At 38.4% G+C, this 288,358-nt stretch overlaps 1 protein-coding gene across 11 annotated transcripts; it reads left to right on the top strand.

Moving 5' to 3' along the window:
• The first annotated feature begins 47,526 nt into the window (after positions 1–47,526).
• On the top strand, positions 47,527–283,776 carry CSRNP3 (cysteine and serine rich nuclear protein 3). 11 transcript variants are annotated; one of them, XM_008258688.5, is made up of 8 exons: positions 47,527–47,770; positions 78,608–78,778; positions 100,890–100,993; positions 105,543–105,631; positions 190,910–191,080; positions 250,035–250,294; positions 267,973–268,269; positions 272,766–283,776. In XM_008258688.5, the coding sequence occupies exons 4-8, from the start codon at positions 105,619–105,621 to the stop codon at positions 273,819–273,821; spliced, it is 1,797 nt and encodes a 598-aa protein (XP_008256910.3). In that variant the 5' UTR covers positions 47,527–47,770; positions 78,608–78,778; positions 100,890–100,993; positions 105,543–105,618; the 3' UTR covers positions 273,822–283,776. The 11 variants fall into 11 exon arrangements, with proteins under 11 accessions (XP_008256910.3, XP_089185206.1, XP_051704513.3 ...); XM_089329080.1 differs by lacking the exon at positions 78,608–78,778; XM_051848553.3 differs by lacking the exon at positions 100,890–100,993.
• The last annotated feature ends 4,582 nt before the right edge of the window (positions 283,777–288,358 follow it).

Genomic DNA, 288,358 nt, shown 5'->3' with positions numbered 1-288,358 from the left:
CAGCAGACATTCTTCCACTGTGTGACTTTACCTTGCTAATCACAGTTAATTGAACTGGAGATAAAGACTTGACACAAGCTCTACTGGTCACATCCTGTCTGTTAAAACAACAACAACAACAACAACAACAACAACAACAAACCTGAACTGAAGCACAGATCCTTGGAATTGTCTGTGAAACTTTAATGGTAGAGCTCATGTGTTGTGGTTCTTCAACATTTCATTGAATTATATGAAATACCCATTCAATAAATTCCCTTTTCACTTCTTTATTTTGTTTACTTGGTCTACTCTGAAAATTATATTATTTTGACCCCAAGATGCCTTTATGTAAGGCCATCAAGGTGTTTTTGGAATGTGCTGGAACTAAGGAAGAAATGAGAGAAATCTGTGGGTGAATCCCCTTACTTTCTATATCTTATTATCTCAAGTATGAGATGCATTTAACTTAAAGATTTGGAGAGTATATAATTACTTCTCTCCACACTTTCACATTGCTATCTCTCAGGAATGCAGCAAGTTTAACCCCAGATAAAATCATTTTCTGATCAATGTTTTCGTATAAACTCATTGGATCCACCCACAATAGCTCCTCATCTAAAAATAAGAGACAGGGAGCACAAGTAAATGTATAATTCTCAGCATAAATAATTTATCATAAAGAAAGGGATGGGTGCAGTATGTAGATCAGGGAGAGACCCAACAACACTGAGTGGTACTGTTGAATATTTAATATCAGTTTTCTATTAATAAGCCATAGTTTATAAATTAACTTGTTCTGTTCTAAACATGACATCAAGTGAATATATTCATAGATTTAATGAAGCATAAGTGAGTTTTCCTCTTAACATTATATCTTTTGGGACCTGTGCTGTGGCATAATAGGTTAAGCCTCCGCCTGCTACACCTGCATTCAATATGGGTGTCAGGCTGCATCCCAGCTGCTCCGCTTCTGATCCACCTCTATGCTAATGGTCCAAGTGCTAGGGATCCTGCACCAAAATGGGAGACCTGGAAGAAGTCCCTGGCTTCAGCCCAGCTCCAGGCAAATGGTGGCCATTTGAAGAGTGAACCAGCAGATGGAAGATGTTTCTCTCTGTCTCTCTCTCTATATATATACACCTCTGCTTCTAAATTAAATAAAGAAATCTTCCTTTTAAAAAAAGTACCATTATCAATAGTAAAAAATAAAAATCATATAAAAATATTCACTGATTTTTCACAAAGAAAGAACCCTGAAGACCATGAGAAAACAGGATTATACATTTTTAGGCCTCTGTTAAATAGCATTAGTTTAAATTTCTGTAACACTAAAAAATATCTCACATTCTTTTTTTCTTGACATTTTCATTATATTTTCTGATATAATAAAAATATCTAACAGATGACATTTTTAAAAAATTATTTATTTATTAATTTAAAGACTAAGAAAGAGAAATAGAAACAGGCAGAGAGGGATCTTCCATCTACTGTTTTACTCTTCAAATGCCTAAAAGAGCCACAACTAGTCCAAGTGGATATCATGAGCCCAGAACCCCATCCAGGTCTCTCACATTAGTTTTAGGCACCAGTAACCTGAACCATCACCTGCTGCTTTCCATGGTGCTCATTAGCGAGAGACTGGAACTGGGAACAGAGCCAGGATTCGAGCCCATGCACTCCAATACGGGAGGCAGGCATCCCAAGAGGCATCTTAACTGACACACCAAATGTCCCCTCTAAGACACATACCATAAAGTATAACCTATGGTGGGATTCACCTGCTTTAGAGAGTATACAACTGATGGTACAGTGCTGATGTTTCTCTCCCATGATAAAAATTCCAATAATGATCATTAACAACTCAGAATTAAGTGTACTAGTGCTTTGAGTATGTACTTGGTACATACTCACTGAAATAGCAATTCCTAATATAATGGAATCACATCACTCTGCTGTCTTCTGTATTGCTCTGGGGTCAACCTGCTACTACATTGTCCTTGGTGTTAGCATAGCACTTCCTAGAAGATGGCTCAGTCCAGTTCTACAACTCCTTTTCTGACCATGCTTTAGCTTAACACAGAGAAGTGATTCAAATCTCTTGTTGTCACTCCTCTCTTATGTCAAACTCAGCAGTGAAAGGTGGCAGCATATACATCCGTGGACGCACATTGGCAATGAGCCCACACTTCAGAGTCTGAGTTCTTGTCACTGTTAATCATCTGGGGCCACAGATGGTGCTCACTAGCAGCTTAAAGGCTGAGTGGGCAGAATCCTGTGGCGAAACTTGACTTCCTGCTATGAATAGGTGAGGGTAACTCTTCCAATTAAGTAACGCAAAGCATGATGGAAATTCGCTGTTGCTTGAACAATCTGGATCTGACATGGGATAGCCTTTGTAGTGGCTCATTTCCTAAAACATCAATCCTTGCTGTGCATTCCTTGAATTCCCTAGCTGTGTGCCTTTCCAAGAGTTAGCCCTTCCAATGCTGATGTCCTTCTGTTAGGACTTTGAGGCCACATGGTCTTCCTGCCAAAAATATTTCACTTGTGATGTTTGTGGAAATCTTGGCAGACTCTGCATGTTTCTAGCTTAAAAGTTGAGTAACAGCAAGAAGGAGAGGCATGGGCTTGTGATAGGTAATGGCATAAGCTGGTAACACAGGAGTTGGAGAAGAGAGAGAAGTATAGTGACTTTTACCACCAATGTAAAAGTCAAAACAATCACTAGTTACCACAGTAAGGTATCATAAAAATTCTCTATGATCAACATCTATACCATTCTCTTTGAGATTTTTCTTTCACAAAATTTACATCCTGCACATAGGAAGAGTGATAATGAAAATAATATTATTATATATTATTGAATTTTATTATGAAATATAATAGAATAACACTTTTGTTATATTTATTATTATTACTGCTAACCTTAGTTTTGTCTTACTACCAGATACTTCAAAGCAATTTACATGAATTTTCTCATTTTTCTCTTTCATCAGAATATAAGCACAATGGGGGCTGGCATAGTGGCACAGCAACTTAAGCCACCACCTGCTGTGCCAGCATCCCCTATGAGTGTAGGTTCAAGTCCAGGCTGCTCCATTTATAATCCAGCTCCTTGCTAATGTGGGAGATGACCCAAGTACTCAGGACCCCGACACTCACATGGGAGATCCAGATGGAGTTCCAGGCCATGTGGCCGTTTGGGGATTAACCAACAAATGGAATACAGACCCCTTTCTCTGTAACTGCCTTTAAAATAAAGAAATACATATTTAAAATATAAATAAGTATAATGTTTTTGAAATTTCATATGAAGAAACTGAGGCACATGAAACTGGATAACTTGCCTAACATCACAGAGATGAGCAGCAAAGGCAAAATTTGAACCTATGTAATGTGATCCAAATTATTCTCTAAAATGATTTAACTCAGTTCCCTTTGATCCAAGTGATTTCTTAACTCAATGACCTCATCCAAGCAGCAAGTCAAAATACTCCTAAAACATTTTTCACTCTTTAACAATGTTAACAACCAGCATTCCCCTTTAGTTAGTTCAACTATATCGGGGAAGGGGTGTTTTTTTTTGGGGGGGGGGACTGTCATTTTATCAAGTGTCTGTGTAAAGATTTGAGCTCTTAAGCACTTGGGAATAAGAAGGTGATTTGAAAGGATGTGACAGCAGAGGCTTGCTTCTAGGTTTATTAACTGAGTCATTCAACAAATATTTGAATGAGCACTTGCTTTGTACCCTGGGGAATGGAGAGCATCAGTGAATCAGTTCCTCCTTCACTTGGGCATGTCTGTGCTTCCTAGAGACTATCTAGCACAGGTGACTTTGGAGGCAAGTATAAAATATGCGGTCGCATAAGGATGTGGACAGAAGAAATATTTTATAAGGTACAGGACTGATGGTATTTAATAAAGTTCATAACACCAAAGGTGAAAAGAACACCCAATCAATGCAGACAACCAGCAAGCTGGGGGTACATAGCTTCAAAATCTCATGTCAACTAACCAAGAGAAGACTGTGTAAGTTCTGAAATTTAATTTCTTTTCAGGAAGTATATGTCTCTGGTCATGCTTGTATACTGAGTAGGCGGGTCACAGAGTAATCTAATCACAAGGGGTGTGAGATATCACTTCAGGCACAATTATGGGATCAAAGCCATTAGGATTAGCTTGACCCTCAATAAAGTTTCAGAGCCAGCAACAGAGAGAAATACCTCCTTTATTGGCATCAGTGACTGTCCTAAAATAGATAGTGGGTGGAGTCCTCTGAAGATGTTTTTGTATACCAGGAAAGAGGAAATTGAAATATATACTGAAATTTGCATTTCTCAGCATTCTGTGAATATGAGATTTAAGAAATCTTGTGTTTGGATTCCTCTGTTATATAATATCCCCACTATACAGATGCCTTCTGTTGCTGTGCCTAACTTTGGTTCTATGAAAAATCTTTGGTACCACATGGAGGGGCATGCTCATGGGAGCAACCATGCAGTTACATTCCCTGCAAGAGCAGAATGGAGGGATCACAGTGCCTGCAGTACCACCCAAGACCAGGGCATGACCATCAAGTATGTTGTACTTGACTCTCAATTCCCCAGATGCCATCCTGTCCTGATCTTACCTTTGCCACTAATAAAAAGCATATGCAATTAGGAAGGGAATTATAACCCTATAAATATTTGGAGATTGTATATATAAGAAGGTGGTAAAGTATAAATGATATAATGGTCTTTATCTGATGTAACGTGCACATTTCCTACACAGAGGCATGGATTGTGTGAGTGGGGCTGAATGTATTTTAGAAATTTTTCTGAAATGAGGTTATAGAATTCATGAATAGAATTTCATCAGCCTTTTTCCCTTTGGACCCTATGATATATGAATAGAATAAGTGTGAAACCTCAGAAATAAGATGATAGGAAAGAGAAAGTTGCTAAAGGGAATATGCATAGACATTAAAGAAAAATTGTCCAAAGCAATCTGGAAAGGATTCCAAAAGTAAGGAGGGTGGGGGGAGAAAGAATGCAAAAAGCAGTAAGTCAGAGATCATCAGGAGTTCCATGAAGATTATACGGAGGGCTTGATTTGAAGATGGAGTGTGGTATAGAGAAAAAAACACAGATACCAAGATTTAAAAGGGAACTATAAAGTCATTGGGTGCTGGAGAGGCCCAGGGTCTACAGGGTCTCTTTTACCCAGAAGGAATGTAACTCAGAGTTTTGGAGGCCATGATGATTAGCTGCTGGGTCCACATTCATATGTGACCAAAGTCTCAAGAGTACACTGGATGTATCAAAAATCAGTGATGCTGCAAGACATTGGCTTCTTGAATAAGACCCTAGAAGTACAGGCAATAAAAGCAAAAGAGAGAGAGAGAGAGAGAGAGAGAGAGAGAGAGAGAGAGAGAGAGAGAAATGGGATTATATCAAGCTAAGAAGCTTCTGCTCAGTGAAGGAAAATCAATAAAGAGGCAACATAAAGATTGAGAGAAAATATTTGCAAGCTATACAATTGATGAAGGATTAAAACCAGAAATATACAAGGAGCACAAGAAACTAAACAACAATAAAATGAACCATCTAGTTAAGAAATGGACTAAGGATATGAACAAACGTTTTTCAAAGGATGAAATACAAATGGCCAACAGACACATTAAAAGGTGCTCAGGATCACTAGCCATCAGGAAAATGCTAACAAAAACCACAATAAAGTTTCACTTAACAATAGTTAGAATAGCTATCATTCAAAAATCAAAAAGTAATAAATGTTCAGAAAGATATGGAGAAAAAGGTACCCTAATACAATTGGTGGAAATGTAAACCAGTACAACCTTTATTGAAGACAGTATGAAGATTCCTCAGAAATCTGAAAATGAATCTACCATATAACCTAGCCATCCCATTCCTGAGAATTTACCCAAAAGAAATGAAATAAGCATATGGAAGAGTTATCTGTGTCCCCATGCTTTTGGTAATTCAATTAACAATAGCTAAGATATAGAATCAACCCAGCTGTCCAGCAACCGAGGCTTGGATAATGAAAATGTGGTATATGTACAAAACGGAATACTACTCAGCCATAAAAAAGGATGAACTCCTGTCTTTCATAACAAAATGAATCCAACTTTAGACCATTATGCTTTATGAAATAAGCCAGTCCCCAAAGACAAATATCATATATTTCCCTGACTTGCTGTAACTATTATATAGAGTACAAAAAATGTAGTGTGTATGAATGAAATTTGACATTTTTGAGATTTGATTATTGTTTATAGCCCTTGTCTATAGTCTTGAGAAACACTGCTATTTCTACTTACTACTTATTGAATTCTTTATTTCATGGAGGATTAAGCATGTGATTATAAACAAAGTAAATTGAAAGTATGTCTTATAAAAATTAAAAGAAAAATAAGAAAGGAAGGAAGAGGGAGGTTGGGAACAGATAAGAGCAGGAAGTTAGGGTGAGAAGTATTGTTGTGTTCTTAAAACTGTATATATGAGATACATGAGATCTGTAGCCTCTATACAAGTAAGTCTAAAATCTCCTCTTCCAATCCAGCTCTCTGCTATGGCCTGGGAAAGCAGTAGAAGATGGCCCAAGTGCTTTGGCCCCTGTACCCAAGTGAGGGAGACCCTTAAGAAGTTGCTGGCTCCTGGCTTTGGATCAGCGCAGCTCCAGCCACTGCGGTCATCTGGGGAGTGAGCCAGTGGATGGAACATCTTTCTCTTTGTCTCTACCTCTCTCTGTAACTCTGTAACTCTTGCAAATAAATGAAATAAATCTTTACAAAAATTAAAAATCAGTGATGATAACTATACACACACACATGCATGCACACACATCCCCAAACATCATAGGTGGGAATTGGGGTCTTTGTGGCATTCACTGGAAAATAGTCTTGCTTCAGATGCTCTCAACTGTCAGCTTCCATGCAAGCATGGAGGAGAAGGAAAGGAATGATAATGGAAATCCTTTTAATAACATTCTCTAAAGGTTTAATCAAAAGGAAAAGTATGATGTATACAATATTGAAAGTTATAAAAACCAGGTATCTATTCTTGTTGCATTTAAAGTGTTAATAAGCATTTCTATTTGCAACAGCATTGACATTAATTTTCTTTCCTTATACAGTGATGATAAAACAATGCAAGTGACAAACAGAAAAAAGCTGTCAGTAACACTGAGATTCTGACTTTGTACAAAAGAAATTAAGGCTTTGGAATTAAAGTTAAAATTTAGTATCCAGAATTCTCAGAATGAAAAGCTAATAGAGTACCTAAAATACAATGTACTGGAGTGAAATGGACATTTTGAGATTTGATGATTGTTTATAGCCCTTGTCTCTACTGTTGAGGAATGGTTTCTTTTTTTTCTCTTCACACTATTTGTTGAACTGCTTTACTTAGTGTAAGGTTAACTTTATGATCATTAAGTAAACTGAAAGTAGATATTTGTAAAAATTAAGAGTGCGAACAGGAGAGAAAGGGGTAAGAAGGATTGGAGGGTGGGCGGGAGGGAGAGTAGGGTAGGTAATATCCTTATATTCTTAAATCTGTATATGAAATCATATATGAAATACATGAAATTGTATAACAAATAAACTTTTTTAAAAAGAATTAAAAACAATAACATTTGCTCTTTTTGTAAAGGCATTTTCTTAGGTAATTGCTCAAACTACAAAGTGGAAACAGGAAACTCCATCCCTCTAATTGCAGGAGACTCCCCTTTTATGACTTTTAAATGTCAATGTTTATGACCATCGTGTGTATATGTTCGGTCAGGCTATGTAACTTTTGATAACGAGCTGGAGCTATCAATTCACCATTTAATATTTACAAATTCCAACATAATGCTCATGTCAACGGATCCCTTGGGACCACATTTACTTGTGTTATATTTAACTAAACCAAGATGGTGAAATCAATTAACTTTTAGATAATAATGAATCAATTTTTCTGTTTCAGCCGAAGTGTTCATATTAGGGAACATGTTCTCCATGCCCTGTCCTCATTCTAGTTCTTTATATAATTTTTTCCTTTTTCAGATGGAATATTTTAAAAATTTTTTCAGAATACATCCCTCTGTGGAGAAGAAATGTTGTGAAAGACTGACTTTATTAACTGTGCTACAAGGGAAACTAAACTGAAAGAAGCAGACAACAGCATGCAAATGGAAGTGTTTCAGCAATTAGTTTGGGTAAGACTTTATAGCTGCTAGAATGTTGCCCTGAGGCCAGAGCCTTTCCAACCCAACTTAACAGCTCCAGGCTCAGCTTTTAGTGAAAGTTGCAAACAGGAAAGCTTGAAAGTTCTTTTTTTAAGCTAAAAATAAAAGGTAGCAAGACAAATATTGTAATAGAACTAAGACTCCAAGGATTCTTTGGGAATTTATTTCAGGGATTTTTCTTACCTAATTATCTTAATTGATATTGTTAAACATAGTGTTTAGTTTATATGTGGTAATAATATTTTTGAAGAGCCAATCTTTAATCTTTGATAATAATATAACACAGTAATAGTTGAAGACCATATCTCTGTATTGTAATTCACTACTTTAAAATGCAAAACCAGAGGAGCCCTCATGACCCATTTCAATCCCTGTGTTGATCTACACTAATTGTCTCTTGGTATTCAAAATCACAATAAGTACTCTGAGGTAAAAAAAAATGTATTCATAATATTGCACTTGCTGACAGAATTGTAACTCAAAAGTGCTGCAATGAAATTGTCTTTCTAATAACTCAAGCTTCATTAATCCTATAAAAGTTCAAAGGGACATTCTAATATTGTTATATTGCAATTTCATATACATATTCAAATGGTTCTTATTTGTTATTTGAGCATATACATTGAGTGTACTAAGACCTCTTATAATTGATATTTAGTGAGGTGGGTCAAAAATCTTTCAAATCCTATATTCCTTTGTCAATGGTTTGGTTATAAAGGCTTACCTGTCACTGAAAACAAACGGTGCCAGGGCCCATTGTCTTTGTGCAAATTACACTTGGGCCTCTAGTGCTTCTGAATAGCATTCCCTTAATGCTTCCTTGATCCACCACATCATTAAATGATTTCTTACTTGAGGGGGTAAATTACTATAGCTAGGGATGGAGTGTCCAGATGCCACCTGAGAAATCTTGATGTTCACACCTATGACTACAGTGGAGGACAAAGGGAAAGAGTTTTTGGATAAGGACAATGGAAAATAACACAAATTTTAAAAATTAACTACAATCTACTGTCTCAGTTAAAAAATAAAACAGAAGTGGGCGATCATCTAAGCAGTTAAGACATCTACTTCCCACATCAAATTATCTGGGTTTAGCTCCACCTCTCACTCCTGACTCAAGCTTCCTGCTAATGCAGACCCTGTGAGGCAGCAGTGATAGCTCAAAGAGATGGGTTCCTGCCACTCACAATGGGACACCAAGATTGGGCTCCCAGCTCCCCACTTTGCTATAGACTCTTCCAGGGGGCCACTGAAGGCATTAGAAGAGTAGATGGGAATCTCTCTCTCTCTCTCCATATATATATATATATATATATATATATATATATATACACACACATATTTTTTCTCTCTCTCTGCCTCTCAATTGCTTTGTTTTTGTTAAAAAAAAAGAAAGCTGTATTCTTCCTTTCAAAAAAAGCAATGAGCAATTGGCTAGCATTGAGGTATAGTAGGTAAAGCCACCACCTGCAACACTAGCATCCCATATGGGTACCTGTTGAAGTCTCAGCCGCTCCACTTCCAATCCTCCAATCCAGCTCTCTGTTATTATGCCTGGGAAAGCAGCAGAGGAGGCCCAAGGGCTTGGCCCGCTGCACCTGCATGGGAGACTTGGAAGAAGCTCCTGGCTCCTGGCTTCAGCCTGGCCCAGCTCCAGCCATTGCAACCACTTGAGGAAGAAACCAGCAGCTTGGAAGATCTCTTTCTATCTCTCTTTCTCGCTATATATAACTCTGCTTCCGATAAATAAATAAATAGCAAGACTTTTTTTAAAAAGCAGACAACAAGAAAACATTATAAGGCTGGCGCCATGGCTCACTTGGCTAATCCTCTGCCTGTGGCGCCGGCACCCTAGGTTCTAGTCCCAGTTGGGGTGCCAGGTTTTGTCCCAGTTGCTCCTCTTCCAGTCCAGCTCTCTGCTGTGGCCTGGGAAGGCAGTGGAGGATGGCCCAAGTGTCTGGGCCCTGCACCCCATGGGAGACCAGGAGGAAGCATCTGATTCCTAGCTTTGATCGGCGCAAGCTGCAGTATACTGGCCGTAGCGGCCATTTGGGGGGTGAACCAACAGAAGGAAGACCTTTATCTCTGTCTCCCTCTCTCACTGTCTAACTCTGCCTGTCAAAAAAAAAAAGAAAGAAAGAAAACATTATAGCAAAAATTCCACTGAACTGGAATAATGAACAAATATGCCTTATTAGTGACCATAGTTGGAGAGAATTTGAGCCCCAAATGTGTAATATCTTGGAAATTGAAACATCCTGCTTTAGACATACAAATATTTTTTTCAGGTGATACTAGACAAGAAGATCACCGTAAGTAATAAAAATGTAGTTGATTCCAGATGGCATGAAATGCATATGAACTAATAGGAAGAAGGAATAAAAAGAAAAGCAGAGAAGCATAACCACCACGCTGTTTAATATAAGCCATGTTCAAACTCTCTTGTGAGCTGGATCAGATACTATTTCCTTAGTGTATCTCACAGTTCCAAAGATCTATGTTTTTCCAAGTGAGATAAACTGGAAACTTAAGCAGAAGTGCTAGGTATGGATTAGTGTGACAGAAGATTACATAGCCCATCCTGGACTGTGTATCATGCCATATCTGAGCAATGTACAAGGGCAGAAATCACAGAATGTAATTGGGAACGGAAAGTTGTAATAGAATGAAGGAGTACCTATGCATGGAAAATTCAATTAGGGAATTTCACCTAGTATGACCAACCTGGTAATTGGGCATCTGGCTAATATGAATTTGTGGGAGAAAACATGTAGGAATGGTGAGAGGTGAGTATGGACATTGATAAGTAGAGGTACAAGAAATTACTTCAGAGAAGAGCCACAAATCTGAAATTCCAGGGAGAAAAATCTGTCAGGAAGCAAAGTGGGTAGCTGACTGAGACAAGGACTTACCCAGGATCCAGGCATGGGCTCAGCAGATCATCAGAACTGGGAAATCAGAGGCTGATTTGTTTGGGAGCACAAAGGAGCATCACTACTTCTGTTAAATTGCTGGTCTGCAGGAAAAAAAAATGTGCACAAATAGGAACAGTGTGTTTTTAACAGTGAGTGAAAAAACATGCATTCACACGTGAATGTGGGCCCATCGTGAGTGGGCAAGAGGGCAGCCTGTGAAAGAGAGAGAGAAAACGAGAGGGTACCTCCAAGCGTGGTTCACGCTAAAAGAGCATTTATTCAAACAATTTGTAAGTATGAGGTAGATTTTTAGAAATGTGGTCTAAGTCCATTGTCCTTGCTATAATCTTTTGAAATGCTACAATAGATGTAATTCAGGTAAGAAAAATTAATGGAAAGAAAAGCATAGCTATGGAAAGATTTATTATTGTTAAAAAGATAAAGTGCACAGGCCATTATCAAAGATATCTCATAAAATATTCCAAAGTTGTTTTTCCAGGTTTATCATTTATTTTATATTCAAAATATCTTAAAGTCAAGGCACACACCTTACTCACCCAGAACACACATATTTAGGTCTGTATTTTAGTGCCAATGTGCTTGGTCTCTGTAGTATAATAAAGAATTGGCTGGTGGTTTGCCCCAGTTTCTGGGAAATAGCTTCTAAGTCCTTGGAATTTCCTTTTTGAGAGGAATACTTTGGTATTCCTGGTGAACCCCAAGAGTTTACACTACTGAGATGACTTAGCCTGAGTGCTAAGACTACAAAGACCAGCCATGTGATTAGAGGTTTGAGGCTTTGGGCACAAGATACCAGCTCAGCATCTCTAGAGTGATAAGTGCTGAAGATGTAGTTTGGTTGCATGGCCAATGATTAAAGCAATCATGCTTGTGTACTGATACTGCAATAAGATCCTGTACACAAAACATCCTGAGGAATCCCCTGTACTTTGTGTGTTGTCCCACATTGATATGCTAACAGGGTGGCTGCCCTGAGTCCATAGCTGGAGAGAAATGGAAGCTGCACATTTGGGTTTCTCCCAGACCTCACCCTGTGTGTCACTCCCTTTGGCTAGTTCCATTTGCATCCTTTTACTGTAATAAAATTACAATTGTTAAGTCTAGTAGTTTTCTGAGTTCTGTGAGTTGCTCTAATAAATAATTGAAGGACTAGTGGGGCCCTCCTCTCCCCCGCCATAGATTGTAGACAGCTTGTCAAAAGTATAAATGATCTGGGAACCTCCAAATTTACAGCTAGTATTTAAAGTGAGAGCAGTCTAAAAGAGGGAAGAGATGTGCAGTTCGGGACATGTTCAAGCTGACTTACCTCAAACGGTAGAGTTAGAAACATACCAGGGGATTCCAATTCAATCCCATCAAAGTGGCATGTACCAATGCCATCTCACTAGTCCCAGTGATCAATTTTTGTTCACAACTGATCATAATGATAGGACTAAGAACCAAAGGGATCATATAAACAAGAATAGTGTCTGCAAATACTAGCTGATAGAAGAAAAAAAGGAGAGAATGATCCAACATGGGAAGTGAGATACACAGCAGACCCATAGAATGGCAGATGTCCTAAACAGCACTCTGGCCTCAGAATCAGCCCTTTAAGGCATGCGGATCTGGCTGAAAACCCCATGAGAGTATTTCAGGCATGGAAAGCCAAGACACTCTGGGGAAAAAAAAAAAACCTAAATGAAAGATCTCCGCGAGTGAGATCCCAGCGGAAAGAACGGGTCATCAAAGGAGGTACCTTTCTCTGAAGGGAGAACTTCTACTTTGACCATGGCCTTGTCTAAATATGATCAGAGTCGGTGAACTCAGGGGGCTTCCATAGCCTTGGCAGCTCATGACAAGAGCCTAGGGTGATTACTGATGCCATAAACAAGAGTGTCAATTTGTTAAGTCAACAATAGGAGTCACTGTGCACTTACTCCTCATGTAGGATCTCTGTCCTTAGTGTGCTGTACACTGTGATTTAATGCTATAACTAGTACTCAAACAGTATTTTTCACTTTATGGTTCTGTGTGGGAGAAAACTGTTGAAATCTTTACGTAATGTATGCTAAACTGATCTTCTGTATATAAAGAGAATCGAAAATGAATCTTGATGTGAATGGAAGGGGAGAGGGAGTGGGAAAGGGGAGGGTTGCATGTGGGAGGGCCGTTATGGGGGGGGAAGCCATTGTAATCTATAAGCTGTACTTTGGAAATTTATATTCATTAAATAAAAGTTTAAAAAAAATTAAAAAAAAATAAAGTGAGAGCAGTCTTGTGAAGGCAGTGGCCTCATCTATAAAATTTGGCTCAACCATGACGAGTTGTGTCAGGAGTCATTGTGGTCTCTTTGTTTCAACAGCACTTCCCTCAGTCCCCACGCCTGGTTGCTGAGCCAAGAGCATCAGCATTTTCTGAGATCTTACTAGATCAGAAACACAGGGAGAGAACAGAAATCTATTTCATCAGGCCCTCTTGGTAAATCTGATGCACACTTGTATTTGAGAACCATTAAGCTAAGGAAACTTTATTCACCTTTCCGTGCGCAATCACATTTCACTTAATTGCAGGAAGACTTCTTAGACTTACAAAATCCATACCCCTTCCATGAATGGCATCTGTTGATCATTTTAGCAACCATTTTCCAACAAAATAACTCCAATTTTTTTTTTTGTTACAGGATCATGTTAAAATATTGGAGGACCCCCAAGAGCTTATGTATACATGGAATATATTCATGTGTTAGAATTTAAAACAAATAATAAATTTTTATTTTAAAATCTATTTTAAGTAACAATAAATTGAATATGCTACAACGTGAAGGATTTATTTACCTGAAAAGTTACCATTTTCAAAACAAATGAGAAAAATGACAATAGTTTATGTTTTGCAAATTTCTATTTTATTAGAAGACAACTGAATTCTCACATCTGTTTCTATGTTTAAAGTGTTGGAGTATTTTACTTTATGGAAGCATATGAAAAAAACAAAAACGGCCTCACACAGATGTACAGTTATAAAAGGAAGCAATATGTTAATAGTCTTTACAGATTATTGTGGACACTCATTTTTTTGCTATTCCAAAAATTGACATGGGTACATTTTTAAAGATTAGCTGCAATGTGAAATTTGAAATGGTGCTGATAAGTCTTCATACTTTGCTACAATAAAGTCTGTTGAGCTCTCTTGCATCTTGAATGCATATTTTATAATTCATTGTTTTGTTACATCATTTCATTGGTCATTTAGAAAATGATCATTCATGGAATTATGTAGACTTCCCAGATACTGGTATATTTCAATGGACAATATAAAAAGTCACATTTTTTTAATGTCACTATCTATCTTAAAAAGATCTTTGTGTTGGGTAGTTCTCAAGTTAATGGGACTGCAGACAAATTTCTGAAATTCTAATTTTTGCTTGAAAGCTCAAATTTATCACTGCAACAAGCCCTGTCAGTTTTCTTTGAACTGACAGTCTCACTTCCTTCATGTTCAGGGAGCTGCCTGCCAAATATTCAAATCTGAAAAACCATAGTTTGCCTGCCAGTCATTCTTTCAAGTGAAAATGGCTTTCCATGAAAAAAAGCAGCTTGTTTAGCTCTTGGCTCAGACACTCATCATATATGTGTGTTTCCTTGAGATAACCAATATACTCTGGTAAGAAGCAGATATGGTTTATTCATACTTACCAGTTAGCCACAAAGAATATCTAAAAGACTTTCTCCATGGTTGATTTAAAATATCTTTACTACTTCATCAAGGACTTACTTAAACAAAACTTTTGTTTTTATTTCTTTCTTTTTCCTACAGGCATGTGACTGTAAGAGTACAATGATCAAAAATGTAGAACAATTTAGTACCATTGACTGGTTTCATGCTAAAACATCAGTCATTTCACCCACCATGATTCTGCATCATCTATGTAAATGCTAACACAGTGAAAAGCACAAGCAGCATCCTAGTGTAATAATAGACAGCATTTTGATCTCATGGGCCCTCTGAAAGGGGCTCAGGGACCCCAGGGTCTGTGGACAACCAACAATCAAATAGAACTCCCTATGCTTAGTGGTACTGATATTAGAATGAGGCTTTTGGGTCATGGATCCTACTTGTCTTGTCACTTTAATTTCAGAGCCTAGAAAAGTGCTTAGCACAAAATTGTGCAAAATAAATATGTATGTAACTAACCAAGGAATCAAACGCTAGCTTTATGTGAATCTGCTACTACAGTTTGTAGTTTGGCTTTTAATGTTCCTAATAAATGTCAATCCACCACTGTGGCTGATAGGAAAAACAGGGGGAAAAAAAACAACAAAAAAAACCAGACCATATAAAACTTGCCTCTTAGAAGTTTTCCCCTTGCATGTGGCGATATTCTAACAAATACATGTTTATAAGAGAATGTCTCTAATACCATGGGGTAACTAGTCACGTGCCTGAATGCAGAAGATACTTTGAGGCATGCTCTAATAACTTGCCCATAAGTGAGCTCTGCATTGAGGTTCAGCTTTTCCATGGCAACCTCCTTAGCAAATGATGCAAAACACATTCTTTCCTTTTTTTCTTTCTTTTACAAAAGCCTCCTTTAAAAAGGCAGCAGAAAGAGTAATTATAAAACATTTAATGTCCATTTACATTTTCAAGGGTTTTTTCTTTTTTCAAAAATACCTGATTCTTAGTTTGCCTAGAATAACATCATAACTCTATTACTTTTTTTTTTTTTTTTTGACAGGCAGAGTGGACAGTGAGAGAGAGAGACAGAGAGAAAGGTCTTCCTTTGCCATTGGTTCACCCTCCAATGGCCACCACAGCCAGTGCGCTGCGGCCAGCGCACCGCGCTGATCCAAAGCCAGGAGCCAGGTGCTTCTCCTGGTCTCCCATGGGGTGCAGGGCCCAAGTACTTGGGCCATCCTCCACTGCACTCCCTGGCCACAGCAGAGAGCTGGCCTGGAAGAGGGGCAACTGGGACAGAATCCGGCGCCCCGACTGGGACCAGACGGAGGATTAGCCTAGTGAGCCGCGGCGCCGGCACCTCTATTTCTTTTTCTCATAATGAACTTGTCAAATGGAGAACAACACACACACACATACATGAAAGGCAACCGAGAAAGAGCTGTTGCCTCCATACCTTTGTGCACGCTGTTTCCTCTGCATGGAATGTTTTCTCTCTCCCTCTCCTGACAGCAAAAACCTTACCTGTAATTCAACACAGGTAATGAAAGCCCGGGCCAGAGTCTTGAGTAAGTGAACTGCACACTAGGCTGGGTAGAGCATTGAAAGCCTGGGCCAGAACCATAAGCAAGGGGGATGGTGTACTGGGATGGGTTTGGAAGCTTCCTGTGGGAGAGGCAAGAGACCAGAGTGATGCTGAGTGTGGTCGGGATGTAGAAACCCAGCAACTGTCAGCTGGAGGAGCTGAAGCCAAGCAGTGTCAAGGTCAGTCTGCAGACCCTGCTCTGTGTCAGCGTTGGGAGTGGGCTAGGAATGCTGTCCAAAGCAAAAACACTCTCTTGAGCATGCTTATCCTCACAAATAGGCACACGGTGCAGAATAGGGGTGTACTCACCATTGCACACTCACGCCCTACTGCTAGGACCATCCCTAGTGCACAGGCAGCTCTGAACCTTGATGGGCAGACTGGGTGGGAGCATAGGAACTTGACTGAGTCCTAGTGCACCTCGATTCCAGCAGAAAAGAGTGATGTTTCGGAGATCAGGGTCAGGGAGGCAATGGGGAGGAGGACTATCCCCAAGTTTGAGGAGGCAGGCACCCTTACTTCTTGGGTCTATTGGGACAAAATCGGTAAAATAATTGGCCTATGCAGGTGACCAAGTATACAGGCATGTAGCAAACATTTTACAGCATCACCACTATCTCTAGAATAGAAACAGGGATTTATCATTTTTTAGATGTTTATTTATTTTAATTTATTTAATAGAGCAAGAAAGGGGAGGGGGGGGATCTTTCAGGTGCTGATTCACTTCCCGAATTCCCACTGATAGCTAAGCAGGGAGGTGCCAGGTGGAAGGATCCTGAAACTCCATCGGGGTCACCCAAAATCCATATGAGTGGCAGGGGCTCAGCCTCCCAGGATGTCAGGAGGCTGAAATGGAAAAGGAGGCAACTCAGATTCCGGCTCCTTTACAGGATATGGGCATCCAAAAAAGCATCTTAACCACTGCATCAAACTCCTCCCCCCAGCAAAACACTTTAAGGTTTCTGATCTTTAAGGAGTAGAATGATTTACTCTTGATTTACCATAATTGTTTTATTTCGATTCAGTTCTTTATGATATGATTTAGCAGTTCAGAAAAGTCCTTTTTTTCTCTAAGCTTATTAAGATGTTTACTTGTGATTCCAACTAAGTTTGCTTAATAAAAGTGTGAAATTGAGTAACAGCCAAATATGGATAATTTAAGAGACTTCAGGTGTTGGTCACAGTGGAAGCAGTTTTTGTTTTTAAATATAGATTCATAGCTTGATGTTTCATATTTAATCTTATCAAATTAAAGCAGCAAAATTGGTATTAAAATGGATGATATACCTCGAAAATAATTAGCATGGTTTATCAATTATACACTTATCTACTAAAAAAATTTTCAACAAATGTGGGGTGAAATCACTCTACAAAATCAGAAAAACCATATAAACCTTGTATTGATGTCAAGGACCCTGTGTTAAGTTAGTTCAGGCTACCATAACAGAAAACCACAGACTGGGTGGTTTAAATATAGAAATTGCTGTCACACCATTCTGGTGACTGGCTAATCCAAAATCAAGATACAGGCAGTGGCCAGCACTGTGGTATAGTAGGTTAAGCATCCACCTGCAGCACTGGCATCCCATGTGGGCACCAGTTCGAGTCCCAGCTGTTCCACCTCAGATCCAGCTCACTGTTGGCCTGGGAAGACAGTGGAGGATGGCCCAAGAGTTTGGAATCCTGCACCCACTTGGGAGACCCTGAAGAGGCTCCTGGTTCCTGGTTTCAGATCCACCCAAATGTCAGCCATTGCAGCCATTTGGAGAGTGAACCAGTGGATGGAGAACCTCTCTCTGTCTCTCCCTCTCTCTCTCTGTAACTCTGCCTCAAGTAGATAAAGAAAAAAAAAAAAAAAAAAAAAGAAAGAAAGAAAAGAAAAAAAGATGCAGCCAGATCCAGTGTCTGGTTTTAATGTCATTATCTTCAAACCATTTAGAACATACTGAAACTCTTTTGGAGGTTTTTCAATAAGCAGAAAATCTGGTTCCCATGTTTTCAGTTGTACAGACATTTAGCAAGAGAGTTTATAATAATGGAAACATCCATTTTCCAAGGAGTCTTTCATAGCCTATGTTTCCTTCAAAAACAATGGTCATTTTTAATTAATCAAGATCATAGATTATTCTTAATTAAGTCAAGAAAGAGCAATTTGCACCAGCAATAGGGAATGTCTCTGTTCTCAGTTTTCAGGTGACTTATTTGTGGTTGCATTATTTGTAATGTTTTCAATCGATGGCCATTCTCTTTAAGCCACTAGTTAATTTTTTTTTAAGTTTATGCCAATGAAAATTATAAAAATTCCATAAATTCTCCTACATGAATCTGAATGAACTGTTCTCTGTTGTAATTACACTGGAATGAAAATATCGCTGTCAACCTTTCCACATGGAAGGATTTCCCTTCCTTCTCCTAGGAAGTGGCACCTAACCGTGCATGAATATTGAGAGGCAGGTATGCATAAGGTTGAATGCCTTTCTTAGTTTTTAGATAAAAAAATAGTTCTAACATTTTCTTCTCCATTTTCAATAGACGTCTTGAGCACTTCACTTTAAAGACTGATGATTGTGGTGACTGTGACTAAGCCCTGGTGACGCTTGATGAAATTCCAGTTTTCTGGGTCCCATCTCGACCTGCTGAATTTTTCTGGGCAAAAAAATTAATATTTTAAACATTTATTTATTTGAGAAGCGGGGCATGGGAGAAACAGAGACACACAGAGAGAAATAGAGTGCTCCCATCCTCCAGTTCACTCCCAAATGCCTGCTATGGCCATGGGCCAGGCATGAGGCCAGAGCCAGGAGCTAAAAACTCAATCTGGATCATCCCTATGTTCTACAGGAATGCAGCTACTTGAGCCATCACCTCCTCCTCCCAGGGTCTACATTAGCAGGGAGCTGGAGTCAAGAGTTAGAGTCAGGAACCAGAGCTGATTTTAAATCCAGGCATTTCAGAACCCAGGCAATCTGATTTGGAATACAGGTTCTTTGGTGGCATCTTAACTATGAAGCTAAATTCCTGCCTTTTATCAGAGTTTTAAAGCAAACTTCCCAGCTGATTACTGTACACTACAAAGTGGCAACATGCTTCAAATCTGTGGATCCCAAAAAAGAGGAAAAGGTTTGCATTGGAATCAACTTGGACTGTTTATTAAGAATATCCACTGAGTTCCTTCCAAGACTCAAATAAAACCAAATCTCTAAGAGTAAGACCTGGAGTTGTAATGTGATTCTCATGCAGTTTTTATCATTGAGGTAAGCTTTGTAATCATTCACATTTTCCTGATTCCTCTCAAGATTCTACTGTGAGCAAACTTTTAGAATTCTTTGAGGTTCTTGGCTTAGATCTGTGGTTCTCAAAATATGGATTCCAGGCCAGCAACGGCAGCATCATAAAAGAACATTAACAACCCATATTCTCTGACTGTTCCTCCTACTCCTTTGACCTACCAAATCAGGAACTTTGAGGTGGGGCCCAACAATCTGTTTTAACATGTTCTGCATGTTATTTTGGTGCAAGCTTGAACCATTCGTTTGAGTCAAATAATGAAAATTATCTCACTACTCTTCTATTTGTGACTTTAGGAGATATTCAATTATAAAAGTATTATTTCAAAAAAAAAAACACCCAGCCCTTAATTCCATAAAAAATGTATTAGTAGCAATGGCTAAAACAGTACATTTTCTCCATTTCCTTTTATACTGTGTGCTGCAGATGTTAGCTAGAATAGCAACATTTTAAACGTTTGTAGTGCAAGAGTCTGAGATGAGAACTGAGGAAACCTTTGAAGGTTAAATTCTGACAAACACTTCCTCTCAAAGACCTTGTGCCGGTTTGTGATTTCCAGGCAGATGTTTTCCATTATACTGCTACTGGGTCATGACAGAATCACCACGGCTTGCAGTTGCCATGACAACCACATTTTTTGGTCTGCAGAGAATAGTATACAGCTCAGAGGTGCATGTTTTCCCTTAGTAACGGAAATGTTGATCCATCAAAGGAATTGATTAGGTTGACAACTGTACATTTGATAAATCAGCAACAAATTTGAAAGATCATGTATGTTATACAGGCTGTATCCAGTGAACAGTAATTCTTTCTCCAGTAAATTTTCTAGACAAATAAAGATCCTGTTGGTAAGCATGCCAGTTTTTACAAAGAGTATAAGAAAATTTTTATTATTATAATCCATATTTTTCATGTAGGAGAAAAAGATTCTAAGGAAAAAACAGCCACAAATTTTAGTGACTCATATTTACTGTTTTATTTTCATTTTGAGCCTATTTTCCCCTTGGTCACTACTACAGAAATGAAAGCAAGTATTAATTTGCAAGTCAATGCTAATTTGATAACACTGTAGACTTGAAAATGGTATATGTAACATCTAATTGTTGGTAATTTCATTTGGGAACTTGTTATCTAGGGTATCATTAGGTTTTATTTATACAAAAAGGATATGGCAAAACATTTTCAGAATTAAGTACTGTTGAAAAATGAATTAATTACTTTAAAATTAAATCAGGAGAAAGTTTTTGTTGTTTTTTTTACTACCAGTATATGTTTGAACACAGTAATTATTTTTTCCCCAATATTATCTATAACACTTAAATCACATTCTGGTTGGTTTATGACCTACGTGAGAAGGAACATTTTTCATACAGAGGGAACTTAAACTATGGTGATTACTTTCAGAACTATGCCCCATGAAATCTGGGTCAAAGCAATGTCCACCCAGTAAACTAAGAAGTTTGTTTAATTTTAATTTCTTTAGTTGAGAAGCAAAGAGCCTTGAGAGTGAGGAAGACAAACCAAAAAAGAGACACAGACAGATAGAAAAACAGACAGGTAGTGTTCCCACCTACTGGTGCACTCCCCAAATGCCCACAAAGGCTGAGGCTGGCCAGGGTCCAGGTCAGAGCCAGGAGGTGGGAACTTAATCCATGTCTCCCATGGGGGTGACAGAGACCTGATTACTTGAACAATCATTGCTGCCTCCCAATGCCTGCATTAGTGGAAAGCTGGAGTCAGGAGTCAGGAGCCAGGAGCCAGGACGAGGACTCAAATCCATGAACTCTGATATGTGATGCATTTTAAGCACTAAGCAAAATGCCCAAACTCCTAAATTGTGAAATTTTCTACTGTTTCTTTTTCTACAATTGTGATCAGGAAGGCTCCATTCTCTGATTATTTTCATGATACTTTAACATTTTTTAACTTAGAATAAATTGATTCACTACGATTCTGCACATGCACTTCACTTAAAGGCAATTTTTTCATTTTAGACAATCCTTTATTTTTGTATTGTATTATTTGTTATAACTCAGTGAAAACTTGAAAAAATGTTGTTGTACTGTGTTGAGAAATATAAAATTCTTACTATTCTTTTGTTGTCAAGCTTCTCTAAATTACAACCTTGAAACTATTGTATTTGGTACTTTTCTTTTATCAGTTGTATACTTTTTTTTTTTTTTTTTGACAGGCAGAGTGGACAGTGAGAGAGAGAGACAGAGAGAAAGGTCTTCCTTTACTGTTGGTTCACCCTCCAATGGCCACCATGGCCGGCACGCTGCACCAGCGCACCGCGCTGATCCGAAGCCAGGAGCCAGGTGCTTCTCCTGGTCTCCCATGCAGGTGCAGGGCCCAAGCACTTGGGCCATCCTCCACTGCACTCCCTGGCCACAGCAGAGAGCTGGACTGGAAGAGGGGCAACCAGAACAGAATCCGGGGCCCCCAGCAGGACTAGAACTTGGTGTGCCGATGCCGCAGGCGGAGGATTAGCCTAGTGAGCGGCGGCCGGCCATCAGTTGTATACTTTTGCCTTGTATTAGTGATGTGTGTACTTCTATTATTTCAAAATCAAAGATTAGATGCTTCCTGAAGCTCAATATTTTTTCTTTGTGACCCTTCTAGCAACTAGTATATACATATGTTTTCAATAAATGCTTGTTGAAATCAATTAAAATAAATAATGCTATTTTTCTGTAAATTCAAACTGCCTTACTGCAAAGTATGTGTCTTAGTAGTTAAACCTACCTTGCAGGATTAGAAAAATAAGAGATTTCATATATATATATATATATATATATATATATATACATAAATGTGTTATATTTTTGAGCCATGAATTCAATTAAGGTTTCTCTCATACTCTATACATTTCTGAATATATCAAAAATTCAAAAATGAATGTGGGTTGTTTTTCTTAATCTGAAAGAAACAAATCTCTTACACCCCTACAGCCCCTAGGGCCAAGCAATGTTGCAGTAAGTGAAACGGGCTTGTTTGGAACTGTGTTGGTTCGAGAACACAGTTTTTGTCTAAAGAGGGCAGTGACAATTGAACTTCCAGTATTTATTGTCAAGGAGGATGTAGGTTAGCTTTATTGTTTGTTTTTCAAATAACTCAAAAATTAATTTTATGCAAAAAATCCAATTTTAAATAGCCATATATTGTGAAACCTTCTGATGATTTCAGACTGGACTAACCATCAAAATAATACTTGAACCCAAAGATCAGACCCAAAGAGATAGGAAGAATCTTTTAGTATTACCACTGCCACAGGCCTTGAAGTGATACTTTTGGGAAAAGCACCAGACTTCTAAACCACATGTCCTTGCTCCCTACATGGACTTGGTGCTGGGGAGCGGTTGCAGGTTTAGTATTCAGCCCTTTAAGTTCACCAATGCAATTAAACCTCATGGTGTTGACTTAGTATTGGTTCCAGAAAGTGTCACCTCATGCACCCAAAATTCTCATCATTTATTTGCACTCATTGTCCAGTCTGATAACTACATTTTTGACTTCCCAAACATCAAAATTCTTACTGTTCTTACCTATGGGATAACATGCGGCACTGTTCCTCCAAGGGAGGTAATGTCAGGGATTCCGTGATAATTTTCTGTCCTATCTTTTAATGAGTTTTATCTTTATTACTTTAGGGAAAAAAGAATCTGGATATGGAAATTCATTTACATTTGAGCTCTAAGCAATTCCTTAGCTTACATTTAATCTGAGTACCTTCAGATAGAAGTTTATATAACAGAGATGACTTTTATGAATGTGCATATTTTAGTACTTAACCTCAAAAGAATATGTCTAGTGAGCACAAACTTTAAATCAGTATTTCCCAAATTGGTTTCTGCAGAATAGTAGTTATATGATTTGCTGACAGTGGCCATATACACATATGCATTTGTATAAATGTGTGCACACATACAAATATACAGTATTACTGGTTTGAGAAATGCAGCCTAAAACAATTATGAATTGGCTTATTTACTCTAAGACTGCAAAAGTTTATGCAAATTATATTTTAATATAGATATTTAAGATTTATTTATTTGAAAACCAGAGTTACACAGAAAGAGAAGGAGAGGCAAAGAGAGAGAGAGAGAGGTCTTCCATCTGCTGGTTCACTCCCCAATTGGCTGCAATGTCCAGAGCTGTGCCAATCAGAAGCCAGGAGCCAGGAGATTCTTCCGGATCTCCCATGCGGGTACAGCGGCCCAAGGACTTGGGCCATCTTTGACTGCTTTCTCAGGCCATAGCAGAGAGCTGGGTCAGAAGTGGAGCAGCCGAGACTCAAACCAGTGCCTTTATGGGATGCCAGCATTGCAGGCGGCGGCTTTACCCACTATACCACAGCACCGGTTCCTATTTTAATATATTTTAAACTAATTAACCAACCAATACATTTTGGAGGATTATATGATGAAACTAGTGTATTCAAAAAGAACTTCAGAAAATGAATTCAACATAATTAACTGGGAAAACATGGATTTTATAATTTCATATTGAATTCAAATTCCAGCTCTGTCACTTACCTAGGTAGTTGATCATGGGCAAGCTACTTGATATCCTAAGTAGAAACTGGATAAGTAAGATCTGTTTCATAAGATTGCCCTGAAATTAAAATAAATGAATTAGGTAAAGACCTTGTGTGTCATCTGTTTCTTCTACTCCTTTGATATTTATTGACTAGGATCTGAATTTCTAGGTTATAAGATCTCTAGCTAACTTCATGGTGTAGGGCAGGAATTCTGATATATAACAACTGCTTCTTCCTACATGGGAAGCAGGATACATGGCAGACTCATAGAATGGCAGATGTCCTAAATAGCACTCTGGCCTCAGAATCAGCCCTCAAGGCATTCAGATCTGGCTAAAAAGCCCATGAGAGTATTTCAGGCATGGAAAGCCAAGACACCGTGGAAAAAAAAAAAAAAAAAAAAAGACCTAAATGAAAGATCTCTGTGAGTGAGATCCCAGCGGAAAGAATGGGCCATCAAAGAAGTAGATACCTTTCTCCAAAGGGAGGAGAGAACTACCACTTTGACTATGGCCTTGTCTAAATAAGATTAGAGTTGGTGAACTCAAGAGGCTTCCATAGCCTTGGCAGCTCATGACAAGAGCCTCAGGTGATTACTGACATCATAAATAAGAGTGTCAATTGTTAAATCAACAATAGGAGTCACTGTGCACCTACTCCCCATGTAAGATCTCTGTCCTTAATGTGTTGTAGTATGTGAATTAACAGTAAAACACATACTCAAACAGTACTTTATACTTTGTGCATCTGTGTGGGTGCAGTCTGTTGAAATCTTTACTCAGTATTTACTAAGTTGATCTTCTGTATATAATGATGATTGAAAATGAATCTTGATGAAGAATGGGATGGGAGAGAGAGTGGGAGACGGGATGGTTGCAGGTGGGAGTGAGGTTATGGGGAGAAAAGCCACTATAATCCAAAAGTTGTACTTTGGAAATTTATATTTATTAAATAAAAGTTGAAAAAAATAGCTAGCCTGTTTTGTCATGTGACTCTTGCCTGTTCTTTAGGAGTAATTTTAACTTTAAACAAAGATTCTATCTCAGGAGTTATGGCTTAGCATTATGCTACTGCTCCAGGCTTGATCTACACTTCAGTACTGAAAACTAACTTAGGCTTCTAGAGTTTCTCCTTGCATCTGAAAGGATAATTGTATGCTTCCTAGTACTGAAGCTTGTTGGTAAGGTGTGGTGGAATGAGGTGAAAAGGTCATGCCAAGATGGTCACTAAGGTGAAAAGGTCATGCCAAGATGGCCACTGACAACAGAAGCTGCCTGGCAACAGTCCGTAACTGGATGGCTTCGGAAACCACATGAAAACAGAGCCTGACTGACAGCAGGCCGTGATTGGATGGTTTCAGAAACTGCCTGGTAACAGAGCCTGATTGGCAACAGGCTGTGATTGGATGGCTTTGGAGCCTGCCTGGCAACAGGCTGTGATTGATTAGGGCATAGACCACCCCTTGACCGGATTGGCTGCCTTGGCTATATAAGCAGCTGCAGCAACTGAAATAAATGAGTCTGCAGGCTGCTCGCCTCAGGCCTGCTTTCTTTCTTTTTTTTTTTTTAACTTTTATTTAATGAATATAAATTTCCAAAGTACGATTTATGGATTACAATGGCTTCCCCCACATACCGTCCCTCCCACCCACTACCCTCCCCTTTCCCACTCCCTCTCCCCTTCCATTCACATCAAGATTCATTTTCGATTATCTTAATATACAGAAGATCAGCTTAGTATACATTAAGTAAGGATTTCAACAGTTTGCTCCCACACAGAAACATAAAGTGAAAAATAATAGATGATTTTTTTTTTAAATGATGATGAAATCAGATCAGACCTATTGTCATGTTTAATCCCAGTGAGAGTCAAGTTGGGAGTTGATAATTTCTTTTTTTTTTTTTTTTACAGAAGATCAGTTTAGTATACATTAAGTAATGATTTCAACAGTTTGCACCCCCATAGAAACACAAAGTGAAATATATTGTTTGAGTACTCGTTATAGCATTAAATCTCAATACACAGCACATTAAGGACAGAGATCCTACATGAGGAGTAAGTGCACAGTGACTCCTGTTGTTGACTTTACCAATTGACACTCCTGTCTATGGCATCAGTAGTCTCCCTATGCTCCAGTCATGAGTTTCCAAGGCTATGGAAGCCCTCTGAGTTCTCCGATTCTTATCTTGTTTAGACAAGGTCATAGTCAAAGTGGAGGTTCTCTCCTCCCTTCAGAGAAAGGTGCCTCCTTCTTTGAAGACCTGTTCTTTCCACTGGGATCTCACTCACAGAGATCTTTTGCCAGAGTGTCTTGGCTTTCCATGTCAGGCCTGCTTTCACCCGACTCCTGGGGTCTGTGAGGTGACTCCACGCCTCTTGCCCCCACCACGCTCCTCCTCTCAGAACAAATCCTCTCCGAATAAATCAACTGCAACAGTAAGGGAAAGCTTCACTGTTGGCTGACTATAGACACTGAATTTCTGCATGTCCTAAACCTGAACAACTATCACCTTATCAGTGACTAACAAGTGAAAAGCCAGGTGAAAACAGGTGAATCATAATCCAAATTCTGAGACTCTGCCATTGATTCCTAGAGAAAAGAGGAGATATTGTTTACATGGCAAACTGAAAATCTCGCTCTTATTAAAACGCATGCAAAAAGGACTCCCTTTGAGGTATACACATGGCTCAAATACAGCATTCTCTGTTGGAGAAACGTGCATGCTTCATTACAGAACAGACATATTGAGGACTGTGTACTTAGACAAGAGGCAAGAGAGGGCACCTTGGAGGAGATCAACAGTGATTGTCTGCAGAAATGGTTCACTAGATGTCACTCCACACTTGAGTCAGGATTAATGTTTTTCTAACAGAACATGCTAGCAAGAAAAGAGGCTTCTGGCTCCTGCCACAGACTCTTATTTTTCCTCAAGCCTAAATTGGTAGACTATCTGTATGTATAAATGGTTCCAAGTCATAAACTAACTTTTGGCATTAAATAAAGAATTTTGATGCCCATGAAGTTTTGACATTTGAGCAATGGTGTATTTTGCTAAACTATTACATAATTTTTTATAATGCATACTTTTTATATAAAAATTTGAAAATGCAAATATGCAGAAGAAAAGAAAAATGCTATATAATCTTACTTCCAGAAATAAAATTATAGACATTTGAGAATTCTTCTAGAATTCTTCCCATATATATATATACACACACACTAAAAATTGGCACATAAAGTATATATTATGAGCTCATTTCACATCAATAAAAACATTTTTACAGCGAATATATAATATAATTTAAATGGCATAATAGTGTTTATTAAGCAGTTCCCTAGAATCAGACACTGAGGCTTAAAAAAAAGATGCTTGGAAAAAATATGTGATACTTAAAGCACTGCTCTCAAATGTTTTATACTAATACTTGTGACATTATCAAATCCTACTGAAACTGTTTTACATTTTCTTTAAAAATAATTCTAAAAATACTTAGTAAGTCATCTTTACTCAAGTATTTTTTATGAAAATCTGGTTTACTGCTAACATTTCAATATAGTAATACCTATCACTTGCCTATGTTCATTTAATAATTCTCCATTTTATATAAGTTAAAATAAACTTATAGGAATAAACCTGTATGTTTAACCTTTGTTCACAATATATATTGACTGGGAGTAGTGTCATATACTCAGTTATATTGTAGACCACTTTTTTATACATCTGGCACATTTCTAAACAGCAGGCATCCAATGATGCATAAGAATTCCTCTAGGAGCTTTTAGAGCAAGACAACACACTGTGCTGTTTCCGTCCATTTTGCAGGAATGATAGAAGTACCATGGGCACTCTATTTATCCACACTCAACAGACAAATGACAAACAAAATACAACTTGCTGAGGTGTAACATTCCACTTTTTGTTGCTTTAACTCAAACAGCCAAGAAGAACTTCTTGAGATGAAAAGTATTTATTTCAATTGATAGTTTGTATGCTACAGTTCAGGATTAGATGGCCCCAGAGTCTGGCATCTGATGGTGGCTGGTCATGGTGGGTGTGGAGGTACTGGTGTGGGCGTGCTGGTGCCCATGGGAAAGCAGTGGAAGATGGCCCAACTTCTTGGGCCCCTGCACCCATGTAGGAGATCCAAAGGAAGCTCCTGGCTCCAGGCTTCGTCCTGACCCCTTGCAGTTGTTCTAGCCATTTAGGGAATGAACCACTGGATGGAAGACCTCTCTCTCTCTCTCTCTCTCTCTCTCTCTCTCTTCCTCTTCCTCTTTCTCTGTAACTCTGCCTTTCAACTGAATCTTTAAATAAAAAGTTTATGGTCCAGGGGCTAGCATGGTGGCACATTGCATTAAGCTGCTGCTGATGATATTGGCATCCCATATGAGTGCCAGTACAAGTCTGGGCTGCTCCACTTCCCATGAAGCTTCCTGCTAATTCTCCTGGGAAAGCAGAAGATGGCTCAAGTGCATGAGCCCCTGCCACCCATGTGTGAGACCTAGATGAAGTTCCAGGCTCTTGGATTTGGCCTGGCCAACCCAAGCTGTTGTGGTCATTTGGGTATTAAACCAGCAAATAGAAGATATCTATCTATCTATCTATCTGTCTGTCTATCTATCTCTATCTCTCTGTGTATGTAACTGCTTTTCAAATGAGTAAATAAATAAATCCTTTAAATATATATATATGAAAGTCCATGGTCTGTGGGCACATCTAAGACTCAAAGAAAACTCTCATATATGTGAATCTGTATAATAAAACACAAGCTATGTACTTCCAAGATAGAATGGTTAGTCAAGGAAATGGCATAAATTTCCATTCCAAATAGGGGAGACAAGCAAATAGAAAGAATTTGGTGAAAGCAAGACCAAAAAAACAGAAGGGCAAATATTACCCCAAGTCCCAAAGTTCTTTCTGGCAGCTTCACATTCTTTGCTAGTCATAACCCACGTTTCAGTTCCCAGATGGGAGTCTCATCACTGCATGTCCACTAGGCGTTGCCCTGCTGGTTGCTTTTTGTACTGACTGTCCCTGGAACCAATCTCTATATGAGACCCCAGTTTGTCTGAAAAACCCTTTGAAAGTCAGGTGGAAGCCTTCATGACTCTGTAGCTCTGAGGCTGCACGCTAATGTCTGTGGTTTTCCCAGGCCAGCCTGTCTCACTGTTAGTATCATTTCTCCATGTGTGTCTTACATCATGGCCATCTACCTCTGCAGCTGTACTCTCACAGCTTCACTATGTAGGGTTCCAGCCCCACAGCACCACTGTGCCTGACCTCTTAGGCTTCCTTTGGAATCTTGGTGTAAGTTTCCATAGCCCCATGAACATAAGGGTTCCTGAAAGTATTCATACACTAAAATTAGCAAATTTCAAATTTTGACTGAATAATCTATCAGATAATTTATGTTTCTGGCAAATGTTCATTTTTAAAATATGTATTTAGTTAAAATTATTACATGCAGGTATTGAACTAAATATTTGTATGTATATGAGTACAATGTAGATAGTATCTCTCTAAAATTAACCCTACAAAGAAAGTATTATTACTGATCTCATTATACGAAAGAAGAAACTGAAGCTTAGAGAACCTTCATGATGTAGCCAGGACTGGAATCAAATCTCTGGATCTGAAGCCAATGTTTTCAGTTACTGCATCTTACTAGATCTTGGGAACTGAATGATAAGCAAATTATAAACTTTCTCTGGGGTGGGTGTTTGGCCAAAACATTAAGACACCAGTTATGATGCCAGCATCTCATATGAGAATACCTAGTCTCGGTACCAATTTCTTGCTCCTGACTCCAGACACTAATGCAAACCCTTGGAGGCAGCAGTGATGGCTCAAGTAGGAGACTTTTGACTGTGTTCTGGCTTTCTTCTGATTGTAGCCCAACTCAGCTCCAGCCATTGTGGGGATTTGTGAAGTGAACCTTCAGATGAGAGCTCTGTGTGTTGTGTCTTTCTGTTTATTTCTCTGGACTTCTCTCTCTGGCTCTCTGGCTCTCTCTGTCTCTGTCTCTCTTTCTCTGTGTGTGTGTGTTTGTGTGTGTGTCTGCCTCTAAAATATAATTATAAAGAATTAGAGAAATGAAAAAACTTCCCGATATTTTTGGAGATTACAATTTATTTCTGGAGATAGATGTTAACTAAATCATTACACAAGTATGTAAATACAAATAGTAATATGTTCCTTAAAGTACAAATAAAGGCTATCAGGACAAAATTAAAATAAGGAAGGTTCTATGTGTAGGAGGATGCTTTAGTGTTTTTGGATACTACAAAAAAAGTCACATAAACTGGATTGTCTATAACAACAGAAATTTGTTTTTGTAGTTCTGAAGGCTACGAAGTAAAAGATCAAGGCCACAAGCATATTTGGTGTGAGTTGAGGCATCATACAAGTTGTCATTTTCTAGTGTTCTTATCTAGTGGAAGAAAGGTGTGAACAAGCTGCCTCTAGGGTCTCTCTTATGAAGTAACTAATCCTATAAGGCTGAACCTTCATGACCCAATCATCTCAAAGGTTCCACCTCCTAATACCATCACCTTGGAAGTTAGGATTTCAACATATAAATTTAGAGGAGTGAGATACCTTCAAACTATATCAGAAGGCAAAAACAAATACTTCCCTAAAAAAATTAGATTTGAGTTGCATTCTGTACCATAAGCAAGCATTAAGTTGGTGAATGTAATAGAGAAAGAGTTGGATGTCAAGTAAAGTTTTTATAAACAGAAAGAAAAGCTCAGAGGAAAGAGAGTGCATTATGGAATTAAAGGAAACCCAGAGTGGCGAGCCATCTCTAGCAAGGAGATGACTCACATGAAAATGGTAAAGTATTAGGGGCCAGATCATGCAGGACCTCATTGGGAACGTTTGAAATGTTTGTCCTTTACCCAAGAGCTTTGAGATTCTCAGTGATTTTAAGATTACACATGTTCTTTCGACCTCAAAATCTGGCAACTGCATAAATCCACTGCACAAAAACACAATGTTTGTGAAGAATGTTTTTTTAAAAAATATGTCCTGAGTTGTCTGAAATTTTAATCTGAAGTTACTTAATACAGCAGGTACTAAGGCAGGATAGGCATTCAGTTTTTGAGGCACCCAGACAGAAGTGTCTGATGTACTGACTTCTGAAAAAAATTTAATGTTTTGATAGTATTTGTTGAACTCTTTACTTAGTGTAGGATTAATCTTATGAGTGCAAAGTAAACTGAAAGTAGATCACTGTAAAAATTAAGAGAGGGAATAGGAGAGAAAGGAAGAAGAAGGATGGGAGTGTGGGCAGGAGGGAGGATAGGGTAAGTATCACTATGTTCCTAAATCTATATATATGAAATACATGAAATTTGTATACCTTAAATAAAAAAATGATGTTCACAGATGGCCCATAAAACCAACAGAAGAACCACAGTATGGGTAAAATTATGAAACTATTTTTTGAGAATAGTGACTTATTTGATTTTCATGTAAGAAATTATGTGAAAATTTTGCAATTGATATTGTTAAAAGGGAATACATAGTGAGACCACTCAAAAATTCTATTTTTATGGATATTAGTAGTCAGGAAAAACACAAAAAAAGCAGATGATTAATATGCATGTACAGAGATTTGGCTCCTGTAAACACTCATATGATAACATCGGGTCTACTCAGCACATTACTGAAATTTGGCAAGATGTATGATTTGTCTTAGCAACCTCCCCAGGAAATGAAGTTTGGCTGACGCAATGCCATCTTAGGAAAAGGCCAGATCTGAATATTATTAACATTTGTGTTGGTGGATTCCCAAAAATGGATGTAGCTTGACCCAAAATGAGTGTTAAAATAAAAACCTCTACTTGCTATAGGAGTGTGAAACCATCTGAGGGAACAAAAAAAAAAAAAATTAGACATTTCTTCAAGCGCAAATGGTTGGTGTCAAAACTAGTTTCAACAGCGCTATGTTCAGCAGCTGCACCTGCATGGTAACTAGGGAGCTATCTGGCTATGAATGTTTGTTTCACACATCAGAATTTAAAGTAGATGGTGGAACACACTGGGCAACACCTCATGAAAATGAGGTGGGGTTTTCTTCCTCCCTCTGTAACTTGAGCCTGAGCCTTAAAGCAGAAATAAACCATGATGTAACAGTGTTTTTATCTGCAAAAATAAACATTTTTTTCTATGCTATTAATTGCGTTTTAAAGGAAAACATGCTTATTTGGTCATTGACCACCACTCCCACATAATATCTAACCTTATATTCTCTTTTTTTTCTGAAAGCCATCTTTCCTAGAGACTCAGTATTGGCCTGAGACCAATTTATTCACTCTTTGCCAAAAAGTTATTTCTCAAGCCCAATTATCTTGAAAGCTCCTGAAATGTGTACTTTGGCAAGCTCAAGAAAAAAGATTTTTTAAATTGGATTTTCCAGAGGAACTCTCACTTTCCAATCCAAGAAACGTTTTTATTGGAAAGAGGTTATGCAGATAGAATTATTAATAAAGAAAAATGGGAATATTGGATGTTTTACAATGCTTGACAGATTTGTTTAATAAAGTCCCTCCTAGTAAAAGTGAAGTGAGTGCTAAAAGGAAGTGTTCTGGAAACAATGGTTTCCTGTATTTCCCATACGTGACATGACCACAACTCTTTGGGCAAATGGAAGGAAAGACTTAGAAGTTAGAGGTATAGCAAAGTCTCCTTTTGCAGCTGTTTGGGCTTAATCAATATGTAAGAAGTTGATCAGTCTGGGATCCACTTTAGGTGGAGGCTCAGAAAATGATTATCACTAGACTTAGCTTATATATATTCTTAGCTGTCAGATACAAAACAGAACTGCTAACCTTCTTTATGACTTCTATTCTCTCACATCTTTACTGAGTCCTTTCTATTTGTAGACATTTTCAAGTGACCTGGATTTAAGTTAGGTTTTGTGGAAATATTACACAAGATTCTTCAGCAGTTAGGAAATACTTCACATTGCCAAACTTGCCATCTGTATTCCAAAAAGAAGTTTTGGAGATGGGATAAAAATACAAATTTATATTTGAATCCAATAAATGTGATCTGTACATTAACCATATAAATAGTGGTTACTTAAAAATAGTAAAAGAAGATAAAAATAACAAACTGGAGAAAAAAATACAATAAAGAAAATGTTTCAATAATACAAAAAGTGCAAGAAAGAAGAGAAAGTCGAACACAAATCAGTGAAAAATTTAAACAAATAAGATACTAGACATAAAATCATATATATCAGTAATTACATTAAATGTAAATGGTCTAAAATAAAAAAGGAAAGATAAAATCATGTGTAGCACCAGTCTCATTTGTAGAGTCCTAGACTTCGCATGTTAATGGTCATTTTAAATAAAGGAATTTGTTTATTTGTATTTGAACGGTACAATTATATACAGAGGAAAAGACAGAGAGAAAGATCTTCCATCTGCTGGTTCATCCCTCAAATGGCTTTACAGCCAGGTCTGGTTCAGGCAAAGCCAGGAGCCAGGAACTCCATTCTGGTATCCCACTTAGTCTGCAGGAGCCCAAGTACTTGGGTCATCTTCTAATTCCCTCCCAAGTGCATTATCAGAGAGTTGCATCACAAGTGGAGCGGCTGGAACTTGAACCAGTGCTCCAAGATGAGATACCCACATTGTAGGTGAAGATTTAACATGCTTTGCCACAATATTGGCCCTTTGGCCCCTCACTTTAAGGTTTTTTTGTTCATATAAAGAACTATTTTCCCAAGGCCATTTGTAGCAGCAGCTGTATGAGTCCAGAGACACTCTAAACAGGTGCTAGAAACTACCCTGTTTTCCTTGATCTCTGCTCACTTATTCCTGTATCCTGGGAAAAATTTCCTTCCACTGCCGAACTCAGGATTCATTCTGCCTCCACTCTTTCTTCCTAAGGAATCATATTCCTGCTAGAAGAAAACCCAAGATTACCTCAAAAGTAATTTTGGTGTTTAGATTTTGACAAGCTTATCTCTTCTCATTTTTTATAATTTGTGACTTCTACTTTCTGAATTTGAACATATCTCTGGAACTCTGTGATAGAAACCAAAACTATCTTCTACTCCATTCTATTTAAAATCATAGCACATATCTCACTTCTTTAAGGAAAATAGCCACAATTTACTAGCTATAATTCTATATTGTGAATTCCATATTCAAACTTTCTATATTTTATGTCTCCTCATGACAAAAATTTAAATGTTTTACAACATACTCTGCTGACAAGGCTACAGCCAAACATTCTCAATCATAGCTGCTGTTGTCATACATGGTTTCATAACCTCCAAAATAAAGAAATTGGTATGTTTTGATGAAACTGTACCTGCATAGATATATTATCCTATTATATCTCATTATATTAAAATGAGAATAGATTTAGTCTACATTTCTTATATAAAATGTTTTGTAAAAAATATTCATTTGTTTGAAAGGCAGAGAGAGAGAGAGAGAAACACACACACATACACATACAGAGAGTTAGAGAGAGAGAGAAATCTCCTACCTGCTGGTTCATTCCTTAATGGCCACAAAAGCCTGGGCCAGGCCAGGCTGAAGGCTGGAGCCAGGAATTCAAACCTGGTCTCCCACATGGGTGGCAGGGACTTGTTTATCATCTGCTGCTTCCTAGGCACTTTAGAAGGGAGCTGGTTTGGAAGTGGAGTAGTCAGGATTGGAACTCTTGTGCCAATAGGCATATGGGCATTCAATGCCTCAGTTTAAACCACTATGACACATTGACCACCCCTTCTATGAATTGATAGCTCAGAAAAAAAACTGAAGAAAATGTGTTTCTCTTTTATTAAATATACAAGGAAGGATAGAATTTCATTATCACTAATTTGCAGCCTCAAATAAAATAATAGGTTTGTGTCATGAGTACATAGATTACAAAAATTAAATATATAAAAAATTGAATCAATTCAATTTTATCCTGTTTGTTAGAAGTATGAGTATATACCAAACCTAAGAATAAATGCTTGAAAATGATCAGATCTCTGTTTAAGAACCAAGCAAACTATCAAATAACACCTTTAAGAAGCAATCAACAAAACTGAGATCATGAAACATTCAACTGAACAAAGTATCTGGCTTTAGTAATAGATAAATGTCAACAGGGAAGAGAGAGAACAGAGACAATAGATGTGTTAGGGCATTCTATAGAGCAAAAGAGACTGCTCACATTGTACAATGTATGAAATGTATTTGAACACTGACTTCAACGAATCCTAGAAAAAACTTATGAGACCTTTGGAGAAATGTGAACACTGTATTTTAATATTTTGTCAATAATAATAGTATTTTAAGTTTTCTTATTTTTTAGATAAGAAATATTTACAAATAATAAGGTGCCATAGTGAGCTTTCATATGAAGGGGATCTGAATGAAACAATATTCGCAAGTTGATTGCTATTGAATACATGAAGGACACATGGGAGTCATTTTATCTATTTTTTCAAGTGTGTATCAGTTGGAAATTATCATTGTTAAATAAACAAAGTAATATAATTGATCATATGAAAATGAAGATTTGTGAGGTAAAAATCTGTGATTTTGAGTCTTTCCTTCAGAGTCAAGAACCAGTAATTTGCTTTTTGGCTGGGATCCCAATGTTCCTTATGTAGAATTCAAACATGTGTACTTTTGTGTCTCCCCAGATCTTAAATTATGAAACATGATAGTATTATAATGATTAGCATGCAGTTTTCCCATGATTTAGAGGTACATTTGTATCTGCAAAACTAGGTAACAAATGATCTTATACTACTGTTGTGCTCCCATAACCATATGGAAAATGATAGACCTTCAAACATCTGAACTCCTTTCATTCCTCTTGAAGGGGATGTATATGTCTTAGTGCAGAATTTTTTCCTGGAATCCACAAAAGCAAAGGTGGGATGATAAGGCATTTAAAACTAATCATATATACCGCTCATCAATTTATTTCATTAATTGCTACTTTGCTTCAAACATTTATATGAGGAAAACATCACAAAACATACCATAATCATTTGTATCCATTTGCAAAGTTAAGAGTGCATCCTCAAGCTTTAAAATTTTTTTTATCTATTTGTGAGACAGAGAGAAATACAGAAAGAGAGTGAGGGAGCGCCCAATTGCAAGTTCTATCCCAAATGCCTATGATATCCCCCAACACTTAGCTCCAGTCCAAAACCAAGCTTCATCTTCCACATAAGGCAGGGCAAGGAGCAGAACCAGAATGAGGCTGGGCTCTCCAATATGGGACATGGGTGGGTAGCTCAACCACTAGACCAAATGCCTGCCCCAATTGTAATATTTTACTTCAAGCAAGTTTACAACTGCAAACTGATCTTTATTGGAAATTAATTAACAATAACAATAACAGAAATGATAGGCACCTCATAGCATCTGCTTTGGCAAGATCAGGACTTAGAATATTGTTACTTTTGTTCCTTTTAATGAAGACAGGGAGAAAAACTGAAAGGGCAAAAGGTTTCTAAATATGTGTATATGAATAGTATTGGAGAGACAAAAAAATTAACCTACCCATTCCATTACCAATATATCAGTGGCTTTCAGGTATCAATTTGGGGTCTACTAAGTGTCAGGGGTGCACCATGAACCAGATGCTGCTTTCTTCACCATGAAAATGAAAAAGAAGAAAACTTAAAGGTATTCTTTGAAATTAAATACACACACACACACACACACACACAAAACCCTTAAAACTGATCAAGGACACTTTTAAAAATTGTATTAGAAGTCTTAGATTTTAAGGCTGCTTTTGTAGTTGTAAAAGAAAATCCACCTGGCATGTTTCTAATTGCCCAAGTCTGTTATGGCACCTGCTATCCTTTCCCTAATAAACTGAGGTCAAATCTCACACTATTGTATGGCCATGCTGTGATTTTCCCTGTTCTTCTTGCTTTTGTGCAAATAGATCTATTCTATTTGCTATGTGTAACTGTACAAACCACTCATCTTCTTCCTCTACAAATAAGACAAAATAAATTAAATATTTTATTTATTAAAACAGAATTCTTAATGGAGTTGCTGCTTGTTTTCCTTTACACAGAGAAAATTTGTATACAAAAAAAGTATACTTAAAAGTAGTGTATTTACCCTCATTTTTGTCTATAAGTGGACTGGCATAGTTTTAATTTCTTGCTGTGATCATTTCAAATTTGTAATAATTATACATTTACTGAAAAGGAAAGAATGCCTGCCCACAATACAGTCTGGAAGAAATGCCTCCCTTGGGGTTACAACAGAAGTCAAATTGGAAGCAATAAAATGATAAAGCATCTTTCACTTTTGTCTTTCCCTCTGGGTTGACCTCAGAAGAACAGGATGGATAGTCCTGTAGTACCCATCATAAAGATTTACACAAATTGTTTCTTTCTTTCAGATTGCTGCTACTTTCTTCGGTGTTACATACTGTCATTAAATTCTCCACCCTCACTATTACAGCTTCCATTACCACCCACATGGCACTACGGCTTTATCCATGGGTGGCAGATGTTATCACCATATGTCATCTGATCAATTTTCCATTCAAGGGTAATGTAATGTTTGGGGGAAAGCCAACTCACACTTTAGTAAAGGCTGTCTCTGTAGTCTTCACCAGCAGTAAATGCAAGCATCCTTTCAACTTCTTGGCTCTGATATCTAACCAAAAAGTCAGCAGGGATCTTAGAGGTGTTTGCATGCTTCCCTGTTAGTTGGGCTCTCTCTCAATGTCACCTGCCAAATTGCTTCCCATTAAGGAGGTTGTTTTCCTGCACTTTTTTTCATCTCAGAATATTCAGGCCAGAGAATCATTAGATAGATGTTACCAAAGGAAAGTAGTGGTCTCAGGTGTGGTTCAGGAGGCTGTTATTTCTTGTTTATTTCTAAAATCTATACTTTATCTCTCTCTTCCAAAAATTGGAATTACTCAGAGAGGTTAGTATTCTTCCTTTATATAATTCTAAGGGGCAGAGAACCTTAAGAGAAACTCAATCAATTTGTATCGTTTTGATTTGTGTGCTTTCTCTCTCAATCCTTCTTGTTTTCTTTTTGTTAAATAAATTTTCGTTTATATTATACGCAGAATTTTCCCCAGTTCCAAGTTAACCAAATCTTTGGATCAAACTCATTTGAAATGCCTTAATTCCAATAATCACTTGCCTGGCTTTTCTTCAGATACTTTTCTGTTATTGCATAGAGAGACTTCAAAATTTCATAGAAGTCAACGAGTATTTTCATGAATTTTTTGAAGACCCCACATTATGTCTCTCTTGACATGTCATAACCAATAATTTTGTGGAATATAAGTTTAGACAAACTGAACTTTTTAAAATATATATATATATAAATATTTATTTATTTATTTGAGTGGCAGAGAGACAGAAAGAATCTAGTAACTCACTCCCTAAATGCCCATATGGCCTTGGCCAGTCCAGGTATTTTGAAGCTGGGAGCCAGGAACCTGATCCAAATCTCTCATGTAGTTGGCAAGAACTCAATCACTTGAGCCATCACCACTGCCTCCCAGGATTTTGCAGTAGCAAGAAGCTAGAGTCAGGAGCTTGAGCCTGGCATCCAACCCAGACACTGCAACATGGACAAAGCCAAATGCATGTCCCTGAATTTCATAAAAACTAAATTCATTTTTTATTTTAAAATTCTCATTTAATATTTTTCCAGAAGACAACTAGGGAAGGAGGGATATTTTTTGCAGCTTAATGCTCTTTTTTTAATTTTTTGCCAGGCAGTTAGTGAGAGAGACAGAGAGAGAGAGAGAGAAAGGTCTTCCTTCCATTGGTTCACTCCCCTAATGGCCGCTACAGTCGGCACCAAGCCAGGAGCTATGGATACTTCCTCCTGGTCTTCCATGTGGGTGCAGGGACCCAAGCACCTGGGCCATCCTCCGCTGCCCAACTGGGCCACAGCAGAGAGCTGGACTGGAAGAGGAGCAACCGGGACTAGTACCCGGCGCCCCAACCGGGACTAGAACCCAGGGTGCTGGTGCCGCAGGCGGGAGATTAGCGAAGTGAGCTGTGGCGCCGGCCGCAGTTTAATGCTCTTAAGAACCAGTCTAAAAAGACATCAATCTTTTCTTGAGATATAATTGATGTCAAGATGTCATCATATTTTAAAGTTAAAATAAACTAGTCTTAATGTATAACTTTATATCCCTAATGAAATTCACCTACCATTTTATTGTTTATTAATGCTAACTTACAAACTTACCTATTATTTATTTTTGCTTATTTCCTGAGGAATCAGAAAATTTAAACATTTTATTATCCCTCAAGGACATTACAATCATTTTGCTTAATTTTGGAACCTAATGACCCCGTTTGAAGCTATTTTTAGATTCCAATATTGCTGTTCTCTAGTCCAGGATCCTCTCTTTCTCATGCATTCTGCTGGGATGTATCTCCACAGCAAGAAATATACCTGTTGTTTAACCTGGATCTCTTCACATTGACTAACTTAGCACTCCAATTTTTTTTTTTTGTAAAATTACCCAGAAAGCTTCTTTTTAAAGATTTATTTATTTATTTGAAAGACAGAATGACAGAGAAGAGGGAAAAGGAGGTCTACCATTTTCTGGTTTACTTCCCAAATAGCTGTACCAGTCTGAAACCAGGAGTCTGGAACTTCATGCTGGTCTCCTGCATGGTGGCAGGAACACATGTCCTTGGGCCATCTTCTGCTGTCTTGCTCATTGCGTTAGCAGGGAGCTGGATTAGAAGAGGAGTAGCCAATACTCGAACTGGCACTCTGATTCCAGATGCTGATGTTGCAAGTGGCAGCTGAATTTGCTGCACTACCACATATATAATTTAAAATACAATTTGCCTCCATTAGAGTGGGAGCTTCATAACTGGGATTTGTTTTTTTTTTTTTTTTACTGTAATATTTTAGTACGAAGAACAGGATCTTCATATAAAAATGTTCAATAAGTATTTGTGAATTTGCTTTAGGAAGTACATCGTTATTTTTTCTAGGCAACTAATAAACAGATTTGTATGAATTTTCATCAAGACCTACCTGCTGTTGGGAAACATCTTTGAGCATCTCCTACTGTCTGATGATCACCATGATATTCTCAGGTGCACAGAGACCACACAACAGGTTTACTAATCACTTTGTATTGCTGGCATTTTAGAATAATAGACACAGTATTTTGGTCAGTTGCTCCAAAAGTTATCTTTGAATTCTTCCAAGCATTTGAGTGGTTTCTCTCAGGCCTTCCTGAACTTACTCCTCTGTAGTGATTGGGACAAGAGCAGTCTTAGTTCTCCTAATTTCATCTGGACTGGTTACTACTGAATCTCAATTGTTTTTTAATGACTTCTGTGGTGAAGACTAGAATGAAAAACGGCTTTCTCTATTTTGATTTTCTCTCTTGATATGTCAAAGTGACCAGAGACATTAAGTAGCTTCATTGACCCCCTCAGCTTCCTCTAACATATTTCAAGGTCTTTTGCCTTTAATACCTTGGTTACTTGAAAGAATCTTCTTGCTTTTCAATTGCATACTTTTGGGAACTTTTGGACTAAGACATCTCAAGATCATCCTAATTCTATACACTTAGCGAGTATTTGATTTCAAAAATATGGTTTTTTTAACTTTTATTTAATGAATATAAATTTCCAAAGTACAGCTTATGGATTACAATGGCTTCCCCCCCATAACGGCCCTCCCACATGCAACCCTCCCCTTTCCCACTCCCTCTCCCCTTCCATTCACATCAAGATTCATTTTCAATTCTCTTTATATACAGAAGATCAGTTTAGCATATATTAAGTAAAGATTTCAAAAGTTTGCTCCCACACAGAAACATAAAGTGAAAAATACTGTTTGAGTACTAGTTATAGCATTAAATCACAATGTACAGCACACTAAGGACAGAGATCCTACATGAGGAGGAAGTGCACAGTGACTCCTGTTGTTGACTTAACAAATTGACACTCTTGTTTATGGCCTCAGTAATCACCCTAGGCTCTTGTCATGAGCTGCCAAGGCTATGGAAGCCCCCTGAGTTCACTAACTCTGATTATATTTAGACAAGGCCATGGTCAAAGTGGAAGTTCTCTCCTCCCTTCAGAGAAAGGTACCTCCTTCTTTGATGACCCGTTCTTTCCACTGGGATCTCACTCGCAGAGATCTTTCATTTAGGTTTTTTTTTTCCCCCAGAGTGTCTTGGCTTTCCATGCCTGAAATACTCTCATGGGCTTTTCAGCCGGATCCGCATGCCTTAAGGGCTGATTCTGAGGCCAGAGTGCTGTTTAGGACATCTGCCATTCTATGGGTCTGCTGTGTATCTCACTTCCCATGTTGGATCGTTTTCTCCCTTTTTTATTCTATCAGCTGGTATTTGCAGACACTAGTCTTGTTTATGTGATCCCTTTGGTTCTTAGTCCTATCATTATGATCAATTGTGAACTGAAATTGATCACTGGGACTAGTGAGATGGCATTGGTACATGCCACCTCGATGGGATTGAATTCGAATCCCCTGGTATGTTTCTAACTCTACCGTTTGAGGTAAGACAGCTTGAGCATGTCCCGAATTGCACATCTCTTCCCTCTCTTATTCCCACTTTTATATTTAAAAGCAATCACTTTTCAGTTAAGTTTCAGCACTTAAGAATAACTGTGTATTGATTACAGTATTCAACCAAAAGTATTAAGTAGAACAAATAAACAAAAAATACTAAGAGGGATAACATATTAAGTTGTTCATCAACAGTCAGGGCAAGGGCTGATCAAGTGTTCATTTCACTTTAACAGGTTTCCTTTTTGGTGCTCAGTTAGTTGTCACCTATCAGGGAGAACATATGGTATTTGTCCCTTTGGGATTGGCTTATTTCACTCAGCATAATGCTTTCCAAATTCCTAACAGGGATCACTTTTCAGTTAAAATTTAAATATGGGTTTTTGTTAAGATACTTTCTTTGGCCAATTAGGCACAAAAAAGAATCTTTATTTAACCATTTGGTTTGTATCAAGCCTCATCTATTTCTTCAGTGGTCAGTTCTATTATCCTAAAACTTTACCTCTTGCTTTCTAACAGAGAAAACTTCATCCAGTAAAATACACAACAAACATGAAATCCCTCATACTTACAACCCACTAATTTCAGATTTCTTTAAAAATTGGCAATTATTTTAATTTTGGGCAGTTTTTGTTTTCCAGATTATTATTATTTAATCATGGTACTAGACCTGAAAAGATATTTTTATTATTTTTATTTAGTATCTTGTCATGAAAGATTTTTAGTCAGTGAGGTATACTCTCAGGTCTGTCACTCTTGTTTCTGGCAAACATGGCAATATGCGTTCCCATGGTCATCCAGGATCCAACTGCCACCACGCCATAGGAAAGCATCTCCCACTATCAGCATCAGTCTCTGCTGTTCCTGTCATAGCACATCTCTCAGATGAGACGTCTGAGGTCCAGATCTACAGCCACAAGTCTCACTTTCTGCTTCTCTTCTTATTCAGTTCTTTGAATGGAAGTTCAAGAATGGACTTGGTGATCAATGTGTTAGAAGAACCTTGTTCTGTGTATATGTAAGGCCCTGTCCTTGCCTCCATTCTTTATCTTCACTTGATTTTTACAACCACTGCAGTTCACATGCAGTATCCCAAGAACTCCACTGAAACTGCTCATTTCACATCACGAAGAACTGAAAATCCAATTCAATGGGTGACAAAGGTACTTCTTTTTTTTTTTTAATTTTATTTATTTATTTGACAGATAGAGTTAGACAGTGAGAGACAGAGAGACAGAGAGAAAGGTTTTCCTTCCGTTGGTTCACCCCAAAAAATGGCTGCTTCCGCCAGAGCTATGCCAATCCGAAGCCAGGAGCCAGGTGCTTCCTCCTGGTCTCCCATGTGGGTGCAGGGCCCAAGCACTTGGGCCATCCTCCACTGCCCTCCCATGCCACAACAGAGAGCTGGACTGGAAGAGGAGCAGCCCGGACTAGAACCGGCGCCCATATGGGATGCCAGCACTGCAGGCGGAGGATTAACCAAGTGAGCCACAGCGCCCATCCCAAAGATGCTTTTAAAACTGAAACATGCATTTGACTCACATGGACATCTTGTTCATCTTCAATTTGTCATTCAGTGTATGGAGGTGGGGCCAGATTCTGCACTGGAACCAGCTCCCAGATATACTCTAGTTCTGTCACTGAGCTGCATTCTGAATAGCCAAGGCACTAACACTCATCACACCCCTTGATAAGAAACCTTCCCTGGATTCTCTACTCTGCTGAGATTTGTTAACCACAGTCTCCTGGCTTCCACTTTGCTAACTGTTCCAGCAGAGAGTTTTCATTCTACTTTATGTTTGTTATTTTGTGTGTTCTTTAAAGGTACATAAATTCCCACACTTTTGTTCTCAATTTCCTCCTCTTCTTCATAGACTGATGATTCTCAAGCTTCAGTGTACAAGGAAAGTTAGCTGATAAATTTATTTAAAAGGAGACCCACAAAATACCATTAAAGAGATTCTGTTTCAGTAGATATGGGTGGAACCCATCAGTCTGAATTTAAATTCTGATAAAGATATCTATTTATTAAGTATACTCATGGTGTACAATATGACGTTCAGAATGTAGGCAATGTGTTGGTCAGCTTTTTGTGGCTTTTAAGATACTTGCGAAGAGCTTCTTGGGAAGGAAGTTTGTTTTGGCTGACAGTTTTGGGGGTTCACAGTCTAATATTAGTGAGGCATCTGGTGAGGCCAAATGATGACGGGGGCATGATCACACGGAAAACCAGCCAATCACGGGCTTGCCATGTGATTGTTTTTTCACACATGCTCTGCTATTGTCAGTTTTCACTAGATCCCAGACCAATGCAGCTGCACAGTATTGAACTATGATCCTGCAAACTGTGAGCCCAAATGACCCTTCCATCCTAAGTAGGTTCCTCTTGAGTGTTTTCTTTCCAACAATGAAAAGCTAACACAGTAAAATGTGCGGCCAATTAACGTGTCCTTCACATCACAGCTCACCACCTCTTCTTTCTGTTGCAAGAGCAGCTAAAATATATCATTAGCATGAATTTATATACTGCACAATTTTGTTCCCTGTTGTCCTCATGTTGTACTAGATCTCTAGGCAGATACATCATATTTCTCTGCTATTTTGTTTATGCTTATCTACATCTCCTCCATTCTAACTCCTGGTGACCATTCTGTTATTCTTTATCTATATGTTTGATTTTTTTTGTTAGATTCATGTAAGTGAGATCATGCAATATTTTTCCTTCTATGTCTGATTTATTTTACTTAACATGTCCTCCAGACCCATCTATCTTGGCAAATGATAGCATCTCACTCTTTTTTGTGACTAAATAATATCCCATTTGTGGGGAGCAATCCGGACTGGACTAAGTTACTGAAATTAAGACTTATTCTATGCATCTGCTCTCCCACAATATGGCGCTGGGAGAGAAGTAAACAGCTTCCGCACAGCTGCCTCCAGTTCAGCTAATAAACTGTAGGACTTGCTCCTGATTGGAGAGCAGCGTACTCGGCGTGTGGGCAGCTGAGTTAGGATTGGCGGAGGAGGACTATAAAGGAGGAGAGAGACGGCATGCACCGGAAACATCTATGGGGAACATCTATGGGGAACATCTAAGGGAACCCGTGCAGCCCCCGAGAAAGCCGGCCGGCGGTGTGCCGCTCCCCTGCGGAAGTGGGGAATGTGGCCAGGGGGAACTGCCCTTCCACGGAGGTGGAAGGGATAGTAGCCAACCCGGGAAGAACCAGCAGCAAACCCGGGGAGGGCCGAGCAGACAGAAAGAACAGCGCAGGGTCCTGTGTTGCTCCTCCACGAAGAGGGGGAGCGACACCATTGTATAAATGTACCACTTTATTTCCTCATTCGTCCAGCCTCAGACACTTAGGTTGTTACCCTATCTTCATTACTGTGAACAAAGTTGCACTGAACATGGAACTGATATCTTTAAAAGATAGTGATTTTATTTCCTTTGGATATAGGATTAGAAAAGGGATTGCTGGGTTCTATGGTAGTTCTATTTTTAGTTTCTGTAGCAATCTCAACATTTTTTTCCATGGTGATTATACCAATCTACATTCCCACCAACACTGTTCAAGAGTTCTCTTTTGGGACCGGCGTTGTGGGGCAGCAGGTTAAGCAACACCCACATCCCAAATGAGCACCAATTTGAGTCTTGGCTATGCCACTTCTGATCCAGCTCCCTGCTAATGTGCCTAGAAAAGCAGCAAAAGATGGCCTACCTTCTTGGGCCCCTGCCACCCACAGGCTCAGATGGAATGCCAGGCTCCTGGTTTTGGCTTCTCAGTTTTCTTTGGAGAAATATCTATTTAGGTATCTTGCCCAAAGTTTGTATGGATTTATTATATATATATTTTTAATTTTAACCTCTTAGGGCACTCATCCACTCTCCTTGCTTTAACTGTACTCTAGATGCTGTCAATTTTCAAATTAGAGCAATTGGCCAGACTGACTCATGAGCTCAAGTGACCACTGAAATTTGCAATTTGCATACCCCAAACCTTCAAATCATATCAAGTGCTTATCTTGCGACCCCAACTGTCTTTTTCTTCCTCTGCTTGAAATAATGGCAACATCATCAAACCAGAAGAAATCTAGTTTAAGTCTATGCCCAGGAAACACTTGTCTATGAGTCTCTGTCTACAACATAGTTGGCATAAAAATTACTTGGGAGAGCTTGCTAAAATTTCAGCCACAAACTATTTAAATGCTGATTTGTTAAATGAGGCTCAGGGATCTGCATTTTTTTTTCCATTTGTTTCCAGCACTTTTATTAGTTTTTTGTTTTGTTTTTATATAAGGTGAGCAAATTTCATGTATTTCAATATGCAGTTTTAGGAGCATAGCGATACTTTCCATTCCACCTCCTTCTGGCCCACACTCCCACCTCTTCCCCCAGTGATTCTGATGCAGATGGCTCCCACTCCCCACTTCAAAAAATACACCCTTCCTAGGGATTCTTCCAGCTGTTGTTAACAATAGGAGTAGTATCTTTGACAGCATTTTTGCTAATAGAGTGTATAGCATATGGGGTCTAAAAGATCTTAATTTCATAATCTCTAACAGAGTCTCCCAAAGCTATTTCAAATAATGCGAAAAACCAAGTAAAAATCAGCGCATTTCTGACTGTAGTCAGTTTCAAGTTAGGTCACCAGCTACTCCTCTCCTAACAATATTGACACCTCTAGGCACTTTCTGAAGGCTATTTCTGGACTATCAAAATTTGCCTTCATGCTAGTGTAGTGACTGGCATAGTAGTTGCCACCTTTTTCTTCTTTTCTTCCTTCATTCTTATTCTTATGGGACACAGTACTACTTTAAGAAATTAAGTAGCAAATTCTATAAATACCTCAAGTAGACAGTATGTGCCTCTATGGTGAAAATAACCTGCATTGTTTAATTTACATCTCCCTAAGGAAACTTTTCTCTGACCACCTTCACTAGAGGAAGCTCAATTAATTGCATTTTCACCATAAGGAACCCGAGTTTGTATTATAGTTTTTTTTTTTTTAATTAACCTCCTTGAAGCTACAGAGGAATTTGCTTTGTTGCTTTAAATAATTTTAATTTGATGTTTTCCTCAATTGTTCTCTTATTTGTGTTATACTTTTTAGTTCAGAAGTGAGATGATTTTGCCCAAGGTTATTAGAATAAAATTGGCATTCAATTAGTCACTTTGAGACATGGCAGCCAAGTGGCTGATTCCTTTTTAATCTTGTTAATGATTAAAAGCACCATTATTCACAAATTGGTGCTAGCATTTAAGGAATCTGAAGTAATACAAACCATATAATCATATAACTTTGGAATACTTGAATATTCTAGTATTCAGGATTAAATATATTTTTGTGCTGATTCAGTCCTGAAACTGGTTTTGAATGGGGGCATCAAAACTACTACAGAGGTAGTAACACAGATAATATGTAAGAAATAAATCTAAAGTGCTTGAAAATTTAAAATTTATCTCTTTGCAAACTGAATATGCATAATATGATTGTGATGTTCAGTCTCCTTCCTCTGTCTACATATCAAAATATACAACGAAGAATTAATTTCTTTTTCAATGAGAAAAATCAGTAGAAGCTGAGGAAAGACAATTTGCTTGCGTTTTTAGTATGAGTGTACTGCTTTGATTTCAGGTGGTTGAGGCATTTATTAGCCGTTTTCCTTAGATTCACAGCAAGCCCTTCTACTTCAGCTGAGGTCACTTGCACACGTGTCCCTTAGTTGGGAGCTATTCTTCGAAATATCTTTCATCTCTGCTTTCCTCTCCATCTTTTTTTTTCCCCACTCCCTTCCTCTCGCCCAGCTGCAGGGATTTGTCCTCTAAAAGAGTGGGGGTGGGAGGGAACAGGGAATGGAAGCAAAGCAGGGAGCATGAGCCAGAGAATGCCAGGATCTGGCTTTTGTTATTGGTTGGCTGCTGCCTGATGGATAGACGAGGGAGGAGTGAACTCTCTTCAGTGTGTTCTGCCGGAGCCGAAGTACAGAAACCATATTTACAGGTAAGAGCAAAAAAATAAATAAATAAGAAAAAGGAAAAGGAAGAAAAGGAAATGATCTTTTCTTTCAAAGAGAATCTTCTCCATTCTGATTGAAAAAATTTTATGATATGGAAATTATTCCGAAGACATCTCCCGAAAGTGTGCCCCTTTCATTACTTGGGGAAGCTTTGCAGTGAGCTGTTCTTTCTCTCTGCAGAACCTTTGGCTGATTAAAACAAAACAAAACAAAACCAACAAAACCAAACGCAAGTCTCAGCCTCGATAGCATTGTAAGCAAGTGATATTAAAGCAGAATTAACAGATAATATGAATCATCATTGGTCTTGCTTTTGTTTTTATTCAAGCTTGTGGTATTGAGAATCAAAGGGAGAATGAGAAAAGCTCAGTAAATTCCACAGGTCCTGAGAATATGGAGCCTTCTCTGTATATAAAATATAATGTTCATTGTGTGTTTTCAATATTTACAATGCAGTAAATGGCTTGGGATAATTATTTTGCAGACTGTAGACTTTTTAAATCACTAATTTAGAATGAATATTTGTGTGTATTTAAGTACACCTTCTGTTTAACTTACTCCTCTTAATAAATGTTATAATATTGAGTAGTTGTATAATTTTATTCAGTTAATTTTAAGCTTGTGTGATAATCAACCTTCTACTGTTATTTATCACCATGTACAGGGCTGTTTTCATTTTAAAAGCTCAAAAACCTTATTGAGAAAGATTAAACAATGCTGTGAAAGATAGCAAGCCTCATTAGCAGTTGCATTTTATCAATCAACTGTATCTAGATAAGAATTCCATCACAACATTTATATTGTTGGTAATACCCCCAAGAGAACACTTGTAACAGCTCTCAAGTTAAGATTTTGCTTTACTAGTGTCTTACCTCTCCTAACATCACCTTTTATTTTCCCTTAGAGAAAATACGGGAGAGTCCTAAACATGTAGAATAAATGACAAGTTTGTCATAAAGACATATGGAAAATAATTTTACTGTAAATCATTTAATTCTGTAGTTGTTTAACTCATAAATATAGGTCATTTACAGGTAGAAAAATCTCATTAACATTGGATTTGAAAGAAATATTGTTACTGACTTGGATACTTTGGAAATCAATAAATACCTGTTGAATACAATAATCAAAGTCTTTCAGTAATATAAATAATGTGTTCATAAATATTTTTAATATCTTTAATGAAGCATAAATTAGTAGGAGATGAGTATAAAATTTCTGAAATGTTTTTGGTCTTGTTTTCACATTTTTTGTTGAATAGGTATTGTCTTTGAATAGAATAACACAAACATAATAGTTCTGGCAAAATTAAAAAATATGGGGAAGAAATAAAGTACTGACTACTGAGTCAAGATTATCTAAATGCATGGATAATTACATCAAATTTCCTAAATGCACTAAATATAGTTAATAACATGTTTACATACTTTAGTGTCTTGTTGGTCCAAGCAAATACTGGTGCATAGTATATTTTGAGCTATTTGTCCATTTCAAAAAAAAGTCATTACCTAATACTGACATTTTGCCAAGTATCAAATTATTGATGAATTTTTTATCTTTGATATTTCAAACAAAATGTGGTTTAAATTGATCTACCATTTATATTGGAATTGAAGGAGATGTAGAAGACCAGATATTCACCTCTTGAATGTGTTAGAGGGACTAAGTCGATGCAGTTATAATTTTTGGAAATTATAAATTCTGAGTAGTGCTACCTCGAGGAATGAAGGGGAATTGATGAAAATTAGAGAGTAGAGTTCCACATGGTTTTAAATTATTCTGTTTCCTTGGAAACCAGCTGCTGCAGATGCATTTTGCTTTCTTTGGCTAAAAATATCATCCCTTTAATAATCACTAAGGGAAAGGTTCTGAATAAAACCAGAGTATATTGTTGCTGCTTTTTATAATTTGCTTAATGGTTCACATGTTTCGGATGAAAAGTATATAAACCCTTTCTCAATCAGCAATTCCTATCAGCCACTGGCAGGTGATTGGAAGTCTCATAAAAATGAGACAACTGTGGTAGCTTCTACTGCAGATCCTACAGAAACAGAGTGTGTGTGTGTGTATGTGTGTGTGTGTGCTGGAGGGGAGGCGGGAGAGAGAGAGAAGGAGAGAGAGAGAAGCATGAAAGAAAACAGTTAAGAGGTTCCTGTCCAAGTGAAGGATGAAACAAGGCAAATGAAAACCATGTAAGGCTGCTCGGTGAGAGATGGCAAGGCAAGAGCATTTGTTTTTCCTTTGGTACCAGTGTTTCTACAATTTAACTGTAGGTTTTTAATACAGATTACTATATACAACAATGTCTTTTGTAAAATGCTTTATTTTCTTTTTCTATTTGCAGTGATTAGTAATATAGAAAGTAAGATAATACATGATAAAACATTTTAAGTGTAGCAATCATTTTAATCACAAAAAGAAAAGCTTATGATGTATGAGCAGGCATTGCATAGTGAAGAAGATTAAATACTTATTTTGACTTATTAGGATAAAAATTCTTTAAGTTTCATGTCCAGATCACCTTTCATGAATGCAAATATTTCTTTACCTTTGTAATCTAATCCATAAAAATGACACATCACAACAACTGAAAATTGTTTATCTTAATATTAATCCATGTTAAAACTGAATAAGAAAAATAAATGTACACATATAATTTCTGATTTATTTGAAATAATTTTCTTTATTTGAAAAAAATGTTATTTTAATGTAGTTATTCTCTATGCTAATCACAATTACCATCATATGACTCTAGGCAGTTTCTTAAGTTAAAACATTTTCATTATAAAATCAAATGCTTTAAAGACAGCACCATCATCCCTTTTTTTCTCCCAGCTATTTCTTGAGAGGAAAAATCTTCATAAAGCTGTTACAGCTTTGCTAGTATTTTTATTAGAATTCAGATGATATCCTTGACTCTATTTTCTCTTTACTACTCATTTAAATCTTTTTTGACACATGATATTTTATTTTCATAATATTAACCTTAGTCTATTTGATTTAGTGTTAGCAATGTAGCAAATAAAGTCTGTACATTTAAACCATGTGTTAAAATATTTAATATCTAGCCAATACATTATTTAAAGTTAAATTAATTTGGTGTGTCAGTACTTTATTTGTCAAAAGGAGTTAGGATAGTGGGAAGTATTTGGTTTTTATTAATTAACATGAGCAAAGCACTTCAGTGGCAGCACTTCCAGCATAAACATAGATGACACTCAAGGGCACACTAACAACAAATCAGAGGGACCAGGAAATGGATTATGTGAAGAGTGAATGACCCCTATCTCAGGGACAAAATCATCAAGTGTTTCTTAAGTTCCTAAAAGTGGTGTATTGCATAGATTTATTCTTAACTATAGATAGTTTGACAGTTTGTTGTTAGTGTCTATTTACTCATGGTGATTTCTTTGCTAAAAGTTGTTTGTTAGAATTTAGTTTGTATGAGCCTATTACATCCTAGAAAATGTACTAAGAACAAAAAATAGTTGATAGCTTCCACTATAATATACATAAGACAACTTTTTATATAGCAGAAATATGCTAGCTAGCCAAATAATTTCATGTTTTTGGAAACGGAGGATTTGGATTTACAAGAAATGGAAACACCAGAGTAAGAAGGCTTTGATCTGATTTCACTATGTTCCATTGCACTATATGGGTAAGGTAATCCAGGCAAATGCAAAATCACACTAACCTGTGTAGTGAAGAACACCTTAGTTCAGATATATTGATCAGATGGTATTTTTGAGAATATGTTTTATATCTCAGAGTTTAATGTAGGGCTTAATGTAGGATAGAAATGGATTTGATTTAAAGTAATGATATTTCCTATTACCTTTCAGATTTGATTCAAGGTAATGATATTTCCTATTACCTTTTAGAAAAAGATTAAGGATCAGGGAATGTACTCAACCAGCAAGCTAATGATCAAGTTTGTATGTTTCACAGCTATCAATGAATCTGGTTGAGCTTTACATTATTTGATTTCTCAGCCAGTTGTTTAGGTCTGTTATTGCAATGACCTAAACAGTTTAACTCAAAAATTGTTGAATGTGTAATTTTTAGGTGTTTAGTTCTTGATTATGATGATCTTGACAAATGGTAGTGCTAATTCTAAGCATTACATATAAGCAAGGAATCTACTTTCATGATTGATTTCAGATTCCTGACAAAAAAGGTAGATATTAGAGATGTGACTCATTTCTAAAGTGCCCTGACACTTTAGTTAGATCAAAATACTTCTTTGAATACAACATCTTTAATACATATTTGAATACTACAAAAAAGGGTGATGCATACACACACACATTTCTGTATTTCTCCTCCTGACTCATGCGCACATTCATAAAAAGCCATAGTTTCAAGAAAAGCTACCAACAAAAGTAGTTTCATGAAAACTTTTCCATCTTTCAAAAATATTTTCAGTAATATTTAATATATACCCCTTTGGCAAATACTCATTTAATTTTCATCTACTATCTGTAAATATTTTAATTTTCTGTTATCCTAGAAGTTCTGTTTACAGAACTGGTCTGTAAACATAATTCACTCTAAATTCATCAGTTTACCTAGGAAGAAACTAAGGCACAGAGTATGATATTTTTAGTAGGAAAATAAACATTTACATCTGCAAAATCACAATAACGAAACACTATGTGTTTGGCTTAAATACTGGATATGTTGAACTAAATACAAGATGAAAGAAAAGTTGAATTCAGGAGGGCTTTATAAGAAAGTATAAAAGCATTGTGCAAACTAATGACTTCTGATGAATAACAACACAGGGATTTTGGAGTTGCACATAATTCTTGACCTTATTGTTTTTTATTGCATAATTTTGAGGGGTACAGTGTAATACTTCAATATACATATGCAGTGTATATTGATCAAATGAAAATAGTCAGCATTTTCATTTCCTTTAACATTTAGAAAGAATTTTTGATTAATGTTATAATTGTACATATCCCTGGAGCACAGTGTTCAATAAATGTAGACAAATGTACTGATGAAGTCAGGGTAATTAACATTTGTATTTCCCTACCATCAACATTACTTTATGTTTGCAAGCTTTGAGCTCCTGCTCCTATCTTCTATTTTTCATAAAATATATAATAGGTTATTATGGATTATATCAACTCATTGTACTATGGAACACCAGGATTTACTCCTCCCAACTAACTGTAGTATCCTGTGAACCTGATGTTGTAACTAATGTTACAGTTAAAAAATATTGATCATATGTTATTTTGAGGTCATATATTTAATATTTCATAATTCAATATAGAGCTTATAGTAGGATAGAAATGGTAAATTCACTTTACATGAATTTACTGTTAGATCAAAAAGACAAATCAGATTTTTTTTTCTAGTAAATGTTGATACAGTTGTTGCCTGTTGTGGATACATGACAATATATTCAATAAAAGAAATAAGTAATTTCCTAATCAGAACTCCTGGATGTCTTTACAAAGATTTTCATTTTCTTTCCCATCCTTAGGTTAGGCTAGTCATGGAAAATCAATATGTGTCATCAATCGTTACCCAGGTAATACTTATTGTGATGGTGTCAGCATACTGAGGCAGAAAGATTCTGAGAAAGGCTTTCCAAAATCATAAAAAAATCATTGTTTTGCTTAATCAAAATTCTCTTTTTATATTCTCATAAGACTCAATTTTCCAATTTTAGTCTTTAAACAGTGTTTTATTATTTATATTTATTCATTTTATTTGAAAGTCAGAGAGAGAGAGAGGAGAGAGAGAGATCTTCCACCACTGATACACTCCCTAAATGCCATCGAAAGCTAGGGCTGAACCAAGGCCAAAGCCAAGGAGCCTGAAACTCAATCCAGGTCTCCCATGTGGATAGCAGAGACCAAGTTACTGCTGCCTCCAAGGATACTCATCAGCAGGAATTTAGACGGAACCCAGGCAATCCTATATGGAATGTAGGCATCTCAGGTGGCATCTTAACCACTGCACCAAATGCCTACCCCTACATTTTGGGTTTTTTACCAAATATGACATCCAAGTAAAGGGCCCCAAGTCAGCCATCCCATCTGCCCAGTGAAATCACCTATAGCTAAGTGTCAAATGGGAATTTGAACTTGGAGACTCCATTATAATCTGCTGTCTTCAGAGATCTACACAACACACAAGTAAGGCCAATGAGAGAAGCCCAGGTCAGTTCTGTGCTTCCTAGGATGGCTTCTTGGTGTGATCCTTACAAGCACTTCTTTGACCACTCTGTAGTATTTTACTTAACTACCTAAATTATAATTCTTGGTGACAAGGATTTTCCTTTGTCTCTGTATCTATGCCTAATACAATGACTGGTGAATAACATGTGCCCCAAATGATTTTTCTGACTGAATAATTAAAAGAATAATTGCAGGCCAGCGCCGCGGCTCACTAGGTTAATCCTCCACCTTGTGGCGCCGGCACACCAGGTTCTAGTCCCGGTCGGGGCGCCGGATTCTGTCCCGGTTGCCCCTCTTCCAGGCCAGCTCTCTGCTGTGGCCAGGGAGTGCAGCGGAGGATGGCCCAAGTCCTTGGGCTCTGCACCCCATGGGAGACCAGGAGAAGTACCTGGCTCCTGCCTTCTGATCAGCACGGTTCACCAGCCACAGCGCGCCGGCCGCAGCGGCCATTGGAGGGTGAACCAACGGCAAAGGAAGACCTTTCTCTCTGTCTCTGTCTCTGTCTCTCTCACTGTCCACTCTGCCTGTCAAAAACAAAAACAACAACAACAATAAAAAAGAATAATTGCATCGAATAGTCAAGTTGCCTGTTCCAGCCTCACAGTAACAGCTATTCATTACATTCTAGGACAGCCACTTCCACGTTCTTCTCTGTTAATACTGTTCAGTGTTACAAGGTTCGTGCAAGCCACACAAAATATTGTACTGCAGAGTTTTTATTGTACAAATTCCACTTGGCCTCTCCCTCATTGACAGGAAACTTCATCCGCATACACTGCACATTTTGTTTCATTTTATTCCATTTTAATACCATGGTCAGCCTTCTGGATCTATGGGCTACTGATCCATGGGTCCTGTATTTGTGATTCAACCAACTGAGAATTGAAAATATTCGGGAAAAATAGTTGCATCTGTGCTGAACAAATCTAGACTTTTTCTTGCTATTATCCCATACATAATTTAATAGAACAACTAATTAAATATACTTTGCATTGAATTAGGTATTATAACTAGAGGTGATTTAAATTATAAAGCAGGATGTACACAAGTTATATGCAAATACTATGCCATATTACATAAGGAACTTCAGCATCTGTGGTGTGGGTAGCCACGAGAGACCCTGGGAACCAATGCCCTGTGGATACTGAGAGACAGCTGTATTATATTTCTTTTACAAAAAATATTTATTTATGTACTTATTTATTTGTGTGGAAGACATAGAGACTCAGACAAGCAGACATCTTTCATCCACTGATTTACTACTTAAATACCCAAAACAAAACAACTGCAGCTGAACCAGCCAAAGCTATGAGCCTGGACTCAACCTGGGTCTCCCAGATAGGTGGCAGGGAAGCAATTACATGGGCTATCACCTTCTGATTCTCAGGGTGTTTATCAGCAGAAAACTGGAATTGAAAGTAGCACATGGACTTGAACTGATATGATATACCAGCATCCAAAGCAGTGTCTTAGCCAGTGTGCCAAATGCCTGCCTATTATCCTATTTTTGAAAGACACTAATTATTAAATATTAAATTAATTATAAATTAATGTAATCTTGATTGTTATATTAGTATATAATATAAATGTGAAATAATATTTCTGTAACAAAATACAGTAATATATTTAATCTCTGAGCATTCTCATACATACACTCTTGTTCAATGAATCCCCACTCTTTTAAGCCAAAATTTTTCAGCAACATTTTATTCTGTTCTGGAAACACTTTATCCCATTTACATTGTTTTCTGGTGAAGAATCTGAAGCCAAAATGCATGGTAACTGACAATGCTACATCAGCTACAAAGAAGACAAGAGTGTGTGATTACATGCTGAGAATCAATATGCCCATTTTACTGTGCTTAATATTTCTTAAGGTGAAGGTGAGCTGATAATGTGCAACTGGTGAAGTTTCCTTATAGAAATATCTCCATAACCAGGCAGGCAGAACTGAGCCGGTGACTGGAAGTCTAAGAGGAAGAGTGATTGCCAATGTGCCACGACAGTGTTCGTTGATGCAGGGGCTGTGCTATGGTATACACACACCCTTTATGTGAGGGTTCATTCAGGCAGCCATCCTTGTTTACTTTTTTAAAGATTTTTAAGATTTATCTATTTGGAAGGCAATGAGAGAGAAAGAAAGAGGAGAGAGACTCTTCCATCCATTAGTTCACTCCCCAAATGGCCACAATGTCCAGGACTGTGTTAGGCGAGCCAGTAGCCAGGAACTCTGTCCAGGTCTCCCACATGGGTGGCAGGGCTCCAGCACAAGGGCCACCCTCTGCTCCATTCCCAGACACATTAACAGGGCGCTGGGTCCGAAGCAGAACAACCAGCCCTTCACTCAGCATTCCTGTGGGATGCGGGTGTTGCAGGTGCCACAGTCAGCCCCAGCTTGCCTGTTTCTAGAAACCTGTCTACTGAGGTAAAGGTTCTTATGACTGTCCTACCTATTGGTTCTTTAGGCAGTGCAGAGTAATGACTGATAGGCTGCATAATTGGCTTTTGCAATCAGACAGATGTACCATTTTACTTCCTGTGTAAATTTGGTTCAGTTACTTCTGAGTTTCAATTTCCTTATCCACAAAATTCAGTTATCCACCTGGGCAATACAAATGTACTTCAAAAATTTCATATCAGAATGGAATTAAAGACATGAATTTACTTCTATACAAAATCAATTTTGAAATCCATGCAATTTTTCAATAATGTGCATTTTCCACATATTATTAAAATAATTTTGCACCAGAAATTTTTTGCATCAAAAATAACTCATGATTTTATTTTCACTTTTCTGGAAACATTTTCAAATACTCTTATATTGTGATATTGGAAGATGTTGGTAGAACATTTTTCACTGTAGAATTTGGGACATAGTAAGCCAAGTGTACCATTTTAATAGTTATTGTTAATCATCCTTCTCTGTGTATAAGCCAAGAATGGAAGCAGCACAATAATCCCTGGGGTTTTTAAAATGACTTCACAAGTATTTTTCTTCATTAATGGATGAAAGACAACAAAATTCTTTTTCATGGGCTAATTTTTCTGTTTTTTTTCTTGTTTACCGCAGTGAAATCATTTGGTGTCGGCCGTAAATTTAGTATTATGTAATGTAGTGGTATTGTGAAAACAAACCTTTGAGCCTTAAAGAGCAAAAAGAATAGGACTTTCAAAATATAAAACTGGAGAGAATTTTCAAAATATGAGCATAGTTTTGAGAAATATAATTGAATATTTCATGGAAAATTGAATATTTCATGGAAATATCCTACAGTCAAACAAGTTTGGGAGAATATGGACAAGAGTTAACTAAAGCCCATTCCTGTCAAGCAATTACTATAGCAAAGCACATAGACACTGACTGAGAAGAATACATAATATTTTTTTTATTTTTTGACAGGCAGAGTGGACAGTGAGAGAGAGAGAGAGAGAGACAGAGAGAAAGGTCTTCCTTTGCTGTTGGTTCACCCTCCAATGGCCGCCATGGCCTGCGCACCGCACTGACCTGAAGGCAGGAGCCAGGTGCTTCTCCTGGTCTCCCATGGGGTGCAGGGCCCAAGCACATGGGCCATCCTCCATTGCACTCCCTGGCCACAGCAGAGAGCTGACCTGGAAGAGGGGCAACTGGGACAGAATCCGGCACCCCGACCAGGACTAGAACCCGGTGTGCCGGCGCCGCTAGGCGGAGGATTAGCCTAGTGAGCTGCGGCGCCAGCCCAAAATATATAATATTAACAACCTTCAGACTTACTTAAAAATATACCCCCCCTTCCCAACATCTAAAAATCTTGGGTATCATGTCTGTATGTTACATTACACTAAACTTAAGACAGATAAGGGCTGGCATCCAGTGTTTAACCCATGATTTGCCACAACAGCATCTTCTACAGAGTGTCACCTTGTGTCTCCACACAACTGCTTGCTAATATGCTGAGGAAGGCAATGAATAGCCAAAGGACTTGGGTTTCTCCCACCCGTGTAGGAGACCCAGATGGAGTTCCTGACTTCTGACTTCAGCCAGGCCCAGCCTTGGCTGTTGCAGGCATTTGTGGAGTGAGCCACTGAAAAGAAGGTATTTATTGCTCTGTCCCTCCCAAACCCCTGTCTGCCTGTCACTCTGCCTTTCAGCTGAAGAAATTAATAATCTTTAGTAGCTCCAGTGTTTCCAACATAAGACCATTTCCAAGATTATTCCATTAATTACATATACATTCTTCATTAGAGTATTCAGATTTTCTTTTTTTAACTTTTATTTAGTAAATATAAATTTCCAAAGTAAAGCTTATGAATTACAAGCTTTCCCCCCTATAACTTCCCTCCCACCTGCAACCCTCCCAACTCCCGCTCCCTCTCCCATTCCATTCACATCAAGATTCATTTTCAATTCTCTTTATATACAGAAGATCAATTTAGTATATATTAAGTAAAGATTTCAACAGTTAGCACCCACATAACATAATATGTAAAATACTGTTTGAGTACTAGTTATAGCATTAATTCACATTGGACAACACATTGACAGAAATCCTACATGAGGAGTAAGTGCACAGTGACTCCTGTTGTTGACTTAACAAATTGACACTCTTTTTTTTTTTTTTTTTTTTTGACAAGCAGAGTGGACAGTGAGAGAGAGAGACAGAGAGAAAGGTCTTCCTTTGCCGTTGGTTCACCCGCTAATGGCCGCCATGGCCTGCGCACCGCACTGACCTGAAGGCAGGAGCCAGGTGCTTCTCCTGGTCTCCCATGGGGTGCAGGGCCCAAGCACTTGGGCCATCCTCCACTGCACTCCCTGGCCACAGCAGAGAGCTGGCCTGGAAGAGGGGCAACCGGGACAGAATCCGGCGCCCCGACCAGGACTAGAACCCGGTGTGCTGGCGCCGCAAGGCGGAGGATTAGCCTAGTTGTCGCTCCCCCTCTTCGTGGAGGAACGACACAGGACCCTGCGCTGTTCTTTCGTCTGCTCGGCCTTCCCCGGGTTTGCTGCTGGTTCTTCCCGGGTTGGCTACTATCCCTTCCACCTCCGTGGAAGGGCAGTTCCCCCTAGCCACATTCCCCACTTCCGCAGGGGAGCGGCACACCGCCGGCCAGCTCTTCTCGGGGGCTGCACAGGTGTTCCCCTTAGATGTTCCCCATAGATGTTCCTGGTGCATGCCGTCTCTCTCCTCCTTTATAGTCCTCCTCCGCCAATCCCAACTCGGCTGCCCACACGCCGAGTACGCTGCTCTCCAATCAGGAGCAAGTCCTACAGTTTATTGGTTGAACTGGAGGCAGCTGTGTGGAAGCTGTTTACTTCTCTCCCAGCGCCATATTGTGGGAGAGCAGATGTATAGAATAAGTCTTAATTCCAGTAACTTAGTCCAGTCCGGATTGCTCCCCACACTAGTGAGCTGCGGTGCCGGCCAACAAATTGACACTCTTGTTTATGGCGTCAGTAATCTCCCTAGGCTCTTGTCATGAGATGCCAAGGCTATGAAAGCCTTTTGAGTTCGTAAGCTCCTATCTTATTTAGACAAGGTCATAGTCAAAGTGGAAGTTCACTCCTTCCTTCAGAGAAAGGTACCTCCTTCTTTGATGGCTCATTCTTTCTACTGGGATATCACGCGCAGAGATCTTTCATTTAGGTTTTTTTGTTTTGTTTTGTATTGTTTTTTGTTTTTTTGCCAGAGTGTCTTGGCTTTCCATGCCTGAAATACTCTCATGGGCTCTTCAGCCAGATCTGAATGCCTTAAGGGCTGATTATGAGGCCAGAGTGCTGTTTAGGACATCTGCCATTCTATGAGTCTGCTGTGTATCCCGCTTCCCATGTTGGATGGTTCTCTCCCTTTTTTGTTCTATCGGTTAGTATTTTCAGACACTAGTCTTGTTTATGTGATCCCTTGGACTCTTAGACCTATCAGTATGATCAATTGTGAACTGAAATTGATATCTTTGACAAGTGAGATGATATTGGTACATGCCACCTTGATGGGATTGAATTGGAATCCCCTGGCACATTTCTAACTCTACCATTTGTGGCAAGCCAGCTTGAGCATTTCCCAAATTGTACATCTCCTCCCTCTCTTACTCCCATTCTTAAATTTAACATAGATCACTTTTCAGTTAAATTTAAACACCTAAGAATAATTGTGTGTTAATTAAAGAGTTCAACCAATGTTATTAAGTAGAATAAAAAAAATACTAAAAGGGATAAAGTATCAAGTTTTTCTTTATTTCTTTTAATTTTCTCCACTTTTTATTTTGTATTTATTTATATATGTACGGTGAGCAAATTTCATGTATTTCCTATAGACATATAGATTTAGGAGCATATGATACTTCCCTCCCTGCTGCTCATGCTCCCACCTTTCCTCCTACTTCCTTTCTGATTTTTTAATTTTCTTTTTTGACAGGCAGAGTTAGACAGTGAGAGAGGGAGACAGAGAGAAAGGTCTTCCTTCCGTTGGTTCACTCCCCTAATGGCCGCCACGGCCAGCGCTGCGCCAATCCAAAGCCAGAAGCCAGATACTTCTTCCTGGTTTCCCATGCCGGTGCAGGGACCCAAGCATTTGGGCCATCCTCCACTGCCCTACCGGGCCACAGCAGAGATCTGGACTGGAAGAAGAGCAACTGGGACTAGAACCCGAGGTGCCAGCACCACAGGTGGAGGATTAGCCAAGTGAGCCACGGCGCTGGCCAAATTATTTCTTATTTCTACTTCTTTTACAAAACTACTGCCAATAGTAAAGGAAAATAAATGAGTTAAATACTGTTCTACTTATGACATTAAAAGACAAAGCAAACAAGCCTTCTGGGAAGTAGCATAGGTTGAACTGAAGACACAGGGTCAGGTTGTCATGGTCCATTCCAACTTTTCTTCTGTTTTTTTTTCCTAGTAGAAAGATTTAGAAGCCATATTTGGACTGAGTGGTTTGATCTGTTGAGGATCTTTTTTTTTTTTTTAATTTTATTTGTGTTATACAAGTTTCATGTATTTCACATATACAGGTTTAGGAACATAGTGATACTTCCCACCCTACCCTCCCTCCCACCCACATTCCAACACTTTTTTTTTTTTTAATTTCATAGGTGGAGTTAGACAGTGAGAGAGAGAGACAGAGAGAAAGTCTTCCTTGCGTTGGTTCACTCCCCAAATGGCCACTATGGCCAGCATGCCATGCTGATGTGAAGCCAGGAGCCATGTGCTTCCTCCTGGTATCCCATGTGGGTGCAGGCTGCCCAAGCACCAGGGCCATCCTCCACTGCCTTCCTGGGCCACAGCACAGAGCTGGACTGGAAGAGGAGCAACTGGAACTAGAACCCAGCATCCATATGGGATGCCTGCACTGCAGGTGGAGGATTAACCAAGTGAGCCATGGTGCCTGCCCCCTAACATTTCTTACTCCTCCCTCTCCCATTCTCACTCTTAATTTTTATGAAGATCAATTTTAGTTTACTTAATGATTGTAAGGTTAACCCTACACTAAGTAAAGACTTCAACAAATATTATGAAGAGAAAAAACCACTGTTCCTCAACAGAAGAAACAAGGGCTGTAAACAATTATTGAATCTCAGAATGTCCATTTGACTCCAAAACATTACATTTTAGATACTCTATTAGTTACCTTGGATCAGAGAAAACATATAATATCTGAGTTTCGGGAACTGGCTTATTTCCCTGACTATAATGATTTCTAATTTGATCCATTTTGTTGCAAAAGACAGTATTTTTTTTTTTACAGCTGAACAGTACTCCATAGTGTATATCTATCATAATTTCTTTATCAAGTCTTCAGTTGAGGGACATCTGGCTTGATTCCATGTCTTAGCTATTGTGAATTGAGCTGCAATGAACGTGGAGGTATGGATAACTCTTTCATATGCTGATGTCTTTTTGTATGGGTAAATTCCAAAGAGTGAGATGTCTGGATCATGTGGTAGGTCTATATTCAGATTTCTGAGATATCTCCATACTGTCTTCCACAATGGCTGGACCAGTTTACATTCCCACCAACAGCAGATTAGGGTACCTTTTTCCCCCACATCCTCACCAGCATTTGTTTGATTTTTATGTGAGAACCATTCTAACTGGGGTGAGATGAAACCTCATTGTGGTTTTGATTTGAATTTCCCTGATGGCTAGTGATCCTGAGTATTTTTTCAAGTGTCTGTAGGTCATTTGCATTTCCTCTCTCAAAAAAATACCTGTTCAAGTTTTACCCATTTCCTAAAATTTTTTTTTTGACAGGCAGAGTGGACAGTGAGAGAGAGAGACAGACAGAGAGAAAGGTCTTCCTTTGCTGTTGGTTCACCCTCCAATGGCTGCTGTGGCCAGCACGCTGCGGCCGGCGCACTGCGCTGATCCGATGGCAGGAGCCAAGTACTTATCCTGGTCTCCCATGCGGGTGCAGGGCCCAAGTACTTGGGCCATCCTCCACTGCACTCCCTGGCCACAGCAGAGAGCTGGCCTGGAAGAGGGGCAACCGGGACAGAATCCGGTGCCCTGACCGGGCCTAGAACCCGGTGTGCCGGCGCCGCGAGGCAGAGGATTAGCCTAGTGAGCTGCGGCGCTGGCCTTAAATGGTTTGTTTCGTTGTTGAATCTCTTGAGCTCTATATAGGTACTGAATAGTCATCCTTTATCAGTTGTGAAGTTTGCATGTATTTTTCCCATTCTGTTGGTTATCTCTTTACTTTGCTGAGTGCTTCTTTTACAGTGCAGAAGGTTCTCAGCTTGTTATAATCCCATTTGTCAATTTTGATTTTGATTGCCTGTGCTTCCGGTGTATTTTCCAAGAAGTCATTGCTTATGCCAATATCTTACAAATTTTCTCCAATGTTCTCTAGTAAATTGATGGTATCGAGTCCTAGATTTAGGTCTTTGATTCATTTTGATTGGATTTTTGTGTAAGTGGCAAGGTAAGAGATATAGTTTCATACTTCTTCATGTGGAGATCCAGTTTTCCCAGTATCGTTTGTGAAGACAGTCCTTGCTCCAGGGATTGATTTTAGTTCCTTTTTTTTCCTCAAAAATAAGTTGGTTGTATATGCATGGATTGATTTCTGGAGTTTCTACACTGTTCCATTGGTCTACAAGTCTGTTTTTGTGCCAGTACCAGGCTGTTTTGATTATAACTGCTCTGTAGTATATCTTGAAATTTGGTATTGTGATGCCTCTGGATTTGTTTTCATTGTATAAGACTGCTTTAAATATTCAGGATCTCTTGTGTTGCCATGTGAATTTTAGCACCTATTTTTCTAGATCTGATAAGATTTTTGTTGGTATATTGATTGGGATTGCACTAGTTCTGTAAATTGCTTTCAGTAGTATGGACTTCTTTTTGATGATATTGACTCCAATCTGTGAAAATGGAAGATTTTTCCATTTTTAAATGTCTTCTATATCTTTCTTTAATATTTGTAATTTTCATGGTAGAGATCTTTGACATCCTTGGTTAAATATATTTCATAGCTATTGTGAATGGGATTGATCTTAGAAGTTCTTTCTCTGCCATGGCATTTCTGTGTATACAGGGACTGTTGGCTTTTGTATATTAATTTTATATCCTGCCACTTTACCAAACTCTTCTATGAGTTCCAATAGTCTCTCAATGGAATCTTTTAGATACCCTATAATAGAATCATTTCAGGCCTAGTTCTGTGGCACAGCAGGCTAAAGCCCCAGCCTGCAGCACTGGCTTCTCATATGGGTGCCAGCTTGAGTCTCAGCTGCTCTATTTCTGATCCAGCTTCCTGCTAATGTGTCTGGAAAAGCAGTGGAAGAAGGCCCAAGTCCTTGGTCCCCTGCACCCACATGGAGACCTGGAAGAAGCTCTTGGCTCCTGGTTTTGGGTCAACTCAGCTCCAGCCATTGCGGCCATTTGGAGAGTGAACCAGGGGATGAAAGACTTCTTTCTCTCTCTGTCTCCCTCTCCCTCTCCTTCTCCCTCCTTCTCTCCTTCTCTTCTTCTCTCCCTCCCTCCCTCCTTCTCTCTGTAACTCTTTTCAAATAACTAAAATAAATATTGAAAAAAAAAGAACCATGTCAACTGCAAATAGGGATAATTTGGCTTCCTCCTTCCCAATTTTTTCCCTTTGATTTATTTTCCTTGCCTAAGGACTCTAGCTAAAACATTGAGGACAATATTGAATAGCAATGGTGAGAGTGGGCATCCTTGTCTGTCTCTGGATCTTAGGGGGAATGCTTCCAACTTTTCCACATTCAATAAGATACTGGCCATGCATTTGTCATAAATTGTCTTGAATGTGTTGAGGAATGTTCCTTCTATACCAAATTTGAGTAAGGTTTTCGTCATGAAAGATTGTTGTGCATTATCAAATACTTTCTCTGCATCTATTGAGATAATCATATGGTTCTTGTTCTTGTTCTTCAGTTTGTTAATATGATGTATCACATTTATTGATTTGCAAATGTTGAACCATCCCTGCATACCAAGGACAAATCTGACTTGATCCAAGTGAATGATCTTTCTGATGTGTTGTTGGGTTCCGTTCACTAATATTTTGTTGAGGATGTTTAGATTTATGTTCATCAGTGTATTGGTCCATAGTTCTCTTTCTCTGTTGTATCTTTTTTTGGATTAGGAATTAAGGTGATGTAGGCTTCATAAAAGGAGTTTGGGAGGTTTCCCTCCTTTTCAATTGTTTTGAATTGCTTGAGAAGAATTGGAATTAGTTCTTCTTTAGATGTCTGGTAGAATTCAGCAGTGAAGCCATCAGGTCCTGGGCTTTTATTTGTTGGCAGGGTGATTATTACTGATTCAGTCTCTGTCTTGTTTATTGGTTGGTTTCAGTTTTCTATTTCTTCATGACTTAATTTTGGTAGATTGTATGTCGCCAGAAATCTATCCATTTATTCTAGGTTTTCCAATTTGTTGGCATATAGCTCTTTGTAGTAATTCCTGATGATTCTTTTTATTTCTGTGGTATGTGTTGATACGTTGCCTTTTTCATCTATGACTGTATTGATTTGGGTCTTCTCCTTTTTATTGGTTAGTTGGACAAATGGTGTATCCTTTTTTTTCAATAAAACCAGCTTGTCCTTTCACTGATCCTTTGTGTTGTTTTGCTCTTATACTTCTCAAAAGTATCATGTATACTTGTGAAAAATATTTGCTGTCCAAAGAATTATTACATCCTGCTATAACTAGTACTCAAACAGTACTTTACACTTTGTGTTTCTGTGTGGGTGCAAACTGCTGAAATCTTTACTTAATATATACTAAATTGATCTTCTGTATATAAAGGTAATTGAAAATGAATCTTGATGTGAATGGAATGGGAGAGGGTGCAGGAGATGGGAGGGTTGCGGGTGGGAGGGAAGTTATAGGGTAAAAAAGCCATTGTAATCCATAAGTTTCCATACTTTGGAAATTTATATTTATTAAATAAAAGTTTAAAAAAAGAATTACTACATCTAAAATTATGATTCCATTTTGTTTAAACTTATTCTATAAAAAGAAATTTGAAAACTAATTCTTTGATGTCTTATCTTGCCCTCCATTTACCTTAGTTTCTATTTCAAAAGTTTTGATTATTTACCAAACATCTCTTAAAACTCTGAATAAGAAGAAACCCCATTTTTGAAATGCTCACAATCTGTTAAGGAATTAGCTAGGAAACCAACACAAAGTTGTGTTAGAAAGAAGACACAGTCTATGGAGTGAGACAAGCTGGGTTTTAATTCCAGCTAAGTTACTTATTACCTTTATCAATGCATATAAGTTACTTGCCTCCTAAGCTTCATGTTGCTCAATGATGAAAAGCAAGTCATAATTCAGAATCATTGTAAGTACAGATGAGATAATGTATTCAAATAATTGGGTTTCTAGCACAAAGAACAAGCTCAGCAACATTATTATTGTCTTTATTTTTTAAAAAGAAAGACATTTTATTCACTAAGCAAAAAACATAGAATGTTATGAATGGTTAGAAAGTCCAATAAATTATCAAACTTTGTGAAGACACCTAGGCATAGAATGTCCATACCCTCTTTCTTTTGCAAACTTAATGTAAAATACAATATTTATATATGTTTTACCAATAAAAATAAAATTTAATAACCTAGGTAATCACACAATGCATACACACAACAAAAAATATAAGAAGAAAGTACATAGGGAAAAGTCTTAAGCCCAAGTACTGTGTTCAAGGAAAGGCAATTTCAAACAGTGAGGAAGAATGTGATTATAGTCTAGATTCAAGTGCTCCAGTGCCTAAATTTGAATTCTGACTCTAGAACTAATCAACTCTATGATCTTGGCTTCCTCACCTAACTCCTGTGTGTTTCAATTTCTATCCATAAATGATAGTAATAATGGCCACATGCTGTGATTATGATGAAAATTAAATGAGTTAATATTATGTTCGTTTTCTGTATCGGTGTAACAAGTTACTACAGAGTTAACAACTTAAGTTTATTATCATTTATTTACTCATAATCTTAACCATCTGAAGTCTTTTTCCCAAAGAAACCTTTTATTTAAGAAATACTAACTTCATGCATTTCATCAATACAACTTTAAGAACATAGTGATTCTTCCCAACATACCCACGCTCACACCCACATTCCCACCCCTCTTCCTCCTCACTCTCCTATTCCCAGTCTTATTTTTAACTAAGATCTATTTTGAATTAACTTTATACAAGAAGATTAACTCTATACTAAGAAAGAGTTCAACAAATTGTATGAAAAAAAATCTGTTTCTCAACAGTTGAGACAGGGCTTTTACAATTCATTGCATCTTGAAGTTGATTTCACTTTTTTTTAACTTTTATTTAATGAATATAAATTTCCAAAGTACAGCTTATGGATTACAATGGCTTCCCCCCCATAACGGCCCTCCCACCCACAACCCTCCCCTTTCCCACTCCCTCTCCCCTTCCATTCACATCAAGATTCATTTTCAATTCTCTTTATATACAGAAGATCAGTTTAGCATATATTAAGTAAAGATTTCAACAGTTTGCTGCCACACAGAAACATAAAGTGAAAAATACTGTTTGAGTACTAGTTATAGCATTAAATCTCAATGTACAGCACACTAAGGACAGAGATCCTACATGAGGAGTAAGTGCACACTGACTCCTGTTGTTGACTTAACAAATTGACACTCTTGTTTATGGCATCAGTAATCACCCTAGGCTCTTGTCATGAGCTGCCAAGGCTATGGAAGCCCCCTGAGTTCACTGACTCTGATCATATTTAGACAAGGCCATGGTCAAAGTGGAAGTTCTCTCCTCCCTTCAGAGAAAGTACCTCCTTCTTTGATGACCTGCTCTTTCCACTGGGATCTCACTCACAGAGATCTTTCATTTAGGTTTTTTTTTTCCCCCAGAGTGTCTTGGCTTTCCATGCCTGAAATAGTCTCATGGGCTTTTAAGGGATCACATAAACAAGAATAGTGTCTGCAAATACTAGCTGATAGAATAAAAAAAAATAAAAAAGAAAAAGAAAAGGGAGAGAATGATCCAACATGGGAAGTGAGATACACAGCAGACCCATAGAATGGCAGATGTCCTAAGCAGCACTCTGGCCTCAGAATCAGCCCTTAAGGCATGCAGATCCGGCTGATTTCACTTTTTTTTAAGCATTCATCTTTTTTTGAGAAACTTAATTAACTTTAAAGAAGACGTCAAGAATGATACATCTTTTGTGAGCACTTAGACATAACTATAACTTATGGGACATAAGAATATCCTTCACTTAATACACTAAAACAAAGTAAACCTTTGAGAACAAGTTTTACTATTCACAACTCTTTGAGGACAGAGGTCCTGTATGGGAAGTTAGTGCACAGTGACTTCTGATGTTAATGTAATAATTAACACTTATGTATGACGTCAGTGATCACTGAGGCTCTTGACATGAAGTGCCAAGGCTATGGAAGCCTTTTGAATCCACAGACTCTGTCAGTATTTAGACAAGGTCATAAGCAAAGTGGAAGTTCTCTCCTCCCTTCAGAGAAAAATACTTCCTTCTTTGATCACCACTTCTTTCCACAGGGTCTCACTCAAAGAGGTCCTTCATGTAGGACACTTTTTTGCCATCTAGAGTCTTGACCAGTATAGCAAGTTTTTGTTTTTTTGTTTTTGCTCAGTATCTGCCTACTTGGCTGATCGTTTGTCTATTTTATCTCAAGGATAATCTACTCATAAGCTAATTTTGGTTGTTGGCTGAATGCAGACTGTTCTGACCATAGAACTGAGGTGGCTGTTTCCTCCTTGTTGTTGGCTGGGGGCTGCTGTCATTTACTGGAAGTTGTGTACATTTCTTGTCACATGGTCCTCTTCTGACCTCACACACAGAAAATCTATCTTCGAATTCTTCATCATGAAGAGCTGACTTCTGGACCCTGATGTAAAGGGTTCATGCAATTAGGTCAGCCTATATTGATAATCTCCCTATCAGGCCACTGGTTTGGGACCCTAACTGATATGTGAAATCCCTTTGTGTTATACAATGTGAATGTAATCATGGGAATGATATTTGAACAGTCTTTGGGTTATAGAGGGCACAGGGCATATATATATCAGAAGCAGATGATCTTAGGAGCCAGTTTACAATTCTGACTGCTACAGGTGAAGTTACTTCAAAAAGACAATTGAAAAATGAAGTTGAATAATAAGTTTATCTTGGTCCAAAAATAATTTGAAGTCAATGTATAATTTTTAGTTCAAAATACTTATATTCTGTGAACTTTTTGAATACTCTTTGTTTTATGGATTTAAACATATTTTGCCCAAAAATAAACTTCTATTTTAATTCCACTTTCTATGAACCTTTGAAGTATTCTCGTATGTAAAGTGCAAGAGTAGTTCCTGGCATATGGTAGCACTATCCATATATTTACAATAATTATTAACTTTTAAGTAGCTGAAAAACTCAGAAAAATATTTAAAAAATGGCGGTGTCACAATATTGTCAAGAATGGGGTAAAATATCCTGGTGTTCAATTAAAGAGATACGTTTAAATTCCCAGAACCATCTTGGCAGTCAATTTGGCAACGGATATAGAAAGCTCAGCACTTCTAGGAATTTATCCTAAAGATATAATCAGAGGTAAACAAATATACATGAAAGAAAATGTTGATTTTACTTGATATATAATAATGAATATCTAAAAATAAGCCAAGCATATCCATTTAGAGGTTTGGTTATATATGTGGCATAGCTACTCAATGAAATAATGGATAACATTAAAAACAAATACAAAAACATAAGACAAAACACATGGTTTTAGAAAATATTGATGAAAATGTGATATGTCATGTTACAAGTAGAGGTATTATACATAAATATTACATCATAAATATATTGGTAGGCATTTGATGCAGGAATGAAGATGCCCACTTCTCAAGTTGGTGTACCTGGGTTTGAGTTCCAACTCCATTCCCAGTTTTGGCTTCTTCCTAATGTGTACCCTGGGAATCAGCAGGTGATGGCTCAAAGAGTTGGATCCCTGCCACACACATAGGAAACCCAGATTTTCATTCCTGACTTCTGTTCTCAGCATGGTTCAGCTTTAGCTACTGCGGAACTTGGGGAATGAATCAGTGGATGGGAGATCTCTCTCTTTCTCTCTCTCTCTAGCTGAAAGAAATAAGAACAAAAACTACATATATGAGGATAATTCAATTAGCTTATGGGAAATTGAATCAGAAGCTAAGTTTATTTTTGGTGTAAAAGTTTTTGAAATCCATCATAGTTTTTTCCAAATATTCATTTCTTTAAAAATATTTATGTATTCATTTATTTGAAACTCAGAGTTACAGAGAGAGAGAGAGAGATTCTCCCAGATGTTTCCAATGTCCAGGGCTGGGGGCAAGGCCAAAGCCAGGAACTGAGAGCTTATTCGGGTCTCCCACCTAGATGCAGAGGGCCAAGCACCTGGGCCACCTTCTACTGCTTTTCTCAGGACGTTAGCAGAGAGCGGGATCAGAAGTGGAGCATCTTGAACTCCATCTACAGTCCAAATGGGATGCCAGCATCCCAGGCAGTGGCTTTATCTGCTCTGCCACAATGCCAGCCCCATAATAAGTATTTTCACATGAACATTCTGAAGACTCCTTGTATGGTGTTAATCAACTCACATTCCATCTTGGAGTGTTTGGTAGGCTTTTGGCAGAACATGGTCACTGGATAAGGGAGGGAACATACCCTGGAAATCAACCTCAAGGTGCTGTAAATCAAACCAGACCTCTGGAGATTTCCTACATAGCCCCAGCATCCTTCTTTGAAAAATTAAATTAACTTGCTCAAGCAATCCTATTGAGGAAATCACGGAACCAGGTTTTTGGGAGTTACCAGTCTTTTATCACACCAGTAATTCCTGCTGGGTCCTGGGATTTTGTATATATTTTAAGCCCTTTCCCCAGGGTATTTTTATGATTATCTTACATTGATTTGACTGCAGTGCACATTACTACTTCCCTATACATAAAAGAAAATTAGTAGTAATAGTGCTGGTTGGTTTTTTTGCTTCCACAGTTTTTCCTGTTGTAGCCTCACATGTTAAATTTCAATTAACAGATGTTTTGGGGCACCGGTTCTGTCCTGGTTGCTCCTCTTCCAGTCCAACCCTCTGCTGTGGCCCGGGAAGGCAGTGGAGGATGGCCCAAGTGCTTGGGCCCTGCACCCACACGGGAGACCAGGAGGAAGCTCCTGGCTCCTGGCTTCAGATTGGTGCAGCACACTGGCCATAGCAGCCATTTCAGGGGTAAGCCAAGGGAAGGAAGACCTTTCTCTCTGTCTCTCTCTCTCTCTCACTGTCTAACTCTGCCTGTAAAAAAAAAGGAAAGAAAGAAAATTTCCATTAACAGAAATTAACAGATGTTTTTTAGTTGGGTGGGAGTGGGGTATCCAGATAGCACCACAGGTTCAGATTTAATCACTTATTCCCATTTACCTTTTAACCCAAAGGGAAATGTACCAAACTTCATTGTCTTCTGAATTAGCATCTTTCTAGACTCTTTAACCCAAACAAGTTTCTTATACTTTTTGATCACCTATGATTAAATTCTTGATTAAAATATAGTTAGTGCCTAGACCTCTCAAATTGCCAAATTGTCCTTTTTCCATTGAGGGGTTTCCTTCCATCCATTTATCAAAATCTTTTTCCTATTGTTCTACTTTCCACCCATTTCCCCGAATTGGTCAATCTACATTCATCTTTCTTATATTTATTCTTCATCTGTCTCTAGCTCTAATGCTTGCTCCCATTCTTGTTCTAGTTTTTGCCAGTTAATCTCTGATAGTCCACCCAATCCCATGGTTATATCTCACCTAAATGACAAGTGTGTTTGCATTGAGTGGTGGGATGAGGAATATAAAAATATTTATCTAGTGGTAAAGGGTAACTATTCAGTATATTTGGACTCTGGTATGGCATTCAGGTGTCCCAGAATCATAAAATTCTGAACCAGTGAATATTTTATTCTGTAAAACTTAACCTGGTGACACTTAAGGTTCTTGGAGAGAGATATCTAAGCTCTACATTCTGTTATTTTTAGAAAAACAACTTCCACTTGCACAAAGATCAATGTACCCAACAGTTAAAATAGTTCTTCCATCAAATTGGTGAATTTGATTTTTGTATTTATAGGTTTAAGTGATATGCTCTGAGTAAGTAACTAATCCAGCTACTTCTCATTATAACATCATAAATTGAGCATAAAAATTAATAACTTAGAATTTGTATGGCTACTTTTAAATGCTAACAATCTCCAACCTCTTTTGAGTGTCTAGGTTTATATTAAAATTACTAAATCATCATTTTGAATATTTTAATTCAAATTCTGATGACTTTTTGTCTTGGTCCATTCAGGCTGCTAAAACACAATACCATGGATTATATTACTTATAAACCACAGAAATTTATTGCTCACAATTCAAGATGATGTCAGAGATCCAAGTGCTGACCAATTCAGTGCCTGCCTAGTCAGTGCCAGCCTTCAAGACAGCTATCCTCCTCTTAGCATCATTTGGCAGTTGGGTGCGCACTCTCAGTAAGCAGCCCTCATGACTTAATCATCTCTCCAAAGACTTCCAACAAATATACAACAAACACTATAATTGTATGCTAGAAAAATGTGAATTAAGTCATCTGTATCTATATCTGCTTATAAACAATTTCTCTCAGTCATGTACTCTCAAAAAAGGCATATTTCTGTATTCCAGGATGATTTTAATGTTTTTAGGATAGTTTTCACTTGAATACATGAATGAGACAAACTCAATAAAGAACATTCATAAGAATTGTCTGGTCCTTTAGCTACGTGCCCTTCCCTTTCATTAATGGAGATATCTGAATGAGAATAGGCTCTTAATCTCTCTCACAACTTAGCTGCTCCTGTGTGAGCTTGTTTCTGTTGCCATGGAAATAATTACAACATTGCAATGGTGGTAATATAAGGAGAGTGCACTAAAATGGAATCAGACGGGTGAAAACAAAGTAGTATAAAAAAATCAAGAAAATTTCTCTCTTCCCTCCTGTCCCTCTGAGTCTGCTAGACTTTGGAATATTCTTCTCTGCCCTATTTTTGTATTTCCACAGATGTCTAATCACATAGTTCAACCTTTCACTAATGACTGGGCAAGAATCTTCAGAGTTTTCAGGGTGCAGAAGAATAAATGTGAACAAATACAACAAATCGACAAAAGTATTGACATTGAAAAAAGAATCAATTAAATATTTTATTAAATATTTTTCATTCAATGATTTCCATAGTTTCCTATAACTGATAAACATGATACAACAACATTTAAAAAATAAACAACAGTATTCAGTCTGAATATTTCTACAATACTTTTAGAACCTCCACAAGTTGCTTGAAGACCAAACCATCTCTAACTAAATCAAGCTTCCACTAAGTCTCCGAGTAAGCTTTTAAGTTGGACACTACTCAACTTTCAAATAAGGTCACACCAGAGTCAATCTATAATCTCTACAGTAGCAAGTAGTCATGTTGTATTTGACTTTTTAAAAATATTGAATAAGTAATCTGGAGAAGATGGTGGATAAGTTAGATATTAGTACTGTAGCTCCATTTTCCCATGAATAAATAAATCCTTGATAATAACCTTTATTTGTATATTGCTTTTCTCTACTAAATTTAAAAAAAAAGTATTACTTTAAAGTAAAGAAAGTTTAATTTTTTGGGCCGGCGTTGTGGCTCAATAGGCTAATCCTCCACCTTGCAGCGCCGGCACACTGGGTTCTAGTCCCAGTTGGGGTGCCAGATTCTGTCCCGGTTACTCCTCTTCCAGTCCAGATCTCTGCTGTGGCCCGGGAAGGCAGTGGAGGATGGCCCAAGTCCTTGGGCCCTGCACCCCATGGGAGACCAGGAGAAGTACCTGGCTCCTGGCTTCGGATCAACGTGGTGCACTAGCCACAGCGCGGCAGCCACAGCGGCCACTGGAGGGTGAACCAACGGCAAGGGAAGACCCTTCTTTCTGTCTCTCTCTCTCACTGTCCACTCTGCCTGTCAAAAAAAAAAAGTTTAATTTTTCATTGTGAATGTTTTTTTGCCAAAGGAGCTACACAACGATACATAGTCCCAAAATTGGTCCTATTTGAAATCAGGCAGATGATGCTTATACCTTCATCAAATATAGTAACTCTGGGGCTGGAGATGCTCTTCTCACTCCCCAAAGACACTGTTGACCTTGAACTCTTTAGCCCTCTTACTGATCAGGTTTTTTTTAAAGTTTTTATTTAATGAATGCATTTTTCATAGGTACAACTTCATGAATATAGTGGTTCTTTCCCTCATTCCCACCCTCCCACCTCCTTTTCTCCCTCCCATCCCCTTCTTCATTATGGTTCATTTTCAGTTTGATTTTATATACAGAGGACCAACCATGTTAAGCACAGATTTCAACAGTTTGCAAACACACACACATACACACACACACAAACACACAACATATAGAGTACAGTTTGAGAACAAGATTTGCAGTCAATTCTCATAGCACAACTCACTAAGGATGGAGGTAAGTGCACAGTGACTACTGTTGTTCCTTTAACAATTAACACTCTTATTTATGATGTCAGTGACCATCCAAGGCTCTTGCCATGGGCTGCCAAGACTATTAGAAGCCTTCTGTGACTCTAGACTCCATCAGTATTTGGACATGGCTATAAGCAAAGTGGATGTTCTCTCCTCCCTTCAGAGAAAAGTACATCCTTCTTTGATGGCCCTTTCTTTCCACTGAGGTCCATAGAGATCCTCCGTGTAGGATATTTTTTGCCACAGTCTTAGCTTTCCATGCCTGAAATGCTCTCACAGGCCTTTCAGCCAGTCTGGTCAAGTTTTCTGATTTCAACTGCATATGTGAACCACCAAATCCTCTTGGTATTTTCCAAAATTTTATACTTTTCTCCTCTCCCATCAAATCCTCCTTTTCTTTATTAGATGCCATTTGTTTCCTTTGGAAACATCAAGCTAGTGATCATCCTTTGACAACACAGCAGTGTCTTCTCATTACACCACTAAAGCCCTGCAGTGGTTTCCATCTCAGAGAAATAGCCAAAGTCCTTCAAGCCTTCACCCAATCTAGCCCTGGACAGCTATTGGTTTATCACCCACTGTGCCACTCTGAGAGCCCTGGTACACACCAGCCTTTTGTCCTGAGCTGCTTTTCCCTCACAAACCTAAAATGCCAGCCACTTACATCTTTGATGTCTTTGCAACCTCACTGTGGCTTTTGCTCACCAGTCAATTTAAAGTTTAATGTTCTTTCTTCATCAACCATATAGTCACTACATCACATAACCAATTATTTTTCTTCATAGAATTTACATCCATTTGAAATATTATGTATTTTATTTATTTTTATTTATTTAGTAGTTTATTGTTTACCTATTCCTTTTACCAGTGAGCTAAGTAGCACCATTAGAGTAAGGAATTGTTTCTCTAAGTTGATTCTTTTTTTTTTTTTTTTTTTTGACAGAGTAAACAGAGAGAAAGGTCTTCCTTTTCCATTGGTTCACCCCCCAATGGCTGCTGTGGCCGACGCATTTTGCCAATCTGAAGCCAGGAGCCAGGTGCTTCCTCCTAGTCTCCCATGCGGGTGCAGGGCCCAAGGACTTGGGCCATCCTCCTCGGCACTCTTGGGCCATAGCAGAGAGCTGGCCTGGAAGAGGAGCAACTGGGACAGAATCTGGCGCCCCGACTGGGACTAGAACCCAGTGTGCCGGCACCGCAGGCGGAGGATTAGCCTAGTGAGCAGCATCACTGGCCTCTAAGTTGACTCTTTATCTTTCCCTGGAACTACCATAGTCACTGGGATGTGATGTAATCTCAGTAGATGTTTACTGAATAAATAATAACTGACCCTCAGATAAAGAGTAGGCAAATAGACCTCTTTTCCAAGGAATGGCCTAAATGACCAACAAGGATATTCAAAATCTCTGAAAAAAAAGTCCAAATCATTCTGTTCAGGGGTGAGGCTGACAGGATACAACAAAGTAGAGGCAGATCTGTTGGAAGCCAAAACCGTGTACCAGCTAGGGACATGAGTACGCAAAAATTAAAAAAAAAATACAGATAACACTCTATTTTTATTTGGCTTACCTGATGCTTCATTTCTAATATTTCTTTTTTAAATGTCTCTAACTCTTTGAAGAATTTCTCATCTATGAATTGTATCAACTTCTGTATTTCATTTAACTGTTTCTCTGTTTTTTTTGAGTAACCTTATGATCATTCTTTTGAATTAATTTTCAGGCACTTTTTGTTAATCTCCCCTTCTTCTCAGTCCAATATTAGCGTATCATTGTTTTCTTTTTGAGGAGAGATATTGTCTTCCTTGCTCATGTTTCTTGTGTTTCTACATTATTTTTTGTGCATCTGTGGAATCTCTTATTATCATATTCTCTAGAAGATATCCTTTTCTGTCTTTTCTCTGTTTTTTTTTTTTTAATTTTATTTTTGTTCTTTATGGAAGGTTTTATTCCTGGGAATGTGGCTTGGGCTCAGTAAAGTACAGAGGGTTTACCCTTGAGTAACAGAGGTATGTGTTAGGTGGGGCCAGGGAGGTGTGGCCACCGTATGTGTGTGTAGCATGAGGCCAGTGTGACATCCAAGTTGGACATGGTGGAGTACTTCTGTACAGTGAGTGGGAGGACAGGCTGTTGGAGCCAGCTATCCTATTCATAGTCCCAGCCCTTTTCTGTGCATTGTGAACAAGATGATTCTTAGCCTAGAGTGAGTTTGCAATGCCAGTGCACCCCACCTACTAGACATTAACACCATTCAGATCAACAACCCACTCCTCAGTGTGTCCCCCGATCCCTCTGCAAGACCTGTCCCCAGTATTTAGGGAGCTTTGAGTATTGTAGCCAGATTGGGTGGATGCATAGGAATCCATCCACAACCTGTGACCCTCTCTACTCCTTGGCGTATGCCTGGAACTCCTACAGTCACAGGGTGCAGGGAGTCCACTCTCCACCCTGTAAGCTGCCCCACCACTGGTGGCCTCCAGCAAAAGCAGAACTGCCCGCTGTTCCCAGAATTGGGAGAGAATTCAGCTGCAGCTCCACCACAGCAGGCTGAGTTGGCGCTTTCATGGGAGAAGAGAGAGGTGCCTGGTTCCCTTCACTGAGCAAATAGTTGTCCAGAACCCTGCCAGCTCCCAGACCAGACTTGAGGCCTGTGAGGAACATGGAATCCTCCCTCAGTCAAAGCCCCCAGTGATGGTGGTCATGGCAGCCTCCTCTCAGCTTGCCCTGTGAAAATGACACTTCCCAGTCAGGAGCCAGCCATGTCCTTTCTTCTCACTGCTACGTGGAGTCTCTTGTCTGTTTTATCCATCCTCCACTGGAAATTTCTCTCAATCACTTCCCTGGGAATATAGTTTTTCCTTTGTTTTTCTGGCATCATTCTGTGGCTGAGGTCAGCACAGTTTCTCCCTATTCAGTCCTCTTGGATCTCACAAAAAATATGAAAACAGAGATAGCCGGTCAGTAGAAGGACCTGGAACAAATATGCCACCAGTGAAATATAACTACCAAAATCAAAGAGAAGTATGAGGTCTATGAGGAGTGCAATCAGGAATGGTAGTCCCAAGGTTGCTACCATCTTCAAAAATGTCACTCTGGTTAGATTTGATCCTTGCTACTGGAAAGGTATAAATGGGACTGCCATGCTGGAGTTCAAAGGCTTAATGCTTTACTTCTTTTTGGTAGCATATATTATAAAAGTGTCTTGTGAAATAAGATTCACTCTCTCTCATTGCCCTTCCCCCCAAACTGATGCAGCTCTAGTGAAAAGCATTTCGTGTGCAGAGCAAAGAATGTTTTGATACCTTGGTCTGTTAACTCCTCCAAGCTACAAATCTTAATCATTCTCTTTCTATCTTAGAGGGTCAGTCCAAGTGGAATTTAAGTTACAATCCTATAATCTAAAATTTGCTCCTTTAACTTTATAAACGAAATTACTAAGGGAAAGAATATGAAATCTAATGGTGTAGAGGCCATTCTGTATATGAATGGAGCACTGATCAGATTCAGAGTAGACTGAATTGGAAAGCATGGGGCCAAAATGACCTGAACCTATGTAGCAGTTTCACTCTTTGGCCTGGGCACCACAGTTCACACTACTTTCTCCTAGATTCTGAGGCCTTTTATCATTGTGTTTATACTTTCAAGTAATTCTTAGATCCTTTATTACAAATAGCAGTAGACAACTAGGATTGACTTCGTGATTTTATTTGTCTGACCCTATTTACTCACAAAGACTTCTTGGTGCTGTAGGAATTTGTGTTTGCAATGTCTGATCACTGTAACTATTGTTTTATAGCTATGAAGAAATTATTATCCTCAGAAGTTTATTGATTCACCTAAATTAACATTAATAATTTTTAAATATATGAAACTACATCAGACTGGCTTTCACTAACCAGGTTGATACAGATAGTGAAGAGAGTTAAATTAATATTTTTTCCGGGAAAAGGCTTAGGGACTGTGGTTTGCTATGTATAAAATCTGTTCAGCCAATATCCTTGGCATAGGACTTGAGTATTCCCTGTAGCTCTGATGAATTGACTAGAAACATGATAATGCATCTAAATTCTGCAGGTATAGCCATTCCTAGCAGCCAATTTGATTTTTGATGGACAAAGAGCCTCAGGAAAGTAGTTGCTTTTGTACCTGAGTAAAAAGAAATCCCAGGCAAGATAGACATACCCTAATCAGTATGCTCTCGGTATGACAGCATGCAAGTGAGTGATCTATTTTATTCTGAACTCTGGCTCTGTCAATGACAGTACACGATTTACTAGAACAAATCAAATAAATGAAATAAATGTATTTGGCTCCTGTTTTGACATTTCAAAACACTGCAGCATATTTTTTGTTCAGCATGCTTATTCCACATTCTTAATTTTTTTCATATAAGATACATTTTAAGAGTAAGAATGAAAGTAACAGTGAACCAGGGTAGAGTGTTTTCAGTGCTTTTTAACATTATGGAAAGAATAATTTCTGCATGGATATGATAGTGTAGTGTGTGTGGCTCAAAACAACAACAACAAAAATACAGCCCTTAAAAAGACTCTGAGACCTTGGCTACACAATCAGAGGTCAAATATTTCAACGCTCCATTGCTCCTGTTCCTGTTACAGGTACATGTGACAGTGCTGCAGCTATGAGTGGAATTTTAAAGGGGAAGTTTGAAGAAGTTCGCGGCTCCTCACTCTGCTCCTCTGTGCAGGGATCAGATGATGAAGGTTTTAGCTGTGACAGTGCTGAGTGTGTTGATAGTGTCACTCCATCCAATTCTAATCACTTTACCCGTGAGTATTTGAAGGTGTGCTCTAAATTCTGTTGTATGACTGGTTCTTGGGGATTTTAACTTTACCCACTGGCTTAAATTTGCTTCCAAGTTCTTCATCATACTAGACATATTTACAAAGTATCATTTTGGTTAATTAAACCCGGGCAGTATATTTCTGTTTTCTCTATGGAATGAGTATATTGGAGGCAGAAATCTGTCTAATAAGAGGTAAGTTAATAACAACTGAAAATAATTTAATATGTGTCTTCAGCTTTCTGAAATAGATCCATATTTTGGAAATCCAATCAGTTGAGTTACTTTAGACTTCTAACATTGGTCAATGAGTGGTAGAATATTTTCAACACCGAGTAGAAAATTGCTAAGTAACAAAATCACTAAGTGAGATTTTTGTTTTAAAAATAATATTGCTCTAAAACAAAGGTCTTGAAACCCATGAGGTTTTATAGTGGTTGGGACACAGGTAAAACTCAGACTCAAGGTCAGTTCCATGACCTAATATAAGGGCAGCTTTCATTGTGTGTGTGTGTACATACATACACATACATATATGTGTATATATATGTATATATACACATATACATGCATTTCCTAAATACTTACCAAGAAGATAATTTTATTTAGTAGGATAATATCCCACTTCAAATTCTACACATTTTCAATTGCATTCCATGTAATGGACACATATATGGTTTAGAAAGAGATGAACATTTTCCTACAATTCTATGTCCCTTCAACTCAAATCATTAATTGAAAAGGATTCTCAAAATTACTTCTTGGAAGATATAACATTCAAAGTATAACTAAACAAAGTAAGAAGCCTCAAAACTTCCTCAAAACCTCATAAGATGATAGGTCTAAATTTCATTCTAAAGTGACATTCCATAAGCAAAAGTAAATATCATAGACTAAAATTTAATTTGTGTCACACAAGGGGTGTGATTTGCACATTTTTTCTAGCATTATCTGGGCTTTTGCATTTGGTGATTTAAAATCACCAGGTCTTTTACAACTGATACTAAAGTTTATAAAGTGTGGTTCATTGACCCCTAAAATTCCACTTTTGACCCTATCTCATCAGAATCCAGTTTTACTTGATATTCATGATTCTACTTTGTCGTTCTTTGAAGAATTTAGAACTAAAAATAGATAAAATTTTTAAAAGATTTACTTTATTTATTTTGAAAGACAGAGTTACAGAGAGAGGTAAAGACAAAAGAGGTCTTCCATCTGCTAGTTAACTCCCCAGATGGCAGCAATGGCCGGAGTTGAGTCGATCTGAATCCAGGAGTCAGAGCTTCTTCCCCAAGGGTGCAGGGGTCCAACCACTTCGGCCATCCTCCACTGCTTTCCCAGGCGCATTAGCAGGGAGCTGGATTGGAAGTGGAGCAGCTGGGGCATGGGCCATCACCCAAATGGGATGCCAGCACTTCACGTGGGGCTTTAACCTGCTGCACCACAGCACAAGTCCCCCCAAAATAAAATTTTACAGGACATTTTAATGTTTGTATTATTTATCTTTTGACTAAAGTAGAACTTTTTTATGAACTTGCACAAAGTATAAAAGTAATCAGGTGGAAATAAAGGAATATTTCAGATAAAGGGTAAACAGTACCATTTTAAAGGCAAGATTGTCCAGTAACACAGAAAAGTTACTGTCAGAGAGTGGGTTATAGGAGAGATTAGTTGTGTTTGAGATGTGTCCATAGCCTCTTCCCACTTTACTTTGATGTAACCTTGTGGAGGGCACATATTGTCTTTTACATCATACTGTCATTGCACCTTATAAGAGTACCCAGCCTTTGATAATACTCAGAGAGCTTACTGAATAACTGGTTTAATTTGACATTTCTTGCAAGGTGGAAATAATGACTCTGCTGCATATTCTTATCCTCAGAAAAATAATGGAACATATTTAAGTGCAAAATCCTCAGAAACACTTTATTAATCCCCTTTCAGTGTACTTTGGAGAGAGGTCTCCTTTTCCAAGCCCAGAGCACTGTAGGAGCTGCCTAGTATTTCTCAATTGCTTTTCCCTTTAACCACTCCTGAAAGCGTCATCGATCTAAGACCCTATTTGTTTAAGGTACCACATCATCTAGAAGTGCAGTGCAGCATTTTCCATGCTCCTGTGATTTCCTTTTTAAAATCTCCAGCATGTTTATGACCTCCTTGGTGTCTATGCCTCTCCTGAAGTTACAAATTGACTCTCTCCTGGAAAAATCAATTGCAGGACTCCTCTATGCTGGACACTTATTGATTTCTATAGCTTGTGAGTTCACAAAGTACCTATCATGTTCATTTAGACACCATCAGGTCTCATAATGGTGGCTTAAGATGCTTTCCAGATGATAGTGATGTTCTTGTGGTTTGGAGGAAGGAGGTGAAAATTATCTGTTCCACAGTCTGTCTGAACAATGAAATAGTTCCTTGGAAGTAGAAAAGTTCCATCAGAGACAGGGTTTATTTTGTAATGACTATTTTGATATGTGGTCATAACTGTTCTGTGTCACCATTGCTTCAGTTTTTAGAGCAGAAAACACATCTGTGTGGTCAGAGGAGAAGTCTTGGGCTATTAAACTGGAAGGCCATTGCAAAGTTTGATGAATGTTCTTCAGCAGTGCTCTTAATTAATGTACTTTTCTTTGTGACTTTCCAAGGGATTTTAAGGAAACATTTGCTGTAAGGGAGTGGTAATAGGCATCAGTGAGCAACTGTTAACAGAGTATGTGATCAGGACCATGACTGGGGAGAACAGCGAGGCAGAAGAGTAAACAGGAAGAGATCGCAAAGGTGATCTACAGGGGACTTTCTGTTACTGTAGGATATTCTTAGCCTGATTGCAAATACAGGATCATATTAATTATTTCATAAAGTTGAGAAAATTGAAAAAGAAAACCCATGTCAGTTTCTTTAAGAGTATATCATAGTCTGTAATTATCAGAATAAGACAAAACATCAGCAAAGAGTGAAACCTCAACCATGGTTAAAAAAAATGATACAGCTAATAGGACCTTTATCAGCATCCATGCAGAGTCCCCTGTTTTACAGATGTAGAAACAAAGGCCCAAGGTAAGTAACCTAACAAAAATCAAAATATAGGTTGGTAGCTGCCGACCTCAATATAGATCTCTAAAATCTGTCTTTCTACTAGACAGTGCAACTGCTTGATGGTTCAGTTACAGAAATAACTGCTAAATAGAGGAACCCAAGTCATTAGGTAAAAGTAAGACATGGATGTATCTTTTATGTCAGCTCCTCTTAGAAACAGAATGGTTTTATCCTTTGCTGAAGAGAATTGGTGTATCATCTCTCGCTACCGTTTTAGGTTCTTTTCAGTTGGTTTCTAATGAAAGAGCTGGCATGTACTGCCTGTAGAATAGTGTCAATGATGAGTTTATGAGCAAATTCAACAAGCTAAATGAAACAGTGGGCAGAGTATTCAATTGGATTCTGAAAGAACATTTCATTTCACTTTTCTATAAGTAAATGACAAGGCAGACTGGTGAGACTTCCCTTGTATGTCCCTGACATTGATGGAAATATCTTACAGCAAACATGTTGTTTTACATTTACATGAAGGGAATTGGTTTGTCTTGGTGACATAATGCTACTTGTGATAACGTGAAAGTGTTACAATGAAAAGTAGGTAAGGTGAAGTATGCAATGGGAATCTTTAATGGCAGGCAACACATCAAGGGTTATTTTATTCACTTTGAAAGTAAACCCTTTGTACATTCACTTTGCCATATGAATGAACGAATGGCCATCTCAGAATCCATGAAAAAAGATAATATCATTCTACCCCCTTGACTCTAGGGCCTTGAATTACTTGTTCAATAATTCAATACTACAGAAACCCACTTACCTTGCATTTCACTTAGTCACAGCTTCTGAAGGAGTAATCCTATTCCATTTTGTTGACTAGTTACAGATTGTGTTTAACTCCTCCAAAGTCATTTAAATTTTACTTTAAACTTAAAAACACAATTGGACTGTATCTCAACTAAAATTTTATTTATCTATATAAATATAGGTATATTTATATATCTATTTCTATATAGATAATAATGGATCTAGAAAAATAATCATTGTGATGTAATTTCTTGCTAGCTATGATGACAAACTAAAAGTGAGTTTAGTGGTTATAATAGCACTGTCTCTCACAGCATTTGAAGGATGAGATCTTATAGCATGAGATTCGAATGTATCATAGAAAAACCTCCTAAATTCCCAATCTATTTTTTACTCAGGATGCATCTAGGTAAAATTAATATTGTAGTTATGGTTCACAAAGAACACAATAATTAAAGTTGCTATTAAATACCAAAGATAGCATCTTCACATTAGTGATAAAAATATTTTGATCAAACTGTATAATTTATTTAGAAATAAATCTTAGAACGTTTGTATTTTATAAACCTCTTGATAGATAATCATATCCTTTTTGGTATCACTTAGGTGTGGTCACAGTAAAAAATAATTGATTTTCCCAACTGCAAAATATTTTGGCTTGAAAAATGAACACAAGTGAAACTAGATAAATAAAACTCTTTTAGCCATCTTCAAAGTATCATGATCTTCTCTCTTTGATTTTAATACCATAGGTTGGCTTTATCCTTGTTGTTTATGAAGGTGATGATGAAGTCAGTGCCTGGAGCAAATGTCTTTCTGTTTCTCAAAAGATTTTAAAATGCATTGTGTAGATCAGGCAATCTGATGCTTTTTGACAGCTTGGGGGATGTATATGTGTGTGCATATGAACACAAAAGGAAAAATAAAAATAAAAGTTAAACTTTTTAACAAAAAAAATCAATTGTGATTTATTTCCAAATAGGCAGCAGTATTTGACCCTTTTACTCTGAGAAGGACATCTTTGTATGTCAGAAGTATTCTTTATTTTTTGTTTGTGGTATTGGAGAATGAACAGAGTATTTTAGGGCCACAGAGTTATTGTACCATATTTTTTTTTAATTTGACAGGCGGAGTTAGACAGTGAGAGAGAGAGACAGAGAGAAAGGTCTTCCTTCTGTTGGTTCACCCCGCAAATGGCTGCTACGGCCAGCACGCTGCGCCGATCCAAAGCCAGGAGCCAGGTGCTTCCTCCTGGTCTCCCACGTGGGTGCAGGGCCCAAGCACATGGGCCATCCTCCACTGCCTTCCCAGGGTACAGCAGAGAGCTGGACTGGAAGAGGAGCAACCAGGACTAGTACCTGGCGCCCCAACCAGGACTAGAACCTGGTGTGCTGGCGCCACAGGCGGAGGATTAGCCTAGTGAGCCGCAGTGCGGCCCATACCATATGTTTTAAACATTCAGCTACAGTCATCTGGCACAAACTAGAAGAGTTAAATTTCAAATTTACTCTATTCCACTGTGGGTTGGATTAGGGTTGAAAGTATAATTTTTAAGGATAATTAAGAAAGAACTAGTGATAAGAAAGGTAAATATTTGCCTATCTATCAAAACGAATACATAAAAATTTGGAAAGGCAATTTCTTTTAATGATCCTTAAGTTTCAGGTATGAAGGTATTTGCAGCCAGCTCCGTGGCTCACTAGGCTAATCCTCTGCCTTGCAGCGCCAGCACACCGGGTTCTAGTCCCGGTCGGGGCGCCGGATTCTGTTCCGGTTGCCCCTCTTCCAGGCCAGCCCTCTGCTGTGGCCAGGGAGTGCAGTGGAGGATGGCCCAAGTGCTTGGGCCCTGCACCCCATGGGAGACCAGGAGAAGTACCTGGCTCCTGCCATCGGCAGCGCAGTGCACTGGCCGCGGCGGCCATTGGAAGGTGAACCAACAGCAAAAGAAGACCTTTCTCTCTGTCTCTCTCCTCACTGTCCACTCTGCCTGTCCAAAAAAAAAAAAAAAAGGTATTTGCAGTGAACTAAAATTTAAATGAACTCTCTGTTGCATTTACTTTTATCTTACAAATGTCATAATAATGGGGTAGCAATAAAGATTGATTTATATTACTATAATTCTTGATTTTTATTTTTAGGAAACTTGATGAATATAAAGTAGTACTAAGTCACTTTAAGATCCTTAATGGATATCTGCAACAGTCTTTTTTTAAAATTTTTATTTATTTATTATTTTATTTGACAGGTAGAGTCATAGACAGTGAGAGAGAGAGACAGAGAGAAAAGTCTTCCTTCCGTTGGTTCACTCCCCAAATGGCCGCTATGGCCGGTGCTGCACCAATCCAAAGCCAGGAATCCTTCTTCTGGTCTCCCACATGGGTGCAGAGCCCAAGCACTTGGGCCATCCTCCACTACCCTCCCAGGCCACAGCAGAGAGCTGGAGTGGAAGAGGAGCAACAGGGACTAGCACCCGGCGCCCATATGGGATGCCAGTGCCACAGGCGGAATAGCGCTGGCCTGCAACAGTCTTAATTACAATCACCACGAAAGCAAAAATAAGAAACCCAAAATATGAAATTCAAAACAATTTCCAATGCATTTGGAAAACTAGTGAAGATTGAGAAACAGACTGCTAAAAGCACTGGACATTTCTGCAGTGAGTTCCATTATTGGTGATGGCACTAGATGATTCTGTGATAGGTCTCATTAATTGTGACATATTGAGACCTGAAACGCATGAAATGGTTTGTATTCTTACTCCATTAAACAATCAATGGAAATACCATCTGATAAAAGACACGTACTTTAGTTTTAAACTAAATTGTTTTCTAAACATTCACAATTAAACAATACCTATTTATATTCCATCTTATCACTGGCTCCAAAGCCAACAACTACGTTTTTGAAAGTATAGTTTGGGGGGGCTGGCGCCATGTCTCACTTGGTTAGTCCTCTGCCTACGGCACCAGCATCACATATGGGTGCCGGGTTCTAGTCCCAGTTGTTCCTCTTCCAGTCCAGCTCTCTGCTATGTCCCAGGAGGGCAGTGGAGGATGGCCCAAGTACTTGGGCCCCTGCACCCACATGGGAGACCAGGAAGAAGCTCCTGGCTCCTGACTTCAGATTGGCGCAGTGCCGGCCGTAGCGGCCATTTGGGGAGTGAACCAACGGAAGGAAGACCTTTCTCTCTGTTTCTCTCACTGTCTATAACTCTACCTGTCAAATAAAAATATATATATATAAAAATCTTAATCCCAGAGTTTGGGGTGTTCAGTTCCATCTTCGAGTACAATCTGACAAAATGGTATAATTTACTATATAGTTAAATTTAAAATATAATTATTTGACTGTTAATGAACAACTTAATACATTATCCCTCTTAGTAGTTTTTTTTTGTCTGTTCTACTTAATATGACTGGTTTAATTCTGTAATTTATACACAGTTATTCTTAAGTGTTGAAATTTAACTGAAATGTGATCCCTGTTTAACATAAGAGTGGGGATAAGAGAGGGAAGAGATGTACAATTTGGGACATGCTCAAGCTCACTTGCCCCAAATGGTAGAGTTAGAAACATACCAGGGGACTCCAATTTAATCCCATCAAGGTGGCATGTACCAATGCCATCTCACTAGTCCAAGTGATCAATTTCAGTTCACAATTGATCATAATGAAAGGACTAAGAGTCAAAGGGAGCACATAAACAAGTTTAGTACCTGCTAATACTAACCGATAGAATAAATAAAGGGGAGAGTGATCCAACATGGGAAGCGAGATACTCAGTAGACTCATAGAATGGCAGATGTCCTAAACAGCACTCTGGCCTCAGAATCAGCCCTAAAGGCATTCGGATCTGGCTGAAATGCCCATGAGAGTATTTCAGGCATGGAAAGCCAAGACACTCTGGCAAAAAAAAAAAAAAACTAAATGAAAGATCTCTGTGAGTGAGATCCCAGTGGAAAGAACAGGTCTTCAAAGAAGACCTTTCTCTGAAGGGAGGAGAGAACCTCCACTTTGACTATGACCTTGCCTAAACAAGATAAGAGTCGGAGAACTCAAGGGGCTTCCATAGCCTTGGAAACTCAAGACTGGTGCATAGGGAGATTACTGATGCCATAAACAAGAGTATCAATTTGTTAAGTCAACAACAGGAGTCACTGTGCTCCTCATGTATGTTCTCTGTCCTTAATGTACTGTACATTGAGGCTTAATGCTATAACAAGTACTCAAACAGTATATTTCACTTTGTGTTTCTATGGGGGTGCAAACTGTTGAAATCTTTACTTAATGTATACTAAACTGATCTTCTGTTAAAAAAAAAAAAAAGAAGAAATTAGCAATTCCCAACTTGACTCTCACTGGGATTAAACATGACAATAGGTCTGATCTGATTTCATCATCATTTAAAAACTCATCTATTATTTTTCACTTTATGTTTCTGTGTGGGAGCAAACTGTTGAAATCTTTACTTAATGTATGCTAAACTGATCTTCTGTATATAAAGAGAATCGAAAATGAATCTTGATGTGAATGGAAGGGGAGAGGGAGTGGGAAAGGGGAGGGTTGCGGGTGGGAGGGACGTTTTGGGGGGGAAGCCATTGTAACACATGAGTCGTACTTTGGAAATTTATATTCATTAAATAAAAGTAAAAAAAACACACACACAAAAAATAAATTTAATTTTAAATATAATTTAAATTTAAAATATAGTTATTTTAATTAAAATATAGTTATTTAAGGTATTTAAAATATAGTTATTTTATTCCCACATAGCCAGTCCTATTTCATGACATTTCCAAAGATGGTGTCTGGTGTTTTTTTTTTTTTTTTCCACTTTGTCAGATTTGACTCTTCATTTGCTGTTTCTATGACAACCTTCATTTTAGCTTGGAGCCAGTAGTACATATTTTATATATGTATAGATATGTATTCCAAGAACTCTCACCCAAAAATTGATGATTAGGTTGACCATTGTGGTCACTAATCGATGTTAGAATTTAATGCTGTGTTGGCTGGCGCTGTGGCTCACTTGGCTAATTCTCCGCCTGCGGCGCTGGCTCCCCAGGTTCTAATCCCAGTTGGGGCAGCGGGTACTAGTCCCCCTTGCTCCTCTTCCAGTCTAGCTCTCTGCTGTGGCCCGGGAAGGCAGTGGAGGATGGTACCCTGCACCCGCATGGGAGACCAGGAAGAAGTACCCGGCTCCTGGCTTCGGATCAGCGCAGTGCCGGCTGTAGCGGCCATTAGGGTAGTGAACCAACTGAAGGAAGACCTTTCTCTCTGTCTCTCTTTCACTGTCTATAACTCTCTGTCTCTCTCTCTCACTGTCTAACTCCGCCTAGAAAAAAAAAAATTAAAAAAAAATTAATTAATTAATTAAAAGAAATAAAAAAAGAATTTAATGCTGTGCTAAGATCCTACTTGCATATAACATAGATATCACACATTTGGCTCAGAACTTTTAAAAATAGGCATGAAGCTAAACAGGCTGCAAAAGAAAATATAAGGAGTAAATTGGCTGAGTTATCTATCACTAATAAGAAGGTTACATATTCAAATAGCCTGAAATATGTGATAGACAAATGTTTGATGAAAAATTAAAGAATAAGTGGAATCCAAAAAGTATAAATGCAGCCTACAAATATATTACTGTTTTCAACAGAATAGCTCTTACTTGTTTAGCATTCACTAACTTTGTGGTAAGAATATGGAAATTAGTGTGGCTGGCACTGTGGTGTACTGGGCTAAGCCTCTGCCTATGGTGCTGGCATCCTATATAGGCTCTGGTTCTAGTCCCAGCTGCTCCTCTTCCAATCCAGCTCTCTGCTTATGGCCTGGGGAAGCAATAGAAGGTGGTCCAAATGCTGGGGCCCCTGCACCCACATGGGAGACCCAGAAGAAGGTCCTGGCTCCTGGCTTCAGATCAGCTCAGCTCTGATCACTGTGGCCTTTTGAGGTGTGAACCAATGGATGAAAGACCTTTCTCTGTCTCTCTCTGTCTGTAAAAATAAATAAATAAATCTTTTTTAAAAATACAAAAGAATATGGAAATTATTGAGATTTATAATTACAATTATTTTAAGTTCCTTGATGTCAGGGCTGTAGTCTGTTTCTTCCACGTTACTTAATGGAAATAATCATAATAACAAGTTGTATTGAGCACTTGATCATTTTCCAGGCATTGTGCTAGATTCCTTAAAAAAGCTGATTTAGGGCCAGCATTGTGGCCTAGCAAGTAAAGCTGCCACCTCACGCCAGCATCCCATATGGGTACTGGTTCGAGTCCTGGCCACTCCACTTCTGATCCAACTTGCAGCTAATTTGAAGGGGATGCAATAGAGGATTGCTTGGGCCCATGCATTCAAAGGGGAGACCAGGAAGAATCTCTTGGCTCCTGGCATTGGACCAGCCCAGCTCTGGCTGTTCTGGCCATTTGGAGAGTGTACCAGTAGATGAAAGACCTCTTTCTCTGTCTCTCCCTCTCTCTCTTTGTAACTCTGCCTTTCAAATAAATAAATAATTTTTTTTCCAAAAAAAGCTATTTAATTTAATTCTCCTGATTTGGGGCCCTAAATGCATTCATTTTTGATTGACATGCATATGAAATTTTCTAAAAAAGGTATTTGATTGAATGTTTTCTCTCATCTTACAAACAACATTAGCCAATTGATTTAGGCAAATTGTGTAGAAATGAACTCAGATTGTTGAATACAACTAGGGCTTCCTTCAATAGGTACAAGCGAAAAGAAAATACACCACATATTGCTGAAGTGTTCCATTTATGCATACAATATTGCCAATAAGGACTACGGTACTTCCCCAAACTGTTTATGTAGTTTCTTACCAAACTTCAAGTTCATTGCTAAATGATAATTTGCTGTTTCAATATTACTACATTGAGATGTTTTTGATTCAATGTATTTGATATTTATTTTAAGATCTGAAATGTATAAAAGTTTTAGCTATAAGACTCATTTTTCCAGTAATTTATCTTATGGTGAAAACTTGCATAGAACTTATCTGCTATATAATTGGTTAATAATCTCTGGAATATCTACATAATGTATCATCATCATGTAGTTAAATAAAAAAGTTAATAAGTATACCTATTGACATAAAAATACATTGGCATTAGCAAGGAAATTGATAAAAATTGTTAGTTCTACCATATTTTTGGTAGGTATTGAGCTTTTTTTCTTTATTTTTACTATTTTTTACTTATATATAGGGAACAAATTTCATGGTCTTTAATATATTCAGTTTTAAAAGCACTAACTCAATCACTTCTACCCCTCCTCCTTTTCTTATTTTTCTTTACAATTTATTTTATATTCACAAACTTAACCCTCTACCAAATAAAGAATTCAACAAGTAGTAAGTAGAAAAAACACTGTTCCTCAGAGTATAGATAAGGACTGTAAATAATAATCAAATCTCAAAATGTCAATTTCATTCACATATATTACTTTTTTGTACTCTGTATATTAGTTACCACAAATCAGGGAAAACATATATTTGTCTTTTGGGGACTGGCTTATTTCACTAAGCATAATGGTCTCCAGTTGCAATTATGTTTTTAATTTTATTTTTATTATTTTTTTGCAAAAGATAGGATTTCATTCTTTTTTATGGCTGAGTGGTATTCCATTGTGTATATATACCACATTTGCTTTATCCAATCACCAGTTGATGGACATCTGGATTGATTCCATATCTTAGCTATTTTGAGTTGAGCTACTAAAAGCATGTAATACATATAACTGTTTCATATGCTGATTTCATTTCCTTTTGTTATATTCCCAGGAGTGAGATGGCTGGGTCTACTTTCAGATTTCTAAGGAATCTCCATACTGTTGTCTATAATGGTTATACTAGTTTACATTCCCACTAATAGTGTATTTGAGTATCTTTTCCCTCACATCCTCACCAGCATTTGTTATTTTTTTGATTTTTGCATGATAGCTATTCTAAATGGGGTGAGATGAAACCTCGCTGTGGTTTTTATTAGCATTTCCCTGAGGGTTAGAGATCCTGAGCATCTTTTCATGTGTCTGTTGGCCATCTGTATTTCATTCTTTGAAAAATGACTGTTCATATTCGTAGCCTATTTCTTAATTGTATTTCTTATTTGCTGGTGAGTTCCTAGAGTTCCTTATATATCCTGGATATTAGTCCTTTATCAGATGTATAGTTTGCAAATATTCTCTTCCATTCTGTTAGTTACCTCTTTACTCTGCTGAGTGTTTTCTTTGCTGTGCAGAAACTTCTTAGCTTTATATAATCCCATTTGTCTATTTTTGCCTTTATTGCCTGTGCTTCTGGCATCTTTCCAGAAAGCCTTTGCCTATGTCACTGTCTTGTACTGTTTCCCCTATTTTTTCCTCTAGTAATTTTATGGTTTCAGGTCTTCAATTTAGACCTTGATCAACTGTGAGTTGATTTTTTTTTAAAATTTATTTGACAGGTAGAGTTATAGACAGTGAGAGAGAGAGACAGAGAGAAAGGTCTTCCTTCCATAGGTTCACTCCAAAGCCAGGAGCCAGGAGCTTCTTCCTGGTTTCCCATGTGGGTGAAGGGGCCCAAGCACTTGGGTCATCCTCCATTGCCCTCCCGGGCCACAGCAGAGAGCTGGACTGGAAGAGGAGCAGCCGGGACTAGAACTCGGCACCCATATGTGATGCCGGCACCACAGGCAGAGGATTAGCCAAGTGAGCCCTGGCGCCAGCCCGAGTTGATTTTTGTAAGGTAGGAGTGTTTCATACATTGGCATGCAAAGATCCAATTTCTGCAGCACCATTTGTTGAAGAGACTGCCCTTTCTCCACAGAGTGATTTTGCCTCATGTATCAAAATTAGTTGTTTGTAGATGTGTGAATTAATTTTGGGGGTCACTAAATTGTTCCATTGTTTGACATGTCTATTCTTGTGCCAGGACCAGGCTGGCTTTGGCTTGTCCAGTCCTGAATGTTGAGGGTATTTGTTGAGTGAACAACAAATGGATGAGAGCTCTCTGTCCATCTCTCTTATATATATCTCTGTGTCTGTACCTCTCAAGTGGATAAATAAAAATTTAAAGATTAAGCTTTTGTTTGGAAACTGGGTGATAGCCACCTGATTCCTTCCTCTGTGAATTACAAATAAATTTCTACTTTCTTCCACCAAAAAAAAGGAAAAAAAGGAATTATAAGATAAAACTAAAAAAAAAAAAAACTTCAGCATGAAATATAAAAGGCTCTTTAGTTCTCATGTACATTAGTACACAAGGTGTCTTCAAAAAGTTCATGAAAATATAATTCACATTAAATAAACTTATTTTTTAATTCCATGTCCCATAAACGTTTTGAAGTTGCTTTGTATTAATTAAAATAAAATGAAATGGTACTGAAAGTGATACAGATTGAAATTCTGTTCAAGTGTAACTCATCTATACTGATTGCCATTAAAATTAGTTTTGTTAAATACTGAAATTCTCATGCCCCTGCCTTTGGTACCTCCTTTGACTGATGAGATATAAATTTTTTACATGCATCAAGACTCTATTAAGATCCCATTCATAAGAGAATTAATGGCGCACAGTGAGTATTAAAGACTGCGCTGAAAATGTATTATGTGAGCTCCTATCCTAAGGAATTTATGCTGTAGTTGAGAAATTCACACTAATATATATGAAACCAGGCTGAGAAATATAGTTTTCAACTGGTATACTTTGTGTAGATTGGAGAAAAGTTCATTCTCCTGTCCTGGAATTTGACCTAGAAAAAGTGATATATTAAGTGGATATAGATTTTGAGGGTTTTAGGGGTTATAAATTCATTTTTCAAACAAAAATGTTTATTGACAACGTGCTCTAATTAAATTTTAAGTAGTAACAATGAACAAACACAAACTGTAACTGGGACAGGTGATTAGTACAATTGTTAAATCATGCCTGGGTACACCCATACCCCAATTCAGTGCCTGGTTCTAGTCCTAGATGCTGTGCTTCTGATCCAGTCTACTAATGCACACCCTGGGAGCCAACAGGTAATGGCTCAAATATTTTTATCTCTGAAACCCATGTGTGAGACTCATACTGATTTCAAGGTTCCTGGCTTCAGCCTAGCCCAGTTCTGTTGGTTGCAGGTAACTGGGGAGTGAACCAGCAATTGTCTGTCTGTTTTTCAAATAAAAATCAAAATAAATAAATACATAAAAAGTTAAAATACAACTGCTAACCAAATTTATATATTCAATAATTTCTATTCTACAAAAGCAAAACCCATTGACTTCTCTCTATTTTCCACTTACCTGGGCAGACATAAAAAGATAAAGTCTAAGTGTTGCTTGAAGAAAAAAAGGAAAACTAGAAGCATTGGAGTTCAGATCAGATGGATAGACAGGTATTTGGGCCTCTTTTACCATCTTTGCAAATAAGTTGAAAGATAAGTTGTCCTTTTATATTACTTTTTAAAATCTCTCTTCACTTATTGATGTGGGATAAAAGAAGACAACATAGCTCTTTTTAGCATCTGATGTTTTATAACTATGGATCAAAAGATATAACTAAACAGTTTATCTCTGAGAGAAATTCCCTTTTTAGATTTCATTTTTTAAAAAATTAAGCTTCCCACATAAGAAAAAAGAGAATTCATTCGTTAGTATGGCCAATAGAGATTCATTAACATAGCCACTTTCATAAAACTTAATTTGGGATTTGTCTTAGCACCTCTTTAAAATATTGAAAGTGAATGGTTGTATTACAGAAGACCTTTGGTTGCAAGTAACCAAAGTGCTACACAATGGAACAAAAAATAAAATAAAGTAATTTATGACATCAGTAATCACCCAAGGCTCTTGTCATGAGCTGCCAAGGTGATTACTGACATCATAAATAAGAGTGTCAATTGTTAAATTAACAATGGGAGTCACTGTGCACCTACTCCCCATGTAGGACCTCTGTCTTTAATGTGTTGTACTATGCGAATTAAAAGTAAAACTACTACTCAAACAGTACTCTATACTTTGTGTGTCTGTATGGGTGCAGTCTGTTGAAATCTTTACTTAGTATATACTAAGTTGCTCTTCTATATATAAAGATAATTGAAATGAATCTTGATGAATGGGATGGGAGAGGGAGTGGGAGATGGAATAGTTGCAGGTTGGAGGGAGGTTTTGGGGAGAAAGACGCTATAATTCGAAAGCTGTACGTTGGAAATTTATATTTATTAAATAAAAGTTGAAAAAATTAAAAATAAAGTAAAATAATTGCCTTCATTCACATAACCAAGAAAGACAGGAGTAAGGATACATTAGGCAAAAATGAGACTTTAATATCAACCCAAATACTCTTCTTGTCACAATGACTTGGTTTCCTTTTCACTATGGAAGAACCTCATTTTCTCCTGCTGCATACGGGATTATGAGTTTCCCAGATGATCTGTGGAAGATGTTGCCTACATACACATGTGCACATGCTTTTAGCCCCATGTTCTTAAAAACATGGAGCTGTCTGTTATACTCTTGGCTCCAACAGTTTATATTCCAAGAGTCACCTGTGTGGCCATTTGTGCTGAGATACAAGCCTGTCTCTTCTGCTGCAATTTGCATTTCCTGACTTCCAGGTGGGTCCATCAAATGAGATGCTCTGGTAGGACAATGGAGGGCCAGGGAGAAGGCATATACCAGAATATTCCCACTCCCCCAACCATGCCTTGGGTAGTACGCCCAGTGGCTGCAATGAAAGTCACAGAGTCGGAAATATCAGAATGATGTTAACCTCGATTTTTTGGTACTCCAGAGCCCAAGCACTCTCCACTACATTACCACATCACAAATGTTTCTCTCTAGAACTGCATGAAATCTGCATTTCTCTAATCACATATTTAAAATCTTCTCTCAGGGCTCACTTGTTCTTTGCCTTTTAGTAAAATCACTGATTATAAAGTCATCTATTATGAAGTCTACTTACAAATCTACTTCTGTAATGAAATTTCCTCCTATGGTGTCTAGAATGAATCCTTCTTTCATTTATCTACAATGTGGGCTTTTCATTGGCATGATGTGTTAAGAAGAATCCAATTGAGGATGAGGCTAATCACATAATTGTATATACTTTAATAATAAACTTGCATTGACTCTCTCTGCCACAGCAATGTTTCTGGAGTGTGAAGAAGTGTGTAGACGTTCATTAGATCCTTATTAGGTGCTAGGCACCTTTTGCAGGGGAATATTGGGGTTACTCCTTACATCTTATGGTGGCAGAGAAGATAAGAACATATTCTTATGAAAAAGTCTGTGATTTGTCCCTCACTTTTTAAGACAATGAAAGTTGAAAGGGAGCCCTAGCAACCATTCAAGACTGTCTGGGCTCTCTTGTCCTAAAGGCTGTGTGATTTCCATTAGGAAGAATGCCCATCATAGCAATGAAAGTAGGCACCACACATAGACTGCTTAATGAATTAAAAGATGAACTAACAAATGCTGAGATCTCCCCCTTTTATTCCTGTCAATGCATATAATTTTCTTTCTTTAGGCTGCTTTCTATTTTCTGCAACTGAACATGAAAGTACACTGACTAACTCAGTAGGCAGTTCAGCTGTATTCCTAGGACCATCTGTAAGAATTTATGCATTGCTGCTGGCACTGTGGCATAGTGAGTAAAGCCTGTGATATCTGCATCCCATGTGGGCACCAGTTTGAGTCATGGCTGCTCCACTTCTGATCCAGCTCCCTGTTAATGCACCTAGGAAAGCAGTAGAAGATGGCCTGTGTACTTGGGCCCCTGTAGCCACATGGGAGACCTGGAAGAAGCTCCCGGCTCCTGGCTCCTGGCTTCAGATCGATCAGTCCTGCTCCAGCTGTTGCGGCCATCTGGGGCGTGAACCAGCGATGGAAGACCTCTCTCTCTCTCTCTCTCTCTCTTTCTCTAACTCTGTCTTTCAAATGAATGAATTAATTTAAAAATAAATAAATATTTTCTTAAAAAGGATGTATGCATTGCATGGGAATCTGATTATTCTAGCAGCAATTTCCTGTTTTCTTTGTGAGATTAAAAGGAGCCCTGCAATCAAATTCGTATATAGAATTGTTTTAAATCATAGGTAGCATGTCAAAAACCACAATAGATTTTAAAATTGTTTTCCCAAATTCTTTTTCATGAAGAAGCACACACCTTTATGTAAATGTATGAATATCACATCACAGATTTTGTTTAATGTCTTTCCTTCTTTTCTTTTTTTTTTTTTGTGGATTAACTTTTGCATATTCTTCTCTTCTATCCTTCCCCCACATCTCTTGCCATGGTGAAAAAAACTCTTGTTGACAATGTGGTTTATATACTCTCATGCTTTTTTGACAATCAATATGATATAATCATAAAGATGCGCACATTCTCATCGTTTTCATTCAAAAACATTATATTTTATGTATTTTTATTTTCTCATTAGATAGTACCTGATAGAAATTCTCCCAGTTATTTGCCTCAGCTCTATTGCATTCAAGAAGTCATTAAAAATCTTTGTATAATATCCTAAGTTATAGATATGAAATAGTTTAGTTAATCTTTGTCCTCTGGGTATTCTTTTGTTTCATATTAGTTATTATACTATTATGAACAGAACTATTATATATGTCCTTTAAAATTTTTTCCCAGGCCGGCGCCACGGCTCAATAGGCTAATCCTCCACCTAGCAGCGCCGGCACACCGGGGTCTAGTCCCGGTCGGGGCGCCAGATTCTGTCCCGGTTGCCCCTCTTCCAGGCCAGCTCTCTGCTGTGGCCCGGGAAGGCAGTGGAGGATGGCCCAAGTGCTTGGGCCCTGCACCCCATGGGAGACCAGGAGAAGCACCTGGCTCCTGCCTTCGGATCAGTGCGGTGCGCTGGCCGCAGTGCGCTGGCTGCAGCGGCCATTGGAGGGTGAACCAACGGCAAAGGAAGACCTTTCTCTCTGTCTCTCTCTCTCACTATCCACTCTGTCTGTCAAAAAAAAAAATTTCTTCCCTTATACTGCTGATTTATACTTTAGAGGTTTATTCCCAAGAGTGGGCATACTGATTTATTAGATATTAATGCATGGCTTAAAAAAAAAGTTAGGCAAACTCTGATTTCTACTAGTTTTGGATTAGGTTGTACTTTTCCCCCCCTAAGTTTCAAGCAGTAGATATATATTTATTCATTCAGTAAGACAAAACCTGCCCTTGAGATAGTTATATGAGTAGTCAAGAGGAAAACAAACAAGTTAATATTATGATGTCACAAACGTACTGTGATGGAAATAAAGCAGTGTTAGGGAACAGAAGGGGGTGGCTGTTTTGAAGGAGAGAGTCAAGAAAGGCCTCTCACAGACATTATTTGGCAGAGGCTTAATGAAGTGAGGGAGTGGATCATGCAATATCGCATAGGAGAGGCTTCCAGAGAGAAAGAAGAACAAGTTTAAATGTCAGCAAGGAACTTGACGCTGGTGTGAACAGGCAATGGTGAGTCACCGGAGGCAGCCAGGAGACAGGGGTGGGAGGTACCAGCCCAGTTGGGGAAGTGAGAGATGTGGGGACTTGGACTAGGAAGGAAGCAGTGGAGATGGAGAAAAGTGTCAGATTCAGGGTACACATGGAAGGCAGAGCCAACAGGGAAGAATGGTTGTTTGGCTGTGCCATTTGAGAACACGAAATGAACGTGAGTAATCCCTAGGCTTTTTAAAATAAATTTTTTATTTTGGGATGATTTTAGATTTATAAAAACTGCAAAGATACTTCAGAGTTCCCCTGAACCCTTTGCCCAACCTCCCACATTATTACCCTCTTACATACCCTTGGCACGTTTATCAAAGCTAAGAAGTTATAATGGATACAGCGTCTTAACTGTAAAAACACAGATTCCTCACATTTCAGAGTTTCCCACCAGTGGCCACTTTCTGAACAGGATACAGTCACGGATACCACGTGAAATGTAAGCCTCACTTTGCTTTACTTTTCTCCATTTGGAACAGCCCCTCAGTCTTTCCTGCTTTTCATGACCATAGCTGTGTTGAAGAACACTAGTCAGGTTTTTGTAGACCTGACCCTAAATTTGAGTTTTCTCTCCTGGAAAAAAAAATTAAGAAGTAGACATCTGCTGATTTGCTCCCAAAATGTCTTTAATGGCCAGGACTATATCAGGCCAAAGCCAGGAGCCAGGAACTTAATCCAGGTCTCCCATGTGGGTAATCAGGAACCCAATTACTTGGGCCATTGGGGCTGCCTTCCAGGTTCTACATTAACAGGAATCTTGAGTCAGCCCCTGCACCTGGTACCAGAACTCAACTACTCCAACAAGGGTTTTGGGTATCTAAACTGGCATCTTAATCCCTGGGCTAAATGTTCATCCTTCTATGACATGTTCTTATTATTAGACAGGGGCAGGGGATTCTGAGGAAGAATACCACAGAACTTCTCTTCTTAACAAATTATATCAGAGGTACATGATACTTGCAATATGTATTGCTGGTGATAGTAATATTAATTGATTGAGATGGTATCTGCCAGGTTTATCCATTGTTATGTAACTAACATTTTCATTTTTAATTTTCCATATTCTATTTTATCGGAAACAATTTTAAAATGCAGTTCATACCCTAGGTGGAGGGTGGGAGTTTGGGTGGGATGGGATCAGGATCCAATTTCTTGGAAAAAATTATCTGTCCATACTATTTGAAAATCTTTTGTATGTAAGATTTTTTTCCTTTCTTCCATATATTTATTCATTCGAGTGTATATTTTTTCATTATAGATCCATAGATAGTCATTATTTGGAGGTTGCAGTTTAATACTGCCATTAATTTCTGTTCTCTAAACTTTTCCAACTTTTGCCATTGAGTTCTTTCAGGTTGACTCTTGTGTCCTTTTGACATGCCTGGACTTTTTGTTTTTACCCTTCTCCTTATTTTTCAGTAGTACATAACATTTCAAACTCAATATGTATATCTTCTGCCACATTCTTAGTATCAAACATTTCTTCAGGGAGTTAGATTTTAATGAACCATTTCATTATATAGTGATTTCATTTCCAGAAATGGAAAAGCCTAGAAAAAGCCTGGAGTATCATCCTCTCCCTCCCTCAGTCTTCCTCTCCCTCCCCTCCTCCTTTTCTGTCACTCTGTCTTTCCTTCTTCCATCCTTCCTCCCTGTCTCCCTCCTTCCCCCCTCTTTCTTCCTTCTTCCTCTTATTATTATTTGGGGGTATATGTTCAATTTAATAAGTCTACTAGCCATTCAAGTTCAACTGAAGAATAGAGGAGGCATCAGATCTCTTAAAGTTTAGGGTAGTTTAAAGATATACATTTTGGAATATTCCATAATGGTTCTCTTTATGGGGGAGGGTGAATTCTTTTTAATTTTTAATTTTTTTGTTTTTAATAGGTTCAATATATAAAGATATTAATAGTATCTCTCCCTCCCCTCTCTCCTTCCTACACTGCCTTTCTCTCCCTTTCCTCATTCTCCCCTTCATTTAGAGATAAAAAGGTCTTTAACTGACATTGTAGTCAAGGGCTTAATGCTATTAATGGTGTTTCTTTAAGACATGGACCTGCATCTGTTTTCTCAAGACAGAGTACGAGAAGGAATTTCAGAACTGAGTCTCCTGAAGGACTTAGAATTCAGAAAGAATGGAAGAAATCAGCAAGGAGGTTGAGAATAAGCAGTAAATGAGTTAGGTGATGACCAGGAGTGTGCAATATATCTGAGAAGCCAAGTCAACAAATATTCAACAAAGGGACAGTGCTTGTCTGACTTAAAGGTGGGGGGACTGGGGAAAATAAAAACAGAATTTACCACTGATATGGCAATATTCAAGTTCACTGATGACCTTTGATAAGTGTTATCTTAGTAGCATTATGGAAGTGAAGCCTGATTAGGGAGAGTTCAATACAGAATTACAGCTGAGGAAAACAGAATTCCCCTTTTTGAAAAATCTTCCTATAAAATGTAGCAGAAACTGATAGAATAAAAAAGGGAGAGAACGATCCAACATGGGAAGTGAGATACACAGCAAACTCATAGAATGGCAGATGTCCTAAACAGAACTCTGGCCTCAGAATCAGCCCTTAAGGCATGTGGATCCGGCTGAAAAGCCCATGAGAGTATTTCAGGCATGGAAAGCCAAGACACTCTGGAAAAAAAAATGACCTAAATGAAAGATCTCTGCGAGTGAGACCCCAGTGGAAAGAGCAGGTCATCAAAGAAGGAGGTACCTTTCTCTGAAGGGAAGAGAGAACTTCCACTTTGACTAAACCTTGTCTAAATATGATCAGAGTCGGTGAATTCAAAAGGCTTCCAAAGCCTTGGCAGCTCATGACAAGAGCCTACGGTGATTACTGATGCCATAAACAAGAGTGTCAATTTGTTAAGTCAACAACAGGAGTCACTGTGCACTTACTCCTCATGTAGGATCTCTGTCCTTAATGTGCTGTACATTGTGATTTAATGCTATAGCTAGTACTCAAACAGTATTTTTCACTTTGTGTTTCTATGTGGGTGCAAACTGTTAAAATCTTTACTTAATATATGTTAAACTGATCTTCTGTATATAAAGAGAATTGAAAATGAATCTTGATGTGAATGGAAGGGGAGAGGGAGCTGGAAAGGGGAGGGTTGCGGGTGGGAGGGAAGTTATGGGGGGGGAAGCCATTGTAATTTCTAAGCTGTACTTTGGAAATTTATATTCATTAAATAAAAGTTAAAAAAATAAATAAAATTTAGCAGAGAAGTAGAATGATAGTAAGTTGGGGAGCTGATGGAAGGGGGGAAAGAAGTGAATTGAGAGAGATTATAACATCTTTTCACATGTGTGGAAATGATTCAGTGAAATGGAAAAACATCATGATGATGTGCGCTGGGGGTATAATTGGAATAATAAAAACCTAAGTTCAGAAGAGGAAATGAAATCTAAGACTTAAGTGAAAGTTTTGACCTTAACTAGGAGAAAAAAGTTTTTCCATCTAAAAGATTGAAGTCAGACAACGTAAGTACAGATATCAATTGCAGGGTGGTAGGAAAGAGAAGAAATTGAATTGTGGGTTTTTTTTCCCAATTTTCTTAGAAGAAATTTTACAAACTGTGAGCTAGAAAGGAATGTGTGGGAACTGGAAAAAGGCAGTTACTTCCCTTAGTGGTATCACAGAGGTGAAACATTTATTATTAGGGGAAATGAGGCAAAACTGCCACACACTACTGGGACCCATTTGAATTTTGTGGCAATTTGTCAAAAGCTATGCTGATAACACAATATCCCACATTATTTTCTGGTTACAGTCATCTATTTGGCTACTGGGGGAAGATTCATAGCAGGAGGAGAATTAAACTTAATCAGGTGTCTTCTGTCACACTAATTTGAAGACAAGAGAAAGGCATTGGAGGTGAGTGTACATGCAAAAGAAAAGACTACAATGATAATTAGACTCTAAATTGAGTGTGTGGGAAACTGGGAACTTTAGTGGAATGAGTAAAAAGGTCAAAAAGCATTTTGCTGGTGAACTATGTGATTTAAACAATGAGGAGACCTTTGTTGTAAAGGTTCTTGAAGCCCTCCCTACACCCTGCCGATCCTATTTGATGCCACAGTAGTCAAAGTTGAATCATGTTTTCAACCCTTCTAATGATAAAATGTGATGAGTCAAGCTTGCAGTTCTTGTAGGATCAATCTTAGTAATTTACAGTTTTCCGGGGAATCAGCTCCTTTCCTAGGTTTTTAAATTTTTAAGTAAACTGTTATTTTAGTTCTCATGATTCTTGCAAATTTCCAGTAATTATAACTTCTCTTCCCATGCCTTTAAATAGAGAATTGCATAAGAAATATTACAGAATTGCATTCATGCTTTTAAGCACAGGTGACAGAATAAAAGTATCGCATAATGAATACCTCATCTATAAAAGTAGCTTTGTTATGATAACGCCTGACCACTTTACTGAAATAGAACATGTTCTATCATCATTTTCCTTACTTTTCTGTCACATTGATACATTTAAAAAAAAATTAAGCACATGTTTAGAAAAAAAAAACAAAATTTTTTTATTGCTGGATAAATGAATGAATTACCTGTGTATATTTTTGACAGTTGTATTTCAGTATGTGTTTGAAGGCACAAAATTGGAGAGGCATTCTTATTTTAAGATAATCTAAACAGAATCAACATCTCTGTCAGTGGGATTTCTTTCTGCTGAAAGGACAGGGTCAAACTGTGCAGAGCAGTTCACTCTCTCCTGCCGGATTCCTTTGCCCTAAGCCCTTTGCTTCTGTCAGGAAGCTGTCTTTCAGAATACAGAATGCTTTTAATGGTTGGAGGCTTATTAATTATGCAATGCTATATTTTGAGATGCAACTGCAAATGCAATTAAACTATGACAGTGAACTTACAAGTTTTATTATCACTTAAGGAACACTAGACAATTTCTCCACTTGTGCTCATAGACCAATACTCTATTTTGATGTGTTTAAATTGTGATAGGAACCAGGCTTTGGAACATGCAGAAATTGTCAGATTAGAAGTCTCAAATTATGTTACTCTTAGAGGAACAGGTTTATTGTCAAAACACAAGCATTTGCAAGAAAGACTTCTTTAGAAGCAGGAATAAGGCAAACACATATCAAGTTATATTTCCTCATAGTTTATCATTCAGTCATCTGTTTAAAATAATAAAAGTTTACCTATTGCTCAGTGAAGGCTATCACTGGGATGTGACATTGAGTGATTCCAATGCAGGCTCTGGGCAACAAGAATTGTGTGCCTCAAAGATACCCTTTGGAGAAACTGTTGACACACATGGGAGAGTGCCTTGAGATGACTTCTGGGATTTATAGGATGACTTACAGTAGAATTCATTGGCAACTAGAAAACTAAGAGGGCTGGAATGGTCTTCACATTTTCTCCTGCACTGCAATATTGAAGAAGTTGTACAAGTAATAAAAACTAGCTCTCGGGAATTTTCTCAGTTGAACCCCAAATGTTAGAAAAGACCAGATGTTTGGGGTCAGTGTTGTGATATAGCAGATTAAGCCTACATCTGTTGGCCCCCAAAATAGACACCAGTTCAAACCTAGATGCTCCACTTTCAATCCAGCTTTCTGCTAATGCACCTGGGAAAGCAGCAGAGGATAGTATGTAGGCCTCTGCACCCATGTGGGAGACCTGGCAGAAGCTCCTGGCTCCTGGCTTTAGCCTAGCCCAGCCCTGGTTGTTGTGGCCATTTGGGGAGTGAACCAGAACTGTCTCTCTGACTCTCTCTATAAATTTGCCTTTCAAATAAATAAAAGATAAAATATTTTTTAAAAATTTAAAAGTACCAGATGTGAATCATGAGTATTAATTAGGTGCACATTTCAAAGTGATGATAGATGTTTATGTAAATTTTATTTTTCATAGGATTTATAATCAGACTTCTGACACTGCATTTTTTAGGCAAGCATAACAAAGCCTTGTGAGAACAAATGTTGTTAATGTTATTTATATGAGCATACACGTTCCTATCATCTACAAGTTCACCTTCATTATTTTTCACAGTACCTGGGAGAGTTATGTTCATCTTCACACAGGATGAGGACCCTACTTGTGTGGTGTGTGACGGGGCACTCCAACTTGATCTCGATCACCCCATAAGGATAGGATCCTAGGCTTGATGGCTGTTCCCGTTGATCTTGGGTAGACCATCAACAGTGTGCCCAAAAGGCTTGCAAAGAAAGAAGCCCCCCTGATCTTAAGTACCTTCTTCATGGAGGATTCTACTACGATCTTGCCCAACAGTGTTATAAATCTTAGCAACACAATCCTAATCTCACTCTCACACCCACATGTGCACAAATTTCCTCACACAGTCTCACACAGCCAATGTTCACAAGTCACCCTGAATTGAAACGGATTTCAACATCAGTTACTGTGCTATGCACAGAACTGTCATTGATTCTTGGATTCCCAATATTTGGACCTTTGCACTTAATATGACTTCCAAACTCCTTGCTTTGAGGTGAATTCCATCCTAGTGGTTCCACTGGTCTCAATTAAGATCAATCTTATCTATAAAATTTATTTATATAGTCTTGACATTCAAACAGGTTGAAGCTTTGAGTCCCTTTTTCCCATAGCCTCTATCTAAATTACAGATTTAGTACAGATATGTAACTTTTAGTCACCGGATTTCTCAATAGTTCTGCTTTTCTCACTAGGATATCTTAAATACCTAGTGAAATTCTTCTACCTATTTGCCCTAACAGCATTTTAATTTAAATAATTAGAAATCAAAAATATGTTTTCCTTTAGATTTAGATACATATCATAGTTTTCTTATTTGTTAAATAAGGAGCTTGAACTAAATAACATTTCCCTTATTTTTCATAGCAGAAAAAACTTATTTCTAGTATAAAATTTTAAGAGCCATCTCCATATTTAAATATGGAATTTACTTTCATTAATAAGAAAATTCAAGTTGTTATTACTAAAGACATTTATTGAAATATTCAACTCAGCATCTAATTTCATTTGTGCTTTTAGTTATAAAAATGTTTCAAGTCTGTAGTCAAGAAAAATTCGAAGAAGAATCTGTTAGTATGCTTATTTTCTTGCTTCTTGCTTTTTGATTACTCAAATTACTAGTCAATTATTTATTTTTAGCAATGAAAATAAAGTTTACATTCTGAAATATTCTTCAGAATGAGTATAATGGGTGATTCAACTTATTTCATCACTGGTCTCTAGTGTGACATCAAGTGTACAGTTTTTGCCATATAATTTGGAGATATTTAAAATTACGCTTAAATTGAATTTTGAATTGCCTTTCTTTTTGTGATTCCTCACAGTTGCTTCTGTTGAATCTTGGGTGTCTCAGAATTAAACTGCACTCAATAATCTCTGTCAGCTCTGTAATGCTAGCCATAACTTGATATTTTTAAGTTGTTGCTGTATCATAGGTATTCCAATTTGTTCCAAATTTTTATCTCAGCATGTCTATATGCGTATTCATAAAGCTTAAAGGAAGAAAGAGGCTCCAGGAGATCCAATAATTCTGAGACAATTTTTTCTTAATTTTTTTTTACATTTTGGGGCTTGAGCTGTGGCAGAGTAGGCTAAGCCTCCGCCTGCGGCAAAGGCATCACCTATGGGTACCAGTTCAAGTCTCGGCTTCTCCTCTTCTGATCCAGCTCTCTGTTTATGGCTTAGAAAAGCAGTGGAAGGTGGAATTAGGGTATTGTAATTTTAAGAAAAGGATTTTTGCTAAAGCATGTCTGTTTTCAGGAATGTTTTATATGCTTTTTTAAAGTCTAACTTAGATTAAAACCTGAATATATAAATATTTTAGTTAATTTTAGAATTAAATAGTTTTCTTTAGGTATATCAACAAACATAATAACTACTCATTGCAATCTTTATCAACTATTAAGAGCTATAACATTTTGGCTAATTTTCCTGAATTTTTTTGTCTTAAAGATAAGAATTTCCTGGAAATTAGAAAGCTGTTTAAATCTAATGTAATGCTGATTAATAAAATGAACATATTTTTAACTTTTTGCCTATAGTAGTAGTATGATAGAACTCCAAAGAGCTCAAGGAAAAGTCAAATTACAAGATAAGTTTATTGTGGTACAAGATAAATTTGAAATTCATGCATAGTTTCTCATCATACACATTTTTTGTAAACCTTTTGAAGGCCTCTCATATTTATTGATTGAAAAGCAACAAATACAAGAAGTATGTATAAATCAATTAGGAAGTTACAGCATTCTTTTAGAAAGGATGTTCATTCTTCACTAAATATTATACAGTGTGGTTTTTCAGTTCCATAATTAGTGCCTTGGTTTTTGTTGGAGGTTCCTATTGGTTTTTCCTGAGTGATCATTAAGCTGGCACCTTGTAGTAAGTCTTACTCTTTAAAAATATTACTTTATGCAGCACACTGAAACAATTTTTTTTCCTTAAGGAAAAAGTAAAGAGTCATCAAGAAACTGAAAAAATGTTTTCAGAGGCATAGAGTCTTCCAGAAAATATTGGAGTTCATGAGATCTCAAGGTTAGTAATTCATGCATTATTAACTGTTCCAAGTTGTTATTGTTAATATATAATTGGACAATAAGGAAAACTCTTCTTACTTAAAATATACATTTTGAGCAAAATTTCCTCAAGTTTTTAAAAATTTGTCTATACCTGAAATATATGATTTAGTTCCAATAGGAATGGTTAAAAAGAAAATATTATTTTAACAGAGAAACACTGGTTATCATAATTTATTTCATTATTTCACTACTAGTGTGAAAACAAATATTCCAGGCATCTCTATAAAATTTCCTCTCTGATTTGTTAAGTGAATTGTTAGTGAATTCTTCACTTGTTTAGTGTCTTTGGTTACTAGATACACACCATTTAGAAGGAGAGCACACCAGTAAGCCTTCTAAAATTCCTTGAGTGTCATTCCCAAACTTTCCCTAAGTACAGTCAAAGAAATAACACTTTCATTGGTAAATATGGCATCAATACAATGGCAATAGATGTGGTCTAAATGCTTTGGTTGTTTCAAACTGAATAGAACAAGGTCACTGTTCTCAAAAATTGCTACCCAGAAATTAATTTTGCTATTATAACTCCAGTAGCACATAATTTAAAAGATAAGCTAGATTTTAAAGAGGGCATGAGACAGTTGCTAAAGCCAAATGAGAATTATTTGAGGATTATTTGCATTTTACAAGATGGCTTTTATTAACCCTGAATACTCAAGAGTTTTTATGCCAATGAGAATATTGCTCCATTATGATACACCTCTAACTGACTTTTCTATGAAAAATAGCTCTTCAACTACAGCACAAGTAAGTAATATGAGATTCTGAGAAAGAAAAGTATCTTTTGCCAGTCACATTTTGTAAATGTAATGTAGAAAATAGTTGTGCAAACATCTAAGAAAAGAACAAGGGTAACATGGCCTACTTGTTTTTTTTTAATTGAATTTAATTCAATTTCTTTATGAAGTTCACCAAAGAATCCTTTCCCCCAATGAATTAAAGAGACTTCAAGGTTTGAAATGAATTGAAAACAGTAAACTCCTGAGGGTTCATATGCAAATAGAATGGGAGACCAAACTCTGCTTGAAATGGAATTGCACAGCACTGGGCTTCTCAAGAAAGCTTGCTTTTAGCTATTAACTTAGGAAGTTAAAGCAAGGCAAATAATTGAATATAGTTAACTTCACTTTTTGAAGTCATAGATGACTTCACCTTGCAGTTGTACCATCAGAGGAGTGGTTAAGGTAATTTATATGATAACCACATGATTCAACAGATACTGATCAAATGCCCACTATGTGCACAAGACTTGGGGTGGGGGGAGATGGGAAAGACAGCAGTGAATAACATACATCAATATCCTTGCCTTAGTGGAAATGACATTCTGGTGACTTGCAATAGGTAATAAAAAATTAAGTTAGTTATGTGTTTAGTTAGTTATTCATGGTTATATGTGTCATGGAGAAAAAGGAAAAGAAGGAATATAGAGTAAAGAATAGTGGAATTTTTAAAGAAACCTAATGAATTAAGATTTTATTTTATTTGACAACCAGAGCAACAGAGAAGGAGAGAAAGAGAGAGAGGTCTTCCATGTGCTGGTTTACTCCCCAAATGGTCACAACAGGCAGGTCTGGGCCATGCTAAATACAGGAGCCAGGAATTCCACCATGGTATCCCACATGGGAGGCATGGCTCCAAGCAGTTGGGTCATCCTCTGCTGCCTTCCCAATGCATTAGTAGGGAACTGGATCAGAAGAAGAACATCTGGAATTTGAACCAATACCCTGGTAGGGAAAATCAGTGTCCTAAGTGGCAGCCTAGTCTGCTGTGCTACAGTTCCCTGAGGTAGGCTTCATTTTTACACAAAATTTACAATAATTTATTTCATTATTTATATGAAAGACATAGATGTCATTTTTGTCTACATTATGCCAACTAGAAACAAGTGTGATAAAATACAAAATTTGATGGTAAGTTCGCTAAATCATTTATTAAGGTATATGTTGTTCATGTGTATAAAGTAACTAGAATGTGTCTTTCTCAATTGCACTGGAAAAAAATTTTCAAGCTAATACGTTTACTACATATACATGAAATGCCATTGTGTTTGCAATAGAGAAATAGACTATCAAATGTGAATTAGTCTACACACTTTCTAAATCAGTAAAGACTATACCTAGTCATCTGTTTATGGGGGGCAAGCAACTCATTTTTCATTGAATAAAAAATAAAACCTAAAGCAATAAAGGATTTATATACAATACACATAGATGATACATGGAACTGGAAAGCTCTGTATAATATTCTTTTTTTTAAAGATTTATTTTATTTATGTGAAAGACAGAGTTACAGAGAGAGGTAGAGACGGAGAGAGATCTTCCATCTGCAGGTTCACTCCCTAGATGGCCGCAATGGCCAGAGCTGTACTGATCCAAAGCCAGGAGCCAGGAGCTTCTTCCGGGTCTCCCACTTGCGTGCAGGGGCCCAAGGACTTGGGCCATCTTCTACTGCTATCCCAGGCCATATCAGAGAGCTGGATCAGAAGAAGAGCAGCTGCGACTAGAACCAGCACCCATATGGGATGCTGGCACCTCAGGCCAGGGCTTTAACCTGCTGCACCACAGCGCTGGCCCCTGTATAATATTCTCTTTTTTTAAGATTTATTTTATTTATTGGAAAGACAGAGTTACAGAGAGAGGTAGAAACAAAGAGAAAGAGAGAGAGGCTTTTATCCACTAGTTCACTCCCCAGATGGCTGCAACAGCTGGAGCTGAGCCAATCCAAAGCCAGGAGCCCAAGAGCCAGGAGCTTCTTTCTACATCTTTCACATGGGTGCAGGGGCTGAAGCACTTGGCCACCTTCCATTGCTTTCCCATGTGTATTAGCAGGGAGCTGGATTGGAAATGGAGCAGATGGGACTTGAATTGGTGCCCATAAGGGATACCAGCCCTATAGGCCTGGCCTTCAACCCACTGTGCCATGGCACTGGCCCCTGTATAATATTCTTAATCATAAGTTTTAACATTATTTTCATGAAAGCACTTAATATCAGGTCTGCAAATAGAAAAAAGTTACTTAAAGTACACCTTATTCACATAGTACACCCATTTTTCAAAGTACCTGGGTCTCTCTACATATATTTCCTTTATTAGAAGAGACACTACACAAATGTCTTCAGATGCCTTTTGATGGTAATCTGGTTGCACTTTCCTACACAATGTTTTGTGCTCAACACAGGAGTTCAGAGGTGTCTAAGACCCAGATAATCCTTCACATCTACACTATAAATAAACATTTCAAATAAATTAACATTATCTTAATAAACATTGGGGCCAGGATTGTGGCAAAAAGGATTAAGCCATCACTTCCTGCAATGCCATCATCCCACATGGGCACCAGTTTAAGGACCAGCTGCTCCTTTAACAATCCAGCTTCCTGAATATTCTCCTGGAAAACCAGCAAAAGATTGCCCAAATCCCTAGGCTCCTGCATCCTTATGGGAGACATGGTTGGATTTCCAGTCTCCTGACTTCAACCTGTCCCAGCCCTGGCCATTGCAGCCATTTGGGGAGCAAACCAACAGAAGGAATATGGGAGATTCTCATTCTCTCTCTCTCTCTCTTACTCTCTCTCTCTCTCTCTCTGTCTCTCCCTCTCTCTCTAGTTCTGCCTTTCAAATAAATAAATCTTTAAAAAAATTCAACTTTGCCTTTACTGGAGAGTTGAAACATTGAGCTAATTTCATATGCACAAAAAATGTAATTGAGTCAATTTATTTTCAATAAAAATTAGTCAATGTGAAGCAACTACTTAGCCATCCAAATAAATAACACAAAATTTGGACCAAGAGGAATAAAAGGCAAGTATTGTAAACAGCCTATAATCTAAAGGAAATAAATGTCCCCTATTGTAGTGTTAAGGGAAACACAAGGTTAAGACCATAATGGTTTGAGGCTCTATCTTAATTTAACAGAAACAAAGAGTGTTTATTACATGATGTAGTGTAGAGAGAATTCATGTCCAGCTCTGTGAGGTTAACCACAAGGAGACAATCAGTGTTGTTTTGGAAAAACCAAAAGAAAAAGAGGAAAAAGTGAGAGTTGCAGAGGGCCAGTGGAAAGTTGTGGCAAAAACAAAGCTCTCTCATTTAATGTTACTGTGTTAGAGATATATTTCTTCCAAACCAGTGCTGACCTTTTCTGAGCCATCTGGAAACTTTTATAGAAAGAATCAGAAGCTCTTTTATTTAAGGATAACTAAAATATAACTTTCCAAGTGCAAGTAGAAAATAGAATATTTCCTCCCTTAAATTCCTTTGCTTTCATCCTCCATACATTTGCTTTGTAAATTTTCTAACCCAAGAATCATTTGCAAACTTTTGCCACAAATCTAAATTCTCCATGCCTGTTGCCTAGTAATGAGTCCTCAATCTTTTCACAAGCACCACCCACACACACATATCTTTGAATTTTGCATCACCTGGCATGGCCTTGCAGTGAAGGGTCTTCCTTCTCCACATCTGTCGTTAGTGATTCCTCAAATGATTTCTAGCATTCTTATTATCCTTTGTCCTTATAAATAATTTATTTAACATAGGTTTTATCAGCCTTATCACTTTGGACATGTTGATCCAGGTAATTCTTTGTAATGGAGAGGTTATTCTATGTATTCCAGAATGTTTGCTAGTATCCTTGGCACTAGACACCAGTAGTGTCCATCCCTTCCCAGAGTTCTAAAACTCAAAAATGTCTTCAAATATTGCCCATGTCTCTTCAGACCAAAATTACTCCAGACTGAGAACCAGGGATAAAACTCTAACCTGTACAACATCAATACATTTCTACTCGGTAGCCACAAAACCTCCTGACTACACCCAACATCTTATTCTCAATTAAAATATTTCAGCAAAGACACTTTAAATAACAGTTTCTCTGTTTTACCATCTGCATATTTTTAGTTTCTTTTTATTTGTATATGTCCAGCCTTGTATCTAAAAACATATCTTACAAAATAATAAAACCGAATATAAAATAGTTGAGAATATTAAAGAAAAAATAAGATGATAATGTAAGATTAAGTTAGTTCAATGTGACTTTGGGTGCCTTGCTTCCTTCTAAATGTTCTCCAAGTCTTGCTTGGAATTTTGCTTGGACCTCAGCAGCCTGCCATTTATTTTATAGTCATTCTCTTCTTATACCCTGGCTCCTGGTGCTGCAAGAGGAAATTCTACCACTCTGCAGTTTTATGGTTTTCTCATCTGAGTTGGTCTCAACAGTACTCAGTAATCCTTTCACTCTGACTGTGGTCAGCCACTAGTCCAAATGTTTATCACCTCACGCAAGCTATACAATCTCTCCCCTTCACTCTTAGTGCACCTGCTATTATAACAAGAAAATTGAGGTCACTGTGTGGAAACTATTGTGAATCCTTGCAATTCACTGCCTCCAGAATCAAACAGCTACATCTATAAATATACTTCCTTTTTCCCCTATAATCTCAAAGAAGGATCAGAAGCCCTTCCTGCTATTCAGGCAAGCCTGTGTTTGATTTTATTCCTATCACATAGGCCGAGACCTCTTGCCATTAATTATCTCCTTTTTGTCCTTTCAACTCTTTCCTCTAAGCTGTCCTTTCCCTTCAGCCTTTACACGCTCTCCACACTCCTATCCAAAAAAGCAAATCAGCACACACAAAAACAAACTCATGTTTCTCTTTCTGGGAGCTCACCACTACTGCCATCCAATTTCTCTCCTCTCAACCCATTCAAACTCTCCATAGCAGCAGCTACATTCATTATTCCCAGTTCCCGAGATCTAGTCATTCCACAGCACAGTGTGATCTGATTTCTAACCCCATTTAACAGAGCACACTCTCTAAAGTCACAGATGACCCCTAGCCCTTATCTTGACTGCCTTTCTCAAGGGTATTGGACACGTTAAGTGTATTTTTCTTCTTTCACTAAGATGTTATTACAGCACTTCCTCTTGGTTTCTCTCATGTCTGTGGATGTTTTTTAAAGGCCTCTTTCACAGACTCTTCTGCCTCTGATCTTCCATCCAGAAAGTCATAAGTCACAAACTCAGATACCACCACATATTTAGATCATATAAATGAGTGAAGCTGGCTAATTGAAAACACTAAACTTGGTGGAGGTCAAACAACATGCCCACAGAATTTATTTGGATGGTGCTCCCTGTAGATTCATCCTCAGCTCATTACTCCCCTATGCTGCCTGCTCTCCCTAATCCAACAAAGTTACTCTTGGGTCTTTGTTAACGACAGTCAAGGAGTCCAGAAAATTCAGAGAATGCATCCTATGAAAAATATGTGCAATTATTTCAAAAATTTTTGCACCAAAATAAGCTTATCTTTTAATTCCATTTCTCCATGAATGTTCTGAAGTAGCCACATAGATTTTGATGACTCCAACCCTGCTCTTCAGTAAACCTATGTTATTACAACACACATACATGTAAAAAGGAATTCAATGCCTAACAAAGACACACACAAACCAAAATCATCAGAGCAATGGATTAAAGAGTTCAAAAACAGGTACTATGTACATGCAATCATAAAATGCAACAAAAAAATCATTACATTGAAGAAGCTCTCCAAGGAAAATCTGTTAACAAACTCAAGTACTCAAGTTAGTATCTGTTGAAGAAGGCATGCCCCATGTCTCATATCGTAGTGGAGGTTTGATAGCTCACAATAGCTCCTGACTCCAGCTTCTTGCTAATGCAGACCTTGGGAGGCTGCAGTTATATCTCAAACAACTGGGTCCCTGGCACTCGTGGGAAAGCTGGATTGAGTTCCCAGCACCCAGCTTTGGCCTAGTCCAGTTCCAATTTACGGAAAGACATTGAGTGAATGAACCAACAGCTGGGACCTCTCTCTCTTTTTCTTGTTCACTGCCTCTCAATAAATAATTTAAAATTTTAAAAACAGAAGGCATTTGAAAAATGGAGATGAGAGAAATACAGTTCATGCATTTGATGATTCTAGAAAAATTCCTTAACTACTTGGAGAAAAATAAGATGTGATTTGGGGATCATATAATATTGAAGTAAAGTTTAGCTATAGATTAAAATATTATTAAAAGTATATTAAGCAATTTTTAAATGTTTTAAATTATTTAAAATATTTATGAACATTAAATAAATTCAATAGTTTATATATTTAACTTTGGTTTAGTATTTAAGCAATGAAAAAAAGCAAAGAAAAATAAAGACACTTATTCATTTTTAATCTGTAAACAAACAGTAAAATTCACTTTTGTTGATATTTAAGTTCCATGGAACTTGTCCATTGCACAGAGACTTATAACCTACATTACAATCAAGACACATTAGAGTTTGATCAACTCCCAAAATTCCCTGCATCAATCCCTTTCCACTTTTCCGTATATAGTAGTATACTCTCCGGCAAGTGATCTGCTCAAGGTCACTATAGCTTTGATCTTTCCAGAATGTCTTAATCTATACAACCTAGTCTTTGCATCTGACCTATTTCATCTAGTACGATGTATTTGAAATTCATTCATGCTGTTGCATGTAGCAGTAATTTCTTTATTAATGCTAAGTAGTACTCCACTGACCTTTTGGTTGCTTAATATTTGGTGTTTTGAATAAAGTTGCTATAAATATTTAGGTAGAAACTTTTATGAGAACTTGGGTTTTCCTTCGTCATGCAAATGATAATGTGTGGAGAACTGTGAGTCACATAAAATATATAAAAGTACTTCGAAAAGTTTATGGAAAAAATGAAATTAAAAGTGAATTCATTTTGGGGCAAAAAGAAATTTGAAAGTATTTATATGGTTATTCATAACATGCGTTTTCCATATAATATGTAAAAAATTGCACCAACTTTCTTTTACACCAAAATAAACTTATACTTTTATTTCCATTTGCATGAACTTTTGGAAATGTGTTCATATGTTTAACTAAGATATTGCAAAATTGTTTTCCAAAATGACTTATACCCTACTGCATTTCTGCTAGCAATGTCTGAGTATTGCCATTGCTTCACACACTCACCAGCACTTGGTATTATATGCTTTTACTTTATTTATTTTATGTTAGCCATTCTAAATATCAGAATGGTTTACTTTGTGTATCCTTAGTGGATGGTAATATCAGACATATTTTCTTAAGCTTATTCATCATCTGTATGTATTTTTTTAATTCTTATTCAATAATTTTGCTCAAGTTTTATTAGATTTTTTTCTATTATTGAGTTTTGAAAGCTCTTTAAAAATTTTCTGAACAAAAATCTTTGGAGAAACATATGATCTGTAAGCATATTTTCTACATCTGTGGCTTTTTTCATTATCTTGGCTATGTTTTCACATATGTTTAACTTTGATGTAGTCATATTTGTCAAATTTTTCTTCTATGAATTATGGCTTTCATACTATATCTAAGAGCTTTTGCCTAACTCAAGGTCAAATGATTTTCAATTATGTTTTTATTCTAAATGTATTATAATTGTATATTTTATAATTATGTTTATTACCTATTTTAAGTTAATTTTTGTATAAGGTAAAAGACTGAAGTTCAGTGCTCTCATGGTGCCATTCATGATTTATTTAATAGGACTATTCTTTCTCTATTAAATTACTTTTCCATCTTTGTCAAAAGACCAAATCAAATTTGTGTGAATATATGTCTAGCCTCCTTATTTTGATCTATTGATGTATGCATTCATATTTATACTTGTTCCATTTTCACACTATCTTATTACAGTAATTCTTAGAATCAGGCATTGCAAATACTTTTCCTTCACAAAATTGAAAATCCTTTCTTTCACAATTGATATTCTAATTTTTTGCCTTGCCCTGTAAATTTTTAGAATCAGCTTATTTGATATCTACAAAAAGAAATCCTGCTGAGGTTTGATTGGAAAATTCATTTATGTATATTAGAAAATCATGTGAACCCAATTAAAAAGACACTTGAAAAATATGCAGTGTATATATGACACAAATGTCTAATATTATTAAAATACAAAGAGTTGTTAGATATGATTTAGAAAAAATATGACACTCATTAGGATAATTGGCAACCCTTTGTGGGAGCTTTTCACAAAAGAATATATAAAATATTCAACCTAACTAGTATCCAAAGTCATTTACTATATAATGGTTATATAAACATGTGAAATGTTAAGTAGCAGGATAGCACGTTGACAGACAGTATTTTTAAGGTCAGATTTAACTTTGAGTATATCCCATTCTCCAATTATCTGTGGGGATTTAAGCAAATTGCTTAGCCTTTGTAATGCTCAGTCACTCCATCAATAAAGTAAACACAGAGTCTAGCAGGGTATATAAACTCAAATGTAGGCTATCATAAGTATATAAATGTTGACAAAGATGTAGAGACATTTGCTGTATTGTACAAGGATGGGCAAGCACATCTGTTCAACTTCCTAATATGCTACTTGTCATTATGTATCAAATGATTTAAAAGCAGGCATACCTTTTTTAAAGATTTATTTATATATTTGAAAGAGTTACAGAAAGGCAGAGGTAGAGAAAGAGAGAGAGGTCTTTCATCCACTGGTTCACTCCCCAGATGGACACAATGGCCGGAGCTGCGTTGATCCAAAGTCAGGAGCCAGGAGATTCTTTCAGGTCTCCCATGCAGGTGCAGGGGCCCAAGGACTTGTACCATCCTCTACTGCTTTCCCAGGCCACAGCAGAGAATTGGATCGGAAGTAGAACAGCTGGGACTCGAACCAGCACCCATTCGGTATTCTGGCATTACAAGCAGAGGCTTTACCTGTTATGCGATAGCGCTGGCCCCTAAACTTTTTGACTTAGGTATTCTAAGTATAAAATATAATCTTAAGAATATGATAATTATGAACACAAACCTGTATATAAAAGATGTTTATTGAGAAAAAATAATTTAAGTCCTAAAATGATAAAATAATTAAATACATTATTAAATATTCATACAAAGTAATATTCTGAGGTGGTTAACATTGAAGTGTTTCTATAGCATCTTTTATTATTGGGGACATATGTGAAATATACCAATAAATGAAAAATGGCATTATAAAACAGCTTTTACAATATTATGCTCTGAAATGATGTATAGATATATAAGAAACACACCCACATATATAAAATACTTGCATAAAATTAAAATGGTATATCCGATAGTTGTAGACATACTAAATTGAGTACCTCCTTTGTGTTTTGGTAGTCTTCAAACTTATTGAAAACATACCTTATTGAATTATTATTAACTCAAATGTAGGGTATCATAAGTATATTAAATGTTGACATCTTATTGAGAATATAATTTAAAATACAGACAATGAAAGGACAGGGATTCATAAATGACATCAAGAGATAAATGGCCAACTACTTAAAATATGTTCATTCCATAGATGACATTAGAGGCGGCTTGCCTTATTATTGAAGAACATCTGCAAATTAATATAATCACCAGCTAGTCACAGTTAAGAAATGGGGTAAAAAGATTGAAAATACAATTTACAAAAAAAAGAAAGAAGAAAAAACTGTCCTGACCCTTCATAGAAATGAATGACAAAGAAATAATATGACATCATCTTATGACTATCAAATTAGGAAAGTTTTTTTATTACATACCTATTTCACTGTTATATATGAGTACTGTTGATAGAAGTATAAAGTAGTAGTAAAATACATCAAGAAACTCTCATATATTTATACTTTCTTATCTTAAGAAATCAGATTTTTAGACAAAAGGAAATGTACTATAGTATTATATATAATTATTTGAAATATTGAAAACAACCCACATGTCACGTCATACAGTTTGCAAAACATTGTAGTACCTTCAGAAGATACACTTTTTCACAGCCACAAAAATTTCATTTATAGGAAACTTTATTGAGATGAAAAATACTCAGAGTATATTAGATAAAAAGGTAAACATGAAAAAAGTAGAGATGATATAAACTGAACACACACAGATGCACACACATTCACAGTTCTAAAGTAAATTGAAGACACTGGAAGGAATTAAAATATCTACAAATATTATCTAACAATGCAAACAATGTAATTAGTGCTTGAAATACAAAAAAATTACCTCGAGAGAGAATGACAATTTGTTCTTTTTTTGTTATTCACTCTAAATATTTATGTAACTGTTGGTGGTTTTTTTAAAAGATTTATTTATTTTTTATTTGAAAGATGGAGTTACAGATAGGCAAAGGTGGGGGGTCTTTCATCCTCTGGTTCACTCCCCAAATGGGCGCAGTGGGTGGAGTTGGGCCAAAGCCAGGAGCCAGGAGCTTCCCCCTGGTCTCCCATGTGGGTGCAGGGGCCAGGGACTTTGGGCATTTTCCACTGCTTTCCCAGGCCATAGCAGAGAGTTGGATCAGGAGAGGAGCAGCCAGGTCTCAAACCAGCACCCATTTGGGATTGCAAGTGGCAGCTTTACCTGCTATGCCACAGCACCAGCCCCAGTTATTGGTATTTTAAAGAAACAATCTGCTGATGTCTTCCCTGGACCAAATATTTTCCTGCCACTGTGTTCACCATCTCAATTAAAAGTATCCAGGCATCTGAGTCAGAAAACTCTGAAGTAACTGAAATGATTTATTCTCACTTGCCATTTCTTCCCAAAAATCAAGAACAAATTCTATGGGTTTTGCCTCATGTTACTTTTTAACACTCCTGAGATCCATGTCTTTAACACCCCCACTTTAATCCTGTTATTCTTCATTTGTCATCTGAAAAAAGAGGTAGCCTACTGATGAGTTTCCCCGATTCCATTGACATCCCTTCAAATCCATTCCCGATATAACTGCCTTGAGGTTAATCTAATACCAATAACTGACCATGACCTTCATTCAGCCTCTTAAATTTCTTCAAAGGTTTCCCATAGATAGATAAAATCCAGGCTGCTGGTCTCAATTACCTGTCTTCCCTATTATTCTTCAACATCACCACTCATTATGCTCTGCACCTGAATCTACAGTTCCTTAGCTCTAATGGTCTAATTTCATAACTTTGTGCCTTTATATCTATCAGGAGCTTGTTCTATTGGGATGTTCCATTACTTTTCTTTTCCTTAGAAACTGGTGTTTATTTTCCATCAAACTTATTTTGTTTGTTTAAAAGCCTGTGGAAGGGGTCTATCATTGTGATGCAGTGGGTTAAACTGCCACCTGCAACCTCAGCACTTCATTTGAGCGTGTTTGGAGTCCTGGCAGCCTGGGCCAGCTAGGTGGAGTTCCTAGCCCCTGGCTCCTGGCTTTAACCTGGCTGAGCCCAGCCTTGGCTGTTGCAGCCACTTGAGGAGTGAATGAGCAGATGGAAGATCTCCGTCTCTCCCTCTCTATATATTACTCTTTCAAATAAAATAAAAACAATTAAAAAAAAAAAAAAAGATCCTATGGAAGAACAGCTTCCTACCCATTCAGTAGCTTGAATGGTAGAAGTTGCCAATCAGGCTTCAGGGGTGGGCTAAGCTTCCAGTATAGAGAACTCCTGAGCAGGCACAGCGAGCACCTGCACCTTCAGACCAGCCTGGGATCTCAGGCTAAGTAGAGTAATCTCAGAAGCCAAAGTTGTCCATTCACCCTGAAATTTCTCCTTGGTCACAACTTTTTCAACAATGGCCTGCTTTTGCCTTTTCATCTCTTCTCTGCTGAAGTAGAGATCAGGCATGACCTCCCCTGGGTATTCATGGGAGAAAGTGCCACACATGGGCAAAATTTCCTGGGCAGCATCCACCACATCAAAGCCACTGTGTGGGTTCCTTTGTAGTTGCCTAGGATGGCAGCAGCCATACAGCGCAGAGGAGTATCACACAAAGCAATGGCAGGCAGGTTCGCAGAAGATGCTTCTGTGAGAGCTGGTGGTCAGTCCTGGGAAACATCAGATGTGGCTGGCAGAGGGCTGCCTGGATCTGGTTAGTCAAAGATCCATGTATGATGGGGCCAGCAATCAGAGTCATGCCCATTGCAACAGCAGACTTCAGCACAGCCCTCTCTCCTCTCCAGTGTTCCTGGAGGACTTGACGCTGATGTCAGCAGGGTTTTCAGTGGCAACAATGACAGGAAGGAGCTACCCGCAGAAGCGTCTCCCAGGTCCTCTCATATTTATGATGTAGATGCCATTACTTTTCCTCCTGCAGGTGTACTGTTGCCATCTAGGTGTGTTCCTTCTGCAAGCAATTTGAGGATATCCCCCTCCCTCATTTTCAGGGTTCTGGCTTGCCTTTAAGTTACTCTGGGAATTCAGAACTATGATTATATACCTCTCTCTGGGAAGTAGGGAAAGAAACAGCTCCTTGTACTGACGGGCTTAGCTCTCGTGGCTCCTTTTCGTTTTGCACTTTGTGTCTACTTTCAACCAAGCAAATAACTACTTTAATGAAATTGTGTTTTTACCTGTTATCTTGACACACTGATGAGCAGCAAAGCAGAAAGCATGTATCCCAAGGGGAATGCCATGGATATTCTGGGAAGTAAAGTAAAAAATGCCCATTAGATTTATACTTAAGTTTCTTCATCCTTTCTAATTCATATATTTGAGGATTCACATAATTTAGATAGCATGTCTGTAGAGTGATACATAATATATAAACACATATACATACATATAAAGGAGGACATGAAGAAATTTTTCTTCTTAGCTGATGATGATGTGTGACTTAATATGCCTGAATACTGCTGTGAAGTTTCTCCAGGGTAAGGAAAAGATCTTATTTATTCAGAACACAGCACAGTTGGGCACATAGGGAACACCATTGAATTTAAGTGGAATTAAAATTTCAGCAAACTCCTATTCACATTTCTGAAGTTAATTTTGAAGTGAATAAAGATTTGGATTGAGGGGAAACATTCTTTCTCCTCTTGATTACTAAACGTAATGTATATGAGAGTTAAAGAGAATTTGAGAAAGAAATGCAAAGCAATGGAGAGTAAAATTCATGCAAAAGTAACCTGCAAATGTATTAAAATTGTGGTGAATGCAAAGTTTTAACAGAAGTATGCTTATAGTTTGCCAAAGGGAACTAAAATGCAAGATTATCATAGACTAGAAAATCTATGAGGATTTATAATAGGGAGTATTCATTTTCAAAGCTAGTGACAATTTGAGAGTAGAATATTATGCTAATTCTCCAAGGTCAGAACTAGAAAGTTCTTTAAAAATTCCTTTTATAAGCAGCTGGCCCAATTTATATAGTATTTACATTTGCATTGGGATATCTGCCCATCAGTTCCTACTACTAATCTGACAAGAAGTCAAAACCAAGGAGAACTCTATTTAAATAAATTTGAATATTGTATAGAGAATGATTCTCTAAATCTTAGTAAGATTATAGTTCCAGGTATCAGTAATTCCAGACAAACAATGCAAGAAAATTGTAAAGAAAATATATCTTTATGGTTTGTGTAAAGATAAATGAACGAAAATGAGAAATAAAATATTTACAAGCTAGGGACACATGTGGTGGCATAGCAGGTTGGGCTGCCACTTGGTACCTTTATATTCCATGTGGGATCATGTGTTCAAGTCCTGCACTTCTGCTTACAAACCAGCTTCCTGCTGGTGTATGCTGGTAGGCAGAGGATTATGGTTCAAATGTTTGAGTCCTACTATACACATGGGAGACGAGTAGGAGTTCCTGGCCCCGGATTTGACCTGACCCAGCTCTGGTTGTTGTGTGCATTTGGAAAGTGAACCAGCAGATGAAAGATATCTTTCTCCTCTCTCTTCTCTCTCTCTGCCTCTAAGTTGAAAATAAATCAATAAACATTTAAGAAATATTTACAAGCTATACATGCACACACACAGTTTTTTTCAAGGTAGAACTAAAATATTTATCTAAATATAAAATGAGATGTTTGGAAAAGAATTTTTCTTTGCTAATTATTTTTTAAGTCTGTATGGACATCATGAATCTAGAATTCTCTCTTGGTTTTTTTTTTAAAATGAATATAAAAGGTCACTCTTTTCCTGTCTTTTTTTGTGTTGAAGCAAATCTGATTACCTTCAAGAATCAGAAGAAATGAATATATGAGTGATTTCTTATGAAGGAAAAGATAAAAACTAGCAGATGTAACCTTGTTTCAGAATAAATGCAAAAAATCCTTTATTTTTTTTCTCCAAAATGACACATTTAGAATGCAAGCATTTAAAAAGATTTTAGTTTGAGTGCCAATTGTCAACATCAACTAATTATTTGTTTTACATCCAAAAGAAGTAGTAGCTTCAACATTTCTATATTAAATATAAATCAGAAGTGTAAAATGCCTGCTAGTTTGTGTTTTACATGCAGGTGTTGTATTTGGTAGAATTCTAAATAACCATTGTAAATACAAATGCACAGCCAGGATAAAATGACTGACTAATCTTCAAACTCTCCCTCCCAATCATCACTTCTCCACTGATTGAGGAACTATTCAGTTTTGAAATCCAATCTGCCATTCATGATGTAGCCATGGGGATCCCTTACTTAGTCATCTCCCCTTGTCTCTGCAAAGGTTAAAGGGCATAACGAAGTGCTAAGAGAGGCCAAGCTGCTTCATGCTCACAGTGTGTGCGCTGTGTCAAAGCGTCAGAGGTTTATTGATGCAGTGGGGCCAGAAAAATGAGAGCAGAGCCAATTTTCTCCTTGGCCTTCACCCTTTTCACAGACCTCAAGATAACCACTGTTATCAAAAGGACACAAGAATTCTCCTGTTTTTCGTCGTGGATGTTTGGCTAGTTTAAATATAAATCTTGGCAGGAAATTGCTTACATTTTGGACAAGTAGTATATTTTATTTCTTCTTATTAATATGTAAGTAATAATAAAGTGACTAAAACTCATTGATATTAAAATAATCTTATATTTAAATTCGAAGACTTTGTGCCATGTTGACAGGAACTAGAAAATTATGTTTATGAATGAACAAAATATAATATATTTTACATTTTCTACATATCTGTTGCAGAAAATTTATGTTGATAAAATGAATATACCATATGACAAATCCTGTCTAAGAGAAGATGGAATTGTGTAACTGTAAATTTTGAAAAAAAGAACTGTAAGGAAAGAAAATGAGATAAAAATAGAATGTGTGTGGTGAAGTTAATAATCTCATCAAAAGTTACACTGCTTTCTCTGGTAAAGAATAGCGAGGTGTATTCCATTAAGATAAAAGCTGGAAACTGGCAGGCTGAGGATTAAAGAGGTGTTTCATTTGGCCTTCATAGTTGGTGTTTTTCTAATTAAATTAGCTGAATCTCTGTGTTAATTCATATATTTTCCTGTATGTCCCTGAAGTTGTCTGAATTTGTCATCTCCATTTTGGAAAGCTGTTATAGTTTGGCTGTAAAAACACTGAAAACTGTGTAGAATAGATTCCCTTATATACTACTGTAGAATATGTTATTTATTCACAATATTTTTAATTTGGATGGTATTTAACAAATTTATTAAAATATTGATTCCTTTGAATCTTCCTTCTCTTGGCAATTATTCCACTGCAATGCATAAGTGCACAGAAGATACTCATTGACACGCTGATTATACATGTAAAAACTTTAAACTTCCCAAATGCCTGTTAATAAGGTGTTGATGTAATAAATGTTATTAAATCTATATGACAGAATATCATATGCTTTTTAATTTAAAAATGAGGCAGCTGTTGATAAAGTTGTCAAGTAAATATTAAGTGAAAATACAAAGTGGCAGAATATTTTCATGTTTTTAAGAACAGTGATCTTTAATTAGTATATTATTAGTATACATTAATAACTTACATTATATTAATATCAATTATTTATATAATTAATAAGTATTAATTATATTAATGTATACTAATGGTTGTATCTTTGGTCTGGTGGGATTATGATAGGTTTTTCATGTTCTAAATCTGTATTTCTTTAACAGTTACATTATTAGAGCAAATATATATACACACAAATAATATAAAGCTTAAATATATATTACTTAAAACATTAAGATATTCAATAAAAAATAAGATAAGAAACCATTTTCCCATGTTTATACCTGAGACTTAGCTTAGGCTATTGATACAGTAAGAATACTGACATATAATATATTACAAATTGTAAGCACTCGGATTATATATTTACCAGCTTTCAGCTTTTTATTTAGATGAATAAGATACATTTTTAGAGGTCTAGGTAAAAGTATTAAACTGTGACTTAGGAAGAAGAAAAACAAACACTTAGATACATATTTTTCATAAACTAAGAAGAGAACATATTTGTAGCTTCATGGAAGGCTGTTTACTGGGGAATAGGTGTGTTCTAAGTGTTTTAGCTGTCTCTTCTTTTGACTCACATTTTAAAATTCTTTAATAGCCTGTTCTGGAAAGAATGAAAAAAAGCATATTCTTCCTGCTGCTGAAAAGAAAACCTTGTCATCTTAGCCTTAATCATGAACTAGACAATAGGTTGCAAAAGAAGCTTGGCAAGATTTAGATAGTCTGTCCTTGCAGCCCATTTGGTCTACAAATGGACAGATGATATACAAGATGGCCTTCCTGCCATCATGGGTCCGAGCAGGAATGAGGCAAGCGTGCACGCAGGGAAAGGAATTTGTGTGCTAGCCTTGAAAATTTTTATGTCTGGTCTGATCACAATGACAGGTTTATTGTCATGATGAGAGAGAATAAAAGCCTTGCTGGCCTGGAAAGGGACGCGAAAATGAAGAGAAGAACACATTCTGGAAAATGAGATCATGGCTTGGACCACTGTCATCACTATCAATAGGAAACACATATTGAGACCCTACTAGATAAAAGGCATTGAATTAAGAGTGGTGAGACTCATGCTATAAAATCCACATGAGAAGCTGACAGATTGACATTTATCTACACAATTGATTCAATTATGTATTTAGTCACTTTAGGCAACATGAGGATTGATAAGGTTTGGAAATTTTTTTTTTCCTGGAATTCTGACTCCTTAAGGATAAAAATGCACATAAATGTATGCACATAAAATCAGAGGTTCACTCCACTACAGATCCCTGATTCTACTTTAAAATCATTTTCTTATGTTAACAGTAGAGATATAAAGACCACCTGTTTTGAACTTCAGGTTATAAGTACATTTGTATGCCAATAATATACTTTCAAAATTAATTTTAATTAAATTTAACCAAATATGTCAACGAACCTTTCTAAGCTTTTTTCGGTTGGAACACGATCATGTTTTATATATATATTCATGCTGCCTCTCAGATGGCTATAATTTTGTCATTATTGTAACATAAGTTTGGAATAAGCAGCCTCAGAGTTTGAAAATGAATTTTTATCTGACCTCAATTTACTCCTGTTTATCTTTAATTTTTACTAGTCATATTTCCACAAGTTCTTTCCCAGTGCCCCCGAGCCTGGTTCTTCTTACCTAAGAATCAAGTCTACTGAATATGATTTTCATATGATTTTGCCTGTCAGTAATGCAAGCACTCAGTGACCACATGACTATCAAACCTTACCATTCAGAGTATTGATTCTGTGAGGTGCCAAGTAAACATTGATGGCTTTTTAAATTTTGAAATTATTCATAGAATTTCTAGAGTATGTAAACATGTTTGATATGCGTTGGGGGAACTTGCTCATCCTTTCCACAGTGATATTTAATTATAGGCCACTATATGTAGTTCTGTCAGGTACACTAGTTATTGAACACATTAGCATGTAATATTGTGGGAAAATAAGATTTTAAAATTTTAAAACCTAGGTTTTGAAATGAGTAAATAATATGAGTTAACATTAATGAATATGTATTAATTAAAATTTGTTATAAGATGATGAGTTGCACAAAGTGTGTAGTCATTGTTTCTACATTGTAACATAGATATGGTATAACCCAAAGTGAAATTGAAAATAGCATAAAACAAACATCAAAACATCCTTTGTCTCCCCTTTCCTCTCCTTGTCTCAATGGACTCTCCAAAAGAACGTCTCATAACAGGCCAGATCTCTACTGTTTGCCTCACTCTTTTGTTTCTTTGGCCCAGGACAGGAGATAAATCGACTTCTTCAAATTTAAGGAGAGAGGAATGGTGGAAACCAACCCCAGCTGTTGCTGACACATTCAGTTCATGCTGCTTTTCCCTGTTCATGGCACAGTAACAAAGCAAGGGTGAAGGAAGTTACTTACTGAGTGCCAGTGGGTTTTCAAATTCTGATTGGTGAACATTGAGCTTTAGGGAGTTCTTGGTGAAGATACTCAGAGTGAGCCAGAGGGGACCTAAAAGCTTTTAACAACAGGAATCTCACCTTGAATTTCCTGAATAAAATATCCCTGCATCCTAGTTACATGACAAATGATATTTATCTATCACATCAATGTTGCATTATGAGTAGATGAAAGGATTTTATTTTCTTTTTTTAAAGATTTATTTATTTTCTTAGAAAGGTAGAATTACAGAAGCAGAGGCAGAGAGAGAGAGAGAGGTCTTCCACCTGCTGGTTCACTCCCCAGATGGCCGCAACAGCTGGAGCTGCAACAATTTGAAGCCAGGTCTCCCACACAGGTGCAGGGGCCCAACGACTTGGGCCATCTTCTACCGCTTTCCCAGGCCATAGCAGAGAGCTCAATTGGAAGCGGAGCAGCCGGGACTCGAACTAGCACCCATATGGGATGCCGGCACTGCAGAAGGCAGCTTTTACCCACTATGCCACAGCACAGGCCCCAAAAGGATTTTATTTTCATCAGTTAATGTTAGTTTTGTAACTGTAAGTGGGAGAAAAATATTAGCATATTTAAGTTTAACTGCTATTCATTAGTAGCAGTTATTTAGAATGTCACACTTTCCTTTTTGGGAGCTCACTTTAAAAAAAAAAAATTCATTTGTAGAACCTCCAAGAGGTACAATATCTTGTTCATCCAGAACTTGGTTTTCTGTGTCTTCTTAGTTTCCTCACTTCCTTTCTCATGTTTTTTTTTTTTTCTTTTCTTCACATTCGCTTTCTATTTTCTTCTCTTATTGATCTCAATTTCTTTACCTTACCTTAATTAAATTGATAACATAGAACTGCAACTTCACATCCAATTTTTTATTTGATTTGTTCAATTTAGAAACATTTATTATCTAGCACGTGTGCGGGTACTGAGATGGCCTGTTTGATGAAACGACTGAGCTTTGCTCCCTTCAGTTTCTTAGGATGAGTGAGGAAGGAAAGCTAGAACGCCTGAGGATAAGGAAGAGAACAGAGTTGGCCTTTACCATCTGCAGGGTGGCAAGGACCCTCTGTTCCAGCAATGCCCTCAGCTGTCAGCGGTGGCTACCATTCCTTAAGGAGGAAAATTCTTTCGTTACTATAGGAATGTCTATAAACACAAACACCAGTGAGAGAAATACAATTAATTGAGCTCTTTTTAGGATTCCCAGGTACTTTCCTAATATCTTTTATTATGATGATCATGACATATCCACCTGTCTCTTCTTTCCCCAAAAAGAAAAACAAGAAGGGCTGTCTCGAAACTCTGGGAATCTACTGTCCTGTGGTGCTTTCACCCCCTCACTCGCATTCTTCTTTAAAAATTACGTTTGCTGCATCTACTTCCCATATTGTTCATGAGCTGGTTGCCTATATATTCTATACCTCTTACGTTCACCATCCCTAATTCAGTCTCTTTTTCCACAACACTTGGGGGAGAGGGACCATGTCTAGTTTTTCCTTGTTGCCATATGGTGTGCAAGAGCCATTGTGAGGAAGTACTTTCAAAATGGACCACTGACCTTTTCAATGGCATCTTCCTTAGTACTTTGTTTTGGCATTTTCCCCATTTTTCCATAGTAATTTCCAGAAATAGAAACAGACATTCTGCTCCTTTGCTTTCAAGTGACGTGACTCCTCCCTACTTCCTTGCTAATTCAAGAATGATTAAATGATTTATTTGCATTATTTTGAAATGTTTCCTGATACATGATGATACATATATGAAAACATCTAGTTATACACTCGTCAGTTATGAAGGATCTTGCATTTTGCTATTGGCCTAGTTGATTTTCAAACAACAAGAACTACATTTAACATTGCTATCACTTATTCCATAATCGCCACAGATGTATTTAGAGACTGTTTCCCCCACTTTCAGTGAAGAAGCAGTCTCAATTACCTACTACAGGGAGCGCAAACTCTTCCTGGAGTAGTGGATCAAGAAGGAGTGGCATAATTTAAGCAACCAAGTTAGGCTTAAATTTTTCTTTGAGTCCTATCCCTTTCCTTTGAAATTCATGTAAATCTTTGCATTCAACTTCCTGGTAAGTTTATGTTTATTATAATACATGATGATGTTTTGTTTACTTGAAGCATTTTCTCCAAGCATTTTCAGTGAAACTGACAGATCAAAAAGCATTGTTTTTAATTTTTGCTGTCATGTAAGTCTAATATGACTTCACCGATAGAGAAGCAGGTGTAGATGAGAATTTGCTATTTTTCCTTCACTCTGGCTCACCTGGATACTAAATTTTCATGGATTACCTACTGGATTTTCTTCTGAGTCATCCACACACCTGCTTTCCTCCTCATTCCTGAAAAAGTCAGCATTTTACCTGACATTTTAAAAATTTGTCTAAAATTTATTTATCTATTTTTTTAATTTCCCCTTACTGCATATGTTTTTAAACATTTTTGCATAGCCCCTTATAGATGTCTTTGATTGAGAATTTCAAAAAGACAAAGGCTTGGGTCTGTTCTATCATTAACAGTGTGACTTGTAACATGTTCAATAAACAGATTTTGATAGTGATTTTAAAATTTCTTTTCCATTACTTTCTTTATATGACCTTTTAACTTTAATTTACATGAGTTTATATTTTCACTCCTAGTGGTTGCCTGCTAGAGATAGTTTTAACAACAAAGAAATTGTAAGAAGTAAAAATGACAGTAATAATTGTTTGTATAAATGTGGTATAAATGTTTCACATTAATTTAGTTGTATGCCTGGATCCTTTTCATTTTTATATGAGACATATTCTTAGCTAAGGATATCTGCCATTGTCTATGCTGAAACAAATTCTAAGAGGCTATCAAGGTGCTAAAAATCAGAATATATCTACAGGTAAAGCCTACTCCTCGAAACTGAGAATTCATCAGAGTTGCTGCTAATATGCCAATAAACCAAAACATTTTGCTAACACTGGAAGTAGTGAACAATATATTGGTTACTGAAAAGAGCATGTAATGTTACATTATGGATTACTAGGGTGAAATTCCACAAGTAATTGATCTGCAGTCCATCCCCAATCAAGTAACATGGAATTACAATACTCTCCAGACCAAACCTCTAACCTGTTATTATTCTTGGATGGCAGAGTGCGTTGTCTCACTGAGGCAAGGTGTTGGCAGGCAACCAGTTCTCTCTCTCTCTCTCTTTGCTCTAAAATGCATTGAATAAGCTGTTGAACTTGTTTATATTATTTGCTTCAGTGGCCTGCCTTGGCAAATTACTCCCTGTCTTTATTGTTAAATTTAGTGTACTGGTAGTATTTTAATTTTAGTTTGTAGCCCAGTGTTTAACATTTCCACTAGTGTAAACAATAGCGGGTAAGTTGAATTCTGTCTGAGACGGAAGCTTCTGAAGTTTATATCATTTTCTATTTGGAAAGTGTAACTTGAAAATCCTAATTTTTGAATTTTAAATTTTCTTAATTCTATGGGAAACATAATTGCTGTGATCTTGTTCTTTGTACTACTGTTGGGCAAGGCAGTCTCTTCCTTAGCTCCTTCAAATGCTTAACTGTGAAGTCAGCTGCTCCTGCCCATTCTCTGCACACGAAGCCCTGGAGACCCATGCAGCCTTTCTTCCTGTATATTCCACAGCACACCTCATTGATTTCTCCAGTTTTATTGCACCAGTTCTTTGTTTTCCCCAGGAATCCCTGCTGGCTTGTCCCTATAGGATTCAGGCTACATTCTGAATTACCTACTTAGTCTAAATCTCCAAAGCCTGAACTCTGGATTGTAGTGAGCTAGAGGGAGAAGTCAGCCGTCTGGCCCTGCCTAGAAAGGTCTATCCATTTTCTGTACTTGGTAGTTTGAAAGTCCTTCTATTTTTATTTTATTTTTAATATAGTTTCTGGATAATGTGTGTGCTTTGTGCATGTGGAAATTAACATCACAGGAACATTTTGCATATATTTATAAAAATCAATTATTTCTACCTGGCAGGGTTTTCTCTGAAAACTATGGCTTTTCAAAGAAAATGTCACATAGTAGTATCTCGAATTGCTCAAATTGCTTGGATTTGGGGTCAGTTTCTCTCTCTCTCTCTCTCTCTCTCTCTCTCTCTCGATTGATAGATATAAATATAGTTACAGATACAGATATTGTTACTCTGAAGCAGAATAGCACTGATGAGATTACTCTAAGAAAGTGAATGGCAAGGAAATCGAAAGAGTTGAAGATCAGTCCTGTGAGAATCAGATGACGCTTTCTCCAGAAAAATGCCCATATGAAATTTTTTGCATATAATTTTCTAGCACTAAACAATCTCATAAAACTGATTGTTAACATTTGCTGTATACCCTGTCACTATCAGTGAGTGAAGAAGATATGTGTCTGTGTGTGTATATAGATATAAATATATATGATGGGGGCTTCAAAAAGTTCATATAAAGTGGAATTAAAATGTAAGTTTATTTTGGTGCAAAAAGGGGTTTTGAAATCTGTGCATTTTCATAAACTTTTTGAAGTCCCCTCATATATAAATGTGTAATACTTTTAAAGGCCCTAGTAATCCATAATGTAACATTACATGCTCTTTTCAGTAACCAATATATTGTTCACTACTTCCAATTAGCAAAATACTCAATGACCTCATAGTTTTGACTGAATATTATATTGTATAAATGTATCTCATTATATGATCAATTCCCTATTACTGGACAATGGGATTATTTAGGTTTTTCCACTATTAATAGTGTTTTAAAGTTAAGTACTTGAGGGCATTTATGATTGTTCTCACTGTATAACTCCCTAAAAATGAATTTTAAGACTTTGGATAAGAAATGCCAAATCAGTGAATATCTTACATGCTCTAATTGCAAGGAATTGTTAGTATGAGGATCCTTCAAAAATTCCATAAAAATGGAATTAAAAGGAAAGTTTATTTTGTTGGAAAAAAATTTGAAATCCATAAACAGTTTTTTCAGAATATGCATTTTCCATGGGCTTTATAAATACCACTGTATTCTCTCTTAGAGATAGGATTTTTACATTGGAATAGAGGTGATTATGCAAGAATATTCACACTCCTTGAGAGCTCTAATAACAAATCTTTATAGAACATGAAGCAGTAAATGTTAAATAGTATTTTTCTGAATTTACTGAGAATAAGGGGCTTACTAAGCAGCAGTGTACATCCAAACTCTTCTGAAACAGATCAAACAACTGGTTGGCTCTTATTAGTGCCTGAAATATGTTCTGTGACTGTGTGCTCTCCTGAATAGAATGAGGTGACAGTTAGCTGGCTTCCTGGGATGGCTGAAACATCAATTGACTCACATTTAATGTGAGGCCTTGGGATTTTCTTATCCTTTACTAGACCAGGTTGTCTCATCAATCTTCTTTAACTATGCCCAACACTACCTGGACTGCAGAGCTGCCCTCCTCTCTAGGGTCTTCCTCTATTCTTATCTTGGTTATTCTTTTATTAAGAGAATTTTTACCTAATGGTTTTTTTTACATAATACAAGAAAAAGTCTGTAATAAAAAAAATGCAAGTTAAAAGTACATTTAACTTGTAGGGATACAAATGTATCTTAGTTGAACTGATTTATCTAATATCTTATGAACATTAAATCAAATTTTAATCAAAATTAGGAACTGCATTTGCAATTATTATCACACCTCCCATATCATTCCATGGAAGCTTTAAAAAGTCAGATATGTTCTGTTCTACATATTTTTAAAAGATGATTTATAAGAGAAAAAGACATTCAGTTGTTGAATTAAATCATTTTCCTCCTATGGAGATTGTGTTACTGTTCTCCTGATGTAGGCAGAAGTGGTTAAAATACTAAGATTTGGCATATTTTAAAGTTGTGTTAAAATCATTGGTTTTAATTCATACATCCATTTAATAAATACTGATCGAGCTCCTACTATGGTCAAGACAATATTCTGGCCAGCGCCACGGCTCACTTGACTAATCCTCCACCTGAGGCGCCAGCACCGCAGGTTCTAGTCTCGGCTGGGGTGCCGGACTCTGTCCCAGTTGCTCCTCTTCCAGGCCAGCTCTCTGCTGTGGCCAGGGAGTGCAGTGGAGGATGGAGGATGGCCCAAGTCCTTGGACCCTGCACCCATGGGAGATCAGGATGAAGTGCCTGGCTCCTGGCTTCGGATCAGCGCAGCGTGCCAGCTGCAGCACGCTGGCCGTAGCGGCCATGGGGGGGGGGGGGTGTGAACCAACGGAAAAAGGAAGACCTTTCTCTTTGTCTCTCTCTCTCTCTCACTAACTCTGCCTGTCAAAAAAAAAAAAAAAAAAAAGACAATATTCTAGGGCTTTGAACATATCAATAAGCAAAAGAGATTAAGAAACCTGTCCTACAGCACCTTAACTTTCTAGTGACAAAAAATAAATAATGAGCAATTAATACAATATTATATTTGGATTTTACATAATCATGTGTTTGCTACATAAAATAACATATATTCTGCATATGTAAATATAGTTATGTTGGAAGTGATATGGAAAAAGGAAAACTAGAGCTAGAGAAGGGGAATCTGAAGTAGAAGGTAGAGGCAGATTGAGATATGAAATATGATCGTCAGGGGTGGCTTAAGGGGAGAAACAATTTAAAGCAGAGGAGGTAGCCAAGGACTCATCTGGAGAGGAGAGAAACAGAACAAAGGCCCCCAGGCAGGAGCAAGGCCCTGTATTCACAGCACAGTGATATGGCCCCAGATGGTTGCAGTAGATGATTAAGGAGGGAGTTGGAAGTGATAATGTCACAGAGGCAAAAAGTGCCTGTGTTTGTGGACCTTTTGGCAGATGAAAGATTTTATAATTACTATGAATGAAAGGAAGAGCCATTGGAGGCTTTGGAAAAGAGAGTGAAGTGAATTAGCTTGGATACTTCAAAGAATCTGCCTAGCAACTGGGCTAACAATTGATTGTAAAAGAGAAGAGGTGTGAAAAAAGAGAAACATTCGAAGGAGGTTGAGACTAGGGTGACAGCAGTGGAGGTGAAGGAAGGAGTGTAATTCTGAATATAGCCTGAAAGTCGTTCCACAAGATTTGTTGACAGGTTGTGAGGTTCTAAGGAAGAATGGAAAATCAGAAATTTGGTAAGGACATAATAAGTCTAAAATACCCATGGTGCATTCTGGAGGAGGTATTGAGGAGGTAGTTATGTTGGTGCATGGAGTTCAGAACAGTCGGGACAGAATCTGTAAGGCTGAGAGTCATCAGCATGTAGAACATGTATAAAACCATCAGAGAACATGAGATCGCAAAGAGTAGAATGTAAATAGAGAAAACAGCCAAGAAGTGAGATTTGGCCTTCTACAGTTACACTGATGAAAACATAAGCAAAAAGTGGCACGTATACACATTGGACTACTATGCAGCCATAAAAAGGATGAACTTCTGTCATTTGCAACAACATGGATAGAGCTGGAGGTCAGTACATTAAATGAAGTAAGCCATGCACAGAAAAACAAATGATCTCATTCATATGTAGAGTCAAAAACTAGAAGTTAAGAATATAATTGTGGTTACCAGAGGCTGGGGAGGGAAGTGAGGAAAGGGGAATGGGAAAGGGAAATTGATGGGTACTAGGTTATAGTTACAGGAATAAGAAGTTCTGGGCTTCTATTGCACAGTAACATGAAGATAGATATCTAAAATAGTAGAGTTAATATAAGTTAATAAAAGTAGAGTTAATATAAGCTGAGTGCTAATACTGGCTACCAGAGGCTGCAGAGAATTGAGGGGACGGAGGATTGGAGAAAGGTTATGTAATGGGTATTAAGTTATATTTAGATAGAAGTAAGATATAAGCTGTAACTAGAAGTAAGATGTTCTCATCTTATATTGCATAGTGAGATGACTATAGATAATAATATACTGTGTGTTTCTAAAAAAAGAAAACTAGAGGAAAGAATTTTGAATGTTTTCACCAAAAAGAAATTATAAATGTTTGAGGAGATAGGTACATCCAGCTCTCTGCTATGGCCTGGGAAAGCAGTAGAAGATGGCCCGAGTTCTTGAGCCCCTGCACCCTTGTGGGAGACTCAGAAGAAGCTCCTGGCTCCTGGTTTTAGATGGGCTCAGCTCTGATCGTTGTGGCTCTTTGGGGAGTGAACCACCAGATGGAAGACTTTTCTCTGTCTCTCCCTCTCTCTGACTGTACTCTGCCTCTCAAATAAATAAATAAAATATTTTTAAAAAAGAAGTGGAAAAATCAGCAAAGACTGAGAATGACCCATCAATCAGTGAAGCAGGAGGAGACCTGAAAATGCAATGTCATAGGCCACAGGTGAAGAGTGCACATTAGTGAGAAGAAAGTGATTGCTTGTGTCAGTTGCTTCTGGAAATTGGCCATTGCTTTTTACATTGTGGAGACCATTAGTAGTCTTGCTGAGAAGTTTCAGTGAGCAAGTGGGATTAAAGCATCATTTGAGTGGTTTTAGAAGAGAATGGGTGTAGAGAGTGTATGTGAACAATCATTCCAAGGAGTTCTGCTGCAAAGAGGACAAAAGAAAGGGAGCAGTGAATACATGGAAGACGGTGGATAGAGAAGACTGTTGCCTTAAATGGCGGAAGAGCCTGCTTGGTTTCATGAGATTGATTTGATCCAGCAGAGAGTATAAAGTCAACAACACAGAAGAGGGAAAGAATTGCTGGCTCAGTGTCCTTGGATAGGCAAAAAGGATAGGATCTAGCACAAATGGAAACAGAACATACTGAGGAAATTTTAATATAGTTTGTCATATAATGACAGAGTCATTACAGAAGTTCAAGCAGTCTAAGATTTAGGGTGGAGGTGGAAAACATGGAAAGATATCTCAGGTTGTTACCACTTCTTGTATAGGTTTAAGAATTCTTAACAGGAGCCACGATGATAAGAACCAAAACTGTCTTATTAACCATGTGTGCCTAGTGACTAGACTAGGTCCTGTCATGTTAAATAGGTGATTAATAAGTATTTGCTAATAGATTAATTAAGTGAAGGACATATTTATTTTCTTCCCTGTTATCTGTTTTTCTTAAATATGAAATAATAAAGATTCATTACTTAAAAATTTAATTACTTATTTGAAAAGCAGAGTTACACACAAACAGAGAGAGAGAGACAGAAAGAGAGAGAGAGATCTTCAATTTGCTGATTTACTCCTCAAATGCCCACAACAGCTGGGGCTGGGCCAGGCTGAAGCCAGGAGCCAGTAACTCCATCTGGATCTCCCTCCTGGGTGCCAGGAGCTCAAATACTGAACTATCACCTGCTGCTTCGTAGGAGCATTAACAGGATACTGGACTGGAGGCAGAGTAGCCAGGACTGGAACCATCATTGCAATATAGGATGTGGATATCCCAAGAATTGGCTTAACCTGCTGCATCAAAATGTGCAACCTACCTTTTAAAGAATAATAATTGCTAATTTAAAGAAATAATTGGATCCAGGAAGCTAAAGTTGGTGCTTTTAAGTGAAATGCAATATTTGAAAAAGAATTTATCTTGAATCATGTTTCTAAATGCTCTGAGCTTAATTCTGAGCCAAATAAAAATAGATGTTGAATACCAAAGGCTTTCAGTTTTTGTAGTACAATATGCATTATTAGCTGCACTTTATAGTTGAGAAAACTAAGACTCAAAGATATTAAGCATCATGCCTGAAATCACAATATGGAGTAGGAAATCTGGACTCAGCCTGGCTCTTTCCAGATCCATTTTTCTATGCAGTGCCTGAGTACAGAAATTTGTCTTTCGAAATGCTGGTGTCCTGCATATAAATGTTACTCCAAACTTAAAGCAATGTTTTCACTGACCGGCTTCATTCTAAACAATATCTTCACCAAAAGTCAGTATTTTGTTTGGGGATTTTGTCTTGACTTAAAGAGTGTCTTTAATTAGCAGTCTTTTATACAATTTAAATCACATTTGAATGAGATCAGAGAGTTTTCCTCAAATGAAGTAATGTGTAACTAGATTTTTTTATGATAAGTATTATCTTTATTGGCTTGGAGGAAGAGAAAATTTGAACATTGAAATGCATCCATTATTTGGGACGGTAGAAAACATTACAAAATACAACATGCTTTTCTCCAATGATGAATTCTAACTAAGTTTAAATCAAATTTAGCCATGTCTTGATTTCTTAAAGTGAAATACATTAGTAAGCACTGTAAAACTACTTTCAAATAATATTAAATATATTAAGAAAAAGTGAATGTTTTGGGGTCGACATTGTGGCACAGTGGAGTAAGCCACTGACTGTGACGCCAGCATCCCATATGAATGCCGGTTCCAGTTGCAGCTGCTCCACTTCTAATCCAGCTCCCTGCTAATGTGCCTGGGACAGCAGTGGAAGATGACCAAAATGGAATTCCAGCCTCCTGGATTTGGCCTGGCCCAACCCTGTTTGTTGTGTCCATTTGGGGAGTGAATCAGGGGATGGGAGATCTCTCTCTCTCCCTCTCTCTCTGTCATTCTGTCTTTCAGATAAATAAATAAATCGTTCCCCCTCCCCCCCAAAAAAAAACAGTGAATATTTTCTCCATATCTCTCTCCAATTCACTGTCCTCCTACTTGATAGTCACTGGTAAAGTTTTGTGAGTCTCTCTCAAAGCCATATTCTATGTAGAGATTAAAAAAAAAATCTATCTTGATACTTTGGAGCAGACTGATGAATCTAATCCATTTTTACATTTGCAGAGCACCCCATATTAAGCAAATGCCATTACTCATTTAACAAGTTCCATATAGAAATAGAAGGACATTTGAAATTCTTTTCCTTTTTTTTTTTTTTTTTTTTTTTTTTTTTTTTTTTTACAGGCAGAGTGCATAGTGAGAGAGAGAGACAGAGAGAAAGGTCTTCCTTTGCCGTTGGTTCACCCTCCAATGGCCGCTGCGTCCGGCGCGCTGCGCTGATCCGATGGCAGGAGCCAGGTACTTCTCCTGGTCTCCCATGGGGTGCAGGGCCCAAGGACTTGGGCCATCCTCCACTGCACTCCCTGGCCACCGCAGAGAGCTGGCCTGAAAGAGGGGCAACCGGAACAGAATCCGGCGCCCAGACCGGGACTAGAACCCCGTGTGCCGGCGCCGCAAGGCGGAGGATTAGCCTAGTGAGCCGCGGCGCCAGCCTGAAATTCTTTTCTAATTTTCCTTTTTACAAATAGTGCTACCAGAAGCACTTGTGTATTTCCAGAGAATATATGCTCCTGGATGTGTAATTACTGGTCAGAATGTTTGTGCACTGAAAAACTTTGACAGGCAATGCAAAATTACCAACCAAAAATGCTGTCTCACTGTGATGTAGATGATAACCTACTTGCCAGCCCCCTGCCCACACTGAATATTATCAGCCTTAATATCTGCCAGTCTGTTGTATGTTTGTTTTATTTGTATCCATGGGTTTCAATTTGCAATTCTTTGACTATTACAGAGATTGAGAGCCTTGGCAAATGGATACTGGCAGTTTGTGTTTCTTTTTTCTAACAATTACCTGCACTGAATTCAGAATATGTTTAGCATCTCAATGATTTTTCCCATTAGGGTTCACTGAAATGTTCCACAGTGTACTCTAATTCTGCCAAGGGAGTAACAGTATATTTGTAGATTGTTCTTTTCAAAACAGAAAGCATTTCCATTTGTGGACAAAAGTAAATCATGCTAATGCTCAGAGAAAGGATTCAAATACATAGAAGTTATTAAAAAAATTAAGAACACAATTTAAAAAAGTCTTGAAATCACTTGCAATAATGATCAAAGGTATCCACTGTTAACATTTCAGTACTTATATGTCTACACTGTACATGATTTTTTTAAGATGCCATTTTACAGAAAGGACAAAAGACTATATGAATTGCTTTCTAAATTTATTTTTTTTATTTTATTTGAAAGGCAGATAGATCTCCCACCCACTTCTTTATTCCCCAAATGTTTGTAGGAGGCCAGGACAGGGCCAGGATGAACTAGGATCCAGGAACTCATTCCAGGTCTCCCATGTGAATGGCAGGAACCCAACTACTAGAGCCATCATTTGCTGACTCCCAGGGTGCACGTTAGCAGAAAATTGGAATCAACAACAGAGCCTAGGATTCAAACTCAGCACTCTGACTTGGGATGACTGTGTCACCCAAGTGTGGTAGTAATCACTGTGGCCAAAACCCACCTCAATATATGTGTTATTCTGGAACATGAACCATTATTTTAAATTTTAATGTATTTAGTTTTTATTGTGCAAATAATGCACACTCATGCAGGCTTGCAACTACCTTGAAAACTGTGATGTGAAACAGGGAAGTCTTTACTGTATCCTTGTAGAGGCTAATTTGTAGCTCACTAAATTTACTTCTGCAGAAACGGGTTTTTTTTGTTTGTTTTTTTTGTTTTGGTTGTTTTTTTTGTTTGTTTGGTTTTTTTTTTTTTTGGCATCCACGTAGTATCTTTTAGAACTACTTAAGAAATAGTGAGGTGGATCTCTGAAAATATTTACCGCACAGAATCAGAACTTTGCTTTTTCTAGAGTATCGTAGATGAAACATGGTGTTTGGATCTCACCGTGATTGGATTCTCATTTTTGCTTCTAATGAGTAGTTGGATCTTAACCGTTATTTCACCCCCTTTTGTCTCCTCAGTCATAAAGTGGGATTAGCAACATTGCTGATTCCAAGTTATTCTGAGGATTAAATGGTAACACTACACAATATGAGGAAATGTCCAATAAACATGGTTTGAATCTGAATTGTCCAAACTACTCTACAGTTGGGTTTATCCAGTAAATAATCTCATTTTCCCCTTATGTATTTATATCCAAAAGATTTATGTTATCACAAAGATGGCAAATAATATTTTATTTTAAATAAAAATTCACTAGTTGTGACATTATTTTCAAGAAAAGGGAGTCTAGATTGTTTGGAAACCCTTGTCTTTAAACTTAAGAAAAACTTAACCATGAATGATCAAGCATGCAAAATCCACCAGGAGCCACTCTGGTCTTTTTTTAAGTGACATAAGAGGTGACATATTGAACTGTGGGTATAAAACTATTTCTGTGAAGAATCTATAGTGCACAAGAGACTCTTTTAATAAGAAGGGTTAGCCAGAATTATGTCAAAATTAATACAATTCATATGTAGGGCATTTTCAGAACTATTGCTTTAGAAATTTCTATTCCAGTCTGGACAAAAAGAGAATTAAAACTTCTTAAAACTTCTTCCCACTACTTACCTTTCTATCCTTTTAGCTAGTTCTTTTGCAATTGTTTTTCTGAGGTAATGTTTATTTTTTTAAGGAGTAAAGACTATTATGGCTTACTTAGGGAAATCTGCTTTTGAATTCTGGAGTGCTTTAACCTGGCTACTTAATCTACTCTTAGCTATATTGAGATTACCTTGAACAGCATTGAAGGAAAAATTTTGAGCTGCTGATTCATATTGTAAAGATGATTTTATTCATAATCCATGCTCTATTAAGAGAGTGTATTACCAGGAAGTCTATACCTCAGAACCCTATAAAACCTGGTAAGGACCAGAAATTATTGACATTTTCCAGTATGAAAATATAATAGCTTTTCCAAGATTCACAGAAGAAATCTATTCATTTAATTAGGAGAGTTGAAAGTCAAGGTAATCAATGGAAATTCAAATGTGAGACAAATTTGAAAGTTTATATCTGTATTCTGTTAACCCAAGTTAATAGCAACTGCTTAGTCTGCTCATCCACTAGGCAGATATAGAACTTGGCTTCTTTTGCATCGAGAACATGGAGGGTTCAGCCAACTGTTTGTTTGGCTTAAAGAAACATATTCATAGTTATCCAAATTTAATTTAAACCTAAATGTAGTAGCTCCCAATTACTTATAACATGATTCTCAATGAGCTATTACATACTTGTCTATGTTATTCCATTTAAAATTTCACAAAATTGCTGAAAGACTCATCTCTCTACTAGCACTTAACTAGGGAAGAATTGAAGGGAGGGGGGGATATGACACAATCTAGTATGGCAGAAGTATAGAGACCATATTTTTATAACCCATTAAAAACCCCTTCAAGGCCACACAGGCCCTGGAATAAAATAAAGATCCATTGTATGGCAGCCGAAAGGAGCTTTCAATCTTGCCATACTCCATATGGTATAGATGAAATGTCCTTCCACATTTGTATTGATGTCTAGAAATAATCAACAAAATGACCTTCAAAATGAAAGAGAGGAGAAGAGATCAGCCTAGCCCTTGGCTTTCCCAAAGTCTGTTGCCCCTCACACTGAAGAATCATAACATTTTAGAGCAGAAGTGTATAAAATTTTTAGCAGTTAAATATCCATTATCTGTGTAGGAACTTGGCTGTTCTAAGATCTGGCTAAATAATCCTAGACTTAAAAAGGATTTAAGATGTATAAAATGATAAACATTCTTGCCAGAACCATACTGATTATTGTCAATAATTTGAGGCCAAAAATAAGGGTTTTAATAAAAACTAATTGCATTTTTAAACGGCAACGGCAACGCATGAACAAAAAGGCTGAAAAAAATAAGAGAGAAAGAAAGAGATGCCAAATGAAAGGAGGCAAAATGTTGCTTTGATATTGAAGAATATTATTGTAAATAAGATCCTATTCTAGAGAGCAATTCCATATATCAATGAGCCTGTGAGTGAATTATGATGAGGTCCTGTGGGAGAAAGAAAAATCAAGGAGAACACAGTGGACAATTTATTTTGAATAGAGTGGGAATGGTATTAACAGCTCAATTAAGTGCCAACAGTTTAGAATTAGCTAAGAGTCATTGTCTTCCTGGGACAAATAAATTCTAGCTGTTCTAACTTGCTTTATGTTCACATAAATGTGAACCAAAATGTGCTTACATTGTTCCTGTTGACAACAGAACAAACCAAAAAGGCTTTATTTGCTGAGTACAAATGAAGATTCATTCATTCCTGTTTTCTAGAATACTGTCAAGGCACAAATTCTTCTATGTTTCTATATTTAGATGGATGTAGAAATGTTTTCTCTGGAGAAATGTGGCCCAGTCTGCTCTGAATCTTGCCCATTTCTTGCTGCCCTGTCTCTTCCCTGTGTTTTGTACATGTTCAACGCCTATTCCTTAAGAAGCAATGCTCACTCTAGGCAAGGACCATTTTCTGAGTCCATGGGTCTGCACTGGCTTCAGGGCTCTAATGAGGACAGTCATTTGATACAATGGTGGAGGTCAGCTTTTCCTTGCAGTTTCTCTGTATTTTTTCGACTTCATCACAAACCTCCCTTTCTCCACCTCACCTCCTGAAAAAGACTTATTTTCTTTTACCTCTGAAATTACAGGGATCCATTTTCTCTTACCTTTTCCTATCATCTGCTTCCAGACTAGGCAGCTTTTAAGGCCCCTTCCTCTGGTATTATTCTTTGATTCCAAATCTACTTGAGCTTGAAATGTCATTCCAAGGTCATTCCCACACAGAGGGTTGAAGCTCCTGTTTCACACCTGCTAAATCAAGCTAACATGCCCATCATTTCATCTCCACTCAGAGCCCTAGGCTAGGCATCCTGTTATATATCCTCTCTGTCCCAATATAAACTCCATGAAAGAATAGTGAAACAGACATTTAAAAGTACCCACTAAGAGAAAAATGAGGTTTCCTCCACACTGTATTTCTGGGGTGTTTTATCTATTTCCCCTATCTCCCCCACTCTATCTCCTATCTCCCCCACTCCACTCCCTTATCCAAGTGAATACTGGGAACTCCTGCAATCTGTCTCTCAGCTGATTATCTTTCTCTGCTGTCCCTCGGTGCTAAAGCACAGTGGAGAATGGAGAAATTTCACATTAAAAACTCTCACGTGTGTCCTGTGTGTATTCAGTAACCACAGAAGTCAGTTTCAGAAGCCCCTGCATATCATGATAATAACTATTCCTTTCTAATTCTAGCTGTTCACTGCTAAAGCAGAAAGCTGGGATTAGAACAATGTTGTATCCCCAGAGGAATATAAACTAGCACTTCACAACAAAATTAAAACCATGTTCACTAAGGTGCTGACTTGAAAATTACGTGACTATCCCATGAACTATTGGGCTACTGTTTCTCATGGCAAAAAGTAGTATGAAGTTTATTCCAAAAAGAACAACTCAGAACTCTGTACAAGAATAGGCTGTAATGTCAATCTGTTCTCAAATGAACCAGTTACATAGAAGGAATTCTGCAGAGAGCATTTTTTTTTTTTTTTTTTTTTGGACAGGCAGAGTGGATAGTGAGAGAGTGAGAGAGAGAGAGAGAGAGACAGAGAGAGACAGAGAGAAAGGTCTTCCTTTTTGCCGTTGGTTCACCCTCCAATGGCCGCCACGGCTGGCGCGCTGCGGCCAGCGCACCACGCTGATCCGAAGCCAGGAGCCAGGTGTTTCTCCTGGTCTCCCATGGGGTGCAGGGCCCAAGCACTTGGGCCATCCTCCACTGCACAGCTGGGCCATAGCAGAGAGCTGGCCTGGAAGAGGGGCAACCGGGCCAGATTCCGGCGCCCCGACCGGGACTAGAACCCGGTGTGCCGGTGCCACTAGGTGGAGGATTAGCGTATTGAGCCGTGGTGCCAGCCCTGCAGAGAGCATTTTAAGAGTTGCTAAAGAAAAATAATTTGTGGTTTATTTTCAATACAGAATCTAGCCTAACATGACATGATGGGAATATAATGAGGGCCTACATCCTTGGTTCAAGAAGACTTTATGAAGAACACAATTCTCCAAAACATGGAGAATTCAGATAGCTGAACAGAAGAGAACTGTAATGTAAAATCTATGAGTACATCCTTTTCCCTGTGTTTTTTTTTTTTCTAAGATTCATTTATTTATTTGAAAAGCAGAGTTAAAAAGAGGCAAAGGTAGAGAGAGGGAGGTCTTCCATCCGATTGTTCACTACCCAGATGGCCGCAACGGTCAGAGCTGCGCCAATCCAAAGCCAGATCCAGGAGCTTCCTCTGGGTCTCCCATATGGGTGTAGGGGCCCAAGGACTCAGGCCATCTTCTACTGTTTTTCCAGGCCATAGCAGAGAGCTAGATCGGAAGTGGAGCTGCCTGGACTTGAACCAGCACCCATATGGGATACAGGCACTGCCAGCAGCAGCTTTAGCTGCCATGCCACAGTGCCAGTACCCCCTTGTGTCTTTCATTTTTAAGCATCTTGGGTGTTGTGGCTCAAGTGGAAATTTAACCAAATGGAGGAAAATCAATTTTTCTGCAAATATGTGTCATATTTCTATTGAATTTCTGAGTAATATTAAGTATACTCTAGACTAAAATAGGCCCAACACAGAAATTCCACTTCCTAATTCTCTTAAGCCTACTCCGCTCAAAGTCCTGTAAATCCATGGATAGAAAAATTTCCTCTGCCAAAATGGGTTAAGCCACTGCCTGTGATTCCAGTGTCTCATATAAGCGCCGGTTCTAGTCCTGGCTGCTCTACTTCCTATCCAGCTCCCTGCTAATGTGCCAGAGAAAGCAGCAAAAGATGGCCAAGTGTTTGGATGCCTGCCACCCATGTGAGAGACCAGCACTGAGTTCCAGAATCCTGGGTTTGGCCTTGTTCAGCCCCAGATGTTGTGACCATGTGGGTAGTGAATGGAAGATCTCTTTCTCTCTGTCTCATCCTCTCTCTGTAACTTTGCATTTCAAATAAATGTTAAAAAAGAAGAAAAGAAAAAAAAAAGAAAATTTACCTCCAATTTAGTACAAAGTATATCCTCAATCAGTATCAAGGTAAAATGTACTTTGGTGTTGGCAACAGAAGGTAAATGACAGTTCCAGTGGTGGTTTTGTGACTACCTTTTCCTCCTTTATAACGAATGCCATGCAAATTTCCATAATCAGTAATTGTTAAACTTCCATGGTCTCAATCTCAAGCAGCCCATTCTTTGAACCATACTTCCTATCTTTCTATTGCCTTTGACTAGTAACAAGATTCTTGTCATTCAACCCAACGGGGACCTACAACTCATTGTTCCCACCACGATTCTGCTCATTTGCTTCCTCCTCAAATAATCTGGATTCCATGGTTCACTAGTGTAGTCACTTCCTTAAACCCTTGACTCCCTTTGCTCATTTCTCTTACTTTGCAGTACATGCCCAGCATGACCCCTGCTCACATTCAAACTCACTGCAGTTTCCTTACCGCTGAACATGGCTACAGAAAAAATGCACAATTATGAATTTACTCCCACTTAAATTACCCAACCAAATTGAAGTGGTAGCCACTAATCCTATCTTGCCTCCCACGTCTAACTTGTTCCCTCCTTTCCAGAAGATTTCTTGCTCTTCTTAATCACAAAACAGCAAGATCCCCTGCCCCACCATCATCATGATCAGCTTATGATCTTGTTTTCTATTTTATTGAGAAACTAGCAGTATAGAATTTTTGTTTGCTCTACCCTCAAAAACTCTTACCTTCAGTTGTCATCATGAATGTATATGCTCTTACCCTAAGACAGTTATTCAGCTTGTCCAGTCGATCTAATGCCTCGTTGCCTCCGCAAAGATAGTGTTCCAGCAGATAGCTCTCTCTCCTACATCATCATCTCCTCTACTATGTCACTTCTCTCACTCCTTTCACCTAGCCTTCCATCTGCTACTCCATTCCCATGCACCCAGTGAGCCAAATACCTTGAAAGAGTTATTAATACTCTAGTCAGCCATTACCCCAGAACTTAATTAAAACTGCTAGTCAGTGTCACAGTGCCCTCTGTATTTCTAAATCTAATTGTAAACTCTCAGTCTTCCATTTAATTGATCCATCAGCAGTTTTAAAATTTTTTAAACTAATTTATTTAGTGAGACAGAGAGAGGATATTCATTGATTCACTCCTCAGATTCCTACAAGGGCCCTGTCCTGGTCTGCGTTGGGCCAAAGCTGGGAGCCAAGAACTCAATCCAGGTTTCCCACATGGATAACAGGGACTCAAATACTTGAACCATCACTTCCTGCTTCCCAGACTGTGCTGTTTGTGCTAAATTGGAGAGAGCTGGAATTGGGAGCTGGAGCATGGAATGGAACAGACACACTGATATGGATATATTACTCAGCAACCCAACTGCTTAGCCAAGTGCCAACCCTCATCAGTAGCCTATATGAGAATTGATTATTCCTTCAAGTATGTTGCACAATGCCTTCACCACTATCTCTACCTACCTACCTACCTACCTATCTATCTATCTCTTTATCTTCAACTTTCTTTACTTTGCTACCAGGAAATTACACTCTCCTAGTCTCACTCCTTTGACATGGGCTGCCTCTTCTCAGCTTCCCTCACTGTTTTCCCCTAATTTCCCCCACTAAACATCAAAGGGCACATGACTCACTCCTAAGACTGTTTCTCTTCTCCATCTACAATTTAGAAGGTTTAGATATTATTTATTCCCTGGAAAAGTTATATCCTTGCCTTGTAATCCTTCCATGAACTTCAACTCATATATAGAGATAAATAGATATATGTATTTGACATCTTTGTGTGAATATGCAGTAGACATCTTGAAGTTAATTTGAACTGCACTGAACTGTTATTACCCACCCCTCAGACAACCTTCACAGATTTTCCCACACTCAGTACTAACACAATCCTGTAATAACACAAGTGAGAATTATTGGAGTAAAACTGCATTATTTTTACTCACTTGATATTCAACAAATTCTTTCAGCTCTACTTCAAAACATATTCAGAATAAACCATCATCTTTTATCTGAATTACTGTAATCCGATCCTTACTAGCCCCTGCTTCTATCCTTGCTCTCCCACAGCATTTTATCTATGTAACAGTCAAGGTCATCTTTAGCCTTAGTCAGATCATGTACTCCTCTGCTCAAGAACCCAATGAGTGGGGCTGGGACTGTGGCTTAGCCGGCATCCTATATGGATGCCGGTTCGTGTTCCAACTGCTCGTCTTCCAAACCAGCTCTCTGCTTATTGCTTGGGAAAGCAGCGGAAGATGGCCCAGAAGATGGCCCAAGTGCTTGGGCCCCTGTACCTGCGTGGGAGACCCAGAGGAAGCTCCCGCCTCCCAGCTTCTGATTGGATCGGCTCAGATGGCCATTGCAGCTATTAGAGGAAATGAACCAGCAAATGAAATCAATCTCTCTCTCTCCCGCTACTGCCCGTCTTTAACTCTGCTCTCAAATAAGTAAAGTTTTAAAAGAATCTTTAAAACATTCACCATTAAAAAAAGAGACCCCACCACTTTCTCACTCAGAGTCAAAGTTCTTCTAGTGGGGTACAAATTATAACACAGTCGACTGCTCTTTTCACTGCCCTACTCTATGGCCAGCATCTCTGGCCTCATCACAGGGCTTCACTGGCTCACCCTTCTCCAGCACTTGTCTTTTTTTTATTCCTTGAAAATCCGGATCCTTTGCAGTTTCTGTTTTATTTCTTCCCAGAATTCTTTTCATCTCATGTGTACTCATGGTTCACTTCCTTACTTCCTTCATGACTTTGCTGAAATACCACTTCTCAGTGCAGCCTTCCTTAATCTCTGTTTAAAACATACTAACTCCTGCATCCCAGCATTCCACTCGATCCCCTATGCACTTACTACTACGTGATTTCTGTATATTGTAAGTTATTTTCTTTTCAGCAGTTTATTTTCTTCATCTCCTCCTTTTCCACTTCCACTAGAATTAAAGCTCCTTGAGGGCAAGACTTTTTTCTGTGCTTAAAGAATGCCTCTACCACAGTATGTGCTCAATGACTATTTTTTTCATTATTGAAGTTTGCTTTCTACAGATATGGAAACAGGCTTTAAAAATACAAGCCCCCAACCACAGAACAAGTAAGCTGAGCTCCTGAGCAGTCTAACTCTCATGGCTTCTTTGCTCAGGTCCTTCCCCCTAGGAGGAATCTAGATTGCTTGCCAGTTATTCCAAGCCAGAGACTGGCTTCGCAGCTGGAGAGTCAATGGTTAACTATACTTTGCTTTTCATTGATGGTGAAGTTCAGGTTAGAGAGGAAAGAAAATGTACTTTCCTTACGATTTGGCAAGGGAAATTATAACAATGAAGGAAGGATCTTCTTTGAGCTTGATTAATTCAGAGCTGAACTTCATAGAATTCAAATAAGTCAGGCAACAAAGAGAAGAGAGATTTTGGGTGATGCTAAAACCATGTGCAAAGTCACTGAGGTACATGTTTGTATTTCACGTTAAGTTCACTACCAAGGTAGAGACCAGATGGCAGTGGACCTTTGTGTCATGTGATATATCCTGAGAGTGAGTCACTCGGGAATTTAACAGGGGACTTGCATCCTTTAGATTCATATTTTAGACTCCTTAGCTGGTGGCACATGAAGAGGGAGACCAGTGACTAGACCAGTGCCATGGTTCACTTTCATGGAGAAGGCTTCGACCCGAAGTAGGGATGCCACTGTAAGCACAGAAAAGAGAAACATTTTGAGGAAAATCCAGCGAATAGTAATAGCTATTTATACAGAACTAGGAGTAGGGAAGGAAAACATTTATGATGATTCAGAGTTTCTTCGATTCAGCAACTAGTATAATACTGTTGAACTAAGACACACAGGATAAAGAAGAGAAAGCTGTGTGATTAGAATGACCACAGGCTCACTATTTGACAGACTGACTTTAAAATGTTTGAAAGAAATCCATGTGGTAAAATAAATCTGAAGGTCTGAGGAGATGTCAAAGCTAGAGAGACTCAAGTTATCTGCATTAAAATCAAAGTCAAACCCTGGGAAGGGACCTCACTACCAAGGCAAGAGGAACAGGAAGCAGCGCGTTGAGAACTCTGGAAAATTACAAGACAGAGTGGTTATAAGAGAGAGGGTTAGATGAAGAGCGACTCAAAAAGCAGAAGGGTGAAAGGAAACTAGAAAAATTTAGTGCAGCTGACAGAAATGGAATATTTCCAGAAGTGTCAAAAAGCAAAAAAAAAGAAAGTCTTTTTTTCAGGAAAGTATGTTTTAGTGGAGTGGTGGAAGTAGATTCATTGAAGGATGAATGGGAAATTAGAATAATTCTAAAAATATTGGATATAAAGAGAAGTGGAACAATATCAAGACACGATAGAAGAGAGCTTGTTTTTGCTGTCTTTTGAATGGATGAGAGTGTGATCTGGACTGATATTTAGCCTGAACAATTGAGATTGTCCTCTAGTTTCAGCTCTGATTGGCAACCCTATCTATTCTGACTACTTAGCATCCAGACTTATTAGTCAATAAATAGAGTACATTAGTAGGAAACTGGAATAGGAAGTAGAACCAGGACTTGAACAAAGGCACTTTGATGTGAGTTGTAGGTGCCAAGCACTCACTCCTACACTTTTAAATGACTGAAAAAATAAATTAAAAAGAAGACTGTTCATGACACATGAAAATTTTATGAAATTCAAATTTCAGTGTTTACACATAAAGTTTAATGGAACAAAGCTACCCGTTTGTATATATACATTTATGTATTTGTTTATTTACACCTGCTTTCACAGCACAGCAACAGAGTTGGGTGGTTCTAAAAGTGATGATACATCATTCAAAAGCCTAAAATATTTACTATCTGGCCTCTTCCTAAAAAATAGTTGCTGATCCCTGGTTTATAGTATGACATCTGGGAAGAGAGAAGGAGAGAAAAGTAAAAGAAGAAAATAAAATCAACAGTACATACAGTAAGATTTACCTTAAATGGAAAAAAAAGATACTTCATCCTATGAAACTAGGGAAAAGGGATAGGACTGTGCAAATACAAATCAGTTTGTAGGTGTTGGAGGAGAAAAAGGTGGGAGCCTCACCATCACCACTTATACCTCACACGCTATATTAAATGTGTTGGCTCTTGTGCATCATGACATTCTAGAGGACAAAAACTGTTGTATTTATCTCTGCCTCCCCAACAGCTTTCAACACAGTGCCTTTCTTTCAGCTACTCTCACTAAATATTTAATTGAATCCCAGGTGAAACTCTATTATAAGCTCATTCCTAGAAACCTCTGCCCTTAGGGCCTTGCATTTAATTCTATTACTATCTAGACTGCATTTATTAAAGTTTGATGTTATGTTTAGAGGTGTGAAGAAATGGAAGCTGGTTTCTTTTTTGGTTAATTTTCAGTCCACTAAATGGTCTCAATATAGTCAGAGACAGTTAATATTCTCATGAAAATTGGCCATTTTTCCATATTTTCAGTCTGTGTCACTAAGGGGTTTGGAAAAGAAAAGTATTCAAACATAAGATATTATTGCAGGTATATTTAGAGTGACAAAAAGAGAAAAAAGAAAATAAGAAATGCAAGGAGGGGAAGAAAACTACTATAGCATACAGGATATAACAGCACTTAGTTATTTTATTTGGCCAGCATTAATGGATTTTAAGAGGCTGAAATTTGATGCCATTGGGTGTACACATCACATATACTGCCATTGCCGCAATTGCTACAGTCTTACTCTTTCTTATACAAATATTTTGCTAACCTGTTCCTTCAAAGTATTTAAGTTTCTAATTGCTAATGAACAGTTATCTGAATGCACAAAAACAGTCCATGACTATCTTGAAGTTTACCTTTTACTGATGGCACATAAGTGAAGTAATTGCAAAACATTCATGAGAAAATGGAATTAAAACGTAGATTTTGGGGCCAGTGCTGTGGCACAGTAGGTTAAGCCTCTGCCTGCAGCACCAGCAAACCATATGGGTGCCCATTCATGTCCTAGCTGCTCCAGTTCCAATTCAGCTTTCTGCTAATGGTCTGGGAAAGCAGTAAAAGATGGCCCAAGTGCTGGGGCACCTGCACCTACATGGGAGCCCTGGAAGAAGCTCCTGGCTTCGGATGGGCTGAGTTCCAGCCATTGTGGCCATTTGGGTAATGAAACAGCAGATAGGAGACCTCTCTGTTTCTCTCTCTCTCCCTGTAACTGCATCTCAAATAAATCTTTAAAAACAAAGCAAAAAAAAAATTTATTTTGGTGCAGAAATTTGAAGTCCATGCCTAGTTTTTCAATTGTATGCATTTTCTTGATCTTTTTGAGGTACCCTCACAGTTTCCAAAAGAGTTTACAGAAGTCATTGAGCAAGTTCCTCTGCCTCTAAGGAGGATTGTGTAGCATTTAAAACTGATATTTCAGTTTTAAAAACAGTTTTAGGAAAGTTATTCATCATTCTAACCAGAGAGAATTTTCCAGATAAAATAATAAATGAGTTTTTGAGATATACACATACATGCACACACACATACACACATTTTCCCACTTACAAGTGTTCACTCCAATTAGCCAAACCACCAGATCTCTCATTTAGTTAAAAAGTAAACAATATTTATGAGAAAGTGTTGATGATTTTACATTATTACACACTCTTTTATGACTATGAAAATTTTAAAAAGTGTTAGCACTCGGTTATCTAATGTTCTTCAGTCCCCCAATAAATCTTTGCATCTCCAAAGAGAGTTATATATGTGATGACCAATAATGATATTCATCTTGGCCCGATCATCCTCATCATCAATCTTCTAATAGTCAAAAATTGCTGAAAGGAGTACTCTAAAGTGACTGATGACAGTGGTATAGTCCCCAGTGACACAGAATATATATCTTGTATGCAACATATGACATAATAGTAGTAAGGCAAATTTTCATACACGCAAACCTTAGCCTCCAAGCTACACGCTTATCTAACTCATGTATAGAACAGCATAGAGTTTCACTACAGTGGTGTATCAGAGGTTGTTAGTGAGAAAAATGTGCAAAGGGGAAAAGAAAAGCAAAATATTTTGCTTGTTAATTCATATGGGAAATGGGATATGGGAGTTTTAATTTTATCTTTCTATTTTCATCGTATTTCAACATTTACAAAGTTTTGTAGATTTTGTGCTTTATCCCTTTCTTCAATGAATCACTACTGGAACTAGAAGAAAATAACTTGGTCTGTGAAGGTAAGAGAAATAAAAATAAAAATAAAAATGCAAACTGTCATCTGTGCATTTCTACTGGCTGAGACGCATTGAAGACCTCTTGCACTGAATGGTTTTAGACTCTTCATAGATAAAGGCTCAGGGAAATAAGATAGAGTCATCAGGTTAGTGTCTTTTGCGGGGGGGGGGGGGACTTTGTAACTGAAGACATTTAATACATTATGCTAAGATAGTTGGGAAACTGACTTTAAAAAAAAAAAGTATGAACAGAACAAAATTTACTGGCAGACTATTCTTTTGGAAGGAGTCCCAGAGTCATTCACAAGTGAAGAAAAGAGATGTATGATAAAACTAATAGCTATGTCAATGAGGAAAATTGTGTCCTATTGTCACTATTCAGCTTCGACACATTAGAATGTAAAGGAATGTAACTAAATCAAGAGATTTATAATCATACATAGGAAATATGTTACATGTATTGGAATTCACCTTATTTTCCTTTTTGTCCCATTTTATGGAATTACTCTCTATCCAATGCTTCTTTTTACACCCACAGACTGTTTCTCATTCATCCTAATCCAAGGAAAAAAGGTTACAACTGGGTCCTATTACTTTCCTTAGGTAACTCACAAATGCTTGTTTTGTTTTTCCTGGAAATGTCCCCATTGTTAAATGGTGGAATGATGGACTTCTTTCCTAAAATCTTTTTTAAAATAAAAACAACAATTTTAATGGTATAGATATAATCTTCCCTGAGGCCAAGGAATTGTTCAGTGACTTCTGTAAAGCCACTTTGGAAATGACATTGGCCTCTGTAGTGAGAGAATTGGTTTGCTACTACCCCATTCACTTCAACCATGACTTTTATAGCCACTGTAAGCAATCAGTATCTGTCTGTTTCATTTCCTGCACCCTCTTCAATCTTGTTCCTTTATACTGGACCCAGGCTTTATACTCTCTCTCTGCCCTTAAGCCTTGTGGTTTCCACTGAAGGAGTCTATCTATCCCTCACTCATTGCTTTCGCCTCTCTTGGCCGCCAAAACCATAGGACACAGGACAGCAGTTTTGCTGCATCTGCTACCAATTTGAGCTTGAATTATTCAAATCATTCTGTTTCTGATGGGAAGAAAAACCACACAGTAATCAGGTGATAAAGTGCTATCTAAAAGCAAAACGCAAAATATCAGTGTTTAAGTGTGTTAACCACTTGATCAGACATGAATTGCAAATCCATGTGGTAAACAGACTTTTTCCAACTATGTACTTGGCTTGCAGATGCACTCCTTTAGTGATGTATCAGTCTCTTTAAAATGTTCCACGAATATTTGGGATGTGATTTGACGCTAACATTATAGAATCACAAATTACTATTGTTTTTATAAATAATTACAGTTGTCCACTCTCACATAGTGCACTTGTAGGGCCACAGAAACATGTCTTTAAATACTCCTTATTTGTCTCACATAAGAAGAAATTCTTTAATTCTTTATATTAGTATGACTTCCACCTGTCAAGTTCATTTAAAATTTTTTGTTTTATTTAAATAAAGCAAAATTATTCATTTAAATAAAATTACTTTCTGTATTAAGTAATCTAACGCCACAATACTTGAATGAAAAGAGCATTAGTCTAAACTAAGAAAGTAGCCACTTAGAAATCTTTATGCCTTGCGTTTGCCATCAATAGAACTGGATAAATTTGCAAGTGGCCCTTCTACCTTGCCTGGCTACTTAAGGATGAAAACAAATGTTTGAAACTTCTCAGGAGGCAACTCAAATCCATCAAAATGTTGAAGAGATTCAAGTTAGGGAGCCCAACTCCACTAAAGGTTTATATGATAATTGTCCCATAAAGGAAAAATGGTTGAGAGCTATTTTATTTCCTTTCCAAGACTAATTTTTTTTTTTACTTTTTCAATTCAGTAACAATTTTTCATTATTCTTGATATTCTACAAATGTCATTTCAAATTTGGCAGTTTATGTCCTGAATGCAAACTGAATAGTTCATTTGAATTTTATTCTCTCTGCAAATATTACAAAATTACATTTACACTTCTTTCTGTGTTTTTTTTTTGTTGTTGTTGTTGTTTTTGTTTTTGGTTTTTTATTTTTTTTTTTGACAGGCAGAGTTAGACAGTGAGAGAGAGAGAGAGACAGAGAGAAGGGTCTTCCTTTCCGTTGGTTCGCCCCCACCAATGGCTGCTGCGGCCGGCACTGCGCGATCCGAAGCCAGGAGCCAGGTGCTTCTCCTGGTCTCCCATGGGGTGCAGGGCCCAAGTACTTGGGCCATCCTCCACTGCCTTCCTGGGCCACAGCAGAGAGCTGGACTGGAAGAGGAGCAAATAGGACAGAATCCGGTGCCCTGACCGGGACTAGAACCCGGGGTGCCGGCGCTGCAGGCAGAGGATTAGCCAAGTGAGCCGCAGCTCCTGCCTTCTTTCTGCTTAATGGCAATGCTTTACAAATTGCTGCAATACAGGACACATTATACTCTCCTTTATCCTTGGATGTTTTCCACAACAAAACTGAAATTTTACTATTTTATGCAGTACTATGTATCCTTTGCCTCAGGAAAAAAGAATAGACAGTTGTGACAAACAAAAACCCAGTCAGGAATTTCTATTCTGCACACCACTCTCCCTCCTTTTTTTTTTCTGGCCGATCTGTTGTAAATTTGATGGGGTAGTGACTTTCAATATTAATGTTTTGAAAATATTTCTTATGTTAAAGACTATTAAAAGCCTGTAAAATTAATTCTGAATTAATATAAATAAGTAGCATATATAAAATATATAATGAATTAAAACATGAATATTTTAGTCTAACTTAAATAGTTTTATGAATAGACAGAAAGCCTCTGATGACCAAAAATACTACTCTTAAAATGGCTTACATATGGAAGGAAATGCTGACCCAAAATGCGAAAGGGTCTGGGAAGGCTCCTTAGCAGATCTTGGACACTCCTTAGAGGGCAAATGTCTCTGCTCTAAAGGAAATCCACCTGTGGCTCTAGGGAAACTGGATTGCATATATATCAGTGTGTGCAAAGTCATAAGGACTGCTGGTGGACATGGGAATAGGATTTGAAAGAAAAGGGGGGAAAGGGAAGCCTTTTTGGCAGTGGGGATGGCCATGATGGTGGGTGCTTGAGAAAAAGGTCCAAGAAGTTTTATCAGTTGGAAAAATTTTTAACAAGGCTGGAAATATGTTAACAGCTTGGGACAGCTGTAAGAGGAAAAATACACCAAGACTTCTATCTGATCCCATTCTTTCTACCCTGTTGTAAGGGAATGAAAGGTATATTCATTATCTCTAGCTTTTCATCTGTATTATTTAGAGAAACACAAAAAACTACAAAGCAGTATTAAACAATAACTCTGTACTCTGAGAAACCTGAATTTTACCAGTGTTATCAAACATTCTAAAGACAGTTTTCTCAAAGTGTGTGGATACATTGCATTCTAAAAACACTTCCACAAGAACTTGTTTATTGTTATGAGCATCTCTAATGAGAAAGTTTTATGATGAGTTCTAAGGACATGAATATGAAAAAGGCAGCGCCTTAATCCTTGAGATCCTAGTTGCTAGAAATGCAAAGAGATTTGTTACAGAATACCCCCAAAACTGTTTGGAGGAGTTGAGCTATACAACCCCCCACCCCTAGATTGGGTCTGTTAATCTGACACACAGCAAGGCAGTCACTGACGTAAGTAGGTGCAAGGAACTGGGCAGCTACTGCTTAATCCCTGGGCTCCTCAAGGGGGTAAGGATAAAGTTCTCATACAATGAAGCTGATTCTGAAAGGTATGTGGTCAGCTCATGTCCAGGTTTCCGGCTGGTCTATAGTGCTTATGGCCTTTGTTGGATTGGTCAGGGATATTGTGCTCATTCGGGAATTTTAATGATGGTAAGTGAACTCCAGTGAGCCTAAGAATCACATGGAGGTGGTGGTTAGTTTTTGCTCAGGTCCTGGGGTTTTTGGAAAAGAAACCCCTCAAGAGAACTCCGAACATCAAGACATTATTATGGGGGAAATAAGTGAGCTCATGAGGCTGATGATTACGAACCATGTGGAACTGGCTGTACCACTCCCTCAATTCAAGTAACTTAAGTTTACTGAAAGCCCAGCAAAGGAAATTTTAAGCTACAGGGTGGAGTGTAGAGAGCTGTGGAAGACCATGACCTAATGGTATCTAGCATTTGCAATCAAGGCATTGTTTGGGGGTTTGGGTTCCATCTGCCCTGTTTCTTGTTACTCCTCTAAATTCTGAAGTAGTTCTGGTTCTTTCCTGCTTTTAAGAGGTTAAATAGGGTTTTTCAGAATCAAAGGCGAGAAAGCTACAGGTGTTCTGTTGAAGAAAATTGCTAGGCCGGCACCGTGGCTCACTAGGCTAATCCTCCGCCTTGTGGTGCCGGCACACCAGGTTCTAGTCCCTGTCGGGGCGCCGGATTCTGTCCCAGTTGCCCCTCTTCCAGGCCAGCTCTCTGCTGTGGCCAGGGAGTGCAGTGGAGGATGGCCCAAGTACTTGGGCCCTGCACCCGCATGGGAGACCAGGATAAGTACCTGGCTCCTGCCATCGGATCAGCACGCGGCCGCAGTGGCCACTGGAGGGTGAACCAATGGCAAAGGAAGACCTTTCTCTCTGTCTCTCTCTCTCACTGTCCACTATGCCTGTCAAAAAAAAGAAAATTCCTAGTCCTCATCTTAATTGAAGAGATCTTCTGCATCATGGTACAATTTGACCCAGTTAGTCTCCACACAGGTTCATTTTGCAGGTATACTGTTAGTCAACAGCAACAATACAAGCAACAACATACTAATATTCCTCTATCTATAATGCAAACTGGAAAGATTAGAAGTCTCTGCTACCAAGAGCTTCCACTTCCAAACCAGGAACACAGCCACTGATTAAGATTTAGTGTGTGGTCAGATGTAGCATTAGTCTAGATGTGTGGGCACTGTCATTTAAAGTATAGTGAGTGTAATTTGTCAGTACTTTAATGCACAAAATCACATATACAGCCCTATCTCTGGAAAAAGATCAGCATGGCAAGTGTTCATACCAGTGAAGACAGATCTGTTGTATCTTTCAAGCAGGTTTGGGAAATTGGCAGTCTTCTTGCATTTTTTTCCCAGCATCCTTGAACTCATAGAAGGCCCAAAGTGTATCTTTCGATCTATACTAATGGAAACCAAGGCCTATAACAGCCCTCTTCCTTCCTTAGAGTCAGTATTAATGTTTATTCTCTACCTCTTCTAAGACGTAAGATATGGGTGAGGGCTGTGCACCTGGCGACAATGCTGGAGAGTTACTATTGCAAACCCAGTTCCTTTTCTGGTCCACGAAGCGACTACTATTCATGAAGAGTTCCAGATTTGGGGTCTCTAAGGGCCATCGGTCAAGTCCAGCCTTTTGGAATGCACTTGTTCAGTAAACTGTAAGCAGTAATGTACAGGTTCTCCATATGGGTCTGTGAGCCAGGTGACTGGATTTAAAGATAAGATAATTTTTAGAGTAACATTGTTTCATTGAATAACTGGCCTGGTATTTCCTCACGTGGCTGGGAGTGAGCCAGTGACCTCCCTCTTGTTCCAGATGCCTCAGCACAGTGAGCTCTGTGTTCTGTGGTTTGCTGTCCAAGAGTGAAGTACTCTGTCTCCTGCAGTACATCACAGGTGGCTGTTATCATTCTCAGACTCAGCTAGCCTTGGGTGACATTGTCCAGATTTAAAAAAAAAAAAAAAAAAAAAAAAACACACACACCATGGGTCATCTCATTTTTCCCAAATTTCAAGCCAATGCTCCAAATCCTAATCATTGCTTCTCAGTCACAAAGAAGTAAAAGAGTTCTTCATCACCTCAGAATGCTAACATTATGTGTGCGATTAACAAATATTATATCTAAGTAGCATCTCTCTTTTGAAATAAAGTTGTAGTTTTGGCAGTCTTTTGTAACAATTGCTATCAGGCAACCACGCATGAGAACCCATCCTTCATAACCTCTTGGCTTTAGCTAATTTTTTTTAGGGTTGACATTAGTGACTCCATCTTGGTGTTTATCCCATCTTTGTGATGAAGATCTTTTTTCTTTAAAACACCACTGATAATCATTTGTCACTGTGTTTTGTTTGTCCCTCATTGCCAAGATGATCTGTCCTATGCTGGTCTCATCTGGTCCCATTTGAGAAAAGAAGCGGTCATCAGCCAGGAGTCAGTGCCAAAAACACTTTTAGCCACATTTGAGCAACAAAGAGATATTAGAAGGAATGGCTCTTAGGCTAACTCTGAACAGAGCCATTGTTTAACTTTGTTCTGTGAGAGTCATCATTTCAATGTACCAGGCCAGCACTATTTTGTTAGTTGTGTTGTGGAAATCTGACAGGCAACAGACATAAAGCTCAAGAGTAAAATGCAAAACAAAACCAACAGGAACACAACAAATCACTTTGCATCTTAGACACAATGAACAGCAAATACCAAGTGTATTATAGTTTAGGGATTCATTGAGCACAAACACCACAAGAGGAGTTGATTTTCAATATAGTAATCTCAGATTTAAGAAACTCTTAATGTCAGGAAGCCAATTCAGGAAGACTCAGTTGTTTAACCATAACATTTAATCTTTTGAAGTTTCAGGGCCTACTAAAAAATGACAATCTTATTTCCTAACTTTAAGGCTGAGAACCTATTGAATCAAGCATTCTGTGCATAATTTTTAGATTTGCCAATGTTTCCAACTGTATCCTATTATAAAGTGAACAGATTCTTACTGAACTCATGCAAAAAATCACATTAGCATGAAAAATATAAATACTCATAAACAGTTTTTGAATTTTGGAGGAATTAAGTAGAGGAAAAAGGTAAACAATTCCATCTTTATTTACAAAAGTGTACTTTACCAAAGTGTTTTAAACCATAGCAATTCAGCAAAAACTTTTCCTGAACCTAGAAATGAAATGTGGAAGTACAGAACCAACAATATTTTAGATGAAAGACACAGAAATCCATAAATTTTATTAAGATAATTCTTGTCTTATTTGATCTCCTTTAGTTGTTTGATGAATTCATCAGCTTTTTTACTCCAGAGTTCTGCAAATTCCTATCTAGTACATTGATCTTACAGCTGTCAGAAATCTGAATTCAATATTTGTTAGAGTCTTCCCCATGAATCTGATTGCAAATGTTTTTATAGAAGAATCAGAACTGTGGGTGACAAAAGACTTAAAGTAGGCATTGTTAAAATTATGAAACTCAGCAACAGAAAATGAGAGGCAGTGATGTCCCTTGCACACAGCATTTTAGAAAGCACTTGCAGGGTTTTGAAGAACTTCCTTCCATGTTAGCCTTCTGTGCCTGTGGCTGAGGGGCAGTTTCAAAAGTCTTTGAAAGGCTGAGTCCCGGCATCATTAACAGTCATGACTAATAGCATCACACCAGAACCACCAGCCTCCTATACATTTTATGTACTATCCAGAACATTTACAGAAATAACATACTTAGGTAAATATTGTTTAGTTTAGCATCATTTCACAATTTGGCAGTGCTTTCCATACATCTATACAATACAGAACTGTTATCTCTACAAAATGAGAGATGCATCATTTGATAATATCCAAGAGCCCAACTGAAAATTTAAGTCAAAAGAATCTAGAACCTTGATTTTAAGAGACTTTCAAGGACATCAGAAGAGACCTATTTGGCCAAAATAGGATCTCTGATCATTCTGCACTAACAGTTATCTATTAATCAAGGTGATTTATCCAGTTACAGGCCACAATTAATCATAGTTGTAAAGTCACCTAAATATTTTCAAAATAAGTAGATATATTCATAATACCAATATTCTTTAGAGATTCAGTTTTCCCAAGCAGTTAAAACCTAATAAAGGCATCAGAGAAACAAGAGATTACCTTGACAAAATACAAAATTTTGTTTCTTTGGCCAGTTACCAAAAGATAAAGCCACTCATAAAGTATCAAGTTGTCCTGTCACCTAGGCTGGTAAATTTTTGTTTGTTTGTTTGTTTGTTTCCTTATTTGAAAGGCAGAGTGAGAGACAGAAAGAGGGAGAAGGAGAGAAATGGGAAAGAAAGAGAGAGCTTCCATCTACTGGTTCACTCCCTAAATGCCCACAACATCCAGGGCTTGGCCAGTCTGAAGCCAGGAGCACAGGACTCCTTCTGGGCATCCCATGTGGGTGGCAAGAACCCAAGTACTTGAGCCATCATCCATTGCCCTCCTAGGTGCATTAGCAGGAAGCCAGATCAGAAGCAGAGGATCGGTACATGAACAAGCCCTTCCGTATGAAATGTGGGTATCTCTAGTGATGATTTAACTAGCTGCACCAGAACATTCACCCCAACAAGGCTTTTCAGGTAAACATTTTCAGTCACAAGTCATATTTGAGTTTGAACCAGAGAACAGAACAGCTTAAAGGGGCTGATTATAAAGTTAAGGAATGGAGTAACAAATTAAAAACTGTGAAAAAAAGGAAAAATATAGTCCAAAAGATGATTGAAAGAATTATAGAAAAACATTCCCAAAAAAATCAAAGCTTCTTTCAAACTCTTTTACTATCAGTAAACCTTGTTACTTTAACATTGAGGATCAAATTCTAGTTTCATGTCAGAATCCCTTTCATATCAATGTTCAATTCGTTAAACATTTTATTTCAAAATATTTAAAATTTACAAAACCAAAATTGTGATTTATTAATACAGAGGTTTCCCAAGTTATAAAACTATATAAATGATATTTTAAAATTAGGGTCCGGCACTGTGGCTTACTTGTCTAATCCTCCAACTACAGCGCCAGCATCCCATATGGGCGCCGGGTTCTTGTCCCGGTTGCTCCTCTTCTAGTCCAGCTCTCTGCTGTGGCCCAGGAGGGCAGTGGAGGGTGGCCCAAGTGTTTGGGTCCCTGCACCCAAGTGGAAAACCAGGAGGCAGCACCTGGCTCCTGGCTTCGGGCCGACGCAGCTCCGGCCATGGAGGCCATTAGGAGAGTGAACCAATGGAAGGAAGACCTTTCTCTCTGTCTCTCTCCCTCACTATCTATAGCTCTACCTGTCCAAAAAAAATATGAAAAATATTTTAAAATTAGAGTCAACTTTACCACACACAAATTTTTCTTCTAAGATTTATCCTTTTCAAGCCATCTCTTGCTCAAACCTTCTTTCTATGACTTAATTAAACCTTTAATTTGCCCTATCTTTTCTTTTCAGTCTAGAGTAATCCAGTCATTTTACCTTAGGACAAATTTTTTATATAACATACTTTTTATTTATCCAAAAAAATTCTTTGCTTTTTAACCTTCACCAAAAATACATTCCCATGCTTATAGCCTTCTTTGTATTTCTTTATCTCCTACTTACTGGTTCCTTTCATTTACATTTTGAAATAATCCTTAAAAAAAAAATCTTTGATGGCTGAAAATGAGCCAGGGACTGGTGTACCACGGGTGACATACCCACTCAGAACCAAGTCCCTTGGTAGTCACAAATTCGTTAGAGAATACTCCTAAAACTGATTGGAGGAATTGCTGTAGAAATCCCAAAACTGGTTCCACTCACCTGATACACCGCATGCCACTCACTGACACTGGGATGGTAGAAGCAAGTAGGTCTTCCCTGCAGGACAAGAAGCCAGACAGCTATTGTTTAATTCACGGACTCCTTGAGGAGTTAAGGGTAAAGACTCTTATAGACTAAAGTTGGGACTGAAAGGTGTGTGTTAGGCTGTGTCTGAGTTCTTGGCTGGCTTGCGGTGCCCGCAGCTGTCCTTTGATTGGTCAATGATATAGTGTTGTTCTGTAGGACATTTTGATGAGAGCAAAGTGGGCCCTAGTTAATCTAGGGGATATGTGCAGGTGGTTGTTACTTTTTGCTCAGGGCCTGGGGTTCCTGGAGGGAAAAATGCTCAAGACAAAACTGAACATCAAGAAGTTATCTCTAGGGGAAATAAATGACTTCATGAATCCAGTGATTAGGGATCTTGTAGATCCAGTTGTAATACTTTCCTGATCCACTGAGTTAATTTTAGTGAAAGTAGGGCAAGTAAAACTTAAAGCTAAGTTTGGTAGATTGTAGAAAACTGTGACCTGAGGATATCTAGCACCTACATTCAAAGCACTGTGAAGCAGCTCAATATCACATGACAGGGTATAGTGTATAGAGAAAGAGTTCACTTGGTGAAGGAGACAAGAGAATGCAAGAAATCAAGAGGAATGTTTAACTGCTTCTAGTGGTGTACCTACTGAGAATGGGCTTCCACGCCAGTCGGTGTTTTTGTAGTCAAATATTTATTGAGCAATACAGATTTAAAGCTGCTACTCAAATTGTTGCCTGGGAAACTCTCTCCAATTATGTAATCTTTGGCTCTTTTTCAGTATACTAATAACCATAACAAAATTCAAAATGAATAACAAGGTTAGAGTCAGAAATCTTCAGAATCTTGTCTTACTGCGATATCAAGAAAGCAAAGTTTCAACTGCTGGACTTTCGCCACTCAGGCATTTTCAGAGCATAAAGAGGACTTAGCATAAAGACATTAGTGTTTTCTCATTATATGCTTTTACACCAGGCCTTCTCTGTTTTTTTTGGCTGTTAAATTTCGACTGGAATTACAGAATGCCCAGTTAGAGATTTTTCTAAATTCTCAAGCTCTTCCTTCAGTTAAGCAAACCATATGACTCCATGTGCTTACCATTTTTGCAATAATACAATTGCCCCACTTCACCCCCAGCCACCACACATGCACACACACACATACCCACAAACACACCAAGCAAGGCTCAGTCTTGTCACTCACTGACACCTTCACATGCCACCAGTAAACATCCCTTTTGGTCCATTGCCACCTAAGAAAGAAGTGGGAATGTGGATCTGAGCACTTCCTTACAGTGATTAGAAAGTAGAGCTGGAAGATTAGCCTAGTGTGTGTGCTAGTTGAAAAAATACTAATGAGAAACCTGTTCATCAATGAAAAGCAATCAGGTCTTTGGGGAGCCTAATAGGTTGCTTGGCATCAAACTTCAAATCCAGCCTAAGAGTGGATGGTGCAGGCAGAAATCAATTTCCTTTATATCTGAAACTTAAATTTACAGCAGTTGAAATTTTTATATGGTATTTTTGTTCTTAAATATTTTCTTGTTATTAAATTTTTAGTGTACCTAATTCCAATATAACAGTAATTCCAATACTATTACATTTTGCTCGGCATTAAAACAGAAAATAGAAAACTTGGAAAAGCAAAGCAGAAAATTGAAATCATTTATTACTTAAGAGATAACTATTTTTTATGATTTTAACTGTATTTTTCCAGTTACTTTATTTTTGCATATATTTAAAATACAGAAATTGCAGTGTGCATAAAGATCACACATGATCCCTTAATTCCTTTATTTTCCTTTCTATACATATTACCTATAATCATACTCATTTGTTTTTCTGATAACTTTTCTCCAATATTATTTTGTAAACTGTTTTGTTTTTACATAATCGTAAGAGTCCTGATTTTAATGGCTGTCTGATACTCCACTACACTGATAAATACATATAAAGTTGGTGATTCAAAGGTTTAATTACTATAAATATGGTTTCTTGAGGCCAGTGCTGTGGTGTTGTTTATAAAGCTAGCGCCTGCAGCTCCAGCATCCCATATGGGTACTGGTTCAAGTACTGGCTGCTGCACTTCTGTTCCAGCTCTCTCTTGTGGCTTGGGAAAACACAGAAATATGGCCCAAGTCCTTTAGGCTCCTGTACCCATGTGGGAGACACAGAAGAAGCTCCTGGTTCCTAGCTTCAGATTGGCCCAGTTCTGGCCCTTGTGGCCATTTGGTGAGTGAACCAGCAGATGGAAGATTCTCTCTGTCTCTACCTCTCTCTCTCTGCAACCCTGCCTTTCAAATAAATAAATCTCTTAAAAAAGGATAGATGGTTCCTTAAAACATCTCTGTATTTAAAAGTGGCATTATTCTTGTATCCCATTAAACCATAAGTTTATTGCTGCCACCTGATCCCATAGAGTCTACAGAATATTGTAAATTTGAGTATTGCCATCAATGGCATCAAATAAATAGGACGGAAATATAATGTAACAAATACATATAGACAACTTTAAAGTCATCTTACTCTGAGTGGTTGTGAAACTGGCGATACAGTGTCTAGTTTTGTCTCAGCCATCTTAACTGCATGCCCCATAGATAATTGTCAGTAATTAAAGAGGCAAAGATCCAAATCATGTTATGGCCTACAAACAATAGCTATTGCAGTGGTATGCATGGTTGCCAAGTAAAATCATCAGGGGTCATAATATTCCCATAAAATATGTTTACACTTCTCTCTATCCTTTCTTCCTTGCAGTTTTTATTTATTTGAAAATCGGAGAGTCAAAGACAGATAGAGGCAGACCTCTCTCCTCCTCTGTTTCACACCCCAAATGCCAGAAACAGCTGGGGCTGTGCCTGTGCCAGGCTAAAGCTAAGAGCCAGGAACTCAATTTGGGTGTCCCTCATGGGAGGCAGGAACCATTCTCTGTATCCTTAATCACACATGGCTGGCTATTCTTATAAGAAATTATTAGAATATCTAGATAGAGTTTATTGATACTGTGGTCAAAACAACTTGTTTTTGCTAATTTGTTTAAGGCTAATTGCATTTCTTCAAAGCATTTTGATGTTTTAAAGTAATAAGGGTATGAAAAGAAATGTCCATCCTTCAGCCAGATCTGCTCAAACTAAATACCACCATTTTCTAATATTAAGGAATATACAAGTACTAAGAAAATAAGTGTACATAACAATCATACCCCAGTATAATAAGGCTGAATAAATTCCTTACTTCTATAAATAAAAACCAGAGCCAAACATGCTTGGATCATGGTTTCATGTAATAGTGCTCTTTGATAAAAATAGACATGAATAATGAATACTAAACAGGAAGCTGACTATATGAACAAGAAAGAAATGCATGCTTCATATCAAAGAAGCCAGCCACCAGCATTATGCTCATTAAAACATTTGCCTAAAGGAGAAATCTAATTTATTTCTTGTATTTATTCATGTTGTATGATTAATATAAAGCATGGAGGTGGATTTCCTGATCAGGACCCTGATTCTAATCTGCTTAGAATACTTTCATATGATTTCCTCACATAAGCATCACAATTTAGTTTGATTGATAGTAGTCGATTTAAAGTTTTGTATCAAAAAAGGCGGCCACTCTTTGTTCTTTCCTCATCTTGGATCAGGCCATTGAGAGGAACTCTATACTCATCAAAGTTATCTCTGATTTGGATAAAATTTGCATCTGGATGCTAAATTTTTGTCTATGAGTTTCTCTACCAAGCACTGTGCAGGTAGAAACCAAGATGGTGTATCATGCACACTTTACACTTGTGCTAGGTGAATGGTAAGCATTCTAAGTTTAACACTGAATGGATTCATATCTAAGTTTCCTCTTATTTTTAACCATGGTAAATGGTATTGTCATTCATGCTGTCTCCCAGATTAAAAATCCTGGACTGAGAGTTCTCCCTGTTCTCTAGGCTAAGTAAATATCTGCTGATTGAGTCTTTTCAGTGTCTTCTCTATCCCCAGGGCTGCCATGATCTGCATCCAGAGACTTATAACTTTTTCCTACACACTTTAACAGTATATTTGGTATCACTTCATCCTGACCTTCTTTCCAACTCATTGTCTGCAAAGTCTTGATATCTACTTATTAATAAAACACAGATGTAGTCAAGGCACTTAAATAACTTACATGACTACAGCCTGATTCTAAGATGAATTCAGAACATCACAGCATTACAAATGCACAATCCCATAACTATCACACAACCTTATCATTTTCAGATTTTTTAAATTTCTTTTCATACATGCAGTAATTATACCTCAGAATCTATATATACTCTCGTCTTTCTGCCTAGAACATACTTATCCTTTCCCACAAAATAACTCTTACTCATTCCTTATGATTTATTTCCATGTCACCTCTTTTATGAAGCCCACCATGAGAACTTTAGATAACATGCCCAGTGGAGTCACACTGTATTAAAAAACCTACTACCTTGAGTGAATTCTGACTCTGTCACTTTGCAAATTATCTTCTTTGTGTCTCAGATATCTCATCTACAAAACAGAGTTAGTAAAACTAATTACCTCGTAGACTTATTGTGATGGTCCTATGAGTCAATACATGAAAAGCACTTTGGTGTTAGTAAGTGCTTGATAACTATTAACTATTTTTACATAGCATTATTCACTCCTATCTTTATGTTCCCATATGTTTTTCAATTATAGAATTTATTCCATTGTGCTATAACTATCTGTATCCCTGCCTCTAGATTGATGGCCACTTAATTTGTAGACTGTGACTTATTCAACTCTCTAAAGTGTCAGAACACCAAACCAAGTTCCAAGCACATAATATGCAGTGAATGTAAAATTGATAAGTATATGAATGAATGAACTCAGATAAATAATATGCCAAAACTGTTTCAGTTATACGAACCAAAGTATATTCATTATTTTGGCCAAGGATTTGTAGACTTATGTTGGTGAAATAAAATATAGAAAATTCTTTTAATATATGCCTCAACCTTGAAAGCAATGTTGCAGCACTTTTTATTTTTTAATTTTTTAAATTAATAAATCAATTTAATTTTTAAGGAATACAAATTTTATATGTACAACTTTAGGAATATAGTTATTCTTCCCACCATACCTGCCCTCCCACCCTCACTCCATCCTCTCCTCCTCCTCCCTCTCCCCTTTCCAGTTCCATTCTCCATATTAACTTTGTACACAGAAGACCAACTATATACTAAGTAAAGGTTTCAACAATTTGCACACACATACACACACAGACAAAAAAAAAACTTTGAGAACAAGTATCACAGTTAACTCTCCTAATACAATTCATTGAGGGCAGAGGTCCTGCATAGGGAATAAGTGCACAGTGACTCCTGTTGTTAATTTAACAAGTAACACTTTTATGTATGATGTCAGTGACCACCCAAGGCTCTTGACATGAGCTGTCTAGGCTATGCAAGTCTTTTGAGGCCACAACCTCCATCAGTATTTGCACAAGGCCATAAGCAAAGTGAAAGTTCTCTACTCCCTTTAGAGAAAAGTACATCCTTTTTTGATGGCCACTTCTTTCTGTTGGGATCTTACTCACAGAGATCCTTCATGTAGAGTATGTTTTTGCCACAGTGTCTTGGCTTTCCATGCCTTAAAGTAGCACTTTTTATTACAACCTTCCCATGAATATGAAAAAGTCATTAGCCCTATCATTTTTTTACCTGCCCTGTTCATATTTGGTTTTAGCATATGATGTTTTACCTGGTATTTTATTTTGTCCCATGTTAGATAACTTATTCAACTTGAGAAATCACTACAGTTAACTTTTATGGTCAATAAGAAATAAATGTATCCTTTGTGTTCCCAGAGAAGAGATTTGCTTAATTTACTCTTTTCTCTTCATAAATACAATTTTCTGATGCTTTTGTAGTGATAGAGGTTGAAGGATGGGGGCAAAATATGGATATTTTCTTCACCTGGTCATTTTGCATGAAAACTTCTTTACAACTATGCTCAAATGATTTATGCACATATTGTAGGTGTGGGAATAGCAATTATACAGCTGTTCCTACCATTTAACCTGCATCATTCTGAGTGGTCGCTCACTGGTTGCTTAACTTAACATCTGCTGCTTTGGTAGTCCAGTATTCAGGCAGAACGAAACACAGAAAGATAAAACTCCAGTAAGCTTTTTTACTTTGATAAGCAGTGGTGTGTGTGTGTGTGTTTTAAGTCTTAGTTTGCAGTATCCAAAATTATCTTTGTTATATTTTCATTTTTTGGAGAAGCAGAGACACAGAGACAAACAGAGCTGCCAACTGCTGATTCACGCTTCTCAAATAACTCCTAATGACCAGGAGACTGGGCCAGAGACAGGAGCCAGGAACTCCATCCAGGTCACATACATGGGTGGTAGGAGTCCAACTACTTGAACCATCACCTACTGACTCCTATAGACTGCGTTGGCAAGGTGCTGGAATTGGGAACTGGAGCCAGGAATCCAACCCAGGCACTCTAATGTGGGATGTGGCTGTCTCAACTGGCATCCTAACCAACAGGCAAACACCCTCCCACTTTTCATCTTTGAATAATTAGGACATATTTGTCTTTTTTCTGCATTGTTTTCTTACTTAAAAGTTAGACACAGAAAGGAAATATAAATATTTTCCTCTATGTACCTTATTTTTAAAAGGTCCTATTTATTTTACAGTTACTCTTAGCCTCCCAAATAAAGCATTAAAAATACTAGATATTAGTACGTTTTTCACAATATTGGAAAGTTGACAAATCGAGGCCAACAAAATCAAAATACCTATGAAACTCCTGGATCTGTTTAACAAAACTAGTTTAGTTAGTGTGCTCCAGTACTAGATTCAATTGGTTGCTGAACCATTGAAATGTTGACATTTAAGGCAATGCATGGGACCAGAGATTGGTTTCTGCAACCAGTTTTAAATATTCGTGGGGCCGGCATTGTGGCGTAGTAGGCTAAGTCTCTGCAGGCAGCGCCTTCATGTCCTGGCTGCTCCTCTTTTGGTCTAGCTCTCTGTAGTGCAGGAAAGCAGTGGAAGATGGCCCAAGTGCTTGGGGCCCCTGCACGCACGTAGGAGACCTGAGGAAGCTCCTACTCCTGGCTCCTGGCTTCAGATCAGTCTGGCTCTGTCCATTGCAGCCATCTGGGAAGTGAACCAGAAGATGGAAGACCTCTCTCTCTGTCTCTGCTTCTCTCTGTAATTCTGCCTCTCAAATAAATAAAATCTTTAAAATAAATATTGCATCTTTCTTCATAATGGATTCTTTTCTCATCTTTCCTTGATCATTCATTATTTCTGCCTACTTCCTCCTCATCAGACTCCCTGCTGCTCACCAGGGACTCTATCAGGCAATCCACTCTTTCGTTCCAAAACTGTCTTCCTTTCCTCATACTTTGACCAGACCCCTTCCCTTCCCTTTGACCCAGAACTCCCCTCATCTGGAGCTTCAGAATGCTCCACGCAGGGAACGCTAGACTTTCTTTTTCTGCAGCTTCCCAGCATATGCCTCAATTTCCTCTCATCCAGGTCTCCTCAAAGGCTCTCTCTTTATGATTAGCAAAGTCCTTACTTTTGTTTCTGTGCTTTCCTCACAATATCATTTTATGCCCCAGAATTTGCTCTTCTTCCAGAATGCCTCTCTGTGACTCGGGGTAGTCGGTCCAACTCAGGAATCCTGGAGACAGTTACAAGTGGCTCCAGCGCGAGTCTTAAGATTTCTTAGGACCCAGCCTTAGAACTCCCAGAACGTCACTTCTGCAGCCTCTAATGTTAAAGGAAATCCCTAAGGCTAACTAAGAAGAAAGGCATGGGGAAACCAGACTATACCTTTATTTGGCAAAGTAGCAAAGGTTTTCAGCCATTTTGTAAACATTATAAGAGTGCATTTTAAGAAAAGTATTGTGTCTACTAGGTTCTAAGATCCAAGAACACATGATAATCTGTAATATGATATTTGACAAGTGATGTTTGAATATAACAATATTGAAAATAAAGAAATAGTATTGATTACACATAAAATGCACAATCAATAAAATATTCAAATTTATGACAAAGTCCCTACTAGCCACCTTCCCGAAACATGCTCAGCATTTTCATTTTTCTTTCTTCCTTCCTTCCTTCCTTCCTCTCTCTCTCTCTCTCTCTCTCTCTTTCTATCTTTTTTAACTAGAGACTATAATCTCCTTGGGAGCAGTTTATATTTCATTTTATATCCCTAGCAACTGTCTCAGAGGTTGGCACATGTTGACTTGCAATTCTCTTGCCATGTTACTGAAAGATAATTCTGAATTTTGATTGGAAACATGGGTATGTTTTGTAATTTATTTTAATCCTGAGGCAATTTTATTAGATTTCAAATGATGTCCTATTTTTTTTCTATTTTTTCTGCATGTACAAGAAAAAAACCTCATTTCTTGCTTTCAAAAGTCCTAACAGATCATATATGTTTGTGCCATTAAGATAATTCCTTTTAAAATTTTTTCAATCATTAGAATTACATTTAATGTTTTCATTTTATTAATATTAATTGACTATACTAGGCCAAAGCTATTTTACAGAATTAAAGTATGAAAACATTGCTATGTATTTTTTTAAATATTTTATTTATTTGAAACAGAGTTACAGAGAGAGGTAGAGACAGAGAGAGGTCTTCCATTCGCTGGTTCACTCCCCCAGAAGGCTGCAATGGCCAGAGCTGCGCTGATCCAAAGCCAGGAGCCAGGAGCTTCCTTCAGGTCTCCCACGTGGGTGCAGGAGCCCAAGGACTTGAGCCATCTTCTACTGCTATCCCAGGCCATAGCAGAGAGCTGGATCAGAAGAGGAGCAGCAGGGACTAGAACCGGCGCCCATATGGGATGCCGGCGCTTCAGGCCAGGGCTTTAACCCACTGTGCCACAGTGCTGGCCCCGCTGTGTATTTCCATGACATGCTAACCAAAGGCTTTTCTGTTCCTGACTTGTGGACTTGAAAACGACGACATAAGATGCCTGGAATAGGGGTGGGCATTTGGCACAGTGTTTAAAACGCCTCTTGCGATGTTTGCATCCCATATTGGCATGCCTGGTTCATATCCCAATCATTCTGCTTCAAATCCAGCTTCCTGCCAGTGCACTCTCTGGGAGGCAGCAGATGATGGCTCAAGCGCTTGGGTCCCTGCGACCCATGTGGCAGGCCTAGATTCATTTCTAGGCTCATGGCTTTGACCTGGCTAGCCCTGCCTTAGCTGTTACAGGCATTTCAGTAGTGAACTAGTGAATGGAAGATTCATTCCCTCTTCTCTCTCTCTCTCTCTCTCCCCAAACTCTCTCTTTCTGCCTTTCTAATAAAATGGAAATAAATAAAAATGAAAAAGGATGCTAGAATAATTCACCAAGGTCACTTAAGACAATAGTAGAGCTGAAGAGATTATTATTGTTTCATGATTAATTCTGTCTCCTTCTAGATCTTTCTGGCTGTAGTATCTATCTTTTGTATCTTTTCAACACTAATGAATTTAACAGACGTGCATCTAATACATTAAGTTTATAGACTACAGTCTCTACACTGGACACTCATCATTTATTTTTTACTACTAATTTGTTTTCATTGCTGGCTGTTCTCATAGTCCTTGGTTTTATTTATGTACTTTTCTTAGTTTGTTTTTCTTTGCATACATGCACACAAAAATCACATATATGTGAAACTTTTTTCAATTTCATACTTCATGTTCCCTCACTGTTGCCTTCTAAGAACTAGGAAGTAACTTAGCTTTCTGCTCATTCTTTCTTTTCATTGGCAACCATTTTGTTTCACTGTTTTTGAAGTGATGTAGTAAAAGAAAAATGGCTGCCTTTTGTTTATTTCCTTGTACATTAGCGTGATGACATCATCAAAGATATTAACTTGAACGTATGTATCTTTAAGAGCCCAAAGGTATATTATAAGCAAGGAACACTTTGTTTTTCTTTATCTTTTAATGCCCTAAGGTTTTGTATTTTTAGCATAGCTATTGTGTGCAAAGGGAAAAATGAAACAAACATATTGGAACAAATGCATGAAAATGGTATCATTTAAAACATATCTGAATATTTCTATCAAGGTTAAGAAAAACCAACCAAAAGATATTTAAGACATGAAATATTCTTGATCAAGGCTAATCCTACAAATAATATTACAAAGAATACTGTAAAAGCATTATATTTAAAGATTGAGCTGTTTAACTATACTGCATTTTCTGGTTAAAATCATTTTTAAAAATGTAAATTGACCTAAAAAAACTTTTAAGGTATAATGTTTTTATCCAGAAAGTGATTTCTTATGAACAGAAGAGTTAAATACATATATTATGCATATAATATATATATAATCTTTTAAAGATTAACTACATCATTACTTACAAGTACTATTAAAATACACTATAAATCTAACTCCATAGAAAATTTATTTTCTAATTTTTATTTATGATGCTTCTGACTTTTCCTTCTGTGTTCTTTGTTGCACTTTGCATCTATGTATAGAATTCTCTCTGAGAATCACCAGCAACAAGCTTTCAAATACCAACTCAATGTGGGAAGATTATTAAAAGGAAGAAAAGATATAGATTTTTTTCATCCAATTCCAATAACTAAATATTTAGTTTTTTATTTCAAAATGCACATTCTGTTTTCAATTTTTGAGAAATAATTTTTGGTAATTAGAAAATATTTTTATAAAAATAATCAGTGTACACACAGTGTATATATATATATTCATATATAAAATGTATAAATGCAATGCTTATGCAGCAAAAAATTCCTATAAATATTGAGTAGTTATCTCTGAAACTACTTGTTAGCACTGAAATCAGATAAGGTAAACCATATGCTTTATTGAGGTAGGCTGTCTAAAATAAGTTACTGCAATTTTAAGAATTAATATGAACCATATGTCCTGTAGATCTTTAAATTGAAATCTTCATTGTTCTTTTAACTCAGCTGTTCTAGGAATATGTCATCTTTTGAGAAGATAAATTAATCATCTACCTCATTTATATACATCAATAAAAATGACTCATCCTCCCATCTACCTTATCAAAAGTAATTAGGATACATATTTTAACTCATATACAGAATCTTTTAATGATTGAAATTACAAATGCAGGGAGTTTGATGGAAACAGCACTTATCCTTTTAGGAGAAATCTTCAAGAAAAAGACACATCAGCAATCTAAAGGTTAAATTATATTGCCAAATCATTCATTACAGAATGACTTTTTAATGACATTTTTACAAAATACTTCCAGATAGCATAAGGCAGAAAATGGCTTTTGACAAGTTCCCCTTCCTTTCTTAAATTTTTCAGCCTCTTATTAAGATAAAATGTAGTTAACTTCTTTTGAATGCTTGCTCAAACATTTTCTATAATAATAACAAAAAAAAAAAAATCCTGTGAAGGGATTTCCATAAGTTGTGCTGCATTAATGACTTAGAGCAGCTTCCTAATCTGTTATTCCTTCCTCCTAGTAGACCTCAGCTGATAAAAATATCCATAGACACAGTGAAGTCAGTGGCACGCCTGGCTTTCTCAGACAAAACTCCATGTGATCACATATAGGCAGCCTCAGAGAGGCTGACGCCGTGCAGCAAGCAGTAGGTAATGAGTCTTTGTGCAGAGTGAAGCTCTTGTCGCTGAACAATAAAGCATATGGTACCAGCAATAAAACACAGGGCTGGGAAATTTCAGAAGATTCCGCTGAACCAGGAAGAACTGTGCCTTCTGTGATGCTGACACATAATATAAAATGATAATCCATTTATTTTGGATTCTAATGAATAAGGAGTGCATGGACTAAGACTTCAGCTATTTGAACAGGTCGGTGATTTTATAAATTACTCCAACACTTCCGTATATTTGATTGGATTTAAATGAAGATGGGCTGATGTGTGTTTTGCTTTAAACAAAAACTTTGTAAGATATTTGTAGTGTGCAATATGATAGATGAACTTGAATTGACCCAATGTGATTAAATTGTTAATGTAGTCAGATACAAAAGAGAAATGTTGGTATCACTATATTAAACTTAAAAGTTATTTATTCTATTTAAAGATGTATGAGTAAGAAAAATCATCCAATAATTTTAATGTTCTATGTGCATAAAAATAATATAAAATAGAATAGTACTAACAAAATACTCAAATGAAAAGCTTCAAATTTATTTTTCCAGTATTAAAATATTCTGGATTGTGATAGTTTACATGTCTTATAATTACATGCTATATCATTCACAATTTATTAATGACTTTCAGTATATTGCAATAGGAAGGTTTGAGATATTTAATTAAATAAAAAATTTTAAAACAAGAAAATTTTTGAAATGTTAATAGTGCTATTTGTTGGGAATTTATACTTTAGCAAGCCATATCTATATTCATTTTGTATGCTTTTAATTTTTCATTTCTATTTCTTGACAATGGAATCATTGCATAAAATCTTTTATCTTGTAGGTATTATTCATATGGAGAAAAACAAATGAGCTTAATTTAAAAAATGAAGAGATTAGTTATGTGATGATGCATATTTCCATTTGTTCACCATTTAGAAAAGAATATCTGCCTTTATGTATATTTATAAAAATATGTATACACCTGACCTTCTTGTATCTAGAAAACGGCCACTTTTTAGGTTTGTGAGCAATAGAGAAGTTTATGCTTCAAACATAGAGGTTGCTGTGTAGGAAGACAAGGGAAGAAATAACTCTAGCAAATAATAGCACAACATTGAACAGCTTTGCCAAAGACAGACAAGCGTTACTGCTGTATGTATCCTTAGATTTACATGCATAGTTTAACTTTGCTCTTCGCTCTCACCGCTGTATTGTTTTAAAAGCATCCTGGGACCTGAATTTTTTACAATTAATTTTTTGGACACCATTTAGGATGATAGTCGCTAAGACACTGGGGTGCATTTAACATTTTTCAGAATGATTATAGTGACCTCGTGTATTTGTATAGTGACTAATATAAATTTATCCCTGTAAGGTGCTGTTTAACCCACAACAAAAAGAAATACCTGTGTGTGTGATAACACATGCAGTGTGTATTTGAATTGAAAGAAAAAAAGCAAGCTATGTTTCAAAAACAAGAGAAGTTAATGAAAAATTTAAATTGGCCTGCCACACGTATTTAAATGAAGTATTTGACTATTTGGGTTTCCTTGGTTACCATAGTCGCCGCCGACAGCTTCTTTGGGTGGGAGGGGGTAAGTGTGAGAAGAGTACTCTAAAACAAACGTTAACATCGTTTATCCACGAACCTACTTGGGGCAATGCGATGCTGCCAGCCAGGAGAAACCGGCGCCCACTGCCCATCGCTGTTCCTCCTCTCGGGTGATTCGGGCGCCCGGCAGAGCCGCGGTTCCACAGTTCCTTACCCAGCATTCCGTTTCAGCTGCTGGAGCACTGCCTGAGCTTTATGCAAATGAGACCAGCTCCGCGGCTTCGACTGCAGAAGGGGGGCGGGGGGCAGAAGGGAGTTCAAAGGTCACAGGGCTGGTGGAAAGCTGATCAGTTGACTGAAAAAAAATGTGCTGGGCTCCAATGCAGCAGTGTTTTGCTGCAGTTAAGTGGAGTGTGCTTGATTTTGGAGAGTGAAGATTGTACGGCTTCGGTACGGTAGTCCTTTAAACTGCAGGCAGGTATGGTGACATTTCATGATGCGCTTGATTTTATTTCTATTAAAGACACTGGTGAGGATTGGCTGTTTTCATTCATTATGGCAATTGTCAAGGTGTTCCTGGTTTTCCGAGTTTCCTTAACTAGTTTATTTAATTTCCTTCTTAAGCTTTTCTTTATTGAACCATGAATGTTTTGTTCCAGTGGAATAATTTCATATGAGAACAAATTGGGTATGAGCTTCTAAAATAATTATATTTTTGAAAAGTTTTTGATTGCAAAGAGATAGCCTAGTTGAAACATCTATGTGAATAACAAGGCATACAACTTGTACAGGATTTTCACATTTTTGAAGAAACGTATTTTAAATAAGAATTGGATCGTTAGCATAAGAGTCTTTTGAGGTATCTGGAATTAAATGATGGAGTTCTTTTGTTCCTATCCCACACAATCATGAGAACAGTTTTAATAAGTTATATTTCTTTCCATTTTAAGAGAGAGTTTTGTTCTTGAGAGTTTTCAATCAATATTGTTCAACGTCTTATTAGACAAATAATCTCTTTAGGTTAGATCCTTACGTTTTTCTTGGATTTCTCTTTTACTATTAATTGGTGTGGGGGGGCCTTTTTAGACAATGGTGTTTGAACTAGTTACGTTGGACATCCTATGACATTTCTTTCAGCTAACTTGGATTGTAAAGTGGCCCTCCTAAGTGTCACAGGCAGGACAAAGTCTTTTTCCTGGCACTGATCATCACACTTTTGTCAATGTGTGATTACATCATAGTAGTCTGTCCTGCACCAAACAAATGTGTACTCACTTTTATTGTTCATGATGCTTTTTAATTTCTAAAACATTGATTTAGGTAAACTTAACTAAAGCAGAATGATCAATGTGCTTATCCGTATCACTAAAAAATTTAAATATATCAATTCAACAGTTACAATGTTGATGGGAAGAAATGTTATTTTCATTTGCATCAGCTGTGCATCTGTCTACATTACGGGTTGTATGTGTACGAAAATATCTTGGAAAAGATGAAGAGGCGAAATAGCATTTAGTCGTGAAATAACTGCTTTATGCTTTTTATATTTGCATACCATATTTAAAAATGAATTTTATGAAGCTTACATACAAAGAACTGATACATACTGGGGTAAGCTTAATTACTTTCTCTGCGCTGAAAAGTGGGAGTTAATTTTATTATAATGATTAAGATGTGGTACTTTGGCAACAATATCTTTTTTATGAAAACAGTAGGGGTCTTTAAGCAGGATCAAAACAAGAGGATGGCCACTTACAACAGTGAAGGTCAATTATCTCAAATATTTATAAAATTCACTTTGTAGTGGTTATCCAGGGCCAGATTCTCACGCTTTATCACCCAGTGGAGACACGATGACATTTTTTCTGGACCCTAAGATTAATTTATAAAAGGAATTCATCTTTGGTGTGAGCTTTTTAAAAATGCAAAAACTGCCATTTTGGTTTAAACTCTTTCCCCTTTGAAACTTTGAATGATTTCAGCTAAAGAGGGTGCATTTTAAATATATTGCTTCCTTCTTATGTTGGTCAGAATATGCTAGTCTTTGGTCCAAAATGATGTTTGTATATTTTTACTAATATATCTCTATATATTTGTGTATGTGTGTATATATTGTATATGAATATTATATATATGCATTGTAATACCCATTATATATGTTATAGTGCATATAATATATACATACACCCATACATACATTTATATGGTTCATCCAGTTAAATATTTCTTACCAGTTAATCATATTTAATCCAACCATTGTTAACAATTTTTTTTATATTTTCTTTTTGCTCAGTTATTACCTGTAATTTGTTTCTACTTACCTCTGTGTTTGTTCTAGGCAGAAGGAAGGAAAGAACTGAATTTAACATTTATTTAGGTAGTTCAATACCTTGAAGTTTGTAAATAATCACCAACCAGCAAGCACATTCTGAATACAGAAATAAAAACTCAGTGCAGGCAAAGAAGGGGAGCCCATGAAGAATCTTGAAGCAAATGTGATAATAGACAAATGTGAAATAAAGAAAATTGCTGTGCTTCTGTGAGCCACAAGAGAGCTATATATGCCTTGCAACTAATTTATGGCTTTGAATATCCTGGATAATTTATGTCTCTATGCAAATTCACTCAAAACTTTAAAGTCTTTTTTGCATTAGCTTGAACCATACTATTTCCATACAAATCTCAGCAGCATGTATATAAGTAAGTTCCAGTCTGGATATTTAAATGTATATAGAAAGATGTATTTGTGTAAATACAATTCAAATCACATTTGAGAAGTAAATGAGTAAATAAAGTAATCTAAAAATCCTTGGGGATATGCAGTTAGTATACTTAAAGAAACAGTGTTATATCAGACTTCAAAGAAATCTTTAAGGATTTTTCAAAACTGAATTTCCTGCTTCCTGATTACCAATCTGTCTTTGTCATCATTTGAAACTGCAACCATATTGTAGGATTGGAAAAGATTTTAGGGCAAACATGTTGCACTCAGTCTAGCAGCATGGAGCGTAGTCTAAAATTGACAAATAACTGTTGTCATTGCAAAATCACATGTGTAGGATTTATGTTTTATTGTCACTCTATTTGTCTTTCCTCTGAAATATTGGAGTGTGTGAAATAGAACTAAATTATAACATATAGAAGGAAAATGCTCAAAATAATTATTGAGTATTCAAAATCATCATGTTTATTTATTTTAACATGGCATTTTAAGAGAAACGATCAAAACAAACAGTTGCCCTTTTATTGCCTGTTCTAGAATTTAAATCAAATTGTAATAATTTTATTAAAGTGTACAACAAAATTGAAAAGTGATTTTAAAGATCTTATTAGGCTTATAGCAATGCTTCTCTAATATGCTGTATAACATAAACCAATTTTCCAAATAGCTAAAGTTTATAACTTTAAAGACTAGTTTTCAATAATAATAATAATTTCATGAGAGCAAAATACAGTACACATCATTATACCTTCTTGAGTAAAGTGGGAATCAGTTTGGGATTTTCTTTATGGCATACCACTCAGTATTTTCACCCTTAAACTCATTTATTGCAAAAAATAAAACCTCATTTTTCCCATTATCAAATAGCTTCTTACTATCATATGCTTCACATGTATATAATTTTTATTCCTTTTATAATTTTACTCTCCTCTTTTGCAAATTAATATTTATTATTTTAACCAGTTAACAATTGCTTTTTGTTGAAAGCAATTAATGAATCAATTTCAGAAATTTGTTTTATAAACATGACTTCAACTTTTTCCTATGCACTGAACTAGTATGTAATGTATATGTATATGTATATATAGGCTATTGAGAATAGAAACATAGAAAATAGGCAAAATTTAGTTTTCTTATGTTAGGATATCAAAAAATATTTGTTTCAAATAAATAAGAAGCTGCTGTTTTAATTATAATGAGAATCTGTCTTTTAAACTATAGACAACATTGTATCTAAAAGGAAAATGAAGAATAACTAACAAATACACATAAGGAAACACAGAGGCCAATGTTGTAGTGGTGTTTATCTAAACATATACCTCTTTTTGCCAGTTTCAGGAGTTGTAGCTTATCCTATTCTCAAAGCATGGTATTAAATTCACTGCCTTCTACCACTGTGTCAGATGGGAAAGGTTGTTGCATGGACAATCTATGCAAGCTTATCTATCCAATTATTCATTTAGAAATGAATTTAGTTGCACATGCTCATACCTTATTCTCCTCAGTCACAATCATAAGACAACTGAGCCATCAATGTCCATTTCTTTTAAAAACTCTCCACAGGTAATACAAGGTATGTGTTAAGACACATAAGGCGGGCCAGCGCTGCGGCTCAATTGGCTAATCCTCCGCCTAGTGGCACCGGCACACCGGGTTCTAGTCCCGGTCGGGGCGCTGGATTCTGTCCCAGTTGCCCCTCTTCCAGACCAGCTCTCTGCTGTGGCCAGGGAGTGCAGTGGAGGATGGCCCAAGTGCTTGGGCCCTGCACCCCATGGGAGACCAGGAGAAACACCTGGCTCCTGCCTTCGGATCAGCTCGGTGCGCTGGCCGCGACGGCCATTGGAGGGTGAACCAACAGCAAAAGGAAGACCTTTCTCTCTGTCTCTCTCTCTCACTGTCCACTCTGTCAAAAAAAAAAAAAAAAAAAAAGACACATAAGGCGGATAGTGCTATGTTAAAAAGTGATCTGAGGTTTTGTTGGTTCTGTGAACTTGGTGTTGATAAACAACTCTGTAAGAATGAGAAGTAGTCCAAAATTTTGGGACTTAGCTTCATAATCTGGTCATAATTTGAATATCAGACTTGGGAAAGGCCTGAGAATTCCTACCTTAATAAGGTTAATTTTGTTTAATACAAGACCTTGTAAATTTACAACAATTCATGAGCAACTGAAAACGAGCTGGATACTGTGTATTGTTTTGCTTGATATGAAGTGAGTTTTCTGTGTAGTTACTGTGTATGATTGTAAGCTGTATCATGGAATGTGAAAATGAATAATGGGGTAAAGATCTTAGATTCATGTCCCAACCTTGGTATTGCTTCCAACATGTGCTCTGCCTCTAACAGGTCATATGGCTTCAGATGTGATACTTACAGTCTGTATGTCTCATCTTTTTCATCTGCAAAGTAGTAATGGTTTCTGTATTGAGGGGTATTTTATAAAAATAGAATACTGTGGTATATATATGCAATGGAATATTACTCAGCCATAAAAAGGATGATATGTTGTCATTGGCAACAACACGGATAGAACTGAAGGTCGTTGTGAAAGTGACATAAGCCAAGAACAGAATAACAAATATCACAGGATGTCACTCATATGGAATTTTAAAAAATAGGTGATTGCATAGAAGTTAAAGATATAATTGGGGTGGGGCTGGCACTGTGGCTTAACGGGTAAAGCTGCCCTCTGCAGTGCTGGCATCCCATTTGGGCACCAGTTCAAGTCCTGGCTGCTCCACTTCCGAGCCAGCTCTCTGCTATGGCCTGGGAAAGCAGTGGAAGATGGCCCAACTCCTTGGGCCCCTCCCCCCATGTGGGAGACCCAGAAGAAACTCCTGGCTCCTGACCTCAGATAGGCACAGTTCTGGCCATTGCAGGCATTGGAGGAGTGAACCAGCAGATGGAAGATCTCTCTCTCTGCCTCTGTCTCTGCCTCTCTGTAACTCTGCCTTTCAAATTGAAAAAAAATATTTAAAATAAGTAAATAAAAAAAAGATATAATTAATTGGGATTACCAGAGACTGGGGAGAAGTGAGAGGAGGGAAGGATTACAAAAGATTAAAAGACAGGGAGTAGGTTATGGTTATATAGGAGTAAGTGGTTCTGGAGTTCTATTGCATTGTAGAGTGCAGATAGAAAATGTTAACAGAATATTTATCTACAAAAATTCTAGAGGATAACATTTTTGAATGTTTTCACTATAAAGAAATGTTAACTGCTTGCCCTGATTGAATGTTACACAATGTATACATGTAATAAATCATTACATAGTGCCCCGTAAATATGTATACTTTTGACTATGAAAATGTATGTAATTAAGACATTTTAAAAAATGATCTGATGCATGCCTGATACTTTATACTGCTTATAAATGAAAGTTAAAATTAATGCTGTTTCAACACATAAGAGTTGATTCCCTGATGTTGATAAGCTCAGTGTAAGCCTGTTATTACCAAGTACCTTGATGGAGAATCTTAGTTTTCAACTAAGTTTTCCAGAAGTAGAAGGCTACTAGGATTTTGGTGGAGGTCATATCTTGGTAGTCCTGAGCAGCTAATGCCTACAGATCAAACAGGACAACTAGAGAAAGCAATCACCATGGCCATCAGGGTTCAAACTGGATGTGGCTTTATAGAAAACTTGAATTTTTCAAACTAGAAGCATAATCTCCAAAAAAATCTTCAGATATGATGTGGCAATATCTGTTTTTCTGAGCTCTTGTTTTCCAAATTTCCATCTTTGTGCCTTTGCTCTGCATTTCGACTTTCTACAGTTAAGGCTGAAGTTGTTCACCTATGCTGCAGCTGGAGTTTCTGTAAACTGTGAGCTTTTCAAGGGAGAGCCTGATACACATTTAGTGCCCAAGAAACGTTTGCTGAGCCAATGCTGTTAAGAAACATAAAGAGCCTAATTCTATTTAATGACATAAACATGCCAATTTGCTTGAATCATGAAATGATCTTTGTGTCACAGCTTCATTTCTATTTTAAAATTCTGGTGTATAAAGATGCTTACACATATTGCATCAATTGACTTACTCATAAGGCTTTTGAAAAGAAATTTAGAAAATACGTTTATATCTTTTTCTTATGAATTATTTTAGTAGCAGCATACCTAGAAGGACTTTTGGTAAACACACACTGTTACCAAGTGTTGGATAAACTAGAGGTATATCATGACTTTTTGCTTTTTTTGGAATTTGTTTAAAAGGAGGAACTTCTCTCAACAGTATGTATCTGACTTTTAAAAGGCTGTATGACTTTGGTGTGACTATTCCTAGTATGAAAAGTTTTAATTTGTGCCAGTAGGACATTCACTGAGACTTGAAAATCCAGGTATTTAATTTTGTGTTATATATTATTTTTACTAATTGCTGCTTAATTCAATGTCAGCTGCAGGTTGAATAACTGTTTTTGCTCTGCCTTAGAGAGTAAAAATCCACATTTTGCCTCAGGTAGTGATTCATTTTAAAGAACAGCCAAAGTAGTTTTTTCTACTTGTTCTAATTTTTGAATTTTTTTCTATTTTCTGCATAGTATCATTAGTAGGATCCCAGTATTTGGGTGGGAGTGGTTCTTAAGCTTGGTGATATTTTGCTCTGACAACTATTTCAGAATACTTTCTGAGGGAAATCTGTGTTTTTTGTTTCTTTTCATTTACACTATTTTGATTTCTCTGAAGGAAAAGGATATCATATTTTTTAAATACCCTTTAATCAACATTCACTAGTTGATCTACTATTCAGAAAATAGACTGAACTATTTTATTGTTCAGTCAGTAACATTTTTTTAAGATTTATGTATTTATTTGAAAGGCAGAATTACATAGAAAGGCAGAGAGGCAGAAAGAGAGAGAGAGAGAGGTCTCCCAACCACTGGTTCACTCCCCAGATGGCCTCAACGGTCAGAGCTGAGCCAATCTGAAGCCAGGAGTCAGGAGCTTCTTCCAGGTCTCCCACATGGCTACAGGAGCCCAAGGACTTGGGCCATCTTCTACTGCTTTCCCAGGCCATAGTAGATAGCTGGATCAGAAGTGGAGCAGCAGGGACTCAAATTGGTACCCACGTGCAATGCCAGCACTGCAGGTGGCAGCTTTACCCTCTATGCCACAGTAAAAGTCCCAGTCAGTAACTTTCTAAAAAATTGAAAATAAATTCATTAGTGCTAAGGAAGAAAAAAAAAGTATTATGTCCCACTGCTACAACAATAATAATGCTGAATTCTTCCACATCTGCCTAGTCTTTTTCCTTAATATGATAAGTCTTGCCAAATTAGGCTAAATACTGTTCTTCAGTTTTAACAGCAAACATATAAAATAAATAAAATTTTCATTGGTTTTACTTGACTTTTGTTCTTAGAGTACAGAAAGTAATTTTACAACAGGCACTTGATCAATTGTCAGCAGTTTTAAAAGACTTATTGTTGTCTTGATTGGTGTTTCTGCTCTGGCTAGCTAAACGAGCCATCTAATAGCTCGATTTAGGGTCAGATTTTTGACTCCGAGACCCTTATGTGTTCCATTATTCCATACTGCTATCGAATGGTGATCTATATTTAAAGCCAGGAGGTATCAAAGATGCTTTCTTATATGAATACTAATCCTAATGGCACACAAGTACAAAGTAACATGGAGAGCTTCTTGGGACCCACAAGCCATACAGTTATAGCGAAGGCCTTTACCATTAGTTATCCATCCCTAAATTAACAGACCATAAGTCAATTTGGCCCTTATGGTTTGTACACAGTGCGGGAAGAAGATATGAACTTAGAGGCACTTCTCTCTGCATTCAGGTCACATTTTTTGTACTTTATTAGCGGGTAATAGGAGTTGCTATGCATTTGAGGTTGTTTTCACTAGGCTATACCACACTTTATCTTCTAAGAAGTGGAAACTGAGCCCCAAAGAAGGCATACTCTTTATGCTACTTGTTTATAGCTGATGCAGGATTAGACTCTAACTATGACAATTCATTTTCTGAGCAGGTACTGGGATACATATTTTGTGTTTTTTTATTTTTTTTAAGATTTTTTTATTTATTTGAAAGTCAGAGTTACCCAGAGAGAGGAGAGGCAGAGGGAGAGAGAGAGAGAGAGAGAGAAGAAGAGAGAGAGAAGCAGAGAGAGAGAGAGAGAGAGAGAGGTCTTCCATCCAATGGTTCACTCCCCAGATGGCTGCAACGGCCAGAGCTGTGCCGATACGAAGCCAGGAGCCAGGAGCTTCTTCCAGGTCTCCCATATGGGTGCAGGGGCCCAAGGACTTGGGCCATCTTCTACTGCTTTCCCGGGCCATAGCAGAGAGCTGGACAGGAAGTTGAGCAGCCAGGTCTCAAACCGGTGCCCATATGGGATGCCGGCGCTTCAGGCCAGGGCTTTAACCCACTGTGATACAGTGCCAGTGCCTGCCCCTGGGATACATATTTTGTCTACAAAGAATGCTACATTCAGATGTAAGAAAACATAGAGTAAACCAGCAATTACTGATAAATACATGGACCAGGTGCTATGAAATCAGGAACGTCATTTAATGCCAGTGTGGTCACAGACTATTTCTCAGAGAAGGAGTGGGTCAACCTTAAAACCCTGAGTAAATGATCTAGATGTCTGATACCTCAGTTTCCTCTGTTAAAACTACATTGTAGGCTTTGGGGGAAAACTACAGGGAATGGGTATAAAGTATCTAACCCTTCTATGGGACTCAATAAATCCTAGCTGAAGTTACTATAAATAGAATGGTATTATTCAACCACCCGACCTAGAATCATTTCTGTCAAGTATCAAAATCAATATGGATCGTCCCTTTGAGATGCAATGGGCTCATCTGGCCAACAGAAGCTGAGGGAGCTAGAAAGGGCCCTGTCCTAGGAACTGGGTGACCCTCGAGGTAAAGGGAACAGAGGCAGGAGCTTCTGACTTTTCTGATACTTTGAACTACCATGTTCACGATGAATTATTCCAAAGGGTTCTAGGTAATCCACCAAGGCTCAGGAAATCTTATAATCACCAGAGCAGAGGTTCCTAACCTGGCAGTCCAGGAATAGATGGCATGATTTGTGTTTAGGTCTTTTTCCTCTGCTAGGGGAAACAGTCTTTTTTTTTTTTTCTTTCATCAAATTCTCTCAAACTACAAATCATCAATCTGCAAAAAATATTAAGATCCACTGCACATAAAGCAAATCAAACCTTTAACTCAAAGTCATAGGCAACTCTGGCAGAAGGTATTCATACATAATTGGGGAACCCCACAATCATTATTTCTCCAACAAAAATATTTATTAAGCCAGAGTGCTCCCAGGGTTCTTGGCTTAAACAGACACCTGGACAAGAGAGGTCCATTTTGGCCAACTTGCACTTCTCACACTGGCATTCTACCAGCAGCATTTTTCACATTGGTCATGACCCGTGGAAACACCTTGCAGGATTTTACCTTGTAAAATCATTGCCAAATCCCCTCTCTTCTTGGCTGCAGATACACTAATTTCTTGCCAAATGGGTTTAAGCAGAAATGGCCTTAGTATTTTGGAGGAACATATCTTTTTTTTTCCCCCAGAGAAATGCATATGCATTTCAGAATTATTCTGAGTGATAAATATTCAAGAAGTACTTCTTTTACTCATTTGTAATTGTTTGAGTGACCTAAGCATGATGGTTTATCTTCCAACAAATAATTGCATTAAATATACTGCTGCTGAAGGAGCATTGCCCCCACGTGCATATTCACTTTTTACTTTCAGTAAAAATAGTATGTGTTGTAGTTACCGTCTGTGATTTGTTGGAGAAGATCCCACTGGGAGAGAGCCTACCATACAAGAACTGAGTTCTAATCCTGGCTTGCTAAGAGACTGAAAAAGTAGCTAATCTGCCTCAGATTCGGTTTATTTAACTTCAAATTAGAGTAATATTTCCAAGATTCTTGTAAAGATTCAATAAGATAAATATTGTAAAGTCACTGGCACATAGATCTCAAGAAATTGAAGTCTTCATAAGCTACGATGCAAAGAATGTGAGAGTTCAGTGAATAAGAAGAAAGAAAAGAAGGGGAAGATTTAAAGGTGAACACAAAAATCTTATAGAATGCAGTGAAAGGCCTTGAGAAAAATTGAGATTTGTTCAGACATTATGAAAGCTACCAAGAAAGTAATTTCCTTTAGAAGAGCAACTATTTTAAGTAGTGATTATTCTACATAGCAAAGCCTCTAGACTATCCTCAGTGTTTGATTAACATAATAGTGTGAAGATAAAACATCACAAATTGTTCAAAATCATGGCTTAATAAAATTGGAGATGACGAGGATTTAATATAGATTAACTTCATTAAAAATTTATCCAGATATCGAGGAACAGTTGGGTAACTGAAGATAGTACCCAAAAGATAAAAATTACATAGCATATTAATTTTTAACTGAATTCTTCTTTCTTAGATATTGGAACATAACCTGCATACTGTCCTCTATCTGGCCCAGTAGACAATGTGGTTAATGATACTGTCAAGAACCTTTTGCCAGTTTAGCTTTTCTCACTTGTTTTCATAGATAAGTCACTCACTAGCATTTACATCATCCTGTTTGAACTGCTTTCCACCTCATCATTTAAACTTGATGAAGCAACCAGAAGTATCAGAATTTTCATTCTGGAAAAAGCTAAAGAAGAAAAGCTTTTGTCCTGAACAACCCAATCCAGACACTAGTGTTTCCTGAGCCCTGAGCCCATTACTACTGAAATGAGCACTCTTAACTTTCAGCTTCATTCTAATAGAATATTACCATAGTTTTTAGCATTTTGTGCTGGCTGGAAGAATTTGTTGGAAGATTGCAAAGTAGATTATTTTGTAATTTGACAAATCATGAAAAAAATCCCTCTCCTAGGCCATATTCTAATGCAAGTTGTTTAACATACCCCTTTGTCTATGCCACAACACAAAGGTGAAAAAATCCTTGTTAATGACCTTTGCAGTTAAAGGTTGCTTTTACTTTTTTTTCACTTTTACTACAAAATTAGCAAAAAATAATGCCAGCATCCCAGTAAAAGTGAACCATGGGACCCTAAATGTCTCTGATAGATGATAGATGTCTCCAATAGAATGGCTCACGCACTAAATGGGAAAAAGAAGTCTGAAGCCATTCGGATAAATTCAGAAGTCCTTACTCCCTTTCATTCATAGGCTTTTCACTAAAGGAACCACTTCATTATCATACAAAGAAATTCTTGCCATACCAGAGCTACTTTCCTTTAAGTTCTTGACTTTTCACAGTAGTGAGGGATAGATCTGCCTTTAGCCCCTTAACCATAACCCACTTCTTTTTCCAGTTGTTGAGTAAATTCATGATTCACTCTAAGGACCTTACTGTTTGATTTACTGGATTTCCTCTGATTGATAAAGGGCAAAACTAGAGGAATCATGTAAATGGCTCCAATTGCTTTTCTTATATAGATGTTTTTCTTGTTTGCAATGTTTTTCTTTATCATCAAGAATATTAATTAGGGTTGTCAGTTAATATGTAGGATGCCCGGTTAAGTTAGAATTTCAGATAAACAAAAAAAATTTTAGCATAAGTATGCTCCAAGTGTCATGTAAAAAAAAATCTGAAAGCTGCGACTCACTAGGCTAATACTCCGCCTGCGGTGCCAGCACCCCAGGTTCTAGCCGGGTACTAGACCAGGTTGCTCCTTTTCCACTCTAGCTCTCTGCTGTGTCCCGGGAGGGCAGTGGAGGATGGCCCAAGTACTTGGGCCCTGCACCCACATGGGAGACCAGGAGGAAGCACCTGGCTCTTGGCTTCGGATCAGTGCAGCGCCAGCCGTGGCAGCCAGTTGGGGGAGTGAACCAATGGAAGAAAGACCTTTCTCTCTGTCTCTCTCTCACTGTCTATAACTCTCTCTCTCTCTCTCACTGTCTAAATCTGGCTGGCAAAAAAAAAAAAAAAAAAAATCTGAAATTGTAATTTGATTCAGTGTTCTATATTTTTAGTTGCTGTATCATTGCAGGCATAATGTGGTTCTTCTGAAAATAAGGTAGCCTGCTCTTCAGAATTGAGAGTTGGCAATATTGTTAAAGCACATTTTCTGTAGTGCTTGCCTTGTGATAGATAACAAAACATTAGAAAATAGGGACGAATATAAGAAGAAAAATTGACTAAAGATAAGATGAAAATGAATTGGGTAATAAGAGCCCACTGAGTTACCTATGAAAGCTGCAAAAATTTTAGGCCATCAAAAGACTGAAATATATAAGATTCCAAAACATAAGCAACATCTAGCTTCAGTCATTCTTCCGAAGACATTAACATGTATGTTTTATCCCTCTTCTTCATGTGGTATTTTTACCCAAACGCTGTTGCTTGTTGTCTCCTTATGCTTTCTGGTTTCTGATACTTTTCTCTTTGAGCTCACCATTCTTTTTTCTTTCCCATTAGACTAAGACTAGAAATGCACTAAATGAAAAAATGGGTCCAGAAGTGAATTTATTAACTATATTGATAAGTGAAAACTAAGAAAAATCAGTGTAGGACAAGCAGAGAATGTTGACTTTGAAAGGCAATGAAGTGTATTAAAGCCAGTGAGTGACCTTCACTGGAGTGGTCCTGAACTGGAAGGCCCCCTGTTCATAATGCTTCCTTTTCTGCCTACTGGTCATGTAGTTGAAACTGCTTAGCTGTTAGGATATTAAATTTAAACCAAGAGACATACAGAGAAATTGCTGGAGCTTAGACCTGGTAGCCACAGAACTCTAGAGAGGAAATCAAGGAATTGCTATAGCCACAATCCTTTCAAAAGGCTGTGCTGATCCCTGTATTTCCTAAGTTTTAGTCTTCAGCTCTATGTTAGATTGCATGCCACTGTCCAGTATTTTTCCAGCAGAAGTCTTTTACTCAAATTAGTCCAGAATTGTTTTTTTGCTAATTGTGAGCAAAAACTGAATGGCACTTGAGGTCAATTTTAGTTTTTATTTTGATTCTCATTCAATCAAATATCCCAGATATATTATAAGTCATGAGATGACAAGATGAACAAGATTTGTACTGGCATGGAAATTTCAATCTAGCTAAGAAAACAGACATGACAAAAGTGAATGAAGTATTACTACGAAAGGATGTCATTTATTTATTAACAAATAATTATTGATCACCTATTAATATAAGGCACTGTTCTAAGCCTTAGAACATCAGTAAAGAAAACAAAAATATCTTCCCTTGTACCTGTTATCAGGGGATGAAAATAGTATATAGAAACATAGAAGTAAATTTAAAAATACTATAGATTTAGAAGGTGGTAAATACTATGAGAAAAATTGTTAAGCAAATCAGAAGGAGTGGTATATCAAATGATCTAGAGGCCAGAGAGAAATGACAAGTTAGAGAAATGAATTCTTATAACTGAAACATAAACCATAAGGCCAGTGGCTCAAAATGAGCATCAAGACCTTACATTGTTAAGGTCTTTATAAGTCATTCTGAGGATTTTCAATTTTATCCTAAAGCAATCTGAAGCCACTTAAGTGTACAAACTATTGACTGACATGATCAGTTTTACATTTTAAATTTATCATTTTGCTTGTAACCTGAAAAACACATTGCAAAAAAACAGTGGTGAGTTACTGAATAATTAGGAAGCTGTTGTCTTGTCCATGAGAGAAATGGCGGTGCCCTTAACTGGCTTGTTGTTCACAATAGGCAGTGGTAGAAGTGACAACATAGCTGTTAGCCAGGCTTAGATTTTTAGCTTCTCACATTTAGAACAAATTAATAGAAATTCAAATTTATCTTATATTCCTCAGGATTTGATGCTATATAAAGCCAATCTGAAATGTTTACCAATTTTTCATTGGCTTCATGGTTGCCAAGTTTAATTCTGCCTCATCTTTAGGAATAAAAGTATAATTTGTAAGTATTTAAGGAAGCATGGCAGCAATAAGATAGACATTGATTCTACTCCTCTGTATTTCTGTCTTCCTGGCCACATAGTACCATTCTCAGATTCTGAGAGAAACAACATAAAGCACAATCAGACCAAGTATACACCACTTTATTGACAGGCTCTTCTCCCTACATCCTTGTGTTTTTTTTTCTCTTTCCAAGTCAGATGGTATAGATGATGTAGGAGAAAAGTACATCTTCCATTATCACTCCACTTTTTTAGCCTAGAATAAGGGTTACATGCTGGAAAGCAATGGGACGTTTGGCCTCCATATCATGTTAAGACATTTTATAATACTCACATAGTATTTTTATTTTTTTAAGATTTATGTTACTTAGTTGAAAGGCACACTGACAGAGAAAGAAAGAGACAGAGTCAGAGATCTTCCATCAGCTGGTTCACTCCCCAGGTGATCACAAAAGCCATGGTTGGGCCAGGCCAGGCCAGAGCTGCAGGAACCAGAAATTTCATCCATGTCTCCCTTGTGGGTGGCAGACATACAGGTACTCAAGCCATCATCTACTGCTTCCTAGACATATTAGGAGGAAGCTGAATCGGAAGTAGAGTAGGTGGGACGCAAGCCAACGTTCTGATAAGCGATAGGGGCATCACTAGAGGTGACTTAACCTGCTACACCCCAAAAACAGTGAAACTAGACAATTGTTATGGTTTATTGCTGCAAAAGCAATTTATCAGTTAATCATTTTGATAAGTAAGATTATTCTCCCTCAATTATTTAGTTTAATTTCTAGCTTATACATTGACCTCACAGTAAGCAACCAATACTTCACTTCCATCTGGATATAGCTCAGGCTCTTTCAGTTCTTATGTTAACCTTCAAGTCCCCTGAATCATGCCCTGCCAGTTCCAAATGTCATTAAAAAAGGTGTGGGGATGAGACTTTTTTTTAAATTCTCTATTTCTCCATAAATTTCTCTTACCATTCTTGAAGACATGAAAAAGAAAAACTACTGTATGTCACCTTTTGTGATATTGGGACATGGCTTCCTATAGCCTGATTGAGTGTCCTCTAGAGAAATTTACCTCTCCTAAGAATACTTGGGACTGTGGCATGGGGAAGTGGAGCTTAGGAGCATAATAATTTTTTACTATTCCCATTGTAATATCTTATTATAAAAATGTACTTTTTAAACATGGGTTTCCATCTTGTATTACTTTGTGTCTTGGAGTTTCTCCCTCATGAATTACTTTGCATCTTGTTTGAAGTGAACCATTTTAAAATTTATATCCTGTCCTACTTTTATTTCAAGACTTTACTTAAAATATCTTCTTTTCTCTTCACTCTGCTCAGATATGCATGAACATTTTATGCATTTCACACTGCTTGAGATGGAAAAAAATAATATGCTAATCGGAGGAGTGGTAAAATCAGATTCAGAATAGAGATTTTATTCCCAAAAGAGTGGACAATGATATATCAGTTATCACCATTGTTAATGTAACAATCATGCAGAACATGTGAATTAATAATACCAGAATGTAGAACATCAATTTGGGGGACTATTCTCAACTTCAAAGAGCCCAACACGGTGATTGTTTGCTTCTTGAGGTCAAGGAATGTGTTCTGACTTCATTTAGTATCCTCTACTCCACCCAGGGAGTCAAGCATCCGTATATGCTTCGGCTTAGATGAGTGAGTAAATTGAAATTAAGAATAAATAGGAGACATTTCATCCTGTACTTAATTTTGCTAGAAATCATAACACAGATGGCCAAAGAAGAGGTGTTGACTAGGAATTAAGTGCTGGATTAAAGAATTTTGTAAGGTGGGTGTGTGACCCCACCCAAGGCAAGTAAAATTCAGGGCAGGAGATGCTGAGAGGCAGGCTAGAAATTAGACAAATAGTCCTCAAATTTGAGGATACATCAACATCGCCTGATTTAATACTTCTGAAGTGGGGCCGGCGCCGTGGCTCACTTGGCTAATCCTCTGCCTGCGGCGCCAGCATCCCATTTGGGCTCAGGGTTCTAGTCCTGGTTGCTCCTCTTCCAGTCCAGCTCTCTGCTGTGGCCCGGGAAGGCAGTGGAAGATGGCCCAAGTGCTTGGTGCTTGGGCTCGTGCACCGGCATGGGAGACCAGGAGGAAGCACCTGGCTCCTGGCTTCGGATCAGCCCAGTGCTGGCCATAGCGGCCATTTGGGGGGTGAACCAATGGAAGGAAGACCTTTCTCTTTGTCTCTCTCTCTCTCACTCTCTATGTCTCTATCTGTCAAATAAATAAAAAAAAAATACTTCTGAAACACGGAGTGTTGGGCTCCACATCCTCAGAATTTCTGATTCTGTTGATTTGGGGTAGAAACTGAGAGATTTGCATTGCTAACCATCTGTCTCCCAGGTGATGCTGTTGCTCTTTATACAGGTAGCACACTTTGAAAACTACACGTTAGTCCCTGGGGATCAGAGCAGGCAACTTGCTCTGTGATCTGCACAGAGAAGGATGAGTTCAGAGATTTTTGACTAGTACTCAAATAACGTCATTAAGTAAATCTCGGAGTAGTTGAGGATCTTTCTTCCTCTTTATCTACGGGACTGATGACCATACTCTGGCAAGAAAAGTGAAGAATGGCTTCAAGAACTCAGACAAGAGTTAAAATTGCCTCACATAAGTATGGCAGAATATAGAGTATGTAGAATTGTCTTAGTAATACTTTCAGCTAAGTTAACCTAACTTAGTAATGTAAGATCACATATATTAAAGCTAATTTATATATCACTTATCCATTAAAATATCCTTACACTGCAAAGCAGGTTTCTGAGCTTCAGCTGACTGTGCATATGTCAAGGTAAAACGGGAAGAGTGGAGAAAGGGCAGCCCAAGGAGAGGGGAAAAGCATTCATGCAAAAGAAATGACTTAGAAAAAACCACATCCACTCACCATCCCCAGCCCTCTCCCAGGTAAGTCGCCTTAGGAAGTTTCTGGAAAAGCAGCAACACGTCAACAATCAGTTAGCAAGGGGATGTTACCTTACTGCAATACTGAAATGACAACTACCTAAAATTCAAAACTGATTTCATATGCTTTGTTGTGCTCAGCCAATTTGGGGGTCTTGAATTTTAAAACTTGAATATGATGAGGACAGCACTGTCCTGTGGCAGGTAAAGCCACTGCCTGCAATGCAGGCATCCCATATGGGTGCCAGTTCGAGACCTGGCTGCTCCACTTTCAATCCAGCTCTCTTCTATGGCCTGGGAAAGCAGTGGAAGATGGCCCAAGTGCTGGGGCCTCTGCACCCACGCAGGAGACCCAGAAAAGGCTCCTGGCTCCTGGCTTTGGATCAGCTCAGCTCTGGCCATTGAGGCCAATTGGGGACTGAACCAGCGGATGGAAGACCTCTCTCTTTCTCTCTCTCCTTTTCTATGTAACTCTGACTTTCAAATAAATAAATAAATCTTTAAAAATAAAAGAATAAAGAATAAATAAGAAAAACTTGAATATGAAGTTTCTGCATACTTTTTTCCAAATAATTTTATATCAAGCAGTAATCATTTAGGATCTTAGATGAGTTGACATCTATTTTCTTTACAGAATTTCTTGAACTAAAATTTCCTCAAGTTGCCAAAAAGAAATAGTGGTATTTCATTCAAATGAACTATGTCTAAAAACACTGAAACATTTTGGTAACCAAACACCGATTGGATTTTATTTTATTTTTGTGAACTTCAAAATCGAAAAAATTGTGCTTAATGATCTTAGAAGGTAAAGCCATAGCTCAGCTCGTGTCCTAAGAATCCCATAAAAATTACTCTGGAGACCTTGGCTGCACATTCAGCGGTCACATATTTCGGAGCTTCACTGCTCTCCTTCCCGTTACAGGTACATGTGACAGCACTGCAGCTATGAGTGGAATTTTAAAGAGGAAGTTTGAAGAAGTTGACGGCTCCTCACCCTGCTCCTCTGTGCGGGAATCGGATGATGAAGTTTCCAGCAGCGAAAGTGCTGACAGCGGGGACAGTGTCAATCCATCCACTTCTAATCATTTCACCCGTGAGTACTGATGCTTATGCTGAATGGCTGTTTCTGCAGCGAAAAGAATTGTTTCATGTGGGTCAGTTTTATTTTTATTGCCTCTTTTTTCAATCAAATACAAAGAAAAATAGCTAAAAATGAAATGTTTTTAAAAGAACTCTGTGGATTCCTATTTAGATTACTTTAGGTAGTAGATTGATTATGTTAACCAATGTGATTTGATTAAGGTTGAATTTTTAATATTGTTACTTTTCTAAGGAGGATCTCAGGGCCCTGGAATTGGTAGTGAAATAAGAAGTAAATCCAAGTTCAAAAAAAAATCTTCCCATAAACTGAAAAAAAAACCTCTGGAGGAAACAAAGGCTATATTTAGGAGTAAAACGTCTCAGTTATGATGAGAAAGGACTTAGGCAAGCATTAAGAAGAGTTGTGAAAGCAGCAAAACTCTCGTAAATGTGCAAGTGTAGGTAGTCTACTGCCTCTTCCTTGCTCAGCCCTTCATTCTGTGTTCCCCAAGGATAACATGTAAAGCCTAACAAGAGAAAAAATGCATGCTGTTTGTTTGATTCCTTTTCTGCCGCACTGTCACATCACCCATTCCTGTCAAGCAAGGTAATGTGAGATTTAAAGGACTGATGTGAGAAATTCTGAAAGCAATATAATCTATGACCCAAAGAAAACTCAACAGGAATACCTAAGTAGTACTTTTAAATTTATGTTCCTTTTTTAAAAAATGTTTTATTTTACTTATTTGAAAAAGTTACAGAGAGAGGTAGAGAGAGAGAGAGAGAGAGGTCTTTCATCTGCTGGTTCACCCCCTAAATGGCCACAATGGGTGAAGCTGCGCCAATCCAAAGCCAGGAGCCAGGAGTTTCTTCCAGATTGCCCATGTGGGTGCAGGGGCCCAAGCAGTTGGTCCATCTTCTGCTACTTTCCCAGGCACATTAGCAGAGAGCTGAATTGTAGGTGGAGCAGCCAGGACTCGAACTGGTGCCCATATGTGATGCTGGTGCTGCAGGCCAATGCTTTAACCTGCTGTGCCACAGCGCCAGCCCCTATAGTTCTTAAACATGAAGATTTTACTGTTACAGTATCAAGATAGATAACTGGTCTTGGTTTTGTATTTTAATATGGATTATATAATACAGAATTTTATTTGGGAAGTGTGGCAACTCAAAATCCAAATGTGTCAAGCATATTTCTAAGAAATTATAAGGAAACCAATAACTGTTGAACACAAAATAAATATATTAAAATCAACATCATTTCTTTAAACAAGCACAGAGAGAGAGAGGGAGAGACAAAGAGAGGTTCACTTCCCAAGTGGCCAGGGCTTGGCCCAGGCTGAAGCCATGACCAGCTTCTTCCTGGTCTCCCATGTGGATGCAGGGGCTCGAGGACTTTGGCTATCTTTCCCAGTAGAAAATATAATGAAAAATAATTATAGCTGCCATAGAGGAAAACAAGTCATTAAAAATTCAGGGATGAGCTTCTTAGGTGGTATAGGTGGCCTGCTAACACTTACACATTCCATGATGATGTGAAATGAGCTTGTAGTATTGATTCAAAAAAAGATATATGCATACTCTTGTGGTCTTAATAGTAATAATGATAATAACAGCAGCAGCAGCATGTCATAGTTTTTTGTGAAGATGAAGCAGAGAAAGTGAGATAATACATAGAAAAGAACTTTGTAAAATATCAAATACTGGTCTCAGATTATGCTAGCAACTGTGATCATAGCTAACATAAATATGTTATGCTATGCTATGCTCCAATAGCTATAATGAGGGGCCCTCAAAAATTTATGGAAAATGCATGCCCTAAATGAACATTTGCATGGTTTTCACAATGTTTTATAACAAAATAAACTTATTTTCATAAATTTTTAAACATTGGCTTGTCGACATTGTTTTTACTTGAAAGGTAGAGAGGTAGCAACAGACAGAAAGAGTTCTTGGCAACCACTGATTCCTTCCCTAAATGTCCACAACAGCCAGGGCTGGGCCAGGCCAAAGCCAGGAACTCAAAACTCAATCTGAGTCTCCCACATGGGTGGCAGGAACCAAAGTACTTGAGTCACCTGCTGCCTCCCCAGGTATGCATTAAGAGGAAGATGGGATCAGAAATGGAGCCAAGATTTGAACCCATACATACAACATGGGAGGTGAGTTTCTCAAGCAGCATTTTAACTGCTGTACCAAACACCATCCCAAACTCTTCTTTTAATTCCATGTTTTGAAAAAACATTTTGTTGTACCTGCTTTTACATTACCCCTACACTTTATGACAATCCTGAAAGTAAATAACACCTCCCCTCGTTTACAGAGGAAACAATTGACGCTCAAAGAGGCTAAGCATCTTCCCCGGATCACACAGATTGGAGCCCAGATCGGTTGATCCCTCTTTCCACATAATAGATGTCCTACTCCATCATCTTTGACTGTCCTATTATTTCATTCTGACCCCAATTATATAATATTGGGTGTATATTTAAAATATTACTTATTGCAAATTATAACAAGATTTGAATTACTGAAGTGGCAGTTTATGTTTCTGAATAGAACGATAAAGCCATTATACTTTCCACATTTGTTTATAAGTATCTGTGTACATTTTCAACAAAATACTCGGGGCCAGTGTTACAGTGTAGTGGGTAAAGCCTTCTGGTTCCGGCTGCTTCTCTTCCCACCCAGCTCCCTGCTAATGGCCTGGGAAAGATAGCCAAAGTCCTCGAGCCCCTGCATCCACATGGGAGACCAGGAAGAAGCTGGTCATGGCTTCAGCCTGGGCCAAGCCCCAGCCACTGCAGCCACTTGGAAAGTGAACCTCTCTCTGTCTCTCCCTCTCTCTCTATAACTCTGCCTTTCAAATAAATAAATAAATAAATCTTAAAAAAATATACTCAAGTGGATTTTCTTAGAAGGTGGTAAAATCCTCTGGAGAAATGAGCCAAAGAGAATAAAGGAATGTTTTTTAAAAGAAACCATAAGTGTTGAAAAGTCACTCCAGATATCAAATTTGAATAGAAAATGATTTGGTTTGATTTTTTTGTACAGTGCTTTACCTAGGAAAACAGAAAGTCCAACATGTTAATTATAAAAATTCAATATTATTGAGAAAATGTACATTATAAAATAATGGAAAAGAGAATAATTATTTAATGAATGTTTGTAGTGGTAGTAAATTTGAAAAAGAAGTAATTTAAACTCACATCTTATAACATATGCTAAAATATATTCCAAATGTATTAAATAAATATTTTTTTCAATCATGAGGAAAGTTTAATATTTTGTTAGACGTTTGATGGGATCATTATGTAACCTTTGAATTAACAGGGGAAAACTCTCAGGGGAAGACACTTAACATATTTAATGCTTTGAAAATGTTAAATTTCTCTGCTACAACAGAACATAACCCAGAGGAAAAGAAAAAATTCATATTGGAAAAAATATTTGTAATTAATATGCTACAGTGTTTTCTTTAGATGGAGTATAAAATACACATGTCAATTTTTGAAATAAACAATAAGATCCACCTCCTCAAAGATAATTTGCATAGGAAGAAATAATTAACAAATGTTTTAAAACACTGAACAATAATAAGAATAAAAATGCAGATAGAAATAATACCACTGAGATTTTCTCCCTGCGAAATTAGTATTCCTTCCCCCAGTTAAACATTGATATTGAACTGCTGGTCAAGGTCACAGTACAAACTGTGGCTTGCTACTAAAGGCAGTGAAATTTAGAGAGCACATTGGCAATATAACAGATATTTAAAAAGTTTTACGTCTGCGTTTAAGAGAATTTACCTGAAGGGAGAAATGCAGTGAAAATGCAGATGGTTAAGGGTAGTACCAAAAAGCGGAGGTGGTGAAGGGGGGAGGGGTGGGGAGATAAAATGTCCAAGAGTTAGCTGGTAACTAGTTCGGTTCATTTACTTTTGTGGAAGTAACAAAGACTTCATGGTATAATATGTCTACTATTTTTGAGATAATGTTAAGCATAGCAGAACACAAAATTTTGTCTGTACTCTCAGGTAAAAATCTTTGCATACACAAAGGCTAACAGTGGTGGAGTGTCCTCAAAGTAGGAAACAATTCAACTTGTTGAGAGATTAGGCTGATGGGTGAATTCTTGTATTTGTGGCACTCATTTTTGCTAATATTATATTTGTTCTCACAACCCAAACATTTCGTATTTATTTTATTTTATTTTTTTTAAATTTTATTCATTTGAGAGGCAGAGAGACAGAGCCAAAGAAACAGAGACGGTGATCTCCCATCTGTTGGTTTACTCCCCAGATGCCTGCAACAGCCAGTAGTGGGCCTGCTGGAAGCCAGGAACCATGAACTCTGTCCAGGTCTCCCACATGAGTGGCAGGGATCCAGTTACTTGAACCACCACTTGCTGCCTCCAGATCCACATTAAAAAAGAATTGGGAGTGCAGCCAGGACTCTAACCCCGGCACTCAGACACAGGCAATGCAAGTGGCTTCTTAACCACTACAGCAGACAGCACCCCAATTTCAAATTTACACATTTAAAAATGGCAACTGCTGTTCACTTTATATTTATGTGTGCAGAGCAGCAGATGGAAATGGCATGTTATGGTAACTTGTATAATACTTCAGCCAACTGATAGATGTTTTATTAGTTATGTCCGGAAGAGATTATTTTCCCATTGGAGAAAATAGGCTTATTTTATGATATCCAAGGAGTTATTGAAATGTTTCAGCTCATCATTTAATAACAATGTTAATAGCAGTGCTTAGATTACTAAAATGCTGATTTAATTTTGTATTAAATAGAATCTGCCAAAGATTTTTCATGAATTTTAAAGATAACTAAATAGATTATTTAATAAAAAGTGCCCTTTTCATTTAATAGTGTGCTTTGTTCTTTATATCCGCATTGTGGAGAGCAATATAAGGTGGCAGAAATAACAAAGAATGAAAAAACAAAAATTCTACCTAACTTTTAGCTATATAAAGGATTTGAGCATTTTAGTCAGTGTAACAAGGGTAGTTATAAAGGCTTCTGACTCTAGAAATGTATTTGCTGGTCCAAATATTGATATCCAAATTTTTAGAAAAAATTTTACTTATTATTTCATATACATAAAGATATTGTCTTATCTGCAGTGATCTTATCAGATGTGAATCTATGAGCATGAACCTTCAGAAATGTTGTTGATAAATCCTATTTCTTTCATCTATATTTCTACTTTCAAAAGTAAAAATAATTATTTCTCTGAGTAGGTTGAATATTGAAGACTATCACATTTCTGTAGCATTAGGAAACAATTTAGCTTCACGTTGAAATTCCACAGCATGCATTTTCCTTTACTTAAATCTCTCTCATCACAGGCTCATCTTTCAAACTGAAAATACCCCAGGTACCCAATGCTTTGTAAGCACTAAGCTATTGTGCAGCGTGACTTTTTGTTGTTGATACAAACACAGAAATTGATAAGATTATTTGGTACATGTCAGCAGCTATGGTAGTAGAAAATTCCATGCTATACAAAGCTTTCTGCTAAAATATTCATTTTGAGCACACCACATTATGATAATAAAAGCTTCGAAATGTAAATCAATAAAGGGTATTGTGGCTGTTTCCTTGGACTTCTGAATTTTGCTAGGCAACTAGCATACTTACCAGTAATCAACCAAGGTCATATCTTGTGCTTCCCTCGAGATAGGAGCAGCAGATTCTGTATTGCTGTGGAACGCTTTGTTTCACAAATCCCTGTGGCTCTATAACCAATCAGCTTGTACTTGAGCACTGTCAAAAGGAGAGCTACAGAGAAACTCCGGAGGATGATTTTTTTCCTGTCCTCTCAAGGTTCTTGGCACTTCACATGAGTAATGAGAAGCTGTGTGATGAAACATGGTCCCAAAAGGAACACATGATTTTTCCAGAAACATGATGTTTCTACAAATATATGTACAGTATTTAGGAAGTAAAAATATTTAAAAATAAAAGGAAAGATACTTTGTAAATTGCACATCAAAGCAGATAGTAGATGTCTTGTGTAGGAAAAGGATTTTCTGATTTGTAAAACAGCTTCACATTCTTGAGTTCTTTAATATCCAAACAATTGTTGTGTGATTGGGAGGCATTATTATGTCCATATTATAAAAGTAGAAATTAACAATGTGAGATGCACTACAATTTGTCCAAGAGCTGAAATTTAGAACCTATGTCTCCATCCTTCCCTCCCTCCCCTTCTTCCTTCTTTGCCTTCCTTAGTCATCTCCCTTTTCTCTCATATGAGACATAAATATGCCACCAAGTGCATCTGAGTCCGATTCTTTAGCCAGCATTTCCTCCCACTGCCTCTACATTTCATAGTGGTGTTTATTGTAAATAATCAATAAAAGCAATTCTATAAAATAATGAAAGTTTGCTGAAAATATGACTGGAACATGTCTGTTCTCTTTACCTAGCAATTAAAATACTTTCAAGATTTAGATTCAGTTTTGGGGTGGGCACTTGGTGTAGTAGTTGTTATGTTGCATGGAATGTTCACACCCCATATCAGAGTGCCTGGCTCGCCTTCAAATCCAAGTTCAGGCTGATGTGCACCCTGGGATGCAGAAGGTACCTAGGTCCCCACTCCTCCTGTGGGAGACCCAGGTTGAGTTTTGAGGTCCTGGTTTTGGTCTGGCCCAGATTTTGATGTTGCAGGCATTTTGGAAGTGAACCAAGCAGGTAGATTTTGCTCTCTTCCTTGCTTTCTCTCACAAATAAATAAATAATCAGAGTCAATTTCAACAAATTCAGTATATCTCATGTTGCACACTGTTTGCTCAAGCCTTTCAGACCCTCCAAGTAGAAAATATGAGGGATCTTCAAAAGTTCACAAAGCATGCATATTATGAAAAAACTGCATGAATTTAAGAAACTTTTCACACCAAAATAAACATTTTTTAATCCATCTTCCATGAGTTTTTTTTTTTTTTGAAGTATCCCACACAACTTGGAGACACAGTGAGAGTTCACATCTACCCAGTATTGTGGTACTAGAGTGAGAACTTATTTTCTCAAAGACAAGAGTAACAATCAACCTCAAATCAATGATTTAAAAAAAAAAAAAATCAAGGGGCATTTAGGCAGAAGCTGAACACAGGAGTTTGAGAAGTCTTTCCTGAGCGGGAGATAGGACCCCTGACCCTCAAAAGCTCCTTCCTTTGTGATAATGTGATTCCAAGAACAAGGATCTAGAATAGCATTGTAAGGTAAACACTGAGTAAGGGAAGGAAAGCAGTGTATCTGAAGACAACTCTCAAAAGATGCTGTTGAATTAAGAGATCCTCAGATCCTTTGTAGCCTTTATGTTGCAAAAGAATGGCGACCTTGGGTTTGTGAGCTGAGACTTGGAACCAGCTGCATATTACCTAGGCTCATACAGATCTCGACAGGGCATGTCCAGATCTGAACATCAGATATGGACCAGAGAATCATTAGGTGGGAAGCTTAGTTTGTTGTAAATAAGAGAGTGATGTTGGGATAATCATGAATGGAGGAAGATAGATATGAACCAGTGATCTTTTTAGAGTTTTCACTTGAATGTGCTTTAAGGTCTGTTGATTGACACAATAGAACTATTATCAGATTATTTCATCTGAGAGATCATGAACTTCAGCTACTGCCTCTGACCTTACGCAGATTCATCCTTTGGGCTGAAATGTCTTTTCCTCTTTCTCCCAATCCTTGACTGTTTAAGTCCCATACCTTCTAAAAGGTTTATATGGAATATTTCTTTCTCCATGAAAACATCACTAAGTCACTCATATGCGTCTTTTTCACCAACTCCTCAGAATCTCGTGGTGTTTCACCAACATTTCAAAGCTTTTCAGTGGTTTTCTTTCCTTCCATACCAGTATTTTCCACCACTAACTGATGTCAGGAGCTATATGACTGCTCGTTGAAACCATTAGCCTCATATTTCCTTGACCACTTCTATCCTAGATTCTTTCCTTTTATTTCATGCATATAATTTACCACCATTCCATTAGCTGCATTTGTCCACAGCATCATCCACAACTCTTCCAAACTAGAAGAGCTTCAACAGTTTCAGTATTCCAAACTCAGATCTTGCCCACCTCTCCCCTTTACATTTTTAAAAAATCTATTTGTTTTGTTTGTTTGAAAGGCAGAGAAAAAAAATAGAGAAACAGAGGTCTCCAATATGCTGGTTCATTCCTCAAATGCCTGCAACAGGTAGGAACTTAATCTGGGTCTCTAATATGGGTGAGAGGGACCCAATGAGTTGAGCCATCACCTATCTCTCAAAATCCAGATTAACAAGAAGCTGGAATTAGCAAAAGAGCTAGGACTTGAGCCCAGGAACTCTACAATGGGAAGTGAGCATCCCACAGGGCAGCTTAACCACTGCTCCAAATACCCACTCCCAACAGTGCACCCACTTATTTTTTTAACCTCTGTTTTTTTTCCAAAACAGCACCCACCACATTTTGCTTCAGTTCTCCCCACCTTTCCCTCTTGCTCCATCATGTGTCTTCTGTGTTATTTGGAGACAAGAATGCTTTATCACTTTCTTCCAATATCGTCCACTCCATATCCATTTTTCATCCAAAACATCTGAAAACATATGAAGTTATAGAGAAAATGATAAAATGTATGTTTTCAAATTCAGCTGTTCATCATTGTCACACAACCATCCTAAAGTTGCCTGGAGTAGATCTTCTTTTCCTTCTGAGGAAGAACGGTGTGTTGATCAATCTCCTGAAGTCATTTTCCTCTCCAACTCCTGCTTCACACACACCAGATCTCCTGGCCTTCTTGTCATCTGTACCCTGCCTTTCCCTTTGTTCTTCTCTGCATGTCCTTACTTTATAAAGGACACACAATATGGATTTTGAAAGAATTAAGTGTATGCTCATTAAAAGCCCGGCAGTCCGCTCTGTGTCTAGCATCTAATAAGCACTCAATAGATACTTTTATAAAGGAATGAATACTGTATTTGCTACTTGTCATTCACTACACTACCACTAGGAGCTGGAAATATGAAAGCAAATGAAACATGGACCAGTTTCTGCCAAAACTCACAGTCTAATGCAATGTTAGCACTTCTCCAACACATACTGTATTCCTGTCTACACTGTAGTTATTTGTATACACAGCTTATTTTTCCTGGGAAATTTATAAAGCATTGCTGTGCATTCTTCTCACTACTTAGACTGGTGCTATTTCAATTACTATTAGATACTTAATAAATAACATTTAGTTTTGTAAAGACTTACATTTTCAGTAAAGCTACACTTTGTAAAATAAAAAGATGCATTTATTGTAGGACTTCATAATGATATGGACATTATACATACATACCAATTTGTGAGCTGTGTAATGTATATCTTTATATGGGTCATTGTGATATCAAGTTCCTGATTCATCAGTTATATGTGAATGCATATAATGGTGAGCTATATTTTATAGGGCCCCACTTTAATTCTGCTTTCCTAACAGGTATCTCTCTGATTTCTTTTGCTTATATATAGTTTTCCAAGGCAGAAACATCACTGCTTAATTGGATACTGTACAGCTATTTATACAGGAGCTGTATAACACACTTGAGGGACTCCACATTTTTCTCACCTTCACCATTCTTTGAAACAGTTTTGGGAAAAAGAATTTCTAATATCACTAACATCTATAAATATAGGTAATTTCTTTCTTGTTTGATTTGTTTTTAAATTCAGAATCAGGACTTCACATTTAGCCTTTAAAAATGGTAACAGATCTAGCTCTTTGTTTCAGCCTGCTGAGATTTTTAAAAGTGACTTTTGTGTCCTTATACGTTTGCATTTTCTCCAACAATCATGTCTCAAGTCCACTGACGGATTCCACTGTGTTGCACCACCAAGTCTAACTCTTATCTCCGCTGACCACTGAGGAGCCTCCCAGATGCTCCCTCAGCTTCCCCTCTTGGGTGAGCTTCAGCCTCTTCTTTATGCAGCAGTTCTACAACCAGTTGCAATCCTTCGGTCACTTTTAACTGAACTCATTACCACAGCCTCCAAAACCCTGGAGAGCCTTATATGACTGAGACTTTGCTCTTCTGCTTTCTCTCCATCTCCAGACTCCAACCACGTGAGTCTTTATTTGGTCTTTGAATGTAACTTTCTTAAGATCCTACCTGGAAAATCTTCCCATAACTGAATCCTTACATTTCAGATTTTAGTTTAAGTTTCAGCTCTTTACTTGGAGCTATCAATAGTGATCCTATCTAAAGCATGCAGGTCCCAAATCTCCTCTCTCTCTCTCTCTCTCTCTCTCTCTCTCTCTCTCTTTCATATATATATGAAAGTTTTGACAGGAAAAAGATAGGTATCTTGAAGCTGCTTTCAAATAACCCAGCAAAAAGAGAGGGAAATTTAGATTGAAAAAAAAGATGCTGATGGGTTGCTATACTACTCTCTACATTTTCTTAAAATATGAGTTTTCCATAATGTAATAAAAATATGTACATTCACTTTTTCCTAAATTACTGTGAAAAAATGGGCAACTAAAAATTTTTCAAAGAGTAAGGAAGGGAGTATATGTATATGTACTTACGCTAATAATAGATCATAAAGTTTACAATGCTGAAATAGTTAAAAAACCATGGAATCAGCTCAAGAGTCTGCACATGGAACAAATAGAAACAGACCCGCATTTAAATGGCAACTTGGTACGTGACAGAGAAGACGTTGCAAATGAGTTGGGAAAGGAGGAACTGTTCCAATAAATGACTTTTTAACAAGATGATAAAATTAGATTCCTACCTCATACCATATGTGAAAATACAAGTGAATTCCCAATGAAGCAAAGATCTAAATGCATACACACACACAAGTCAAAATTGTATTGGGCAGGCATGTGGTGCAGCACTTAAGATGTTGCTTGGGACACACGCATCCCATATCAGAATACTAGGGGTGTGAGTTCTGCCTCTGATTTCGACTCCAATTACAACTTCCTGCTAATGCACACCCTTTTAAGCAGCAAGTGATGGCTCAAGTTGTTAGGTCCCTACCACCCACCTGGGAGACCTGGATTGAGTTCATGGATCCTGGCGTGAGCCTGATTCAGCTCCAGCTTCTGTAGGCATTTGGGGATTGAACCACCAGAAGGGATCTTGATCTTTCTTTCTGTTTCTATCTGCCTGTCTGTCTCTGTTTCTGGCTTTCTGCCTCCCAAATAAAAAATTTTTAAATAAGCTTAGAATTTGAATAGATAATACACAGAAAAAAAGGACTAATATATTATGGACAGATGTGCAACTCTGTTAGGGAATCAGGAAAATTTAAATTGAAAAGAGACAATATTTCACATATATTGTATCATTAAATTAGCAAAATCTTAAAGTTTGACAACGCCATGTGTTAACAAGCTTGTGCTGAAGCAAGAACTCTTCTCATGCCAGCTGAGCATTGGTTCAATCGCCTAGGCAACCCAGTCGTGAGAAGTTAAGACAGACTAATTGTCTATCAGTACATGATTGCATAAATTATCGTTAGTTCATATAATGAAAAACTGGATGATAGGTTGAATGAAATAGCCAGGTTTACATGCATGCACTGTTAAGTGAAATATACAAGCTGCAAAACTCTGTGGTCTGATAACATGCATGTAATTAAATCACATGTGGAACAACTCAGTTTTATAGAAATGAAGCTACACATAGGAATGGGTGATACACAGCAATGTGAAGATGTATACCTCTAGAGAGCTATGACTTTCTTTAGAAAATTTCAGTTAGAATATTCCTTTGTGCTCATGAAATGCTCCAGAGCGAACATGTCGACATTTTAGCTATAGTTAGCTTTCAAGATAGTTTTTAAAAATCATTAATTACGGCCAGCGCCGCGGCTCACTAGGCTAATCCTCCGCCTTGCAGCGCCGGCACACCGGGTTCTAGTCCTGGTCCGGGCACCAGATTCTGTCCCGGTTGCCCCCCTTCCAGGCCAGCTCTCTGCTGTGGCCTGGGAGTGCAGTGGAGGATGGCCCAAGTGCTTGGACCCTGCACCCCATGGGAGACCAGGAGAAGCACCTGGCTCCTGCCATCGGATCAGCGCAGCACACCGGCCGCAGCAGCCATTGGAAGGTGAACCAACGGTAAAGGAAGACCTTTCTCTCTGTCTCTCTCTCTCACTGTCCACTCTGCCTGTCAAAAAAAAAAAAAAATCATTAACTACATAAATACTTATTTCTGAAATATTTAATTGCCAGGGAAGCTATACACACACACACTCTTTATTACAACCATCGTCACTTATTTGTGCTCAGTCCCATACATTGGGTACCTCTAATTTTTCTGTCCCTAGTGCTTCAGTTGAACTTGATAAAAATGGGACCCATTGCAAATTCATTCAATTTGCTATAATGTAAAAAGCCACTACCAAGGAACCAGAAGATCCTCATTCTTGTTTTAGTTCTGTTACAATTATGTCCAACTATGGTTAAATTATTTAAACTATTTCATCACTTGAAAAATATGAAAAATGCATGAATGAGGGAGACAGTGCTTTAAATGTACTTTCCTATTTTTATTTATCCTTTCAAAGGAATGATCTGAAGTAAATATGGCAAAATATTGATGCACATTAAGAATGATAATGAGTACATGTTACTTTGTGAAGTTTGGTACATATTATAATTTTAAAATACAAGATTTAAATTTTAAAATGTAAGACTTCAATAAGTTTAAAATATATGTGGTCTAAAATTCCGTAGATCACCCCAGCATCCCCATTATTTTCTCTTTAAGTAACTTTCCCTTTTTTCCTACCTAATACATATCACAATTTGCAACTATTTTCTAGTACATTAGCTTACTTTTGTGATCTGTGTTGTTTACAGTTGTATTCCTATTAGAGAAAGCACATCAGAGACTCCTAGACCAAACTTGGTTCTTAACTAGAACTAAATTTGGCAATTTATTTATCACCTTCCTCTGTGTGCAGTAATAACCAAATGACATTGTAAAATCTTTGTTTGAAATCATTCACATGTATTCGCTGCCTAAATCTTAAAGTATAGGGAGCCGTATCTTTCTCAGATGTTAGATTCTAGGCCCTATAGTGACATTTAGAAAAATTATCCATAGAAATTGTTTCTGCGCTTATAAAATTCACTATAAACTGTCATGTTATTGACATAGAAAGTCTCACATGACATTTTCTTCCCTGTAATGTGTTGAAACAGAATATTGTTTTTTTTTTTTTTAAAGATTTTTTAATTTATTTGAGAGGTAGAGTTACAGACAGAGAAAGGGAGAGACAGAGAGAAAGATCTTCCATCTGCTAGTTCACTCCCCTGGTGTTCATAACAACCAGACCTGAGCCGATCTGAAGCCAGGAGCTTCTTCCAGGTGTCCCACAGGAGTGCAGGGGCCAAAGCACTTGGGCCATCCTCCACTGCTTTCCCAGGCCATAGCAGAGAGATGGATCAGAAGGGGAGCAGCTGGGACACAAACCAGCACCGTTATGGGATGCCAGTGCTGCAGGCAGAGGCTTAGTCCACTAAGCCACAGCGTTAGCCCCAGAATATTGTTTCTTTAGTTGGCCATCAGTGATATGGTTGTCTTGTATTTGAACACTGAAGTAAAAGTATTTTGTTATGATTTTTCTGTCCCAAGTGCTTCAGTTGAACTTGATAAAATGGGACCCATGGCAAATTCATTCAATTTGTTATAATTTAAAAAGCCACTACCAAGGAACTAGAAGATCCTCACTCTTGTTTTAATTTATTACAATTAGTCCAACTATGTTTAAATCATTTAAGCTATTTCATCACTGGAAAATTGCATGATTTTCAAGGTATTATAATTTACATAAGAATCAATTATTCTCTGCTTTCTCCAAATAAAGTATGCCTCTCAGAATTCCTAATGCTTGAATTATTTTAGTGTCATATTTGAGGACATCTTTGTGTTTTCAATGTTTATGCTGTGTACTATTAATGTATCAGACACCTATATAAATCCAATGGAATATTTCATCTTGTGCATTCAATTTATGGACGCCACAAAAAGTGAAAATTATATACATTTTTTTAATGGATTTTGTTTCAGATGAACTAAATTAAGCTAGTAGTGAACTCAAAGCATAGTATAGAACTGTGAAAAAGATGATTTAATTATATGTGACTGAGTACAGATAAGTGGTGATGATTGTAATAAGGAGTTTGTGTGTATGTAGCTCCCCTGGCAATCACACATTTTAGAAATAAATGATTTTTAAAAACTATCTTGAAAAATATCTTTAGCTAAAATGTGGAATGTTCACTCTGGAACATCTCATGAGCACAAAAGAATATTATAGCCAGCGCCGTGGCTCACTAGGCTAATCCTCCACCTTGCAGCGCCGGCACACCAGGTTCTAGTCCCCGCCAGGGCGCCGGATTCTGTCCCGGTTGCCCCTCTTCCAGGCCAGCTCTCTGCTGTGGCCAGGGAGTGCAGTGGAGGATGGCCAAAGTTCTTGGGCCCTGTACCCCATGGGAGACCAGGATAAGCACCTGGCTCCTGCCATCGGATCAGCGCGGTGCACCGGCCGCAGCGTGCTGGCCGCGACGGCCATTGGAGGGTGAACCAACAGCAAAACGAAGACCTTTCTCTCTGTCTCTCTCTCTCACTGTCCACTCTGCCTGTCCAAAAACAAACAAACAAACAAACAAACAAAAAAAAAAAACAAAAAAAAAACACACACACAACAACAACAAAGGAATATTATAACTGAAATTTTCTAAAGAAAGTCATAGAAGAGTGAACTAAAAGATGTTTTATCAGAACCATTTTTAAAAACACATAGCCATATATCATGAAATGTACTTTACAAAACTAAGTATCTCCTCTTGTTTATGTGCTAATTTCTTTAATATTGTGAGCTTAATCCTATTTATCAACAATATATGCAGGTATTTAGGCCGTATATTTTAAGAAGCTATATCCATCCTAAAATATCTTTAGTGAAATGGATGAAATCCCACTGTTAACATTATGCCTTTGGGATGACTATAAGAATCCAACATAGGAAGCAATCTATCTAGCAGTTAAAAATGTAGTATGTGGAGTCAGATTACTGCATTTTCTTAAAACATTATCTACTTAGAGGCAATGCAATATCTCTGCCCTTTCATTTACTCATCTAGAAGCACTAATAAAAATAGTACCTGCATCATAAGCTAAAATAAGTAAATACAGGCAAAATGCTTTACATTGTAGTTTATATTTAGAAAATACCCCAGAATGGTTAGCAGTGATGATAATAGTGACGATGATGATGATTCCAAGAAGCAACAATCCAAATTTTATTAATAGCTATTCTGAAAAACTAGACAGAGGGTAGGTCTGCAGACAAAAGCGACATATGACAGGTATATTTTTGGTACAGTGGGAGAGAAGCCTGGAAAAGATCTAGATTAAGGATGCAAATTCAGCGATCATCAGATGCAGGCAGATCATGCAACTGTGAGCAGCCAGGTGTGTGACAAGAGGGAGTGAATCACAGCACTTAAAGAAGCAAGGCCCTTGAGAGTTTACTCTTGCCATTCTTGCTGGCATTAGTCCTAAAGAAATCATGAATTCAGAATAATCATCACAGCAGTAATAACTGGCATTTATTGAACTTTCATTAAGCATTCAACGAGACAGCACTGACATTTTATGAGCATTATCTTACTTAATTAGCACAACCTATGAGGTATCTGATGCTTGGAAAGATTTAATAGCTGTACAAAATCACAAAGCTAATAAGCGGTGGGACCAGTTTTTGATCCTGTGTTAGTCTGACTCCAGATCCCGCACTTTCATCCATTATATAATAATGTCTCCCACGATGATTCCTGAAAACAGCATTATCAATCTTTCTTCCTCTAGCATCACTTTCGAACTCCCGAAAACATCTCATAACATTTTCACTTCATTCAGAAAATACAGTAAGGTTTAATGAACAAAACACACCTACATTCCATTTTCATTGAGAGAAGCTCAACAAATATTGTAGGTTGGGTTCAAACTGAGTATGTCCTATTTGCTTAGTAACTCTCACACGTACAACATTTTTTATTGGTATCATAAACCTTTGTATTCAAACATCACGGCTGACAGAACTTTGGCCACTTAGATTTTTCTGAAGCTAAATCACCCCAGTTGTTGTTCTGTTTGTTTGGTGTGAGTAGTATTTTCTTCCCATTGCTTCAGGGCGAGAGGAGAAAGCAAGTGTTTTGATGGAGGAGTAAGGCTGGGCATTGTCATACCTTGCAGCCAGGCTACTCCTCTGCAGGAAGTGCTCCCGGGCTGTAGAGATGGAGGTGTTTTGGCAGCTGCCTTCCTCTTTATTGACCACATCAGGCTTTAAAAATATCCATGGGTTCATTAGCATCAGCCATTTGCAGAACTCGGTTGCAGACCATCTTAATGGAAACGTGAGAGCTTTTATGAGTGCACTCCAAGGTATGATTTGTGGGAAATAGGCACAGCAAGTGTTTGCTTCATGTCTTTTAGACTCATTCCCTTGAACTCGAGGCACCATCAGAGCATCAATAAAGCGTGACTTTTGTGTAAACACCAGAACAGAGGAATAAGTGTTGGCACAGATACTTCTGGAAAATTTTCTGTAACATTTACCAAGAACAGTTTGCTGGAATAAGCAGGTAGTAACTTGATGCTTGAATGTCAGAGAGGGAGGGAGAGAGAAAGAGGGGATAATGCACTTATTGGACTGAAATGTGTGTTTATATGCTCAGGAAAAGAAAACGGGTTGCAAACAGAGGAAGCATTGCAGAATAGAGACCTGTCTTGGCTCACACACACACAACACACAGCAACTAAGTGGGTGATAATAATACAAATAATAAAACCAATTGTTATGGCTTCAGTTAGCCTCTCTCAAAGTTTCCAGTTAAGAGAGTGAGTCTGTGCATTCTAATCGCGTAATAAGGCTGAGTTTCTTTTCAAATGATAAAAAGGTAAAGTTTTAAAAAACTGTTTGCTCTTACACTTCATACACATTCATATATTTCATTCTCACCGCAGTTTTGTACAGTGGGTACTATTTTAATACTAATTCTCTAGGTGAGAAAACTGAACTTCCAGGAAGTTTGGTAATGTTCTCAGGATTCTGCTGTTAGCTGTGGAGTCAAGTTCAAAGCCAGGACAGCCTCACTCTTCCAGTGTTTGAACTTCCTCATGAGCTTTTCTTTGGGAGACGCAAAGTACCTACACAACAAAGCCTATGTTTCTTCCCTGGCATGCAATTCTTAATCCAGGCTTTATTTTAACATTTAAGAATTTTATGTAGGTATTATTTATTTTCTAAGTATAAAGTAAAATCATTATCAAATTATGTAATTAAAGAAAGTCTTCCTTATAAGTTTTTATTTATACTACCAAAAAGGAAAAACAATCATAATTTAGCATGTTTGCTCTGCCTTTAAATTTTTCTGTAAATATTACCTTTACATTGTCTAGGTACTATATATATAAAATCGCAAGACACCAAAGGATTAAAGGCTTTTTGCCATATGAAAAAATTTTCTTTAAAACATTTTTTCCTGTAGCTATTATTGGTAACTAACTAGTTCCTCAATTTTTAAAATTATATTATGTGTAGAGTAGCAAAATTAATTACTTCCCAATTTCTAAATAGTATAACAATGTATGTGTTTAAAGTTGTGTGTGAAAAAGTTCTGTGTGACCTGCATTCATTTTGTCAAAAATTGAAGGACATTTGAATGAAAACATCAGTTATAACCACCAGAACAGAGAAATTCTACAAGAACTTATTTTGTACACATCAAATAGCTCCTTTCCTTTTGTCTATGTGCTTATTTACCCTGAAAAGCACTGAAACAAGGCATCAATTTGGCCAGGAGGATGCTAGACAGGTCTTCTACTGGCTGGCAATAGCCTTTGTTAAATATTCAAAAATGTTGTGAGCTGGTTGTTATGCATGGTCATATTAAAACTAAGTTTAAAAATTTATAGTTAGGGGCCGGTGCTGTGGCTTAGCAGATAAAGCCACTGCCTTCAGTGCTGGCATCCCATTAAAAAAAATACTTACAGTTAGACTAATTTATATATATATAATATAAAACAATGAGCACTCGAACTAATAATTTCCTATTTTATTTGATTTTGCTATTTTATATACTTGTGAGAATATTTGCATCCTTTATAACATCTCAATGGGGAAAAAAGGAAATAACACTATTGGGCATATCTTCCCAACAAATCAGATTTGATTTGTTGTTTATTAAACTGTGTAAACTTAAGAAAACAAGGTGAGGAACCTGCATTGAGAGGTAGCAGGTAAAGCTCATACCTGCAATGCCAGCTCTCATATAGGTGCTGGTTTGTGTCTGGCTACTCCACTTCAGATCCAGCTCCTTGCTAGTGGCCTGGGAAAAGCAGTGGAATACAGCCTAAGTGCTTGGGCCCCTGCTACCCATGTAAGAGACACAGATGAAGCTCCTGGCTCATGGCTTTGCTCTGGCCCAGAACCAGCTGTTGCAGTTACCCTGGGGGTGAACCAGCTGGTGGAAGAATCTCTGTCTCTCCCTCTCTCTCTGTAACTCTTCCTTTCAAATAAATAAATAAATCTTTAAGAAAAACCAAGGTGAATAATGCAAATTAAGGTTAATTGTTTTCATTTCTGTAGTTTTTACATCCTGAATTGCACAAAAAACTAAATAAATATTCTTCTAGTATTCAAAAAATTACTACCCTGTTCAGCAAAGATCACATTCACATCATTGATGAAACAAGTGATGTTTCAATGTTTTCTTCATTTCATTTTCTATTTACTTGCTCACTAAAATGAAAATGTCAACCAGTATTCACCATCCAAAGTAGGCTTGCTTGTCATTTGCAACCAGAAATTTGTTACGAAAACAAAAATTTGGCAAAAATAAATTGAGTCTGTAAAAATTAATCTATATGCATCTCACTTTTATGTAAATAAAATTTGTAATAAATGTATGCATTGGGGGAGGGTACCAGTTGTTAAATGTTTGCCTGAATACTGCTGGGTTAGCTCTATCATGCTTATTTTAACCAGCAGTTATTTCTGTTTGATTTGAAGTTTTTCTACACCTTTTGCTTTTAAATGCCCAGGTTCAAGATTTTAGTGCTTCTTAACTAATATTATGGCATGTTGTTAATTTTCATAAATATTAGCTCATTGCAAATTCTTAAAATCATAAGAATTAGTGTTATAATTTAGATGTATTTTTATTCAATTTTTTAATAAAGTTTATCGAGTTTTTCTTTCTCTTCTTTCTCTACTGTTTTCAGTTTTCCTTTGCTATAAGCTTTTGTCTGGTTTGTGCTCCATTAGTGCAGTTAGAATTTGAGTTTCAGGTCAGAATTTGAGTGCCAAGGTCAGGTTCACTTCGAGACTGACCATTTGATGAACTTCTTTCTCTTCCACTGGCACAGGCCAGCCCCAGTTCTGAGTTAGCTACAATATCTATTCTTCAATACCATAGAAACCTGCTAGAATATAGATAAGAAAGTGGGAATGTGTCACCATAACTGGAAAACTCAGTTCAAAGTAGGTGGTGCTCAATAATCTTTGTACACAGAACAAAGTCACATAGGATAACAAAATGCTCCGTCCATCAGTGAGGGCGGGTCTTTTAGCCAGGCTATTCAAAAAGAAGCTTGAAACACTAAGTGTCTTTATTTTTCCTGTCTTGTAAATTGAAGTATGTTGTTAGCATACCTGTCATGGTCATCAGCATTAGCTGATGTTTACTGCCCACAGAAACAGGTTTGTCGCTTAATTGGGGTCTATAAAATCCACAAAATTAGGCATCCCTGCTCTTGGGGAGTATCAGCAGCAGAAGACACTACAAACCAAGAACAGCTGGGATACACACATTCCCTTATTGTATATAATTAAGTAGCCAGCATCCGGAAATCTGTACTTCTTCCCATTGTCCAGAGCCCACAGGGAGCAATTCATACCGGGGGAGGATTGTGGAGTGCTAGAAAGTAGCCTTCACTGGGGTGGGAAACGCTCTGAGTTACCAACAGCATTGATAAGAGGGACCATATTTCACACTGGGCTTAAAGAATGATTTGATGATATGCTAGAAGCTGGAGAGGGTAGCACATAGCAGGCAGAGCTGTTCCATCCTTACTGATGTGGTTACTGATGTGGTATGAATTTGGGAGGCTGTTCAGACTGCTCTAACACATTAGGAATGCACTTTTATTTTCATTTACACACATCCTTACCAGTCCTTCTTCAGGGATGGTTACATATTGGGGCTTGAAAGTCAGGAAGTTATCAGTCGCAAAGCCCAAGGTAGTGTAAGTGACTTCCTCTCTAAAAGCAGGTTTCCCAGGGACCCTGTAGTAGTGTTTGGTGTGTAAATTATAGGAGAACGGAAGTAAAATGCAGAAAGAGAGCAACAGAAAAGTGAATGAAAGCCATTTTTTTTCTAATTTATTATTTACCTAAAATTGTTCCTAGAACAATACAGAGGAGATGAGGGATTTCCTAGGGCAGTCTTTGGTTTTGTGTCCCAATTTCCCATTTATTGAGCTGTGATATGTAAAAATTACAAGACAGATGTTTCTTCTTGTCTACACTGCTTTTTCTGAAAACTACAGTGATGGAATCATTTGACTCTTTTTGCCATCAGAAAATGTTTCGTTATTCGTAGTGAGGCTAGAGAGAAGACACGGCTTCTCAGTGAGTTGGGTTGTTAGGACCCACCTGTGGTATTATTTCAACCTCATATTTTACCGCACAGTTGCTGGAAATTTCAGAAAAAGTGACAGGAATCTCAAGGGATAGCATGTCTTTAAAAAGTCATAAAATTCTACACATAAACACACACACATACATACAATGTAAGGCATTATCGAAAGAAGGGTTAGAGGCTTAGAAATTCTTGCCTGACAGTCCTGGAGTGTACTCACTGGCAAGTAACCTAGCATAATGGAATTTTGACCTGACATGTGCCCCTACTAGTTCAATCTGATGATACTGAATTTTTATTTATAAAACCACCTGAGTCATAAGGATACTTTAACATTTCTAAATGTAACCTGCCAAGGATACAGAGTTTAAAGAATCCTTCAAACTTACTAGGTAAGTCATTCATTAAATTATTAATTAGGTTTACAATACTATTCACATTGGAGGAACAGACTCTTAGCAAGAATAAGTCTTGCTAAATTAAAGAAAAATTCTCAAGTGAAATGTGTATAAATGAATAAGACACCTGAAGGAAATGCATTTCTCCTCTTATTTCTAGGGAATTTGTTTCTACAGAAGCAAAAATATTTAACTGCAAAATTTTAAATTGTAGATATAAAGGCAAGCAACATTTTGGTTAAAATACTTATGTGGTTTCTATAAAGATTACAGGATCATACTTAGTATAAATCTATACATTTTTACACATCTTTGGCTTTTGATCAATTTCATATAGGTGTCTAAGGAAAAAAAATGAAACAAGAATGTGGAACAGGCATTTGTTTGGCTTCATGGTTAAGCCCATTCTTGGGGATGCCTGCACCTTATATCCAAATGCTTTGTTTATCTGAGTGCCTGGGTCGAATCTTGGCTACTCAGCTTCCAATCCAGCTTCTTACTAATGTGTACTCTATGAGGCAGCATGTGACTTCCCAGGTACTTTTTCCTTACTCCCCTGCAAGGAGATTCAGATAAAGTTCCTGGCTCATGGCTTAGGCCAGGCCCAGCCCTGGGTGTTATAGGCATTTAGAGAGAGAACTAGCTGATGGAAGATTTATCTCTTTTCTGTTGTTGCCTTTCAAATACAGTAAAAATAGTTTTATTTAAGAAAAGGTAAAAAGCAGCATTATCTGGAAAGTCAGTCTCTCTCCCTCTACCTTTTTCTGTCTCCTGGCCTCTCAAACAAATAAATAAGTAAATAGAAAGTGAATAATCTATTTTTTGAAATTTATGAAGATGCTATTATAATAAACAATATTCACTTAAAATTATTACAATTGCAAAACAGCTCTTTTCTATGTATTTTCCCAATTAAAAGATAATGTAGGGAATAATAATTGTATTATTAAAAGGTAATCTCAGTTTAAAAATATTGAAAAGCCATCACTCTAAAGTATGCTTTAGTTACAAATTAGGAAATGTCCAACAGGATTGCCAAGGTAGACCGTCTAGCACTTCTTAGCATCCCTTATATGTTTCTGTCACCTCCAAATAGATTACTTTGTTAAAAATCAATGGTACATCAATGTTTGTTGTGCTGAATTATTTAGATGATTAATTAAGGGGAAAAGATTTTGTTTAAGTATCATCCCAGGATTTGTGAAATATTGCAATTATGCTTTTGAAAAATTGTGACTGATTTTCCAATGTACTCTGTAACGTAAGCCCATAGTTGGTAATATTTGTATTAGAAGTCTCTATGCAGTAGCTGGGATCATAAATTTGGTGATTGTCAGTTCTCCTCATTCAATGGATACTTTCTTCTCTGCAACCAAAATGTCAGTGTTTCCTATTTATTAATGGGCATCAAGCTTTGTTTTTTATTCTTAAATTGTATTTTTCTCCTTATATATTATAATACAGTTTTTTTTAACTTTTATTTAATGAATATAAATTTCCAAAGTACAGCTTATGGATTACAATGGCTTCCCCCCCATAACGTCCCTCCCACCTGCAACCCTCCCCTTTCCCACTCCCTCTCCCCTTCCATTCACATCAAGATTCATTTTCAATTCTCTTTATATACAGATCAGTTTAGCATACATTAAGTAAAGATTTCAACAGTTTGCTCCCACACAGAAACATAAAGTGAAAATTATAATACAGTTTTATCCATTATAGATATTTGGGAGCCTCTTCCTAGTCTGCTTTTCCTCAAAATTACTCTTTAAGATAGAAATGACCACTACGTAAGCAACCTGGCTTCTCTTTCATTATTTTCATGTCTTTCCCCATTGTGAAAGAACATATGATATGGTCACGTTAAGATATAGCTTAGGCTGGAAGTCGGAATTCAAATTTAGCAGGTAATAAGTCTTGGTATGCAGTCCTGGACTGTTGGTAGTCCCTGGTGCTATGTTGAGTCTTGTCTGACCACTGCTGTCCTGGGCAACTTTGATCACAGTTTTCCTTCCCAAGGATTACTATTGATGTGCTGCTCCCCTCCTTCATTCCTTTTCAAAAATACCCCTGATGCTACTTTTGGCTTCCTTTTCTGGTTTTCCATCTCACTTTCTTCCCAGCAGGCACAATTTCCCTCAAATATTCTTCCATTTGATATGCTAGGAATAGGAGACAGCAGGAAACAAAACGTGGCCTGGACATCAAGGTCCTCCTAGTTTTGTTGATAGGAAAAGGAGACACAAACAATTCCTAGTAGAGCATAAAATGAGACAGTAGAAATAAGGAAACTTGTGGGCGGCTGCATGGGGCAGAATATTGCTTAGTTCAAGGTGTTATGATCTGGAAATTTCTTCCAAAAGACGAGATGTTTGACCTACTTTGTTTTTATTTAATTGCAAAAAATAATGTGCCTTCATGAAAGAGAATTTAATTCAAGTTCCTATCATTGTCCCCCTCTGCCATTTCTTGTTCTTGATAAAGTTTGTGCCACTGGAAAAAATAGTCTATTTGGAGCAGTCTCCTCACAATCTGGTCTTTATACACGCATGCATGTGTGCCTGTGCGTGCATACACACACATCCCAGTCACACGCACGGTGTATCTTCCTCTATTGCCTTGGCCTTAGTTACTCATTGCCCCTTATTATTTTCATTTCCCACTTGATATTCCCACCCATGTGTGCTGTTAAATGTTGCTGCCCGTGAGAATGTTTATTTTGCTCTTCAGAGCCTTCAGCTGCACCGCTTAGAGAATTTTCTTCAGATCATTTAACACAGTCCCTTACTTTCACAGATCTTGACAGACACTCAGAGCTTTTCTCTTTGTGCTGATCTCTCTATTCTGTTTTGAAACAACTTCTTTCTAATAGGCATCTTTCTATATTTCTGCCATATTTTCCACATTAAAAAATAATTAAAATGATGATGACAGGAAAAAAAATCTCAAGTTTTTCCTTGCAGATAAATATTTTTATATTTTCTTCGTTCATAAGCAGATTTCTTACCATGTTGTTATATGGCTAAGCCTCCCTATTCCTCATTTGGCTTTACAGATCTTTTAACTTGTTGGTTCTGGATTTATACATTTTTGTAACATTCAGAATATCCATGTTTTTAAAACTAATAGATTTAAAAAGAATACCTACTTAAATATCTTTTTCTTTGGCATATGTATTAGTTTGACTTCTATAACAAAATAGTAGTAGCTTTATCTACATTTTAGAATACAAGTATAGCTTATGCTTAAGCACATTATGCAGCTAAAGCACATAGACCTTTGTTTCTTTCAACACAGGGGCTAATTGTAAGCAATCTGATGGTGATATGGCACCCCGTGGTTTGTGGAGCCACATTGCTTCTATTTTGTTGATCTATCATCCTTAACACAGTTTCCATCTTGTGTTTGAATTTGGCTACTTGAGATCTTTCCACCATGTTCCTGTTCTGCTTGTGGGCAGGGGATAAGAAAGAACTGGTGTGGCCTGGTATTGTGATATAGCAGGCAAAGCCACCGTCTGCAATGCCAGCATCCCATATGAGCACCAGTTCAATACCCAGCTGCTCCACTTCTTTTTTTTAAAGTTTTTATTTAATGAATGCATTTTTTCATAGGTACAACTTTAGGAAAATAATTGTTCTTTTCCCCCATACCTATCCTCCCACCTGCCACTCCACTTATGATCCAGTTCCCTGCTAATGGTCTGGGAAAAACATTAGAAGATGGAGTGAGTGCTGGGCCCATGCACCCATGTGGAAGACTAGGAAGAAGCTCCTGGCTTCTGGCTCCTGGCTTCAGCCTGGCCCAGCCTTGGCATTGTGTCCATCTGGAGAATGAACCAGCCAATGGAAGATCTCTGTCTCTCCCTCTCTCTCTGTAACTCTGACTTTCAAATAAATAAATAAATCTTTAGAAAAAGAAAAGAAAGAGGTGGAATAAAAGACCTTTTCTTAAAAAATGGTCCAGAAGTTGTCATTTACTATTTTTATTTGCACTTTTTGGTCAAAAGTTAGTCAGATGATTCCATGTAACTGCAAGGGAGGCTGGATAACTATCTTTAAAAAAATATTTGTTTATTGGAAAGGCAGAGCAACAGAATACATGTATGTGCAAGTGAGAGAGAAGGAGAGAGAAAATGAGAGAGATCTTCCATCCATTGGAAGTGGCCACAACACCCAGGTCTGGGCCAGCCCAAAGCCAGGAACTTCATCCTGGTCTCCTACATGGACAGCAGAGGGCCAAGTACTTGGCTCATCTTCTCCTGCCTTCCAGGATGCACATTAGCAGAAAACTTATTAAGAAATGGAGCAGCCAGGACTCAAACCGGAACTCTGTTATTGGACACTAATGTCACAAGTAGAGGCTTAACCTGCTGTACCACAATGCTGACCCCAGGCTGGGTCACCATCTTAAAGCTGTATTACTAGAGAAGAGAGGTGATGATTTTGGAGAGAAAACTACTAATGTCTACTACAGTCTACATTCACACGTACCACTTTCTTCTCCTTTAACCCAGATGTGAGGTGTTAAGGAATTTCTACTCCATGTTTCAGAGGAGTCTGTTTCCCTGGTCATTTGACATAAATAGGCTTAATATGACATTTATATAATTTTGGACACTCCAAGGCAGCACTGTCTTCAGCTCTCAGATATTCCAATGGTGAGCAGTCACTGATTGTCTCCTTCTCCCATCCCTGTGTTTCTACTTCTTGGATTCCATCTAGAGGTGGCTGTCGTCTAGGTTTTTTTGTCTCCTATGGTTGCTTCTTTTTCAGCTCCTCTTCCATTTCCTTTTAGAGTGATCACAAATGAAGCTGCTTTTGCCTGTTCTCTTCTCTCCCCAAAGCTGTCTCTCATCTGGCTTGCCTTCTCATCACAGCAGGTGGAGCCTACCTGCTTCATTTTCCCAGCGTCCCTGGCGCTCTCGCCTCCTGTCCCCTAGGCCTACAAAATAGAGTAAAAGACCCCTCAGAAACCTCAAACTGTCACCCCAGCTGCATTATTTTGTGTCTTCTTTCATCCTTGTCCCCAAAGAAGGCTCAGACAAAGCATCCTAAAATTTGAGGGTGAAGAGGAAGGAACGTAGTCCTTATTTTATGTAAATTTAGCATTTTAATAAAGGAATATCACTACATATTTTTATTTAGTTTAAGCTTTCTGATAAACATGCAGAAGCTAATGGTGAAACAGTCTCTCTGATCACACAGGCCCAGAATTTGGAATCTTCAACACTGCACCCCATCCTGATTACCCTGACTTCCTGAACGGAATGGACAAAGGCTTCGATGCCTGTTTTATACAACCGCCAAAGAAACCGCTTCTACCAGGACAGCCCTGTTTTTGTTCTGAAACATTCCCCAAAGCCAGTCTTTTTTCTTTGATGTAAGCTCACAATTTTCTCACTTTTAGGGATTTGAAATTACTATCAGTGTCCTGCAGGCTTATCCATTTTAAGGGACCGTGGTACCTACACAGTCCCTTGCTGGTCGGCTGCTCTCATCCATTGTTAAGCTGGCACCTCATAAATTTCCCCTGAGAGGTCCTCCTTCTGCACAAAAGCTGCATGGTTTTTCTTCTCTTCGCTAAGAAGCCTTCTTTTCATCCCACAGCCCAGGACGACAGGAACACAAAACACACTGAGGTCCTCACCTTTCCTTCCCCTGCCTCTGCCTGGTTCCTCCTCCTTCCTCTCCATCACCTCACCCTTTATTTCTTCTTCCCATCCAGTAGTCCCAGCGGCCTTCAGTGGGAGTCTGCCAGGTGCCAGGTGTCGTATTGCTCATCTCTTCAACCCAGCGAGGCCGATATTCTCATTTTACAGAGAGTAAACCTGCATAGAGAAGCTGCAAAGTCTGGAAAAGGGAGAAACAAAATCATGGTTGCAGCAAGATTGAAACACACACACATACCCAACATGCTGCCCTTCTGACACGTCTGTCGTGTTGTCGTTAGAGAAGCCATGCAGAGAAACTGAAAATACACTGTCCGGAAGATAGGATTTCAGAGCCTGCACTTCACTGTTTTGGTGTGTTTTGGGCAAACCACTAAACTCCTGAGCACATCCTTGTCTTCAAAATGGGGCCATGGGTCCAGTTTTTCATTCAACAACTACTTACAAGCACCTACTCTATGCCTGTCAGTTCTAGGCATTAGTGGTACAGAGTAAAATAGACCCTGTTGCCAGGGAACCAACATTTTAATGGGCAGACTGGCGACACATACGTAACAAATGCTCTAAAATGAAAAAATGAAGACAGTGAAAGAAAAGAGAGTAAGCAAAGCCTTTTCCAGCCAAGGTGAAACATAAACACAGTCCTGAATCAAGTAAGGAAGGGACATATGTGGACATGACAGATAAGAACTTTCCTGGCAGGAACAAGTGTTTGGCCTGGTGGCTGAGATGCCTGTGGGGACACCTCTGTCCCATATTGGGGTGCCTGGACTTGGGTCTTGCATCTGCTCCCTATTCTAGCCTCCTGCCAATGCAGACCCTGGGAGGCAGCAGGTGATTGGGTCCCTGCCACCCACATGAGGTATATAGATTGAGTTCCAGGCTCTTGGTTCACCCTGGCTCTATGAGCATTTGGGGCGTGAACAAGTGAATGGGAGATCTCTCTCTCTCTCTCTCTCCTCTTCTCTCTCTCTCTACCCCTCCTCTCTTTTTCTACCACTTTCCCTATCTGCCTCTCAAATAAATAAAATAAATTTTTAAAAATTCAAGCTTAAAAGGAATATTCTTGGATTCTTGGCAAAAGGAAAAGTCTAAGTATCAAGGGTTTATAAAATCAAGAGGTTTATAAAATCAAGTTACAGTAGATGTGGATTGTTGTGTTGAAGGTACATAAATGCCTTTCTCCCTTTGAATTATTGCTGACCCCTCAGTCTGTCTTTGTCCAAAGTAAGGGATACGTGCTTGAGAGCTGAACGCAGAGCCTCATTGCTGTGATATGCAGTTTCCTTCAGCTCACACTCCCCGTGGCTGCCTCGTGTCCTGCCACGTCTCACTGCCACGGCTCTCTTCTCTTCACCCAGTGGCCCAGAGACATCACCCCAGTGGGGACCAATCTCATTCACAGGTGAAAACAGTTGATTCTTACACTCTTTTTAAACATAAATTACCTACGTTCCTCCCAAACTCAGGGCCATCCACGTGACTGATTTTAGCTTTCCATCATTCAATCCCATCCCACGCCGTGGACACAATGAGCCAGATTCTCTTTCTTTATGTATTTGTGCTTCCTTCACTGTGACACCTCCTTCCCTCCCATGTGCCATAGGCTGCCTATTCTGGCTGTATGATTTCATTCACCTTAGAAGAGGTTAGTGTTTCCTTTGAACTTCCTCACTTCCCATTGTAACTGGCTGATTACCTTAGGTATTCCATTAGTGACTGCTTCCTACCCGATATTTGATTGCCACAGAGACTTTGTAGGGAGCTGCAGAACTGGACCTGAGCCCCCTCAATTTTCTCCCTCTCCTGGCCTGAGAAGGCCTTTTCCGCTGAAGCGTGCCCAGCCCCCTCACGTCTCTTTAACAGGTGCAGTAATTTTCCTGCCTTTATATTTCATTTCTCTATTGTCTACTCTTGGTAGTTTGTTATTCTTTTCTTTGTTTTCCTTTTCATTACTTGAAACCCTTTGCCATTTCTGTGGAAGCTCTTTTGTGCTGACTGCTGTGTCTATTATAACCTCAGGTGGCTTTCCTGAGCTCTTTTCTCTCTCATTCTAAGCCATTGAAGTAGGCACAGGCTACTTATACTGAGGAATGGCTTGTAGCAGTCTGCTAGAAATAGGCTTTTCTGTCTCTGTTAAAAGAATGCACTGTTACTCCCTTGTCTTTGAGATCTCCCTTTTTCCTTCACACTGCATTGATTGAACTACATGCAAACCATATTTTTGGTGTGCTCTCCTATTAGATAGATTACCTTGTTACCTGAAAGAAAACACTCTGTCCAGTGAACAACACTTTTTTCTCTTAACACGTGACCTGATTTTTGACAAGTGACTCTCCCATCCGTAAATGTGATTGAACTGATGTCTTATTTGCTCATCATCACCCCGAGACGGAGTCAGAGCAATCGCCCACCAGAGGACACAGCCATTCAGACCCGTTCTTCCCTACGTCGGTTCTCTCCCCAGCACCCTTTGCTACGTATCCCAGCTAACTGCACTGGAGCTGTTCATCTTTCAAAATGTTTGCTAAAACAAGCAAAAATTCCTTTTGAAGCAATTGTTGAATTCCTAAAGTGAATGGGTAGTTTTTACCCCAGCCACAAAATTATTCCAGCAGTCCTACTCTGGTATTATTTTATATCAAGGCTTGGGGTTTTTTAATTATTATTATTCATCTTTAGTATATCCCTATTACAGATGATTCCTGAGGAATGGGCTCCAGCGATTTCTTAGGTACCACCATATACAAACACACACTTCTTTGTTAGATCTATTCTATTGTTGATATACCACTTCATGCCTTTTTCTTCTGTTAACCAGTGTGCCACACCTTGTCAATTTCTTTCTGTGCTTGTTGTCTCCAAACTTTTTCTTTATAGACTTGTGGTTCTCAAAGTATGATCCCCCAAATGGAGGCATCAGCGTCACATGGAACTCTCAGAAATGCTAGCCCAAAGATCTGTGTTTTCAACAAGTCCTGCAGGTGTCCTTATAGTGGAACCAGGTGGTATAGGCTCCTTATCTCTTCCTCAAATTTGTGTTCAATGCTTCTATATCGGTAACTTGAAATTGGTCAAGATAGGAACATTTACACCACATAGGTTGACAAACACTACAAAGTAGTGTTTTTATTTTTATTTTTTATTTTATTTTTTTATCTTCAGAGTCATTTACTAAACATTTCTTAGCCCAACATTGCTGTTAGGTGATTGTGATATAACATTGAAAACATTTTGCTAGATGGTCTCTGACATTCACCTGCTCAGGGGAAACAGTCTTTGTTCTGCTTCTTCAGGCTCCCACAAAGATGTTCTCCTGATGGCCTCCCTGTTTCATGTCTCAGCTGCCATCATATTTGCCTCTATACCTCATTACATAACACACAGAAGGAGGCTCTACAGCTCTGGATCTACCCCAATCCATTTCACTTAGAGCTGTGCTTTCTCATGGCCTGGTCCATGTGTCTCAAGTAAAGCTCTCATGATTTTTCTCAAAAGTATCATTAGTTAAGAGAATACATTTAGGATACTCTTTTTCCCTTAGAAGTGGATAAAGCATTGCAGCTTCGTGACTTATCCAAGGTCATTTGGCCACTTGTCAGGTTAGGAGAGAGGCCAGAAATCAGAGGCAAAGTAAAATCTCCCTCTGGGATCATGCATGAAATATCCTCTCCAAATAAGAAATCAACTCAGAAATCAAATTAGCAAGTATGAGACCCCAGAGCCCTCAGATCACTGTGTTTGTGAAAACCTGAATAATGGCGTAGTGTTAATCCTTTTCCAACAGCCTCTCCTTCTCCCGTTAAGGCTTCGTCTTTATTTATCGTCAGTTTGCAGTCTTCCCTTGGCTGGTCCCTCTCATTTCTGCCTGCCCTGACTACTGCATTCAGCCAGCCATTCCTTCTCTCAGATCTAGAGGACCCCTCGCTGATTTCCTGTCGTTCAGTTCTAACCACTTAAAAGAAAGGTTGCAGCGTTTTCTTTTGTACTCAGGTGAATTTGATTGTTTAAAACAAGCCTTCTTTAAAAGACTCTCAACAGACTATACAAAGGCTTAATCATTGTATCCGAATGTAGACTAAAATAAGACCTAGGGTGCATTATCCAAGGGTGCCTGTTCTTTGATTTTTGAAGAAACAAAAAAGCTCCTTTTTGTCTCCTTTTCTGCCTGAAAAATTAAATTCTAGCGTTCTTGGTGAACAATGCGTTAATCCTAAATATGTGTGTGTGTGTATTGAATTGATCTTTTTGTTTCTACTAAGACAGTATTTAGAACTGCAGTCTTTATTTCTTCTCCATCTAAATTTTTCTGCCTTCCTCCAAGTTTAATCTACCTCCCCTGCTTTATTTTCTTTCCCTCTTTGCCTGATGGTGTTACCGATTTGTAATGCTTTCCCTTTGATCACTTTGAAACCCACTATATGTATTTTTTTTTTTCAAATACCCCATAGCATGAACAGCAGTGAGTGTGGACACTTTTTGGGTACCCAGGAGAGCCTTCCAGGGATCTTGTCCCTTTAGCTGGGTAACAACGGCTCCTCCAGCCTTAGTCTCCAGGATCCTGTCCACAATCACCCTGACACACTCTATACCTACTTCTCTCCCAGTTATCAAATGAAAGACAGTGTAGTCATTTTGCACTTGCTCTGTGCATGGGTATGTCTGTCACACACAGGGAATATCAATAGCTTTTTAGGAGGTAGTGACCTTGTGCGGCTGTCCTCTAGTGGAAGCTTTATCAGAAATTCTTTTATTTCTCATATCACAAAATTGATGACATTCAACACTTTAATCAACTCTTTGATTCCTCAGAACTGGTGGAGCAAAAGCCTAGCGCCTTCATCTGTTCCACAAACATTAAAAGCTTACCAGGAGACATAAAGAGACATGTGAATGCCCCAGGGAGACTAATTATTTGTTCAACATTTTCTTATTAAGACCAGGGTTTTCAGTTGTATGTATACCTTTTCTGTGATCCTCAAAATGAGATTTATTACCTGCACTAAACATTATATAACGTAATAACTTTAATGTAATTGCCTTGCTATTGCAATTTTCTGAACCAGATAACTTCTGAGGAGGGATATTAGAGAGTTTTAAACTTAAATGATAAAATAAATCACTTGTCCCTGGTAAACAGCAGTTATCCCGTGCTTTATGTGCTTTTGGGATTTCAGCTCTCAGGGACTATGACTTTAGGGAGACAACTAGGGGCAGGAGCCAACATGTGTACAGCAAAATGGCTCTTGCAACTTGCAAGGGCCACTTGATTGTGCACTATACTATGAGTGCACTCAACAAAGACCAGTGGTGCCAGGCAAGCCTTTTTGAGTTGTCATTTCTGGAAGCTTTTTACTTTGGGGGGAATAAGAACAGTTTACAAGTTACCCATCTTCTCTGCAAATCCAAGTTTACTGATACATATTTTATGTATTCAGATGATATTCCGTAACTCCTTACAAATGCCCCTATGGGAACTCCCAGCAACAGCCAGCTGTCCTATCCATATAAATTAGGGATATTAAAAAAAGCAAGATATGCTTCATGTCACAACAGACATCAAACTAGCAGAAGATGCAAAAGTGGAAACAGATAAGTTACACAGATCAGTGTTGAGATAATTAAAATATGTCGCTTTATGAAAATGATATGGCCAGAATTTATTCCGTAAATCAGTGTTGAACTATAGCCATTGCAGGCAAAATCCATCTCATGACCAGCTGTTTAAATAAAGCTTTACTGGGACATGACCACTCATTCATTCACATATTATTCATGACTGCTTTTGCACTGTAACAGCGGAGTTTAATAACTGCAAGAAACTGTAAGTCGTACAAAGCCAGAATGTTTAATATCTGGCCCTTAAAGAAAAGGTTCATTGGCCCCTGCAATAAAATATGTATGAACCTGTTCAAAAGAATGGGCTCACATACTGGTGGCCTTGAAAGCATTGAATCAAGACTTGTTTATAGCACTTTCATAATTTCTGTGCTGCATGACCAGGTCATAAATGATAATAATAAAATATAACCATCATCACACTAGAGATAATAGAAAATAATCAAGCATGTTGTGAGTACTTAGAGTACAACATAAGTATTAATTCTGAATTTAGTGGGAAAATGTTCTTCTATTTTCTTATCAGTGTCACTGGTGTCATTCTAGTAAGAAACAAAAGTGAAGTAAGAAAAACCAAAGGTTCCCTCTCCCCATTAAAGCTCATCTCTGCTATGAGTCTTTAGAGCCTTTATAAATCTAAATCTAGAAATCAATAAATCTAGCCATTTATGTTTCAGTAGATTCTAATCAGAATATTTTATGTTTATTCATGAAACAATTTGATTAAATGAATATTTTTTTCATGAGCTATTTCTAATAATTACAGCATGCCTCATGATTCAACTGTGTCTTTATTTTGTTGCTGTTTTTTTTTTTTTATCAGAAGTTTTTACTATCTAAGTTACTTTCCATAGCATGGACTAAATGACTTAGCAGGTATCAATCTATGTTTCCTGTCTGCAATATGGAAACCACTGAGATCATTTGTAAGGCTGTGCCAAGAATTAATATAATCTGAGAAACACCTAGAACTGTGGTTGACATATGCAAAAAGTATCTTCCTCCCCTTTTATTTATATATTCCATGTTACTTGAACATTTTCTCATATCATACTTAATACAAATCTTCACCTTATTAAACTTAGCAAACGATCCACCTGAGTAAGCCATACTCCAACTGTGCAGTTAAGGTTGTTTAATATCTCTGATGGCATTCATCCCAGTTGTTATCTGATGACACCAACTCAAGTGATTTCAACCTAGGGACATACTATTTTAAAAGAATTAATAGTGCAATAACATTATTTTAAAAAAGCAGCCAAGACTGTCTTTTATTGTTTCTTTCATCAATTAAGTCACCTGTATCTGTGCTGGGACATGGATCATTAGCCTGCTGGCATCTGCTGATTTTGCGTCTGTGTCATTAGAAGGAACATAATAGCCTGTCTTGAATCCTCAAATTCTGCCATGGATAGTATTTGATCTTGTTATTTTTCTAGAATTCCTTATGAATCTTCCTAGAAAACATTTAGGTGCTCTTTAATTTCAAAAATAAAGCAATCTCTTCTGAGAAATGTGGCTTTAGGTTAGCTTTGTTCAGTATTTTTATGCATTTCTTTCTTTTCCACATAATAACTTCAATTCCTCCATTCATGGCTTTCTATAGCTCCCTACTGAATGCAGAGTAGCATCCAGTCTCTGATCCTGAGGTTTAAACTTAAAACCAAACCGGACTACTTACTTACTCCAAGTTGAATGCTAGGTCTGTGTCGCATTCCTTTATTCATTCCCTCAATGCTGAGAACTGTGCTTAGCATATAGTAGGTGATTAATAAATGTTTCAAATACAAGTGATGACTGAGGTACACACAGAAGCATCTCTGCAATCACTTGCTATGTGTGGCTGCTTGACTGTGTTCTGCCCCTTACGAGCTCTGTGTACTTTCCCAAACTGTTGAAAGCCTCCTCCCACTTCCACATTCCTGCTCTACAGAGCCTGTCCTGGTCCTTCAGTAGCAAGATTAATTTCTTCATTGGGTTTTCATAGCACTCTCTAATAACCAGCTCATTCATTCTACAAATACTTATTTATAGAATATTTTGGTAAATTATTATTTGAAAAACAGACTGAGTAACTTGTCTGTGTGCCAGGCAATGTTCTCTGTACTCACGATACCGCGGGGAACAAGACTCACAAGATCCTCTTCCTACAACCTTGTTCTTTGTTGGGCAACATGAGTGATAAACAGACAAACATGTAACACCAAGTCGTGATGGGACTCTGAAGAAAAATAGAGGGAAAGGAAGGAGAGATTAATGGATGGGTAATTATTCTAGACAGGGAAGTTAGAGAGGGCCTCTCAGAGGCAAAGGCCTGGATTACATAAGGAAGAACCCCAGCACCTGTGCCAGGTGCTGAGAACATAGAGTGAAGCATATTCCTTGCTCACAACATATCTTGCAAACCCCACCTGTAAGTGACAAGAGCTACACTCTAGCATCTGCAAAGCACTGTGGTACACCTGCGAAGGAAAGCCTGCTATGTTAGCACTGGTATGATAGCCTTATGTGCTTTGGTACCCGTGCTGTATTGTAATGTCGTTGTGTAAGGAGCATGTGTTCACATTGGTAAATCCCGGAGTGCTTAACTGCTCCTGGGGGGTTGAAGGCCCAGCATGCTGTTGAACCCAGCCAGTGCCACGCAGAGAATCCTCTCAGGCTTACTCTGGACCTGGGGGAGGAGCCAGCCCGGGGCTCCTGCCCTGGTGTTCTCAACCAGCCGGGAGAGCTGATTGCTCTCCCCCTGTGAATTGCTGTACACACTGAGAAGCCCCGCGGCAGCACATCTGATGACTGGGAGAGCTGCCAAAGCCCAGAGGCCAGGCTGGGCCCCTGATGTGCCCGTGAGGTCATCCTCCTCCTTGATGTTTGAGAAGCCTACTGTGATCATGGTGCAGACGAGTGGACAGAGCCTGGACAGACTCATTCTCTGCTCTCCGTAGCTCGCAAACATACGCCCAAGCACTACACAGGATGATTCATCTTGATCGCAAGAGCCTGCCCCCATCGTCCACCCAGGAAAAGGGATCTTCAATAGAAGGTTGGCATTGGCAGAAAGCAAATGAGAAAGAAAAAGAATAATTTGTCTCCAAGTGTGAATATTGTATCAGAGACTATTTGTGCACAGTGGACAAACACCAATTCTGATTACCCAAGTTTATTTATTATATTATTTACATATGAGATGATAAGAATGTTCATGAACGCAGGAAAAATGCCAATTTTGATTCCCTGATTTTACTTATGATATTATTTACATGTTGTCTTGCCTCAAGCCAGTATATTATGTCATATTAAGACTGGTCAAGGGCCGGCACTGCAGCTCACTAGGCTAATCCTCCACCTGCAGCACCGGCACTCCGGGTTCTAGTCCTGGCTGGGGCTCTGGATTCTGTCCTGGTTGCTCCTCTTCCAGTCCAGCCCTCTGCTGTGGCCAGGGAGTGCAGTGGAGGATGGCCCAAGTGCTTGGGCCCTGCACCCACATGGGAGACCAGGATGAAGCACCTGGCTTTTGGCTTCGGATCAGCGCAGTGCGCCAGCTGTAGCAGCCATTTGGGAGGTGAACCAACGGAAGGAAGACCTTTCTCTGTGTCTTTCTCTCATTGTCTAACTATGCCTGTCCAAAAAAAAAAAAAATGGTCAAGATTGTTGTAGTCATTGTTAAGGAAATAGTGGGCATGTAGACGCTGTAGTCCTGGTCCAGTGCAGCTGACCAGCATCACAGGTCAGATTCACAGGATTCTGTGAAACTGAAACTCTGTCCTGCACGACGAAACCTGCATCTCCTGGCTCTGCGCTTCTTTCTCTCTTTCCCTCCTCAGTTGCTCCCCCGAGAGTTGCAATGTCACTTCCTTCCATTATGCAGAGTCCTTCAGCTCCCTCCAGCTTCTGTCCTCAAACACCATAAGCATTAATTAGCTCATTAGCTAAAAATCCCTTTTGTTTCTGCCAGTGCTGGAGCGGAGCAGATTTGCTTTTTGAATAGTGGCTTGAGACCAAGGGCAGTTACTGGGCGTCCATCTCAACTGTTGTGGAGTAGAACCAACAAACATATTCATAATGCCACAGGTATTGCCACCTGCTTAGGTTTGAGCTAGGACAGGTTTTGCTTGCTTGTTTTTAGTTAAAATATCTGATATTGGTACAAGGTATAGCAGAACATATTGCTGTATCAAAACAGGCAAGAAACAGAGCTGGGACACTAGGTCAACAAGGCCATAGCAGGAATTCATAAAATAACTTGCAATTAACAGAACAATTTGAAGTTCACAATAGGAAAAAAGAGCCAAACAACTATTGCTGTCCCTAGCAAAGCTGAGTTCTAACAAGGAAATAGAAAGTGATTTCTGAACCAAGAATGCAGCTACATCAAACTGTGAGGGTTTTTTGTTTTGTTTTGTTTTGTTGTTTTGTTTTGTTTTGTTTTGTTTTTGGCAGGCAGAGTGGACAGTGAGACAGAGAAACTGAGAGAAAGGTCTTCCTTTGCCGTTGGTTCACCCTCCAATGGCTGCCGCGGCTGGCGCACTGCGCTGATCTGATGGCAGGAGCCAGGTACTTATCCTGGTCTCCCATGGGGTGCAGGGCCCAAGGACTTGGGCCATCCTGCACTGCACTCCCTGGCCACAGCAGAGAGCTGGCCTGGAAGAGGGGCAACCGGGACAGAATCTGGCGCCCCGACCGGGACTAGAACCCGGGGTGCCAGCGCCACAGGTGGAGGATTAGCCTAGTGAGCCACGGCGATGGCCAAAAACTGTGAGGTTTTTTAAAAAGATTTATTTTATTTATTTCAAAGGCAGAGTTAGAGAGAAGACACACACACAGAGAGAGAGAGAGAGAGAGAAAGAGAGAGAGAGAGAGACGGAGAGAGAGAGAGAGAATCTTCCATCTATTTGTTCACTTCCCAAATAGCCTCAGCAACCAAGGCTAGGACATGCTGAATCTAGGAGCGTGGGACTCCACCTGGGTCTCCCACGTGGATGGCAGGAGCCCAGGCACTTGGGCTGTCTTCTGCTTTTTTCCACACACATTAGCAGGGAGCCGGATCAGAAGTAGAGTGGTGGGGCTTGAATCGACGTTCATAGGGGATGCCAGTGTCACAAGAGGAGTGTTGGCTTAACCCACTGTGCCACAATGTCAGCCCCATCAAGCTGTTAAACAGACATTTCTTGGAAACACTAAAGCCCTGAGATGGAGGAACAGATTACTTGCATATATACCCAGCATTGCTTATGGAGATGGAGATGCTAATATTTTCCCAGGCTCATTCTCACTGGCCTAGAATTAAATGGGATTAATACATTGGTTGTGATTGGGATAGGAAATGAATGACACATTTGTAATCATTATTGAATGATTTCTACTCTTGAACACACTTTCTGGATATCTATGGATAAGTATTGATTCCTATGCTTAACAGCATTTTAAAACACATGGTAATAAGTACCAGGAGAAGGCTGGCGCCACGGCTCACTAGGCTAATCCTCCACCTTGCGGCGCCGGCACCCCGGGTTCTAGTCCCGGTCAGGGCGCCAGATTCTGTCCCGGTTGCCCCTCTTCCAGGCCAGCTCTCTGCTGTGGCCAGGGAGTACAGTGGAGGATGGCCCAAGTGCTTGGGCCCTGCACCCCATGGGAGACCGGGAGAAGCACCTGGCTCCTGCCATCAGATCAGCGCGGTGCGCCAGCCGCAGCAGCCATTGGAGGGTGAACCAATGGCAAAGGAAGACCTTTCTGTCTGTTTCTCTCTCTCTCTCACTGTCCACTCTGCCTGTTAAAAAAAAAAAAAAAAAAAAAAAAAAGAAAGAAAAAAAATAAGTACCAGGAGATGAGATGACTCATTTATAGTAATGCCATTTTGTAAATAAATTAAACAATTTTATTGTCTTCATTTCATAAAACAATAGTAGTGTTTATTGAAGTACAAAAAAGAATTCATGATCTTTAAAAGTATGCTCTTTGTGATGTCCATTGTTTAAAAGTTGGGAAGTTCAAAACAGTGTAAAGAATCAGATTTTTTTTTCTTTTTTTTTTTTGACAGATTTTTTAAAACTATACTTTTATCATTCCAGAGTACCAATATTAGCATTGTGGTATATTGTCCTGGTATTTAAAAGAATATATTATTGTGTAATTGCAATGTATTATTAAACATTTTTCCTAATATGGCCTGTTTTTCACAAAACACTACCCACGATATTTTCTAATATTGTTGAAGTATCCATAAAGTTATATAAATACTATTTGCTACAAAAATAGCCCATGATAATTAGAGAGCCATTTTATTCAACTATTTATATGATCTCAAGCATTTATATGATTTTTCATTTTATCATCACTATGTAAAATTAATGAGGAACATATGTTAGCATAAATAATTTTCTAAGTTTCTAATTATGTCCTTAATAATGATCCCTAGATTTAGCATTATTTGTTCAAAAATGCTGAAAATTTTCTAGGGTTCTTGGTATGTATGAAGAAATTGTTTTGGAAATGTTGTAACAATTGGTAGACCATACAGTAGTTACAGAAGAGTATACTCTCCTTGTATTCCTGCCACAACCGAAGAGTATTACAATTTTATATTATTTGCTAATTAAGCTAGAAAAAAACTATAGTTATTACTTTGATTTTTAACTCTTAGATTTACTGGTGAAATTGAGCCTTTTATACATATATGTATATATATATTAAGATTTATCTATTTTATTTGAAAGGTAGAATTGCAGAGAGGCTGAGGCAGAAAGAATCTTCCACCCACTGGTTGGTTCACTCCCCAGATGGCTGCAATAGCTGGAGCTGTGCTGAGCCTTTTATACATATATGTATATATATATTAAGATTTATCTATTTTATTTGAAAGGTAGAATTGCAGAGAGGCTGAGGCAGAAAGAATCTTCCACCCACTGGTTGGTTCACTCCCCAGATGGCTGCAATAGCTGGAGCTGTGCTGACCTGAAGCCAGCAGCCAGAAACCACGAGCTTCTTCCAGTTATCTCATGCGGGTGCAGAGCCCAAGCACTTGGTCCATCTTCCACTGCTTTCCCAGGCCATAGCAGAGAGCTGGATCAGAAGTAGAGCAGCTGGGACTTGAACCAGCAACCATATGGGATGCCAGCACTGCAGGCAGCGATTTTACCTACTAAGCTAATATCATATTTTGGTTAATTTTTTATCCATAAACTGTTCATCAATCATTAGAAAAATCTCCTATGAACAAAAACAAAATTCAGTTGGTTCTCATCATTCATGATAGTTAGCGCTCTGTCAAGTCACAGGGACGCTGACTTAGTGAACGCTGGACCTTGTCTCTGAAGAAACATAGAACAAGGCTCCTGAAAAGCTCTAGTCATAATATTTCACTCACCTATAAGTACAAAACCTTATTTTGTTGCTTTCTGTGCACAGACATTTTATTTATACATATTGCTGATTGATCAACATTGAGCTCATGAACAAAGCAACTCAACTCTTGGCTAAACAAAGACATTTAACATACATATCTTCTCCATGTGACATATCACAGACTCCCTGCACTTAGGACTATTAGACAGCACTTAAAAAGCACACGTGGGGGACTTTAGAAATAGCAAAATTGGGGCTGGCACTGTGGTGTGGCCGGTAAAGCTGCCACCTGCAGTGCCAGCATCCTATATGGGCACCAGTTCGAGTCCGGCTGCTCCACTTTCTTTCTTTCTTTCTTTCTTTCTTTTTTTTTTTTTTTTTTTTTGACAGGCAGAGTGGTCAGTGAGGGAGAGAGAGAGACAGAGAGAAAGGTTTTCCTTTTTCCGTTGGTTCACTCCCCAGTGGCCACTGCGGCCGGCGTGCTGGGCCAGCGCACTCTGCCAATCCAAAGCTAGGAGCCAGGTGCTTCTCCTGGTCTCCCATGCGGGTACAGGGCCCAAGCACTTGGGCCATCCTCCACTGCACTCCCGGGCCACAGCAGAGGGCTGGACTGGAAGAGGAGCAACCAGGACAGAATCCAGCGCTCCAACCGGGACTAGAACCCGGGGTGCTGGCGTCACAGGCAGAGGATTAGCCTAGTGAGCCATGGCACCAGCCTGGCTGCTCCACTTTCAATCTGGCCCTCTGCTATGCCCTGAGAAAGCAGAAGGTGGCCCAAGTCCTTGGGCCCCTGCACCTGCGTGGGAGACCTGGAAAAAACTCCTGGCTCCTGGCTCCTGGCTTCAGATCGGCCCAGCTGCAGCCATTGCAGCCATTTGGGGAATGAACCAGCAGATGGAAGACTTCTCTCTCTCTGTCTCTCTCTCTCTCTCTGTCTCTCTGTCTCTCTCTCTCTCTCTGCCTCTACCTCTGCCTCTCTGTAACTCTTTGAAGTAAATAAATAAATCATAAAAATAAATAAAAAGCAGCAAAATTGCCAAGATAAAGGTCAAAGATGCACATAATGGAGCTCTTAATGAGCCAGATAAATGACACTGTTGGAGTGGGAGACTTCTAACAAGAACGTAGAAGTTGGCCAGTGCCGCGGCTCAATAGGCTAATCCTCCGCCTGCGGGGCCGGCACCCCAGGTTCTAGTCCTGGTCAGGGCACCGGATTCTGTCCTGGTCACTCCTCTTCCAGTCCAGCTCTCTGCTGTGGCCTGGGAGGGCAGTGGAGGATGGCCCAAGTGCTTGGGCCCTGCACCCCCATGGGAGACCAGGAGAAGCACCTGGCTCCTGCCATCGGATCAGCACGGTGCGCCGGCCACAGTGGCCATTGAGGGGTGAACCAATGGAAAAAGGAAGACCTTTCTCTCTGTGTCTCTCTCTCTCTCACTGTCCACTCTGCCTGTCAAAAAAAAAAAAAAAAAAAAAAGTAAGAATGTAGAAGTCACTTGGTCCAGACTCCACTGGGAATGTGTACCTGGGTTCACTACAGTTGCTGAAAGTTCTGTGATGTCAGTGAATGAGTTTTGATTTTAGGTTAAAAAATAAATTCAACCTCTTGATAATGAGCATTGACTGTGTCTTCATTTCTTACTGATCTGGCCACAAGGTAAATAGTGATTTAAGAGTACTTCAAAGAGTTCACAGAAAAATGAAATTAGAATAGTTCATTTTGATGTGAAATAATTGCAATCCATGCAAAGTTTTTTCATGTACTTTCATGAACTTTATTTTTATGAACTTTCTTAAGTAGTCCAATCCAGCTTCCAGCTAACGTAACTGGGAAGACAGTGGATGATGACCCAATTGCTTGGCCCCTACCACCCACGTGAGAGACCAAAGGGATGGAATTCTGGTCTCCTGACTTCAGCCTGGCCCAGCCCTGGCTGTTTTAGCCGTTTGGGGAGTGAACCAGCAGATGGAAAAGCTCTGTCTCCCTCTCTCTGTCTCCACCTCTTTTTCTGTCACTCTGCCTTTCAGATACATATATTTTAAAATAAAAAGACACAGGAACTTGCATTGTAGCATATCAGATAAAGCTGCCACTTGCAACACCAGCATCCCATATGGGCACCAGTTCATGTCCCAGCTACTCTACTTCTGTTCCAGCTCCCAGAGAATGGCCTGGGAAAGCAGCAGAAGATGGTCCACATGTCTGGGCTCCTGCCACCCACATGGGAGTCCCAGATAAAGTTCCAGGCTCCTGGCCTCAGCCTGGCCCAGCGCTGGCTGTTGCAGCCATCTGGAGAGTGAACTATCAGATGAAAGATCTCTCTCTCTCTCTCTCTCTCTCTCTTTTTCTGTCCCCCATATATATATCTGACTTTCAAAATAAATAAAATAAATCTTTAAAACAAATAAATAAAAAGACTCACATGTCTCATACTGGAATGCCTGGGTTCAATTCCTGCCTCTAGCACTTGACTCCAACATCCTGCCAGTGCAGGCTCAGGGAGGCAGTAATGAAGGCCCAAATAATTGGGTTCCTGCCTCCTACATAGCAGACCTGGACTGACTTCCTGTCTGCCAGCCTTGACCCTGAAGTCATGGCAGGTATTAGAGAAGTGAGCCATCAGATGGGCGCATGCTCTCTTGCGTGCATGTGCTCTCTCTCTCAAATAATAAAAAAAAAGAAAATAGCAGAATAAAACATTTTAATTGTAGCACTCTACCTAGTCACTATCAATAAATAGTTAACATTGCTTTCTCAGGCACTCTACTGCTTTATATAAATGCCTTATGTGGATTTCAATCTTATGATTGATTGATTCCTATACTTAAACAATTATATAGTACTAACCATTGGCTTAGCTTTGCTTAAAGCTTTACAAATGTTAACTTATGTAATACTCATAACAGTGCAATGTAGTCATTATTACTATTAAAACATGTTATACATGAGACAATCAGGGCATAGAGAGATTAAGTAATTAATCCAAGATCACACAGCAAGTATAGGCACAGGATTTGAAGCAAGTGCTCTGCGTCCAGAGTTCTTGCTTGTAATCATTACTATATAATTTACTTATTTATTTATTTATTTATGAGACAGAGAGGGAAAGAGAGAGGGAGCTTCATCCACTGACTCACTCCCTAAGGTTCTCAATGACCGAGGCTATGTTATGAAGGCAATCCAGGTCTCCTACATGGGAGGCAGGATCCCAATCACTTGAGCCAACACCACTGCCTCCTAGGGTCTATATTGCCAGGAAATTGGATCAGGAGCTGGAGATGAGATTCCTGCTTCGGCACTGACATGTGGAATGCAGCCATCTTAACTACTAGGCTAACCACCTGCTGCCACAATCATTACTTCACAAGATCCTTAGTAGATTCCAGGTAAGGAAGTAAGGCCGCAGTAGCTGACCTAATGTGGTGATGAACCTACTGGGGTGAGAACTATGATGGGTTCAATGCCTGTGTCATTATGGCTTAGTTCCATGATGCTTCTAACGGCTCCTACAACACAGGCAATGTGCTCTCTTTTTTCTTAATAGTGCAGCCAGGTTATCACCGTCTAATTCCAGAGTTTATCTGGGCCCTGAGAGCAGTTGTTCGTGGTGTACAAGCAGGGAGAAAAAAGAGTATTAGGCCATTCCAGAAATCAGAAAAGGAAGCAGTGTAGTGTGGAGATGAACAGTGTGAGCTATGGGCTGACATTTGTCTACAGTTAAGTCAGGCTAGTCCATTACCAGCTATGAGGTTTTCGTAAATTATTTCCCCTCTCTCAACCCCAGTTTCATTTATAAAATGGCTATGGTTCTGCCTGTCTAAACCATTATCATGTAACTACGAGGATTCAATGATACCAACCAAGGTCTAAGAAAGGGCTTTAGCACATGATAAGCCTACAAATAAAACAGCATGGCTGAAGCAACACTTTAAGATTACTCAGGTTTGTCTTTTCAATAGTTCCACCTCCAGTGTATAAGAGGTTGCAAACTTTTGTGTTTACACACTTGTATCATGAATTTTGAGTACACATATCAATATCCTTACTTATGTATAAATAATGTTAATGTATTGCTGTAGTAATTCACAGATGGCATGCAGTTTTAAATAAGGCCACTACGGTGGTTCATCAAGGCCAAGTTTCCTTTTCTTCCATACCGCTTACTGTCCTGGGCACCCCTGAAGCCCTCAGATGTTCCTTCTCTGAAGAGCTCTTTATTCAAAGCTGTCAGTCACCTCCTCTAGTCTTTATTCCCAGGGGTTACTAGAGACATAAGGGTAAGGAAGTAAAGTAACAATTCATTACCATCTAGGAACTATTGTGGCCCCTCAACTGTCCCAAGATTATTGACATACTCAAAAAATGTGTTGTGTTGGGGCCGGTTTTGTGTAGCACATTAAATTGCCACCTATACCACTGGCATCCCATATGGGTGCTCATTCATGTCCCAGCTGCTCCACTCCTATTGAGCTCCCTGCTAATGGACCTGGGAAAGCAGAAGATGGTCTACGTGCTTGGGACCCTGCCATCCACACAGGAGAACTGAATGGAGTTATTGGCTCCTAACTTTTGCCTGACCCAGCCTGGCTGGTGAGGCCATTTGGGGAGAGAGCCAGAAGTTGGAAGGTCTCTCTCCATAATTTTGTCTTTCAAATAAATGAACATATTTTAAACAAACAAAAACATCCCATGTTATCCCACTTGAGTCCTTGATCAAAGAACGAATCTGGAGGCCAACTATATCTGCCTCAAGTTAATTTACACTTTTCAATTTTTTCTTTTTTCCAACTTTAAAGTCCAGTGGACCTTTTGGTAAGTGAATTGGTCCCTGGCAAGGGAAAATTTTATATATGTAAGTGACTTTGAATTTAAAGACCTTGGATACTGTACACGAGAGGGAAGTCAGAGGAACTGGCAGAGAACACTGGAAACTAAGGTTTGGAATTTCAGTTTGCTCCAAATGATAAACAAAAATATGGACCTTGTTGAGAAGTGATGGTCTTTCAGGATAGAAGAAGTTGAATCCTGACTTTATGCAGTGCAACCCAGTCATTATTCAGCTCCTTGTTTCCTCTCTTTTATCTCAAAAAACATAAACTCCTAAAAAAATAAAAAGAAAAGAGACTGCTTTATTCTTTGCCTTCTTCTTTATGTAGTCCAAGCCTGAGGTTACATTTAACATTAGAAAAAATGTTTCTAGTGACAAATGGCCCATATGTCATGCGATTGTGTAGATAAAAGGTGATCATAGATCCTTTGGGACTGTTTTTATGCATCCAGTAGAACCTATGTACCTCATGGCTGTGATAGCAGAGCTACAGCTAATGCCACTCCTTGGAGCTGCCAATATCATTCTGGAGATCTTTGGATAGATTTTCTCTCTTGCAAGATACTTGCAAAGGGAAATATCTGTGAGCTGTGAAGAGACCTAGAGGAAAAATACTATACCTCACAGAAATAAAAAATGCTTCATTAAGCATTCTTTAGGAAATACTTTAGTTTGTAGATCTCTGCAGGGGAAGATTGTTTTGTCCAGTGTCTTGAATATTGCTTTCACCTACCACATGGTGGAGCTCATAAAATTATCATTTTACAAGGATTACAGCATTTAATAAGAGGAGTAGTGGCACTGATAAAAATCATAGCCAAAATTTATATTGGGATCATGTATTTTAACTAGACACTAGCTATGGAAATTCAAACAAATATCATTCATTTGATTTAGAATGAAAAATACCTTTCAAGAAGAGATTTTATTTCTTGGTTTTCTGGTAAATTGAAAAGTGATTATATTCTTTATATACTTATGGTTTTAATAATATTTAAGGTACTGTTTTCTTTAGATTCGCTCTGTGCTATACTGTCATGTATAACTCCAATATTGTTAGTTGGAGTTGCATGCTGAGAGAGAGAGAGAGAGAATTGCAGAAAGTGACTTTTTTCATGGATATTTGAGAATATTCTTTAATAACAGAATGACTAGATGATGCAGTAGGGAGAATATTTCAGATTCTTAGTCTATAAACTCCACACATTTGCTCCCCAAATAAACATATATCACATTTCTACAGTATGCGAGATACTATTCTAGGCAGTTGTGATACATGAATAAATAAAACAAAAATCCTGTTGGGAGACACTCCTTCATGGATTTCGTGCAGTCCTACATATTTTTCTGGGGATACCAGGAATGTACCACCCTGACTCCTCGTTAGCTGAGCCATTTCCCAGTGTTCTGTTTGTAGTAAGCCACCTTGAGAGATGAGGTCATGTCTGCCTCTGGAACAAAGAAGAAGCATGGCTGCTCACTGCTTGCTATAAAGCCATGGGTCACATTATTCATTAGGCCTTTGGTGCGATACAGACCTACTGTGTGAATTGCGTCTGTTGGACATCTCCTACAATAGCCCTGTAGAAACATTTTGCCAGTGCTGCTTGCTGAGCTTCTCATAGTATTTTGTCTTTGACCCAAGAGTCTGTTGTCTTTTGCCCCCAGGTGTGAACACATTAACAGGATAATTTTCTAGTTTTAGGGGTAAGATCAGTCCCAGACATGACAAATCCCTGCCCCATGCAACTTACATTCCAGGCCGCATTAATTCATTTTTGTCATTATTTTTAAAAAAGTTTTATTTATTAATTTGTTTGTTTTATTCGAAAGGCAGAGTTACAGAGAGTGAGAGACACAGAGAGACAGTGATCTGCCATCTGCTGTTTCACTCCCCAAATGGCCACAATGGCTGGGGCTGGGCCAGGCCAAAGCCAGGAGCCAAGAGGTTCACCTGGGTCTCCCACGTGAGTACAGGGTCCCAAGCACTTAGGCCAACCTCTGCTGCTTTCCCAGGACTTTGGCAGGGAGCAGGATCAGAAGTGGAGCAGCCAGGACTCCAACCAGTGCCCATATAGGCAGTGGCTTAACCTACTAAGCTACAACACTGGCCCCATTTTTGTCATTCTCTTACGTTTCAGAAAAACTCTAAGTTCTTCTTGCTTATTTCTCTAGCCCTTGTCTCAGGGTCTCATCAAACAGGATGTTTCCTTAAGTCTCATCACCACTCACTACTGCTAAGAAAAAGAAAAATGACCTGCCTTAGAACATGGCTATATATTATAAAATTCCATAAGAAATTATTGGCTTGAGTAATATAATTTTTTTACAGGACAGTCACTGCTTTGAGGCGCAGCTAACAATTTAAATACTCAGGGGCAAAATCATTCTGTAGATCCATCACTAATGGACTGCTACAGGCAGAAAGTTCAGTAACGCTTTTTGCTGGAGGTCAATACCAATTAGTGAGACATTATCAGCAGGATTTCTCTTTCAAAATCATTTTATAATATTCAGGTACCTCTTCTCCCTACCGGCTTCCTGCATTTTAGAGATAGGGTTGCAAGCTCATTATTGATGGGTTGTTTAGAGATTTATTAGAGTGCCAGGGTTGCTTTGCTATATCTTCTGATATGTAAAATATAGCATATTTCAAATGGTTTCTAGTGCAAAAGTTATGTGTGCCCTCCAGCCATGAGAGCAATGTGTCCTCTCTTCAAAATATATTTTTAAAAAACCATCCCAGGAAAATAGGTAAAGTAACTACAAATTACTGAGGAGAAAAGACATGTTGATCATGAAGCTTCAGGGGAAAACTGCCAAATGTCATCTTATCTGAAATAAGAAAATATCTTTAGGAGATTTAAATGCCTCCTGATTTAGCCCATTGTTGAATTATGCATTGATTTAGTTTAATTAAACGTTACTTATCAAGTGGGTGCTAGGGCCCAGCACTGTGTTGTATCCTGTGGGCTCCACAGTGAGCTAAAGGCACGCCTTGTGCCCTAAGTGCTGAGTAGTGCAAGAGAAAAAGAAAACTCACTTATATCTCTATATCATCAGTACCAAGGCAGGGAAGCTTTGGAAATGTGGAGCAAGAGCACTTATCTCATCCCCTGGGTTCTGTGCAAGGCTTTCTGGAGGTGACATTTGAGCAAAATCCCAATTTTATTTTTCTACTCACTGTCAGGCAATAATTCTGTGCCAGACGCTGGGCTCAAACAGTTCCCTGGCTCATAGTTTGGAGAAGTGTTAGACACTGACTTAGTCCATCTGGGCTACTGTGAGAACATCCCATAAACTGAGTGCCTTAGAAATAGCAGCAGTGTGCTTCTCACAGCTGTGGAGGCTCTGGGGACTGGTTTATAAGGGCACTCGTTTCACTCATGAGGATACCACACTCATTACCTAATCGCCTCCCAATGGCCTCACCTCCTAATGCTATAACCTGGAAGTGAGGAGCTCAATGTGCATTTTTTTAAAAAAATTATTTAATTGAGAGGCAGAGTTTCAGAGAATGAGACAGAGAGAGAGGTCTTCCAACCACTGGTTCACTCCACAAATGGCAGAAACAACTGGAGCTAAGACTGTCCAAAGCCAGGAGCCAAGAACGTCTACAGGGTCTCCCACGTGGGTGCAGGGGCCCAAGCTCTTGGGTCATATTTCACTGCCTTCCCAGGCCATTAGCAGGGAGCTGGATGGGAAATGGAGCACCCTGGACTCTCATGTGGAATACTAGTGCCGGAGGCCAAGGCTTAACCTACTACACCACACACCAGCCCCTCAACATGGATTTTTGAAGTCACAAACGCTCAAGCGGTAGCAGGCACAGAGGACATTATGAAAACGTGAAGCACCTGCTCAGTCAAAAATGTTGGATATTTATAGAAAGATTATTGAATGTTTCTTTTACTTTCATTTGTAACCCTCTTAGATCATTCATTGATATTCAGGAGAAAGAAAATAGCCCAGTAAGCCCCACGGCCCCTCTCCCGGCTGCCCTTCATCGCTCTTTTCTCTCTTTTCTTTTCTTTTCTTTTCTTATTTTTTTCCTTCCTTCCCTTTCCTTTCCTTTCCTTTCCTTTCCTTTCCTTTCCTTTCCTTTCCTTTCCTTTCCTTTCCTTTCCTTTCCTTTCCTTTCCTTTTCTTTTCTCCACCTTTCTTTTTTTTTAATAGCAGATGTTTAACATGCATTATACTGCCATAGTCCAGCAGGGAAACAGGCAAATGTTATAAACAATAGATGTTCAGCTCCCAACTCTGCAATTGAGCCACTTTCCTAAATTCAGAATTTCTGACATGTGAAGTCAGTAAAGCAGCATGGATTTATTGCCTCCTTTTTTATATTTTTAGCAATCTAGATTTTAGCGGGGGATAAATATAGGAAAAGCTTTTTTTTTTAAGACTTAATGATAATATAAATAAAATCATACTTCCAGATTTCATCCTTCCAGGCAGAGTTCAAAGTTCAGCTGCATGGCCTTTGACCCAGTCTTGCTCTGCAGAATAACTTCCAAGAGACTCAGAAGAGATTTACAGCTTTGTTGCTGTTGAGGACTTGTTTTCTTGTTGTTTTTAAGTGATATTCTAACCTGGATTTTCATGATATATTAGGCTTGACAGGGCTGTGTTGTTGGGCCAGATGAAATACTGTTTGGGAAGTCACTGAGCAGGTGGAAAATGCTATTTAATCCTTACAGGCCAGACTCATGGCAGTATTGAGAAAATGTAAAAAGCAGCAAAACAGGTTAGGAGAGCTGAAGAACAGCCAATGTCTCCTTGTGTCGTTGTGTGAGAACTCTTTGTGTAGTTGTATTTTGTATTGAGATGGTTCCATGTCCCCAGAATACTTTTGCAGTGGCGGTAATGAATTGTATTGCCCTCTTGGTTGCAGCAGTGTGGATATTCTGCTGAGGAGCCATATGGTTCCCATTTATTTTACTGTGTCTTTGACATCAGCAGAATTGCTGAGACAGCAGAGGAAAGAAAGTGCTTACACTTTGGACTTCTGCCAGAAGTGCGATCATTTATGTTTATTAGAGACTACCTTTTTTCCCAGTAAGAAATGATACGGTCTTAAGATATTATCCATGTTGAGATTTTACTAAAACTAGAATATTGGTTTATATATTTTGGAAATAATTGTTACCTTAGTGGCAGTGCAATTTGCTTTTTAAGTATGAAGTTTTGGTGTTTAATTGCACATATGAGAGATTGCAGAAGCAAGCTGGGAAGTCGAAGGTACTTATTTTAGCACTGGTAATAAAGGAACGCACTTTTTATTTGGTTTAACGGCACCACCAAGATAGTACTCTGCATATGTAATGCTTTCCATCTGTGATTCATAAGGTGTTTTACAAAGGTAATTATTTCTTATAATATTCCTGTGAGGTAGATAAACATAATTCTGAAAATACTAAAGGAGAAATAGAAATGCACATGGTTATTAATATAATTTAAATAATGGATCCTAGCAAGTAATAGAATTCAGATTTTTAATTGATTATATTATTTGACAAACTATTTTCCAGATGTCAGGAGAGGAAATATTTTCTCACATTCATTAGAAATGTGGCATGCTTAAAATGAAGAAGCATCCTTTAGGAAGGAGGAGACAAATAGACACTTCAATAATATATGTTCCATTCGTAAATGTTAACTTTGGCTCTGTGGAAGTCTTAAAGAGTCCCTGGAAACTTGTAATGTGATCTAAAGAAATATAGGTTGTGCAAAATGAGAGAGGAGCCAGTGACATTGGTCAAAATCTGTAGGATGATTTTTACCAGCAATAATGTTAGGTACTTTGCTGAGTATAAAGATAATACAGGAGAAGAAATTTCCTAGTGTTTGGTCTGCTTTGGGCAGAGCTGAACAGAATGCAGTACCTAAACTTGGCAAAATATTTTAATATTATATTATGCTTCAAATATTTTGCTCAGGATTTTAATGTATAAACTTTATTTTAGTGATACACCTTGTAAAGACACAATTGAGCCAGAAGGGAAGCTGCATATGTTAAATGTAGAAACAGAATGCCAGAATTCATGATGCCTAATAGCATGGACTGATGCAAAGGGAAAATCAAATATGTAAACTGGGATGGAGTGAGTGTTGTGGCCTAGCAGTTAAGCTGTCCCAGGGGACCCCTGCATCCCATGTCAGAGTACCAGGGTTTGAGTCCCATCTCTGATTCTGATCCAACTGCCTGCTAGTGGAAACACCGAGAGGCAGCAGATGATGACTCAACTACTTGGTTCCCTGTCACCCATGTGGGAGACCCAAAAGGAGTTCTGGGATCCTGGCTTCGGGTTGGCCCAGCCCTGGTTGTGGCAGGCATTTGAGGCATGCACCAGCAGATGTAGGATCTCTCTCTCTCTGTCTCTCTCTCTCACACATACACTTCCTGTGTCACTGTGCCTTTCAAATATGTGAAAACACATAAATAAAAATTGTAAACAAATTAGATGAAGATCAGTAGATACTCAGTGGTACAATTTTTGTCTATAATTAATCTAAACTTGCTTTAGTTTAATAATTCCCCAAAAAGTAAAGCATTTTAATGTTCAGCCATTCTGCAGTCACATTTTCAGTGGGATGTCAATTCTATGTAAAGGAGAGGGTCAGTCCTGCAAATCACATATAAAGCACTTAATTTCTTTTATTTCTGCTCTCTTAAATTCATGATTTTTTGCTTTAAAAAGTTTATTTATTTGTTTTTTACTTTTGTCCTAAAATAGAACAAAATGTTAACTGTTTTTGTTTGTTTGTTTGTTTGGATTATTCACAAGAATCGGAGTAGCAAAGCAGGCATCTTTAGTAAATAGAAATGTGTGGATGAAAAATAGCTAGTTCTGAAAAGTGATCACCTTTTTTGAGTTAATTTAAATGATTTATGGCATCCAGTCCAGAAAGACAACGTGTACATTTAATTTGTATATGAAGCTTTGGGAATTTATATCAAAATCTTGAGCAGTAAACCTTTTTTTTTCCCCCGGAGGGGAATTTCAAGTAGCTGGTAGTCTGCTGAACCACGCCTGTAAAGGCAAATTCCGCTTGCACAGTGCTGCTGAACGGTCTGGGCTGTGCCTGTTAGGCGGGAGGGAGCTGTTCTCCGTGCAGATCTCAGACTTGCTTATGAGGATGTAGCTGACAGACTGAATGGATGACGACGTGACATGCATGTTCATGATCCAAAACAAAGCTGGAGTCATCTCGCCTCAAGGGTCATCTTTTCCATATGATTTCTGCTCTTGCTGTTTTGTTCTTGTTGTTTACATGCATATGTAGTATTTGTACATAGCTTGATGAAATACTTTGTGTAGTGTTATATGAAGGAATTTGTTTTTGTTTTTCTGTTTTGTTTTTGATGAACTAGTGACGCATGGAAGATTCTCATCTTTAATTATTTCACTCAGAAACTGCAATCCACAGAGGACTGTATTAGTCTCATGGGTAATCCAATGTGAACATTTTCAGTTTAATATTCAAATGGAAAATACTATGGCTAAATGGTTAAATTTCCTAATCTTGTCTGTGAATTGTGAACCTAGATTACCTCAACTAGAGAACTGAAATCAAGGTGACTATTTCTTACATGTATTTATCATATTTTTTAGAGATTTATTTTTTTGTTGAAAGGTAGAGTGACAAAGAGGTAGACACAGAGAGAGAAAATTTTCCATGTATTGTTTCATTCCCCAGATGCTCGCAACAGGCAAGAAGGTTAGGCCAAAGCAGGAACCAGAAACTCCATTTGGGTGGCAGGAACCAAAGTCCTTGGGCCATCATCTTCCTCCCAGGTGCATTAGCAGGAACCTCCATCAGAAGCACAGAGAAGCTGGGACATGAATTAGGCCCCTGGCATGGGAAGCAGGTGTCCCAGGTGGCAGCTTATCATATTTTCTACAGTCTTGCTGCTTCACTAGTATATAAATTAGTAGGTTGGTTTGAGATGGGGAAGGGTAGCATTCAGGGGCTGAGGAGAAAGATGCACTAAAAATTTTTAAAGTATTTAGAGCTATCGTTGATATTATAGGGAACCAAACACATCTGTTAGAAAATAGTCTTGGATTTAAACTCATGCGCCTCACTTAAGTAGGAACTACTTCTTTCTTGATTTTTTTTATTTTTGAATGCTTCTTTCATATGGGCCCAGTTTAAAAAAAAAAAAAGCTTCTGATTCACTGTCCATTTGGTGGATCTGATCCTTTCTCAACATGTACTGCCTCTGTCTCAGTGCAGATTTTCTTAGAAAGGCAAAGAACTTCTACTCCAAAACATGGATAGGTAATAAACAGTTGCTTATATTTTGCCTAGTATTTGGGGCAGTGTCTGTCTTTTATTTATGATTGCTTGTGTGTGTTTTATACTTTTCATAACTGAATATAAAATTATATAATACTGATTTGGCCATTATGCATAAACCAGTTGAAATTATACCCTGAACATTATTTGGATTTTGTTTATGATTAAAAAGAATATTCCCAATATTTATTTTCCTTTTGCCTTTTATTCAGCCATACCTGAGATAGTTTCTTAGCATAAGTCTTTTGGAGTTTCCTCTACTGAAATGGTATATGACTGCTCTACACTTCTTACTTGAACAAAATGACTTGAAAGAGATGACTAGGGAAAGGATATCAAGAGACCTGAGAATGTGACTCAGAGGAATCAAAGGAGACAAGTGAATGAGGAAAGATTGCTTTTGACATAAAACTATGCCTTTTAAAGGAATTAATCCTGTGATTTTTGGCTGCTAGAGTCATTTTCACTTCATCCTATAAGACTTGAGACCATGTGGATGACCGTCCTGATCAAGAAAGACCAACCTTGACGATCACATCAATTTAGAGAAGACCATAGAAAATATGCTGAAGTCATTTCCAAAAGTTAAATTAACCTGAATAGCATTAACCATTGAAAATTGATTTTGTATCGAAAAGTGAGAAACAACACAACACACATACTTTCAGAGCCTCTGGTTAATTTGGATTTCATAATTTAAAAGCAGAAATTTTTATAGCTCAGAATTTACCAAGAAAAGTAAGTTAATTTCAACATTCTAACTTGATTCCACTAAATTCCCCCAAATCAATGAAAAATAAACTCAAAATATAGAATAGCTGATTACCTGACATTTTTCTTTTACTCATAGTGTGTAGGAAAGAGAAGTGGATTATTGATCCAAACAGAGGAATTAATATTTTCCACAATTCTCCCTTTGTTTGACATAAACCTGGATCATGAACTTTCAAACTCCATGCCAAATTCAGTGCCAAAAAAATATAACTGTTTGCTGCTTTCTGTGTTCCTGGATACAGCAGGGCTTAGCTCATAACACTGAAAAGAAAAAGTGTGTCTAAAGGAGACGAGCAGCTCACTGCACAGCATTGGCTCTAAAGTGGCTGCTCTGTGGTGGAACTGCTGCTCCAGAACCTAGTGTTCAGGTTGAGAGGCCCAGACGGGAGACTGTCACCATGCATTCAGAACCCACCACACACTGATGGAATGACATACACTAATGACATTCGAAAGGGCTAACGTGTAAATCAGAAAGTAACTTGATTATTTGCAGTAAGAAACAAAATTGACAAGTCAGCCAGAAAATCATATAGGCTTGAAGGTATAATCCAACTCTTATGAACACATTGGTTTGTGAAAGTAGAAATGAAGCAATGTGAGCTGAGTTTTCTTAGAAAATTAACATGACCAGTACTTAATATGATTCCACTTTGATACACTCATCCCCTTTATGGGATCAGAATATCCAGAATATTGATCTGATCAGAACACTTGCTTTCCTAGATGCTACTGGAAATATACCATGCAATTCTTAGTTTTTGGTTTCCATTTTTAATCTACTATGTTCCTGAGTTCTTTCATTATATATTTCTAGTAAAAGTTATTTTATTTATCCACATTCTTGTCCTGGTGTTGTATATTAGTCATTGTGTGTTCTCTTATCCATAATTTTTTTGAAGATGTATTTTTATTTTTTGAAAGGTGGGGCTACAGAGAGAGAGAGAGAGAGAGAGCTTCCATTCACTGATTCACTCCCCAAATGGCCACAACCTCCAGGGTTGGGCCAGGCTGATGCCAGGAGCCTAGAGTTCCATCCAGTTCTCCTACATGAGCACAAGGGCCCAAGCACTTAGGCCATGTTCTACTGCTTTCCCAGGCACATTAGCAACAAGCTGGATTGGAAGTGGAGCAGCCAGGACTTGAACCAGTGCTCATGTGAAATGCCAGCATTGAAGGTGTGGCTTAACCCACTGTGCCACATATTAGCCCCTCTATTCATTTTCAAGGCAATTTTAGAATGGATAGCTTCAGAAAATAGCTAATGTCAGTCACTCTGTGATGTTTATTCACATACAAAGATCATATCTGTACAATCTATGATCATGTTTCAGTAACACAGATATGGCCCATGTGCTGACCATTCTGGTCTTCCCAGGAGTTGTGTCCCAGACTGTCTATATGTCTATTATTCTTGCATTCAGACGTTCATTTCAGGGATACTCATAGTGGTTGGGATGAAAGAAAAGGAGCTGAAAGACCTTACACAATTGGTATGGAGCATGAGAACAGACTAATCATTTTTCAAAGCAGTAATGAAAGATACACCCTCCTCTCTCTTTTTCATGCTTTGACCTCAAAGGAGTAAAGCCAACTCTAAACTCTGTAGAGACACAAAGTAGAGTTCAATCCTTCTGCGAAGGGCACAAATTACTAGGTAGGTATATGGGGAGGTTTCAGGATTCCCCCAGGCAGATGTGCTGAGTGTATGTAGTCTGCTCTTTCCAGGCTTGAGGAACACAGACTCTTTTGTTCAGACTTCATTTTGTGATGTTAGTCAAATTGGGGCCCAGAGGCAAGAGCTAGTTCATAATGGTCCATTCTCGTGTTCTGATACAACCATCAGAAAAGGGATGTGGGTGACTCCTAAGTTCAGGAAAGTCACACTCTAAATGTCCTTCATTCAGGAGATCATATAGTATTTCAAAGCCTTTCTTTTAAATATATTCCATAGGCTTTTGGATCACTGTCTTTTTATATCACACATATGCTAAAATGAGCATAAGAACATGTTTGAAGTAGAAACCTTAGGAGGTCGGAGGAAGCACCATTCCTAGCATGATGACAATGTTAGCCCCACCAAGGGCACAGCTGCAGGGCCCCTATTCTCTGCCTCAATTGTTATTGAAGCCTTAGGAAATTATCTCTAAACTTTAACTTTGGTGAAAGGATCATTTCCAGGAAAGTATAATGCCATAGATTCTCCCAGAGGGATGAAGAAGTCTTATAATCTGAAACTACAAATATAGATCTATATAAATTATTTAAATTATTTAGATATAGTGTCATTAAATTGCTTAAAATAAGTAATAGAATTATCAGAGAAGTTTATATTAATTGATTTTAAAAGAATATATTAAAACTCTTTTCAAAATCTGGAAATTTGTAGCCTTGGAAGATAATGTCTTAAGGGCATCATTTTTATGGTATCAGAGCAGGAAAGATGAGATGTCACCACCCAAAAAACAGAGGTTCTAGCATGCTGTGAGGTGGTGATGGATGGGCTTGTCAGAACTGGTAGCACATTACTGGGCAGACTGTTGAATACTGCTTTCTATGGTGCTCTTTTACATTTTGACAAATTCTTCTCTGTTTTTAGATGATTTAAACATCCTGTTGTGAAGTAGATCAGAGCTTTTAAATCGCAGTGGAAAATTGTCTTTGTTGCCAGGAGTACAAGTGTGTTGCTGTGAATGTAAATGTAAATAAACGGAAAGATTACCTACGTGTTTGGAAGCATTTGCAATTTCTTCTAGAGAAGTAAAATGATGAAGCGGGAAAGATGGGAAAGTTGAAGTTTTGCCCTCAAGTCATAATTCTCTTAATCATGAATCTTCTGTGTCTGTTTCTCATCAAGGGAATGGAGGTCACAGGGATTACCATCCATTTTTCACTAAAGGATCCCGAAAGTGCCAAGCACATAATAGACCTTCATTCTATATTATGGAGTAAATGAATCCATGAAATGAAATTAATCATATCAGCCTGTCTATATTTGGTTTGAATACTTTGGATGGGGATGAGACTAATGAACTTGAGCTCCCTTAAATAGAAATTCTTTGATAAGTCCAAATGATACCACAGTCACTTTTCCTTTGTTGTGTGAGTACAGCCTTCCAAATCAAATTCATTGTTGAAGTCAGCAAGAGTTGACATCTTCCAGAAATTGTGTGTTACTAATCTCAGCCTAGATCACCTGCCCTAGAATGGCTTGAGCTCTCCACTATGACATGGTAGTGAAAAGCCAGACCTCTGGGATAATGAATCCCAGTTTTACCACTCGTTGCATGACCTTGGCCGTGCTAGTTAGCCTTTGGTGACTTTGGTAAAAATAGGAACATGGGAAATATCAACGCAAGAAGTTGTATGGAAATGAAATCATGTAACGTTATTTTCCTGGTATGACATGCAGGAAGCACTCAATAAATATGCACTTGTATTTTTTTTATATCCATTGGTTTCTTAGTTCATTTTTTTCTTTCTGTTTTTCTAGTAGAGCAGGTATATAAATTTCCTGGGGTTGCCATAGAAATACACCACAAACTAGGTGGGTTAGAACAAGAGAAATTTCTTTCTTCACATTCTGGAGACTAGAAAACCAAAATCAAAGTTTTGGCAGGGCCATGCTGCCTCTGATACCTGTAGGGAAGGATTCTGTTGATGTTGCTCCAGGCAGCCCTTGGCTTGGAGCAGCATAATTCCAGGCTCTCATCTGTCTTCATATGGTACTCTCCTTGGCTCTCGTCACATTATATTCCTTCTATGCATGTCTGCATCCTGATTGAACCATTTTATGATGACGGTTCAGGCTTCAACATGCTCATATTTGGAAGTAGAGAGTTACAATTGAACTCATGATAGCATGATCCTAGGTTTTCCTCCTCAAATACATGTGACTTTCTTACCTGATATGGAAGTATTGTATAATACGGCACCAGATTGAGACTTTTAGTTTCCAGTTTAACTCTGCCACTAGATAGCTGTAACTAACAAAGCACCCAAACTCCCCAAGCCGAGTTACTTCAGTGTCAGATAAAAGGATCAGGCTGGACCGTGTGTACCGTGTCTTCCATCTCCAGAAGATTGTGTTTCTAATGTGTGACTGTCTTTTTATTGACTATGATGTGTATTTCAACTTCCTTGATGCTCTGGGCACCTTAATGTCCTGTAACTAGTAATAAATATTCTGAGCAGCATTGCACAAAAATAAGTAAGTATGGTAATGAAAATACAACCAGCTTGATTGAGTAATTCCAGAGTTTATACACATATCAAAGCATCATATTGTACACCATAAGTATATATAATTTTATCTATCAATTAAAAACAAATAACTGTGGGGTCAGCACTGTGGCTCACTTGGTTAATCCTCCGCCTGCAGCGCCGACATCTCATATGGGCGCCGGGTTCTAGTCCCAGTTGCTCCTCTTCCAGTCCAGTTCTCTGCTGTGGCACAGGAAGGCAGTGGAGGATGGCCCAAGTGCTTGAGCCCCTGCACCCGCATGGGAGACTAGGAAGAAGCACCTAGCTGCTGGCTTCGGATCGGTGCAGCGCCGGGCATAGCAGCCATCTGGGGAGTAAACCAATGGAAGGAAGACCTTTCTCTGTCTCTCTCTCTGTCTGTAACTCTACCTGTCAAATAAAAAAAATTGTTAAAAAATAAATAATTGTTATTCCATAAAATCTGTTCTCTTTATATTAACAAAATTAAAAAGAAATATTAAAAAGCATTCTGATATCTCTCATGGCATTGTCAATTGTCTCAATGACTACATGGATTATAACCCACAGTCTTCGAGTCTCTTAATTGAGGGTACTGGTTATTAAATAAGAATTTTGTTAGATTTGATTATTATTAAATTATCTAAATTAATGCCAAGGACCTTTCTGTGCATTTTTATCTTTCTGGAATTTTCCAAAATTCATAAATACATTTTTATGCCAACCTCCTACATATACAAACAAGATCCAAAGGTATGAGGGCTTGTATTACATGTTATTTCTGATTATACTATGGCACAACTTGTGTGAAAGTCATATATAAGACCAAAATTCAAAGGATTAAGGGAATGAGAATTTAAATTCTGCCACTGATGCACTGACTGTTGGCAGCTTTCCTGAAAGTGTACTGAGACTACCGTCATAGAAGTATTTCAACGTCTATTCCTCCACAGCTAGAAAAAACATTTAAAACAGATGTGAATAATCATTTAAAATGCCAGTTTAACAGCCAGGCAACAACAATTGTAGAGCCTCCTGGCCAAAGATCACTAAGTGGCATTTTCCTGGCCTCATGTTCACTGAATTGTTTCTCTTTCAGCTTCCTCCATTCTCAAAAGGGAGAAGCGGCTGAGGACAAAGAATGTGCATTTTAGTTGCGTCACGGTGTACTACTTCACCAGGAGGCAAGGCTTCACGAGTGTGCCCAGTCAGGGCGGCAGCACCCTGGGGATGTCCAGCCGCCACAACAGCGTGCGCCAGTACACGCTTGGCGAATTTGCTCGCGAGCAGGAGCGGCTGCACCGGGAGATGCTGAGAGAACACCTCAGGGAGGAGAAATTGAACTCTTTGAAGCTAAAGGTAAAAATCATAAAAAAAAAAAAAAAAAAAAAAAAAAAAAAAAACCTCGCTTTTTCTGAAACTCTCTATCCTTACAGCACTTTGATGAAGTCAATCATTTTCATATTGATACTTGCAGACCGAACTGGCCATTTTACATAACATACTGCCCAATAAGTCCTTTTCTTTTTTAAAAGCAAAACATTATAGTGTCCCCACTGAAAGTGAAGTGAGAAACATGCCTGACATTGCTTCCTCATTCATTCCACCCGTTTACTATTGAGTGTTACAAGATCATGCACCTGTGCCTGGGCCGGGGCTAGCAGGTGACCTAAAGTAGCTATGATCTGCTCTCTACAGGAACTTGCAGGTTAATAGGAAAGAAAAAGACCAACCAGGTTGTCAAAATAAATTCGTACTTTTGTTCAATGCTGCTGAGGACAGTAACAAGACGTAATGAGAGTGTGTAACTGGTTGTTGATATGGCACAGGAGAACAGGGACACTTAAGGAAGAGAAGTGCAAACCTGGAGCAGTAACTGGACCAAGAGGACTGGCAAGTGTGTCAGGTATCAGTAAAACCGTGGCTGCACTGTGAGCTCATAAGGGCGTATGCAGCTGGAACAAGGGTTTAGGAAGAGTGAAGTAACACCAAGGAGGCAGGGGTGGGCATTGTAAACTACCACTGTGATAACTTTTCCTCTTTATCCAAGGCCACCCATAGGAGATGCCGGCATGGCAGGTGATGGCTTAACCTGTTACACCACAATGCTGGCCCCTCTTGTTGCTTTTTTATGATGGGTTTGCATGTAATTTAATTTACTAATAATTCTTAATTTTGTTTCTGAAATCCACACTCTTTTAACCTAGTACAAACAATTCTGTCCATTACCCAGAGAAAAGTCATTCTCCAAATTCAAATATTGGTAGAACAATAGTAATGGATGCCAGTCACCAAGTGATTCTTATCTAACAAGTATTTTTTTTTAAATATTTATTTTAATCCTCACAAACACCCATTGGAAAAAGTTAACTAATATTTTAAAGATTTATTTATGGGTCTGGTGCTGTGGCGTATTGGGTAAATCTGCTGCCTGCAGTGCCAGCATCCCATATGTGCCCTGGTTCGAGTCCTAGCTGCTCCTTCTGGTCCAGCTCTCTGCTATGGCCTGGGAAAGCAGAAGATGATCCAAGTCCTTGGGCTCCTGCACCCATGTGGTCTATTATAGCTGACCAGCATCACAAGCTCCTGGCTCCTGGCTTCAGATCGGCCCAGCTCTGGCCATTGCAAACACTTGGGGAGTGAAGCAGCGGATGAAAAAAGTTTCTCTCTCTCTCTCTCTCTCTGCCTCTGCCTCTGCCTCTCTGTAACTCTGACTTTCAAGTAAATAAATAAATCTTAAAAAAAAAAGTCGGCCGGCGCCGCGGCTCACTAGGCTAATCCTCCGCCTAGCAACGCCGGCACACCGGGTTCTAGTCCCGGTCGGGGCGCCGGATTCTGTCCCGGTTGCCCCTCTTCCAGGCCAGCTCTCTGCTGTGGCCCGGGAGTGCAGTGGAGGATGGCCCAAGTGCTTGGGCCCTGCACCCCATGGGAGACCAGGAAAAGCACCTGGCTCCTGGCTCCTGCCATCGGATCAACGCGGTGCGCCGGCCGCAGCGCGCTGGCCGCGGCGGCCATTGGAGGGTGAACCAACGGCAGAAAGGAAGACCTTTCTCTCTGTCTCTCTCTCTCACTGTCCACTCTGCCTGTCAAAAAATAAAAAAAAAAAATAAAATAAAATAAAAAAATTTTAAAAAGTCAACTGTGGATAAGGAATATACACTTTAAAAAAATTATTTATTGGCCAGCGCTGCAGCTCACTAGGCTAATCCTCTGCCTGCCGTGCTGGCACCCCTGGTTCTAGTCCTGGTTGGGGCGCCAGATTCTGTCCCGATTGCCCCTCTTCCAGTCCAGCTCTCTGCTGTGGCCCGGGGGGGGGGGGCAGTGGAGGATGTCCCAGGTGCTTGGGCCCTGCACCTGCATGGGAGACCAGGAGGAAGCACCTGGCTCCTGGCTCCTGGCTTCGGATCAGCGCCACGCGCCGGCCGCAACACGCTGGCCATAGCAGCCATTTGGAGAGTGAACCAATGGAAGGAAGACCTTTCTCTCTGTCTCTCTCTCTCTCTCACTGTCTAACTCTGCCTGTCAAAAATAATTATTTATTTATTTGAGAGACAGAGTTACAGGCAGAGAGATGGAGAGACAGAGAAGTGTTCCACCCGCTGGTTCACTCCACAAATGTCCAAAATGGCCAGAGTGGGCCAATCCGAAGCCAGGAGCAAGGAGCTTCTTTCAGATCTCCCACATGGGTTCAAGGGCTAAAGGACTCAGGCCATCTTCCACTGCTTTCCCAGGCACATTAGCAGCAAGCTAGATCAGAAGTGGAGCAGCTGGGACTGGAACTCACACTGATATGGGATGCTGGCTCTGCAGGCAGTGACCTCAGGTTAAATCATTATTATTATTATTATTATTTTGGACAGGCAGAGTTAGACAGTGAGAGAGAGACAGAGAGAAAGGTCTTCCTTTTCCGTTGGTTCACCCCCCAAGTGGCCTCCACAGCCAGCGCGCTGCGGCCAGAGCGCTGCGCCAATCCAAAGCCAGGAGCCAAGCGCCTCCTCCTGGTCTCCCATGCAGGTGCAGGGCCCAAGCACCTGGGCCATCCTCCACTGCACTCCCGGGCCACAGCAGAGAGCTGGACTGGAAGAGGAGCAACCGGGACAGAATCCGGTGCCCTGACTGGGACTAGAACCCGGGGTGCCGGCACCACAGGTGGAGGGTTAGCCTAGTGAGCCGTGGCACCAGCCAGGTTAAATTATTAAAATATGTCTACAACTGAGGAAAAAGGCACCAAGATGTTAAATAACTGCCTCACTTAAAGAAAAAAACAATTACTGTATTACTTCCTATTCTTTGCATTGATTGTCCCCTATAGGTATTGGAAAAGACAGTCTTTGTACCTATAGGGATTTATCCTTTGCTGAGGTTTGATAGTGTGTGCAGAGGTTTGTAACAGCTAGGAGACTGTAATGCCATCTGAGCACGAAAAGATTTACTGTGGTGAACTTTGAGTCACATCAGATATGTGGTGAATGTTAGCACGGAAGCCACAAACCCACAGCAACCTTCCTTATCACACAGGATCTGTTTTGATAGGGTGATTTGTATCCTGTTCCATCCACACTGCTTTGTTTTAACAGGCTGAACAAGAAAGGAAACGAACCGAAAGCGCGTTCATGTCTGCTACTGATTCATTTTTTACAACTGTGCTTAAGGTTGGAAGCTGAAAAGCAATCATCTGCGTTGATGTAATGTCTCAGTGTGTTTTGTATAAGTGGAAACTTATAGTTTTCCCCTTTGGTAAAGATAAAAACAAAAGGCATTTGATGATCATCATTACTTCCAAATGGATAGAAAGCTAAAGGGTAATGGGTTCTGAGGTGATCAAACCCTGTCTTCACTGTAGTAAAAGTATTAAGGATTGCTAACATGAAGTTAAGGATCACAGCAATGGGTGGTGGGCATTGTGGTGCTGTGGGTTAAGCTGCTGCTTTGGATGCCTGCATCCTTTATCAGAGTGCGTGATTCAAGTCCCAGATACTCTGCATTTCCAATCCAACTTCTTGCTAATATCTCTGGGAGGCAGTGGGTGATGACCTAAGTGTTTGAGTTCCTGTCACTCATTTGGGAGACCCAGATGGAGTTCAGAATCCTGGCTTCACCTTGTCCCAACCCTGGCTGTTGAGAGCATTTGGAGAGCAAACCAGCAGGTAGAAGATTCTCCCCACCCCACCCCGCCCCTTCTCTACCTTCTCTGCCTTTCAAATAAGTTAATTAATCTCTTTTTAAAAACAGATCACAGCAATGTGGACCCGTTTTATAAAGTTAATTTATAAAATTAATTAATGAATTAGTGATGAAATCTCCTTGGGACATAGGGGATGTGTTAACTGCAATTCCTGTGGCATTATTAACTTTTCTGATTTTAAAAATATCATTGACTATACCTGCCTAGTGTTTGGTTATCTGAAATCTAAAATGAACTACCCCAAACATTAGCTATCCAAAACTTTCACTGATACTTGAAATTTCTCTGTCAATATGAGATTTGTTTTGAATTATAAATATCTTTGGAGTAAGTTTCAAAATAACTATAGCTAAGTAAATTCCATTACTTTGGCTTGGGCAGCAAGAGGGTCACTGGCACCAAAGAGGAGCCAAAAGAGAGAAGCAGTGATTGCTAAGGACAAGCATTGCCTTCCTTCCTTCCTTGATTTTGCCTGAATTCGTCCTCTCTGAGCAGCAATGACTTGCCTGTTGATTCAGGAAAGAAGGAAGGCAGCATCTGACAGTTTTCCAGAGCCTTCATTATGGAGAGCAAGGAAAGTTCCTTGGGCAATTCCCTGGACTGGTACTGGGTAGTTTTCCTTCTACTTCTTTGAGAGCCAGCATCCTGAGAAGAGTAAGGAGAAGTTTCTCTTACCCTGTGCCTCTGTGTCTTTCCAGGATGTCTCTGATGAGTTCCAAACAGAGAAGCCTTGTATACTATGGCATCTCTCCCAGGAGGACTTTCATAGAAAAGTATGAGCAAAAAGCAATATACATAGACATATTTGTGGGTGTTTCCTTATACTAAACTGTCGCTCCCCGTCTTCATGGGGGAACGACACTAAACCCTGCCTAGGCTTCATATCCGAGTCACAGCACCATTATGTCGCTCCCCCTCTTCGTGGAGGAGCAACACTAAGCCCTGCCTAGGCTTCATATCCGAGTCATGGCACCATTATGTCGCTCCCCCTCTTCGTGGAGGAACGACACAGGACCCTGCGCTGTTCTTTCGTCTGCTCGGCCCTCCCCGGGTTTGCTGCTGGTTCTTCCCGGGTTGGCTACTATCCCTTCCACCTCCGTGGAAGGGCAGTTCCCCCTGGCCACATTCCCCACTTCCGCAGGGGAGCGGCACACCGCCGGCCGGCTCTTCTCGGGGGCTGCACAGGTGTTCCTTCAGCTAGATGTTCCCCTTAGATGTTCCCCATAGATGTTCCTGGTGCATGCCGTCTCTCTCCTCCTTTATAGTCCTCCTCCGCCAATCCTAACTCGGCTGCCCACACGCCGAGTACGCTGCTCTCCTCCAATCAATAGCAAGTCCTACAGTTTATTAGTTGAACTGGAGGCAGCTGTGCGGAAGCTGTTTACTTCTCTCCCAGTGCCATATTGTGGGAGAGCAGATGCATAGAATAAGTCTTAATTCCAGTAACTCAGTCTAGTCCGGTTGCTCCCCACAGATCCCCCTTTCTTTTTATTTTTTGGCGTTGATACGCGCCTGTCTTCGGTGTCCCGCGGCACACACTCTGCTCTACTTGCTAGAGTTGCCACAGGCTCTTACAAGTCCTATCAATCAGGCAAACCGAATCCGGGTCCTCTCTTCGCCATGTTGTGAGGAGGTTTTTAGGCGCTGATGTGTGCCTGTGTTCGGTGCCCTGCAGCGCATGCTCTGGTCGAGCCTGCAGGGGCTTACAAGCCCTATCAGGCAAACCGAATCCAAGCCTTCTCATTGCCTTTTTGTGGGGAGGCCTTACTGATGTTAATTCGTGCCTGTCTTCGGTGACCTGCGGCGCATAAGCTGCTAGCCGCCCAGGTGCTCATCGCCTCACTAATCGGGCAGACCGAATCCAAGCCTTCTAATTGTTGTATTGTAGGGAGGCCTTTCTATTTCTCTATTTCTCTATCTCCGGGCATTCCTATTTCTCCCATTTTACTTCTGTCTGCCAACATTCCCATTTCTCTCACTCCACTTCCAAACTTCTGTTTCTCTTGTCCCCGCAGCTTCCCGCTGCCCGCCCCGAGGCTACTTCTCGGCGGCTTCCCGGCTGAGCCGCTTCAGCCCGCGCCTCTTTCATCTGCGCAGCTTCCCGGCTTTGCGCGGCTTGGCTTCGCGCGCTCCGCGGTCTCCACGCCCTTCGCATCTGCACCACGGCCTCGTGCCAGCCCCGTTCCCTATCTATTCACGCCCCGTGCTCTCTCTGCACGCGGTGGCTTCCGCGAGTAACACAGCGTAGCTTACGTGTCCGCCACTAGCATTCAATCTAAGTTCCCCGGGCTAGCCTGGCGAATTCAACCCAGCATACGTCTCCGCCCCACGGTTTGGCTTCCCGTCCTTTGCTCCCCGGGCTAATCAGACGGATCCCAATCTGGCTTACGTTTCAGCTTCTGGTTTCAACTTTTCGCCCCCTATTCCCGGGCTAACTTGAGAACCCCAAAGTGGCTTTCGTGTCCGCCTTGGCCTGCCCCCCACGGCTTCAATTTCCCTAACATTTTTCTCTACCCGGTATGTTTCCCCAAGCTTTCCTCCAACAATATTCCTCCCTCATTTCTCCTGGCCTCTCCCCACGGTCCGTATCCGAGTCTGTTTGTTCTAGCTTTCACTTTCGCTTTCGACCTTAGAGATTTCTCCCAGCTTCCCCCCGTAGTCCGTATCTGAGTCTATGCCTAGGCTTTCAATAGCTTCTTCCGGCACCCTTTTCGTCCGGCTTTTCCCTAGGCTGTTTGCTAGTCTCTCTCTCCGATATTTTCCTGCTTCTTCCCGTTTCTTCCCTCCTAAGTTTGCTATCCGTCCTAGGTTTCCTATCCGAGTCACGGCACCATTATGTCGCTCCCCCTCTTCGTGGAGGAGCAACACTGAACCCTGCCTAGGCTTCATATCCGAGTCACGGCACCATTATGTCGCTCCCCGTCTTCATGGGGGAACGACACTAAACCCTGCCTAGGCTTCATATCCGAGTCACAGCACCATTATGTCGCTCCCCCTCTTCGTGGAGGAGCAACACTAAGCCCTGCCTAGGCTTCATATCCGAGTCATGGCACCATTATGTCGCTCCCCCTCTTCGTGGAGGAACGACACAGGACCCTGCGCTGTTCTTTCGTCTGCGCGGCCCTCCCCGGGTTTGCTGCTGGTTCTTCCCGGGTTGGCTACTATCCCTTCCACCTCCGTGGAAGGGCAGTTCCCCCTGGCCACATTCCCCACTTCCGCAGGGGAGCGGCACACCGCCGGCCGGCTCTTCTCGGGGGCTGCACAGGTGTTCCTTCAGCTAGATGTTCCCCTTAGATGTTCCCCATAGATGTTCCTGGTGCATGCCGTCTCTCTCCTCCTTTATAGTCCTCCTCCGCCAATCCTAACTCGGCTGCCCACACGCCGAGTACGCTGCTCTCCTCCAATCAATAGCAAGTCCTACAGTTTATTAGTTGAACTGGAGGCAGCTGTGCGGAAGCTGTTTACTTCTCTCCCAGTGCCATATTGTGGGAGAGCAGATGCATAGAATAAGTCTTAATTCCAGTAACTCAGTCTAGTCCGGTTGCTCCCCACACTAAACCTTTCAGAAACAAACTAAGAGTAGAAATTTAGGTGTTGATGATAAAATTGCTTTTTATTTCGGAATTCATTTCTTCGACTTACTGGTTAGGCTTCTCATAATATAGGATACAATTGGATTTGTAGAACAAACATAATTCCATTTAGGAAGGTTCAAGTGTGTCTTTGGTAGTGTTGGTATTTCAAACACTGTCTATTAACGACTAATAGAGAAAGCTGATTGAATAAAATGTATGCTTCTAGAATAAATAACTAGCTTTGTTGTTTCTAAATTACACACCATGGTTCTTTTTCTGTCAAGACCATTCAAACATGTCACACTCTTTAGTCATCAGTGAACTCATCTTAATACTATATCCTTTCCAAATTAAGTGCTCAGATATCATCTTCACCCCAATTGTTGAACAATCTCATTATTCCTTATTCCTGTTTAACATGAAGCTATAAATGAATTAAGCAGCCATTTGTGAGTTCTAAAGAACATTGGTGTTCTACTTGCCTGTAAGTTCTAGCATACTGGAATCTACTACTTTGTTCTAGGCAATTTAGCTTCTCTTTCACAGCTTGGATTTGACTCTTTTTCTCAATGTTTTTTCAACCAAGTGTTCTTTTCCTTTCTGAGATAAAGGTCCTGTCTCCACTCTGATTACCATTGCTAGTCACTATCTGAAGTTATGCACTATTCTCAATTTCTCAGTCATGATTCTTGAGCAATGCTTAGTTGTTTGCTTTTCTTTCCAAATTAAAAATAAAGCCAAAAGGTATTTTTAAATGATTAACCTTAAAATTTTTGTTCATATCTCCTTCACCCTAAATATCAGAATTATGGCTATGCTTCATTTAGTAAGCTACCCATGCAATATTATAACTCTCTCCTTCACCTCTAGCTCTGCCATTTGTATCTCTTCAAAAATCTTGTGATTCCCCTTCCAGGTAAAAAACTTAAATTTTTGGATTTGTTTGTAACTACTTCTCCATACTGTATTTCTTTGTTCCATGTGTCAGAACTGCTGGTCATGATATTTTTGAGTTCCACTTAACCCCACAAAGCTTCTCTGTTAGTCTATGTGGAGACCACCGCAGAGCAGAGTCAGAGTCAGAGCCTTCAGAATGTATCCCTAAATGGAAACCTGTCATCAGCACCAACAGGAAGACTTTGATGTGCCAAACACCTGCACTGCCACAAACAAAACCTAGTTCAACAAAAATACAGAAAATATTCCTAACCAAAATAATGAAGACTTATAAGGTGGGCTTCAGCCCCAGGCACGTGCAATACATTTAAATATATGTTCTTTCAAAATATTACTAGTATTTAAGTTGAAGTGGAACAGTCAAATCCTTACACTTTTCCCATGCAAGAAACATTGATCTTTTAAATCAGGGAAGTCAACTACAATGATTCACTGATTAAAATGGGGGAGGGAGGATGGGGGGGCTTCCCACAGGTATACCAGAGCCATCTTGCTTAAGTTGCCCAATGAAGTGAATTGTGTACATCCCAATAAAACTTGACAAACTTGACAGATTAGACCTTTTTTTATTTCAAAAACATCAATTGTTAAATATTTGCTGGCATTCAGCTGGATACATCTGGCATATTAGCTTCCACAGATAGATGCAAAGATGCAATGTAATTCTAAGCCAGCAGGAAGGATAAAGAAACTTAGATGTTTATGTGTCCCATACAAGGTACTTCCAGAAGACTGTGGAAAATAGAATTAAAATTTGTTTAATGTGGTGTCAAAAATTCTGAAATTTATACATTTTTTTCATAATATATATTTTCCATGAATTTTTAAAATTTCCTCATATTTTGTTATCATTTCTGAAGACATTTGTGGACTCACTGTGATTTCATGTTACTGAAATTTTTATAGCTTAACAAAACACCCAAACATTGCTTGTTCTTCAAGGGCATAGTCAAATTGGTTCCAAATTGCCACCTGCAATTAACAGCTAATGAGCTGAAGAATTATATGCTAAGATTTGGCTGAATATCAAAGTGATATGAATGTTTGCCTTGAGTTTGCCCAAGGCTTTAAGGATGAGGTCATTAGTCCAATTCATACTGCAAAGCCAGGAATTCTTTTAATTAAACATATATCCTATACTTGCCAGCCAATAATTACACATCTCTGGTGACCCAGAACACAATGCTTTTTCAAGTAGCACATTCCGTGTATGCAACTTCAATTGTTAGAGAGCTCTCCCTTATATTGAGCAACCTGATGCCACCTAATGCCACCTTTTGACCCGAATACTGCCCTTCCTTGTCTCACAAATTCCAAGTGATTGAAAGAATTGTTGATGGACATGCAAGTAATTCAAGATAGCTTATTGGATCTGTGTGTTTCAGTTCTATAGGATTAAGCATCCCTAATTCTTTCCACTAGTCCTGCTAGAGAATAGTTTTCTGGGACTTTTTTTTGTCCTGGTTTCTTTCCTCTAGATACAATGCTATTTATTTTATTTTTAAAAAATATTTTATTTGTTCATTTAAGAGGTAGAGTTACAGACAGAGAGAGGGAGATACAGAGAGAAAGGTCTTCCATCCATTGGTTCACTCCCCAAATGGCCACAACGGCAGTAGCTGAGCCGATTCGAAACCAGGAGCAGGAGCTTCTTCTGGATTTCCCACGTGAGTGCAGGGGCCCAAACACTTAGGTCATCTTCCACTGCTTTCCAAGGCCATAAGCAGAAAGCTGGATTGGAAGAGGAGCAGTCGGGACAGGAGCCGGCGCCCATATGGAATGTCGATGCCACAGGCAGAGGCTTAGGCTACTGCACCACTGCATGACCCCTACACTGCTGTTTATTAATGTCTACCACGTCATATGGTAATTGAGCTGGACCTGGTATTCCAGGTCAGGAAAGTGTTACCTTACCCTTTCCCAAATTGTAGATGCTCTTCCCTATGGGTATGCACGATGGCTCCATGGTATTTTGGACCTTGCTCAATGTATCTGTTCTTATGAAGCCAGTAGTAAGAAAAAAAAAAAAAAGCAAGCAAACAAACATACAAGCAAAATGCACAGAAACAAATAAAACGTAAGTCTTTTAAGCCAAGTCAGCAATGATGTATATTAAAATATCTCTAGGGCATCTCTTTAATGGTAGATATGGCCAATAGAGAGTTACATTTAATTTTATTAAACATAATATCATCACCTGCATGTATAATGAGTCTGCCTTGTTTGTCCTCAGCAGCGGTGTGAATTTTTTTAAGGATTTTACTTGTTTATTTGAGAGGTAGAGTTACAGACAGTGAGAGGGAGAGACAGAGAGAAAGGTCTTCCCATCCACTGGTTCATTCCCCAAATGGCCGCAATGGCCTGAGCTGCGTTGATCCGAAGCCAGGAGCCAGGAGCCAGGAACTTCTTCCAGGTCTCCCATGCGGGTGCAGGGGCTCAAGCACTTGGGCCATCTTCTACCACTTTCCCAGGCCACAGCAGAGAGCTGGGTTGGAAGAGGTGCAGCCCGGACTAGAACCGGTGCCCATATGGGATGCCAGCACTGTAGAGGGGGGATTACCCACTACACCACAGCGCCTTCCCCAAGAGGTCTGAATTTAAAACTGCACGTCACAAGAGAGTGCCAGGTTCAGAATGTGCTCTCAAAGAAGTGATTCTCAAGAATGGGAGCATTCACTGAGACTCATTGCCCAGGTAGGCACTGCTGCCACATCCCTCATTCATGGCCTCGTTGGTGGTACAAAAGGAATCAAGTAACTCTGTCCCAAGAGATATTTTCTCTGTCTCCATGTATCCAACCTTACCCTAATTAACTAGATTCATCTGAAGAACCCAAGAAATTCTCTGAGAACCTAAGAATAGGTCTTCTTGGGACTGGAATACTGGTGTTTCACTTCTGATGCATGGAATCTGGGGTCAGGACTAGGACAGATGGCCCAGAAGGCAGGACTCTGTGCACCTGATTCCCACTTGTGTCTTTTCTGTGTGGAGCCCTTGCATGGAGTTTCATTTCAAACATGGACATTTTCTCTCTAGTGAACTTAAGCATTTGTCGAGTAATCACTGCTTTCTTTTATGTGTACTAAGACCATCTGTCTAAACAATTCTTCCCAGAATATTATTATCCAGAATTAGCTTTTAAAAAAAACACAATTCATTCTCACTTCAGTTATCTTTTAATTCCTTTCCTCATGTCTCTTCACAGATGTTGCACTAAACAATCATAACTTGAAACTTTTTATTGCTTTAAAGTATGAAGTGTTTGGGCCTGCAGATTCTTACGTAAGAACAGAGTAGTACTCTCACAATCTCCCCACCCTCACCTTTCTTTTTTGTTTGTTTGTTTTTGCTTTCAATACTTTCTAACATATCTGTTTTCTGGTTTCTGATTTGAAAGATGATTTCTTGAAAGAGACTATGAGATTAGAATAGGAAGTAAATAATTCTGTCTTGTGTCTTTGTGCCTTTACTTCCTTTTTATCTCTTATCCTGTCTTCCTCCCTGCTAGTCTATAGCTGGCACCTATACTTTGTCACACCTACCACACTATATCAGATTTATTATGTGATCGTCTCCACTGCTGGCTGAAAGCCTCTTAAATGGCAGAATTGTTGTACATCTATAAACCCCAATTCCAAATACAGTGCCTTGAACTATGCCATAGTGATTAAGAATATTCATTCACTTATTTTGCAAATATTTATTTGCTAAATATTTACTTATTTATTTTATAGAAATATTTAATTCAATATTATTCTAAGCATATTTACTTAAAAATTACTGTAGAGATACCATGATGAACAAGACAGACATGGTCTATGCTCTCAACATGTTCACAGTGTGATAGGGGAGACATACGTGGAAACAAGCACCAAAAGCAACATATTGACAAAATTAAGTGTCAAACTAAGCTGACTAAATGCAAGCCAGGATAAATGAGTTAAATGTTGATGGAGAAAATTAATAAATTAACACGTTAGTTGAACTAGCTCCTGACAGCATCTCCTGTTGGCATGTCCATTACAAAGCCCACAAAATATGTACCCAAAAGGAAAGGAAATGCTAACTGTGGAGATACCATATTTTTGACTTGCTTTTGTTTTCTTCTTTTCTGAGCTCTTGTTCTCTGTGTCTGAATCATTTCCTTTATTTCTGAATGAGCTAATTATAAGGAAGCATGTGTACTGTTCTTTGGTCGCCTATCCTACAGCACTGAGATTAGCTCTTGGAGTGTGGCTGCAACCTTTTCCTTTTCATTTCCTCTTCTATATAATTTTTCCACTATTACCCTAAAGATTTTTAATCCAAGCCAGTTTTGCAAGCCTGGCTCATGCCTTGGAGTCAAATGACCCTGTGTTGATTCTCAGTAACATCACTAATTAGCTATTTAGCTAGACTTTGGCAAATTACTTTATCTAAACTCCAGTATTCTCAACTACAGAAAATACTTACTTCATGAGATTCTTGTGCAAATTAGGTGAGATAATTATATAAAGTATGGGGCTCAATGTCTAGTATTCGATATATGGTAGCTTGGGTCATTTTCAACATCATCATCTTAAGCATAATAGGCAGTAATCAGAATTTGTGGAATTGAATTAGTTTTCTACATTCCTATTTCCATTCTCATTTTCACATGTGTTAATAATGTTAGAATGATCAGGAGACTGTATTGCTAAGTGTCCTTGTTAACTGCTGAAAACATTTTCATTTTTGTTTTATTTTCCATTTTAGTCCAATATTTTTAGTATTGTTTCCCTATCATAATTATTTTACATTGAATTAGTTATGTATCAGGCACTTAATGACACCAAAAATTTCCTTTTAGTGAAATTCATCAGCATGATATAGAGGAATAAAAGACTGAATGATGATTTTCATCTCAGCCCCTTATATTTGTCACCAAGCATGTGCCCTACCCCTCAAGTGTGTTTAGATAGACAAAATGTTGTATTCTATTAGGCTTTGGGAATTGTTTACTAGTACTTGCCAGAGAATACAAATTTGCAAAATTAAGATGTTTCAAATCTTTTTAAAATAGTTACAGGGTTTTATTTGTGCAATGATTCCAGACAAGTTTACATAATGCCTCAAGACCTAAGTCCTAGCTTAAGTTCCATAATAGGAACAAAGCAGGCATAAACATGCAAGCATACACAGATCTTGACCTTGAAATTCTTACAGTATAATATAGATAAATACATTCAAATGTAGGATAAATTTCAGGTAAGATACTGACCATAAAGGAAAGCATATGTGAGGTCATTACACAACACCTTTAAGGTGGTTATGGTCAAGAGGGCTGTTTTCTGAAGGACTGCTATTTATTTCCTTTTAGTTCTTTGCTTATGGACCAAGCCAAGGAATGATACCATGTACATTCAAACATCTGGATAATTTGCTTGATAAATGAATCGTGCTCTATCCCACATCAGGCTATTGAAACTTTTGTAGCTCATTGTACAATGCCTTCTTACTCCACTGTTCATTGAATTGCTCCTCCATCTTCAGATTTAAGCTTCCAGCTAAAAGCCTTCCCTCCTCATCCCACCACCATCCCACCATGCATAGACACCCTTCCTACGTACTCTGAAATGTCCTTGATCACTCTAAACTAGGAGATTCTTATGAACTGGATTGAAACTACTAGACTCTATCTCTATACTCCAATTCATGAAGATCAAGAATGTCTTTTACACCGGTGCACTTAGTGCCTAATACAATATAAGCATCATGGATTATTTGATAAATATTAGATATATAAAAGCGTATGTAACTTTCCTGGTTGTTAAGGGAACAATCTGTAGAGTCAAATATCTAGAATCATGGTTTAGTGCATACCCTTGCTACTTAGCATCTTAGGAAAGTCCTGTGCCTCCGTTTCCTCATCAGTTAAATGTGTGTACTAATAGTGTTTACCTCATGAGAGTTTTGTGATGTTAAATGATCTAATGAAGTAAAATGCTTTAAATGGAGCCCTACACATGGATTCAGAAACTGTTATTAATATTGTTATGTTTTCATAACTCTTTCTACCACCTCTATCTTACCTCCACCTCCAGTTTCTCTCTCTCATACATACATACGCAGAAACAAAAGCAAGACTGTGGGTCAGGATTATTTGATAGTTTCCTGAAGCAACAGTTTTGGCAAACTTTGAGCTTTTAGCAAGATAATACTATTTTTGAAGATCAGTAAACTAGAAATGGTCCAAATCCTCAACTGAAAATGTCTACTTTAAAATAGAGCGTTCATTTGAATTACTGCATGCTGTTTTATAAATGGAAGAGCTCCTTAAACACATTGTGTTTAAGTCTGTTAGATTCCCAGCATTGTGCTAGTCATCATAGAAAACCTTCTAACCTTTGAGAGATACTGAGAAAAGCATACTGAAACAGGAGTCGGGGAATTCTGTAGGTATGTTGTGAAGGGGTAACAATTAATCTGAGACTCATTAATGCATAAAATGGTAGACTGCATTTGATGTGCTAAGATCTGAAAATTGTATTCATGGTGCTCTAAAAATTCTGAAGTTTTTAAATATTTGGCAAAATCTTACTTTGTGTTGACACAGATTTCATGTATTATCTAATAGCATCTTTTTAAATAAAAATCAAACCCTATTGATATAAAGTGAAGATTTTATTTTCATTGTACCGTTATAAATTGTGTAAGATAGCATAAATATGACAGAACACTGAGAGTAAGTGGGAAGGAATTACTAGAGTGGATCATGCTGACAAAGTCCTGGGTGTTCTGTATGTGCCATCAAGTCAAAATCCTGATGAGGTTCACATAGTTAAGCCAAGAACTCATGAAAACAAATCTCAGTACTATGGAGTGACCAGATGGGAAAGGGAACACTTCCTGTTTATTAATATAACGTTACCTGTTACAGAGGACTAAATATATTTTAGCCAGTCATACCCTTTAATTTCTTAGAAAATCAGATCATTACAGATAGAAATATGCAGCGTGTTAGCAAATAAGAATTAGTAAAAATCACAGCCACAACCACAACCAAAGTAACATCCTAGGGCCAACACTGTGGCGTAGTGGGTAAGCCTCCAACTGCAGCGCCAGATATAAGGGCACCAGTTCGTGTCTTGGCTGCTCCTCTTCTGATTCAGCTCTCTGCTATGGCCTGATAAAGCAGTAGAAGATGGCCCAACACTTGGGCCCCTGTACCCATGTGGGAGACCTGGAAGAAGCTCCTGGTTCCTGCCTTCAGATCGGGTCAGCTCTGGTCATTGTGGCCATCTGGGGAGTGAGCCAGCAGATGGAAGACCTTTCTCTCTGTCTGTCTTTCTCTATGTCTGTAACTCTACCTCTCAGAGAAATAAATAAAATCTTAAAAAAAAATCCTAGTAGAAATGACAAGGAATGAAATAAATTGAAGCTCACACCAACAAACAGAACCTCAACTAAGGAGACTACCCATCTTTGCAAGATCATGGATTTAAACTCTGAAATGTTTAATTATATATAAGCAGATAATAATATAATTAAGTAGTTTTTGAAACTTTTATTTAATAAATATAAATTTCCAAAGTACAACTTACTGATTACAAAGGCTTTCCCCACCAAAACTTCCCTTCCACCCGCAACCCTCCCCTCTCCTGCTCCCTCTCTCATTCCATTCACATCAAGATTCATTTTCAATTATCTTTATATATATAAGATCAATTTAGCATATGTTAAGTAAAAATTTCAACAGTTTGCACCCACACAGAAACACAAAGTATAGTTTTTTAAAATTAATTTTGAGGACCTTTTGTAAAATATTTTAACATACACTTGCTATTGTGTGTGAAAATTTCTCTACTTGAAAGCAAAATCCAATCTTGCATTTTGTTCTTTAAAACATTCAGTATTGTCTGATTAAAGGGTTTTGTTCAATAATCATTGTTATCTAAATGTTTGACTTTCTCCTATACAGGTGAGAAAATAATGTCTGATGTTACCAGAGTATTTACTTATTTCTTTGAAAGGCAGAGTTACAGAGAGGCAGAGCAGAGAGAAAGAGAGAGAGAGAGAGAGAGAGAGAGAGAGAGAGGTCTTCCATATGCTGATTCACTCCCCAGATGGCCACAATGGCTGGAGCTGGGCTGATCCAAAGCCAGGAGCCAGGAGCTTCTTCCAGGCCTCCCACACAGGTGCAGGGGCCCAAGGACTTGGGCCATCCTCCACTGCCTCCCCAGGCCACAGCAGAGAGCTGGATCAGAAGTGAAGCAGCCAGGACTCAAACAGGCACCCATATGGGATGCCGGCACTGCAGGCAGCAGCTTTACCTGCTACACCACAGCTCCAGCCCCACCAGAGTATTTTAAATGTGCTGAACTGTTGTTAGTATCACCAAGCATGGTAGTAATTACAACTAATGAAATTTATGGAGGAATAAACTCTAAGTGCCATCTGTATTCCTGTGCTGTTTTTGGAGTAGATTTGTTGCTCATTTTCAGAGAGAGAGAATATCCCTCTCTAAGTGCTTTTTTTTGTGAAGAAAACATTATATGTGGTGGTGTAAGAGTAAGAAATGAAATACTATTCAGGGCTCACTGATAGATGAGATTAATTTAGAAAAGAAATATAAATAGACACCGAATAGTCCTGGGTACAGGAGGCATGGTTGTCCACATGAGCTGTAATGTGGAAGGTATTGCTTTGGGCAAAGGTTCACATGAACTCCTTTGAGAACCAAAATTTATTGTTTCCATTGTGTTTGGAGGGCACTTGCCAGCATTGCCCTCTCTCTTTGTGTTACTGAGAGCACGCTGACCTGACTGATTACTTCATATCAAGCCCTCATTCTTGGAATGCCCTGTAGAATAATTGTGTTTGCAATCCCAATAGCGCAGTGAGTATATGTATATTTTCTGGTGCATGATTTTTCTGGAGTCCAAAAGACAAGCTTGTTATTTCAAGGACACGTGTGCTGAGTTGGTGGTGATAGCTTTTACTAAGATGCTATCACGTCTAAACAAGGACACATTTATGCCTGCATCATAGCTGATTATCATGACCTGGGTCATGGTAGGCATCTGTACTCAGACTAAAGCTTTACTGTAGCTCCTAACATTAGGAAATGAAGAGTTCTAACGACAGTCTTCTGTTATCACTACATTTAAAAGCCTGTCATATTGACACCTTTATACTCCTTGTGACTTCTAAGGAGAAAAATAAAAATAAGGGATTTAACTCACACTTCTTGACTATGGGCACACAACCATGTGTTACAATTCATTCTCACCAAGTGTTTTGACACAGGGACTTTGTCCCCTGCCGAAGCGAAGACTCTTACCTGCTGCTTTGTGTTCTAGATGACTAAGAATGGCACTGTAGAATCTGAAGAAGCTAGCACTCTTACAGTGGATGACATTTCTGATGATGATATTGATTTAGACAACACAGAAGTAGACGAGTACTTCTTCCTACAACCCCTGCCAACAAAAAAACGAAGAGCACTACTGCGAGCCTCTGGAGTGAAAAAGATTGATGTAGAAGAAAAGCACGAGCTGCGAGCCATCCGCCTGTCGCGAGAGGACTGCGGCTGTGACTGCCGGGTGTTCTGTGATCCAGAAACGTGCACCTGCAGCCTGGCAGGCATTAAGTGCCAGGTAAGGATTTGGATTTCAGGGCCTCTAGAGAGAAGTCATGACCCACCACCACATGTAACACCCTTTCCTACATGTAGAAGAGAATGCTGTGGTAAAGGAAGGGGCATCATTCAAAAAGAAAGAAACACTAGTTCAAGGACATTCCTGGATATATACATTAGCTCTAACGTGAAAGACAACCCAAGCAGCAGTTGAATGAATTGAGATTAATTCCTCTTGGATTTGTGTGTTCCTTACCAGCTTAGTTTTGCATTTTTCCAAAATTCAGAGAGATCATAACATCTCTGACATTTGAGTTTGCATTTTCTGATCCATCCATGAGGCATTAAATAGGTGCTTTGGACTGGTGGGAAAGTTACTGGATGGGAAATTAGGAAAATGGAATTGTCCCTGCTGTTTGCTGACTAAGTGAAATTGGCAAATCAGGTAAACCTTCTGAGTCAATTTCCTCATTTCCAAAATGAAGAAGCCAGACTAGGTCAGAGTTGTCGAACTATCAATTCACAAACCAAATCCAACCTGCCACATGTTTTTGTAAAATTTTAGCAGAGCACAACTAGGTTTTTTAGCAGAGCACAACCAAGTGTGTGTGTGTGCTTGCTTTTTGTTTTTTGCTTATGTATTGACTAGGATTGATGACTGATTCCATGCTTCTACAACAGAGTTCAGTAGTTGCCATAGAAACCACTGGCCCACAAAATCTAAAATATTTACTCTCTTTTCCTTTGGGGGAGAAAAAAAAGCTCACCACAGTTACACAGTTACTATCTAATGCTAAGGCTTCCACTACAGATGCAAGAACACAGAGTCCATATGATTTTGGTCTCACTGTGGCAACCAAGTTGAATAGAGAAATACCGGAGAAAAATATGCAGAGAGAACTTTGGCAGCTCTGCAATACCCTTGTAAAGAGTGAAGAGCCTGCGTTACTCCAAGGAAGGAACTAAAACTTGAGTTTACACTGGAAGTGCTATAAAATATCCCTACTAGCCTCACCTGATTGATTATGCTCTTAAAAGCTTAAAGGTTAAACTAATTAAAAGGAAAAAAATAGTTTGCCAGCTCCTGGATTAGATGATCATGCATCTATGAGAGGTAAAATGCCTATCAAAAAAAGTGCATGGATTGAAAATATTTTTTGCACAAAAATAGATTTGTCTTTTTTTAAGATTTATTTTATTTATTTGAAAAACAGAGTTACAGAGAGAGAGAGAGAGAGGGAAAAATAGAGAGAGTGAAAGAATATCTTTCATCTACCGATTCAATCCCCAAGTGGCTGCAATGGCCAGGGCTGGGTAGGCCAAAGCCAGAATTCAGGAGCTTCCTCCAGGTCTCCCACTTGAGTGCAGGACCTCAAGCACTTGGGGCAACCTCTACTGCCCTCCCAGGCACATTAGTAGGGAGCTGGATCAGAAGTGGAGCAGCTAGGTCTCAAACCATTGCCCAAATGGGATGCCAGCGCTGCAGGCAGTGGGCTAACCCATAATGCCACAGTACCAATTCCTAAATTTATCTTTTTAATGCCATATGTCAATGAAGTTTCTGAAGTACCACTATGTAATTTCACAGTGCCCTATGATTGGATAGGTGCTGTTATTTTATGTAGAAACTAGGATTTTTCTTTTTTATTATTTTGCTATTTATTTATTTATTGAAAGGCAGATTTACAGAGAGGGAAAGGCAAAGGCAGAGAAAAAGAGGTCTTCCATCCTTGGTTCACTCCCCATATGGCCACAACAGCTAGGGCTGGGCCAGGAGCCAGGAGCTTCTTCTGGATCTCCTATATGGATGCAGAGGCCCGAGGACCTGGGCCATCCTCTGCTACTTTCCCAGGCACATTAACAGGGGCTGGATCAGAAGTGGAGCAGCTGGGACTCAAACCAGCTCCCATATGGGATGCCAGTTTTGCAGATGGTGGCTTAAATCAGGTAAAACAAGAAGACAGTTCCCACAAACAGACCAATTAATTGCTTAAGATGGATTTGCAGTAAAGAGATGGCTCAAATTAGAAAACAGTTACAGGGGTGAACATTTGGTCTAGCAGTAAAGATACCTGCATCCCATATCAGAGTGCCTTGGTTCAAGTCTGGCTCTGCTCTTGATTCTAGCTTCCTGCTGATGCACAGTGGGAAGCGTGGTGACAGCTCCAATAATTAGATCTCTGATACATCCGTACTCTTACCTGGATTCAGTTTCTAGCCCCTAGCTTTGGACTGGCCAAGTCCCTGCTATTGCAGGCATTTGGAAAGTGAACTAATGAATGATCTCTGTTATTCCGTGTCTTGGTTCTCTCTCCCCCTCTCTCCCTCTCTCCCTCTCTCTCTCCCTCCCTCTCTCCCTCTCTCCCTCTCTCCCTCTCTCTCTCCCTCCCTCTCTCTCTCTCTCTCTCCCTCTCTCCCTCTCTCTCTCTCTCCCTCTCTCCCTCTCTCTCTCCCTACCTCCCTCCCTCTCTCTCTCCCTCTCTCCCTCTCTCCTCTCTCTCTCCCTCTCTCCTCTTTCTCAAATAAATTAAAGAAATAAACAAAACTTAAAAGGAAAAAGAAAATAACTACAGATTCTGACCCTGATATCTGCTCTTTTAATTGTGAGCAGGATAGCTGTATTAGAGTCAGCCTTCTCTTCTGTAGCAGAAGAAGTTCCCTGTTCTTGGCTTAGGTTACAAACAAGGCAAGATTTTTTTTGTTTCCTGTACTTTGGTTGGCATACAGATTAATTTCTGGAGTCTGAGACTATTGGCAGAATCTTCAGAATACCTTTGGTTTGCCCACAATCTCACTTATCATCTGAATGAAGAGGTAACAACACTTGCTGAATCACCCAGCCACTTGAACAGTTAGATCTCGGATGTTCCTAAAATACATGCCCTTCCCTTGAGAAACTTGTAGTCTATGGAATGGGATGGGAAGGAAGAGGTCCAGGTCACATGCACCCATGGATCAAGGGTCCAAGAGAATGAGGAGGTAAACCAAGAAGAGCAAATCATGAGGGTGCCTCATACTAAGTGATACCAAGCTGGGCACCTCAAGCAGAGAAGCTAATTTTATACTAAACAAATGGGAAAATGCACCACTAGCATGAGAAAGTCATATAAGATTAAAAATAGCAGGTGGTGAGCAATACAATGAATTTGATTTTCTAAAATTGGCCCTATCGGACCAGCACTGTGGTGCAGTGAGTTAAGCCACCATCTGTGATACCAGCACCCATATGGGCATCAATTCTAGTCCTGGCTGCTCCATTTCTGATCCAGCTATCTGCTAATGCACGTGGAAAAAGCAGTGGAAAATGGCCCCAATCCTTGGGCCCCTGCATCCATGTGGGAGACCTGAAAGAAGCTGCTGGTTCCTGGCTATGGCCTGGCCCAGCCCTGGCTATTGCCACCATTTGGGGAATGAACCAATGGATGAAAGATCACTCTCCCCCCGCCACTCTGTCTCTCTCTGTCTTTCCCTCTCTCTCTCTCTCTCTCTCTCTCTCTGTGTGTGTGTGTTTGTGTGACTCTGACTTCCAAGTAAATAAATACACTCTTCTTTTTTTAAAAAAAATTGAATTTAAAAATATTGGGCCTGTGAAACACTGTTCACAATACCCAAGATGTGGAATCAATGAAAATATTCAATGACAGATGAATGGATAAAGCAAATGTGGTATGCAATGAAATATTATTCAACCATAAAGAAAGAATGAAATTCTATTCTTTGAAGCCATGTGTATGGAACCGGAGACCACTAGATTCAATGAAACAAGACAGGATAGAAAGAAAACATCACATAGTCTCATTTATATGTGGAAGCTAAAAGCTGATCTCATGGGAGCAGAGAACACTTGGTGACCAGGAAGCACAGATGTTGAAAGGATGGCTAGTATGTGCAAGGGTACCACTGGATAGGTGGAACAACTTGTGGTGTTCTATAGCACAGTAGGATAATTATGGCTGAAAGCAGTTAATTCAATATTTCACAAAGGCTAGTAGAGGACGTTTTGAATGTTCTCAGTACAAATCACATATGAGGTGATATCTGCCCATGACCCTGACCCAATCATTTTACAATGTGTTGTGTATCAAAATGCCACACTGTATCCCATAAATTACTATGTGCCAGCTAAAAATACTGAAATAAAATAACAAAATAAAGCAGAAGAAAAGGAGCATGTAGAAAAAACAGAAGTACTGCAAAATGGAAACAAAATTAAAGGCCCAGGGAGAAAAGAAAAATGGAAAATGGAGAAAGGAAAAAAGCACCAGCAGGGATCAATGAACTGAAAATATCCACTTACCCCCATAAAGCCCATTTTCACTTTGAGTTTAGGCTTGAAAACTAGTTAAGTCTTATGTTTTAAACCTTCACTTCCCCTTTGCAGTCCTATTTGCAGTTTGATTGTCATTTGCTCTGGCATAAGTGGATTACCTAATTCAAAGGGGTTGTTGAAAGGTACTGGATTTTTATTTGGTTTGTAATAGTTCCATGGTGCTAATCTCTGTTCTTCCTCCCAAGGTGGATCGTATGTCTTTCCCGTGTGGCTGCACTAAAGAAGGATGTAGTAACACAGCAGGTAGAATTGAATTTAATCCTATCCGTGTCCGGACTCACTTTTTGCACACAATAATGAAACTTGAACTGGAGAAAAACCGAGAACAGCAAATCCCCACGCTGAACGGCTGCCACGGTGAGATAAGTGCTCACAGTAGTTCCATGGGCCCAGTCGCCCACTCAGTAGAATATTCTATTGCAGACAATTTTGAGATTGAAACTGAGCCCCAGGCTGCAGTACTGCACCTGCAGTCTGCTGAGGAATTAGATTGCCAAGGAGAGGAGGAAGAAGAGGAGGAGGACGGGAGCAGCTTTTGCAGTGGAGTCACCGATTCTAGCACGCAAAGTCTGGCACCTAGTGAGTCAGACGAGGAGGAAGAGGAGGAAGAAGAGGAGGAGGAAGAAGAGGAAGAGGATGATGATGATAAGGGAGACAGCTTTGTGGAAGGTCTGGGCACCCATGCAGAGGTTGTCCCTCTTCCTTCAGTTCTTTGTTATTCTGATGGCACTGCTGTTCATGAAAGCCACGCAAAAAACGCTTCTTTTTATGCCAATTCTTCGACTCTGTATTACCAAATAGATAGCCACATTCCAGGAACTCCTAACCAGATCTCTGAGAACTACTCTGAAAGAGATACTGTCAAAAATGGTACCCTCTCGCTGGTGCCTTACACAATGACCCCAGAGCAATTCGTTGACTATGCCCGTCAAGCAGAAGAGGCCTACGGGGCCTCCCACTTCCCAGCTGCCAACCCGTCTGTGATTGTTTGCTGCTCCTCTTCTGAAAATGATAGCGGTGTGCCCTGTAATAGCTTATATCCCGAACACAGGTCCAATCATCCTCAAGTGGAATTTCACTCATACTTGAAAGGCCCCTCCCAGGAAGGGTTTGTCTCTACGTTGAATGGTGACAGTCACATTTCAGAGCACCCTGCTGAAAATTCTTTGAGCCTTGCAGAAAAGAGCAGATTGCACGAAGAATGCATCAAGTCACCCGTGGTTGAGACTGTCCCTGTGTAGTAGCTGAAACTATTCTAGGACCAGATCTTCTCCTATTTAAAGCACTGAATTGAATTGGACTTCCTGGGCTCAATATTGTTTTTACTGAAGACCAAGAAAACTTGGACTGTGGTTCATCTTCCAGACTGTATTTTGTTTTCTCCTTTCTAGCTACATGACTGTGGCATTGCACAAATACAGTCTCTATAAGGATTTTAAAAGATTTCAGACTGTTTTGATAGAAAATGCTAAATTTTAAAAATGCATATCTCACAGTTGCCTCTCTGTCAAACTGTGTGAAACCTGCCAAGCTGTGTAGATCAGAGCTCCAAGTTTTGGATTATCGGGCCTGTGCAAGATTGTTATCTAAGACTGGGAAATATGATTTAGAGTCCTAATTTTCGATATATCTGAAGATGATGGGGACTTTTTAATGTAAAAGTAATTATTATAAGACAAAGATTTAATTGTCCCATGTGTATTTTATTTATGGTAGTTTAGAAGTCACGTTTTTATGAACAGCAGCATGTTCATCCGAACTGAAGATGCATAGCCAGGACCACAAGAGCATGCCCACTTGGATTGCATCTCAATCCATTCACGTTTTTATGATCATCACTGATCAGATTTGCAAATACTTTCCTAAGGGTGAAATAGGCCTATTTTTGCTAGTTTGGACAAATAAATGAGTCTATATGTGCAGGTCCTTACACAGTTTTCTCTAAAGTTAAGACTTAGGACAATCCTCTGGCGAGGGCCTTCTTCACTGCCCTCCCTCAGTGGACTCCAGAGATGGAGGTAGAAGGAATTGCCTTTCTTTTGTAAACAGCAGCATCTTGGTTCTTACCTTGGACAGCACCTTTAAGCTCTACCCCCTCCATCAAAATGCACTTTAGTGCCCCTTCACGGTACCTCGTGTGGGGTGGGGACTGACAACACTTTGAGATGAAAAAATTTTTAAATACTTTTTAAAAAGATCTGTAACTATTGTAAGGTTCACACATTTAATATATGATCCCACGGAGGAAAAATGACCTGTTTTCTTTTGCCACTCTGAGGACCTGAGTACGTGCAGAGGAGGCTGAGGAAACATGTCAGAGACACACCCTGAGCATGTAGTCCTTGCTCCAGCCTGATCAACCCGTCCACACAAAACACGTGTGTAATGAGATTGCCACTTAGCGATGAGCTGATTGAAGGGGAGGCCTCCACCCAAATGCTCAAGTAGGCCTTACTTTTCAGAAGCATTTTGATTTGTCTTGCCTGGGACAATTAGCAGAAAAATCCAGAATGCATTGCATACTTTCTAATTACCTCATGTTCTCTTTTGAAAGGGAACAGATAGAAATAAAACATGCACTCCCCACCTTCAGATTATCCATATTTGGTTCATCAGAGGACTTCTTTAAATTAGTTTAGGTAACTTAATAGTGTGCTCTACCATTTTATAATGCAATATGACTATGCTAAACCTGTTTCACATTTTGATCTTCTATTGTTATGTCATTTCAAGTGTTTTATGATAATTAGAAATGTGGACACACGTTGCTACTCAGTGACTGCATAGCTACTCATTTTTTTATGTCTTTTAGATGAGTATTTAGAAATATGGATATAAATGTACTGTAGATCTCAGTTCTTTTCAAAAATGCTATTTTATTTAATTGAACTTAAAAATGCTTGATCTAGAGAAAGGTCTCCAATGGAAAAGTTCCTACAAAAACTTGATTTGAGGAAAACATGTTTACTTGGCAGCTCTTCCATGGTGGAGTTGGTTCCTATTCCTTCTCTAGCCCACCACTCAGCTGAATTTATGGCAATTCATACTAACATTAAAAAAGCTTTTGGTTTATCTTTATGTCGGTACTCATAACTAGGATAGTTCCTTTTGAATGATCCACTCTTCAGACTAAATGGAGTTATTCTCAAATCTTGGTAGTGTTTGCTGGGGTGTTTGTAAAGTTACGGTATTTAGTAGTAGATGTTCAAAAAAATTTTCTCAGCCAATACAGTCTAAAGAACACAGGCCCCAAAGGAAAATGACAAGCGGCTATTGTCAGTTGATGCAAGCGTAGGAAAGAATCACATGTTCCGTATTTGCTGGACCCTTAAAAGCTCTGGGAGATCTACATGGGAAACACTTTGAGGTTATTATTGGAACACCTAGTGTAGAGAGTGGGGTGGAGCCAACTCCAGCTGGGACAGAGCTGACGGATAGAATGACAGTCCAGTTTCTGAATCGATACTTTAATTTTAGTTCAGCTTTATTTTCTCAAGAAGGTTTGAAGCCTACTTTTTTGTTTGGCCAGGTTTCTGTAATATAACATTTTTTCCCGAAAAGATGCTTTAAAAACAGAGCTTTCCTTGCCCCACCTTTCTGTCTTACTGGGTAGAAAGTCACTGCCCTGCTAAGAATTAACCTTCCAACCATAAAACTTTCATTCCAAAGTGTCATATACCTTTGTAACTCCTAAACATTTCCTACGAATTACATATGTAAGCTACATATTTTAAAAACTCACACACACACACACACACACACATGCACACACAAATATGTGCACACTAAAGTAGAGAATGATAGATTTTAGTTATTGACTAGTAATGAATACTGACCTTTTCCTCCCCTAGTATCTGGTTGGGTTTTATGATCTAAAAGTGTGATCTAGAAAAGAGGATAATTTTTGAAGCTGTAGTTTGAAAATACTGAGTCAAAGTTGCAAATAATACTAATGATAGGATCATTTCATTGCTACTTCCTTTCCCAGAAAAGCTAAGATAGCACAATGTTCCATCTGACTTTTTTTTCCCCAGTAATAGCCCCTGTATTCAACAAAAACTGCCCACATGACAGGAAAGTGCTACAGTTACTCTAAGCTTTTAAAAAGGGGGATCAGGCTAGATGCAGGTAGTTGGGGTACTTCCGACCTTTACACCAAAACACAATACCCTGACTTGCAGCTGTTGCGGTGCCCCCGTAATTTAACTAACCAAATTATAGTTTTTTGACACAACATTTTAGTAATTCAATGTCAATTGCAAAGCTTAGTGTGTTCCAGTTTCTGCTGTTTTAGCACCAGCCCCATACCTATAAATGGGGCTTAATTCTCAGTTATAATTCTGGTCAAATTGATTTGCAAGTCAAGTGGCTGGAGCAGCTTTCGTCTCCTTTGTCATTCTTGATTTCCTTTGAGAGGAAGAAGTCAATGAAAGAGTTTTACTTAAGTCCCCCCACCACCAATATTTTGATCATCAATTATTAAGACATAGATAAAACTCCACTTGTCACATGTCTTTTGGTTGATTGAATAATATAGCTACTTTTTGAAAGCCAGTCTCTTTTTGTGTATTTTTCCCAGTGTTCCAGCCACATTATCAACTGTTAAAATCTTGATAATCATGTCTGGTACAGCAGTACTGTTCTCACTCAAATAAAACTGCAAGTTCGAGAAACACTGGCTATGAATTAATGAAGAAGTAGAGATTTTGTTAAGTGATTATGTTCTTTAAAATTTTATACTCTGACAGATGAGTTCTAGGCAAAGGTCTTTGCCTAATGGCAAATATATTGTGATTTATTTCCATAAATTGCTCTATCATTTATTCTTTGGCTTAAAAATTTTATATTGTTGTACAAATTTATATCCTTTTGGTCTTGATAGTCAAAATTTATTGAGTATAAATTCTTTCTTTCCATGATATTTATTGAACACCTGCTATGTTGTAGCAATTGCTTTGGGTAGTAAAAAGTATAAGATGAAACATTCCCAAGTCTAAGAGGTGACAATGATGATTGATGATGATGATGATGCAGGGTCGCATGAAATAATCAAGCTTATTCATGTCCTTTAATCTATGATTTTATAACATGACATAGATTATTGTCTAATTATATGCAAGCTGCAATTAAAAGGATGCTTCTTTTCCCTAAACTAACGAAACTCACTGAATCCTCCTTCTTCCTTCTTCCCTCATCTTAAATGACAGAATTCACTCAAAGCTCAGCTAAGACTGAAACAAGTGAAAAAGAGACTTTCAGCTAACTTTCTTCAATGTTGAACCTACATAAGTAATGCTAAATTTATATCAGCAAATGCTTACCAGACCAAAGTGGGTTTGATTCATGCATAATGCAGGAAATAAGTTAAGAGAACTTTTGAAACAACTGTGGAAAATAATCACTTTTCTTTCTATTCATTAATAGCCTAGCAAAATAGCAAAATCCTCTTCCAAGTTCCAAAGGCATCGCCTAGCAGAATGTGGAAAATAGAGGTCATTAGTTCCTCTCACTTTTAGCTGGAGTTATAAACCACCAAATTAGTCATTAGAAAAGTGTCATCCTCAGAAGTCAACAAGAGACTTTTTAAAACTTGCCATAGAGCCTTCTATTTCTGCAAATATAAGTTAAAGTTTCACCTTAAAATTGCATCTGCTTGTTATTCTCTTTAGAAAAAAATTTACAGTGTCATTATGGTCAATGTGTAAAACACAGAGGAAGCACTTTTAGGCTGTCAAAGGCAAGATTTGACTATTTTGAAACTCTGTCTTCTATCTTTACCACAACCAGCACCAAAAGCTTGAAACCTCAATCATTCTTAGTTCTAATTTAAAACTTCAACACCTGATTCCATTCTTTTTCTGAGATCTGCTAACTTGTGCTGGAGTAACTTAAATGCCTAAACCAAATGCCACAGTTTTGTTCAAATAGCACAGCTCATCAGATGTTTTCTGTAACATTAAAGAATCTAATTGGCTTAATTGACTGAATGCCAGCAATTTGAAAACTCACTAGAAATATAGCAGCATCAGGGTGTGGGTGAAGGTGGAGAATAAGCTTAATAAGTGGCAGTGTCTCCTGGGAACTATGAAAGCGTTCCAGCAGAGCTAAGCTAGGTCTTATTAAACCACCAAGTTCACATATGGCACCCTGAAACCCAGAAGGGGCAGTTCCAGCACGGACACACTCACAGCCCAGCTGGTGCCCACATCTCCTGGCCAACATTCACATCAGTTACATTTTACTATCTCTAGGGCATGTGATGCTTTAGAAAACAAAAACAGACTTACAGCATTTAAAGTAACTATCTTTAAAGAAATGCAAATGTGTTTTATAGTAAAATGACTGACAAATGACTTGCATTGTTATCAAAAGTAAGGAATACAGAAATAAAAGAGCTCTTTCATATTTTGCTACCAAATCTACACATTATGTGACTCATTACAACAGTCACTACTAAGCTTACCTAGACTCCTCTCCTGGCTTTTCAAGATAGACCCACTTTCTAAATCATCCAAGAGTTCTATTTTATGCTTTCCCTTTTTAAAAACATATAAAGGAACAGATTTATTTAACTCATGGGTTTGCAGATTCAAGGGCATGGCCCTGGCATTGTCTCAGTTCTGGTGATGAACTTCTTGCTGGCTGAGTCCAAAGTACCACATGATATCACGAGGCAAGAGACAGGGAGTGTATGTGTCTCTATCTCTGTTTATTTCTTTATTATCACAAAAAAAATCCACACTTGTTATCCCTTGGGTTTTACTAACTACATGCAGTCTGGCCAGCACTGAGTTTCAGATTCTGAGAATGATGCCTGAGATACAGGGGGTGGCAGGCCGGAGATTGTACATAACCATATTCAAAGCCTAAACTGGTGTCTTTTCAGTTCATTTTTTATGTAGATTTTTGAAAATTTTATTAGCAGATTGCTTGGAGTTTTAATAAATACAAATACTTATTGCAGCTATGGAGAATGAAGTAACTCAAAGATTTAAGTCATGCTGGTGTCTATTTTCTTATAAAGGGTAATTGCGTTTTATTTGATCCTTTTCACTTAAATGTAATTCAAAACAAGTCATCTCTGCAGTGTCATTTTATTTCATATTTCACAAAAGTTTCTGTAGAACTGAAGTTTCAAAGGAATATGATAGATAGAATAGTATTTTGGACAATCTGCATTCGATATGCTAATGATGTAATTTCTCTCTTCGCATTACTCATTCATTTCCATGGTGATAAGCAAGTCAGTCCAATAACTCACTTCAGTGACATGTGAGAACATTTAAATATTTTAAAGACAACATATATTGATTTAAAAAGACTTAAGATAAGGCAAATTTATGGCAGAAATTAGCCTTGCCCTTATCTAAGTTAATTTATATGACCTAATTGATTGCTCTCTGTTGTAATTTTGGAGTAAATTCATTGTTACATAACTTTTTTTCTTTCTCTGTTGCCCTTCTCTCAATAGTTTTAGCAGTCTTAGGGTTATCTTAAATGTTATTTATTAATAAGTATTTGAAAGAAATTTGACTTAGGAAATCTGTGTTTAAAAATGATCTAGGTGCTTCTGTCCCAGAGATCTTCATCACTTTCTTCTGCCACACTGGGTAAGGCTCCCTACTCCTTGCTTGGGAGGTCTGGGGCGAGGTCTGGGGCAAGGTCTCATAATGTGGTTTTGCTGTTGTCTCTACATAGACAAAGTATTGGGGGGAAAAACACAGAATTTGAAAATTCTAATTTTGTAGCACATTTTATCCAATTTATTTTGCCTTTCTTTTCCATGTTCTCAACCCGGTTTCCCCCACTAGCCATTAAAAGAGCCATCTATCTTCAAAACAAATTCAAAGAAAGAAAAGGAAATAATAAAATCCAAATCCAAATTCTTCTAAAAAGGAGAAACTGAAATATTGAAACACAGGAAAGAAATTGTTGTCTTCTTAAAATTCGATTAATCTTTGAGTGATTTCATGGTACCCAGATGAAATTGCAGCTTGATAGATTTTAAGATTTAGTACTTGGCAAAGTCATTTTGTTTGTAGCAGCATCAAATAGGATCTGCTGTCAAAGGTTACTGGCTGAATGCTGATTCATTAGGTACCCGTCATGCCAACCGCTTCTCTCAGAGCAGTTTAATCATTTCAGAGACACTCACAATTGCCAACTGTGTGTGAATAAAGGGAAGTTTGAGATTCTTCTGTATCCTTCAATTTTTATAGTCCTGAGACTCAGAGAGTACTCCAGGGGTCATGAGGCTCATCCATCTACCTCCAGGGAGGACTGTCACTCAGACATGCCCAACAGGATAGAGACCCATCTATTCTTCACATCTCTAGGGAAGGTTGTTTCCTTGGCAACACAATGTAGCTCTCTCAGGTCTTCTCACAATGAGAAAAAGTCTTGGCCAGTCTATATGAGAGAGGCACTGGGCAATGGTTATAGCAATTTGGGCCATTGTACTGAAGTTTTCCCTACATTGGACTGGAGTGGGTTTTCCCCTACCTTGGCTATTATATTTAGTGATTCCAGAAGTATCCGAAGAAATTAGATTTGTAAAGAAAGATGTGAGTACTGAGACAGTGCTCCATAACATGACCTATTTTTGACAAATACAGCCATAGTTAGTTTTTGTTTTTCATTGCTGTTATGTCAGGAGGTAATAACAGACAAGTGACTGTTTCGGATCCCAGTGACAAACATCAAAAGTAGGATCAAGACACTCAACTTTTCAAGTGTTCAATCTTCTCAGAAGTTACAGTTACACAAAGTAAACATGTTCTTCAATGTTGCTTCTAAATATCTCCTCACCAATCTATCTTTTTTCTAAAATGACAAATAAGAATCTGAACTCTTTCCACTCCTTCTGGGGAAGATGAGATTAGCTGTGCAGATACTAATGTGGAATAAAATGACTGCAGAGGGCCCCAGCCTTTGTCCACATGTTACTCGGACATTGGCTGATTGCTTTCTCAAGGATCAGGAAAATGATCGAAAAGTTGTCATCTTGTTAAGGCCTGAAACAAAAATAGTCTTGGATGATGGTGATATTTTTTATTGTTTCTAATCACCTGACCCAAGCACTACCTGCAGCTTTCAAAGCTTTTCCTGTTTCCTTGGAGTTGACTTGACTCCAAGGCAGAATAAGCCAGAAGATGAGGAGCATACCTGAAATCAATGTTTTCGTTCTCCACAGGATTTGTTTCAATCTAGGTGCAGCTGTTTATTTCCCCAACGCCAACGCTGTTGTGAAATGACAGCCACATCAGTGTGGCTACTCCCCACAAATACCACTAGGGGGAAATGATCCTTTTTGTTTGAAAAATAAATGCTGTAGAATGCTCATGTAAAGAATGTAATACAATTTGGCCCATGTTTTAATTGACTGTAGCCACCTCTATGGAAATAAGTCTGAGGTGTAGTTTGTGAAACATGTTTCAAACGTGTTTGATGTATAATAAATGCTAGACATTTACAGTACATAACTAGTAAAAAAATATTTTAAACCTGTAGATTACAACTCTGTTCCTAAGAACCTCAGCCTTTATTGTGTCTTAGTAAAGTTGATCTGCTTTCTTTTCAGTTTATTGCATTTCTGGTGTAATAGCCTCTTAAGATAGAACTATTAATACATATGTACTGGTTAATGCCTGTTAATGCATAAAATGGCACTTTGTTATTTCAGTGTGTTTCCCCTCAGTGTCACAGGGTATATCAATTTGATAGGAAAGGTCATTTGACATTAATCAAAATCACATTTTTCCCCATCAAAAGGATATATGTATAATTGGTTGCTTAGATAAATGTCACATTTTTCATTACCTTTACCTTGATCATAGTCTTAAAACATCATCTGTGTCTCCACATTCCAGCTTCCATAGAAATTTGGTACATTTGCAAATCATGGTGAAATCTGGTGAGCTGAATGTATTGGTAGAATAAATGATCCAGAGAACTCGAATGTCATCCTTCTATGTTGAGCCATTCAAACACTAGGAATGGTCCTTACGCAAGGGAAGTCTTTTGGGAGTATCTGTTTTTATTCTGTGTTTTTGTTTGTTTGTCGCTAGCAAAAACAAAAAAAATCTTTAAAAACTCGGAAAAGCTACTGCATTGTGTTTTTGACAGGATGATTGGTTTTATCTTTCAACTGATTTTTATTATTACCTTTATTCAATATCAACTGTAATTCAATAGACATTTTATTACAGTTATATTCAACCAAATGACTTACAAATGTTTGAAGAAGAAAATTAAACTACAGTACATACATACAGTCATTTTACACTCAGATGTCATGTTGCGTGTAGAACACTTTCTAGATTGATTTCTCTTGTGTGTAAGTTATAACATCAAAGATGCCAAAGGGTATATGAAATAAGCTACAATAATATTCAACAGAACTTAACCTGGACCTTATGTTGTAATAATTTATTCATATTAGCTATAGTCTTCTGTATTTATATTTTCAGTATTTATTATGAATGACATGGAAATTTGTGTATTTATTGTGGCTTTTTATTGCAGTGTGTAAATATATATATTACAAATAAGCATTTTTAAGTCCTCCCCTTAAGTTTCTTTTATTAGTGGCCCTTGTATTATGCTGTACTTTTTCTTAATATACTGTACAATATCTTGTCCATTTGTTTGCAGCAGAGTAAAACTGGTTTCTAAGTTGTAGCTACTGTTGCATTTTTGTTACATTTTGTGTAAATCCTTGGTTTTTACATCCTGAGCTTCAGTCTCTCATTCTGTCTTGTCACAGCACACACAAGGATCCCCCCTCCCTTGTGAGCAGATAACATTCTTGAAATTTGTGTGTGAAGCCAGTTCCTGGGAATGGCTCATTACATTATCATTTCAAAGATGTGCTAACTTTATTATGATGGATCCCTAAGTGGAGACACTTGCAACACTTTTCTTTCTCAGCTCTTCAACCCCTTCATCAAGTAATGATGCGTAAACAAACAGGAGAGCCAACCGGGACTCTATGTAAATGAAATCTGGGAGGATATTTTTACAAAGACAAATAGGATCTCTTCTAAGTCGTATCCTTTAATTCAACTGCTTACTAGTATTTTTGTTTTCCCTTTGCTTAAAGCAGAATCTATGTGATTTGATGTTCAGAATATAAAAAGGTACTTCACAAAATCTGTGGAAAATGCAATTAAAAGATAAGTATTTTGGTGCAAAAAATTTTTGAAATCCATGATACTTGTATTTCCTTATCTTTTTATTTTAAATTATTATTTGTTTATTTCAAAGATGGCCAAATCACCCATCTGCTGGTTTACTCCCCAAATTCTGCAACAGCCAATTCCGGGCTGGGTGGAAGCCAGGAACTGGGAATTAATCTGAGCCTCTCATGTGGGTGGCAGAGATCCACCTACCTGAGCCATCACCTGCTGCTTTCCAGGGGACACATTACCAGGAATGCTGAAATTGGAAGTGGAACCAGGACCCAAACCCTGCAATATGTGGTGTGGGCATCTCAAGCAGCATCCTAACCACTGGACCACCCATCTCTTTGAAGATGTTGACTTAGCCGAGTTGACTTAGCCAAAACTTAATTTTTATTGGCAGTGGAATGAAAAGAAGCTACATTCTTCTTAAGGTCCTGTCATTTGCAAGATACTGTCCTAAAACAACTTGTTTCTTATACCTGAAGACTAGATCTATATTTATGAAAGTTTAATAATATGAAATTGTGTGATCACCCTAAAACTCAGATTGATCTTACTCACTTACTTAAAATCTTCAGTAGAGTTCCTTCCTTACTGCCAAATTAAATCTAAACTTTTGAATGCCTCACTAGGACTTCTAAGATCTGGATTCGACAAACTTCCCTGGCCTTTTTACTCTTCAAATCAACTCCCTTTATACCATCTCCTCCCATCACATCCTCCCCTATCCACATAACACGTTACTTAAATTTGCCTACTATTCCATTTTCCCCAACTTCTGTTCAGTTCACCGCTACTACTGCTGAGGATATGCACCCAACTACACGTAAACCCCTCATGACAATACAATTCTAATGACCATCTACTCCAGAAGAGACTATACCTTGCCTTTCTAACTATGCTGGAAATTAATTACCAGCTCTTTAAAAAAAGATTTATTAAAGAGTTACAGAAAGGCAGAGGCAGAGAGAGGTCTTCTATCTGCTGGTTCACTCCCTACATGGTCACAATGGCCAGAGCTGTGCCAATCCGAAGCCAGGAGCCAGGAGCTTCTTCCAGGTCTCCCACATGGGTGCAGGGGTCCAAGGACTTGGGCCATCTTCTAATGCTATCCTAGGTCATACCAGAGGGCTGGATAGGAAGTGGAGCAGCCAGGACTCAAACCAGTGCCCATTTGGGATGCCAGCACTGCAGGTAGCAGCTTTAACTGCTATGTCACAGAGCTGGCTGCATTACCTGCTCTTTTATGCCCAAGGCAAACATTTATTAGAGTCCCTTCAATTTTCACCGCACACACTAATTTATGGAACTCCTCCTTCCTTGGGGCTCCCTCGGATCTGAAAACTAATCTAACTACTGCGTGATCTCAGCATACCGCTTAGGGCCTGAAATAGAGCAGTTGCTTAATATATACTCACTGGCACCTGTGAAGTGCAAAAAGGAGTGTGGCAAAGTATACAGCTGTATAGGAGCTCAGATGAGAGGGAGATGCCTGGCTTAAAGGAGGAAAAATCTTCCAGACTCAGTAGGAGGAAGAATTTTCAGCAGATGAGGGCATCCCATGGTCCACAATATGGAACGATCTGAGGACAAAGTCACTCTTTTCTACGTAGAGCAGAAAGATCTTATAAAGACTAAATGATTACTTTTACAGACCAATGACCAATCAGATGAAAGAATGAAGTCAGGTAGTTGCAGAACTGTAAAGACCCATCCAAAGTGTCTGATTTGTGTCTTCAGGAATAGGGAAAGCCTGAAGATATTAGCTAGGAAAGCTCAGCCAAATAAGAGGGACGATCCTGATAAGAATGGGATATCCGCGTGGCTGCAGTACACCGGTAGCTCGGCAGCACAGAAATGCTGCAGGAACAGTCTTCTTTGCGGCTATCGTGATCACCATTAAAAGAATACTAGTAGATAAAGGGCCTACCCAGCTTCAGACACCAATATGGAATGAGGGGGCAGTGAGGACAAGTAAGGTACATTGCTCTAGACATGCAGGGATGGGGGTTGAGGTCATTAGGACACGTAAGAGGGCAGTGCTCTGAAGGCCTTTTAACACATGAGTGATTAAAGGCAACAGCATTACAAGCTCAGTGCTCGTGTGGAATATGGGGAAGGACTTAAGAGGACAGACATCAGTAATTGCAATTAGGATGCGATACAGAAGAATACATCAGTTCATTTTGGAAGGGTTGAACTGATGGTACACTCAAAACATAGATGGGCAGGAAGAGCTAGAGTCTAAAGCTTAGATAAAGATGCAGACTTGGAGTGAATGAGAGTTTGGAGTGGAGAACAGACTTAGAAAGGTGTAACAGAGAGGGTGAAGACTATATATATATATATATATTTTTTTTTTTTTGACAGGCAGAGTGGACAGTGAGAGAGAGAAACAGAGAGAAAGGTCTTCCTTTAGCTGTTGGTTCACCCTCCAATGGCTGCCGCGGCAGGCATGCTGTGGCTCGTGTACTGCGCTGATCCGAAGGCAGGCGCCAGATGCTTCTCCTGGTCTCCCATGGGGTGCAGGGTCCAAGCACTTGGGCCATCCTCCACTGCACTCCCTGGACACAGTAGAGAGCTGGCCTGAAAGAGAAACAACCGGGACAGAATTCAGCGCCCCAACTGGGACTAGAACCTGGTGTGCCAGTGCCACAGGCGAAGGATTAGCCTATTGAGCCACGGCGCTGGCCGACTATATTTTTTAAAAAGATTTATTCATTTTACTTGAAAGTCAGAGTTACATAGAGAGAGGATAAGAGGCAGAGAGAGAGAGAGATCTTCCATCCACTGGTTCACTCCCCAACTGTCCGCAACGGCCAGAGCTGCGCCAATCTGAAGCCAGGAGCCAGGAGCTTCCTCCGGGTCTTCCACGTGGGTGCAGGGGCCCAAGGACTTGGGCCATCTTCTACTGCTTCCCCAGGCCATAGCAGAGAACCGAACCAGAAGTGGAACAGCCAGGTCTTGAACTTGTGCCCATATGGGATGCCGGTACTGCAGGCGACTGCTTTACCCACTGCACCACAGCTCCAGCCCTGCCTGGTGAAGGCTTTAAAAAAGTTAGTGTTTCAGGACCAGTATTGAGGGTCAGTGGGTTGAGCCGTTGGCTTCGATCTCAGCATCTATATTAGAGCTAGTTTGAGTCCTGGCTGCTCTGCTTCCCATCTATCTCCCTGATAATGTGCCTGGGAAAGCAGTGGATTGTGGCTCAGGCACCTGGGCCTGTACCACCCAAGTGGGAGAATTGGATGGAGTTCGAGGTCCTGGCTTCAGCCTTGCCCAATTTCATTGTGGCCACTGGGGAGATAATCAGTCAATGGACGAGCTCTCCATCTCTCCCTCTCTCTTGCAGTCTGCCTTTCAAATAAATAGTCTTAAAAAAAAAAAAAAAAAAAAAAAAAAAAAAAAAAAGCTAGTGTCTCAGATTCTAGATGGAGTAGAGCATGCAGGGTTTTTATCAGAGATAATTACTTGTGGAGAATGGGAAGGGGCAAATTAGGAAAAGAGAGGAATCAAGCTGTGGTATAGGCCTACCAAAGCCCCAGCCAGACCAACCCCACAGGGTGCACTGGCACAGAAGGGCTCCTGTAAGCTGTCCCTTGGTGGACTGAAACATGTAGATCTTTGCAGCCACCCCACAACTGGTCACTGGATGGGGACTCCTCCATTAAGCGAGTGTTCTTGGGTGAGTTGGCTCTCTGTCACTCAGAGGACACAAACAAAGAAAACACCTGGAAGAAGCTAAGAACTGGAGGATGTTTGCGGACAGCACTCTGAAAAACTGGAACAAGTCCTCCCTTGAAAGGGAATCCCTGAAGGTGGAACAGCTCTGTCTTCCACACCCATCCCTCAGATACACTTCTTCATTTATGCTTCAGGAAACATGGGTTTTTGGACCCAGCAGTTAAGATGTGGGTTAAGATGCCTGTGTCTCTTACCACAGCACTTGAGTTAAATTTCTGGCTCTTGCTCCTGATTCCAGCTTCCCATCAATGCAGACCTGGAAGGCAGTGTTGATGACTCAAATAGTCAGGTTCTTGCCACTCACACAGGAGACCGGGATTGAGTTCCTGCCTTCTGGCCAAGTCAGGTTCTGGCTGTTGTAGCCACTTGGGAAGGGTCTCTCTCTCTCTGTTTCTCTCTCTCTCTCTCTCTCTCTCTCTCTCTCTCTCTCTCTCCCCTCTGTGTGTGTCTGTGTTTCTTTTCCCAACTTCTTCAAAAAATATAAATAATTTTCTAAGAATAGCCCATCCATGTTTCTGGCCAACCTCTCTGCCCGGAGAAAAATTAGAACTTGGTTAGTAGACTAAACTACAGACCCTAACACTCCAGCTCTCCAGCTGATCATAGAATCACAACTGATATGGTCATCTTCAAGTTTCACTGTTAATTCTACATTCTTTTCAGTTTTAATCAATTCTGCTAATCTCAATGGTTCATGTGGTGGTACAGTCCAGATTCAACAGGCAGCTTAGTGTATGCTTCTTCCTGTGTCCATTATAGGGGTTTTGAAGAGTTCATTGAAAATTCACATTATTTTTAATTTCACTTTTCCATTGAACTTTATGAAGCCTCTACATAAGAGCAGACCTCTC

Source organism: Oryctolagus cuniculus, chromosome 3, assembly GCF_051225735.1.
Source record: "Oryctolagus cuniculus isolate XC-2025 breed Fujian yellow rabbit chromosome 3, ASM5122573v1, whole genome shotgun sequence".
Classification (NCBI taxonomy): domain Eukaryota; kingdom Metazoa; phylum Chordata; class Mammalia; order Lagomorpha; family Leporidae; genus Oryctolagus; species Oryctolagus cuniculus.
The sequence above is the reverse complement of the archived record's forward strand: the minus strand, read 5'-3'. Positions and strand labels throughout refer to the sequence as shown.

Bases quoted from the DNA above. Each gene is read 5' to 3' on its own strand.
- CSRNP3 (XM_089329077.1), top strand. From the start codon at position 78,631: ATGAGTGGAATTTTAAAGGGGAAGTTTGAAGAAGTTCGCGGCTCCTCA. The intron at 250,295-267,972 runs GTAAAAATCATA...TTTGTGTTCTAG, and splicing joins TGAACTCTTTGAAGCTAAAG to ATGACTAAGAATGGCACTGT. The intron at 268,270-272,765 runs GTAAGGATTTGG...CTTCCTCCCAAG, and splicing joins TGGCAGGCATTAAGTGCCAG to GTGGATCGTATGTCTTTCCC.